Raw genomic sequence first — 266,709 nt, forward strand, 5'->3', positions numbered from 1 at the left:
TGCTATGGTAACGCGTCTGTCAGCGTTACCGCTAGCAGCCAGCAGTGATCACTCACGGAGTGAAGGCTGCACGCTGCTTCCCGATTGTAGTGATGATTGTAGTGAGGATGGAGGTTCCCCAGCCCCAAGTGATGAGCTGGTGAATCTCATCCTTCCTCACTACAATCGTCACTACTACTACACTAGTGATGATTGTAGTGAGGATGGAGGTTCCCCAGCCCCAAGTGATGAGCTGGTGAATCTCATCCTCACTACAATCGTCACTACTACTACACTAGAAAGAAAGAAGACAGAAGAGCAGGATCGTGGAGGGCTGACAGGGGGTAATAAAGATGGAGTCTCTAATGTGTCTGTGTATTTATTTCTATTAAAGTATTTTTTCTCTGTGTGGTGTCTTTTTTTTAACCCTTTATTGGAGATTCTTAATGGCCGGGTCAAACGTGCCTGACATTAAGAATCTCTGGCTTAATACTGGCTGGTAAAACAAAGCCCAGTATTAACTCATGATTACCCAACAAGCCACCCGGCTCCAGGGCTGTTGGAAGAGTTGGATACAGCGCCAGATGATGGCGCTTCTATGAGAGCGCCATTTTCTGGGACGGCTGCGGACTGAAATCCGCAGCAGAGGCGCCCACAAACCTCGGGCTAACCTGTGCTGCGGATTCCAATCCCCAGCTGCCTAGTTGTACCCGGCTGGACACAAAAATGGGGCGAAGCCCACGTCATTTGTTTTTTAATTATTTCATGAAATAAGTGAAATAATTAAAAAAAAACGGGGCTTCCCTATATTTTTGGTTCCCAGCCGGGGTACAAATAGGCAACTGGGGGTTGGAGGCAGCCCGTGGCTGCCAGCTGTACCTGGCTAGCATACAAAAATATGGCGAAGCCCACGTCATTTTTTTGGTGGGCAAAAAACTTCTGCATACAGTCCTGGATGGAGTATGCTGAGCCTTGTAGTTCTGCAGCTGCTGTCTGCTCTTCTCCATACAGACAGACAGCAGCTGCAGAACTACAAGGCTCAGCATACTCCATCCAGGACTGTATGCAGAAGTTTTTTGCCCCCTGAAAAAATTATGTGGGCTTCGCCATATTTTTGTATGCTAGCCAGGTACAGCAGGCAGGTACGGCTGCCCCCAACCCCCAGTTGCCTATTTGTACCCGGCTGGGAACCAAAAATAAAGGGAAGCCCTTTTTTTATTATTTCATGAATTTCATGAAATAATTAGAAAACAAATGACGTAGGCTTCGCCCCATTTTTGTGTCCAGCCAGGTACAACTAGGCAGCTGGGGATCGGAATCCGCACCACAGGTTGGCCTGAGCTTTCTGGGCCCCACTGCTGCGAATTGCAGTCTGCAGCCACCTCAGGAAAATGGCATTTTCATAGAAGCGCCATCTTCTGGCGCTGTATCCGACTCTTCCAGCACCTGCCTGCTATACCTGGCTAGCATACAAAAATATGGCGAAGCTCACGTCCTTTTTTTGTAGTTTTTTGGCAAAAAATAAAAAATGCTTCCCTGGATTTTCCATTGCCAGTGAAGGTAACACCAAGCAGTGGGGGTTAGCAGCCAGTAGCTGCTTGGATTACCCTTAGCTAGCAATACAAAAAATGCAGCGGGAGCCCATATATATTTTTTTTAATTATTTATTTAAATAACTAAAAATAAAATGGGCTTCCCTGTATTTTGATTGCTGGACATCACAGTGCTGTAAAATAAATCTTTAAAAAAATGACGTAGCGCTCCGCGGTATTTTTGATTCTCAGCGCAGATAAAGCAGACAGCTATGGGTTGCCACCCCCATCTGCCTGCCGTTACCTTGGTTGGCAATCAAAATACAGGGAAGCCCATTAATTTTTTTCTATTTAAAAAATAGTTAAAAAAAAAAAAATGACGTTGGGTCCCCCCATTTTGATAGCCAGCTAGGGTAAAGCAGACGGCTGTAGCCTGAAAACCACAGCTGGCAGCTTTACCGTGGTTGGGGATCCAATGTGGAGGTCCCCTCAGGCTCTTTTTTATAATTATTTTATAAATATTAATAATTACACAATAAAAGTAGGGTCCCCCCCAAATTGGATCACCAGCCAAGGTAAAGCGGACAGCTGTGGTCTGGTATTCTCAGGGTGGGAAGGTCCATAGTTATTGGGCCTTCACAGCCTAAAAATAGCAGGCCGCAGGCACCCCAGACGTGGCGCATCCACTAGATGCGCCAATCCTGGCGCTTCACCCCAGCTCATCCCGTGCCCTGGTGCAGTGGCAAACGGGGTAATAAATCGGGTTGATACTAGCTGTAAAGTCACCTGAGATCAAGCCCAGCAGTTTGTGATGTCATGGCGTCTATTAGATACCCAACATCATAAACTGTCAGTACTAACAAAAACAAAAAATCGACAAAAGAAATTTATTTGAAAAAACAGTCCCCAAAACATTCCCTCTTTCACCAATTTATTGTAAGAAAAAAAATAAAGGGGTCCCACGACGACTCTGGACCGTCTAGAATATGGGGGGGAGACACTCAGGGAACGTATCCCCCATTTTCTAGGAGTGCGGACCCTTCATGTGAGGAGTGTGGGTGCAATGAATCTGCACTCACTCTCCCCGGGGTCCACAGCAGCAGAGTCCATGTCGTAATGGTTGCTACCAAAGCTGCAATGCCCTGCTCATGAGGTAAGGGCATGCCTAATCAGGAGAACTACTGTAGAGGAAACTCTGCTCACTGGTATATAGGTGCTCAGAGGTAATAATAGATAAAATTAGTGAGTAACCTCGGCACTCTAAATCTCCCAGACTAAGTCAGTAAGTCACAATGGATAGTAATGCAAAATCACTCTTTATTGGTCCATATTAAGAAAAAAAATTTTTTCATAAGCATATATGTTTTTGTCCAAAACAAGTTACAAATGACGTTTCGGCCTGAGCCTTCGTCAGATTGGACTTATCTGCATGTAATCATGAAAAATGACAATAATCAGTATCACATAAGAGTGAGAGAACAATAACATAAACTCGAACAATGTAGACGTACAATTGGGATGCAGCAAAAAAATTGCAACACAGCAAGAAATGAAACACATGATACAAATGTCATAATACAGTACAAGGACAATATAGTAATGACAAATATGGGGGTCAGAGTAGACTTAGACAGCTCTGGTACGAAAGAGATGTCAATCATAAAGTAACATGTGCAGTAGGTGTAGAGCTACAGTATGCATGGCAGAGCTAATGGGTAGACAGACCATAGAAAAAGAACGGAGAAAAAGTGGAGAAAAAGTGGAGAAAAAGTGGAGCATAAGAGGATAAAAAGTGGAGAAAAAGTGGAGAAAAAGTGGAGAAAAAAGTGGAGAAAAAAGTGGAGCATAAGAGGAGAAAAAGTGGAGAAAAAGTGGAGAAAAAGTGGAGCATAAGAGGAGAAAAAGTGGAGAAAAAAGTGGAGAAAAAGTGGAGAAAAAGTGGAGAAAAAGTGGAGCATAAGAGGAGAAAAAGTGGAGAAAAAAGTGGAGAAAAAAGTGGAGAAAAAGTGGAGCATAAGAGGAGAAAAAGTGGAGAAAAAGTGGAGAAAAAGTGGAGAAAAAAGTGGAGCATAAGAGGAGAAAAAAGTGGAGAAAAAAGTGGAGAAAAAGTGGAGAAAAAGTGGAGCATAAGAGGAGAAAAAGTGGAGATTAAAAGGAGAAAAAGTGGAGAAAAAGTGGAGTATAAGAGGAGAAAAAGTGGAGAAAAAAGTGGAGAAAAAGTGGAGAAAAAGTGGAGAAAAAGTGGAGCATAAGAGGAGAAAAAGTGGAGAAAAAAGTGGAGAAAAAAGTGGAGAAAAAGTGGAGCATAAGAGGAGAAAAAGTGGAGAAAAAGTGGAGAAAAAGTGGAGAAAAAGTGGAGCATAAGAGGAGAAAAAGTGGAGAAAAAAGTGGAGAAAAAGTGGAGAAAAAGTGGAGCATAAGAGGAGAAAAAGTGGAGAAAAAAGTGGAGAAAAAGTGGAGAAAAAGTGGAGCATAAGAGGAGAAAAAGTGGAGATTAAAAGGAGAAAAAGTGGAGAAAAAGTGGAGTATAAGAGGAGAAAAAGTGGAGAAAAAGTGGAGAAAAAGTGGAGCATAAGAGGAGAAAAAGTGGAGAAAAAGTGGAGAAAAAGTGGAGAAAAAGTGGAGCATAAGAGGAGAAAAAGTGGAGAAAAAAGTGGAGAAAAAGTGGCGAAAAAGTGGAGAAAAAGTGGAGAAAAAGTGGAGCATAAGAGGAGAAAAAGTGGAGAAAAAAGTGGAGAAAAAGTGGAGAAAAAGTGGAGCATAAGAGGAGAAAAAGTGGAGAAAAAAGTGGAGAAAAAGTGGAGCATAAGAGGAGAAAAAGTGGAGAAAAAGTGGAGAAAAAGTGGAGCATGAGAGGAGAAAAAGTGGAGAAAAAAGTGGAGAAAAAGTGGAGAAAAAGTGGAGCATAAGAGGAGAAAAAGTGGAGAAAACAGTGGAGAAAAAGTGGAGAAAAAAGTGGAGAAAAAGTGGAGAAAAAGTGGAGAAAAGTGGAGAAAAAGTGGAGATTAAGAGGAGAAAAAGTGGAGAAAAAGTGGAGCATAAGAGGAGAAAAAGTGGAGAAAAAGTGGAGAAAAAGTGGAGCATAAGAGGAGAAAAAGTGGAGAAAAAGTGGAGAAAAAGTGGAGGAAAAAGTGGAGGAAAAAGTGGAGAAAAAGTGGAGATTAAGAGGAGAAAAGTGGAGAAAAGTGGAGCATAAGAGGAGAAAAAGTGGAGCATAAGAGGAGAAAAAGTGGAGAAAAAAGTGGAGAAAAAAATGGAGAAAAGTGGAGAAAAAGTGGAAAAAAGTGGAGAAAAAGTGGAGAAAAAAGTGGAGATTAAGAGGAGAAAAAGTGGAGAAAAAGTGGAGCATAAGAGGAGAAAAAGTGGAGAAAAAGTGGAGAAAAAGTGGAGAAAAAGTGGAGCATAAGAGGAGAAAAAGTGGAGAAAAAAGTGGAGAAAAAGTGGAGAAAAAGTGGAGCATAAGAGGAGAAAAAGTGGAGATTAAGAGGAGAAAAAGTGGAGAAAAAGTGGAGCATAAGAGGAGAAAAAGTGGAGAAAAAGTGGAGAAAAAGTGGAGCATAAGAGGAGAAAAAGTGGAGAAAAAAGTGGAGAAAAAGTGGAGAAAAAAGTGGAGAAAAGGTGGAGAAAAAGTGGAAAAAAAGTGGAGAAAAAGTGGAGAAAAAGTGGAGATTAAGAGGAGAAAAAGTGGAGAAAAAGTGGAGCATAAGAGGAGAAAAAGTGGAGAAAAAGTGGAGCATAAGAGGAGAAAAAGTGGAGAAAAAAGTGGAGAAAAAAGTGTGAGAAAAAGTGGAGAAAAAGTGGAAAAAAAGTGGAGAAAAAGTGGAGAAAAAGTGGAGATTAAGAGGAGAAAAAGTGGAGAAAAAGTGGAGCATAAGAGGAGAAAAAGTGGAGAAAAAGTGGAGAAAAAGTGGAGAAAAAGTGGAGCATAAGAGGAGAAAAAGTGGAGAAAAAAGTGGAGAAAAAGTGGAGAAAAAGTGGAGCATAAGAGGAGAAAAAGTGGAGAAAAAGTGGAGAAAAAGTGGAGCATAAGAGGAGAAAAAGTGGAGAAAAAAGTGGAGAAAAGTGGAGAAAAAGTGGAGCATAAGAGGAGAAAAAGTGGAGAAAAAAGTGGAGAAAAAAGTGGAGAAAAAGTGGAGAAAAAGTGGAGAAAAAGTGGAGAAAAAAATGGAGAAAAAGTGGAGAAAAAGTGGAGAAAAAGTGGAGATTAAGAGGAGAAAAAGTGGAGAAAAAGTGGAGCATAAGAGGAGAAAAAGTGGAGAAAAAGTGGAGAAAAAGTGGAGAAAAAGTGGAGCATAAGAGGAGAAAAAGTGGAGAAAAAAGTGGAGAAAAAGTGGAGAAAAAGTGGAGAAAAAGTGGAGAAAAAGTGGAGAAAAAGTGGAGCATAAGAGGAGAAAAAGTGGAGAAAAAAGTGGAGAAAAAAGTGGAGAAAAAATGGAGCATAAGAGGAGAAAAAGTGGAGAAAAAAGTGGAGAAAAAGTGGAGCATAAGAGGAGAAAAAGTGGAGAAAAAGTGGAGAAAAAGTGGAGCATAAGAGGAGAAAAAGTGGAGAAAAAAGTGGAGAAAAAGTGGAGAAAAAGTGGAGCATAAGAGGAGAAAAAGTGGAGAAAAAAGTGGAGAAAAAGTGGAGAAAAAAGTGGAGAAAAAGTGGAGAAAAAGTGGAGAAAAAGTGGAGAAAAAGTGGAGATTAAGAGGAGAAAAAGTGGAGAAAAAGTGGAGCATAAGAGGAGAAAAAGTGGAGAAAAAGTGGAGAAAAAGTGGAGCATAAGAGGAGAAAAAGTGGAGAAAAAAGTGGAGAAAAAGTGGAGAAAAAGTGGAGATTAAGAGGAGAAAAGTGGAGAAAAAGTGGAGCATAAGAGGAGAAAAAGTGGAGAAAAAGTGGAGCATAAGAGGAGAAAAAGTGGAGAAAAAAGTGGAGAAAAAAATGGAGAAAAAGTGGAGAAAAAGTGGAAAAAAAGTGGAGAAAAAGTGGAGAAAAAGTGGAGATTAAGAAGAGAAAAAGTGGAGAAAAAGTGGAGCATAAGAGGAGAAAAAGTGGAGAAAAAGTGGAGAAAAAGTGGAGAAAAAGTGGAGCATAAGAGGAGAAAAAGTGGAGATTAAGAGGAGAAAAAGTGGAGAAAAAGTGGAGCATAAGAGGAGAAAAAGTGGAGAAAAAGTGGAGAAAAAGTGGAGCATAAGAGGAGAAAAAGTGGAGAAAAAAGTGGAGAAAAAGTGGAGAAAAAAGTGGAGAAAAGGTGGAGAAAAAGTGGAAAAAAAGTGGAGAAAAAGTGGAGAAAAGTGGAGATTAAGAGGAGAAAAAGTGGAGAAAAAGTGGAGCATAAGAGGAGAAAAAGTGGAGAAAAAGTGGAGCATAAGAGGAGAAAAAGTGGAGAAAAAAGTGGAGAAAAAGTGGAGAAAAAAGAGGAGAAAAAGTGGAAAAAAAGTGGAATAAAAGTGGAGAAAAAGTGGAGAAAAAGTGGAGATTAAGAGGAGAAAAAGTGGAGAAAAAGTGGAGCATAAGAGGAGAAAAAGTGGAGAAAAAGTGGAGAAAAAGTGGAGAAAAAGTGGAGCATAAGAGGAGAAAAAGTGGAGAAAAAAGTGGAGAAAAAGTGGAGAAAAAGTGGAGCATAAGAGGAGAAAAAGTGGAGAAAAAGTGGAGAAAAAGTGGAGCATAAGAGGAGAAAAAGTGGAGAAAAAAGTGGAGAAAAAGTGGAGAAAAAGTGGAGCATAAGAGGAGAAAAAGTGGAGAAAAAAGTGGAGAAAAAAGTGGAGAAAAAGTGGAGAAAAAGTGGAGAAAAAAATGGAGAAAAAGTGGAGAAAAAGTGGAGAAAAAGTGCAGATTAAGAGGAGAAAAAGTGGAGAAAAAGTGGAGCATAAGAGGAGAAAAAGTGGAGAAAAAGTGGAGAAAAAGTGGAGAAAAAGTGGAGAAAAAGTGGAGCATAAGAGGAGAAAAAGTGGAGAAAAAAGTGGAGAAAAAGTGGAGAAAAAGTGGAGCATAAGAGGAGAAAAAGTGGAGAAAAAGTGGAGAAAAAGTGGAGCATAAGAGGAGAAAAAGTGGAGAAAAAAGTGGAGAAAAAGTGGAGAAAAAGTGGAGCATAAGAGGAGAAAAAGTGGAGAAAAAAGTGGAGAAAAAAGTGGAGAAAAAGTGGAGAAAAAGTGGAGAAAAAGTGGAGAAAAAATGGAGAAAAAGTGGAGAAAAAGTGGAGATTAAGAGGAGAAAAAGTGGAGAAAAAGTGGAGCATAAGAGGAGAAAAAGTGGAGAAAAAAGTGGAGAAAAAGTGGAGAAAAAAGTGGAGAAAAAGTGGAGAAAAAGTGGAAAAAAAGTGGAGAAAAAGTGGAGAAAAAGTGGAGATTAAGAGGAGAAAAAGTGGAGAAAAAGTGGAGCATAAGAGGAGAAAAAGTGGAGAAAAAGTGGAGAAAAAGTGGAGCATAAAAGGAGAAAAAGTGGAGAAAAAAGTGGAGAAAAAGTGGAGCATAAGAGGAGAAAAAGTGGAGAAAAAGTGGAGAAAAAGTGGAGCATAAGAGGAGAAAAAGTGGAGAAAAAAGTGGAGGAAAAAGTGGAGAAAAAAGTGGAGAAAAAGTGGAAAAAATGTGGAGAAAAAGTGGAGAAAAAGTGGAGATTAAGAGGAGAAAAAGTGGAGAAAAAGTGGAGCATAAGAGGAGAAAAAGTTGAGAAAATGTGGAGAAAAAGTGGAGAAAAAGTGGAGCATAAGAGGAGAAAAAGTGGAGAAAAAAGTGGAGAAAAAGTGGAGAAAAAGTGGAGCATAAGAGGAGAAAAAGTGGAGAAAAAAGTGGAGAAAAATGTGGAGAAAAAGTGGAGAAAAAGTGGAGAAAAAGTGGAGAAAAAAATGGAGAAAAAGTGGACAAAAAGTGGAGAAAAAGTGGAGATTAAGAGGAGAAAAAGTGGAGAAAAAGTGGAGCATAAGAGGAGAAAAAGTGGAGAAAAAGTGGAGAAAAAGTGGAGCATAAGAGGAGAAAAAGTGGAGAAAAAAGTGGAGAAAAAGTGGAGCATAAGAGGAGAAAAAGTGGAGAAAAAGTGGAGAAAAAGTGGAGCATAAGAGGAGAAAAAGTGGAGAAAAAAGTGGAGAAAAAGTGGAGAAAAAGTGGAGCATAAGAGGAGAAAAAGTGGAGAAAAAAGTGGAGAAAAAAGTGGAGAAAAGGTGGAGAAAAAGTGGAGAAAAAGTGGAGAAAAAAATGGAGAAAAAGTGGAGAAAAAGTGGAGAAAAAGTGGAGATTAAGAGGAGAAAAAGTGGAGAAAAAGTGGAGCATAAGAGGAGAAAAAGTGGAGAAAAAGTGGAGAAAAAGTGGAGAAAAAGTGGAGAAAAAGTGGAGCATAAGAGGAGAAAAAGTGGAGAAAAAAGTGGAGAAAAAGTGGAGAAAAAGTGGAGCATAAGAGGAGAAAAAGTGGAGAAAAAGTGGAGAAAAAGTGGAGCATAAGAGGAGAAAAAGTGGAGAAAAAAGTGGAGAAAAAGTGGAGAAAAAGTGGAGCATAAGAGGAGAAAAAGTGGAGAAAAAAGTGGAGAAAAAAGTGGAGAAAAAGTGGAGAAAAAGTGGAGAAAAAGTGGAGAAAAAATGGAGAAAAAGTGGAGAAAAAGTGGAGAAAAAGTGGAGATTAAGAGGAGAAAAAGTGGAGAAAAAGTGGAGCATAAGAGGAGAAAAAGTGGAGAAAAAGTGGAGAAAAAGTGGAGAAAAAGTGGAGAAAAAGTGGAGCATAAGAGGAGAAAAAGTGGAGAAAAAAGTGGAGAAAAAGTGGAGCATAAGAGGAGAAAAAGTGGAGAAAAAGTGGAGAAAAAGTGGAGCATAAGAGGAGAAAAAGTGGAGACAAAGTGGAGCATAAGAGGAGAAAAAGTGGAGAAAAAGTGGAGAAAAAGTGGAGCATAAGAGGAGAAAAAGTGGAGAAAAAAGTGGAGAAAAAGTGGAGAAAAAAGTGGAGAAAAAGTGGAGAAAAAGTGGAGAAAAAGTGGAGATTAAGAGGAGAAAAAGTGGAGAAAAAGTGGAGCATAAGAGGAGAAAAAGTGGAGAAAAAGTGGAGAAAAAGTGGAGAAAAAGTGGAGCATAAGAGGAGAAAAAGTGGAGAAAAAGTGGAGCATAAGAGGAGAAAAAGTGGAGAAAAAGTGGAGAAAAAGTGGAGAAAAAGTGGAGCATAAGAGGAGAAAAAGTGGAGAAAAAGTGGAGAAAAAGTGGAGCATAAGAGGAGAAAAAGTGGAGAAAAAAGTGGAGAAAAAGTGGAGAAAAAGTGGAGAAAAAGTGGAGAAAAAGTGGAGCATAAGAGGAGACAAAGTGGAGAAAAAGTGGAGAAAAAGTGGAGCATAAGAGGAGAAAAAGTGGAGAAAAAAGTGGAGAAAAAGTGGAGAAAAAAGTGGAGAAAAAGTGGAGAAAAAGTGGAAAAAAAGTGGAGAAAAAGTGGAGAAAAAGTGGAGATTAAGAAGAGAAAAAGTGGAGAAAAAGTGGAGCATAAGAGGAGAAAAAGTGGAGAAAAAGTGGAGAAAAAGTGGAGAAAAAGTGGAGCATAAGAGGAGAAAAAGTGGAGAAAAAAGTGGAGAAAAAGTGGAGAAAAAAGTGGAGAAAAAGTGGAGAAAAAGTGGAGAAAAAGTGGAGAAAAAGTGGAGCATAAGAGGAGAAAAAGTGGAGATTAAGAGGAGAAAAAGTGGAGAAAAAGTGGAGCATAAGAGGAGAAAAAGTGGAGAAAAAGTGGAGAAAAAGTGGAGAAAAAGTGGAGCATAAGAGGAGAAAAAGTGGAGAAAAAGTGGAGAAAAAGTGGAGATTAAGAGGAGAAAAAGTGGAGAAAAAGTGGAGCATAAGAGGAGAAAAAGTGGAGAAAAAGTGGAGCATAAGAGGAGAAAAAGTGGAGAAAAAAGTGGAGAAAAAGTGGAGAAAAAAGTGGAGAAAAAGTGGAGAAAAAGTGGAAAAAAAGTGGAGAAAAAGTGGAGAAAAAGTGGAGATTAAGAGGAGAAAAAGTGGAGAAAAAGTGGAGCATAAGAGGAGAAAAAGTGGAGAAAAAGTGGAGAAAAAGTGGAGAAAAAGTGGAGCATAAAAGGAGAAAAAGTGGAGAAAAAAGTGGAGAAAAAGTGGAGCATAAGAGGAGAAAAAGTGGAGAAAAAGTGGAGAAAAAGTGGAGCATAAGAGGAGAAAAAGTGGAGAAAAAAGTGGAGAAAAAGTGGAGAAAAAAGTGGAGAAAAAGTGGAAAAAATGTGGAGAAAAAGTGGAGAAAAAGTGGAGCATAAGAGGAGAAAAAGTGGAGATTAAGAGGAGAAAAAGTGGAGAAAAAGTGGAGCATAAGAGGAGAAAAAGTGGAGAAAAAGTGGAGAAAAAGTGGAGAAAAAGTGGAGCATAAGAGGAGAAAAAGTGGAGAAAAAGTGGAGAAAAAGTGGAGATTAAGAGGAGAAAAAGTGGAGAAAAAGTGGAGCATAAGAGGAGAAAAAGTGGAGAAAAAGTGGAGCATAAGAGGAGAAAAAGTGGAGAAAAAAGTGGAGAAAAAGTGGAGAAAAAAGTGGAGAAAAAGTGGAGAAAAAGTGGAAAAAAAGTGGAGAAAAAGTGGAGAAAAAGTGGAGATTAAGAGGAGAAAAAGTGGAGAAAAAGTGGAGCATAAGAGGAGAAAAAGTGGAGAAAAAGTGGAGAAAAAGTGGAGAAAAAGTGGAGAAAAAGTGGAGCATAAAAGGAGAAAAAGTGGAGAAAAAAGTGGAGAAAAAGTGGAGCATAAGAGGAGAAAAAGTGGAGAAAAAGTGGAGAAAAAGTGGAGCATAAGAGGAGAAAAAGTGGAGAAAAAAGTGGAGAAAAAGTGGAGAAAAAAGTGGAGAAAAAGTGGAAAAAATGTGGAGAAAAAGTGGAGAAAAAGTGGAGATTAAGAGGAGAAAAAGTGGAGAAAAAGTGGAGCATAAGAGGAGAAAAAGTTGAGAAAATGTGGAGAAAAAGTGGAGAAAAAGTGGAGCATAAGAGGAGAAAAAGTGGAGAAAAAAGTGGAGAAAAAGTGGAGAAAAAGTGGAGCATAAGAGGAGAAAAAGTGGAGAAAAAAGTGGAGAAAAAAGTGGAGAAAAAGTGGAGAAAAAGTGGAGAAAAAGTGGAGAAAAAAATGGAGAAAAAGTGGAGAAAAAGTGGAGAAAAAGTGGAGATTAAGAGGAGAAAAAGTGGAGAAAAAGTGGAGCATAAGAGGAGAAAAAGTGGAGAAAAAGTGAAGAAAAAGTGGAGAAAAAGTGGAGCATAAGAGGAGAAAAAGTGGAGAAAAAAGTGGAGAAAAAGTGGAGCATAAGAGGAGAAAAAGTGGAGAAAAAGTGGAGAAAAAGTGGAGCATAAGAGGAGAAAAAGTGGAGAAAAAGTGGAGAAAAAGTGGAGCATAAGAGGAGAAAAAGTGGAGAAAAAAGTGGAGAAAAAGTGGAGAAAAAGTGGAGCATAAGAGGAGAAAAAGTGGAGAAAAAGTGGAGAAAAAGTGGAGCATAAGAGGAGAAAAAGTGGAGAAAAAAGTGGAGAAAAAGTGGAGAAAAAGTGGAGCATAAGAGGAGAAAAAGTGGAGAATAAAGTGGAGAAAAAAGTGGAGAAAAAGTGGAGAAAAAGTGGAGAAAAAGTGGAGAAAAAAATGGAGAAAAAGTGGAGAAAAAGTGGAGAAAAAGTGGAGATTAAGAGGAGAAAAAGTGGAGAAAAAGTGGAGCATAAGAGGAGAAAAAGTGGAGAAAAAGTGGAGAAAAAGTGGAGAAAAAGTGGAGCATAAGAGGAGAAAAAGTGGAGAAAAAAGTGGAGAAAAAGTGGAGCATAAGAGGAGAAAAAGTGGAGAAAAAGTGGAGAAAAAAGTGGAGAAAAAGTGGAGAAAAAGTGGAGAAAAAGTGGAGATTAAGAGGAGAAAAAGTGGAGAAAAAGTGGAGCATAAGAGGAGAAAAAGTGGAGAAAAAGTGGAGAAAAAGTGGAGAAAAAGTGGAGCATAAGAGGAGAAAAAGTGGAGAAAAAGTGGAGCATAAGAGGAGAAAAAGTGGAGAAAAAGTGGAGAAAAAGTGGAGAAAAAGTGGAGCATAAGAGGAGAAAAAGTGGAGAAAAAGTGGAGAAAAAGTGGAGCATAAGAGGAGAAAAAGTGGAGAAAAAAGTGGAGAAAAAAGTGGAGAAAAAGTGGAGAAAAAGTGGAGAAAAAATGGAGAAAAAGTGGAGAAAAAGTGGAGAAAAAGTGGAGCATAAGAGGAGAAAAAGTGGAGAAAAAGTGGAGAAAAAGTGGAGCATAAGAGGAGAAAAAGTGGAGAAAAAAGTGGAGAAAAAGTGGAGAAAAAGTGGAGCATAAGAGGAGAAAAAGTGGAGAAAAAAGTGGAGAAAAAAGTGGAGAAAAAGTGGAGAAAAAGTGGAGAAAAAGTGGAGAAAAAAATGGAGAAAAAGTGGAGAAAAAGTGGAGAAAAAGTGGAGATTAAGAGGAGAAAAAGTGGAGAAAAAGTGGAGCATAAGAGGAGAAAAAGTGGAGAAAAAGTGGAGAAAAAGTGGAGAAAAAGTGGAGCATAAGAGGAGAAAAAGTGGAGAAAAAAGTGGAGAAAAAGTGGAGAAAAAGTGGAGCATAAGAGGAGAAAAAGTGGAGAAAAAGTGGAGAAAAAGTGGAGCATAAGAGGAGAAAAAGTGGAGAAAAAAGTGGAGAAAAAGTGGAGAAAAAGTGGAGCATAAGAGGAGAAAAAGTGGAGAAAAAAGTGGAGAAAAAAGTGGAGAAAAAGTGGAGAAAAAGTGGAGAAAAAGTGGAGAAAAAAATGGAGAAAAAGTGGAGAAAAAGTGGAGAAAAAGTGGAGATTAAGAGGAGAAAAAGTGGAGAAAAAGTGGAGCATAAGAGGAGAAAAAGTGGAGAAAAAGTGGAGAAAAAGTGGAGAAAAAGTGGAGCATAAGAGGAGAAAAAGTGGAGAAAAAAGTGGAGAAAAAGTGGAGCATAAGAGGAGAAAAAGTGGAGAAAAAGTGGAGAAAAAGTGGAGAAAAAAGTGGAGAAAAAGTGGAGAAAAAGTGGAGAAAAAGTGGAGATTAAGAGGAGAAAAAGTGGAGAAAAAGTGGAGCATAAGAGGAGAAAAAGTGGAGAAAAAGTGGAGAAAAAGTGGAGAAAAAGTGGAGCATAAGAGGAGAAAAAGTGGAGAAAAAGTGGAGCATAAGAGGAGAAAAAGTGGAGAAAAAGTGGAGAAAAAGTGGAGAAAAAGTGGAGCATAAGAGGAGAAAAAGTGGAGAAAAAGTGGAGAAAAAGTGGAGCATAAGAGGAGAAAAAGTGGAGAAAAAAGTGGAGAAAAAAGTGGAGAAAAAGTGGAGAAAAAGTGGAGAAAAAGTGGAGAAAAAGTGGAGAAAAAGTGGAGAAAAAAATGGAGAAAAAGTGGAGAAAAAGTGGAGAAAAAGTGGAGATTAAGAGGAGAAAAAGTGGAGAAAAAGTGGAGCATAAGAGGAGAAAAAGTGGAGAAAAAGTGGAGAAAAAGTGGAGAAAAAGTGGAGCATAAGAGGAGAAAAAGTGGAGAAAAAAGTGGAGAAAAAGTGGAGCATAAGAGGAGAAAAAGTGGAGAAAAAGTGGAGAAAAAGTGGAGCATAAGAGGAGAAAAAGTGGAGAAAAAAGTGGAGAAAAAGTGGAGAAAAAGTGGAGCATAAGAGGAGAAAAAGTGGAGAAAAAAGTGGAGAAAAAAGTGGAGAAAAAGTGGAGAAAAAGTGGAGAAAAAGTGGAGAAAAAAATGGAGAAAAAGTGGAGAAAAAGTGGAGAAAAAGTGGAGATTAAGAGGAGAAAAAGTGGAGAAAAAGTGGAGCATAAGAGGAGAAAAAGTGGAGAAAAAGTGGAGAAAAAGTGGAGAAAAAGTGGAGCATAAGAGGAGAAAAAGTGGAGAAAAAAGTGGAGAAAAAGTGGAGAAAAAGTGGAGCATAAGAGGAGAAAAAGTGGAGAAAAAGTGGAGAAAAAGTGGAGCATAAGAGGAGAAAAAGTGGAGAAAAAAGTGGAGAAAAAGTGGAGAAAAAGTGGAGCATAAGAGGAGAAAAAGTGGAGAAAAAAGTGGAGAAAAAAGTGGAGAAAAAGTGGAGAAAAAGTGGAGAAAAAGTGGAGAAAAAAATGGAGAAAAAGTGGAGAAAAAGTGGAGAAAAAGTGGAGATTAAGAGGAGAAAAAGTGGAGAAAAAGTGGAGCATAAGAGGAGAAAAAGTGGAGAAAAAGTGGAGAAAAAGTGGAGAAAAAGTGGAGAAAAAGTGGAGCATAAGAGGAGAAAAAGTGGAGAAAAAAGTGGAGAAAAAGTGGAGCATAAGAGGAGAAAAAGTGGAGAAAAAGTGGAGAAAAAGTGGAGCATAAGAGGAGAAAAAGTGGAGAAAAAGTGGAGCATAAGAGGAGAAAAAGTGGAGAAAAAGTGGAGAAAAAGTGGAGCATAAGAGGAGAAAAAGTGGAGAAAAAAGTGGAGAAAAAGTGGAGAAAAAAGTGGAGAAAAAGTGGAGAAAAAGTGGAGAAAAAGTGGAGATTAAGAGGAGAAAAAGTGGAGAAAAAGTGGAGCATAAGAGGAGAAAAAGTGGAGAAAAAGTGGAGAAAAAGTGGAGAAAAAGTGGAGCATAAGAGGAGAAAAAGTGGAGAAAAAGTGGAGCATAAGAGGAGAAAAAGTGGAGAAAAAGTGGAGAAAAAGTGGAGAAAAAGTGGAGCATAAGAGGAGAAAAAGTGGAGAAAAAGTGGAGAAAAAGTGGAGAAAAAGTGGAGAAAAAGTGGAGCATAAGAGGAGAAAAAGTGGAGAAAAAGTGGAGAAAAAGTGGAGCATAAGAGGAGAAAAAGTGGAGAAAAAAGTGGAGAAAAAGTGGAGAAAAAAGTGGAGAAAAAGTGGAGAAAAAGTGGAAAAAAAGTGGAGAAAAAGTGGAGAAAAAGTGGAGATTAAGAAGAGAAAAAGTGGAGAAAAAGTGGAGCATAAGAGGAGAAAAAGTGGAGAAAAAGTGGAGAAAAAGTGGAGAAAAAGTGGAGCATAAGAGGAGAAAAAGTGGAGAAAAAAGTGGAGAAAAAGTGGAGAAAAAAGTGGAGAAAAAGTGGAGAAAAAGTGGAGAAAAAGTGGAGAAAAAGTGGAGCATAAGAGGAGAAAAAGTGGAGATTAAGAGGAGAAAAAGTGGAGAAAAAGTGGAGCATAAGAGGAGAAAAAGTGGAGAAAAAGTGGAGAAAAAGTGGAGAAAAAGTGGAGCATAAGAGGAGAAAAAGTTGAGAAAAAAGTGGAGAAAAAGTGGAGAAAAAGTGGAGAAAAAGTGGAGATTAAGAGGAGAAAAAGTGGAGAAAAAGTGGAGCATAAGAGGAGAAAAAGTGGAGAAAAAGTGGAGCATAAGAGGAGAAAAAGTGGAGAAAAAAGTGGAGAAAAAGTGGAGAAAAAAGTGGAGAAAAAGTGGAGAAAAAGTGGAAAAAAAGTGGAGAAAAAGTGGAGAAAAAGTGGAGATTAAGAGGAGAAAAAGTGGAGAAAAAGTGGAGCATAAGAGGAGAAAAAGTGGAGAAAAAGTGGAGAAAAAGTGGAGAAAAAGTGGAGCATAAAAGGAGAAAAAGTGGAGAAAAAAGTGGAGAAAAAGTGGAGCATAAGAGGAGAAAAAGTGGAGAAAAAGTGGAGAAAAAGTGGAGCATAAGAGGAGAAAAAGTGGAGAAAAAAGTGGAGAAAAAGTGGAGAAAAAAGTGGAGAAAAAGTGGAAAAAATGTGGAGAAAAAGTGGAGAAAAAGTGGAGATTAAGAGGAGAAAAAGTGGAGAAAAAGTGGAGCATAAGAGGAGAAAAAGTTGAGAAAATGCGGAGAAAAAGTGGAGAAAAAGTGGAGCATAAGAGGAGAAAAAGTGGAGAAAAAAGTGGAGAAAAAGTGGAGAAAAAGTGGAGCATAAGAGGAGAAAAAGTGGAGAAAAAGTGGAGCATAAGAGGAGAAAAAGTGGAGCATAAGAGGAGAAAAAGTGGAGAAAAAAGTGGAGAAAAAGTGGAGCATAAGAGGAGAAAAATGTGGAGAAAAAAGTGGAGAAAAAAGTGGAGAAAAAAGTGGAGAAAAAGTGGAGAAAAAGTGGAGAAAAAGTGGAGAAAAAAATGGAGAAAAAGTGGAGAAAAAGTGGAGATTAAGAGGAGAAAAAGTGGAGAAAAAGTGGTGCATAAGAGGAGAAAAAGTGGAGAAAAAGTGGAGAAAAAGTGGAGAAAAAGTGGAGAAAAAGTGGAGCATAAGAGGAGAAAAAGTGGAGAAAAAGTGGAGAAAAAGTGGAGCATAAGAGGAGAAAAAGTGGAGAAAAAGTGGAGCATAAGAGGAGAAAAAGTGGAGAAAAAGTGGAGAAAAAGTGGAGAAAAAGTGGAGCATAAGAGGAGAAAAAGTGGAGAAAAAGTGGAGCATAAGAGGAGAAAAAGTGGAGATTAAGAGGAGAAAAAGTGGAGAAAAAGTGGAGCATAAGAGGAGAAAAAGTGGAGAAAAAGTGGAGAAAAAGTGGAGAAAAAGTGGAGAAAAAGTCGAGCATAAGAGGAGAAAAAGTTGAGAAAAAAGTGGAGAAAAAGTGGAGAAAAAGTGGAGAAAAAGTGGAGATTAAGAGGAGAAAAAGTGGAGAAAAAGTGGAGCATAAGAGGAGAAAAAGTGGAGAAAAAAGTAAAGAAAAAGTGGAGAAAAAGTGGAGAAAAAGTGGAGCATAAGAGGAGAAAAAGTGGAGAAAAAAGTGGAGAAAAAGTGGAGAAAAAAGTGGAGAAAAAGTGGAGAAAAAGTGGAGAAAAAGTGGAGAAAAAGTGGAGCATAAGAGGAGAAAAAGTGGAGATTAAGAGGAGAAAAAGTGGAGAAAAAGTGGAGCATAAGAGGAGAAAAAGTGGAGAAAAAGTGGAGAAAAAGTGGAGAAAAAGTGGAGCATAAGAGGAGAAAAAGTGGAGAAAAAAGTGGAGAAAAAGTGGAGAAAAAGTGGAGAAAAAGTGGAGATTAAGAGGAGAAAAAGTGGAGAAAAAGTGGAGCATAAGAGGAGAAAAAGTGGAGAAAAAGTGGAGCATAAGAGGAGAAAAAGTGGAGAAAAAAGTGGAGAAAAAGTGGAGAAAAAAGTGGAGAAAAAGTGGAGAAAAAGTGGAAAAAAAGTGGAGAAAAAGTGGAGAAAAAGTGGAGATTAAGAGGAGAAAAAGTGGAGAAAAAGTGGAGCATAAGAGGAGAAAAAGTGGAGAAAAAGTGGAGAAAAAGTGGAGAAAAAGTGGAGCATAAAAGGAGAAAAAGTGGAGAAAAAAGTGGAGAAAAGGTGGAGCATAAGAGGAGAAAAAGTGGAGAAAAAGTGGAGAAAAAGTGGAGCATAAGAGGAGAAAAAGTGGAGAAAAAAGTGGAGAAAAAGTGGAGAAAAAAGTGGAGAAAAAGTGGAAAAAATGTGGAGAAAAAGTGGAGAAAAAGTGGAGATTAAGAGGAGAAAAAGTGGAGAAAAAGTGGAGCATAAGAGGAGAAAAAGTTGAGAAAATGTGGAGAAAAAGTGGAGAAAAAGTGGAGCATAAGAGGAGAAAAAGTGGAGAAAAAAGTGGAGAAAAAGTGGAGAAAAAGTGGAGCATAAGAGGAGAAAAAGTGGAGAAAAAGTGGAGCATAATAGGAGAAAAAGTGGAGAAAAAGTGGAGCATAAGAGGAGAAAAAGTGGAGAAAAAAGTGGAGAAAAAGTGGAGCATAAGAGGAGAAAAATGTGGAGAAAAAAGTGGAGAAAAAAGTGGAGAAAAAAGTGGAGAAAAAGTGGAGAAAAAGTGGAGAAAAAGTGGAGAAAAAAATGGAGAAAAAGTGGAGAAAAAGTGGAGATTAAGAGGAGAAAAAGTGGAGAAAAAGTGGCGCATAAGAGGAGAAAAAGTGGAGAAAAAGTGGAGAAAAAGTGGAGAAAAAGTGGAGCATAAGAGGAGAAAAAGTGGAGAAAAAGTGGAGAAAAAGTGGAGCATAAGAGGAGAAAAAGTGGAGAAAAAGTGGAGCATAAGAGGAGAAAAAGTGGAGAAAAAGTGGAGAAAAAGTGGAGAAAAAGTGGAGCATAAGAGGAGAAAAAGTGGAGAAAAAGTGGAGCATAAGAGGAGAAAAAGTGGAGATTAAGAGGAGAAAAAGTGGAGAAAAAGTGGAGCATAAGAGGAGAAAAAGTGGAGAAAAAGTGGAGAAAAAGTGGAGAAAAAGTGGAGAAAAAGTCGAGCATAAGAGGAGAAAAAGTGGAGAAAAAAGTGGAGAAAAAGTGGAGAAAAAGTGGAGAAAAAGTGGAGATTAAGAGGAGAAAAAGTGGAGAAAAAGTGGAGCATAAGAGGAGAAAAAGTGGAGAAAAAAGTGGAGAAAAAGTGGAGAAAAAAATGGAGAAAAAGTGGAGCACCCTTTGGTACCTTTCATGTGGCACTAAGGGGTGCTTAGCTTTGTATTTAGCCAAAAAAATGAAAAAAAAATGACGTAGGGTTCTCCCTAGTTTTGTAGCCAGCTAGGGTAAAGCAGACGGCTGCAGCCTGCAGACCACAGCTGGCAACCTCACCTTGGCTGGTAATCCAAAACTGAGGGCACCCCACGCTGTTATTTTAAATTAAATAAATAATTAAAAAAAAAAACACGTAGGGGTCCCCCAAAATTGGATCACCAGCCAAGGTAAAGCAGACAGCTGGGGCCTGATATTCTCAGACTAGGGAGGTCCATGGTTATTGGAATCTCCCCAGCCTAAAAATAGCAGGCCGCAGCCGCCCCAGAAGTGGCGCATCCATTAGATGCGCCAATCCCGGTGCTTCGCCCCAGCTCATCCCGCGCCCTGGTGCGGTGGCAAACGGGGTAATATATGGGGTTAATACCAGATGTGTAATGTCACCTGGCATCAAGCCCTGGGGTTGGTGAGGTCAGGCGTCTATCAGATACCCGACATCACCAACCCAGTCAGTAATAAAAAAAAATAGACGACAAACACATTTTTATTTGAAAAAACACTCCCCAAAACATTCCTTCTTTAACCAATTTATTAGATTGAAAAACAAATCCAGGTCTGCTGTAATCCAAGGGGTTGCCATGACGATCCACACTGTCCCAGTCAATGAAGAGCAGGATGTTCCCCATTGGCTGGGAGAGCAATGCAGTGACCTGAGCTAACATCAATGGGTCAGCCCAGGTCACTGCAGGGGGGTGACAAGTGCTGCTGTCAGCGAGGTACATTACCTGCGCTGATCTCCAGCACTGCCGACAGCCCCTGTCACTGAGGTCAATGACCGGCGCCTTCACATCAAGTATCGCGAGACGTCACCGTCAGTGTCAGTCTCGGGTCGGAAGCGATAGGTGATGTGACAAGCGGCGGCCATGGAGGACAGTGACAGCGCTGAGGTCGGGATGGCGGGACTTCATCACCGCAGGTAAGCCGAGCGGGGGGGGGGGTGCGTGTGTGAGAGTGTGTGTGTGTGTGCGTGTGTGTATATGTATGTATACATGCCGCGGGCAGGAGGGGGCGGAGTGAGCTGAGCGGGAAGTGTGGGCTTCCTGCACGTAACTAAGATAAACATCGGGTTACTAACCAAAGCGCTTTGCTTGGATACCCGATGTTTATCTTGGTTACCAGCTTGTGGCAAGCTGCCAGCGATGGCTCCTGCACACTGTAGCTGGGAGGGGGGGGGTGCGTGAGTGAGAGTGTGTGTGTGTGTGTATATGTATGTATACATGCCGCGGGCAGGAGGGGGCGGAGTGAGCTGAGCGGGAAGTGTGGGCTTCCTGCACGTAACTAAGATAAACATCGGGTTACTAACCAAAGCGCTTTGCTTGGATACCCGATGTTTATCTTGGTTACCAGCTTCTGGCAGGCTGCCAGCGATGGCTCCTGCACACTGTAGCTGTAAAAAGCCCTGCTTTTTGCTGCTAGAACCGTTCTCAAACGTATCTAGAACTATCGAGCTTTTGCAAAAAGCTCGAGTTCTAGTTCGATCTCGAACAGCCCCAAAAATCACTCGAGCTTAGAACTGGAGAACCTCGAACCGCGAACCGCGCTCAACTCTACTCATAGGCCTCCATGTATAATAATGCAGCCCCCATAATCCTCCATATATTATAATAGTAGCTGTCATATACCGTCCCCCAGGCCCACCCACCCAGTTCCTTGACCACTTTTCAGCCTGGCTGCCGCACTTCATGTCCTCAGAATTACCAACCCTCATCCTAGGAGACTTTAACATACCCATGACCAGCCCCTCCTCCCCATCTGCATCCCAGCTTCTATCTCTCACCACCTCCCTTGGCCTCTCACAGCTCTCATCTTCTGAGACACATGAAGATGGTAACACTCTTGACCTGGTCTTTATCCGCCTCTGCTCAATCTCTGACTTTGACAACTCACCTCTTCCCCTCTCTGACCACAACATCCTCTCCTTCAAGCTCACAAACCCTCGTCCACCCCAGTACACTCCCACCTATCACACATTCAGAAACCTACAGGCCATTGACTTTCAGACCCTTACAGACTCTTTACACTCATCACTGTCCCCTATCTCCTCACTTTCCTGTCCTGATCTGGCTGTAAACCATTACAATGACACACTCAGAAATACCCTAGACCAAGTAGCACCCCTCACCCTCAGAACCTCCAAACACAGAGTAAAACAGCCTTGGCTCACTTCCCAAACTCGATTTCTCCAGTGATGCTCTAGGAGTGCCAAGCGCATATGGAGGAAAACCCGCACACCAGAAAACTTCATCCACAACAAGTTCATCTTAAGGACCTACAACTCTTCCCTTCACCTCGCCAAACAGACCTACTTCACCACCCTTATTTCCTCACTATCCAACATTTCAAAAAAGCTCTTTGACACCTTTCACTCCCTCCTCAGTCCCAAAGTACATACCCCCATCACAGACCTTCATGCTGATGACCTGGCCTCATATTTCACAGATAAAATAGAAAACATCCGCCAGGAGATCAGCTCCCAGCTACCAAGCGTTGTGAATCCCATCCCTCCATATATCCCATCAAGCTCACTTTCCACATTTGACCCAGTCACAGAGGAGGAAGTCTCCAGGCTCCTCTCTTCTTCTCATCCTACCACTTGCCCTACTGATCCCTTTCCCTCACACCTACTCTGGTTGTCACCACTCACCTAACTAAAATCTTCAATCTCTCTCTCTCTTCGGGTATCTTCCCCTCCTCCCTCAAACACTCTATTATTACTCCATTATTAAAAAAACCCTTCCCTTGATCCATCCTGCACAAGCAACTACAGACCAGTCTCCAATCTCCCCTTCATCTTCAAACTCTTGGAGCGCCTGGTCTACTCTCGCCTCACCCGCTACCTGTCCTCTCACTCTCCTCTAGATCCTTTACAGTCTGGCTTCCGCCCTTTACACTCAACAGAAACTGCCCTTGTCAAAGTGACCAATGACCTATTGACTGCAAAACATAATGGTGACCACTCTCTGCTTATCCTTCTTGACCTCTCTGCCGCCTTCGACACTGTTGACCACCATCTCCTTCTCTCTATGCTCCATTCTATCGGCCTAAAGGACACTGTGCTCTCGTGGTTCTCTAACTATCTTTCTCGCCGTTCATTCAATGTATCATTTGCTGGCTCCACATCTTCTCCTCTTCCTCTCACTGTTGGGGTCCCTCAAGGTTCAGTCCTCGGCCCTCTTCTTTTCTCCCTCTACACTGCCCCAATTGGAATGACCATCAGCAGATTTGGTTTTCAGTACCATCTTTATGCTGATGACACACAGCTATACACCTCATCCCCTGAGCTCACCCCCGCTGTACTACAGAACAGAAGTGACTGCCTGACTGCAGTTTGCAATGTCATGTCTGCTCTCTATCTCAAACTTAACCTTTCCAAAACTGCCCGCTCCTGCAGCTTGCACCTCAAGAACATCTCTAGAATCCGCCCCTTTCTCACAATGGAAATGACAAAAACACTCACCGTGGCCCTGATCCACTCTCGCCTTGACTACTGTAACTCTCTATTAATTGGTCTCCCCCTAACTAGACTCTCTCCTCTACAGTCCATCCTTAATGCAGCAGCTAGGGTCATCTATCTGGCTAATCGCTACTCGGATGCCTCTGCTCTGTGCCAGCCATTGCACTGGCTGCCCATATATCACAGGATCCAACTCAAACTGCTTGTTCTCACCCACAAAGCTCTCCACAGTACAGCACCCCCTACATCTCCACCCTCCTCTCTGTCTATCACCACAAAGCTCTCCACAGTGCGGCACCCCCCTACATCTCCACCCTCCTCTCTGTCTGTCTCTGTCTCACCCCACCCATTCTCTACGCTCTGAAAACGACTTTCGACTAACATAAACACTAATCCGAACCTCCCACTCCCGGATCCAAGACTTCTTCCGAGCTGCACCAATCCTCTGGAACGCTCTACCCCAAGAAGTTATAATGAATCATAACTTACTCTGCTTCAGACGCTCCCTAAAAACGCATCTTTTTAGGGCGGCCTATCACACTCCCTAATCTAATCCAATTCACACAGTGCCTCTACAACTTCTCACAACATAACCTCACGTCAAACTCCATGCCACCCAAATGCATCTCAAGATTCAGGCCCACTGGTCCAGGAAGCCATTATCTATCCCCCATTTCCTTGAAATTGCTGGATTGTCATTGTAAATAAGCACTTGTACCTTGCCCCCCCCCACCCCACCCATATCTCATTGTAGATTGTAAGCTCTCACGAGCAGGGTTGTCTTTTTTTTCCCCTCTAAATATTGTATTTTCTATTACTGTTATTACTGTTACTTGTTTGTATATGATCTTCCTGAATTGTAAAGCGCTGAGGAATATGTTGGCGCTATAGAAATAAAGATTATTATTATTATTAATATTATTAATACAGCTCACATAGTACTCCATGTATTACTGTATAATGCACTCCCCATAGTCATTCATGTATTATAATGCAGCCCTCAAAGTCCTCTGTATATTATACTGAACCCCATTGTCCTGCATATACTGCACCCCATAGCCATCTATGTAAAATTCACCCCATAGTACTCCATATATTATACTGCACCACATAGTTCTCCATGTATTATACTGCACCCCACAGTACTACATACAGTTAGGTCCAGAAATATTTGGACAGTGACACAATTTTGGCGAGTTGGGCTCTGCATGCCACCACATTGGATTTGAAATGAAACCTCTACAACAGAATTCAAGTGCAGATTGTAACGTTTAATTTGAAGATTTGAACAAAAATATCTGATAGAAATTGTAGGAATTGTCACATTTCTTTACAAACACTCCACATTTTAGGAGGTCAAAAGTAATTGGACAAATAAACCAAACCCAAACAAAATATTTTTAATTTCAATATTTTGTTGCCAATCCTTTGGAGGCAATCACTGCCTTAAGTCTGGAACCCATGGACATCACCAAACGCTGGGTTTCCTCCTTCTTAATGCTTTGCCAGGCCTTTACAGCCGCAGCCTTCAGGTCTTGCTTGTTTGTGGGTCTTTCCGTCTTAAGTCTGGATTTGAGCAAGTGAAATGCATGCTCAATTGGGTTAAGATCTGGTGATTGACTTGGCCATTGCAGAATGTTCCACTTTTTTGCACTCATGAACTCCTGGGTAGCTTTGGCTGTATGTTTGGGGTCATTGTCCATCTGTACTATGAAGCGCCGTCCGATCAACTTTGCGGCATTTGGCTGAATCTGGGCTGAAAGTATATCCTGGTACACTTCAGAATTCATCCGGCTACTCTTGTCTGCTGTTATGTCATCAATAAACACAAGTGACCACGTGATCACGTTGCCTCCACCATGTTTTACAGAGGATGTGGTGTGCCTTGGATCATGTGCCGTTCCCTTTCTTCTCCAGTCTTTTTTCTTCCCATCATTCTGGTACAGGTTGATCTTTGTCTCATCTGTCCATAGAATACTTTTCCAGAACTGAGCTGGCTTCATGAGGTGTTTTTCAGCAAATTTAACTCTGGCCTGTCTATTTTTGGAATTGATGAATGGTTTGCATCTAGATGTGAACCCTTTGTATTTACTTTCATGGAGTCTTCTCTTTACTGTTGACTTAGAGACAGATACACCTACTTCACTGAGAGTGTTCTGGACTTCAGTTGATGTTGTGAACGGGTTCTTTTTCACCAAAGAAAGTATGCGGCGATCATCCACCACTGTTGTCATCCGTGAACGCCCAGGCCTTTTTGAGTTCCCAAGCTTACCAGTCAATTCCTTTTTTCTCAGAATGTACCCGACTGTTGATTTTGCTACTCCAAGCATGTCTGCTATCTCTCTGATGGATTTTTTCTTTTTTTTCAGCCTCAGGATGTTCTGCTTCACCTCAATTGAGAGTTCCTTAGACCGCATGTTGTCTGGTCACAGCAACAGCTTCCAAATGCAAAACCACACACCTGTAATCAACCCCAGACCTTTTAACTACTTCATTGATTACAGGTTAACGAGGGAGACGCCTTCAGAGTTAATTGCAGCCCTTAGAGTCCTTTGTCCAATTACTTTTGGTCCCTTGAAAAAGAGGAGGCTATGCATTACAGAGCTATGATTCCTAAACCCTTTCTCCGATTTGGATGTGAAAACTCTCATATTGCAGCTGGGAGTGTGCACTTTCAGCCCATATTATATATATAATTGTATTTCTGAACATGTTTTTGTAAACCGCTAAAATAACAAAACTTGTGTCACTGTCCAAATATTTCTGGACCTAACTGTATATTATACTGCACCCCACAGTCCTGCGTATATTATACTGCACCCCATAGTTTTCCATATATTATAATGCACCCCCATAGTCCTATATGTATTATAATGCAGTCACCATAGTCCTTCATACACTGTGTGCAGAATTATTAGGCAAGTTGTATTTCAGAGGATTTTTTTCTATTATTGATCAACAACTATGTTCTCAATCACCCAAAAGACTCATAAATATCAAAGCTTAATATTTTTGGCAGTTGGAGTGGGGTTTTTTAGATTTGGCTATCTTAGGCTAGATTTGGCTATCTTAGGTCCACGCTGCGGAAAATGCACGGATTTTGCCGCTGATTTCTCGCAGAAAAGCCGCGGATTTCCCGAAAATCTGCAGCACCGGCACTTCACAGCCATTTCTATGGCATTTTGGAAATGCTGTGTCCATGCTGTGGATTTTTCCGCAGCGGATTTCGTGCGGATTTTGGTCCGGAAAAATCGGCAACATGTCAATTATTGTTGCGGATTTTCATCCGGATTTTGGCTTTAAAATTGGGAAAAAAAATCCGCATCAAATCCGCGGCAATTCCGCGGTAAATCCACGGCAAATCCGCACCTTTGAAAAGGTGCGGATTTTGCGGGAAAGCTGCGGATTTTGATGCAGAAAAATCCGCAGCTACATTCTCTCGTGGACACATAGCCTTAGGAGGATATCTGTCTGTGCGGGTAACTATTACTGTGCAGAATTATTAGGCAACTTAATAAAAACCAAATCTATTCCCATCTCACTTGTTTATTTTCACCAGGTAAACCAATATAACTGCACAAAATTTAGAAATAAACATTTCTGACATGCAAAAAAAAACACAAAAAATTAGTGACCAATATAGCCACCTTTCTTTATGATGACACTTAACAGCCGACTATCCATAGATTCTGTCATTGCTTGATCTGTTTACACTCAACATTGCGTGCAGCAGCCGCCACAGCCTCCAGACACCACAGCCTCCAGACACCACAGCCTCCAGTCACCACAGCCTCCAGCCACCACAGCCTCCAGACACTGCTCCCAGAGGTGGACTGTTTTCTTTCCCTGTAGATCTCACATTTTATGAGGGACCACAGATTCTCTATGGGGTTCAGATCAGGTGAACAAGGGGGCCATGTCATTATTTTTTCATCTTTTAGACCTTTACTGGCCAGCCACGCTGTGGAGTAGTTGGATGCATGTGATGGAGCATTGTCCTGCATGAAAATCATGTTTTTCTTGAACGATACTGATTTCTTCCTGTACCACTGCTTGAAGAAGTTGTCTTCCAGAAACTGGCAGTAGGTCTGGGAGTTGAGCTTCACTCCATTCTCAACCCGAAAAGGTCACACAAGTTGATCTTTGATGATCCCAGCCCATACCAGTACCCACCTCCACCTTGCTGGTGTCTGAGTCGGAGCGGAGCTCTCTGCCCTTTACTGATCCAGCCTCTGGCCCATCCATCTGCCCATCAAGAGTCACTCTCATTTCATCAGTCCATAAAACCTTTGAAAAATCAGTCTTAAGATATTTCTTGGCCCAGCCTTGACGTTTTATCTTATGTGTCTTGGTCAGAGGTGGTGGTTTTTCAGCCTTCCTTACCTTGGCCATGTCCCTGAGTATGGCACACCTTGTGCTTTTTGATACTCCAGTAACGTTGCAGCTGTGAAATATGGCCAAACTGGTGGCAAATGGCATCTTGGCAGCTTCACGCTTGATTTTCCTCAATTCATGGGCAGTTATTTTGTGCCTTTTTGTCCCGGAACGCTTCTTGCGACCCTGTTGGCTATTTGACATGAAACGCTTGATTGTTAGGTGATCACGCTTCAAAGGTTTGGCAATTTCAAGACTGCTGCATCCCTCTGCAGGACATCTCACAATTTTAGACTTTTCAGAGCCCGTCAAATCTCTCTTCTGACCCATTTTGTCAAAGGAAAGGAAGTTGCCTAATAATTAAGCACACCTTATATAGGGTGTTGATGTCATTACACCGCACCCCTCCTCATTACAGAGATGCACATCACCTGATTTACTTAATTGGCAGTTGGCTTTCACTATACAGCTTGGAGTAGGACAACATGTAGAAAAAGTATCATGTGATCAAAATACTAATTTGCCTAATAATTCTGCACACAGTGTATTGTATTATTCACCCCATAGTCCTTAATGTATTCTAATGCAGCCCTATTGTCCATGTATAAGGTAACGCCATTAGTCCTCATATAATGCAGCCCCCATAATCCTATATGTATTATAACGCATCCCCATAGTCCTTCATATTGTATTATGCAGCCCTATAATCCTCCATATACAGTGCCTACAAGTAGTATTCAACCCCCTGCAGATTTAGCAGGTTTACACATTCGGAATTAACTTGGCATTGTGACATTTGGACTGTATGTCAGCCTGGAAGTGTGAAATGCAGCAAAAAAGAATGTTATTTCTTTTTTTATTTTTTTTTAAATTGTGAAAAGTTTATTCAGAGGGTCATTTATTATTCAACCCCTCAAACCACCAGAATTCTGTTTGGTTCCCCTAAAGTATTAAGAAGTATTTCAGGCACAAAGAACAATGAGCTTCACATGTTTGGATTAATTATCTCTTTTTCCAGCCTTTTCTGACTAATTAAGACCCTCCCCAAACTTGTGAACAGCACTCATACATGGTCAACATGGGAAAGACAAAGGAGCATTCCAAGGCCATCAGAGACAAGATCGTGGAGGGTCACAAGGCTGGCAAGGGGTACAAAACCCTTTCCAAGGAGTTGGGCCTACCTGTCTCCACTGTTGGGAGCATCATCCGGAAGTGGAAGGCTTATGGAACTACTGTTAGCCTTCCACGGCCTGGACAGCCTTTGAAAGTTTCCACCCGTGCCGAGGCCAGGCTTGTCCGAAGAGTCAAGGCTAACCCAAGGACAACAAGGAAGGAGCTCCGGGAAGATCTCATGGCAGTGGGGACATTGGTTTCAGTCAATACCATAAGTAACGTACTCCACCGCAATGGTCTCCATTCCAGACGAGCCCGTAAGGTACCTTTACTTTCAAAGCGTCATGTCAAGGCTCGTCTACAGTTTGCTCATGATCACTTGGAGGACTCTGAGACAGACTGGTTCAAGGTTCTCTGGTCTGATGAGACCAAGATCGAGATCTTTGGTGCCAACCACACACGTGACGTTTGGAGACTGGATGGCACTGCATACGACCCCAAGAATACCATCCCTACAGTCAAGCATGGTGATGGCAGCATCATGCTGTGGGGCTGTTTCTCAGCCAAGGGGCCTGGCCATCTGGTCCGCATCCATGGGAAGATGGATAGCACGGCCTACCTGGAGATTTTGGCCAAGAACCTCCGCTCCTCCATCAAGGATCTTAAGATGGGTCGTCATTTCATCTTCCAACAAGACAACGACCCAAAGCTCACAGCCATGAAAACCAAGGCCTGGTTCAAGAGGGAAAAATCAAGGTGTTGCAGTGGCCTAGTCAGTCTCCTGACCTTAACCCAATTGAAAACTTGTGGAAGGAGCTCAAGATTAAAGTCCACATGAGACACCCAAAGAACCTAGATAACTTGGAGAAGATCTGCATGGAGGAGTGGGCCAAGATAACTCCAGAGACCTGTGCCGGCCTGATCAGGTCTTATAAAAGACGATTATTAGCTGTAATTGCAAACAAGGGTTATTCCACAAAATATTAAACCTAGGGGTTGAATAATAATTGACCTACACTTTTATGTTGAAAATTTATTAAAATTTAACTGAGCAACATAACTTGTTGGTTTGTAAGATTTATGCATCTGTTAATAAATCCTGCTCTTGTTTGAAGTTTGCAGGCTCTAACTTATTTGCATCTTATCAAACCTGCTAAATCTGCAGGGGGTTGAATACTACTTGTAGGCACTGTATAATGCACCCCTAAAGTCCATGTATAAGGTAACCCAATTAGTCCTCCATATAATGCAACCCCCTAAGTCCTATATGTATTAAAATGCACCCCACAGTTCTTCATATTGGATTATGCAGCTCCATAGTCCTCCATGTATAATGCATCCCTATATTCCATGTAAAAGGGATCCTTCATATAGTATTATGCACCCCTTATATTCCTTCATATAGTTTAGTACACGCCTTATATTCCTCCATATAGTAGTATGCACCCCTTATATTCTGCCATATACTAGTATGCAGCCCCCATATAGTGCACCACCATATTGTGTGCCCCAATATAATATTGTGCGCCAACATATAGTTATATGTGTCACGCTCCCCGGTGCCCGTGCCATGCTCCCCGGTGCCCGTGCCACGCTCCCCGGTTCCCCTGCCACGCTCCCCGGCTCCCCTGCCACGCTCCCCGGCTCCTCTGCCACGCTCCCCGGCTCCTCTGCCACTCTCCCCCGCTCCCGGACCTCGCTTCCCCACTCCCGTGCCACGCTCCCCGGTCCCCTGCTCCTCAGCCTCCATGCTCCCTCACCTGCGTCCTCCAGGCAACCCGGTCCCCGGTCCCGGCGCCCGTCTGCTGTCCTGAGCCGGCCCGGCACTCCTGCCTCCTGTACACCGCATCCTGCTCTGGCTTCTGGCACCCGGGCCTCGCGCATGCGCATTAGGGCGTGCGCGCGGTCATTGACCTTTTCTTAAAGGGCCAGCGTCCTCCAACAGGATATTGAAGATGCAGGTACAGGGTATATAGGGGGTTCCTTTCCAAGTGGGCGGGGCCTGTTCTTCGTGTTTGCTAAGCTAGGAGTCAGGTCTCCCTGTGCCATTGTCTCGTACTCACCTATCTCTCTTGTAGAGCCGCTCCTGTCCCGCCAACCGGTCCTGACGGTTCCAGAACCCCGAACGGATTGTCTGCCATCTTCTCAGTCCCTACCGTCTCCGATTCCTGGATCTGTGAGGTGACCGATCTCCCCGTTCCGCTGGTTCTGGACCCTGCCTGACATCATCTCGGCCTCCGAACCTGCGCTCCGTCACCCGGACTACCTTCAGAGACTCCGTGATCACAGGGACTTCTACACCCACTCCTCTGAACGGACTGTCCTGCTACCCGTAGTGCTTCGGCTACCAGGCACCTTGCCCTCGGTTGGGTGCTCAGTCCAGTGGATCCACCTCCTGGGCCTACCCGTCATCCTGGTCCTAACAATATGCAGCCCCATATACTATTTTGCAACCCCAATAAATGCTTCCCCATAGTCCTCTGGAATTCCTGATTAAATACACAAATATACTCACTTCTCCTCATTCAGCCACTGCCCCAGTCTCCTCAGCGTGTGTCCACTGCTATGCCACTCTGACATTTTAGCACATCAGTGCGCAGTAGTGACGTCACTGCTAGAGATGAGCGATGTTCGAGGTTCGCCAATTTCATGTTCGAGTGATTTTTGCTAAAAGCTCGACAGTTCGAGTTACGTTCGAGAACGGTTCGATCACCAAAAAGCCTAGCTAGTTACTAGCTGGCTTTTCACTGTAATAGTGTGAGTCACTCTGTGATTCACACTATTATCAAATTTCAGCTTATAGTGTGCGGGGGGGACGGGGTTTAGATCTGTGCTACTGCAAAGTGCTGAGAGAATGCCGATCACCATTTATTAATTTTTTTTTCCCCTAACCGCGCGTGCAGTGGAGCGTTCCAAGCTGTCAGCAAATCACAGACACAAACACAGCTAAGTTGATTTTTGCCAGACAAGCAAGGGCATGTGTCATAGGCTGTGCATGTCACATGTCCTTAACCTATAAGATACGGCCATTTTCCCCTTCGCCGCTATTATCCGTCTTCTGCGTGTGGGTGACAGTCACCGCTCACGCTGCTGCTGCTGCTGCTGTGTGCGCTATAGAGATACAGTGCAATCTACACAGCGCTTTAGGGATTAGGGACTGCTGGTTATTTCAGCCCTTTTCAGGGCTGATTTACAGGCATTCATTGCCATAGCTGCTAAGCATGTCCGTGCAAATGCGGTGTAGCGATTTAGATAACAGCGTCTGGCTACCTCAGCTCAGGCAATTCCTTACTGCATTTTTTCATTAGCAGGGATAGAAAGTGAGGCTTCCTTTGCTGTCCTGCTCCCCAGAGCACCCGTGCATTCTACCCACATGCACATTTTTGCCACGCTATTTTATTTGCCCAAGGAGCTGACACTTTTTGTGCCATCCTAAAAGTGTCTGGAATACTACCTTAGTGTTCCTTTGCTGTCTTGCTACCTACAGCACCCGTGCATTATACCCACCTGCCCATTTTTGCCATGCTATTTTATTTGCCCTAAGAGCTGACACTTTTTGTGACATCCTAAAAGTGTCTGAGATAGTACCTTAGGGCGGCTTTGCACACTACGACATCGCAGGTGCGATGTCGGTGGGGTCAAATTGAAAGTGACGCACATCCGGTATCGCATGCGACATCGTAGTGTGTAAAGCCTAGATGATACGATTAACGAGCGCAAAATCGTCATAATCGTATCATCGGTGCAGCGTCGGCGTAATCCATAATTACACTGACGCGACGGTCCGATGTTGTTCCTCGTTCCTGTGGCAGCACACATCACTGTGTGTGAAGCCGCAGGAGCGAGGAACATCTCCTACCGGCGTCACCGCGGCTTCCGTAGGATATGCGGAAGGAAGGAGGTGGGCAGGATGTTCACATCCTGCTCATCTCCGCCCCTCCGCCGCTATTGGCCGCCTGCCGTGTGACGTCGCTATGACGCCGCACGACCCGCCCCCTTAGGAAGGAGGCGGGTCGCCGGCCAGAGCGACGGTCGCAGGGCAGGTGAGTGCGTGTGAAGCTGGCGTAGCGATAATTTTCGCTACGCCAGCTATCACACGATATCGTACCTGCGACGGGGGCGGGGACTATCGCGTGCGACATCGCAGCATCGGCTTGCGATGTCGCAACGTGCAAAGCCCGCCTTAGTGTTCCTTTGCTGTCCTGCTACCCACAGCACCCGTGCATTATACCCACCTGCCCATTTTTGCCATGCTATTTTATTTGACCAAAGAGCTGACACTTTTTGTGCCATCCTAAAAGTGTCTGGAATACTACGTTAGTGTCCCTTTGCTGTCCTGCTACCCACAGCACCCGGGCATTCTACCCAACTGCCCATTTTTCCCACACAATTCTAATTGCAAACTGTGCTGCCACTGTTAGGGGCATATTAAAATTGTCTGGGATAGTCAGTGTTGGTTATTCAGCTGTCAATAAAGCTAGACCACCGCTGCAATCTACAGCACCTCTCCATTTTTGCTACCACATTTTAAGTGTCCAATCTTTTCGCTAACAAAATGAGTGGCAAAAGGACAGATGCTGGTGGAAAGGGGAACAGGCGTGTTGGAAAAGGAAAAAAAGTTTGTGTCCGTGGGGTAGGTGGGAAAGCTACATTAACATCTGCTGAAGAAATGCCATCTTCCAGCAAAAGTAAGATGTCTACTACTTTCCGTGGACAATCCGATGTGCTTCCTTTTTTACGGAACCGAACAACTGTAACAAAGGTAGATGATGCACAAAAAAAGAACAAGCTTGAATGGATCTCAAGTGCTCCAACAAGTGGCCTCTCCTCCACCTCAACTTCAACATCCAAAAAACAACAGTCCTCTGAGTTGTCATCCCAATCGCACTTGCTTTCTCCCAGCTCTCAAGTCTCCACCCGCCCTGAAGAGTATGGTGTAACAGAGATGGCTGAGTCTGCAGAGCTGTTCAGTCACACTATAGCCTCTGGGAATCAGAGGTCTGTTGCCAAGCTACAGTGAGTACAGACCAAGAAATGGTCTGCAGTGATGCCCAGAAGCTTTGTGAGTCTGATTCAGGCCTTGATGACCAAGTTTCTGAGCATAATGTAGACCCTCATTCCCAAACTGTAACACCTGTTGGTAGAGACAATGAGGAACATACTGATGACGATGAGACGCAGATACCAGATTGGGATGACAACTTAACTTGATAATGAAGTTCTAGATCCCACTTACTGTCAACCCACAGTCAGGCACTCGAGGAGGACACCAGAGGCGGTGGAGGAGGATGCAACTGATGACGAAGTTACCTTGCGCCTTTCTGGACAGAGTCGGAGAACTGGAAGCACGTCAACAACTGCATCCTCAGCCACAACTCTGCCTCTGAGCACAAGTCGGGGTGGCTCTGCAGGTCGCATGGCCTCTAAGCCTTGCCTAGCCGGGTCCTTTTTTGACCTTGCAAAGGATCTCCCAAATCATGTGATCTGTAAAATTTGTCACCAATCTATAAGTAAAGGCCAAAACCTCACCAGTTTGACAACTTCTTCCATGAATCGTCACATGAATAACAAGCATAAGTCCCAGTGGGAAGCTCACCGTGCTGCAATGCGGCCTAGCGGAGCGGGCCAACCACCGCCTGCCCCTTCAAATTCCTCCACGCGCCCTTCATTTTCTATGACTGTGGGAACAGCTGTCACACATGTTTTTCCACGCAGACCTTCCACCTCTTTAACCGCAACAGCCAGTTTGCTTGGCAGGTTGTCAGTTGGTTTGGAAGGGGAAACAAGTGCTGGTGTAGAGCTCTCTCAGACAACGAGAGCATCAACTTTGGATGAAGGCAACATCATGTCTCCGCCTGCACTTTTCTCACAGATCTGCAGTTTTCCAGGGACACCCTACTCACCACCGTCTCCACACAGCAGCCAGATCTCGGTCCCTCAGATGTGGACAAATAAAAGGCCATTTCCTCCGAGCCATGACAAAGCTAAGAGGTTGACTTTCACCCTCTGTAAGCTCTTGGCTACCGAAATGCTGCCTTTCCACCTGGTGGACACAGAGGATTTTCAAGACCTTATATCAGTCGCAGTGCCACAGTGCCAGATGCCCAGTCGCCACTACTTCTCCAAGAAAGGTATGCCTGCGCTACACCAGCATGTCGCACACAACATCGCCGCTTCCTTGAGAAACTCTGTGTGTGACAGGGTGCATTTCCCCACCGATACTTGGACCAGTAAGCATGGACATGGGCATTACATGTCGCTGACTGGGCACTGGGTAACTATGGTGAGAGATGGTGAGGGGTCTGCTGAACAAGTCTTGCCGTCCCCACGACTTGTGCTTCAATCCTTTGTATGTCGAAGTTCCTCCACTGCTTCTGCCTCCTCAACCTCATCTGGGTCCTCCACCTCCGCCCAAAGCCTGTGTGGTCAGGCCACCCGCGTTGTAACTGTGCACAAGGAATCCCACACACCTCCTTACTATGCTGGCAGTAGAGCTCAACGGCATCAGGCGGTCTTTACGTTGAAATGTCTGGGAAATAAGAGTCACACAGCTGAGGAGTTGTGGTCAGCTCTGCACTCAGAGTTTCGTAAATGGTTGTCTCCACTCAACCTACAGCCAGGTAAGGCCGTGTGCGACAATGCTGCAAACCTGGGTGCGGCCCCTCGCCGGGGCAAGGTGACACACGTGCCTTGTATGGCTCACATTTTGAACCTTGTTGTCCAGCAATTTTTCACCCACTATCCCGACCTAGATGGGCTTCTGCACAGGGCACGGTCACTCTCTGCTCACTTCCGCCGTTCAACCGCCGCAGCTGACCGACTTGCATCGCTGCAGAGGTCTTTCGGCCTGCTGGTTCATCGCCTGAAATGCGATGTGACGACACGCTGGAATTCGACTCTCCACATGTTACAGCGACTGTGGCAGCACCGCCGAGCCCTGGTGCAATACGTTATGACGTATAGCCTGGGCCAACGAGATGCAGAGGTGGGGCAGATCACGCTGATGGAGTGGTCTCAGATCAAGGACCTATGCACCCTTCTGCACAGCTTCGACATGGCGACGAATATGTTTAGCGCTGACAATGCCATTATTAGCATGACAACGGAAGGGTTAACAAGATCTACAAGGACCAGACGTTCATCATCACCAAGGCGGCAGGCATGGGACAGTGGGGGAGAGGGATTAACAAGGGCGCATGGTAGCAGCCAAACTGTTTAGGAAGGGGCAGGAGCCCATGAAGAAATGGAGGACGAGCTGTCGATGGGCATGGAAGACTCAGCTGATGAGGGAGACCTTGGTCAAATTTCGGTTGTTCGAGGTTGGGAGGATATGTCAGAGGAAGGCAGCATGGTTATCACCTCGCCGCCACCAACACAGCAAGGACTTGGTCCGCAGGGATGCGCAAGACACATGAGTGCCTTCTTGCTGCACTACCTTCAACATGACCCTCGGATTGTCCGAATTAGAAGTAATGATGACTACTGGCTTGCCACACTCTTAGATCCCCGGTACAAGTCCAAGTTTTGCAAAATAATTCCAGCCATAGAAAGGGACGCAAGTATGCAGGAGTATCAGCAGAAGCTGTTACTCGATCTTAGCTCGGCTTTTCCACCAAACAACCGTGCAGGTGCAGGGAGTGAATCTCCCAGTTGTAACTTGACAAACAGGGGACTGTCTCGTCATCAACAGTCAAACCGTACCAGCAGCACCGTATCTGGTGGTAACAGCAGTTTTATTGAATGGTTTCATAATTTTTTAGACCCTCCTTTGGAAGGCCACCAGAGACAAGTCTGACACATAGTCAACGGCTGGAGAGGATGATACAGGAGTATCTCCAAATGAACATCGATGCCATGACTTTGCAAATGGAGCCTTGCTCATTTTGGGCTTCAAATCTTGAAAAATGGCCAGAGCTCTCCACTTACGCCTTGGAGATCTTGTCATGTCCCGCGGCCAGCGTTGTCTCTGAATGTGTCTTCAGTGCTGCTGGGTGTGTGCTGACAGATAAGCGCACGCGTCTGTCCAGTGACAATGTGGACAGACTAACGTTCATCAAGATGAACAAGTCATGGATCAGCAAGGACTTTGCTACCCCGGTGTCATCCTGGGGAGAGTAAAGGCTTGTGGATTTGGATTGTGCTTGATGCAAGTCAACATGTGAAGTTTACAACTAGGGCACAAGTGATGCCACTGAAGTGGTGTGTGTGGGGCCCAATTTTTGGAAAAAAGGGAGACTCCGCTTGGAGTCCCCTTGCTGTGTTTTTAAAAATGATCCAAGATGAATAAGTCATAGTTCAGCAAGGACTTTGCTACCTTCCCCGGTGTCATCCTGAAGACAGTTAAGGCTGGCGTATTTTTGAATGTGCTTGATGCAAATCAACAGGTCAAGTTTGCAACTGGGGCACAAGTGATGCCACTGAAGGGGTGTGTGTGGCCCAATTTTTGGAAAAAAGGGAGACTCTGCTTAGAGTCCCCTTGCTGTGTTTTACATGATTTTAGAAGGGCATGACATGCCTATATCTGTGTCTCCTCCTCTTTTTCCTCGTCCAGCTGTTTTGTTTTCGCATGAGTATATGTCCTTGTCACTTTCCCATGTGTTTGTGGTATGTTGTGAGTTGTTTGTCACCTTTTGGACACCTTTGAAGGTGTTTTCTATGTGTTTTTAGGTGTTTGCCTACCATTGTTTTCAATGGGGTTCGAGAGGTTCGTCAAACAGTTCGTCGAACGGCGCCTCGAACGGAGCCTTCAGAGGCTCGCTCATCTCTAGTAACCGCAGTCCTCCATGCTGACACATCAGTGTCTCACAGACACATAGTAGTAGAATGATTAGAAATAGAGTGTTCTGCTCCTCCTCGCATTGTTCCTTTCAATTGTATTGGCATCTGTGATGGTGATGCCGATATAAATGAAAGTACGATCGTCGGCAGGAGGTCCACGGGGCCACAGTGACTCACGGGCCCAATCTAGACAGCTCACTAGTGAATCATCTAGAATGGAGTGGCAAAAATGAGGTGCTCAAAATATCCACTCTGATCTAGACGGCTCACTACTGAAGCAGCTAGAACGGAGTGGCTAAAATGAGGTCCTCAAAAAATCCACTCTGATATAGACGGCTCACTACTGAAGCAGCTAGAACGGAGTGGCTAAAATGAGGTCCTCAAAAAATCCACTACGACACAATGTGGATATTATGAGGACTTTCAGCTGCGCTCTGTTACGCTTTTTGCTTTGAGGCTCCTCCCACTCTTCGAAAAAATCCATTGCAGTCACCTCAGTACCAAATGTACCTAATGTAGTGGCTAAAATGAGGTCCTCAAAAAATCCACTCTGATATAGACGGCTCACTACTGAAGCAGCTAGAACGGAGTGGCTAAAATGAGGTCCTCAAAAAATCCACTACGACACAATGTGGATATTATGAGGACTTTCAGCTGCGCACTGTTACGCTTTTTGCTTTGAGGCTCCTCCCACTCTTCGAAAAAATCCATTGCAGTCACCTCAGTACCAAATGTACATAATGTAGTGGCTAAAATGAGGTCCTCAAAAAATCCACTACGACACAATGTGTGAAATTATAAGCACTTTCTCGGTTGCGCTCTGTTACGTTTTTCGCCGTGAGGCTCCTCCCACTCTTCAAAAAACTGAATTTCAGTCACCTCAGTACCAAATGTACATAATGAAGGCTACAGAGAGATCCTCAAAAAATCCACTCTGATCCAATATGGTAAGTTATGAAGACTGTCAGCTGCGCGGTTCCGTTTTTCCTTGTGAGGCTCCGCCCACTCTTTCAATGTCAGTCCTGCGGCCACGACTTGTGGAAATACGGTAAAATTAAAATTCCAGCAAAACTGAACAATCGGCGCTGTGTGTGATTATTTATATTGTAAAAAATAATAATAAAATGTAAGTTATAATAATAATGAAAATAAAAATTTGCCCTTTGGAAAAAAATAATAAATATAACAGTGTGAGCATCTAATAAATAAAAACATGAAATCATTCCAATTATAAATCTGATTCCAGCCCCTGCTCTGAGGCCTGGAGACCCCGCTGTAGAAACTGAACTGTGCTGTATGGAGAAACGATCACAGAGATCATCAAAAAATCCACTCTGATCTAGTCACCTCACTGGTGAAGCAGCTAGAACGGAGTGGATAAAATGAGGAGACCAAAAACATGTGACTGCAGCGAGGCCTCAAGAAATCAACTCTGATCTAGTCACCTCAGCACTGAACCGTCTATAGCAGAGCGGAGAAAATGAGGCCTCAAAAAACCCACTCTGATCTAGACACTTCAGTAGTGAGCCGGCTAAATCAGAGTGGAAAAAATGAGGCCTCAAAAAATCAACTCCGATATAGCCGGCTCACTACTGAAGCAGCTAGATCAGAGGAGCACAAAACATCAACTCTGATCTAGACGCAACCCTAGGAAAACAGGCTGCTTGCAGATTATGACGTCACTTCCGGGGCGTATTCAGGTACTGTTAGGGGGCGTGTCCTTTATTCAGCGCAGCCTGTATCTCTAGGCTCAACCGATCTGGATTTTGGGGTAAGAAATAAAAGTGTCTCCTGTCACTACTGGGGGCTGCAGCTCGTGTATATATCACAGGGAAGGGGCTGAAGCTGCAGCACAGGGCTGTGGAGGCTTCCATAAGGAAGGGGGATATGGGGGGCTACACAGGGCAGGGGGCGATGCTGTGGAGGCTTCCATAAGCAATGTGAGAATAACACTAGGCAGGAGGCGACGCTGCACGTTTGGGGGGGCTCGCAGGGGACGACGCACGTTTGGGGGCCTCACTGTGCATGGGGCTACGCTGCTTGTTTGAGGGCCTCGTAGGGGGGTGACTGCATGTTTGGGGGCGACGCTGCACGTTTGGGGGACTCACAAGGGGGTGGTGCTGCACGTTTGGGGGCTTGCAGGGGGTGACGCTGTAGTTTAGGGGGTGCTCACTCTGGCCAGGGGGTGACGCTGCACATTTGGGGGGTTTGGACTAGGCAGGGGGCGACGCTACATGTTTGGGGGACTCGCAAGGGGGTGGCGCTGCATGTTTGGGGGACTCGCAAGGGGGCGACACTGCACGTTTGGGTGGATCGCAGGTGGCGACGCTGCACTTTCGGGGTGCTCGCAGGGGCGATGCTGCACGTTTGAGAGGATCGCACTGGGCAGAGGGCGATGCATGTTTTGGGGGGGCTCGCACTGGGCAGGGGGCGACTGCACGTTTGGGGGGGCTTGCACTGGGCAGGGGGCGACTGCACGTTTAGAGGGGCTCGCACTGGGCAGGGGGCGACTGCACGTTTGGGGGGGCTCGCACTGGGCAGGGGGCGACTGCACGTTTGGGGGGGCTCGCACTGGGCAGGGGGCGACTGCACGTTTGGGGGGGGCTCGCACTGGGCAGGGGGCCACTCTGCACGTTTGGAGGGGCTCGCACTGGGCAGGGGGCGACTCTGCACGTTTGGGGGGCTCGCACTGGGCAGGGAGCGACGCTGCACGTTTTGGGGGGCTCGCACTGGACAGGGGGCAATGCATGTTTGGGTGCGACGCTGCACTTTGGGGGAGCTTGCAGGGTGCGCTGAGCAGTTCGCCATGTTGCACGCTGGGGGGCTTACACTGGGCGATGCTGCATGTTGTAGGGGGCTTACACTGGGCGATACTGAACATTGAGGGGCTGATGCTGCATGATGGGACCACATCGGGGGTGGGGACTGTAGGAAGGATGGATGGGGGCACATCGGGGTGGGAGCTATAGAAGTCCATGGCTTATAGGGAACCTGTCACCAGTTTTTTGGCGAATAAGCTGCGGCCACCACCGGGCTCTTATATACAGGATTCTACCATGCTGTATATAAGAGCCCAGGCCGCTGTGAGAACATAAAAAACACTTTATATTACTTACCTAACGGTCGTGCGGTGGACCATATGGGCATCTCCGTTCTCCGGTGCCGGCGTCGCCTCTATCGGTCATCTTCGTCGTCTTTCTGAAGCCTGTGTACATGACGCGTCTACGTCATACACACTCGCCGATCCTGCGCAGGCGCACTACAATACTTTGATCTGCCCTGCTCAGGACCTGAATGCCGGCGAGTGTGGATGATGTCGGACCCGTCGTGCACCGCGGGTAGAGAAGGAGGACGAAGATGGCCGAAAGAGGCGGCACCGGAGAACGGAGACACCCATATGGTCCACCGCACGACCGTTAGGTGAGTATTATAAAGTGTTTTTTATGTTCTCACAGCGGCCTGGGCTCTTATATACAGCATGGTAGAATCCTGTATATAAGAGCCCGGTGGTGGCCGCAGCTTATACACCAAAAAAGTGGTGATAGGTTCCCTTTATCATATTTCCTCCAGCAGGATATATATTTTCTCTTCCTCCTTTATGGAGCTGAAATCCCGGGAAGATATCAGTCTCCTGAAGTGAGTGTCCCTCACTGCTGAGTGTCCCTCACTGCTGAGTGTCCCTCGCTGCTGAGTGTCCCTCACTGCTGAGTGTCCCTCACTGCTGAGTGTCCCTCACTGCTGAGTGTCCCTCACTGCTGAGTATTTGGTGCAGTGTAGCAGGAGGTGGGTTTCATCCTCCACGGCCTCCAGGTCAGTGTTGGCACAGTCTGTCCTCCCTGGGCTTGTAGCTCTGCTTGTGTGGGAATTGATGGCTAGACTGTGGGCACTGAGTCTATATTGGCTCATAGTCCTGCGGTCTCTGGGGTCTGGGGGTTTCTCCAGATATGGGGTCAGTCTGTAGTCTCTGGTACGTGGTCAGTTTCTGTGAGGTGTAGACATCGGTTCTCTAGTGATTGACACCTCTCCTGGCCCTCGTCTACCATCTTCCTGATTCTGGCTTTTGTCAGGCTGCTGTGATTGGTCATTTTGTCCTGTTGGGTTTGGGAGAGCTGTGCCAGGGGTCCTGGTTCATCTGGACCACCTATATGTATCAGGGCTTTATGGTGATGTGAGAGTGGATTGTTATTCTGTAGGTGAGACTGACATGACAGTGCCCTCTTCAGAACTGCTAGGTGTAGAGGGAATCTGCCCAGCTCGGCCTGACAGGAGCTGTTGGAGGTGATTTGATGGACCTGGAGAAGGCGCCTACAAAATTCCAGGTTGAATATTTATGTTGGGCTGGAATCCCACCTTGATCAATCTGGGTAAGCCCGGTTTCACACATCCTTCTTTTCACTGGTTTTGCGGATGCGGCGAACTCCCGTACAGTGTATACAGTACAATGACAGCGCTGTAACGTCCGAGTCACATGCGCCGGTCACATGACAGCATGTGACCAGAGCTTGTCGCGCTGCCACTGTACTGTATACACTACTGGCATTTACCGCATCCGCCAAACCAGCGAAAAGCCGAATCTGTGAAATCGGGCTAAGTGTGAGGGCCCCAGACTTCACTGCCGTACAAAAGGATTGGGGTGATGATGGAATTGAAGCTTTTTAGCCAGACCCTCACTGGTGGCTTCAGATGATAGTTTCCTTCGGATGGCATAGCAATCTCTATTGCTTATTTGAAGCTCCCTGACTGGTGAATTTCCAGGCCCAGGTAGGTGTATTTGTCCGTTCCTGTATGAGCGCAGTTATTTAAGACAAATGAAGGTGCTGGTCCGATCTTCTTTTTTCTCTTCTGGAACTCTATGATGTTGGTCTCCTTTTAGGTTGATCAGTGGCGCGCACGTAGAGCTGAATTTCTCCAAGATTTGTAGGTTGTCTTGGAGGCCTTTCTCAGTTGGTGTCAGCAGCAGGAGGTCATCTGCATAGAGAAAATGTCACCTGGGCGTCATGGAGGGTAAGGCCTGTAGCTGTGGAACGTTCCAGAGCAGTGTACGCTCATTGATGGAGATATTAAAGAGCGTTAAGGTGGCTTTACACGATACGACATCGCTAAAGCGATCTCGTTGGGGTCACGGAATTTGTGACGCACATATGGCCGCTTTAGCGATGTCGTTGCGTGTGACACCTATGAGCAATTTTGAATCGTCGCAAAAACGTTCAAAATCGCTGATCGGTGACATCACCCCCTATTCCCAATTATCGTTGCTGCTGCAGTAACAATGTTGTTCGTCGTTCCTGCGGCAGCACACATCGCTACTTGTGACACCGCAGGAACGAGGAACATCTCCTTACCCACGTCCCGCCAGCAATGAGGAAGGAAGGAGGTGGGCGGGATGTTCGTCCTGCTCATCTCCGCCCCTCCGCTTTGATTGGGCGGCCGCTTAGTGATGTCGCTGTGACGCCGTATGAACCGCCCTCTTAGAAAGGAGGCGGTTAGCCGGTCACAGCGACGTCGCTAGGCAGGTAAGTAGTGTGACTGTTCCTAGTGACGTTGTGCGCCACGGGCAGAAATTTGCCCGTGTCGCACAACCAATGGGGGCGGGTACGCACGCTAGCGAAATCGGTAACGATATCGCAGCGTCTAAAGCGGGCCTTAGACTTAGGCTGCAGCCCTGTCTGACTCCTCGGCTCTGCTGGAAATAAGCCATTCTTCTATCGTTCACACTCACACTGCAGAGGTTCTCGGTTTAGGAGCTTTTGATGACATCGTAGGACTTTCCTACTATTCCGCTCTCCAGAAATTTCAAGAACCCGGGTGCCAGACGGAGTAAAAAGCCTTTTTTAAGTCCACAAAACAGGTGTATAACTTCACGCACTTTGTTTTGTGGATGTGGCTCTGAATGAGACTGTGCAGGGTGTAGATGTGATCCGTGGTGCGGTGGTTTGGCAGGAAGCCTGGTTGGCTCTTGCTGTGGACATTGTGCTCGGTGAGGAAACTGAGGATCCTCTTGTTCAGGAGGCTGGTGAACAGTTTTCCCAGGTTCCTGCTGACACGTCTTCCTCTGTAGTTGGCAGGGTCATACCTGTCCGCACTCTTGTGGATGGGTGTGATGGGCCCTTGCTTCAAGGTATGAGGGAAGAAGCCGGCACTCAGCACAATATTGAACAGTTTAACCATTGCAGCTTGTATTTCCGGTGGCTTTATTTCAGCATCTCTGGGGGGATTCCATCCGGACCCCTGGCTTTTTTTACACCATATGGAAGAGATTCTCTGCATCTTCCCCTAATGTAATTGGTGTATCCAGAGGGTTTTAGGAAATGTTTGACTTTCTCCTCCATCGCCTTTAGTTTTGATGTTCTGTTTTCCTGTTCTTGGCTTAGTCCTTCTTTTGGGATGTCTTTGTAGAGGTCTCTGAAGTAACCGGAGTGATGTCATCACGGCTCAGTCATTCTCTGCCTGAGGCTGGAGTCACACTTGCGTATGAAAAATCGGTCCGATTCTCATGCCGGAGATTAGGACGATTGTTTGCCACTTGTCATCCTTGTGCTGTCCGTGTGCAATCTGTTTGTTTTCTCAGCAGCTTTTAGGCCTTGTGCGCACTAGGCGTTTTTGCCGCGTTTTTAGCGGCGTTTTTACCGCGTTTTTGTGCTGAAAACGCAGTGACATTGCTTCCCCAGCAATGTCTATGGGTTTTCAGAAGTGCTGTCCGCACACAGCGTTTTTTTGTAGCTGCGTTTTTGTGGTGACCACAAAAATGCAGCATGTCAATTATTTCTGCGTTTTTCACCCATTGAGTTCAATGAGATGTTCAACAACGCAATGAAAAACACATATAGCTGCGTTTCTATGACTAAAAACGCAGCTATAAATGCAATGGGTGGGCAGTAAAGTGACGTGTACAGGAAGAGGATTCCTTCTGTTGGTAAACACAGAAGCATGAATCCTCCCAATACCGTCACCGCTGCTTCCACCTCCCGTCCTGGGCATGTATGCTGCCGTGCGGCGCCATGTCTGGGCGGGAGGTGGAGGCAGCGGCGAAAACAAAAGTGAACAGTAGAAAAAAAAAAATGTCATATATACTCACCTGTCTGCAGGGTCCCGGTGCCATGCCCGCTCCCAGCCCCTGTCTCGGTACCGCCGCTCTGGCTGTGTGCAGTCTCCCCGGGGCAGGACCTTGCTTGCAGGACCTGGCGGTGGATCACCTGATGCAGTCACCTGACGCATCAGCTGATCGTAGTCTCGCCGGCTTTTTCGCGCCCGGCCGGCTATCAGCTGATCCTGCCGTCAGGGGACTTCATCAGCTGATTACCGGCAGCTCCTGCAGCGATCGGACAGGATCAGACTCTTGTGCAATCGATCGCTCCAGGAGCTGCCGGTAATCAGCACAGCACATAAGTGAGTTTATTTTTTTTTTTTGCACTGATTCATCAGCTGATTGTATAAAAGCCGATTATACAATCAGCTGCTGTATCATGTGATTCACATCCTGGATCCTGACACATCATCTGATCGCTCTGCCTTCCAGCAAACCGATCAGATGATATTGGATCCGGATTGGACGGCGCGGGACCCTCACCCAGGATTACTGCGGAGGGGGGTTCTTTATTTCAATAAAGATGGAGTCAATAATTGTGTTGTGTTTTATTTCTAATAAAAATATTTTCTGTGTGTTGTGTTTTTTTTTTTATCATTACTAGAAATTCATGGTGGCCATGTCTAATATTGGCGTGACACCATGAATTTCGGGCTTAGGGCTAGCTGATAATATACAGCTAGCCCTAACTCCATTATTACCCAGCTAGCCACCCGGCATCAGGGCAGCTGGAAGAGTTGGATACAGCGCCAGAAGATGGCGCTTCTATGAAAGCGCCATTTTCTGGGGTGGCTGCGGACTGCAATTCGCAGTGGGGGTGCCCAGAAAGCTTGGGCACCCTGCACTGTGGATTCCAATCCCCAGCTGCCTAGTTGTACCCGGCTGGACTCAAAAATTAGGCGAAGCTTACGTCATTTTTTTTTTTTTAATTTCATGAAATTCATGAAATAATTAAAAAAAAAGGGCTTCTCTATATTTTTGGTTCCCAGCCGGGTACAAATAGGCAGCTGGGGGTTGGGGGCAGCCCGTACCTGCCTGCTGTACCCAGCTAGCATACAAAAATATGGCGAAGCCCATGTCATATTTTTTTTTTCTTTTTGGGCAAAAAACTGCATACAGTCCTGGGTGGAGGATGCTGAGCCTTGTAGTTCTGCAGCTGCTGTCTGCTCTCCTGCATACACTAGTGAATGGAGGATGCTGAGCCTTGTAGTTCTGCAGCTGCTGTCTGCTCTCCTGCATACACTAGTGAATGGAGGATGCTGAGCCTTGTAGTTCTGCAGCTGCTGTCTGCTCTCCTGCATACACTAGTTCTGCAGCTGTCTGCTCTCCTGCATACAATGAACATTTTGAAGAAGGAAATGACATCAGACCTTTTTTTTTTTTTTCCCATCAACAATCTTTAATGGCATTGTGCACTGATTAAAAACGCAGTGAGCAAAAACGCAGCAAAAAACGCACCAAATCGCGGCAAAAACGCATGCGTTTTTTTAGCCGCGGGTGCGTTTTTTGAGACAAAAACGCACATAAAAACGCAGCGTGAAAAAAACGCCTAGTGCGCACATACCCTTAGTCATTTACAGGACCTTTTATAGGAGCATTAAGACCTTGTGCGCATGCTGCGGTTTTTGCTGCGGTTTTGCTGCATGAATTGCTGCAAAAAATGTTCCTTTCTGTAACCTTTCTGCAGTCATTTCCCAGTAAAACCTATGGTAAAAAAAAAAAGATGTGCGCACACTGCGTTTTTTCCCCTTCAGGTTCTGCTGCAGAATTTCTGCAGCAAAATGAATGTGCATGTCACTCCTTTTCCGCAGGTACCTGCGGTTGTTGCCATAGATAATGCTACAAAACCGCAGGGAACAACCTGCAGAAAATTCACGGCAATACCGCAGCCAAACCGCGGTAAAACCGCATGCGGTTTTCAGGTGCGGTTTGCTGCGTTTTTTTTTACCACAGGTGCGGTAATCTTTCAGAAGGTGCGGAATTTTCTTAAGAAAATTCCATTTTCTAGTGCGCACAGGGCAGTGTTTTCTGCTACATGATAGAATTGTATCCAGAAAAACGGATGTCACTAGGATGGTCCGTGTGACATTGTTTTTTTTTTCTCGCACCCACAGACTTGCATTGGCGAGTCTCGAGCGAGATACCTGTGCAATCGCAGCATTCTGTGATTTTTTTTTTTTTTTTTTTTATTTATTTATTTTATTTTTCCTCAGTCCAATTGGAGCTGAGAAAAAAAGCGCAGATCGGAGCTGCCTCATTGATTAACTTTGTTTTGAGGCCAATGCGATATTTTCTCACATTGCACTCGTGCGAGTCATACACAAGTGTGACTCCTGCCTGAAGCCATGTTCTATGGCCACACGCTGTGATTTCAGATGTAGCAGAGCTGCAGCCATCGTGGAACCTTGTGTGGATTACGTCGGTCCTGGGTGTTTTGGGGGTTAATAAAGGGGTGCTTTTTTGTATTTTATTTCAGATAAAGGATTTTTTTGGTGTTTGTTTATTTCTTTTCACCTACATATTACTAATGAGGGGTCTCATAAACACCTCCCCATTACTAATCCAGGACTTAGTGGCAGCTCTGGGCTGCCATTAACCCCTGATTACCTTGATTGTCACCACACCAGGGCAATCGGGATGAGATGGGTAAAGTGCCTGACTGGCGCATCTAATGGATCCAGCAATTCCAGGCGGCTACAGGCTATATTTAGACCGAGGGGGCCCAATAACCATGAGTCTACCCAGCCTGAAAATACCAGCTTCCAGCTGTGACCTTTATCATGGCCGGGTATCAAAATTAGGGGGGGGTGCAAGCAGATTTTTTTTAAATTATTTAATTTTAAAAAAGCTGCATGCGGTTTTTCTTTTTTTTTTTTTTTAATTCACATCCAATGTAAGGGTACGGCTGGGGGCTTCAGCCTGTAGCTGTATGCTTTATCTGTACTGGGTTTCATAATACGGGGGGATGCTACACCAATTTTTATTTATTTTTATATATTGCAGTCAGACACACTGTTACACAGGATGGGGGCGCGTCTGACTGCAACCAATCAGCGATGTGGGGATTGGCAGTGGGCGGAGAAACAGTGAATGTGTATGAGGTTAATGAGGTTATTGCGGTTCAGAAACTCGAAGTATAATGCGCCTGCTCCAATCCCACTATCCCTTCTACCACAATTTTAAAGCACAGGACTCTGGTCCCCATAGACTTATATGGGGACCGCCATCTGGCCAGATATCCGGTATCAATTCCAGGCCCGAATCAGGTTTTTTATGTTAAACCCATATGGACCTGCCTCCCGGGTATCTGAGAGTCCGCTCATCACTATCTATTATTTATCTATCTCTATTCTCTATCTATATCTATGGGGCGGCATGGTGGCTCAGTGGTTAGCACTGCAGTCTTGCAATGCTGGGGTCCTGGGTTCAGATAACACCAAGGAAAACATCTGCAAGGAGTTTGTATGTTCTCCCCGTGTTTGTGTGGGTTTTCTCCGGGTTCTCTGGTTTCTTCCCACACTCCAAAGACATACTGATAGGGAATTTAGATTGTGAGCCCCAATGGGGACAGTGTTGTCAATGTATTTAAAGCGCTATGGAATTAATAGTGACATATCAATGAATAAATATATATTATAATCTAATATATAAAGCTGAATGTGTGTGTGTGTGTGTGTGTCTGTCTGTCCGGGATTGCCATCTGCACCGTCGCAGCTACAGCCACAAAATTTTGCACACTCACACGTCTGGACCCCAAGAGCATCATAGGCTATGTTTTGAGGGGAAATTTTAACCTCGCGCTTTACAGTTATTCACCAAAAAACCTGCCTCCATTAAAGTGAATGAAGCTGGGAGCCCCAGTGCAGCCAGAACTTCAGAAGATTGCGCAGCCACGCCCTTAAATGGAATGTTTGTGTGTCACAATGCAGCCAGGGAAAGAGACAGACACAGACAGGGTAAGAAACAGACATAGCTTAGCTTCTATTTTGCTACAGTTCTGGACCCCGAGAGCGTCATAGGCTATGTTTTGCGGGGAAATTTTAACCCCGTGCTTTACAGTTATTCACCAAAAAACCTGCCTCCATTAAAGCGAATGGAGCTGGGAGCCAGATATGAAAACAAGAGCAGCTTCCTCAAGAGCCAATGAGTCATCTCAGCAGAGAGAAGGCCGACTTGCCACTAAGAGAATTGCTATTTCTTCCTCCAGGGCACAGGAAATGGTTGGAGATTTGAAACATGCTGCCTTTTGTTACCAGTCAGACATAAACTATCAGGATCATCCTAAAGTTCAGATAGGAAAAATGGATGTGGTCTGTATGTACTGCAGTGCCCTGAAATGGAAAGATGAACCGCCGAGTTTATGCTGTGCAAATGGCAAGATAAAACTTCCACGTCTCCTGTCACCACCAGATCCCCTGAAGTCTCTGATGACAGGCACCAGTACAATATCAAAGCATTTCTTGGACAAGATTAGGAAGTGCAACTCCTGCTTCCAAATGACATCATTTGGTGCAACAAAAGAAATATTTACAACACGATTTATGCCGACATTTAAAGTTCAAGGACAGGTTTACCACTCAATTGGGTCACTGCTTCCATTACAAGGAGAAGAACCTCAATTTCTTCAACTCTTCTTCATGGGAAATGCAGAAGCAGAGGCTCAGCAGAGATAGTCTTTAATTCCTAACACTCGCCTTGATATTGTCACTATTTTGCAGCAGTTTCTTCACTCCAACAATCCATATGTTCAACTTTTCAAGACTGCACTTGAATGCATGCCAAATGACGATTACAAGGTTGTCATTCGAGCTGACAAAACACCACAAGGTGAACATCGGCGACGTTTCAATGCTCCCACATTTGATGAGGTAGCCATCTTGATTGTAGGCAATGATTTTCAAAGCCGTGACATGTGCTTCAAAAAAGGAACAATAGTTTGCAACGAGTAGCAGAAACTCCACATGTAATTGAGGCAACCATTATGACAGGATGGGCCACAGGAGAAGAGGTTTTCATTCCAACAATTCCTCTTATTCCATCTGATTTGCCTTTTGATTTTAAACTCCTCCAGTTTCCTGTTCGACTGGCATTTGCTATGTCCATCAAGGCTCAGGGACAGTCTTTGAAAGTAGTGGGAATTGATTTACAATCTCCATGCTTTTCTCATGGTCAACTTTATGTGGCCTGTTCAAGAGTTGGAACAGCCAAAAATCTGTTCGTCTTTGCACCTGAAGGAAGAACTAAGAATGTCGTCTATCAAAAGGCTCTCGAATAAGGAGTAGAAGATTACTTCACATTACTTGGCCAATTTAAATAAACAATTTAATAATTACATTTCTATCTATTTGTTTTGTGGTTTTTGTGTGCAGAATACATTTTTGTTAATACAGTCTATTTTGTTAACAGCAGTTATTAACCCGTAGTTGGCTCCCAAGCCTATACAGCTTGGAGTAGGACAATATGTATAAAAAGCATTGTGTGATCAAAATACTCATTTGCCTAATAATTCTGCACACAGTGTATTTATATACATTTTACTGGTTCTGAGCCTGTACACATGTAGCAAGCGATAATATGTAAAATTACATGACCGCAAGGGTTTCTACATTAGTATTTATGTTAGTAGCATTAAAGGGGTTGTCCAGGTTTGTGATGCAAGTTTCTATGTGACTGCAGACTTCTGAATCCTCAGTGTGCACACTGCAAGGACTCTCTGATGCCAGCAGTGAGAGCTTGAGGGCACGTAACTATTGAGTGAGGGTGCACACGTCTAATTTGAATGTGGCCAGATGTAGGCAAATCGCATACTTGCAGTCCCATGACTACTTACCCATGGCACGGGAAAATCATGACAGTGTGCAGTCCGCAAGCTGTGAGAATTCAGAAGTCTGCAGTTATATAGAATAACTACAAATTTTCCTTGTCGACCTGAACAACCCCTTTAATAATAAAAGTAAGCTCCGTAGCATGCCCAATCCAACAACCTGTAATATACTCTATGTAAGGATTCGGCTCTGCTTGCTAATTCCAGAAGTGGTCACATGACCACTTGCAGGTCATTTTAATACTTCGAGTCACAATTTGCTTCTCTTCCTGCTTCTCTTTATGGGCTGTAGTATTTCACTTAACATTGAGAGAATTAGGAAGAGCAGCTCATCAGCACGTGGCTAAGTGTGAAAATCACGTATGTGCGGTCACATGACGACTGCTCAAACCGCATAAGCCGTGTATAGAAGGGGGCGCCAAACTGAACTCCTACTCCATGGACAGGAAAACCTAGATCCACCTCTGATACTGTGTATGGCATACTGTGTACAGACATCAGCTGCTATGTACTACTCCGGAGATAATACAATAGAGAGCACATTGGTATTTTTAGCAACCATTGCTGCCAGTGAGAACTTTCCCTTTCTGCATTTTACTATTCCTTCACTATCTTAACATTCGGATCAATAAAAAAATGTGAGTAATTCTACTTTCTGTGTATAAGGGTACCTTCACACTTAGCGATGCAGCAGCGATCCGACCAGCGATCTGACCTGGTCAGGATCGCTGCTGCATCGCTACATGGTCGCTGGTGAGCTGTCAAACAGGCAGATCTCACCAGCGACCAGTGAACAGCCCCCAGCCAGCAGCGACGTGCAAGCGACGCTGCGCTTGCACGGAGCCGCCGTCTGGAAGCTGCGGAGACTGGTAACTAAGGTAAACATCGGGTATGGTTACCCGATGTTTACATTAGTTACCAGCGCACACCGCTTAGCTGTGTGTGCAGGGAGCAGGGAGCCGCGCACACTGAGCGCTGGCTCCTTGCTCTCCTAGCTACAGTACACATCGGGTTAATTAACCCGATGTGTAATGCAGCTACATGTGCAGAGAGCAGGGAGCAGCGCACACTGCTTAGCGCTGGCTCCTTGCTCTCCTAGCTGCTGTACACATCGGGTTAATTAACCCGATGTGTACAGCAGCTACATGTGCAGAGAGCCGGAGCCGGCAGCACAGGCAGCGTGAGAGCTGCAGAGGCTGGTAACTAAGGTAAATATCGGGTAACCACCTTGGTTACCCGATGTTTATCTTGGTTACAAGCTTACCTCAGCTGCCAGACGCCGGCTCCTGCTCCCTGCTCGCTTCATTTGTCGCTCTCTCGCTGTCACACACAGCGATCTGTGTGTCACAGCGGGAGAGCGCCTTTGAAGAAAACGAACCAGGGCTGTGTGTAACGATCAGCGATCTCGCAGCAGGGGCCAGATCGCTGCTCATTGTCACACACAGCGAGATCGCTAATGAGGTCACTGCTGAGTCACCAAAAGCGTGACTCAGCAGCGATCTCGGCAGTGAGCTCGCTGTGTGTGAAGCACCCCTAAGTGACGGCTGTGAGTTATCCTGGACTGTATCTGTATTGTAGTACTGTAAATCTGAATGTGGCAGAACAAGATAAGATACATGCTCATTGGATTTATATCTAAATGCTACAGTTCGTGCTCTACTGTTATGGCTAAATATGTTAAGGTTATTGGGCCCCCACCAGATTTTCTGCCCAGGGGCCCCCACCAACGTTAATCTGGCCCTGTATCTACCGTATTTTTCACTTTATAAGACGCACCGGATTATAAGACGCACCCCAAATTTAGACATAAAAAAAGGTAAAAAAAAAAGAAAAATGGGGTCCGTCTTATACTCCGGTGTTCTCTTACCGGAGGGGGGCAGCAGTGGTGGTGAAGCGAGGTCACAGGAGGAACAGGTTGTGCTGGCAGGCGCGGCGGCTAAGTGGCAGCGGGTCCGTGGTGGCAGGAGCCGCGGGGTCCGTGGTGGCGGCAGCAGCGGCGGCGGGTGAGTCGTGCAGTGAGTGTCCCAGTGTCCGCTCAGTGGTGGCAGCGGCGGTGACGGCTCAGTGGTGGCAGCGGCGGAGACGGCTCAGTGGTGGCAGCGGCAGTGACGGCTCAGTGGTGGAGCAGACCGATGCGGTGTTTTCCCAGTGTATCCGCGGTCCCGATTCAAGTGATGGCGCCCGGAGCGGCGCATGCACACATGGAGCTCTCATCCAAGGGCTCCATCTGCGCACGCGCTGACTCCCGGAGCAGCGCGTGCGCAGATGGAACTCTCATCCAAGAGCTCCATCTGTGCACGAGTCCGCTCCCGACGCCATCATTTGAAAGTGAGACCACGGACAAACTGGGTAATTTGCTGCACAGCCGCCCGCCCCGCACGCACAGAGTGGCAGCCAGCAGGCTGCTCGCCCACCCTGCGTGCAAGCGGCCGGGTACCTGTGCGGGCGGCAGCAAGGTGCCTGTGTCAGGGCGGCAGCCGTCTGCCGTCTGCCGCCCGCACGGGCACCCGACGGCCGCACACAGCCACGGGTACCCGGCTGCCACCGCACGCAAGCACAGGTACCCGGCAGCTTGCACACAGGCACCCGGCCGCCCGATCGCCGCACAGACAGGACCGCCAGGTACCGCTATATTCGGATTATAAGACGCACCCCCCCATTTTCCTCCCAAATTATTGGGAGGAAAAGTGCGTCTTATAAAGCGAAAAATACGGTATCTATTATCTATTTAGCACTATTATCTGTCTATCTATATATCTATCTATTATATATCTGTCTATTGACTTCCACTATACTCGGTAAACAAGTCGATCCCGTCCGAACATCAAAATGCTTGTTCCGAGCACCGGAGCATGGTCGCACTCGCCGGAGTCTATGAAGCTGTGTGTGCACATACGAGGTCTACACTGATGTACAAATGATCACAATACAGAGCCCAGTGTATTATATCAGCGAGCAGAGGATCTCAGGGCTAGAGATGACCCCGATGTTCGGTGTTTTTTTTTGTTTTTTTTTTTTTTTTTTCGAGCCAAAAGCCAACTTTAAAAAAAACCCCCAAAAAAACAGAGTTTGGATGCTTTACGTATGCTGACCAATGGCGCCAGCATCGCTGTGCTCAGCCCGGTGCGAGCCTCTTGCATTGTTTAAACTGCTCACACTGGGGGTAACAGCGGGATCACATGTAATGTGCAACCCCCCTCTCGTAAAAGACAAAAATGGAAACACCCCACCCACCATCTCCCAGAAATATTCTGCTTATGGCTGGCATTATGTGGGCGGACACTCGAACGGCCAATCAGTGATTTCCATTGGGGTCCGGGTCAATTTCCAACTAGTGGAGGTACGACTGCTGCCGACGAACTGAACTTTCACAGGTTCACTTATCTCTACTCAACACCCCAAACTGGGAGAAAAGAAAGTGAATAAGATCAAAAAGGTTTTATATAAATCAAAAAAATATTTCATACAAAAAAATCTAAAGAAAACATAAAAAAATTATACATGTGAAACAGCTTTTTGATGTTTTTGGAGCGGCCCAGTGTGGTGTAAAATAAAACATAAAGCAGAGATCCGGGGGGGAGGGAGGGGGAGTATTGGCGTGATGTCAGCGCTGGCACCATTCGTTCCCCTGCCCAGCATTGCAATTTTAACTGTATCAGCATTGCAGATGTCGCCACAGTTGAAAGCAATGATGAAAGATGGAGCTCTCTGCTTCCTCCTCCATCGTTCTCCTTCGGCGTCTGAGATCTGGCGTCTCAGCACAGGGGGGCGCGATGACGTCACTACTGTGTGCCCGCTGTGCCGAGATGTGCAGAGCTGCAGAACACGCACCACTGCAGAGACTGGAGCAGTGGGGGGGAAGAGGAGAGTTTTGTCTTTTTTTTTTTTTTATATAGTATACTAGCTGTACTACCCGGCTTCGCCCGGGTTAATAACTGCTGTTAACAAAATAGAATGTATTAACAAAAATGTATTCTGCACACAAAAAAAGACAAAACAAATAGATATAAATGTAATGTCTGTCTCCCCCTCTGTATATATCTGTCTCTCTCTCTCTCTTTGTCTGTCTCTCTCTTTGTCTGTCTCTTTCCCTGTCTGTCTCTGACTGTCTGTCTCTTTCTCCGTCTGTCTCAATCTCTTTCCCTGTCTCTCTTTCCCTGTTTGTCTCTTACCCTCTGTCTCTTTCCCTGTGTCTGACTTTGTCTGTCTCGTTACCTGTCTTTGTCTGTCTCTTACCCTGTCTGTGTCTTTACCTCTCTTTCCCCGTCTGTCTGTTTCCCTGTCTCTGTCTCTTTTTCTGTGTCTGTCTCTTTGTGTCTGTCTCTTACCCTCTCTATGTCTGTTTCTTACCCTGTCTGTGTCTGTCTCTTTCCCTGCCTGTATTGTGACACGCCAACATTCCATTTAAGGGCGTGGCTGCGCATTCTTCTGAAGTTCTGGCTGCACTGTGGCTCCTAGCTCCATTCGCTTTAATGGAAGCAGGTTTTTTGGTGAATAACTGTAAAGCGCGTGGTTAAAATTTTCTGCAATGGCCAAGTCAATCACCAGATCTTAACCCAATTGAGCATGCATTTCACTTGCTCAAATCCAGACTTAAGACGGAAAGACCCACAAACAAGCAAGACCTGAAGGCTGCGGCTGTAAAGGCCTGGCAAAGCATTAAGAAGGAGGAAACCCAGCGTTTGGTGATGTCCATGGGTTCCAGACTTAAGGCAGTGATTGCCTCCAAAGGATTCGCAACAAAATATTGAAAATAAAAATATTTTGTTTGGGTTTGGTTTATTTGTCCAATTACTTTTGACCTCCTAAAATGTGGAGTGTTTGTAAAGAAATGTGTACAATTCCTACAATTTCTATCAGATATTTTTGTTCAAACCTTCAAATTAAACGTTACAATCTGCACTTGAATTCTGTTGTAGAGGTTTCATTTCAAATCCAATGTGGTGGCATGCAGAGCCCAACTCGCGAAAATTGTGTCACTGTCCAAATATTTCTGGACCTAACTGTACATACATACATACACACACACACACACACACACACACACACACACACACACACACACAGCTTTATATAATATACTAGCTGTACTACCCGGCTTCGCCCGGGTTAATAACTGCTGTTAACAAAATAGAATGTATTAATAAAAATGTATTCTGCACACAAAAAACACAAAACAAATAGATAGAAATGTAATTATTAAATTGTTTATTTGAATTGGCCAAGTAATGTGAAGTAATCTTCTACTCCTTATTCGAGAGCCTTTTGATAGACGACATTCTTAGTTCTTCCTTCAGGTGCAAAGACGAACAGATTTTTGGCTGCTCCAACTCTTGAAAAGGCCACGTAAAGTTGACCATGAGAAAAGCATGGAGATTGTAAATCAATTCCCACTACTTTCAAAGACTGTCCCTGAGCCTTGATGGACATAGCAAATGCCAGTCGAACAGGAAACTGGAGGCGTTTAAAATCAAAAGGCAAATCAGATGGAATAAGAGGAATTGTTGGAATGAAAACCTCTTCTCCTGTGGCACATCCTGTCAAAATGGTTGCCTCAATTACATGTGGCGTTTCTGCTACTCGTTGCAAACTATTGTTCCTTTTTTGAAGCACAAATGTCACGGCTTTGAAAATCATTGCCTACAATCAAGATGGCTACCTCATCAAATGTGGGAGCATTGAAACGTCGCTGATGTTCACCTTGTGGTGTTTTGTCAGCTCGAATGACAACCTTGTAATCGGCATTTGGCATGCATTCAAGTGCAGTCTTGAAAAGTTGAACATATGGATTGTTGGAGTGAAAGAACTGCTGCAAAATAGTGACAATATCAAGGCGAGTGTTAGGAATTAAAGACTATCTCTGCTGAGCCTCTGCTTCTGCATTTCCCATGAAGAAGAGTTGATATTGTACTGGTACCTTTCATCAGAGACTTCAGGGGATCTGGTGGTGACCGGAGACGTGGAAGTTTTATCTTGCCATTTGCACAGCATAAACTCGGCGGTTCATCTTTCCATTTCAGGGCACTGCAGTACATACAGACCACATCCATTTTTCCTATCTGAACTTTAGGATGATCCTGATAGTTTATGTCTGACTGGTAACAAAAGGCAGCATGTTTCAAATCTCCAACCATTTCATGTGCCCTGGAGGAAGAAATAGCAATTCTCTTAGTGGCAAGTCGGCCTTCTCTCTGCTGAGATGACTCATTGGCTCTTGAGGAAGCTGCTCTTGTTTTCATATCTGGCTCCCAGCTCCATTCGCTTTAATGGAGGCAGGTTTTTTGGTGAATAACTTTAAAGCGGAGGGTTAAAATTTCCCCTCAAAACATAGCCTATGACGCTCTTGGGGTAGAGAACTGTAGCAAAATAGAAGCTAAGCTATGTCTGTTTCTTACCCTGTCTGTGTCTGTCTCTTTCCCTGGCTGCATTGTGACACACCAACATTCCATTTAAGGGCATGACTGCGCATTCTTCTGAAGTTCTGGCTGCACTGTGGCTACCAGCTCCATTCGCTTTAATGGAGGCAGGTTTTTTGGTGAACAACTGTAAAGCACGGGGTTAAAATTTCCCCTCAAAACATAGCCTATGATGCTCTCGCGGTCCAGACGTGTGAGTGTGCAAAATTTTGTGGCTGTAGCTGCGACGGTGCAGATGCCAATCCCGAACATACACGCACATATTCAGCTTTATATATTAGATGAGTGAGTACATTGGTGGCCATTGGCTATAATACTATGTGGAGGACTATGGGGGTGCATTATACTATATGGAGGACTATGGTGGGTGCATTACACAATATGGAGGACTGTGGTTGTTACATTATATTATATGGCGGACTATAGGGATGCATTATAATATATAAAGAGTGCATTAGAATATGTGGAGGACTATGAGGGCTGAATTATACTACATTGCAGGCTATGGGGTGTGTTACATTCCCATAATCCTTCATATATTGTATTATATATGGAAGACTATAGAGTGCATTATATTATATAGTAATATATGAAAGGCAGTGTGAAGACCATTATACTAAATGGAGAGCTAATGGGTGTGCATTATATTTAGAGGAATATGGAGGTTGCATTCATGGCCGGCTTTAGGTATGTGCGATTAGTGCAGTTGCACAGGGCGCCAGCCAGCAGATAGCACAGGGGGTGCTGGAGGGAGCATCAATTCACTTTCATTTGCTGCTGCTGCGGTGCACAGGCTCCAGCAGAGGGCGCCCTCCCCTCCTGTGTGTTTTGCGTCCTGTCTTCTCCCGTCTTCACCAATGAGAGGGGGGAGGGCCGCCTGCACTGCTGCAGCTGGAGAAGCTGCTTCTAAAGACCCTCTGTACTCCAGGAGGCCAGGAAGGCGGTGAGTATAATGTGAATCATGTATTATGTGCCGTCTGTCTGTGTTATGTATAAGATATGTTTGTCCTGTATAGTGTGCAATATATCATAGTATCATAGTTTTTAAGGTTGAAGGGAGACTCTAAGTCCATCTAGTTCAACCCGTAGCCTAACATGTTGATCCAGAGGAAGGCAAAAAAAAACCCCAATGTGGCAAACAAGTTCCAATGGGGAAAACATTTTCTTCCTGACTCCACATCCGGCAATCAGACTACTTCCCTGGATCAACACCCTGTCATAAAATCTAATATACATAACTGGTAATATTAAATTTTTCAAGAAAGGTGTCCAGGCTCTGCTTAAATGTTAGTAGTGAATCACTCATTACAACATCATGCGGCAGAGAGTTCCATAGTCTCACTGCTCGTACAGTAAAGAATCCTCGTCTGTGATTATGATTAAACCTTCTTTCCTCAAGACGTAGCGGATGCCCCCGTGTTCCAGTCGCAGGCCTAGGTGTAAAAAGATCTATGGAAAGGTCTCTGTACTGTCCCCTCATATATTTATACATTGTGATTAGATCCCCCCTAAGCCTTCGTTTTTCCAGACTAAATAACCCCAAGTTTAATAACCTGTCTTGGTATTGCAGCCCCCCCATTCCTCTAATAATCTTGGTCGCTCTTCTCTGCACCCTCTCCAGTTCAGCTATGTCCTTCTTATATATCGGTGACCAGAATTGTACACAGTATATAAGTGCGGTCGCACTAGTGACTTGTACAGAGGTAGAACTATATTTTTTTCATGAACACTTCTACCTCTTTTAATACATCCCATTATTTTATTAGCCCTGGCAGCAGCTGCCTGACACTGTCCACTAAAGTGAAGTTTACCATCCACCCATACACCCAAGTCTCTTTCTGTGCCTGTTTTACCCAGTGTTCTACAATTAAGTACATAATCATAAATTTTATTTCCTCTACCCAAGTGCATGACCATACATTTATCTACATTAAACTTCAATTGCCACTTCTCAGCCCAATTCTCCAATTTACATAAATCTCCCTGTAATATAAAATTATCCTCCTCTGTATTGATTACCCTGCAGAGTTTAGTATCATCTGCAAATATTGAAATTCTACTCCGCATGCCCCAAACAAGGTCATTAATAAATATGTTGAAAAGAAGCGGGCCCAATACTGACCCCTGTGGTACCATATAAGAACAAGAGAACAAGGAGTATATGTGCAAAATAGACAACTTTTATTTCATATGAAAAAACCACAATAGACAATTAAAAACATGATTAAGACATCACCAAAATGAATCATCTGGGGGAGATGTGAGAATTGTTACACAGGCAGGGCTTTTCTCAGAAAAAAACCAGGATCATTCAAAATGCACAGGATACAAATGAATCCTAGAAGTGAATCAACCACAGTGTCTCTAAACAGTGCTTTACACGCTGCGACATCACTACCAATATATCGTCGGGGGTCACGTCGTTAGTGACGCACATCTGGCGCCGGTAGTGACATTGCAGCGTGTGACACCAAGGAGCGACGATCAACGATCGCAAAATCGTTCAATAACGGTGATCGTTGACACGTCGCTCCTTTCCTTAATATCGCTGCTGCCACAGGTACGATGTTGTTCGTTGTACCTGCGGCACCACACATCGGTATGTGTGACACCACAGGAACGACGAACATCTCCTTACCTGCGTCCACCGGCAATGCAGAAGGAAGGAGGTGGGCGGCATGTTACGTCCCGCTCATCTCTGCCCCTCCTCTGCTATTGGACGGCCGCTTGAAGGAGGGATTTTTCGGTGGTCACAGCAACGTCGCTGACAAGGTATGTTTGTATGACGCGATGTCGCAGCGTGTAAAGCACTCTTTAGTGCAATTAAAATTCAGTCTGGTAAATTTGAGACCCCTAGTCTGTGTGAAATTACAAACTGAAGGATTGAAATAGGTGTCAAGAAGAAAAGAAACTAACAAGGACTATATAGTAAATAAATAGCTATATAAAGCTAAAAAGTCCAATGCAGGAGTATACTCATCACATGTAGACTATATGTATATAAATAGACCGTTCTTGTAGACTCCCAAATATGGACAGGGTATTACCTGGAGCTCTGATGTATATCAAAAATAAACCTTCAGACTGAAAAACCACCAATGGGGAACCTGGACTTCATCGACGCGCGTTTCGCATGGACTTTTTAGCTTTATATAGCTATTTATTAACTATATAGTCCTGGTTAGTTTCTATTCTTCTTGACACCTGTTTCAATCCTTCAGTTTGTAATTTCACACAGACTAGGGGTCTCAGATTTACCCGACTGAATTTTAATTGCACTAAAGGGTGCTTTACACGCTGCGACATCGCGTCACACGAACATACCTCGTCAGCGACGTCGCTGTGACCGCCGAAAAATCCCTCCTTCAAGGGGGAGGTGCGTTCGGCGTCACCGTGACGTCACTAAGCGGCCGTCCGATAGCAGAGGAGGGGTGAAGATGAGCGGGACGTAACATGCCGCCCACCTCCTTCCTTCCGCATGGCCGGTGGACGCAGGTAAAGGAGATGTGTGTCGTTCCTGTGGTGTCACACATACCGATGTGTGGTGCCGCAGGAACGACGAACAACATCGTACCTGTGGCAGCAGCAATATTAAGGAAAGGAGTGACGTGCCGATGATCACCGTTTTTGAACGATTTTGCGATCGTTGATCATCGCTCCTTGGTGTCACACTGCGATGTCGCTACCGCCGCCGGATGTGCGTCACTAACGACGTGACTCCCGACGATATATCGGTAGCGATGTTGCAGCGTGTAAAGCACCCTTTAGAGACACTGTGGTTGATTCACTTCTAGGATTCATTTGTATCCTGTGCATTTTGAATGATCTTGGTGTTTTTCTGAGAAAAGCCCTGCCTGTGTAACAATTCTCACATCTCCCCCAGATGATTCATTTTGGTGATGTCTTAATCATGTTTTTAATTGTCTATTGCGATTTTTTTTCATATGAAATAAAAGTTGTCTATTTTGCACATATACCGTATTTTTCGCTTTATAAGGCGCACCTGATTATAAGACGCACACCCCAGTTTGGTGAAGGAAAAGACAATTTTTTTTTTTTATAATGTTAAATGGGGTCCATCTTATATAATGCCAGTGTCCGTCTAACAAATCATATAGGGTATATGTCCCTCATAGCCCCCCATCCTAAAATTAGCCTCCTTAATCTGGATATGGCCCCCTTATATTGAATATAGCCCCCTTGTGCTGGCACACGTTCCCCTGTGATGCCTATTTACCCCCTATGGATTGCACACGTTCCCCTGTGCTGCCTATGGCCCCCTATGAATTGCACATATTCCCCTGTGCTGCCTATGGACCCCTTTAGATTGCACACGTTCCCCGGTGCTTCCTATGGCCCCCTATGGATTGCACACGTTCCCCTGTGCTGCCTATGGCCCCCTATGGATTGCACACATACCCAGTGCTGCCTATGGCCCCCTATGGATTGCACACATTCCCCTGTTCTGCGTATGGCCCCTTTGGATTGCATACGTTCCCCCTGTGCTTCCTATGGCCCCCTATGGATTGCACACGTTCCCCTGTGCTGCCTATGGCCCCCTATGGATTGCACACATACCCTGTGCTGCCTATGGCCCCCTATGGATTGCACACATACCCTGTGCTGCCTATGGCCCCCTATGGATTGCCTACGTTCCCCTGTGCTGCCTATGCCCCCTATGGATTGCACACGTTCCCCTGTGCTGCCTATGGCCCCCTATGGATTGCATACGTTTCCCTGTGCTGCCTATGGCCCCCTATGGATTGCACACATTCCCCTGTTCTGCGTATGGCCCCCTTTGGATTGCATACGTTCCCCTGTGCTGCCTATGGCCCCCTATGGATTGCACACATTCCCCTTTGCTGCCTATGGCCCCCTATGGATTGCATACGTTCCCCTGTGCTGCCTATGGCCCCCTATGGATTACACACGTTCCCCTGTGTTAGATATCGCTCCCATGCTGCTGCCCATAGTAAAATAAAACCCTCTTTCCTTACCTCCTCCAGCGCTGATCTCCCTCCTGTCTCCCTCCGTGCTTCTGTTCCTCCACTTCCTGGTTCTCGGTGCGGTCATGTGATCGGCACAGCAGAGTGAGATTTCTGCGTGCCTGATCACACTGGAAGCAGGGACACCGGGGAGAAACGCTGGAGGGGGTAAGTAAAGCTTTTTTATTTTAGGATGAGCAGCAGCATGGGGGCCATAGCTAACGCAGGGGGGCATGTGCCATCACAGGGGGGCGCAGGCTCATATAATATGCACCGCTCCCCCAGCCCGTCGCTGCGGTGCGGTTTCAGCAGCACGGTGATGGACAGCGGCTGTGCATATTATATGAGCGGGAGCAGGAGATCTAACGCTTAATATTATATATGACGCACCCCCTACTTTCCCCCAAATTTTGGGGGAACAAAAGTGTATCTTATAAAGTGAAAAATACGGTACTCGTTGTTCTCTTGTTCTTATATATTCATATGAGTAGTGCTTATCTGAGATATTGGTTCCTTGTGACCAGCTCTCAGCATAATTGCCCTAGGTTCTAATGTTGAGAATTTTGTACTTGATAGTGTGCAATATGTAGCTGTTTTTCTGTGTATACATTCTGTCTGTCTATACATCCATCCTATTATCTGTCTATCTATTAAGCATCAATCTGGCGCACAGACACAGTCAATGCCCTGGTGCGCCCCCAAACTGGACACAGAGGGGACCTGGCGACACGGGCATTGCTGGCATCCAAGACTCGGGGCTCCAGCTCCGAACTTCTTGCCTGCAGCCCTGAATCTTTTGCCACTACCGCATTGAACTGTTTTGGTGTCACATTGCCCCCAATACAGTCCAATCCTGTAACAGAGCAAGAGTTCTATGCTCTATCATTCCCCGTCTCCTAAGCTGCAGACCGCTACAGGTCTATGGCTGTGTGGGGGGCTCCTGCAGTGCATAGGAGGCTGTGTGGGGGCTCCTGCCGTGCATAGGAGGCTGTGTGGGGGCTCCTGCCGTGCATAGGAGACTGTGTGGGGGCTCCTGCCGTGCATAGAAGGCAGTGTGGGGGCTCCTGCCGTGCATAGAAGGCAGTGTGGGGGCTCCTGCCGTGCATAGAAGGCAGTGTGGGGGCTCCTGCCGTGCATAGAAGGCAGTGTGGGGGCTCCTGCCGTGCATAGAAGGCAGTGTGGGGGCTCCTGCCGTGCATAGAAGGCTGTGTGGGGGCTCCTGCCGTGCATAGGAGGCAGTGTGGGGGCTCCTGCCGTGCATAAGAGGCAGTGTAGGGGCTCCTGCCGTGCATAGGAGGCTGTGTGGGGGCTCCTGCCGTGCATAGGAGGCTGTGTGGGGGCTCCTGCCATGCATAGGAGGTTGTGTGGGAGCTCCTGCCGTGCATAGGAGGCAGTGTGGGGGCTCCTGCCGTGCATAGAAGGCAGTGTGGGGGCTCCTGCCGTGCATAGGAGGTTGTGTGGGGGCTCATACCGTGCATAGGAGGCTGTGTGGGGGCTCCTGCCGTGCATAGGAGGCAGTGTTGGGGGCTCCTGCAGGTATTTGCATATAGTTGTAGTGTGGCCCCTAGAGTTACCTCCTCCTTTGGACCCCAGACACCCCAGTCTCACCCTGCAGCCATCTATCTAATGTATCCATCTATCTATCTTTCTTATAGTATCTATGTGTGTGTCATGTATATGGTGCAATTTATGCAGGGGCACAACGACTAGGCCTGTGAGTGATGGGGGCCATTACTATTTCCTCGGATGCAGGTTAAACAGCATTGAGGAGCAGATGGCCACTGGCTCCCTGTTCCGCACTTGCTCTGCAGCTGTGGGCCCCTGATAGGCGTAATGACATCAGGGGGAGCCTGTGTATGACATTACCCTCTCTTCTGTCTCTCTCTCATTATTCCGGCATTTGGCAAATAGAAATAATTTTGGTTCCTAAATGACCTAAAACGGGAAAGATTTATTCTGATTTCATGTCATATAGTGAGAAAAACCTTCACATGTGTCTTTATAGAGAGCGGAGGGAAAAACCTGCAGATGTGTCTTTCTAGATAGTGGATGGAAACTTCTGGTGTGAACTGTATGAGGGAATCGCTGAGTCAGAGTTGGAATCAGTGAAATTGAGTTGTCGGAGGTCTTTCTTACCGACTCCTCAGCCCTGGTGTGGAGGAGTCACTGTGGAGGTATCATACAGTGCTTGTGGGACACTTTTGTTGGCATTATACATTATGGGAGAAATGAAAGGGGAATCAATGGGCTTCATTAGAAGGAAAATTACTTTGTAAGGGCTGTAAAGTTGTGAGATAGGTTCTTATATGACCCAGCTGAATATTAATTACATTTTTATTTTTTGGGGGAGGGGGTACCAATTAGAACATCCGCTATGGGGTCCCATGATTTCTATGTACGCCTCTGTCCACCCTCTTAAAGGTGTTATCCGGCTTATTTCGCCTTTTTTTTGTAATTACACTATTGGGCTATATTAGGGCAGGTAAGTAGACAGTAACTACCTATCCGCCCTGCTGTCAGCCCCTCTCCCCCGGCTCAGAGCGGTCATGTGACGGCTCCTGACGTGATTTTGCTGCTTCCTGTGATGTCACGACGACAGGGGTAGAAGCTTATGTTCTGCCTTGTCGACGCCGTGTATCACAGCCAACGTCATGTAGCCGCCCTGCTGGGCAGGTACAGTGCGTGGAGTCCCAGCTTCCATTCCTCCGCACCCTCCCTCACATTCCCCGGCACCCTCCCCACACTCCGTACTCTCCCCTTCCACTGCTGTGGGGCCCGTGAACTCAGGGGAGGGGCCTGGCGGCGACTACCGCCAGGTCACCGCCAGCATGGGGCCCCTGCTCAGGATTGCACATTCAAATGTATCAGCATCACAGATGTTAATACATTTGAAAGCACAGATGACAGGCAGCACCTCGCTGCTTGTCATCATTGTCACGCTGTCTGCTCTGACAGTTCAGGACAGCGGTAATGTCACCACTGTGGTGATATGTCCCGAGCACAGACAGCGGGTGAACGTGGAGTAGCGGTAGGGACCGAGGAGAGGTAAGTGTGTATTCCCTACACGGTGGGTGTGGGTGTGCAGAACACCATGTTTGGGGGGGGTGCAGAGCACCAGTTGTAGGGAGGGGTGCAGAGCCCGATGTGTGGGGAGGGGTGCAGAGCCCGATGTGTGGTGAGGGGTACAGAGCCCAGTGTGTGTGTGTGTGTGTGTGGGTGTGTGGTGCAGAGCTCAATGTGTATGGGGGGTACAGAGCCCCATATGTGTGCAGCCTGCAAAGCCCGATGTGTGTGGGGGTTGCAGAGCCCTGTGGGGGGGTTGCAGAGCCCTATGTGGTTGGGGGGTGCAGAGACCGATGTGTGTGTGGGGGGGTTGCAGAGCCCTGTTTGGGGGGTGGTTGAAGAGCCCTGTGTGGTGGGGGGTGCAGAGCCCGATGTGTTCGCGGGGGGGGTGCAGAGCCCGATATGTATGTGTGTGTGTGTGTGTTTGTGTGTGGGGGGGTGCAGAGCCTGATGTGTGTGTGTGTGTGTGTGTATGTGTGTGTGGGAGGGGGGGGTACAGAGCCCGATGTGTTGGGGGGTGCAGAGCCCTGTGTGTGTGGGCATGCAGAGCCCGATGTGGTGGGGGGTGCAGAGCTTGATATGGGGCTGTTATTTCCACTGCTAGAGTGATAACAGGTCAGTGCTGGGCCGAATACTGACAGGTAAGGCTATGTTCAGACTTCCGTTGTTTTGCATCCGTCACAATCACTTGTGTGACTGATGCAATGAATACGTTGCAGCTGGTGGCACAACTGATGTGACTGATTCTGCAAAACAACGATCTGTTGGTTTTTTTTGTTTTACGGTTTAACCAGCGGCCAGCTATTATGAATGATCAGCTGATCACTCACAGAAGCCGGCAGCCGGGTGATCAGCTGATCGCTCACAGAAGCCGGCAGCCGGGTGATCAGCTGATCGCTCACAGAAGCCGGCAGCCGGGTGATCAGCTGATCGCTCACAGAAGCCGGCAGCCGGGTGATCAGCTGATCGCTCACAGAAGCCGGCAGCCGGGTGATCAGCTGATCGCTCACAGAAGCCGGCAGCCGGGTGATCAGCTGATCGCTCACAGAAGCCAGCAGCCTGTGATCAGCTGATCGCTCACAGAAGCCGGGTGATCAGCTGATCGCTCACAGAAGATGGGTGATCAGCTGATCGCTCACAGAAGCCGGGTGATCAGCTGATCGCTCACAGAAGATGGGTGATCAGCTGATCGCTCACAGAAGCCGGGTGATCAGCTGATCGCTCACAGAAGCCGGCAGCCGGATGATCAGCTGATCGCTCACAGAAGCCAGCAGCCTGTGATCAGCTGATCGCTCACAGAAGCCGGGTGATCAGCTGATCGCTCACAGAAGATGGGTGATCAGCTGATCGCTCACAGAAGCCGGGTGATCAGCTGATCGCTCACAGAAGATGGGTAATCAGCTGATCGCTCACAGAAGCCGGGTGATCAGCTGATCGCTCACAGAAGCCGGCAGCCGGATGATCAGCTGATCGCTCACAGAAGCCGGCAGCCGGATGATCAGCTGATCGCTCACAGAAGCCGGCAGCCGGATGATCAGCTGATCGCTCACCGAAGCCGGGTGATCAGCTGATCGCTCACAGAAGCCGGCAGCCGGGTGATCAGCTGATCGCTCACAGGAGCCGGCAGCCGGGTGATCAGCTGATCGTTCACAGAAGCCGGCAGCCGGGTGATCAGCTGATCGCTCACAGAAGCCGGCAGCCGGGTGATCAGCTGATCGCTCACAGAAGCCAGCAGCCTGTGATCAGCTGATCGCTCACAGAAGCCGGGTGATCAGCTGATCGCTCACAGAAGCTGGGTGATCAGCTGATCGCTCACAGAAGCTGGGTGATCAGCTGATCGCTCACAGAAGCTGGGTGATCAGCTGATCGCTCACAGAAGCTGGGTGATCAGCTGATCGCTCACAGAAGCTGGGTGATCAGCTGATCGCTCACAGAAGCCGGGTGATCAGCTGATCGCTCACAGAAGCCGGCAGCCGGATGATCAGCTGATCGCTCACAGAAGCCGGCAGCCGGATGATCAGCTGATCGCTCACCGAAGCCGGGTGATCAGCTGATCGCTCACAGAAGCCGGCAGCCGGGTGATCAGCTGATCGCTCACAGAAGCCGGCAGCCGGTGATCAGCTGATCGCTCACAGAAGCCGGCAGCCGGATGATCAGCTGATCGCTCACAGAAGCCGGCAGCCGGATGATCAGCTGATCGCTCACAGAAGCCGGCAGCCGGATGATCAGCTGATCGCTCACCGAAGCCGGGTGATCAGCTGATCGCTCACAGAAGCCGGCAGCCGGGTGATCAGCTGATCGCTCACAGGAGCCGGCAGCCGGGTGATCAGCTGATTGCTCACAGAAGCCGGCAGCCGGGTGATCAGCTGATCGCTCACAGAAGCCGGCAGCCAGGTGATCAGCTGATCGTTCGTCCGCCGAGAGAGACCTTGATTTGAATAATTAAACACAAGATTTGACCATGCGCAGTGAAATCAAAAGGATTCCACTGATCAAAAAACGTTACATGCTGCGTTCCTGCCACCCGATGGTCAGTCGTTCCATGACTTATCAGTCGCGCTGCGGATGCAACGCAATGGCATCAGTCACAATCCACCGCTCATACAAGTCTATGGGAAACAATGGAATCCGCCAAACGGATTGTGTTGTTTATCAGAGCGGCGGATTGTGACGGATACTAAATAGCGGAAATGTGAACATAGCCTAATCAGTGTGCAGAGGGTGGGAAGAGGGCGGGGCTGGACAGTGAGGCCGGGTGGGGCCAGCTCTCACTGTGAGGTTCGGCATAGGAAGATTTCAAGTTTGGTTGAGCTGAAGGTAAATAACCACATTTGTCACCCATTGAAATCAATGAGGGCATCAAAAAGGCAAGGAAAAATGCATGCTATCAAATTGGTGCATTTGGCATGCATTTTGCATGCGTTTTACCTGCGGTTTTGTCAACAGAAACGCAGCTCACCAACTTAGTTCCATAATGACAAAATCAATGCTGGAGAGATTTTGACATGTCGGTGCCTGTGTTGGTTTCTCTTTCTCCCCAAGCAGTACATACTCGCCTATCACGGCTGTCACACTGCTCCCCCGCCTCTCATCTTCTTTCGGACCCGCTCATTAGCCTCATACATATTGACTCCTCCCCCGTCTGTGATTGGTTGCAGTCAGAGAGTCAAGCAACCAATCACAGCCACGGTGAACGTGTCTACATAGAGCGACTCTCTTCAGTGCTGTACTATCAGTGGAGGAGGACTCGAACTGTGACAGCAAACACCTGAGTGATGGCACCGCTGACACTCGGGTGGTTTGCTGTGACAGCTGGAGGACATCAGGCTTCAACCGCAGTGAACCCGTGATGTCATTGCTGCGACACCCGCCGTACTGTGGGAGCCGTAGCTGTGATGTCAGGGATTCACCCTAGTTTATTCTGATCGCTGCGTCTCTGTCCACACTCACAGCTGGCAGCCATGCTGTATGAGCGCTGGCTGTGACAGGACAGGGATGTAGCAGAGCTGGAAGCGTCGTGGGACCTCGTGTGGATTACTTCGGACCTCGAGGGGTGTTGTGGGGGTTAATAAACTGGTGAAATAGGGTGGCTTTTTATTTCAAATAAAGAATTTTTTGGCTGTTTTGATGTGATGTGGGGTGTCTCATAGACGCATAACATCACTAACCTAGGGCTTAGTGTTAGCTATGGTCTGCCATTAACCCCTTATTACCCCGATAGCCACCGCACCAGGGCAACTGAAGGAGCCAGTTCCAACGCCAGAATTGGCGCATCTTATGGATATGCCACTTTTAGGGCGGCTGTGGGCTGCTATTGTTAGGCTGGAAAGGGCCAAATAACGATGGCCCTTTCCACCCTAATATTATCAGCCCCCAGTTGTCTGCTGCACCTTGGCTGGTATTAAAAAAATGAGGGGATCCCATGTCATTATTTTTTTTTTTTTTAATAAATCAAATCCTAAAAAAAAAAAAGTGTGCGATCCCCTCTATTTTTCATAACTAGCCAAGGTACAGCAGACAGCTGAGGATTGCAGCTGCTGCTGTTCCTGTACTGTATATGAAAAATGGGGGGACCCCATGTTTTTTTACCCCCCGCCCCCCCAACAAAAAAAAAAACAAAACAGCTAACCAAGCTGGCTATTCCTCTATCAAGCTATTGTTATTTCTTTCTATGTATTCTTTCTGTTCTTTCTTATTATCCAATCTAAATGTTCTTATCATCTATCTATCCATCTAGCTATTCTTTCTATTTTTTACTATCTATCATGTATTCTAGCTATCTATCCATTATCCTTTCCTATCATATTTCGTTTCTCCTTCAAAAAAAGCTGTGAGAAAAAACGCACTAAAAACGCACCTACATTACAAGCGTTTTTGGGACATTTCCAAGCTCACTCTGACAAGGTGCAGTTTAGGTTGCAGTTTGTGTGCAGAAAAAACTGCAGCGTGCGCATGTAGCCTTATATTACAATACAGCACAGAATAGCTTGCAAAAAATGTTTGCGCTTATGTCGGACAACTCCTTTAAAGTAAAAAAAATTGAATAAAACTAATGTACCTCAAAAAGAAAGCTTTCAAAAATATAGCATTGACTAAAACTATTCTAAAATGAGGGAAAAATAAGCATTAGGGCGTCCAAATTGTGAAGACAAAACAATGAAGGAAATCCCAATGTCATAATGTACCACACTAAGTGGATCCTGCCACGTCTGCTTCTATCCCTGCTGAACGGACTCTGGGGCAGCACGGGCAATATAGGAGGCGTAGAGGCCATGCATGGATTGGTCTCAGGTGTCATACGGCCTTGGTAGGAGAAGCGTCCATCTAGAACCTTCCACATGACTTTTCCTTCTGTCCGTGACTTTTACATTATTTATTTTACAGCTTTGAAATTCAGGGAGAAAATATGCAGAACGCTGCAGACACAATGGAAAAAGGAGAAATGGATGTGCGGGGTGATGAACGGAGTAGAGACCTTTCCACAGGTAACCCTCCTCAGTGAAGAGTCACCATTAAATAACAAAGAGAACAGTCACATTCCCAGCTGCAAGGAGAAAATAAAGTTACATTTTCCCTGCTGCTGCTTGTATACAGTTACCAATGCAGTGCGGGAAACAGTAACAGTTACCGCTCACAGGCTGTGAGCCAACGAACAAGAGGGTTGAGTACTGGGCACTCACTATATAGTGAGTGGTGACTGTTTCAGCCTCTCCCACTGTGCTGGTGACTGAAAGTGAGCAGCTGCTGGGAGAATGTAACTGCATTTTCTCCTTGCAGACACTCTGTCACAATTTCTCCACTGTCTTGGACGCAGTGAGTGACAATTTTGCCTCTCTATTAAATCAGGGCCGTGCCAAGCTGTTAATTTGTTGAGCGTCAGCTCAACTGTCCAATCTGAAACTGGGAGGTGCTTGGTTTCTTCAGGGGGTTCCCTGTTGTGAGTGATTGATCAGTTACTTAGCTGAGTAGTTAGTCCCAAAACCATGGTATCACGGAGGTGCCGGGGTAACTGGAGAAGGGACCCCCCAAAATGGGCCCTCAGACTAGGGATCTTGTGCTGTCCCTTTTTCCAGGGGTAGGCTTGATGGTATCCAGGTCTGGACTGCCAGCGTAACACTAACTCCTGTCCAAACCCTGATCTAACACCCCCTCCCCCCCCACCGGGAAAGGAGATGCAAACCCCACAAAGGATCGCCACAAAGACCGGAATCACAGGAGCATAAACTGAAGGTATCATCTGCAGTAACAAGTAATATCTCAAACCTTAAATAGGGAGAACACAGCTCAATAGAAATTAGCCCCCCTCTCAAGGAGCCACAAACCACTCCACAGGACTGGAGAACAGTGTAAAAGACTCAGCTGAAGCTGAGCAGCTAGTTTCAGGTTGCTTGTGAACAGTCCGTCGCGGCTCCCTGCGAACGTGGGCCTCGGTTATCTATGCTGTGTTCTGATCTATACCTGCCAGACCTTGGACCTCCTCTGACCATCCATTTGCCCATATCCGCTATCCTCCTGATATTCTGACCCCAGAGCTGACTATGCCTTTGTCTTTTCCCTTAGTTCACGGCATGCTCTCTTTGTATCTGACCCCAGAACATTTGATAACCCTGCCTCACGGCTTGTCCGTGCAGTGACTAGCGTCACACACTGTTCTAATAAACCAGATAGATATCATTTAAATGCTAGGTACTCAGATTACCACTATATCTGCAGGTAAATAGTATTTTTGTAGGTGCCAGGTTTTCTTTAACTCCTTCTCGATATGTAACATATTATTAGATCCTATTACTTCTTGCGGGCTCAAAAGCGGAGTCTCCATTATTGCCAGCAGATGATGTCTATTCAGTTATTCAGTGGAGGTAAGCTTCACCGGCTGATGTTAACTTTTCGATCTTTGACAGCAGCATTTGCAGCTCGCAGCCTATGGGGTACAATTTTCCACATATCCAACGCCCCCAGCAACATTTATCATTGGGTGCATATGGGTCGCTGTAATAGCTGTGGGTTTGCTAAAGACTCCTTGCCCTATATAAGGGTACTCCTATGATCTCCACACCTAGATACATTCCTTCCGTGGTGTAGATTTCAAAATGAGATAATTTTTGGGGTGTTTCCACTGTTTAGGCACATCAAGGGCTTTACAAACGTGACATGACATCCTCTATTTCAGCCAATTTTGTTCTCCAAAAGTCAAATTGTGCTCCTTCCCTTCTGAGTCCTGCCGTTGACCCAAGCAATAGTTTTACACCATATATGGGCTATCAGCGTACACATGAGAATTGCACAACAGAATTACTGTATATGGTTCATTTCCTCATCTTACCCTTGAGAAAATGAAAATTTGTGGGAAAAATTAAAATCTTTATTTTTTTCCTTCCACATTGCTTTAATTTCTGTGATGCATCTAAAGTGTACTTTGGCATTGCATTACTGCTGTAGGAATATTACAAAAAAGGGATAAATACATTGCTAACATGAAAAATGAGTAAAAAGACCTAGGCATTGCATTACTGCTTCAGAGATATTTGCAAAGAGAGATTCTTAGCTTATGTATTGGCCAATCCATATGAGCCCGATAACCTCGACAAGGTGATCTCATTATATTGGGAACCTAACCTTAAATGCCTCTGTGTGATTAAAAATCTGCATGTCTGCTTCTTGGCTAAATAAGATGGTGGACACACCCTGGCTATAGGGTGGAGTGCTTGGTCAGGTGCTTGTCAAGGTTATCGGTCTTACATGGATTGGTCAATACATAAACTAAAAAATTGTTTAAAAGAACTGAAGTCCTCAGTGGTTGATACCTTTTTAATGGCTAACTGAAAAGATGGAACTAAAGACACTTCTGAAGAAACGTGCACAACTGGACAGCGACATATTTTTCTTATCCAAATGCAAAAAGGAGAATCTGATCCCCCAAAGGACTCTGGATTACAAACCCAATTCTACATACCTACAATACCCATTATGCACAAAACCTTTGTCACAGGACTTCTGAGAGACTAAAGCCTGCTGTATACGTTGCAATTTCGCATACGATATCGTATGCGATTTGCAACGCCCCCATCGTATGTGCGGCACGTTCAATTTGTTGAACGTGCCGCACAAACGATTAACCCCCGTCACACATACTTACCTTCCATACGACCTCGATGTGGCCGGCGAACGTCCACTTCCTGGAGTGGGAGGGACGTTAGGCGTCACATCGACGTCACGCGGCAGCCAGCCAATAGATGCGGAGGGGCGGAGCTCAGCGAGACTTAAACATCCCACCCACCTCCTTCCTTCCGCGTTGCTGGCCGGGAGCCGCAGGACGCAGGTAAGATCTGTTAATCGTTCCCGGGGTGTCACACACTGCGATGTGTGCTACCCCGGGTACGATGAACAATCTGACGTTCAATTCTAGAGAAATGAACGACGTGCGTGCGATGAACGTTTTAACGTTCAATCGCACGTACCTGTCACACGCTACAACATAGCTTACGATGCCGGATGTGCGTCACTTACGACGTGACCCCACCGACACATCGTAAGATATATTGTAGCGTGTAAAGCGGGCTTAAGGAACCACCTTTTGCATGTCTTCTACAGCATCAAGAGTAAAATCCAGAGGGAATTTGAAACACAAAGGAAGACACTTCCAGAAAGCACAGAGCAAAAAGTACAATAATACTACTACAGACTACAAACTCTTCTGATCCACAACAAGGAAAAGAAACTACATAGACTGCGCCTCAATTCTGGACTTAATACAAACAGGTTGAGAACAAAGCTAAAACCTGACAACTTGGACAACCACTCCATTCAAGACACAAAAGCATCTAACTGTGTTATCAATCTCTCGGATTATAAAGGAAAGAAAGTGGAACTTGCTGTGCTTTCTAGGGTACTCTCATTTTGTCCTAGACAAAACTGAACTCTGCAGCAACATGGAAGATTACTTCAGGAGACTACGTCTGAGGGAATATTTTAACGATGCAGATGTTTCAGAATCCACCCAGACTGAAGGAAGACGGATCTTTACAACCAGGAAAAGGACAGATTGGACACCTCCACCAGAACACAACCCTTATTTGGATAACTATATAGACCCTTTCAGACATTTGGTAAAATCCACTATCCTAGACACACACAGGAGGCAACGATCCAATATCAGTGCCCAGGAAAGAAGGGCCATAAAATCTTTGAAAACCAACAAAGAAATCATTATTAAACCTGCAGACAAGGGGGGTGCAATAGTCATGATAAACAAATCAGACTACATGAATGAAGCACGTAGACAACTGATAGACACACGCTACTATAAAAAATTGGAGTCTGACCTTACACAGGACTATTATAAGGAACTTAAGAAGTTGGTCTCTTGTCTGCCTGACATATCCTCAACAGCTGATGAACTGATACCGGTAAGTCCAAGAATAGGCACATTCTACATGCTTCCCAAAATTCACAAATCTGGAAATCCAGGAAGACCCATCATTTCATGTGTGGGCACTGGGCACCCTCAATGAACAAGTCTCTGGATGGTAGAGGGTATCCTTAAACCCGTGGTAAGGGATACATCCAGGACACTACTGACCTATTGAGAAAACTATCAGCAATAGGTTCTCTACTACAGGGAACCATCCTTGCCACCATGGATGTGGAATCCTTGTACTCTAATATTCCACACCAGGATGGATTGAATGCCTGCAAAGTCTTCCTGGAAAATACAGGAACTGATGCCGATTCTGTAGTGAAGCTTACAAAATTCATCCTCACCCATAATTACTTTGCATTTGACAATAAGATATATCTACAGGAGACTGGGACTGCAGTGGGAAGCAAAATGGCACCACAATATGCAAATCTTTTCATGGCCAAGCTTGAGAGTGACTTTTCATCCTTTTGTCCTATCAGGCCTCTGGCCTCCTACCGTTACATTGACGATATTTTAATCATCTGGACAGAGTCTGAGGAGCAGCTGAAGACCTTCCATGAACACTTTAATCCGTTTCATCCCACCATCAACCTAACACTCAACTACTCCTGCACTGAAATCAACTTCTTGGACACCATCATTAAACTACGGAACAATGAAATAGACATCCCTGTAGAAGAAGCCAATTGACCGTCCAACATACCTGAAATGGGACAGTTTTCATCCAAAACACATAGCCTGTCTGTATATAATAGTTTATCAGGTACAATTGGATATGTTCCAACAGTACAGATAAAGACAATCACCTTGAGGGCCTCAGAAAGACCTTTATGAATCAAGGCTACCACTTAAGAACCATTGAAAACCAGATTACAAGAGCCATGAGAATATCAAGAAACCATCTCCTACATTATAAAACTAAAGAAGAAAACAACTGGGTCCCTCTTGCAATCACTTTCCACATCTGGAGGTGTTAAGAGGAGCTACACGGAAACTACAACCATTAGTGCAAAAAGATGCCCAGTTAAAATCTATTTTTCCAGCCCCCCCACTTCTGTGTTTTAGACAGCCCCCAAATCTAAGAAGCTTCATTGTCAGAAGCTCCCTGTCCTCTCCAACAACTACAAGAACACTTCCCTTCAACCAGAAAAAAATGTAAGACCTGTCCATTTATATTGACAACGGACAAGATAAAGATTCCCAGATCACATCAGGACTACAAGATCCCATTTATCTTCAGCTGCACCACAACCAATGTGGTGTACTTAATTATATGTACTAAATGTCCAACTGGGGTCTGTATGTAGGGGAGACAGGACAACAGCTCAGGACAAGGATGAATTCTCACCGCCACATTATTAGAGAAAAAAGGATAGATCTACCTGTGGCCAAACATTTTTGTAACCCAGACCACAGCATCATGGACATGAAATTGCTGGTATTGAAAGGTAACTTCAAGTCCCAGAGAGATAGGAGACTATGGGAGTACAAACTTATGATGACCTTTGACACATTCAGAGCAGGACTGATGATTGTGTCTCATGGATTCATGTCTTTTTACATCAATTAAGAGATGTGCTCCTCAGACCATCCAGGGGCAAAACTTTCACACTGAACTGCAGCAATATTTATGGCCACAACAGTTTGTCCTCTTGCCATAGTGATAGTTCTGCTTCACATAACTTGTTTTATTTACTGCCCCATTCTATGTCCTGTTGTGTATAAATATGTGACTCTTCAGATTGTGTTATATTGAGCCTGAAGAAGAGACCTGAGTAGTCTCGAAAGCTTGCTATTATTACCATCTTTTCAGTTAGCCATTAAAAGGTATCAAGCACTGAGGACTTCAGTTCTTTTAAACAATTTTTTTTCTCTACTGGCTAACACGGTACAAAGATCTATTTTACCTGTACATAAACGAAGAATCTCACTTTGCAAATATCTCTAAAGCAGTAATGCAATGCCTATGTCGTTTTACTCGTTTTTCTCATTACCTATGTATTAATCCCTTTTTTCTAATATTTCTACAGCAGTAATGCAATGCCAAAGTATCCTTATATTATTGAGTGCCACTGGATATGCTTTTGTAGATATGTTTTATTGAATGTCGTTTTGAGCACTTAGAAGGGTGCAGTTTTTAAAATGTCATTTTGGGTATTTACTGTCACATAGGCCTTTTAAAGTAGAACACTACACACTTTGGAATTTGTATGGATTTATGTGTGTCTGTGTATGTTTGAGGTTATATTATTAAAAGCTTATAACTTCAATTTTATTTATGGCAGATGACTGTACCAGGAGTCCCACACAGAATGCTAAGGGAAGTGAAAGTAACAAAGAAGCAAAGCCATATTCATGTTCAGAATGTGAGAAATGTTTTTCTAAGAAATCAAATCTCATTACACATGAGAGAATTCACACAGGAGTGAAGCCATATTCATGTTCAGAATGTGAGAAATGTTTTGCTTGGAAATCACTTCTTATTAGACATGAGAGAATTCACACAGGAGAGAAGCCTTATTCATGTGCAGAATGTGAGAAATGTTTTTCTCTGAAATCAAATCTTGTTACACATGAGAGAATTCACACAGGAGAGAAGCCATATTCATGTTCAGAATGTGAGAAATGTTTTGCTCATAAATTGGCTCTCATTACACATGAGAGAAATCACACAGGAGAGAAGCCATATTCATGTTCAGAATGTGGGAAATGTTTTGCTCAGAAACCACATCTTGTTACACATGAGAGAATTCACACAGGAGAGAAGCCATATTCATGTTCAGAATGTGGGAAATGTTTTAATCGGAAATCAAATCTTATTACACATGAGAGAATTCACACAGGAGAGAAGCCTTATTCATGTGCAGAATGTGGGAAATGTTTTTCTCTGAAATCAAATTATGTTACACATGAGAGAATTCACACAGGAGAGAAAACATATTCATGTGCAGAATGTGGGAAATGTTTTGATCGGAAATCAAGTCTTGTTACACATGAGAGAATTCACACAGGAGAGAAGCCATATTCATGTTCAGAATGTGAGAAATGTTTTGCTCATAAATTGGCTCTCATTACACATGAGAGAAATCACACAGGAGAGAAGCCATATTCATGTTCAGAATGTGGGAAATGTTTTGCTCAGAAATCAGATCTTGTTACACATGAGAGAATTCACACAGGAGAGAAGCCATATTCATGTTCAGAATGTGGGAAATGTTTTGCTCAGAAATCACATCTTGTTACACATGAGAGAATTCACACAGGAGAGAAGCCATATTCATGTTCAGAATGTGAGAAATGTTTTAATTGGAAATCAAATCTTATTACACATGAGACCATTCACACAGGAGAGAAGCCATATTCATGTTCAGTATGTGGGAAATGTTTTGCTCAGAAATCAGATCGTGTTACACATGAGAGAATTCACACAGGAGAGAAGCCATATTCATGTTCAGTATGTGGGAAATGTTTTGCTCAGAAATCAGATCGTGTTACACATGAGAGAATTCACACAGGAGAGAAGCCATATTCATGTTCAGAATGTGGGAAATGTTTTGCTGTAAAACCAAATCTTGTTCAACATTTGAGAATTCACACAGGAGAGAAGCCATATTCATGTTCAGAATGTGAGAAATGTTTTGTTTTAAAACCAAATCTTGTTAAACATTTGAGAATTCACACAGGAGAGAAGCCATATTCATGTTCAGTATGTGGGAAATGTTTTGCTCAGAAATCAGATCGTGTTACACATGAGAGAATTCACACAGGAGAGAAGCCATATTCATGTTCAGAATGTGGGAAATGTTTTGCTGTAAAACCAAATCTTGTTCAACATTTGAGAATTCACACAGGAGAGAAGCCATATTCATGTTCAGAATGTGGGAAATGTTTTGCTCGGAAATCACTTTTTATTAGACATGAGAGAATTCACACAGGAGAGAAGCCTTATTCATGTGCAGAATGTGGGAAATGTTTTGCTTGGAAATCACTTCTTATTAGACATGAGAGAATTCACACAGGAGTGAAGCCATAGTCATTAATAGATTGTCTGTTTTAGTAAATAGTAAAAGTCTATTAATATCTGTTAACAAAGAGTTCATTTTATGTCATTACGGTTGTGTACTTTTTATAATGGATCATTTAAAAATAAAATAAAAAATAAATCTTTATTTTTATATAGCGCTAACATATTCCGCAGCGCTTTTCATACATCAGGAACACTGTCCCCATTGGGGCTCCCAATCTAAGGTCCCTATCTTTATGTCTTTGGAATGTGGGAGGAAACCGGAGTACCCAGAGGAAACCCACGCAAACACGCGGAGAACATACAAACTCGTTGCAATTGTTGTCCTTGTTGGGATTCGAACCCAGGACCCCAGCGCTGCAAGACTGCAGTGCTAACCACTGAGCCACCGTGCCGCCTGTTTACAAATTATCTTTTTACACATTTTTAATTTGATAGATTTTTTTTTTTTGTTATAGCCAAGCTGTACGCTTTATTCATCCATTTGTATATTGCTTGAATGAGAGCAGAATCCATTTTGTTAAATCTACACTCCATTTTGTCTTTGTGTAAGAGCCTGTACCGTGTCTCCCCTGGTGTAATGCAGCAGAGACCCCTCTGTTTACTTTAGATAAGGACTTGTATAGTTTCAATTTCTTTGTTAAAAGTGAAGTTCAGGAATGTGAAACTAAAGCTGGTGTCACACATAACGACGACGACAACGACGTCGCTGCTACGTCACCATTTTCTGTGACGTTGCAGCGACGTCCCGTCGCTGTCGCTGTGTGTGACATCCAGCAACGACCTGGCCCCTGCTGTGAGGTCGCCGGTCGTTGCTGAATGTCCAGCTTCATTTTTTGGTCGTCACTCTCCCGCTGTGACACACACATCGCTGTGTGTGACAGCGAGAGAGCGACGAAATGAAGCGAGCAGGAGCCGGCACTGGCAGCTGCGGTAAGCTGTAACCAGCGTAAACATCGGGTAACCAAGGGAAGACCTTTCCCTGGTTACCCGATGTTTACGCTGGTTACCAGCCTCCGCTCTTGCTGCCAGTGCCGGCTCCTGCACTGTGACATGTGGCTGCAGTATGCATCGGGTAATTAACCCGATGCATACTGTAGCAAGGAGAGCAAGGAGCCAGCGCTAAGCAGTGTGCGCGGCTCCCTGCTCTCTGAACTGTGACATGTAGCTGCAGCACACATCGGGTTAATTAACCCGATGTGTGCTGCAGGAGAGCAAGGAGCCAGCGCTAAGCGCGGCTCCCTGCTCTCTGAACTGTGACATGTAGCTGCAGCACACATCGGGTTAATTAACCCGATGTGTGCTGCAGGAGAGCAAGGAGCCAGCGCTAAGCGCGGCTCCCTGCTCTCTGAACATGTAGCACAGCGACCTTATGATCGCTGCTTCTGCTGTGTTTGACAGCTAAGCAGCGATCATAACAGCGACTTACAAGGTCGCTGTTACGTCACCGAAAATGGTGACGTAACAGCGACGTCGTTGTCGCTGTCGTTTAGTGTGACACCAGCTTAAGGCTAGGTTCGCACACTGCGTCTTTTTGAAGCTGCGTTTTTGTGCGTTTTTGGCCGCTAAAACGCACAAAAACGCACCTGCGTCGAAAAAAAGCGGCAAAAAACGCACACGTTTTGCCGCGATTTGGTGCGTTTTTTTTGCTGCGTTTTGCTGCGTTTTTGCTCACTGCGTCCTTATGCGTTTTTTATCAGTGAACAAAAAAAAAAGGTCTGTCATTTCCTTCTTCAATGTGTTCTTCATTCTCCACTAGTGTATGCAGAAGAGCAGACAGCTGCAGAACTACAAGGCTCAGCATACTCCATCCAATAGTGTATGCAGGAGAGCAGACAGCAGCTGTCGAACTACAAGGCTCAGCATCCTCCTTCCAGGACTGTATGCAGGATTTCTTTGCCCCCGCCAAACAAAAAAAATGACGTGGGCTTCGCCATATTTTTGTATGCTAGCCGGGTACTGCAGGCAGGGACGGGCTGCCCCCAACCCCCAGCTGCCTATTTGTACCCGGCTGGGAACCAAAAATATAGGGAAGCCCTTTTTTTTTAAATTATTTCATGAATTTCATGAAATAATTTAAAAAAAAAATGACGTGAGCTTCACCTAATTTTTGAGTCCAGCCGGGTACAACTAGGCAGCTGGGGATTGGAATCCACAGTGCAGGGTGCCAATGCTTTCTGGGCACCCCCGCTGTGAATTGCAGTCCCGCAGCCACCCCAGAAAATGGCGCTTTCATAGAAGCGCCATCTTCTGGCGCTGTATCCAACTCTTCCAGCTGCCCTGATGCCGGCTGGCTCGCTGGGTAATAATGGGGTTAGGGCTAACTGTATAGCTGGCCCTAAGCCCGAAATTCATGGTGTCACGCCAATATTAGACATGGCCACCATGAATTTCTAGTAAAGATAAAAAAAAAACACAACACACAGAAAAATATTTTTATTAGAAATAAAACACAACACAATTAGTGACTCCATCTTTATTGAAATAAAGAACCCCCCCCTCCGCAGTAATCCTGGGTCAGGGTCCCGCGCCGTCCAATCTGGATCCAATATCATCTGATCGGTTTGCTGGAAGGCAAAGCGATCAGATGATGTGTCAGGATCCCATCACACATCAGCTGATTGTATAAAAGCCAATTATACAATCAGCAGATGCATCGGTGCAAAAAAAAAAAAATAATACTCACTTATGTGCTGATTACCGGCAGCTCCTGCAGCGATGGGGCGGGAGTCTGATCCTGTCCGATCGCTGCAGCAGCTGCCGGTAATCAGGGATGAAGTCTCCTGACGCATCCGCTGATACCGGCCGGGCGCCCGCGTCACCGCGATACTTACGATCACCTGATGCGTCAGGTGACTGCATCAGGTGATCCATCGCCAGGTCCTGCATCCATCGGAGGTTTCCCGGCCGTCTGCACACAGCCGGAGCGGGGGTGGCGATACCGTGAGAGGAGATGGGAGCGGGCATGGCACCGAGAGTCTGCAGACAGGTGAGTATAACTTTTTTTTTTTTTTCTACTGTTAACTTTTGTTTTCGCAGCCGCTTCCACCTCCCGCCCAGACATGGCGCCGCACGGCAGCATACATGCACAGGACTGGAGGTGGAAGCGGTGGTGACGGTACCGGGAGGATTCACGCTTCTGTATATACTGACAGAAGGAATCCTCTTACTGTACACGTCACTTTACTACCCACCTCCTGCGTTTATAGCTGCGTTTTTGGTCTTAGAAACGCAGCTATTTGCGTTTCTCATTGCGTCTTTCAACATCCCATTGAACTCAATGGATGAAAAGCGCAGTGAAAAACGCGGGAATAATTGACATGCTGCGTTTTTGTGGCACCACAAAAACGCAGCTGAAAAAAAACAGATGTGTGCGGACAGCAAAAATGAAAACTCATAGACTTTGCTGGGGAAGCAAAGTCCTGCAGTTTTGAGGCCAAAAACGCACCCGAAAAACACGCAAAAACGCCGCGAAAAACGCACTGTGCGCACATAGCCTAAAAGTTTATATAGTCTTATTGAAATTAGTGATGATGATGTAATCTTTTATTTGTTTGAGACAAAGGGAGAGCTACTTCTGATACTTTATTGTTTCAGAGGGGTGTCTTCTATACATACATACATGATCTTTATAATTTAATTAGGACCACTCACGCAAAATCTTATATGTCCCATGCTGATTGGCAACAAAATCTGGTGCCTGAACAGCGACCCACTATTTCTGAGAACCACTGATCCAACCACCTTGCCTTCCTCAGAAAGACAACTCAAGTTGTATCAAAAGGTAAGAAGCTTATTCTCACAATATTTGAATTTGATACGTGGACAATTTAGCAAATTTTCCCACCTGCAAAGAATGGAGAGGGCTGTAATTTTTATTGTAGGTAACTTCAACTGTGACAGAATAAAGAAACAATACAGAAAATTACATTGCATGATCTTTAAATAATGAATTTAGATTTTATTATGTTAAATAAGTATTTGATACAATGGAAATACAGCACTTAGCAATTGGTACAGAAACCTTTGTTTGCAGTTAGGCTAGTTTCACACTTGCGTTGAACGGCATCCGTTGCATTGCGTTGTGTGACGGATGCCTTGCAAATAGTGTGATAATAAAGGCAACGGATTTGTCACGAACAGCCGGGGAAGTCACTCAGAAATCCGCAGCTGTTCACTGATTTGTCACACACGACTACTCTCTAGCGCCCCCCTTGTCTGCAGGCCACTTTTGGTACTGCAGGACAATGCATAAGATGGGGCTGCTGAGCTGATAATGCCAAATATTGGAGGTCTCACAGCAAGGGTAAATGTATATATCCACGATTCCTGCTAATGGAATATTTATATACCTCGGTACCCTTAATGATAGCACTCCAATAATTCTATGCAATAGAATTACGCTGCCACCACCCAGACTTTCTACAGGTAGCTGGGGACCCGTTTCAGATAGCATAAGGCCCTTCGGGTTTTTGGATTCGTATATAAAGCATAAGGAAAGAAACTTACATTTTTTATATATTTAATCCGAAAATAGGCAATGTTTAAAGAATATACAAGAATTTACAAAAGGGAACAATACACATTATGGCATACACAGTTACATTAAAATAAAAGGTATAAAAGTGAAACTTACTAAGCTTGTGCCATAGAAGTGACGTCTGCTTAGGGAGTGGAGGGAACTCCAAGAGAAGAAGATGTTATAATCGGCCAGCATCACCCTTCATGATGCCCTCCAAAGTACTGACTGACTGGCCCCCCGAGAGGGCCAGTTCCTATTATGCCTTAGGTGACCCCCCTTCTCTGTGACATTATTTTACAATCTTTGTGGGCTGTGCTTGAGATGGTTACAAAGCTTCTTAATTCTAGGATTTTTCATATCTTTGCTCCCGGGCCACTCAGGTGCAAGATATTAGCGTCATATTTAATATCTCGATTTTTCATTTACATTGATACCAAACACAACGCCTCTAGTACAATTTTACTGGACAATACTAATTTTTTGTGATTCCAGCGATTCCCCGGTAGAACTAGACAGTGCGTTGGGCTCAGCACTCCACAGGGATTCTGGAGATATGTTTTTCATTTTTCTGGCATTAATACAGCCCTTAAAACCTGCTTTGGAAGTTTTCCCGCCAATATAACAAAGAATTGTCTTTCTCTGAATCTTTTGGCTTTAGTTCTACCATTACCCAAAGTCATAAATACCTTAAGCTTCCAGGCCAATCAGATAATCGTCATGACGACCTGTGGCTGGTGAAGAAGAGGAGGGGGATGAAGACCCCTCAACAGTTCTACATGACAGGATTCCTGTGAAATAACGCGTTGCGTTAACTTTTCTAGCCGAGAGAGAGCGCCCCCATCATCACGGCACACGCAGGCACTACCACACTCATCATCTCCGCACACGCAGGCACTATCGCACCCATCATCACCGCACACCCACAGGCATTACCCCAGTGACGTCCCTGCTGAAAGCGCGACTCAGTTCAGTTACTGCGTGGAGCTGACAGAGAGCGGTCGTGTTCTATGGCTGCTCCTGTCAGCTTCATGTAGCAGAGCTGGATGCGTCGCGGGACCTCGTGGATTACGCTGGACCTGGAAAGGTATTTGGGGGATTTTAATTAAGTGGGGAAAGAGGGTGTTTTTTGTCTTTTATTCCAAATAAAGTATTTTTTCGGGTTTATGTGTTTATGTACTTTCACTTACAGGCTAATTATGGAATGTGTCTCATAGACGCCTGCCATGATTAACCTAGGACAGTGATGGCGAACCTATGGCACGCGTGCCACCAGGGGCACGCTGAGCCCATTCTGCTGGCACGTGTGCTGTCGCCCGATCCTGCAGCTCCTCCTCTCCCAGGCTGCAGGTGTGTTGCCTAGGAGACGGAGGAGCGTCAGAGAGCGGCGCCGGTGTCGTCTGCTGGCTGCGTGGGATCTGAAGACCCAGCGGCGCGCAGCGGGGGAGGGGTGCAGGAAGGTAAGTTGTGTGTTGCTTTTTTTTTTTTATAACTCGTGTGCGGCTGTGCCAAGGTGGGGATGGGGGGGCAGCGCCAGCATGGGGTGGGGGAACGCACATGCCAGGGTGGGGTGGAGGAGGAGGAACGCACATGCCAGCATGGGGTGGGGGAGGGGGAACGCACATGCCAGCGGGGGGTGGGGGAACGCACATGCCAGCATGGGGTGGGAGAACACACATGCCAGCATGGGGTGGGGGAGGGGGAATGCACATGCCAGCATGGGGTGGGGGAGGGGGAACGCACATGCCAGCATGGGGTGGGGGAGGGGGAACGCACATGCCAGCATGGGGTGGGGAAGGGGGAACGCACATGCCAGCATGGGGTGGGGGAACGCACGATTCCCTGAAAATTGCCCACAGGAAAATTGCCCACAGGAAAAATGCCCACAGGAAAAATGCCCACATGGAAAATTGCCCACACGGAAAATTGCCCACACGGAAAATTGCACACATGGAATATTGCCCACATGGAAAATTGCCCACACAGAAAATCGCCAATTCCAGCATCACAATGTTTCAGATCTATGATATTTGAGGTGCAAGGTGAGGATGTTCACATGATAGGTGATAAACTTGTGATTTACAGTTGACCTAGTGCAAAACTGCAAAAATGCTGAAGATCTGTGGTTTGTAGCAACAGTCTGTCATTATCAGCTATAGATAGATACAGTCTGCTCTCATCTCTCACTGATTCTGCCTTAGGATACTTTATACTTGCGTTGAACGGCATCCGTCACAATGCGTTGTGTGACGCATGTCACGGATGCGTTGTAAATAGTGTGATATAAAGGCAACAGATTCCTGTGAAATAACACGTTGCATTAAGCCAAGAGAGAGCCCCCCATCATCACTGCACACACCCCAGCACTACCGCACTCATCATGATCACTGCACACACCCCAGCACTACCGCACTCCTCATCATCACTGCACACACCCCGGCACTACCGCACTCATCATCATCACCGCACACACCCTGGCACTACCGCACCTATCACCGCACACACTACCGCACCTATCATCACCGCACACACTCCCGCACTACCGCACTCATCATCATCACTGCACACACCCCGGCACTACCGCACTCATCATCATCACCGCACACACGCAGGCACTACTGCACTCATCATTATCACTTCACACACGCAGGCACTACCGCACTCATCATCACCGCATACACACCAGCACTACCGCTCCCTTCGTCACCGCACACATTACCTCAGTGACGTCCCCGCTGACAGCGTGACTCACTTCAGTTGCTGCCTGGAGCTGACAGAGTGGCGGTGTTCTATGGCCGTTCCTGTCAGCTTCATGTAGCAGAGCTGGATGCGTCGCGGGACCTCGTGGATTACGCTGGACCTGGAAAGGTATTTGGGGGATTTTAATAAAGTGGGGAAAGAGGGTGTTTTTTGTCTTTTATTCCAAATAAAGTATTTTTTCGGGTTTATGTGTTTATGTACTTTCACTTACAGGCTAATTATGGAATGTGTCTCATAGACGCCTGCCATGATTAACCTAGGACAGTGATGGCGAACCTATGGCACGCGTGCCACCAGGGGCACGCTGAGCCCATTCTGCTGGCACGCGTGCTGTCGCCCGATCCTGCAGCTCCTCCTCTCCCAGGCTGCAGGTGTGTTGCCTAGGAGACGGAGGAGCGTCAGAGAGCGGCGCCGGTGTCGTCTGCTGGCTGCGTGGGATCTGAAGACCCAGCGGCGCGCAGCGGGGGAGGGGTGCAGGAAGGTAAGTTGTGTGTTGCTTTTTTTTTTTTATAACTCGTGTGCGGCTGTGCCAAGGTGGGGATGGGGGGGCAGCGCCAGCATGGGGTGGGGGAACGCACATGCCAGGGTGGGGTGGAGGAGGAGGAACGCACATGCCAGCATGGGGTGGGGGAGGGGGAACGCACATGCCAGCGGGGGGTGGGGGAACGCACATGCCAGCATGGGGTGGGAGAACACACATGCCAGCATGGGGTGGGGGAGGGGGAATGCACATGCCAGCATGGGGTGGGGGAGGGGGAACGCACATGCCAGCATGGGGTGGGGGAGGGGGAACGCACATGCCAGCATGGGGTGGGGGAGGGGGAACGCACATGCCAGCATGGGGTGGGGGAACGCACGATTCCCTGAAAATTGCCCACAGGAAAATTGCCCACAGGAAAAATGCCCACAGGAAAAATGCCCACATGGAAAATTGCCCACACGGAAAATTGCCCACACAGAAAATTGCACACATGGAATATTGCCCACATGGAAAATTGCCCACACAGAAAATCGCCAATTCCAGCATCACAATGTTTCAGATCTATGATATTTGAGGTGCAAGGTGAGGATGTTCACATGATAGGTGATAAACTTGTGATTTACAGTTGACCTAGTGCAAAACTGCAAAAATGCTGAAGATCTGTGGTTTGTAGCAACAGTCTGTCATTATCAGCTATAGATAGATACAGTCTGCTCTCATCTCTCACTGATTCTGCCTTAGGATACTTTATACTTGCGTTGAACGGCATCCGTCACAATGCGTTGTGTGACGCATGTCACGGATGCGTTGTAAATAGTGTGATATAAAGGCAACAGATTCCTGTGAAATAACACGTTGCATTAAGCCAAGAGAGAGCCCCCCATCATCACTGCACACACCCCAGCACTATCGCACTCATCATGATCACTGCACACACCCCGGCACTACCGCACTCCTCATCATCACTGCACACACCCCGGCACTACCGCACTCATCATCATCACCGCACACACCCTGGCACTACCGCACCTATCACCGCACACACTACCGCACCTATCATCACCGCACACACTCCCGCACTACCGCACTCATCATCATCACTGCACACACCCCGGCACTACCGCACTCATCATCATCACCGCACACACGCAGGCACTACTGCACTCATCATTATCACTGCACACACGCAGGCACTACCGCACTCATCATCACCGCATACACACCAGCACTACCGCTCCCTTCGTCACCGCACACATTACCTCAGTGACGTCCCCGCTGACAGCGTGACTCACTTCAGTTGCTACCTGGAGCTGACAGAGTGGCGGTGTTCTATGGCCGTTCCTGTCAGCTTCATGTAGCAGAGCTGGATGCGTCGCGGGACCTTGTGTGGATTACGCCGGACCTGGAGGGGTATTTGGGGATTAATTATAACCAAGAAATTGTATAGTGATAGGAGTCAATATGAAGAAAACCAAAAAGAAAATACTGCTAAAAAGGTACTTTATTCTAATCAAATATTAAAAGCTATGAGTATAAAAACAATGCTTATACATAATAATTACAATAATACGTTTTAAGTGGGTGTAGAAGAGTGGTAGATCCGATTAGTGGGGATAGTGCTGTTTGTTTGCTATTCTCAGGGTAGGGGCAACAATAGTAGTTGCACTTCTTGCTCCAATAAACTAAGATAAGGAGATTGGGGGATGAAATATCTATCCCTCCCTTTCACCTACCTACCAGCGGAGGTGCACCATAAATTATTGGGTACCCCCCGCTCCACGTCGTCTCTCCCTAATATCTCCCTGCAACTAATCAGTTACGCACGGGAGACCCACCACCAGGAAAAATAGTCGTGCAAATAGTCACAATAAGTAGTTCAGGCATATATAGGTATATTATAGCCACTAATAGATATTATATAGATCTCAGACCAAAAAATTATTTGTTATATATATATATGGATGTAAAATCCCAGCAGGGAATAACTTATCTGCCGAGACCATCCAGTACTCTATCCCGACGCGTTTCCCCCCTGTATTTTTCTAGGGGTTCATCAGGGGAATGATCCGAGGTAGATCTCTAAGAAAAATACAACATATCCATAGTATAATATAATATCTTGTTCTATTTCAAAAATCTAAAAGGTTCTCAAAGAGAAAGTGGAACCACTAATAATAGTGTATGATGGGGACATACCTTGTAGCTTTATAAATGACGGTCAAGAAACAGTGTGGAATCAGCCGCCCATAATAGGGTTAATCATTCGATGCGTAATGAATGGCTGCTTTCAGAGTTCTGCATGTCCCATAATGTCGACTATCATATACTGCGGCTTCCCTTATCCATCACTGTCTTATAAGTGATTTAAGTTCTTACCGTTCCCGCCTCCCAGTTTCGCTCCGGAAGTGCTTGATATGTCACTTCCGCATCCGCTCACTGGGACTGCATCGCGACGCACCACGGCGACCAACCGGAAATGACCGGGAGGTCACTTCCGCAACTGCGCAGTACAGTGCGTTCCATTGGTTTCTAGCCGGAAGCGGTCATCCAGCGTCACTTCCGGTACGCGGCTTCTCCATTCCTCCCCATCATCCTGCGTTCCAAAATGTCTAGGAAGCAGCCAATGACATCACTTCCAGTGTACGATTCTTATAGACCTCCCCACACATACTGCATTCAACAGTACCGAGCCGGAGATAGCTAAATAGCATTAATTCCACCTTACAAATTCTCCAGTCCTCAATGTATCTCCTCAAAGCCATATGGTTTTATCATGCCTTCCAGGACATGTGAAAAATATATGTCCCGGTGCCTTATGAGTTGTTACTATGGGGAAGATTATAAGTATTTCCATCTATTAAACCCCATATATGCCACACAAAAGGTGATGGCCCACTATCTAGGAAGGCAATCTATTTTCAATTATCTAGGAGTACTTAGGAGGCAATTAGATAATACGGAGGTCTAATCTCAAAGAGAACCTATCACCTAAATGCACAGAATTAAATTACATACGTATATTAAAATTCTGACACGAATTTCTACTGTCAGACAAAACAACATGACAAAATTATCAAAATTAGCCTGGCTATACTTGTAAATATGATACCTCTCGGGTATAGCAACATACATTAGGGCTCATATGACAATTCTAAATAAAGCTGGTGTAACTGAGAACCTCATTAAGTCCTTTTGGACTGACTGTATCAAGTAAAAATGTCCACCGTGCCTCTCTCTGAAGGATTTTAATATCCCAATTACCTTTCCTGATTGGCCTAGGGACGACTTCGATTCCCTGGAATCGTATACTTTTTAGATCTCCTTGATGACACATGTTCACATGTCTCGCTATAGGCGTGTCGCGTTTGTGAATTATATCACCTATATGTTCTCCTATGCGGACACGTAACTGGCGTTTTGTCTTGCCAATATAACTCAGCGGGCATGTACACGTGCACCTATACACTAGCCCCTCCGTCCGGCAGTTGGCAAAGTCCCTAATATAAAAAACTCTTCCCGATTGATGATTACTGAAGGTTTTATTCTGATCAATAAAGGGACAGAACTTACAAGACCCACACCTAAAAGTTCCATGGGGCTTTCTTTCTAGCCATGAACCTGGTGCTTTTTCTGCCACATAGTGGCTATGTACTACATAGTCTTTGATAGTCTTGCCTCTTCTGTAAGTAACGCTCGGATGAGGTGTGATGTAATCACAAATATCGGGGTCCGATCTTAAAATCCCCCAATGTCGTCTTAGTATGTGCATGATCTTGGTATTTTCATCATCATATGAACCAATCAGTCTGGTAATATTTTCTTGTTCCGGTTTAGGTTTAGGACTTAGCAATGTAGCCCTGTATTTGGGGATTAACAAAGTGGTGAAAGAGGGTGGTTTTCATTCTTTTATTCCAAATAAAGTATTTTTTCGGGTGTATGTGTTTATTTACTTTCACTTACAGGTTAATCATTGTGGTTGTCTCATAGACACCTGCCATGATTAACCTAGGACTTAGTGGCAGCTATGGGCTGATGCCATTAACTCCTTATTACCTCGATTTGCCACTGCACCAGGGCAATTCGGGATGAGCAGGGTAGAGTCCCGGGACTGTCGCATCTAATGGATGCGGCAATTCCGGGCGGCTGCTGGCTGATATTGTTGGGCTGGGGGGCTCCCCATAACGTGGGGCTCCCCATCCTGAGATTACATTCTTTAAATGTGTGACTTTATCTTGGCTGGTATCAAAATTAGGGGGGACCGCATGCCGTTTTTTAAATTATTTATTGTACTGCACGATATAGACCTCCCACCGGCGGCTGAGATTGGTTGCAGTGAGACAGCTGTCACTCAGCATGGGGGCGGGTCTGACTGCAACCAATCATAGGCACTGGTGGGTGAGGGAAGCAGTGAATACTAGATGGAATAATGAGCGGCCAGAATTTTCAAAAGAGGAAAAGCCGCCGGAGCTTTGTGACAACTGTGCAGCGCCGCGCCCGTGATCGGTGAGTATGAGAGAGGGGGTGAGACCAGGAGTGATTTTAAATGATTTTGATCGTTCTGCTAGACATGCTGAGCATGCTCAGTATAACGTGACGGTATCCGTCAGTGGATTCCGCCGCTTAGCACATAGCGGCGGAATCCGCCACCATAGACAATCATTAGACACCTTGGCGGATTCCAACAGAGGTGCGTTATTTTAACGACCCAAAAAACGCTACATGTAGCATTTCCTCCGCTCGAGGCAGCGTCAAAATAACGACGCAGCATCGTCCAGCAGATGGAACGCAGACACTTGCGTTACAGTGCATTGTCAATACAAGTCTATGGTGAATAGCGCAGTGCGTTAACGGACTGCGCTATTCCCCATAGCGGCAGTTTGCGCTGAACGCAAGTGTGAAAGTAGCCTTACTCCTCCCACCAGCCTAAAACAGCAGCACATGCAGAACCAGCAGCAGTGTGATCCAGAGGAGCAATCACTACTATCTGTACTCACAAAAGTATAACTGTATTATCTGTTGAGTTACATGGGACTGCAAGTCACATCTAATGCATTATCATCTCAGTGGGAGCCCACCAAAAGCAGGGTGCTGTTGGCAGAGATAGTTGGTCCTGAAATCCCCAAAGGCACAGCAGAAAGGTGAGACTGTCGCTTGTACGACCTCGTATTTGTGCTGTAAATGTATGATATGTTTTTTGCAGGGCCGCCATCAGAGCATGACTACTGTGACTGCTGTAGGGGGCCCAGTGAAGAGAGGGGGCCTGGACAGGCCAGGGGTAATTACTTAGCTTTGTTAAGCCCTGGGCAGGCCAGGCCTCCCCTCTTCACCGGGTCCCAGTCACAGCCGTAGCAAAGGGGCTCTGCTGTTTCAGCCACTGCGCACACACACACTGGTAAAACAAGGCCGGAAACAAGGCGCATGGAGCAGAGCAGGGAGGCGGCGCGTCATCCCGCAGCCCATGTGATGAGGTCATCACTCTGCGCCTCATCACAGTGCTGCGGGCAACGCGGAGGTGGCGAGGACACGGCATCCGGCGGGGAAAGGTAGGCACTCGGTGAGCTGAACACCACCGGTGATGGGGGGCGGGGGCGCCCCTGCCTTGCTTTAGCTGAGGGGTTGGAACCACGGGCCTGCAATGACTTTTTCTGTGCCCCTGGGCAGATTCCCGGGGGCCGCAGTGCTCCGGTGCTTACATACAAATGTGGTTGGGACTGTGTGAGCGGGTTTAGCTGTGTGCCTGGAGTCCCCCCTCTGTTGTGTGCCTGCTCTCCAGTGAGGTCAGCCCCCTAATGCTGTGTACAGCCCCCCCAATGCTGTGTGCAGTCCTCTAGTGCTGCATGTAGCCCCCTCAATGCTATGTGCAGCCCCTCCGGTGCTATGTGCAGCCCCCTAGCACTGTGTGCAAGCCCCCAGTGTTGTGTACATGTTCTCAGTGCTGTGTGCAGCCCACCCAATGCTGTGTGCATCCCCTTAGTGCTGTGTGCAGCCCCCAATGCTGTGTGCAGCCCCCCAGTGCTCTGTGCCACCCCCCCGTGCTCTGTTCTGCCCCCCCCAGGGCTCTGTGCCACCCGCCAGTGCTCTGTACAGCTCCCCAGTGCTCTGTCTGTGCAGCCCCCTCCAGTGCGGTTTATCACCACCAGTGTTGTGTTCCGTCCAATGCTGTGTACCACCTCCAGTGTTGTTTGCTTCCCCTAGTGATGTCTGTACTCTGCAATTGCTGACCGTGCCACCCAGTGATGTCCATGCCCCCCCCCTAGTGATATCTGTGCCCCCTAGTGATGTCTGTGTCCCCCTAGGGATGTTCGTGCCAACCTAGGGATGTCTGTGCTCACCTAGGGATGTATGTGCCTCCTTAGGGATGTCTGTGTACCCCTCTAGTGATGTCTGTGTACCCCTCTAGTGATGTCTGTGTACCCCACCTAGTGATGTCTGTGTACCCCCCTAGATGTCTGTGTATCCCCCTAGTGATGTCTGTGCGCCCCCCCTAGTGACGTTTGTAAAGTAATTTTTTTAGGGAAACACTTCTTTTTCTGGAACAACTTCAAGGGTGCTAACACTTTTGGCCGTGTGTATTTGTGTGTGTGTATGTATGTATGTATCTACAGCATATGTGTATATATATATATATATATATAATATCCAGAGTTGCCTGGGTTGGTAGCTGTCTCTCTCTCCCTCACTGTCCCTCTCTCCCAGCCTCACTCTGTCTCCCTGTCTGTCTCTGCCTCTTTCCCTGTCTGCCTCTTTCCCTCTCCCTATCTGTCTCTCTCCCTATCTGTCTCTCTCCCTATCTGTCTCTCTCCCTGTCTGCCTCTCTCCCTGTCTGCCTCTCTCTATTTGTCTCTTTCACTGTCTGTCTCTCTCTGTCTCTCTCTGTCTCTTTCTCTCTCTGTCTCGCTCTCTGTCTCCCCTCCGATATCATATTATCTCATACATAAGCTTCTTATACTAAGAATGTCCTTTGTTCCTATAGCAACCAATCACAGTTCCTATTAATGACCTGTAGCTCCCAGCTCTGTTGACTTTAATGGAGGCAGGATTTTTGGTGAAAAACTAAAGTGTGGGGTTAAATTTTCTCATAAAAACATAGTCTGACAGTCCCTGAATCACATGACGCATCTGGAAAATGTTGTGATTGTAAATGTGACGGTGCGGATTCCTTTAGCGGACATACACACATAGATACATACAGCTTTATATATTAGATTATATATATATGCACACACACACGTTTTTCCAAGCATGGCGTCAGGAGTGTGGAAGGTTTGAGGGGTGGAGGCAGAGCTGGGGTGCCACCTATATGGGGTCTCAAGGGGGCCCAAAAATTTTGCCAGTATGGGGTCCTGAAATTCCTAGTGGCGGGCCTGTGTTTTTGCAGTGGTGTAACTAGAGTCCAATGGGCCCCAGTGTGAAATTTGGACCTGCTCCCACCACTCACACATGTTTTTCACATGTATGGGCCCTTAGCATTCTAAGGGTGGCTTGCACACTACGACATTGCAGGTGCGATGTCGGTGGGGTCAAATCGAAAGTGACGCACATCCGGCGTCACTTGCGATGTCGTAGTGTGTAAAACCTTTTTGATACGATGAACAAGCGCAAAAGCTTCGTTATCATATCATCGGTGTATTCTCCGACATTTCCATAATGCCGGTGCATCGACAGGTACGATGTCGTTCCTCGTTCCTGCGGCAGCACACATCGCTGTGTGTAAAGCTGCAGGAGCGAGGAACATCTTCTACCTGCCTCCCGGCTGCAATGAGAGGGAAGGAGGTGGGCGGGATGGTTACATCGTGCTCATCTCCGCCCCCTCCGTTGCTATTGGCCGCCTGCCGTGTGACGTCGCTGTGACGCCGCACGGCCCGCGCCCTTAGGAAGGAGGCGGGTCGCCGGCCAGAGCGACGTCGCAGGACAGGTGAGTGCATGTGAAGCTGCCGTAGCGATAATGTTCGCTACGGCAGCAATCACAAGATATCGCACGTACGACGGGGGCGGGGACTAACGCACTCGACCGCAGCATCGGCTTGCGATGTCGTAATGTGCAAAGCCCGCCTAACTTCTACCAAGACTTATGAACTGCCTCCCCTCCCCCTCCTGGTATATATGCCTATCATCCTGGTGAATATGTCCTCATCCTGGTATATATGTCCCAATGCTGGTATATAAGGTCCTCATCCTGGTATGTATGGTCCACGTTGTCTCAATCCTGTTATATATGCCCCCTTCCTGGTATATATGTTCCCATTCTGGTTTACATGGTCCCCAATCCTAGTGGGCATTCATGTCTGTTGGCAATTTTCTGTGAACATTTTTCACATATCATGTGAACATCCTCACCTTGCACCTCAAATATCATAGATCTGAAACTTTCTGATGCTGCAATTGGCAATTTTCTGTGTGGGAAATTTTCCATGTGGGAAATTTTCTGTGTGGGCAACTTTCCGTGTGGGCAACTTTCCATGTGGGCAATTTTCCGTGTGGGCAATTTTCCATGTGGGCAATTTTCCATGTGGGCAATTTTCCGTGTGGGCAATTTTCCTGTGGGCAATTTTCATGTGGGCATTTTTCCTGTGGGCAATTTTCCTGTGGGCATTTTTCTGGTCACCGGAACGCACATGCCAGCATGGGGTGGGGGAGGGGGAACGCACATGCCAGCATGGGGTGGGGGAGGGGGAACGCACATGCCAGCATGGGGTGGGAGAACACACATGCCAGCATGGGGTGGGAGAACACACATGCCAGCATAGGGGGGATGACATGCATGCCAGGATGGGGGGGAAACATGCTTGCCAGGATGGGGAACAATGCATGCCAGGATGGGGAAACATGCATGGCAAGATGGGGAAAAATACATGCCAGGATGGAGGAAACATGCATGCCAGGATGGGGAAAACATGCATGCCAGGATGGGGAAACATGCATGCCAGGATGGAGGAAACATGCATGCCAGGATGGAGGAAACATGCATGCCAGGATGGGGGAAACATGCATGCCAGGATGGGGAAACATGCATGCCAGGATGGGGAAAACATGCATGCCAGGATGGAGGAAACATGCATGCCAGGATGGGGAAACATGCATGCCAGGATGGAGGAAACATGCATGCCAGGATGGAGGAAACATGCATGCCAGGATGGGGAAACATGCATGCCAGGATGGAGGAAACATGCATGCCAGGATGGAGGAAACATGCATGCCAGGATGGGGAAACATGCATGCCAGGATGGAGGAAACATGCATGCCAGGATGGGGAAACATGCATTCCAGGATGGGGAAAACATGCATGCCAGGATGCAGGAAACATGCCACGATAGGGTACATTTACCTGGATGGGGGTAAATTAACCAGGATTGGGAACATTTACCAGGAATGGGGTACATGCCGGGATGGGGGAACATTTATAAAGCCCACTTTACACGTTGCAATTAGTTGTACAATCGCATTTGCGATGTGACACGCCCAGGTTGCATACGGGATCTTATGAGATTGCACGTTGGTCGTTCATTTGCTGTCACACGTGCGTTAGTAGTCGATGTTAAATTGGTCATTTTTGTGTGCGATCCTTTAGATCATGTGTTCTGTGACGTATGCATTGGGCACCCTTTTTTTTTTTTATTATTTATTGACTTGCCAAGCGTGTGTAATGTGTACAGAGGCATTTTTACTATGTCATCTGCCATTCAGCTCTGCTACATGGCCGCTGACAGCAGACACAGACAGCCATGTAGCAGCGGTGAATGGTAGTTGACAGCAGACACAGGCAGAGCCGCACTGTCAGAATGAACTCGGGTGAACCTCACCCGACTTCACGGTCATGCTGCGGCTCTGTCTGTGCCGCGTCCTGATTAGCGGTCACCAGTGAAGACTCACCGGTGACCGCTAATCTCCTAAGTTACTGAAGTTAGCAGCCCTCTCTCATACTCACCAATCCCCGATCCCCGGCGCTGCACGGCATTCACACTGCTCCGGCGGCTTTTACTGTTTTGAAAAAGCCGGCCGCCCATTAAACAATTTCGTATTCCCTGCTTTCCCCGCCCACCGGCGCCTATGATTGGTTACAGTGAGACACGCCCCCACTCTGAGTGACAGGTGTCAGACTGCACCCAATCACAGCAGCCGGTGGGCGTGTTTATACTGTGCAGTGAAATAAATAATTAAATAATTAAAAAAAACGGCGTGCGGTTCCCCCCAATTTTAAAACCAGCCAGATAAAGCCATACGGCTGAAGGCTGGTATTCTCAGGATGGGGAGCTCCACGTTATGGGGAGCCCCCCACCCTAACAATATCAGCCAACAGGCGCCCAGAATTGCCGCATACATTATATGCGACAGTTCTGGGACTGTACCCGGCTCTTCCCGATTTTTCCCTGGTGCGTTGGCAAATCGGGGTAATAAGGATTTATTGGCAGCCCATAGCTGCCAATAAGTCCTAGATTAATCATGTCAGGCGTCTATGAGACACCCTCCATGATTAATCTGTAAATTACAGTAAATAAACACACACGCCCGAAAAAATCCTTTATTAGAAATAAAAAACACACACATATACCCTGGTTCACCACTTTAATCAGCCCCAAAAAGCCCTCCATGTCCGGCGTACTCCAGGATGATGCAGCGTCGCTTCCAGCAGTGCTGCATGGAGGTGACCGGAGCTGCAGCAGACACAGCCGCTCCGGTCACCTCCACGCAGCTAATGAAGACAGCCGCGTGATCAGCTGAGCTGTCACTGAGGTTACCCGCTGTCACTGGATCCAGCGGTGGATGCAGCGGTGGCCGCGGGTAACCTCAGTGACAGATCAGCTGATCGCGCGGCTGTCTTCATTTGCTGTGTGGAGGTGACCGGAGCGGCGGTGTATTCTGCAGCTCCGGTCACCTCCATACAGCACTGCTGGAAGCGACGCTGGAGCATCCTGGATTACGCCGGACATGGAGGGCTTTTTGGGGCTGATTAAAGTGGTGAACCAGGGTATATGTTTGTGTTTTTTATTTCTAATAAAGGATTTTTTCGGGTGTGTGTGTTTATTTACTGTAATTTACAGATTAATCATGGAGGGTGTCTCAGACGCTTAACATGATTAATCTAGGACTTATTGGCAGCTATGGGCTGCCAATAAATCCTTATTACCCCGATTTGCCAACGCACCAGGGCAAATCGGGAAGAGCCGGGTACAGCCCCAGAACTGTCGCATATAATGTATGCGGCAATTCTGGGCGGCTGTTGGCTGATATTGTTAGGGTGGGGGGCTCCCCATAACGTGGGGCTCCCCATCCTGAGAATACCAGCCTTCAGCCGTATGGCTTTATCTGGCTGGTTTTAAAATTGGGGGGAACCGCACGCCGTTTTTTTTAATTATTTAATTATTTATTTCACTACACAGTATAGACACGCCCACCGGCTGCTGTGATTGGGTGCAGTGTGACACCTGTCACTCAGAGTGGGGGCGTGTCTCACTGTAACCAATCATAGGCGCCGGTGGGCGGGGAAAGCAGGGAATACGAAATTGTTTAATGGGCGGCCGGCTTTTTCAAAACAGTAAAAGCCGCCGGAGCAGTGTGAATGCCGTGCAGCGCCGGGGATCGGGGATCGGTGAGTATATGAGAGAGAGGGATAGACTGACATGGACAGAGAGAGAGGGACAGAGATAGTGACCGACTGACAGAGATTAGTAAATGACAGACATTGTGAGGCGCTTCAGAACGCAGCTTTTCAGCTGCGCTCTGAAGCGGACCTTTTTTAAGCTGCGGTGCAGAGCGCACACCTGCGCACATAGCATCAGACACCAAAATCGTATGAGGGATGTCACACGTTACAATTCACTAGGTTCGTGCAACAAAACGCTCAATTCTAGAGAATGATACGATGTGTTTGCGATCAACGGTTTTGCGTTCAATCCTGATCGCTCGTAGATGTCACACGCAGGTACCTCACAAACGATGCCGGATGTGCGTCACTTACAACTTGACCCCAACGACGGATTGTGAGATATATTGAAGCGTGTGTAGCGGGCTTTAGGATGGGCAATATGTCAGGATGGGGTACATTTACCAGGATGGGGCCATGATGGGGACAAATATACCAGAATGTAGTAAATATATGTCAGGATGGGGGACATGTTTACCAGGAAGTGGCCAGGAAGGGGGACATAACTACACAATGAAGGGGAGGGGAGCAACTCGTACATCTTTATGGGTTTTCAAGATGTTCAGACTTTGACATGTAGATGTGGATTACAGGGTGACATCTGATTGCATTCCAGGCTAAAATCTCTGTGTAATATGCTGCAATTTTTTTCCAGAAAGATCAATCCAACTGCTGTGTCTGGAAAGGGCAGGGGCTCAGCTTCAATGTGTGGTAAGCATGCATAAGCATGATGCCCACTGCTGAAGAGAAGACTGCAAAGGTAAGGTTACAATCAATTATTTACATAATACGATTGGTTGGCACTTCGGAAAAAAAAATTGGGTTTAGGGCTACAGTTTGGGCACTCGGCCTGTAAAAGGTTCGCCATGACTGACCTAGGACTTAATGGCAGCTATGGGCTGCTGCCATTAACTCCTTATTACCCCGATTGCCACAGCAGCAGGGCAATTCGTGATAAGCCGGGTAGAGTCCCGGGACTGTCGCATCTAATGGATGTGGCAATTCCGGGCTTCTACCGGCTGTTATTTTTAGGCTGTGGGGCTCCCCATCCTGAGAATACCAGCCTTCAGCTGTGTGGCTTTAACTTGGCTGGTATCAAAATTGGGGGGGGACTGCTCGCCGTTTTTTTTAAAAAAAATTTATTTATTGGACTGCACGATATAGACCCGCCCACTGACGGCTGTGATTGGTTGCAGTGAGACAGCTGTCACTCAGCGTGGGGGCGTGACTGACTGCAACCAGTCATAGGCACCGGTGGGCGGGGGAAGCAGTGAATACTAAATGGAATAATGAGCGGCTGGCATTTTCAAAAGAGAAGAAGCCGCCAGAGAAGTGTGACAGCCGTGCAGCGCCACGCCGGTGATCGGTGAGTATGAGAGAGGGAGAGACAGACCAACAGAGAGTTGGAGACCGAGAGAGAGCGAGACCAGGAGTGCTTTCAAACTATTTATAACGTTCTGCTGGACATGCTGAGCATGCTCCGTAGAACGTGACTGAGTCCTGCACTGGAATCCGTCGCCAAACACATGACGACGGAATCCAGCACCATAGACATTCATTATGCCTCGTAACGGATCCCAACGGAGTCCTGCGGAGTGCCTTTTTTTTTTTTTTTCTACAGCAACAAAAAACGCTACATTCAGCGTTCCCTCCGCTCGACGATCACTGACGGTCAGTGACAAAACAACTGATGCGTCGCAAGATGGATGCAACGCAAGACCATCCGTTGCTATCCGTAGCTAATGGAAGTCTATGAGGAATAAACCGTTTCCTGCAACGGTTACTGTAATTCCTCAAGGCGGCGGATAGCAACGGATGCCGTTTAACGCAAATGTGAAACTAGCCTTACAGAGGTCAGATGTTTCCTACAGTTCTTGACCCAGTTAGCACACACTGCAGCAGGGATTTTGATTCACTCCTCCATATAGATCTTCTCCAGATCTTTTAGGTTTCTGGGCTGCATTGCGTTTCAGTTCCTTCCAAAGATTTTCTATTAGGCTTAGGTCCTTAGTTGCCCTGTCTGTGTGTTTCGGGTCATTGTCATGCTGTATGGGGTACTTTGCACGCTGCGACATCGCTACTGCGATATCGTCGGGGTGAAATCGAAAGTGACGCACATCCGGCACCGGTAACTATGTCGCAACGTGTAAAGCCTAGATGCGCCGATAAACGATCTCAAAAGCGTCGTAAATCGGTGATCTGTGTAGCGTCGGACATTTTCATAATGTCTCACCAATTGGAGATTCGATGTTCCTCGTTCCTGCGGCAGCACACATCGCTGTGTGTGAAGCCGCAGGAGCGAGGAACATCTCCTTACCTGCCTCCATCGGCTATGCGGAAGGAAGGAGGTGGGCGGGATGTTTACGTGCCGCTCATCTCCGCCCCTCGGCTTCTAGTGGCCGCCTGCCGTGTGATGCCGCATGACCTGCCACCTTAGGAAGGAGGCGGTTCGCCGGCCAGAGCGACATCGCAGGGCAGGTAAGTGCGTGTGAAGTAGCTATCACAAGATATCGCATGTGCGACGAGGGCGGTACTATCGCGCTTGGCATCACTAGCATTGGCTAGCGATGTCGCAGCGTGCAAAGTACCCCTAAGACTCAGCCACGATCCATCTTCAATGCTGTAATACTAATTCTAGTTTGGTCTCACTTGACCACATGACCGTCTCCCATGCCTCTCTGGATTATCCAGATGGTCATTGGAAAGATTCAAATGAGCCTGGATGTGCCGGCATGAGCAGGGGGACTGAAGAATTTTAATCCATGAAGGCATAGTGTGTTACAGTAATATTTGAGAATGTGGTCCCAGTTCTCTTCAGGTCATTGACCAGGTCCTCCTGCGTAATTCTAGGCTGATTCTTGACCTTTCTCAGAATGATACTTACCCCCAAGAGGCGAGATCTTGCATGGAGCCCCAAACCGAGTAAGATTGACAGCGCATGCAGCAGAGCATTGGGAGGTGTGCGCGCTGCAGAGCATTGGGGGGCCTGTATGCGACAGAGCATTGGGGCGTGCGTGCGGCAAAGCATTGGGGTGGGGCGTGCGTGTGGCAGAGCATTGTGGGCGGGCGTGCGGTAGGAATTTGCGGGCTGGCATGCATGCAGCAGATCATTGAAGGCGGGCATGCAGCAGAGCATTGCTGGTATGGGTTGTGCAGAGCGCTATGTAAGGAGCACTATGCAGCTGTCCTTGGTGACACTAGATATTAGGATCATTTTGCGCTCACTAAGAAAATGGCTCCGCACTGTGATCCTTAACTTCATTCTCTGTTATCCTTTTGGAAACACGCAGAACAGAAGGCGGAGGGGACATCACACACATGGGCAGATTACACCCACTTTTACTGCAGTTGTAATGTGAGCTAGTTATACAGTACAGTAGGTCTACAGTAGGATTTCAGCAGCTGCTCCCCCTAGTGCTTAAAAGTAAAATATCAAACATTTTATTTTTCTCTAGTCACCTTCCACGACAGCACACAGGAGGTTACCTCTCTACCCTAATAGGGACAGGAAACACAAAGAGGTTAAATAACCCCTTTTCCACCTCTCATCTCCAGTGTTGTTTCCTGTCCCTATGGGGCACGAAAAGGTGACCTGCGGTGCTTCCGTGGCTAGTGTTGAGAACGTCGCATACATACTTCCTTACCAATCGGGCAACTGAGGTCTGAGCAAACTCGCTTCCTCCTCTATTGCTGCCTCTGTCTCATTCAGATTTGGGACCCGCCTGCCCCTCCTGCACCTCTTAGAGCTAAAGGTGGGTAGGCTGACTCGCCAAGGGCCTCCTTTAGCTCCTTGGCACCTCCTATCTCACGGACGATGGCTTTGGGGCGAGTAGGAAGTGACGTCATCAGGGGTTCCTTGCCAGCGTCACTTTCAGATTTCATACGCATGCGTGATTACAGCACCGTGGCGGTAAACCAGGCGCCCCCCCGACCGATGGTAGAGGTGGAAACACCCCATAGTGGGAAGCTGGGATATCATCCGGACCGCATAAAGATCTATGTCAGAGCACTTTCCAGGCTGGACTGAGGATGGAGGGAGATCGCTCTACCCACTCTGCTTCTGTGGAGCCCAACACAGCCCCCGATTCAGGGAATATACTGCAACTTGGGGGAATAGAAAAGTAAAGAATCTGGCTCAACCGTGATAATTGTTGCTCAGAAGTCAAAATTTAACCAAGAGAGAGAAAAGAACTTCAGCACTCAAAAGGAAAACAGTGGCAAATGTGTTTCTTTTGATAAAGATTGTTTTTATTAATGGCTCTTCATATGAAAAAAGAAAAGCGAAAAAACAGTTGACGTTTCGGCTAATACAATAGCCTTTCTCAATAAACTGTCTATATATACAGGGTATAATCAAAAAATTATATGCATGGAAAAACCTAGTCACCAGTTTAACAATTCCGTGGAATGTTATGAGAAGGATAGCAAGAGTCTGCTCTTGAAATCAGTCGACGATAATCATGCAGTAGTGAGATTTATGCGGTCAGGAAATGACCTGTTATGAGAAAGATAGCAAGAGTCTGCTCTTGAACCCAGTCAATGGTAATACCAGTGATGGTATCTAGTGAGCACCTGATCCAAGGACAGAGTGAAGAAGACTGGTGATGAGGTTTTCCATGCATATTTTGTTTTATTATACCCTGTATACATAGACAGTTTACTGAGAGGCTATTGTATTAGCCGAAACGTCAACAACTGTTTTTTTCCTCTTTTCTTTTTTCATATGAAGAACCATTAAAAAAGCAATCTTTTTCAAAACAAAACACATTTTCCACTGTTTCCTTTTGAGTGCCGAAGTTTTTTTTCTCTCTCGCAACTTGGGTGAAGGTCAGAAGAGATAAGAATGTGGCTTCCAAGAAGGAGAAGACCTCCAGCCGTAAATGTGTTGTGTAGCAAGAGGCTTCCTTCGGGCCATAATAAGAGACTATGCCAACCCTGTACTGACTGAGTAGTCAGAGAGAAACAACCCTCCCTCATTGAAGAGTTAAGAAGCCTGGTACATCAGGAGGTTCAGTCTTCCCTAGCATCCTTCTCCCAGCGTCTTCCCATTGCAGCCGCAGCACCCAAGAAGAGGAAACTTAGCCTCATGGAGGAGTCAGAGTCAGACTCTTTAGAAGGTCCATCATCACTACCAGATGAGGTCATAGAGGAGAAGGTATCTCTTCAGTGGATAAAGTCGAGAACAAATATATCTTCTCTATAGATGAACTACTGGGAGCGGTGCGGGATACTATGGGGGTTGAGGAAAAGAAATCGGCCAGGTCAGTACAGGAGGAAATGTTTGGGGGTCTAAGAACCCAAAAGAAAGTAGGATTCCCGGTGCATGAGATCATCAGAGATCTGATTCTCCAGGAGTGGGAAGCCCCAGAGAAGCGCCTTATCATTCCTTGGGTACGCGTTGGGTGGGCTTACGGTGGGCGATGCTGCACGTTTAAGGGTACTTTACATGCTGCGATATCGGTACCGATATCGCTAGCGAGCATACCTGCCCCTGTCGTTTGTGTGTCACAGGCAAATCGCTGCCCGTGGCGCACAACCTCGCTTACACCCGTCACACATACTTACCTTCCCTGTGACGTCGCTGTTGCCAGCAAACCGCCTCCTTTCTAAGGGGGCGGTTCGTGCAGCGTCACTAAGTGGCCGTCCAATAGCAGAGGAGGGGTGGAGATGAGCGGCCAGAATATTCCGCCCACCTCCTTCCTTCCTCATTGCCGGTAGATGGAGGTAAGGAGATGTTCATCACACATAGCGATGTGTGTTGCCGCAGGAACGAGGAACAACATCGCTACTGACCAGACAACGATTTTTCATAAATAAACGACCTCTCTCAGACAAACGATTTTTGCCTCTCTTGTGATCGTTTAAGGTTGCTCCAGCCTGTCACACGCTGCGATGTCGCTAACGACGCCGGATGTCCGTCACAAGCACTGTGACCCCGAAGATATATCGTTAGCGATGACGCAGCATATAAATGGCCCTTTAGGAAGCTTACACAGGGCAGGGCGTGTAGCTCCATGTTGGAGGGCCCTACACTTGCCGATACTGCATGATGGGGCCACATCCGGGGTGGGGACTATAGGAACGAAGGATGAGGGCACATCCGGGATGAGGACTGTAGGATGCATGGATGGGGGTACATCCGGGGTGGGGGCTATAGAAGTCCATGGCTTATCATATTTCCTTCAGCAGGATATATGTTTTCTCTTCCTCCTTTATGGAGCTGAAATCCCGGGAAGATATCATAGTCTCCTGAAGTGAGTGTCCCTCACTGCTGAGTGTCCCTCACTGCTGAGTATTTGGTGCAGTGTAGCAGGAAGTGGATTTCATCCTCCACAGCCTCCAGGTCACTGTGTTGGCACAGTCTGTCCTCCCTGGGCTTGTAGCTCTGCTTGTGTTGGAATTGATGGCTAGACTGTGCGCACTGAGTCTATATTGGCTCATAGTCCTGCGGTCTCTGGGAGTTTCTCCAGATATGGAGCCAGTCTGTAGTCTGGTATGTGGACAGTTTCTGTGAGGTGTTGATATTGGTCCTCCAGTCACTGACACCTCTCCTGGCCCTCGTCTACCGTCTTCCTGATTCTGGCTTTTGTCAGGCTGCTGTGATTTTTCATTTTGTCCAGTTGAATTTGGGAGACCTGTGCCAAGGGTCCTGTTTCTTCTGGATCACCTATATGCATCGGGGCTTTATGGTGATGGGAGCGTGGATTGCTATTTTGTAGGTGAGTCCGACATGACAGTGCGCTCTTCAGAACTGATAGATGTAGAAGGAATCTGCCCAGCTCGGCCTGACAGGCTCTATTGGAGGTGCTTCGATGGACCTGGAGAAGGTGCTTATAAAACTCCAGGTGGAATATTTCTGTTTGGGCTGGAATCCCACCTTGACCAATCTGGGTAAGTGTGAGGGCCCCAGACTTCACTACCGTGCAGGAGGATTGGGGTGATGATAGAATTGAAGCTTTTTAGCCAGACCCTCACTGGTGGCTTCAGATAATAGTTTCCTTTGGATGGCATAGCAATCTGTATTGCTTATTTGAACCATCCTGACTGGTGAATTTCTATGCCCAGGAAGGTGTATTTGTCCGTTCCTGTATAAGCGCAGTTGTTTAGGACAAATGAAGATGCTGGTCCGATCTTCTTTTGTCTCTTCTGGAACTCTATGGTGTTGGCTTCCTTTAGATTGATCGGTAGCGCCAATGTAGAGCTGAATTTCTCCAAGATTTGTAGGTTGTCTTGGATGCCTTTCTCAGTTGGTGGCAGCAGCAGAAGGTCATCTGCATAGAGCAAGAATTTCACCTGGGCGTCATGGAGGGTAAGACCTGGAGCTGTGGAACATTCCAGAGCAGTGGCCACTCATTGATGTAAATATTGAAGGGTGTTAAGGCCGCTTTACAAGTATCGATATATCGTACAATCGCATATGCGATCGCACCCGCCCCCATCGTTTGTGCGTTTCGGGCAAATAGTTGCCCGTGTCACACAAAGTCGTAAACCCCCGTCACACGTACTTACCTTCCAAACGACCTCACTGTGGGCGGCGAACATCCACTTCCTGAAGGGGGAGGGACGTTCGGCGTCACAGCGACGTCACACAGCAGCCAGCCAATAGAAGTGGAGGGGCGGAGATGAGTGGGACGTCAACATCCCTCCCACCTCCTTCCTTCCGCATTGCCGGCAGGATACAGGTAAGCTGTGTTCATCGTTCCCGGGGTGTCACACGAAGCGATGTGTGCTGCCTCGGGAACGATGAACAACCGACGCCCAGAAGGACGTTCTATTTTTTGAAAATGAGCGACGTGTCAACGAGCAACGATAAGGTGAGTATTTTTGCTTGTTCACAGACGCTTGTAGCTGTCACACGCTATGATATGTCAAACGATGCCGGATGTACGTCACTAACGACGTGACCCCGACGACATATCGTTATATATATCGTAGTGTGGCGCCCTGGACAAGCCAGGGGCCACAGGTAACTACATCACCACACCCTACACCCCGGTTAGGCACATCAAAGCCAGACACAAAACCCTTGTTGCCTTCCTCCAGGGGATGATGTCCACACCAGGGGGTGGAGCCAGGCGGTAGGTCTCCGCCCACCGAGGAGTACAAAGTCCTGGAGGAGGGAAAGCAGTCAGTTGAGTTTTCAGTTGGAGTTGGAGTTGTGAGGTGAAAGTGAGCAGAGGTGAAGTGGCAGTAGAGCAAACTGAAGTTGGTCCGGGTGTGCGGCCCGGACGGAGCAGCAAGGTTGGCAAACGGTGGTGACCGTCTGCAGGAGAGGCCGATTGGAGCTTGCCGTAAGGACCGTGGATGGGCGGTGGCCCGGCGGTACCGGACCGGTACACAAAGAGAAGCCAGCACCACTCGGCAGGGCGTTTCGGACCCCGACCAGGCTTTTAGTCGCCAACAATTGGTCAAATCCGTTAGCGAAGGGGACCTCCTGGGTTTCCCAACAGTCAAGTCCCGTTAGAAGACAACAGTCCAACCGTGAAGGGGAGCACAGCCACCGCCAAGGCAACCGTTCCCAGGGCCAGCGCCTGCGGGCAAAAGGGTGTTAGGGCCAGGTGGACGGGCAGACCCAGGAGGTGGATCCACTGGGCCGAACTCCTTGATAAAGGCAAGGGGTCCGGTAGCCGGAGCACTACGGGTAGCAGGACAGTCCGTGCACAAGAGTGGAATGGAGAAGTCCCTGGGACCACGGAGTCACTGATGGTAGTCCGGGTGACGGAGCTCAGGTTCGGAGGCCGAGATGTAGTCAGGCAGAGTCCGGAACCGATGGAGCGAGAGGACGGGTCACCACAGGGATCAGAGATGGAACGGACTGACGGGATGGCAGATAGTCAGCGGTCGGGAATCGGCAGGACCGGATGGCGAGGCAGGAGCGGCTCTAGAAGAGAGATAGGTAAGTATGGCACAGAGACACAAGGAGACCTGACTCCTAGCTTAGGAAACACGAAGAACAGGCCCCGCCCACTTGGACACTAAACCCCTTTATACCCTGTACCTGTGTGCTCAATTTCCTGTCAGTGGACGCTGGCCCTTTAAGAAAGGGTCAATGACCGCGTGCGCGCCCTAATGCGCATGCGCGAGGCCCGGGTGCCAGAAGCCAGGGCAGGGAGCGGTGAGCAGGAAGCAGGAGAGCCGGGCTGGGGCTGAGTAGCCGACGGGCGCCGGGAGCGGGGACCGGGCCGCCTGGAGACCGCAGGCAATGGAGGCTGGAGACCGGGGAGAGAAGCAGGGAAGCCGGGGAGCGTGACAGGTGAGCCGGGGAGCAGAGCAGGGGACCCGGAGAGCGTGACAGTACCCCCCCCCACGCCCCCCTCCCCGCAACCGGGACAGGAAGGCACGGATCAGAGGAGTACCCACATTCTCCCGGGGCTCCCAGGATCTATCCTCAGGACCATACCCTGCCCAGTCTACCAGGAAGAACTGTCGGCCCCGTACGGTTTTCATGGCCACGATATCCCTTACCGCATAGATGTCATCATCGGCAATAGGAGGAGGAGCCGAACTGGCAGCAGCGGAGAAGGGACCAAGGACAACCGGCTTGAGCAGGGAGACGTGGAAGGAGTTGGGTATCCTCATCGTGGCCGGGAGCTGCAGTTTGTAGGAGACCTCATTGATCTTGCTGAGGACTTTAAACGGCCCGATGTAGCGAGGACCCAGCTTGTAGGATGGTAGCTTCAATCAGACGTACTTGAAAGCAAGCCAGACGAGATCTCCTGGAGAGAAACACGGAGGGTCCAGACGCCTCTTGTCTGCGTGTCTCTTCATCCGCAGGGAAGCACTTCCAAGGGACGCCTTGACAGAGTCCCAAATCGTTGCAAAGTCACGGGCTACAGCATCAGCAGCAGGGACATCCGAGGAAGAGGATACAGGTAATGGGACGGAAGGCTGAAGTCCGTAAACGACATGGAAGGGAGAGCTGGAGGAGGACTCACTGACGTGGTGGTTATGGGAGAATTCAGCCCAAGGAAGAAGCGTGGACCAGTCGTCATGATGGGCGTTGACGTAGTGACGTAAGAAGGAGGTCAAGATCTGATTGACTCGTTCCACTTGGCCATTCGACTGAGGATGGTAGGCTGAAGAAAAGTCCAGAGTCACTCCCAGATGTTTGCAGAGGGCCCTCCAGAAGCGGGAGGTGAACTGAGTTCCTCTGTCGGACACAATGTGTGATGGAAAGCCATGCAAGCGGAAGATGTGTTGTATATAGGCGTCAGCGAGTTCCTGGGCAGAGGGCAGTCCAGCCATTGGGACGAAATGAGCCATTTTGGAGAACCGATCCACCACGACCCATATGACTGTGTGTCCGGAGGACAGGGGCAAGTCCGTAATAAAGTCCATCGCAATGTGTTGCCACGGAACTGAGGGTATAGGCAGAAGCAGAAGACAGCCATATGGCAGATGTTTGGGCGTCTTGTTCCTGGCACAAGAGGAGCAGGCTGAGACAAAAGAAGCGACGTCCGTGCGAAGGGATGGCCACCAGTAATGACGTACAATCGTACTCCATGTTCTCTTCTGACCAGCATGGCCGGCTGTTTTCGAGGCATGGCCCCAATGCAACACTTTTTGCCTGTCAGTCTCAGAGACATAGGTCTTCCCGGGCGGTATCTGGGCCAGGGTGACAGGGGCCACCGGAATGATTTTACTAGGGCAGATGATGGGCTGGGATGTCTCCTCCTCCTGTTCCATGGGCAGGAATGACCTGGACAAGGCATCTGCGCGTACATTCTTGTCCGCAGGTCGGAAATGGAGCTGGAAGTCGAACCTGGCAAAGAACAAGGACCACCTGGCTTGCCGTGGGTTCAGTCGCTGAGCGGACAGCAGGTATTCCAGGTTCTTGTGGTCCGTGTAAATGATCACGGGGTACACTGCTCCCTCTAGAAGGTAGCGCCATTCCTCCAGAGCCAGTTTGGCTGCCAATAGCTCTCGGTCACCGATGGTGTAGTTGCGTTCAGGCGCTGAGAAGCTCTTGGAGAAGAAACCGCAAGTTACCATCTTCCCGGAGGAGGACTTCTGCATGAGCACTGCTCCGGCTCCCGAGGAGGAGGCATCCACCTCCAAGGTGAACTGTCGGTTTAACTCCGGACGGTGGAGCACAGGGGAGGAGGCAAATGCCCGCTTCAGAGAGCCAAACGCGGCGTCGGCCGCAGGTGACCAGTCCTTTGGATTAGCCCCCTTCTTGGTCAAGGCGGAGAGAGGAGCAGTCAGAGCCGAGAAGTGAGGGATGAACTGGCGGTAATAGTTTGCGAATCCCAGAAAGCGTTGGATTGCCTTCAGTCCAGAAGGAGGAGGCCAGTTGAGAATGGAAGAGACCTTCTTCGGATCCATCTGCAGTCCGGTATCGGAGATGACGTAACCCAGGAAGGGAAGAGAAGACTGCTCGAAGACACACTTCTCGTACTTGGCGTACAGACGATTTTCCCTCAGTCGTTGTAGTACCAGCTGCACGTTCTCTCTGTGGGTCTGGAGGTCCGGAGAAAAGACCAGGATGTCATCAAGATACACCACCACACAGATGTAGAGAAGGTCCCGGAACACGTCGTTCACCAATTCCTGAAAGACTGCTGGTGCGTTACACAGGCCGAAGGGCATCACACAGTATTCATAGTGCCCATCACGGGTATTGAACGCGGTCTTCCATTCGTCCCCAGAGCGGATGCGGACCAAGTTGTAGGCACCCCGAAGATCCAACTTGGTAAACACACGAGCTCCTCTAAGCCGATCAAACAATTCGGGGATGAGCGGCAGGGGGTATTTATTCTTCACGGTGATTTGGTTCAATCCCCGGTAGTCAATGCATGGGCATAGGTCGCCCTCTTTCTTCTTAACGAAGAAGAAGCCTGCTCCAGCAGGAGAGGAGGATCTCCGAATGAATCCCCTTGCCAGGTTCTCTGTGATGTAGGTAGACATGGCCCTTGTTTCGGCAGGAGACAGCGGATATATCCGTCCTCGAGGTTGTGTAGTTCCCGGGAGCAGGTCGATGGCACAATCGTAAGGACGATGTGGCGGCAGTACCTCTGACTCCTTTTTATCAAAGACGTCCGCGAAGGACCAATAGGCCGAGGGCAGTCCCGGTAGGGACTCTGGAACCGGAGGTCGTCGGATGGGTTGAATCGTCTTCAGACAGTTCTCGTGGCAAGAGGAGCCCCATCGGGTGATTTCACCAGTACCCCAGCTGACTGAGGGTTCGTGTGTCCGTAACCAGGGGAGTCCCAGCAGGATTTGATGAGACATGTGCGGGAGGACGTAGAGAGCGATGTTCTCGGTGTGCAGGGCACCGATACGTAGTTCCACCGGCTTGGTGATCCACGAGATGGTGTCAGAGAGGGGTCTCCCATCCACAGAGGCAATCACGAGGGGTTTGTCGAGTGGAGTAACAGGCACCTGGTACTTGTCCACCGTGGCCTGCTGGATGAAATTGCCTGCTGCCCCGGAATCGAGGTATGCCTCGGCCGTGAACCGCGTCTCTCCCATTGTCACTTGAACTGTCCACGTAACCGGGTCTGAGAGAGTCCCAGCACCTAGGGTGGCCTCTCCTACCAACCCTAGGCTTTGGAGTTTCCCGGCCTCTCTGGACAGGAGCGTAGAAGGTGTGTGCCCTCTCCGCAGTAGAAGCAGAGGCCCTTGGCGAGCCGTTCTGCTCGGCGTTGTTCAGACTGCCGCAAATGGTCGATCTGCATGGGCTCGTGGACGGAGACACCAGATGACGTTGACTGAAGTACGGCGGGCTTCTGCGGTGGAGAGGAATGCCGTATCGGACATCTCTCACGGGACACCTCTTTGGATCGTTCCTGAAAACGAAGATCCACTCGAGTCGCTAGGGCAATCAGGGCATCCAGGGTGGACGGCACATCACGACCAGCCAGCTCATCTTTAATTCGACCCGAGAGGCCCTCCCAGAAGGCGGCGGTTAGAGCCTCATTGTTCCACCCGAGTTCCGAGGCCAAGGTGCGAAAACGGATGGCATATTGACCCACCGTCAGAGTCCCCTGACGTAGCCGGAGGAGAGATGAGGCAGACGCGGAGGCGCGTCCGGGCTCGTCAAAGGTGCCACGAAATGCCTGCAGGAACTCCTGGATGTTGGTGGTCACCGGATCCTCCTTCTCCCACAAGGGGTTCATCCAGGCCAGCGCCTCACCCTCTAGATGGGACATCATGAACGCGACCTTGGCTTGGTCGGAGGCAAACAAGTGCGGCAGCTGCTTGAAATGGAGGGAGCATTGGTTTATGAATCCCCTGCAGGTCTTGGGATCTCCGGCGTACCGGGGTGGTGAGGCCAAACGAAGTCTGGAAGCATCCGAGGAGGCTGCCACGGGAGCTGTGGCCGTGGATTGTCCAGTGGAAGCTCGAGATGCCGAAGATGTGACCGACGCTTGCAGCGTGTTCAGGCGGGCGTCCACAGAAGACATGAAGTTCAGCATGCGGGTCTGGGTCTCACGCTGGCGTGTGAGTTCCTCCTGCAAGGCCGCTAGTGCTTGGGCGGGATCCATGGCCTGTTCTTACTGTTAGGGCCAGGTGGACGGGCAGACCCAGGAGGTGGATCCACTGGGCCGAACTCCTTGATGAAGGCAAGGGGTCCGGTAGCCGGAGCACTACGGGTAGCAGGACAGTCCGTGCACAAGAGTGGAATGGACAAGTCCCTGGGACCACGGAGTCACTGATGGTAGTCCGGGTGACTCAGGTTCGGAGGCCGAGATGTAGTCAGGCAGAGTCCGGAACCGATGGAGCGAGAGGACGGGTCACCACAGGGATCAGAAATGGAACGGACTGACGGGATGGCAGATAGTCAGCGTTCGGGAATCGGCAGGACCGGATGGCGAGGCAGGAGCGGCTCTAGAAGAGAGATAGGTAAGTATGGCACAGAGACACAAGGAGACCTGACTCCTAGCTTAGGAAACACGAAGAACAGGCCCCGCCCACTTGGACACTAAACCCCTTTATACCCTGTACCTGTGTGCTCAATTTCCTGTCAGTGGACGCTGGCCCTTTAAGAAAGGGTCAATGACCGCGCGCGCGCCCTAATGCGCATGCGCGAGGCCCGGGTGCCAGAAGCCAGGGCAGGGAGCGGTGAGCAGGAAGCAGGAGAGCCGGGCTGGGGCTGAGTAGCCGACGGGCGCCGGGAGCGGGGACCGGGCCGCCTGGAGACCGCAGGCAATGGAGGCTGGAGACCGGGGAGAGAAGCAGGGAAGCCGGGGAGCGTGACAGGTGAGCCGGGGAGCAGAGCAGGGGACCCGGAGAGCTTGACAAAGGGGCTCCTCCGGCCCATATCCAAGCCGGGGAGCGGGTTACCGGTGGGAACCCATTGGAACCATTTACCATACATAGGTGCAGGGAAAGGCAGTCATCGTCAACCTGCCGGGGAAAAAGCAACAGCAGCCGTCCGTGGGACCCGTCTTTCCAGCCGTGTGTTTTACCGAGAACTGTGTCATCGTCTCAGGCTGAGTGAGTACCACCGTGCCGTACGGCACCGCACTGCCCCCGCGACCCTGCACCTCATCAGGCCCCGTAACCCGCCTGCCACCCATTCCCTACCTCCTCCATCACCGGGCCCCGGGACAACCAACCCCCTACCCACGGAGGGGAGAACTAACATCAAAGCTGCTCTATACCATCACTCCCGGGATCCCCGTCCAGAGCAGCGGTGGTGTTCCAAATTCACCACAACCGTGGGTGGCGTCACGGACAATATCCCCAAATCAAACCACCCTTTTCACTCGCCGAGCGAGGAGCGCCGCTCGAGACCCCGGGATCCGGCCCACCGCTCGAGCCACAGCCGAGCAGCTGCGAGCAGCAGCAGTAGCCGGACCCGAGCAGTGGGTGAGCGCTGCGTCATCCTCCCCGCCCGCGACAACTTGGCGTTACGAACAGGATCTTACCGCTCTGCCGTCTGGTAGAGGTGCGCCTTGTTACCGCCGGAGGTGTCCGGCCGAAAAATTTCAGAAGCCGCCATCTTGGGCGCGAAAAGTCCCCGCTCGAGCGTCTCCTCGAGCAGTGGAGGCGCGAAGGCCTAGACCCCGCCCCTGCAGAGGAGGAGCCGGAAAGAGGCTGAAGGGGAAGGAATGGCGGCAGGCCGCATGTGAGCGCGGCTATAAAAGTGGGGACGCCAGGACCCTGCGGCTATTTTTGCTAGTTCCTGGAAGAAGCGACCACAGCGATGCATAGGCCAACCAGCAACAGCGAAACCCCTGCGCCCGGCACTGCAGCGTGGATGGAGAACCGGTCCGCCCCGCTGAGCAACCGTCTGCAAGTCCGCATGCAGCTCCTTCTGAAGGAGTGGGAGGCCGACATGGCGGATGTGGTGGCCACTATACGGAGATGCAAGGTGGAGACAGAGTTGGAGGAGCGGGTAAGAGACCCACGCCCCTGTATTCCGGACGGATCGGGCACTGCGGCTGAGGGGCCCGGCTCGCACTCGACCACCCTGCTGCCTCCCCCGCTATCCGCGACGGTTTCCGCCGCCCTGCCGCTAGGCCCGCTACCCGCCCAACTGGTAGCGGTACCCTGCCCGTCCGCCTAAGCGGACCGACCGGCTGCAGATGCTCAGAGTTGCCCCGAATTGCCCCTCGGGGAGCCATCGGGACCGCAGCCCCTTAACGGTGGTGTATCAGAGGCCCCTGAAGGGGTTGCGCCAGGTTTCGTACCCGAGCCCGGGACCGTAGCGTGGATGAAGGCCATCAACGGCAGCAGTATCAGCTATACCTCATGATGGAGCAGTGGGCCAACGAGGTGGAAATGCTGGTTGCGACTGCTCCGATGTGTGAGCTGAGAGTCGACGTAACGGAGCCGGCGAATGACCCAAGCCTCCATGTCCCGCATGGACTGGCCATTGCGGCTGGGGGGCCCGGTCCGGTCTCGGCCCATGTACCGTCCCCACCATTACCCAGAGAGTGCCCCGGTCTTGACCGGCTTGACCTGCTGCCCCGCGCTACACCGATAGAGCTCGATGTGCTGAGTGCTAGAGACCCGGAGGCTGCACCAGCTGGCGGCAACCCGCCTGGCGCAGGGGCAGATGATAGCGATTCCAGCTCCAGCACCGGACCTGGTTCCGAGTCTGAAAGGGCGAGTGAGCGTCGCCGCTACGAAGGGGAGCCGGTAGTCTTCTATAGCCCGCGCAATGGTGGAAACGGATATCGGGCACCCCTTTCCCAGCAGGCCTGCCACTGCATGTTTGACATGCTGGTAGCCGAGGATGAGGCTACCGCAGCAGACACAGAAGAGTCGGAGTAAGGGCAGCGGGATGCCGTTGTCACCGTCCCCGTTGGGACCACCAGAGTGCAGTTTACAGTTTAAATGTTTTAAAAAGTTTTGAAAATCTGCAAAGAATGAATGATTAACCGAAGATTTATCTGATTGCTTTGTTGATTAAGACCGGTCATTGCCGGCACCGTTGTCCCCGTGGGGACCGTTTACAAGCTGCATAAAGAACTCTTTATGGACAAGCCTGAGAACTTGCAGGGCAACCACGAACTAGTGGCGTGTAAATAAAAATGTTTGTGCAGGCTTCCACCGTTACCGCCTCCGGAGAGGCAGATTGGAGAAAGGGCCCGCAGCAGAGCAGGCTGGGGCCCAGCCACCACCGGAATCGGTGGCAAACCTCGGGGGGTTCAGGGGTCCCCATGGACGCGGGTCCCCTGAAAAGGACAGAACCCGCTCGGGCAACTTGTGCAGGACTGGGGTCAAGGGGTGCTGCCTGTTTGCTTAGGGGCAGCATCAGGGCCAGGTTGCTTGGGTGGGAGAGAGCAGAAGCCGTATCGTTTAGTAACGTTTAAGAGTACCTCCCGTTGTGGGAAGATGTTATTATAACTGTATTGTGTGTTACCGTTTTTTCTATTTTTACAGTTGAAAAAGAAAAATAAAACCGGTGATGGACGGGCAGCCCGCAGACGGTCTGCATTTTGCTAAGGGGGAATGTGGCGCCCTGGACAAGCCAGGGGCCACAGGTAACTACATCACCACACCCTACACCCCGGTTAGGCACATCAAAGCCAGACACAAAACCCTTGTTGCCTTCCTCCAGGGGCTGATGTCCACACCAGGGGGTGGAGCCAGGTGGTTGGTCTCCGCCCACCGAGGAGTACACAGTCCTGGAGGGAAAAGCAGTCAGTTGAGTTTTCAGTTGGAGTTGTGAGGTGAAAGTGAGCAGAGATGAAGTGGCAGTAGAGCAAACTGAAGTTGGTCCGGGTGTGTGGCCCGGACGGAGCAGCAAGGTTGGCAGACGATGGTGACCGTCTGCAGGAGAGGCCGATTGGAGCTTGCCGTAAGGACCGTGGACGGGCGGTGGCCCGGCGGTACCGGACCGGTACGCAAAGAGAAGCCAGCACCACTCGGCAGGGCGTTTCGGACCCCGACCAGGCTTGCAGTCGCCGACAATTGGTCAAATCCGTTAGCGAAGGGGACCTCCTGGGTTTCCCAGCAGTCAAGTCCCGTTAGAAGGCAACAGTCCAACCGTGAAGGGGAGCACAGCCACCGCCGAGGCAACCGTTCCCAGGGCCAGCGCCTGCGGGCAAAAGGGGATCCTCCGGCCCATATCCAAGCCGGGGAGCGGGTTACCGGTGGGAACCCATTGGAACTGTTTACCGTACATAGGTGCAGGGAAAGGCAGTCACCGTCAACCTGCCGGGGAAAAAGCAACAGCAGCCGTCCGTGGGACCCGTCTTTCCAGCCGTGTGTTTTACCGAGAACTGTGTCATCGTCTCAGGCTGAGTGAGTACCACCGTGCCGTGCGGCACCGCGCTGCCCCCGCGACCCTGCACCTCATCAGGCCCCGTAACCCGCCTGCCACCCATTCCCTACCTCCTCCATCACTGGGCCCCAGGACAACCAACCCCCTACTCACGGAGGGGAGAACTAACATCAAGGCTGCTCTATACCATCACTCCCGGGATCCCCGTCCAGAGCAGCGGTGGTGTTCCAAATTCACCACAACCGTGGGTGGCGTCACGGACAATATCCCCAAATCAAACCACCCTTTTCACTCGCCGGGCGAGGAGCGCCGCTCGAGACCCCGGGATCCGGCACACCGATTGAGCCACCGCCGAGCAGCCGCGAGCAGCAGCAGTAGCCGGACCCGAGCAGTGGGTGAGCGCTGCGTCATCCTCCCCGCCCGCGACAGTAGCATGTAAAGCGGCCTTTAGACTTAAGCTGCAGCCTTTTTTGACTCCAGGGCTCTGCTGGAAATAAGCCATTCTTCTACTGTTCACACACTGCAGAGGTTCTCTGTGTAGGAGCTTTTGATGATATCGTAGGACTTTCCTACTATTCTGCTCTCCAGAAATTTCAAGAAGCCCGGGTGCCACATTTAAGGCCCCGTTACACGCAACAACATCGCTAACAAGACATCGCCCCGGGGTCATGGAATTCGTGACGCATATCCAGCCTTTTTAGCGACGTTGTTGCGTGTGACACCTACGAACGAGCGTTAACGATCACAAATACTCACCTAATCGTTGATCGTTGACACGTCGTTCATTTTCAAAATACCGTTGTTCGTGTTGGACGCAGGTTGTTTGTCGTTCCTGAGGCAGCACACATCGCTACGCGTGACACCCCGGGAATGACGAACAACACCGTTCCTGCGTCCTCTGGCAACGAGGTGGGCGTGTCGTTAATGCAGCTGGTCTCTGCCCCTCCGCTTCTATTGGTGGCCCGCTGTGACGGCGCTGTGATAGTGCATAAACCTCCCCCTTAAAAAAGGGGTTATTTGCTGCCCACAGCGACGTCGCTAGGAAGGTAAGTATGTGTGACGGGTGTTAGCAATATTGTGCACCACGGGCAGCGATTTGCCCGTGACGCACAAACGATGGGTGCAAACGCTAGCGACATCACTAGCGATGTCGCAGCGTGTAAAGTGGCCTTTAGGGTCCCGTTTCACTAAACGACGTACCAGCGATTCCGACCACGATATGACCTGGTCAGTATCGCTGGTGCGTCGCTACATGGTCGCTGGTGAGCTGTCAGTCAGGCAGATCTCACCAGCGACCAGCCATCAGCGACTCGTGGAAACGATGCTGCGCTTGGTAACCAGGGTAAATATCGGGTAACCAAGCAAAACGCTTTGCTTAGTTACCCGATATTTACCCTTGTTACCAGCGTACACCGCTTAGCGCTGGCTCTGTTACGGGGGGCTGTCTGATAATAAAACCTAAAGGAATATCAGACAGTCAGGGTCCACCGTGCAAGACTCTGCAGACTATGGCAGAGGATAAGGGGTATATAAGTGTGCCACTGTAAATAATAATAGCATAAGTGCAGAGTGCAATACCTCTGTTAAACTCACAGAGGAATATAATTAGAAAATAAAGCAATTCCTCTCTTACTTGGAGGGTGTGTGGAATGGTCTCTGTTAAAGATCACAGAGACAAAAGCAGTGAGTGTGAAATGGCACCTACCTAGGTCCGTTCCTCTAGTGGTGCCAGGAGACGCTCCACTAAGAGGTAAGGATACGGACTGCCGCCGAAGCTTAAGGTATAAGAACGCTACCCTGCCGGTAGCGCTCACCTAACATAGACAGAGAGATGCCTAGAGGGACGTGCACGGAGCGTCTACTCTCATGCATGAACCAAGAGGACTGAGTGCCGGGCGGCGTGCGTCAGGGTCTTATATAGACTCTGTGCCTCATCCAAGATGGAGGACACCAGAGCCAATCCGCTGCCAGAATGACAGCAATGACGTCACGCTGGCCTATCACCGAGCAAAGCGTCACAAGCACATGACCAGCGTCCAACCGGCATAGAAGGTGTCAGAGACATGTGACCACGTGTCACAAGCACATGACCAGTGGCCAATCAGCTTATAAGGTGTCAGAGACATGTGACCTCGTGTCAGCGATGATGTCACCCGCACATGTGCAATGGCTCCAAGATAGGACTTAGTCTCCAGCGCTTGCACATGTGCAGTAGCAAGAAATCCGGACATAGTCTCCAGAGCCACAGCAACCATAACAGTACCTCCCCCTCAAGGGCCCCCCCTCCCGGTGACGCAGGTAATCGGCAACTAAGTCGGGAGCATGGACAGCCTCCTCAGGCTCCCAAGAGCGATGTTCCGGGCCGTAGCCCTCCCAATCTATCAAGAAGAACCTGCGCCCTCTAACCATCTTAGAACCAACTATGGCTCATACCTCATAGCTAGAGCGAGAGGAATCAGAGGCAGGAGAGTGCACTTCACGAGCGTGAGGTAAAATAGCCGGCTTTAGCAGTGAAACATGGAATTTGTCATGGATCCTAAGATGGACGGGTAACTTCAATTGGTAGACTACAGGATTTACCTGTCGAAGAACTTCATAAGGACCCAGGAAGCGAGGAAGCGAGGAGCAAATTTGACAGAGCTCACTCTAAGTTTCACGTGTTTTGCAGAGAGCCACACAAAGTCCCCTGGAGAAAAGACAGGAGCCGGGCGACGAAACCGATCGGACACCGTCTTCATACGGTCCTTAGCTGCTTGGATCGACTCTTGAGTCCGATCCCAAACCTCTCTGGCATTAGTTGCCCAGTCGGCCACAAGAGGAGAAGGTGCAGCAGCGGGAAACGGTACCGGTACCCTAGGGTGTTGCCCATTATTGAGTACGAATGGTGTCTGCCCAGTGGCCTCAGCCAGCGAATTGTTAAGGGCAAATTCTGCCCAGGGTAGGAGGGAGGACCAGTTATCGTGGTTCTCAGCAACAAAGTGTCGAAGGTATATAATCATGGATTGATTGGTACTCTCAACCAAACCATTGGTCTCCGGATGGTATGCCGAAGAGAGATTCAACTCAATTTGCAGAAGGCTACAAAGATCTCGCCAGAAACGGGAAGCAAATTGCGGGCCTCTATCACAAATGATACGATCTGGCATCCCGTGAAGCCTAAAGACATGCTTGAGGAATAGTTTGGCTAGTACCCTGGAAGATGGGATTCTCGATAACGGTACGAGATGAACCATCCGGGAGAAATGGTCCGTAATGACCCACACAAATCTATGTCCCTGTGAACACGGAAGATCACCCACAAAGTCCATGCCTACCACCTCCCATGGTCTATCTGGCACTGGTAAAGGATGCAAGAGCCCAGCCGGTCTCTGCCGTAATGGACGGTTGCGAGCACACGAGTAGCAGGAACCGACATATCTCTTGACGTGGCTGGCTAAGTGTGGCCACCAATACCACCTCTCCAGTAACTCTCGTGTCCGTCTAATACCAAAATGCCCACCCACCTTTGAGGTGTGGGCCCACGACAGTATATCATTCTGTCGATCAGGCGGAACAAAGGTCTTGCCCGGTGGGATTTGGTCTAACGTCACAGGGGAGAGCGTATGAAAAACCCTGGAGGGAAGGATAAGACGAGGTTTGTCAATCTCTTCCTGGGTAGAAACCATAGAGCAAGACAGGGCGTCTGCCTTGTTATTCTTTCTCCCAGACAGATAGTTGATGGAGAAGTGAAAACGGGAGAAAAACAAGGACCAGCGGGCTTGGCGAGGATACAGACGCTGAGCGGTTTGTAAGTACGTCAGATTCTTATGGTCTGTATAGACCTGGAAAGGATGTTTCGCTCCTTCCAGCAAGTGACGCCACTCCTCCAAGGCTAATCTCAGGGCGAGCAGTTCCCTATCCCCAATGGTATAGTTTCTCTCTGCCGGTGAAAAGGTTTTAGCAAAGAAGAAACACAGCCTTTTTCTACCTGCACCGTTCTTTTGATACAAGACCACACCAGCACCCACTGAAGAGGCATCAACCTCCAAGAGGAAGGGCTTATTCTCATCGGGTCTCTGAAGAACGGGAGCAGTTGAAAAGTGTCTTTTTATTGCCTCAAAAGCCTGAGCTGTCTCAGTAGACCAGACTTTTGGATTAGCACCTTTCTTAGTCAAGGCCACCAAAGGGTCCACCAAAGTAGAGAAATGGGGTATGAACTGCCTGTAATAATTTATGAATCCTAAGAAGCGTTGCACCGCCTTCAAGGAATGAGGTTCGGACCATTCCAGAACAGCAGAGAGCTTCGCAGGATCCATAGCCAGACCCTCTTGTGAGATAATGTAGCCCAAAAAAGGCAAGGATGACTGCTCGAATACACATTTTTCGAGTTTAGCAAACAATGAGTGCTCCCTTAAACGGGAAAGGACACGAACGACATCCTGACGATGAGTCTCCAGATCAGGAGAAAAAAATCAGGATGTCGTCCAGATACACCACTACAGAGGATAACAGTAAATCCCTGAACACATCGTTTCCGAAGTCCTGAAATACTGCGGGTGCATTACATAAACCAAAAGGCATGACGAGGTATTCATAGTGACCGTCTCGGGTGTTAAAAGCGGTCTTCCATTCGTCACCCTCTCGAATTCGTACCAAGTTATACGCACCCCGCAGATCCAACTTCGTAAAAACCTGAGCTCCCCTCAGTCTGTCAAAGAGCTCCGAAATTAAAGGTAACGGGTATTTGTTCTTTATTGTGATTGCATTGAGACCCCTGTAATCTATGCAGGGACGCAAATCACCCTCTTTCTTCCGAACAAAGAAAAACCCAGCTCCCGCGGGAGAGACAGACTTACGAATGAACCGCTTCTCTAAACTCTCTCTTATATAGGTCGACATGGCCTCTGACTCAAGTATCGACAGGGGGTAAACCCTGCCCTTAGGTGGAACCGAACCTGGGATAAGGTCTATGGCACAGTCATACGGCCTATGGGGTGGAAGAACCTCAGCACCCTGTTTGGAGAACACGTCAGCGAAATCCAAATAGGGTGTAGGTATGGGAGAGAGATCAGTTGATGCAACCGCAACGACCTTAGGTGGTAAGGGAAGACATCGGAACTGACATTTCGAACCCCAACTAATAATGCTGTCGGACTCCCAGTCAATGTGAGGAGCATGAGTCCGAAGCCATGGGAGACCCAGAAGGATGTCGTCTATACCCTCAGGCAAAACAAGAAAAGAAATCTCCTCTATGTGACCCTGAGGCAGGGAAAGGCGCAAGGGAACTGTCCTCAATGTAATGGAGTCAGACAACATAGTCCCATTAACAACACGGACAGGAATAGGCGCCTCTAACATGATAGAGGGAATATTGTGTCTCTTTACAAATCCTGAGGACACAAAAGTCCCGTCAGCTCCAGAATCCACAAAAGCCATAATAGGCCATGCATTCTCAGAGAATGAGAGCTGACCTGGGATACTACACTTAGAGGGTGCAGAAAACGTCTCTAGTAACCCCCCTCTAATGGTTACTAGGCCTGGGAGTTTCCCTGATGACTAGAACACTTGTTGGCATAGTGCCCAGCCTGACGACATACGTAACATATAGGAGGACCAGACTTGCGTAGTCTGGAGGACGTCTGACCTAACTCCATAGGAGTGGGAGATGTTTCAGATGCTGAGGAAGATGGTAGTGGACCCTCAACAACTGGAATAGCCCGATGCTTAGGGCGTGAGGAAGAGACCTCGAGTCTACGTTCCCTATGGCGTACGTCGATCCTCGTTGCTACTGTGATCAAGTCCTCCAGAGAAGCAGGGACCTCACGAGTAGCAAGGGCATCCTTAACATAGCCTGCCAACCCTCTCGAGAACATAGGAATCAACACCTTCTCTGGCCAATCTAGTTCTGCCACCAGAGGTCTAAAAGCAATGGCATAAGAACTAGTGGATAACGAACCCTGAGATAGATCTAAGAGTCTCAGGGCCGCATCATGGGTAACCTGCGGACCCATGAATACCGCTTTAAGAGCATCAAGAAAGTCTTGATGTCTCAGAGTAACCAATATCAGAGCGCTCCCATAGGGGAGTCGCCCATTCTAAGGCTTTGTCCTGAAGTAAGGAGATTATAAAGCCTACTCTGGACCTCTCCGTAGAGAAGCGAGAAGAGTTGACCTCTAGGTGTATCTGACACTGACTAATGAAACCACGACATGATCTGGCATCGCCCGAATATCTGTTTGGCAGAGCAAGTCGAGGATCATGTGCAGATGTCAGCATGGTCTGAGGTTTATCCTCTATACTCTTGAGCCGCGACTCAAGTACTTGTATGTAACGGTGTAACTGCTGATATTCTGCCATAACTGCCAGACCCTTGGCTCAGTCCTAATGTTACGGGGGGCTGTCTGATAATAAAACCTAAAGGAATATCAGACAGTCAGGGTCCATTGTGCAAGACTCTGCAGACTATGGCAGAGGATAAGGGGTATATAAGTGTGCCACTGTAAATAATAATAGCATAAGTGCAGAGTGCAATACCTCTGTTAAACTCACAGAGGAATATAATTAGAAAATAAAGCAATTCCTCCCTTACTTGGAGGGTGTGTGCAATGGTCTCTGTTAATGGTCACAGAGACAAAAGCAGTGAGTGTGAAATGGCACCTACCTAGGTCCGTTCCTCTAGTGGTGCCAGGAGACGGACAGCAGCATAAGCCGCACAAAGCTCCTACCTGCGTTCGCTCCACTAGTGTGCGAGGACACGAACCACTAGATATGGCACCTGCCTAGGTCCGCTCTTCTAGTGGTGCAAAAGAGACGGACAGCAGCATAAGCCGCACAAAGCTCCTACCTCTGTTCGCTCCCCTAGTGTGCGAGGATACGAACAACTGCCAGACGCAGTATAAGGAACGTTACCCTAGCGGCAACGTCCACCTACGAGTAGAATCACAAGGCCCAGCCGGACCATGTGCCTCAGGCACCTGCCTATGTCCACTCCACTAAGAGGTAAGGATACGGACTGCAGCCGAAGCTGTAAGGTATAAGAACGCTACCCTGCCGGTAGCGCTCACCTAACATAGACAGAGAGATGCCTAGAGGGACGTGCACAGAGCGTCTACTCTCATGCATGAACCAAGAGGACTGAGCGCCGGGCGGCGTGCGTCAGGGTCTTATATAGACTCTGTACCTCATCCAAGATGGAGGACACCAGAGCCAATCCGCTGCCAGAATGACAGCAATGACGTCACGCTGGCCTATCACCGAGCAAAGCGTCACAAGCACATGACCAGCGACCAATCGGCATAGAAGGTGTCAGAGACATGTGACCACGTGTCACAAGCACATGACCAGTGGCCAATCAGCTTAGAAGGTGTCAGAGACATGTGACCTCGTGTCAGCGATGATGTCACCCGCACATGTGCAATGGCTCCAAGATAGGACTTAGTCTCCAGCGCTTGCACATGTGCAGTAGCAAGAAATCCAGACATAGTCTCCAGAGCCACAGCAACCGTAACAGGCTCCCTGCACACGTAGCCAGGGTACACATCGGGTTACTAAGCAAAGCGCTTTGCTTAGTAACCCGATGTGTACCCTAGCTACATGTACAGGGAGCCAGCGCTAAGCAGTGTACGCTGGTTATCAGGGTAAATATCGGGTAACCAAGCAAAGCGCTTTGCTTGGTTACCCGATATTTACCCTGGTTACCAGCGTACGCTGCTTACACAGTCGGTGCCCGTTGGTCTCCCGCCGTCAAACAGAGATGCGTGCTGCACAGCGGGAGACCAACGAGCAAAAAATGAACCAGAACATTGTGTAACGATCAGCGATTCCACAACAGGGGCCAGGTCGCTGCTTAGTGTCACACACTGCGAGATCGCTGATGAGATCACTGGTACGTCACAAAACCAGTGACTCAGCAGCAATCTCGCTATGTGAGAAGTACTCTGTAGTCAAAAGCCTTTTTAAAGTCCACAAAACAGGCGTATATCTTCACATACTTTGCTTTTGTGGATGTGGCGCCGAATGAGACTGTGTAGGGTGTAGATGTGGCCTGTGGTGCGGTGCTTTGGCATGAACCTTGCTTGGCTCTTGCTGAGGAAATTGTGTTTGGTGAAGAAAATGAGGATCCTCTTGTTCAGAAGGCTGGTGAACAGTTTTCCCAAGTTACTGCTGACATATATGCCTCTGTAATTGGCAGGGTCATATCTGTCCCCGCTTTTGTGGATGGGTGTGATGAGGCCTTGATTGCAAGTATGAGGGAAGTAGCCAGCACTCAGCACAATATTGAACAGTTTAACCATTGCAGCTTGTATTTCCGGTGGGCTGTACTTCTGGGGGGATTCCATCCGGACCCCTGGCTTTTTTACACCTTATGGAAGAGATTCTTTCTGCAGCTTCCTGTAATGTAATTGGTGTATCCAGAGAGTTTTGGAAATATTTGACATTTTCCTCCATCGCCTTTAGTTTTGATGTTCTGTTTTACTGTTCTTGGCTTAGTCCTTTTTTGGGATCTTTGTAGAGGTCTCTGAAGTACTGGAGCCAGATGTTACCATTTTCGATATGGATGTCGTTTTTCTTGTATTTTGTGTCCATGTGACTCCATAGTTCCCAGAAGGAGTTGTCTTGGAGGGCGTCTTGGAGTTGGCTAAGTTTCTTCCTCCTCAGGATGATTTTGTACTGCCTTTGTATGGTGTGATAGGCTTCCCTCAGGCCCGGGTGGTTGGGGTCTCTGTGTTTATTGTTTGAGGCTGTTTTCTGGGTTTTTGGTACGGCTTTACATTCTCTGTCAAACCAACCATTGATCTGCTCTTCTTTTGGTCTCTTGTAGTTGACTTGTTTAAGGTGGGACAATTTGGCCATGGTGTAGAATATTTTGTTGAGGTCTTTTGCAGCTTGACTCCTGGGTTACACTTGAACTTGTAGCTGTAGAAGTTATGGAGCATCTCCTGTATTTCGAGTCTGTTGGGAGCCTCTTATATTTTATTGCTGACATCTTGGACCATTGATAGGATGGAGGTCGGCTGAAGAGGATGCACTGCTGTGGCTTTTGTGTGGATGGTTTCTCTGTAGATTTCATGTATGGAAGGAGTTGGCTGTGGTCAGACAGGTGCATTTGTGGTGTGACTATGAAGGCGCTGATATTTGCCAGCTCCATATCTGTAATGGCATAGTCTACTACTCTCCTTCCTACATGGGAGTTTAGTGTATATCTCCCCAGAGAGTCTCCCTTAGTAGGTCCATTAAGAATATGAAGACCTAAACGTCTACATAAGTTCAAGAGCTTTTTGCCACTTTCCTTGACTGTACTGTTTGTTATAGCATCATAGCTGTTTCTCCCTGAGTGTTCACATTGTGACCTTCATTCTCTGCCCCAAATATGTAGATGTTTCCATCTGTGGTCAGAAAGTCTTTTTCTCTCCCTGTTCTTGTATTGAGGTCTCCCTCCCTCCCTCCTGCCTAGCGTGTGTGGGGGCGGGCCCTGCCTCGTGTGCGTGGTGGTGGGGGACAAGGGGGCCTGCTTCCCGTGCGTGTGGGGGGGGTCTCTGCGTGGGGGCTCCTGCAGGTATTTGCATATTGCTGTAGTGGGGCCCTGTAGCAGGGAAGTTAATTGTGCTGGATGGGGGAGGGTAACACACACAGAAGATCATGTCTTTTACTCTCAGCCAGGTTGGGAGGCGTTCTCCAACACCTGGCTATACACACACCCCCATGACATCACAGGTTACAGCCAATCATAGGGCTAAATGAATGTTGGTCATAAGCCCTATATTAAGCTGACCTCTCTCTCTTCTCTCTTGCTTCCTGGATGGTCACACAAAAGGATGGCTGAGTACTCCTCATCTAGGGATAGATAGTATATTGTTGGGTGGGCTGTAACTGTGTGAGTGCCTTAGTGGGTGGTATGTAACTGTGGGTTTTATAGTAAAGTATTTACTGGTGTTTTATTGTATTGTATGTGTATATATTAGTATATGCTTTTCATAGTGATTACATGTGCTTGAATTATATAGTGTATTCTTGTAGTCTTGTTAGTTAATAATAAACTTGTTATATTTTATTATTATAACAAAGTGACTGAGTATATGCTTGATTGGGATGCACCAGGTATTAAGGGCAAAGCAGAATAAGGCAATAGGAACAGAGAAATTATTACCCTTGGGAATATATACAGTATATTTGTGATATTGGGAATAGATCCTTTGTGATAGTAAAGAGACGAAGGTCTTTTACACCTTTTGCACAACAATAGTTGGGGTGTTGGTGCTTTTACTCCCCTTCTAACAATGTTCCCTTTTACAATGGCGAGCCAAGGCCCAGACTGTTTTTAATTTGTTTTTCTGTGTTTATGTGATTAATTGTGAACTAAGATAGGGAGAGAGGATTGCAGATAGATTACATTGAATACGGTGAAGTGTTGTGTTATTCTGTGCACCTAGGCCTTGAAGTTCAGGCAATTATACTTAACATAGAATTAAATTAAAATCAGAGAACTTAAGAATCAGTGCGTTTTGTGTCCTAAGGGTATCCCCTTTTTGTCTGTTTACTTTGCATACGGTGTTTGGGTAGATCTCTACACAGGCAGTTACTGTTCTCCAGGAACAAAGAGGACAAATCCAAGATTCATTGTTGTTGTTTTTTTTTTTCGTGTTTTGCTCTGTTGAAATCGAGGGGTCATCCTCTGTGTAGTTACCAGGCCGGAGGAACGTGCGACAGATAATATAGACGTGGTGTAGCGTTATATTGATCTGTGCGTTCGGTGCGCTGGTAGCCCAGACAGGTGACGAAGATATTCAGCCTGAGCTATACACGAAACAAAATTCAACAGAGAACTTAATCTTTTGGTTTTGTCAGATTTTTAATGTTTTTCTGATTCCTTTGCACGCTCTTTGCCACATACGGTCTACGGTGGAGAAGATCATCACGTCGTTGGCAGACCATCAAGGGTCGGGTCATCGAAGGAGTACAGCTGGTCGGAAAACAAGGCGATCCGGTGTTGGAACTGTTTTCAAGCAGCGGAAAAGGGACTAAGGAAGCGTTGACACCGAAAAAGATGGCCGAACGAGTGAGTATGAATTTCCCCACACTTAAACACATAAGTGAAAACAGCACATTTATCCCTGTAATTCCCAACACATACAAGTCCACGGAGATGCTCTGGTCCGCTCTGCTGGACCAGGCATATGCTTATGATAAATCATGCATAAGTAGATGTGTTTTCAAAAAAACAAAAAAACGCTTAGTAATGCTAGCAAAATTAGTGTCTACATTTGAGGAGAGCATTTCCAAGTCAGAGCACTTGGAAACACTTGCTAGTACAAGGAATGCAGAGGAAGTTACCTTCCATTGCCAGTGTTGTGTGGAAAACACGAAACACATCCACACACTGGAAACAGAGTTACAAGATAGGGTTGAGTCCTCAGCTCAGAGGGGCGAGCGGATCTCCATGCTTGAGTCACAACTGCTGGAGATGAAAAAGCATTCTGATGATATTGAAAAAAAGCTGACTCCGTTTAATGCTGAGGTCAAACAACAAAAAGCGACAATTAATCAGTTACATGTTGAACTTGCAGCTAGTTCTAGAAAGATAACTAGTATGCAGAATATCATCAATGATTTTTCAAGCAAGTTGCCGGCCTTGTCTAAAAAAACAAGGCCTTACCCCAAAGTTTTGCCCTATATCGGGCAAAAAGGGGGGATACATGGACATATTAACGAATGTAAAAGTAAAGTAGTAAAAAGTACATCACTACTAATTGAAGAATTTAAAATGTCTAAAGAAAACAAACCAGGCCCAAAATATAGCATGGCATGTGTTAGATGCTATGCTTGTAATAGATTAGGTCACATAGCCAGGTTTTGTAAATGGTCAGGGACCAAACTAGAGAAGAAACATGGCTCTGTTCAGTGTTTTAAATGTCATCTTTTTGGACATATTGCCAGAAACTGTAAGTTCAGCCATATTGTGGGGGAGAGTAGACACGTAAAGCATCAGAATGGGCAGAAAGATGTGTTTTTCTCATGTGTGGTCCCACATGTGCAACAACATGGCTGTGTGACAAACAGGGACGATATATTGAGTACAACTAAGGCCTTGATTTGAGATAACAGGCCCATAGTTTTTATTTTATGCATACAGTGTTGTGTGTATACAGTTGTTTTCTTTATTAGTTTATAGGTTTGAATATATTAAGTGGTCTTGTATAAAGTTTATTTCTACTTTTGCTTTGTTTAGTAGCTTTTGATAACAAATAACGGTTAGATTTGTGAGGTATAGACAAGCTGGAAGAATAGTGTAATATTAGTTCTTATGTGAGAGTAATTTAAATGTAAACCCAGCCTAGGCTGTTGCTTTGTTTTCTGTATTTTTTTTCTATCAGACCTCCTTTGTCAAGTATATGAGATTGTACTTTTGTTTTAAGCTACAGTCTTTTATATATAGTTTTACAGTCTTTTACCAGATCCCTGAGATGAGATAACTGAGCAGCAGTGCAGGGAATGTAAATTTGTTTTGTCTCTAAGTTAAGTAGATGCAAGAGTTGACTGTAAGTTCTTTTGTCTTAGAAACTGGTTTTTCATGTTGTCCTATACATTCAGGTTGATTGATTATTTAAATCTTGATGTAGGAAACAGATAAAACAGTGTATCTAAGTTTGTTTTTGTTGATAGAGAATGCAGTAACAATAGAAATGGGATATATTTTATTGGGCAGCTCTCCAAAGGTTAACAGGGGGAGGTGGACCTGAAATAACAGCTACACTCACACTGTATAACGTGGAAGGAGTGAGTTTAGTGCAGTCGCTGAGCATAAAATAAAACATTGTATATTATGTTCTAACTGCACCTGACAATCCAGGAGCATATATTCCTTTCTCGTTTTAGGTCAAACAGATTCGGCTGTGATGTTCCAGAAAATCCTTTGTGGGTTTGACAAAGAATGGAAGACCTCTCCTGACAGATTGCAGCCATGAGGAGACTGGAATATAAAGATTCCAGTGTCATGGCTGGAGGGTGGGATTGGTTGTTAATTTACATTCACAAAGTTACATCACTCTTCTAATATTGCCTCCTTGTCGTGGTCATTATCATTAATACCGGACTCCATCATTATATACTGGACTGTCTAAAATTTCAGGAGTACCAAAAGAGGGACTACTCAACAGCACAGAGATAAGGCTGAGCACTATAACGCAGCCAGAAACGGGGTCTTAAGGACAAAAGATGAATCCAGTCCTTTACCCCGGATTCAATATATATATATTTATATATATATATGAACATTTTATGTATAAATATATGGTAATGTTGTGTTTGTTGTCTATGTCTGGGTATTGCACCCCTACTAAATTCATAAGCATGCATTTATCACTGGGAGATAATCCATATACACATGGGTCAATAATCTTTATGGATGTGCTTTATGGATCAGGAGATATTTGCTATTTTTACCTTAAGTCTATATATGCATTCGTAGCAAAGGTTTAAATTTTGTGTAATAAAGATTTTTATGTGTCGTGTGGTGTGAATGGGGAAATTAGAATAAGGTTCTTTAGGGACAGCTCCCCTCATTTCATAGTTATGTTCCACTTCAACCCTAGCATTTGGTAATGTTCATAAGGGATGGATTGAAAGTCAGTTAGTTAAGACGGTGTTTAAATCCCGCAGTCAACTTAGGTATCGCTGACATCACGCCCCACCCTAAATATTCCGACCTGCTATGCATAAACCTATGTATCTATTCATGGATGAACCTCATCAATGGTAAGATGGCAGGGTAAGGGGTGTGTACATAGGATAGTTACGTGGGCGACCTATGGTCAATGTGGGTGGAGCCCTTCTAGAGTCTGACCAGCAATAACAGACTTTGGGTAGGCGGATACTATAAGATCGGCAATGATGTTGTCCGGTCCCCATCACGCCAGGATGGAAAGAGTGGCTGGGTGAGGGAGTGTAGACAGGCCATGATTATTGGTACCCCTAAATGAGGGAGGGGCTCCACGAGGCCAGGCCCAACTACCGGTTGTGACACTCGGCAGTCCCATCACGCCAGGACACCAGGATGAAGACGGTATATTCTGTGGATGGACACGGTTACCATACAGCAGGGGAGTTACCAGAATGGGTGATGTTTAGATACCTAAGTTTAATACTTCATTCCATCCTGAACTATTATCAGTTATAGGATTGAGCAGACACATAGACACAGCACTAAGCTTCCCGCATCATAATTGTCGTGTTCTCGACAACAGGGGGAATGTAGCATTGAAGTTAATTGTGCTGGATGGGGGAGGGTAACACACACAGAAGATCATGTCTTTTACTCTCAGCCAGGTTGGGAGGCGTTCTCCAACACCTGGCTATACACACACCCCCATGACATCACAGGTTACAGCCAATCATAGGGCTAAATGAATGTTGGTCATAAGCCCTATATTAAGCTGACCTCTCTCTTCTTCTCTCTTGCTTCCTGGATGGTCACACAAAAGGATGGCTGAGTACTCCTCATCTAGGGATAGATAGTATATTGTTGGGTGGGCTGTAACTGTGTGAGTGTCTTAGTGGGTGGTATGTAACTGTGGGTTTTATAGTAAAGTATTTACTGGTGTTTTATTGTATTGTATGTGTATATATTAGTATATGCTTTTCATAGTGATTACATGTGCTTGAATTATATAGTGTATTCTTGTAGTCTTGTTAGTTAATAATAAACTTGTTATATTTTATTATTATAACAAAGTGACTGAGTATATGCTTGATTGGGATGCACCAGGTATTAAGGGCAAAGCAGAATAAGGCAATAGGAACAGAGAAATTATTACCCTTGGGAATATATACAGTATATTTGTGATATTGGGAATAGATCCTTTGTGATAGTAAAGAGACGAAGGTCTTTTACACCTTTTGCACAACAATAGTTGGGGTGTTGGTGCTTTTACTCCCCTTCTAACAATGTTCCCTTTTACAGGCCCCTAGAATTAACTCCTCCTGTGGACCCCAGACACCCCAGTCCAACTCTGCATCCATCCATCTATCTAATATAGCCATCTATCCATCTTTTATATAGTATGTGTGTGTGTGTCATGTATATAATGTAATTTATGCCTGTTAGTGATGACGGCCTTCGCCATTTCCTTGGATCCATGGTTGGACACCAGTGAGGAGCAGATGGCCACTGGTTCCCTGTTCGGCACTTGCTTTGCAGCTATAGGCCTCAGCAGGCACATGAGACGGCGCGGGAGGGCTTCATTTCCTCTGAAATGCACTTCATGTTTCCATGATATATTCTTGTGACTCCGCAATCACAGCGACACTGTGAATAAGACCTCAGGTTAAGGTTGAAACATTAATTTCTGTGGCATTTTCCTTCTGTATATATTATCCGCACCATCTCTACGGATCCACATGTGCACCTGCATTGTATGAACAATAAAAAGTACTTGTTAATAAGTGAAACAAAGAGTGTGCATCAACATGTTCTTGATGTCAGCGCATGTGTAGGGGGTAATATAAATTTATATAATATTATATATATTTTTTTTTTACCCAAGAAACTTGCCTGCATGATGAAATAAACCTGAAGTCTTTACCTGAAGAGCTGGATTCTCTTGTTTCTTGGATGACTTCGGTCGTGTGTCTGTCCGTGCTCCAGGCAAGAAGCTAAAAGGAGTGGGTCAAAAAGGGTTTTAAACAGTGATCTTGTATACATGGTATATCATAAAATATTGGTCATGATAGATCATAAATAGAATCAGGGACTATATAGGAAGGGCAAATCGCATAAACATGTTTAGGAAAAGAGGGGAAAAAAGCGATCATAAAAGCCCAAAACTGCAAGAAGGCAATCGGATTATTCAAAAGGTGAATTTTTATTAAGTATAAATATAAATAGTAAATTTACACAGGTACCTATAGGGACAACTATGCGTGCATCAATATTGAACAATTAACAGAACCATGTCATAGCTCGATAAATATGTAGATATAAATACATCTATATGGTTTCAAAAATTATAATGGGCCAACCAGAAGAGAATATAATAAATCAGCACCATCAGCAATGCGTATAAGTAATTAGAGACCACTAGGGGTCACTCTTGGTGCACAAAATAAATCTAAACCATTTGCAATACATACAATTGAAGACCACTAGGGGTCACTCATGGTGCACTTAGGGATATTTAAAGCTACAATGCCTATGGTGTAGCAAGATATTAAACGCTATTTGTAATAAAGACAATTCTATGGTGACCCATTAAGTTGAAAATACAAACAAGATATAGATACATAGAAGATTTCTATATAAATGAACCCATATAAGCGGTTACCGTTAGGAACGTGTGACACCCGACACATATTTCGGTTTCTTCGTCAGGGGGCGTCAGGACAGGAGACTGAAGATCAGCACCACGGACAGCGATGCCAGGGACAGGTGCGTAGAAAATTCCCGTTCTCCATGTGTTATCACGGATAACACACGGAGAACGCACGTAGTCCATAAACACGGCTCACGGAGGGCAAAACGCACCTCTGACACGTCCATGAAAAACGTGCGTGGTTTTTCACGAACGCGTGAAAGAGGCCTTATAGTGGACAGGAAAACACGTAGCCACGCCCATGACCTGACTGCAGCCCGTACATTCTAGGCTTAACACTCTGCACAGGAGCCCGAGCACTGCTGCTTCCTGGTTAGCATCTAGAGTAAGGGCGGCGTCACACGGTACGATCTATCGTGCGATCGTACCCGCCCACGTTGTTTGTGCGTCATGGGCAATTAGTTGCCCCTGGCGGACAAAGTTGTTAACCCCCTGTCACACGCACTTACCTCCTGGACGACATCGCTGTGGGCGGCGAACATCCTCTTCCTGTAGGGGGAGGGACGTTCGGCGTCACAGCGACGTCACACAGAGGCCGGCCAATAGAAGCGGAGGGCTGGAGATGAGCGGGAGGTAACATCCCGCCCACCTCCTTCCTTCCACATTGCCAGCGGGACGCAGGTAAGCTGTGTTCGTCGTTCCCAGGGTGTCGCACGGCGCGATGTGTGCTGCCTCGGGAACGATGAACAAAAGGAGCACAGAAGGAGGACCGACATTTTGAAAATGAACGATGTGTCAACGAGCAACGATAAGGTGAGTATTTTTGCAGTCACAGTCGTTCGTAGCGGTCATACGCTACGATACGTCTAACGATGCCTGATGTGCGTCACGGAATCCGTGACCCCAACGACGTATCACCCGATATATCGTACCATGTGACACCGCCCTAAAGATGATTTTTTTGGAGGGAAACACGTCACCGGGAGGGGCGGGGCCTCCTCGGTGCGGTGTAGTAGAGCTGTGTGGGTTGTGTCTAGAATGGAGTTGATTTTTTTGAGGCTTTCACAGTATATACACTTTTTTGAGGACCTCATTATATCAACTCCACACTAGACGGCTCTGTACTGAGGGGACTAGAATGGAGGTGATATATTGAGGATCTCCCTCAGAAAAGCAACATCAATCTAGACAGATACCACTAGAATGGAGCTGATTTCAGGAGCCTCTCAGTTATGTATACACATGTGATGCCCTGGCAAAACCAGGTAGTTACAGAGGTTGTACAAATCTCTCAGGTGCAAAACTCCATCCTCCTTGGCAGTCCAACACAAAACCCACACCCACGTGCACCACACAGCCAGTAAAGCCTAGTCTCCCCCCCATGATAATAGGGACACACCAGAAGGTGGGACCAGGCGGAAGGGAGCGCCCACCTAGGGTTCCTGAGTAGAGTTGAGCGCGGTTCGTGGTTCGTGGTTCTCCAGTTCTAGGCTCGAGTGATTTTGGGGCATGTTCTAGATCGAACTAGAACTCGAGCTTTTTGCAAAAGCTCGATAGTTCTAGAAACGTTCGAGAACGGTTCTAGCAGCAAAAAAACAGCTAAATCATAGCTTGGTTTCTGCTGTAATAGTGTAAGTCACTCTGTGAATCACACTATTCAGTGTATAGTGTGCGTGAACAGCGCCTTCAGATCACTGCTGTTTCTATAATGGCGATCGCCATTTTTTTTTTTTTTTTTCTTGTCTTCCTTCCCTAAGCATGCGCGTCTTGTGGGGCGGGCCAGCATGTCAGCCAATCCCAGACACACACACAGCTAAGTGGACTTTGAGCCAGAGAAGCAACGGCATGTGTGATAGGATGTCCATGTCACATGTCCCTGCATTATAAAACCGGACATTTTCTTCCAGGACGCCATTATCTCTTCTGCGTCTTTGGTGTCAGACATCACTGTCGCAGCTCCGTCCTCCAGAGTCCTATAGCCGATACAGCTGTATGCGCTGCATACACAGCGTTAGACAGCTTAGGGAGAGCACTTTATAGCAGTCCTTTTAAGGGCTCAAACCGGCAGGGTCAGAGAGCCATAGGTGACAGGTCCTGAAAACAGCGCCAGCGTCTGTGTAGCCAAGGTCAGGGATTTCCTCCCTGCATTTCACCATTAGGAGGGAATAGAAAGGCAGGCTTCCATTCCTCTACCCAGACCCCACAATCCTGGCACTGTACCCTCCTGTCCTCTGCACACTCCAACTCATTATAACTAAGCCATTATACTAGCAAACACTCAGTGTACCTAGTGGCATCCTAAACGTGGCTATTGGACTTTGCTATAGTCCCACTAGTGCAAAGACATTTGCAGAGCGCATCTGCCTGCATTGCACACTCCAACTCATAACTAAGCCATTATACTAGCAAACACTCAGTGTACCTAGTGGCATCCTATCTGTGGCTATTGGACTTTGCTATAGTCCCACTAGTGCAAAGACATTTGCAGAGCACGTCTGCCTGCATTGCACACTCCAACTTTTTTAAACTAAGCAATTTTACTAGCAAACACTCAGTGTACCTAGTGGCATCCTAAACGTGGCTATTGGACTTTGCTATAGTCCCACTAGTGCAAAGACATTTGCAGAGCACGTCTGCCTGCATTGCACACTCCAACTTTTTTAAACTCAGCCATTATACTAGCAAACACTCAGTGTACCTAGTGGCATCCTAAACGTGGCTATTGTACTTTTGTCTATTCACACTATTGTAAACATATTTGCAGCACGTCTGCCTGCATTGCACACTCCAACTTTTTTAAACTCAGCTATTATACTAGCAAACAGTCAGTGTACCTAGTGGCATCCTAAACGTGGCTATTGTACTTTTGTCTATTCACACTATTGTAAACATATTTGCAGCATGTATGCCTGCATTGCACACTCAAACTTTTTTAAACTCAGCTATTATACTAGCAAACACTCAGTGTACCTAGTGGCATCCAAAACGTGGCTATTGTACTTTTGTCTATTCACACTACTGCAAATCTATGTGCAGCACCTCTGCATGACACCCTCCTGCTCTGTTTTTAATAAGCTATAATGATAGCACAAAATACTGCCATTTAGTGGCATCATAGAACTGGCTGTTGTATTCCATTAGTGCCCCACTGGTGACAAGCTATTTCTAGCACCTCTACATCACACCCTCATGCACATTTTGCTACGCTAATGTTATAGCAAACTCATGGAATTCATTGCTGCATTTGATAAATCGGAGGGATAGAAAGTCAGGCTTCCTTTAGCTTTTCCTTCTGTTCATAGACAGCATCTCCAAGACAAATTTCCCCTCCACGTCTAAGTGTGGAGAGGCAGCTAGTGCGCATGCGTGTGCCGATTTACCCCAGCTGCAGCATAATTACAGTGTTTCGCGTAGTCAGTATGCTCAGCCTGACTGTGTTATTCCTGACGCTAAGTCTTCTTTTCGGGATACAGCGCATGCTCCCACACTAAGTGTGAAAAGCCTCTTTGCACAGGTGCTTGCATTCCGTGCCGGGTCTAAGTCCTGTTTTGTGCCTAGACACCATGCTAAAGCTGATAGTCTTTTTTCAGAGACTGTATTTCATGCTACTGAGCATGCTCAGGCACTTCCTGCATCAGAGACTAGGTCCGGTAATGAACTCTTTGGCCCTGGCCCTGATGTGGGGGTCCCATATAGACCACAGGGCATCAGGTGTCCTCCCAAATGGCTTGCAGAGGCCCACACCTATGACTTGTCACCGCATTATTGATGGTCAGACGATGACTGGTGAGGTGTTTGGGTCATGGCAGCCATGAGGTCATCATTGAAGTTGCGTTTCCAAATAGGACGCTAGTTATGCCACTCATGACGTGTCACTCAACTTTTGTCTCCAGGAGGTGCATTGTGGTTCACCCTGGTTTGGGGCGGACCCAGGTTATAAAAGGGGCTGGAGCCAACAAGGAGGTGCGCAGTCTTCTATTATGCTCCGAAAGAGCACACCTCCATGTGTTGAACCCATTGCGGCTTTAGGCCAGAGGTAGGCAGGGATAGGGTGGTGGATGCAGGCCACCACCACAGTTGGTAACGCAGAACGGTTAAGACCAGCTCCTGTCCTACCAGTCCTGCTTGTGCAGCCCAGTGGCATTAACAGGCCTGCTGCTGCTGATGCGCCTGCTGTCCACAGGTGTGGCCCCTACGCACACGGTCAGCGTACTCAATGGCCCCTGTGTTGTTAACAGGGAGTTCCTGGGCTGGGTGGGCATGTGGACCCTGTGACGCTAACAGGGCTCACAGTCTCCAGATCCGAATGGCGTCTAACTCGGTTCAGGCTACTATTTGTTTCATAGCCACACAGCTCTGTATCCTCCACCAAACCTTCAAGTTGCCAACCTCTCCTTTTCCAACTGGGAGCACGGTGGACACTGACAGCTGATGGGGATATATACCTTTTTCTTTCTTTTCTTATTAATTTTCGTTATATAGCGGTCACAGATTATATACCACTTTATCCAAATCTGCCAGTCCCACTGTAACAGATGGTGTTTCTTCAGCAAATGTTACTGTTGCTTAACCACCAAATCCACGGACCAAAACTTTTTTCCCCTTTCCAACACACCTGTTCCCCTTTCCAACAGCATCTGTCCTTTTTCAACTCATTTTGGGATATGACCAAAAATGCAACTCTGCAGGGACACCGTACTCAACGCCATCTCAGCACAGCAGCCAGCCCTCGGTCCCTCCGATGTGGACAAGTAAAAGACCATTTCCTCCTATCCATGACAAAGCGTTGAGATTCACTCTGTGCAGCACTGGTGTTTAGTGGAAAAGTAGATCTAAGATTGCGTACCACCTTCTGCAGATACTCCTGTATACGTGCGTCTATTTCTATGGCAGGAATTAGTTCGCCAAATTTTGTCTTGTACCGGGGATCTAACAGTGTGGCAACCCAGTATTCAGGATTACTTCAAATTCATACAATCCGAGGGTCATGTAGGTAGTGCAGCAAGAAGGCGCTCATGTGTCTTGTGCATCCAGGAGGACCAAGTCCTTGGTGTGTTGGTGGCAGAGAGGTGAGAATCGTGCATCCTTCCTCTGCCCTCTACCCACAAACTCGCACAACCGAAATGTGAGCAAGCTCTCACTCATCCGCTGAGTCTTCCATGCCCATCGCCAGTTCGTCCTCCATTTCTTCATGGGCTCCTGCACTTTCATCAACACTTTTTGCTGATACTATGCGCCCTTGTTAATCCCTCTCCCTCACCATGACTGCCGCATAGGTGCCGCTGACCATCTGGACCTCGTAGATCTTGTTATCCCTTCCGCATATGACTCCTCCTGTACTTCCTCCCCTTCCTCTTGTCCCAACACCTGACTCCGAATAATAATTACAGTGTGCTCCATCATGTAGATGACCAGAATTGTCACGCTGAGAATGACATTGCCAGTGCTAAACATCTTCGTCGACATTTCAAAACTGTGTAGCAGGGTGCATAGGTCCTTGATCTGATACTACTCCAGCAGCGTGATCTGCACCACCTCTTGATCAAGTTATCCCAGGCTATATGTCATACCGTATTTCAGCAGGGCTCTGCGGTGCTGCCACACACGCTGCAACATGTGCAGATTCCAATTCCTGCGTGTCGGAACATCGCATTTCCGGCGTTTAACTGCCAGACCCTAAGGCGGGCTTTGCACACTGCGATATCGCAGGTGCGATGTCGGTGGGGTCAAATTGAAAATGACGCACTTCCGGCATCGCATGCGACATCGCAGTGTGTAAAGCCTAGATGATACGATTAACGAGCGCAAAAGCGTCGTTATCGTATCATCGGTGCAGCGTCGGCGTAATCCATGATTACGCTGACGCGACGGTCCGATGTTGTTCCTCGCTCCTGCGGCAGCACACATCGCTGTTTGTGAAGCCGCAGGAGCGAGGAAAATCTCCTACCGGCCTCACTGCGGCTTCCGTAGGATATGCGGAAGGAAAGAGATGGGCAGGATGTTTACATCCTGCTCATCTCCGCCCCTCCGCTCCGATTGGCCACCTGCCGTGTGACGTCACAGTGACGCCGCACGACCCGCCCCCTTAACAAGGAGGCGGGCCGCCGGCCACAGGGACGTCGCACGGCAGGTGAGTGTGTGTGTGAAGCTGGCGTAGCGATAATTTTCGCTACGCCAGCTATCACCACATATCGCTGCTGCGACGGGGGCGGGCACTATCGCACTCGGCATCGCAGCATCGGGCTGCGATGTCGCAGTGTGCAAAGCCCGCCTAAGACTTCCGGAGTGATGAAAGTTGTTGAGCTGCTGTGTGCGCACGATGGAAGTGAGCACATAGCGAGCGTGCCCGCTGCACAAGGCCATGTAGGCCGTGATGGTGTTTTAAAAATTGCTGGAGAATTCGGTTCAACACGTGAGCCATAAAAGGCACGTGTGTCACATTGCCCTGAGGATGGCCCGCAGCCAGGTTTGCATCATTGCCGCACACGGCTGTTAAGTCACCAACGGAGTCCGCTCCGTCAATTTGTACTCCGGTCGCCAGGTGACAACGTGTTCCTTTCATGAATAGTGCTGATGATGGGAGAGTAGTCGATGCCAGCGGCGCAGGTGGACGCAGGTTATGCTCACCCACTGGGCTGCATTACCTTGACAGATGCAGAATCTCTGGCTGAATGTAGCTGGTGGGTATCTCACAGATGAAATACCATCATTCAGCTACAACCAATGGGAAGACACCACACCCTTTTTTATGCCCATCCTGTCTTTTGACCACTGCCAGACATAGCTATGAACCTCTGGTTAATTTTACCCCCAGTTCAGTTTTATGATTTTGTGTGCTTGTTACCTGACTACTTTTCCTGCTTGCTGTTTATGTACCTTGTTGGCCGATCCGCATTTCACCTCTGCTTGTTTTCTGATTAAGTCCTGGCCGTCCCATTCTGTTCCTGTTCCTCAATTAATGTTTTGACCCTGCCTGACTACTATTCTCTGTAATAGCGGTGTGACTCACATTTCCCATACATTTCAAAGTAAAACTTTGACCGCCTGATGGCATTGAGCTCTGCTGCCAGCATAGTAAGGAGGTGTGTGGTAGTCCTTGTGCGCAGTTGCAAGGAAGGGTGGCCTGACCACACAGGGTTTGCGCCAAGGTGGAGGACCCACACGAGGTTGAAGAGGCAGAAGCAGTGTATTAACTTCTACATACAGAACAAGGATTGAAACAACTCGTGGGGACGGCAAGACTTGTACAGCAGAGCAGACCCTTCTCCATCTCTCACCATAGTTTGCCAGTGCCCAGTCAGTGACATGTAATGACCCTGTCTATGCTTACTGGTCCAAGTATCTGTGTTGAAATGCACCCTGTCGCACACAGATTTTCTCAAGGAAGTGGTGATGTTGTGTGCGACATGCTGGTGTAGCGCGGGCATGCTTTTCTTGGAGAAGCAGTGGTGATTGGGCATCTGGTACTGGGGCACAGCGAAAGACATAAGGTCTGTAAAATCCTGTGTGTCCACTACGCGTAAAGGCAGCATTTCGGTAGCCAACAGCTTACAGAGGGATAGAGTCAACCACTTAGCTTTGTCATGGGTCGCAGTAAGTGGCCTTTTATTTGACCACATCTGAGGGACAGAGATCTGGCTGCTGTGTGTAGACGGTGTTGAGTAGGGTGTCCCTGGAAAAATTCAGCTTTGTGAGGAAAGTGCAGGCGGAGCCATGATGTTGCCTTCATCCAAAGTTGGTGCTATCGATGTCTGAGAGAGCTGTACACACTCACTTGTTTCCCCTTCCAAAACAACTGACGACCTACCAAGCAAACTGCCTGTTGCGGTTACAGTGGTGGAAGTTGTGGGTGGAAAAACAGGTGTGACAGCTGTCCCCACAGTCCTAGAAGATGACGATCGCGCGGATGCCCTGGAAGGGGCAGGCGGTGGATGGTTGGCTCCGCTAGGCCGCATTGCAGCACGGTGAGCTTCCCACCAGGCCATATGATATTTATTCATGTGACGATTCATGGAAGAAGTTGTCAAACTGCTGAGGTTTTGACCTCTACTAAGATAACCATGCCAAATGTTACAGATCACATAATTTGGGCGATCTTTTTTTATGTCAAAAAAGGACCAGGCTAGGCAAGGCTTAGAGGCCATGCGACCTGTTGATCCACCCCGAATAATGCTCAGAGGCAGAGTGGTGGCTGAGGATGCAGTTGTAGACGTGCTACCAGTACTCCGACTGTGTCCAGGAAGGCGCAAGGTTACTTCGACGTCGGTTGCATCCTCCTCCACCGCCTCTGTTGACCTCCTCGAGTGTCTGACTGTGGGTTGACAGTAGGTGGGATCTAGAACTTCATCATCAATTGTTGTGTTTGCACTCCCCTCCCCCTCAGACCGAGCCTCTTCTTGCCCTGACCGAATATTTAAGTTGTCATCCCAATCGGGTATCTGCGTCTCATCTTCATCAGTATGTTCCTCATTGCCTATAACCACAGTTGTTGGAAAGGCAGCATTTTGGTAGCCAACAGTTTGCATATGATGAAAGTCAACCTCCAAGCCATGTCATGCCCTTCTAAAAGCATGTAAAACACAGCGAGGGGACTCCAACCACAGTCTCCCTCGTTTCCACTAACTGGGCCACACACACCCCACTTGACTGGCATCGGTTGAGCCCCCTTTTGAAAAAGAAAAAGATGCTTTGCATGAAGCACTCTCAAAAATACGCGTGCCTTTCCCGTCCCCTGGCTGACCCAGGGGAAGAAAAGTCCTCTGAGAGCCATGACTTGTTCATCTTGGTTCTTTTAGAGACACAGCGAGGGGACTCCAACCACAGTCTCCCTCGTTTCCACTAACTGGGCCACACACACGCCACTTGACTGGCATCGGTTGAGCCCCCTTTTGAAAAAGAAAAAGATGCTTTGCATGAAGCACTCTCAAAAATACGCGTGCCTTTCCCGTCCCCTGGCTGACCCAGGGGAAGAAAAGTCCTCTGAGAGACATGACTTGTTCATCTTGGTTCTTTTAGAGACACAGCGAGGGGACTCCAACCACAGTCTCCCTCGTTTCCACTAACTGGGCCACACACACCCCACTTGACTGGCATCGGTTGAGCCCCCTTTTGAAAAAGAAAAAGATGCTTTGCATGAAGCACTCTCAAAAATACGCGTGCCTTTCCCATCCCCTGGCTGACCCAGGGGAAGAAAAGTCCTCTGAGAGCCATGACTTGTTCATCTTGGTTCTTTTAGAGACACAGCGAGGGGACTCCAACCACAGTCTCCCTCGTTTCCACTAACTGGGCCACACACACCCCACTTGACTGGCATCGGTTGAGCCCCCTTTTGAAAAAGAAAAAGATGCTTTGCATGAAGCACTCTCAAAAATACGCGTGCCTTTCCCGTCCCCTGGCTGACCCAGGGGAAGAAAAGTCCTCTGAGAGCCATGACTTGTTCATCTTGGTTCTTTTAGAGACACAGCGAGGGGACTCCAACCACAGTCTCCCTCGTTTCCACTAACTGGGCCACACACACGCCACTTGACTGGCATCGGTTGAGCCCCCTTTTGAAAAAGAAAAAGATGCTTTGCATGAAGCACTCTCAAAAATACGCGTGCCTTTCCCGTCCCCTGGCTGACCCAGGGGAAGAAAAGTCCTCTGAGAGCCATGACTTGTTCATCTTGGTTCTTTTAGAGACACAGCGAGGGGACTCCAACCACAGTCTCCCTCGTTTCCACTAACTGGGCCACACACACCCCACTTGACTGGCATCGGTTGAGCCCCCTTTTGAAAAAGAAAAAGATGCTTTGCATGAAGCAGTCTCAAAAATACGCGTGCCTTTCCCGTCCCCTGGCTGACCCAGGGGAAGAAAAGTCCTCTGAGAGCCATGACTTGTTCATCTTGGTTCTTTTAGAGACACAGCGAGGGGACTCCAACCACAGTCTCCCTCGTTTCCACTAACTGGGCCACACACACGCCACTTGACTGGCATCGGTTGAGCCCCCTTTTGAAAAAGAAAAAGATGCTTTGCATGAAGCACTCTCAAAAATACGCGTGCCTTTCCCGTCCCCTGGCTGACCCAGGGGAAGAAAAGTCCTCTGAGAGCCATGACTTGTTCATCTTGGTTCTTTTAGAGACACAGCGAGGGGACTCCAACCACAGTCTCCCTCGTTTCCACTAACTGGGCCACACACACGCCACTTGACTGGCATCGGTTGAGCCCCCTTTTGAAAAAGAAAAAGATGCTTTGCATGAAGCACTCTCAAAAATACGCGTGCCTTTCCCGTCCCCTGGCTGACCCAGGGGAAGAAAAGTCCTCTGAGAGCCATGACTTGTTCATCTTGGTTCTTTTAGAGACACAGCGAGGGGACTCCAACCACAGTCTCCCTCGTTTCCACTAACTGGGCCACACACACCCCACTTGACTGGCATCGGTTGAGCCCCCTTTTGAAAAAGAAAAAGATGCTTTGCATGAAGCACTCTCAAAAATACGCGTGCCTTTCCCGTCCCCTGGCTGACCCAGGGGAAGAAAAGTCCTCTGAGAGCCATGACTTGTTCATCTTGGTTCTTTTAGAGACACAGCGAGGGGACTCCAACCACAGTCTCCCTCGTTTCCACTAACTGGGCCACACACACGCCACTTGACTGGCATCGGTTGAGCCCCCTTTTGAAAAAGAAAAAGATGCTTTGCATGAAGCACTCTCAAAAATACGCGTGCCTTTCCCGTCCCCTGGCTGACCCAGGGGAAGAAAAGTCCTCTGAGAGCCATGACTTGTTCATCTTGGTTCTTTTAGAGACACAGCGAGGGGACTCCAACCACAGTCTCCCTCGTTTCCACTAACTGGGCCACACACACGCCACTTGACTGGCATCGGTTGAGCCCCCTTTTGAAAAAGAAAAAGATGCTTTGCATGAAGCACTCTCAAAAATACGCGTGCCTTTCCCATCCCCTGGCTGACCCAGGGGAAGAAAAGTCCTCTGAGAGCCATGACTTGTTCATCTTGGTTCTTTTAGAGACACAGCGAGGGGACTCCAACCACAGTCTCCCTCGTTTCCACTAACTGGGCCACACACACCCCACTTGACTGGCATCGGTTGAGCCCCCTTTTGAAAAAGAAAAAGATGCTTTGCATGAAGCACTCTCAAAAATACGCGTGCCTTTCCCGTCCCCTGGCTGACCCAGGGGAAGAAAAGTCCTCTGAGAGCCATGACTTGTTCATCTTGGTTCTTTTAGAGACACAGCGAGGGGACTCCAACCACAGTCTCCCTCGTTTCCACTAACTGGGCCACACACACCCCACTTGACTGGCATCGGTTGAGCCCCCTTTTGAAAAAGAAAAAGATGCTTTGCATGAAGCACTCTCAAAAATACGCGTGCCTTTCCCGTCCCCTGGCTGACCCAGGGGAAGAAAAGTCCTCTGAGAGCCATGACTTGTTCATCTTGGTTCTTTTAGAGACACAGCGAGGGGACTCCAACCACAGTCTCCCTCGTTTCCACTAACTGGGCCACACACACGCCACTTGACTGGCATCGGTTGAGCCCCCTTTTGAAAAAGAAAAAGATGCTTTGCATGAAGCACTCTCAAAAATACGCATGCCTTTCCCGTCCCCTGGCTGACCCAGGGGAAGAAAAGTCCTCTGAGAGCCATGACTTGTTCATCTTGGTTCTTTTAGAGACACAGCGAGGGGACTCCAACCACAGTCTCCCTCGTTTCCACTAACTGGGCCACACACACCCCACTTGACTGGCATCGGTTGAGCCCCCTTTTGAAAAAGAAAAAGATGCTTTGCATGAAGCACTCTCAAAAATACGCGTGCCTTTCCCGTCCCCTGGCTGACCCAGGGGAAGAAAAGTCCTCTGAGAGCCATGACTTGTTCATCTTGGTTCTTTTAGAGACACAGCGAGGGGACTCCAACCACAGTCTCCCTCGTTTCCACTAACTGGGCCACACACACGCCACTTGACTGGCATCGGTTGAGCCCCCTTTTGAAAAAGAAAAAGATGCTTTGCATGAAGCACTCTCAAAAATACGCGTGCCTTTCCCGTCCCCTGGCTGACCCAGGGGAAGAAAAGTCCTCTGAGAGCCATGACTTGTTCATCTTGGTTCTTTTAGAGACACAGCGAGGGGACTCCAACCACAGTCTCCCTCGTTTCCACTAACTGGGCCACACACACGCCACTTGACTGGCATCGGTTGAGCCCCCTTTTGAAAAAGAAAAAGATGCTTTGCATGAAGCACTCTCAAAAATACGCGTGCCTTTCCCGTCCCCTGGCTGACCCAGGGGAAGAAAAGTCCTCTGAGAGCCATGACTTGTTCATCTTGGTTCTTTTAGAGACACAGCGAGGGGACTCCAACCACAGTCTCCCTCGTTTCCACTAACTGGGCCACACACACGCCACTTGACTGGCATCGGTTGAGCCCCCTTTTGAAAAAGAAAAAGATGCTTTGCATGAAGCACTCTCAAAAATACGCGTGCCTTTCCCGTCCCCTGGCTGACCCAGGGGAAGAAAAGTTTTCTGAGAGCCATGACTTGTTCATCTTGGTTCTTTTAGAGACACAGCGAGGGGACTCCAACCACAGTCTCCCTCGTTTCCACTAACTGGGCCACACACACGCCACTTGACTGGCATCGGTTGAGCCCCCTTTTGAAAAAGAAAAAGATGCTTTGCATGAAGCACTCTCAAAAATACGCGTGCCTTTCCCGTCCCCTGGCTGACCCAGGGGAAGAAAAGTCCTCTGAGAGCCATGACTTGTTCATCTTGGTTCTTTTAGAGACACAGCGAGGGGACTCCAACCACAGTCTCCCTCGTTTCCACTAACTGGGCCACACACACCCCACTTGACTGGCATCGGTTGAGCCCCCTTTTGAAAAAGAAAAAGATGCTTTGCATGAAGCACTCTCAAAAATACGCGTGCCTTTCCCGTCCCCTGGCTGACCCAGGGGAAGAAAAGTCCTCTGAGAGCCATGACTTGTTCATCTTGGTTCTTTTAGAGACACAGCGAGGGGACTCCAACCACAGTCTCCCTCGTTTCCACTAACTGGGCCACACACACGCCACTTGACTGGCATCGGTTGAGCCCCCTTTTGAAAAAGAAAAAGATGCTTTGCATGAAGCACTCTCAAAAATACGCGTGCCTTTCCCGTCCCCTGGCTGACCCAGGGGAAGAAAAGTCCTCTGAGAGCCATGACTTGTTCATCTTGGTTCTTTTAGAGACACAGCGAGGGGACTCCAACCACAGTCTCCCTCGTTTCCACTAACTGGGCCACACACACCCCACTTGACTGGCATCGGTTGAGCCCCCTTTTGAAAAAGAAAAAGATGCTTTGCATGAAGCACTCTCAAAAATACGCGTGCCTTTCCCGTCCCCTGGCTGACCCAGGGGAAGAAAAGTCCTCTGAGAGCCATGACTTGTTCATCTTGGTTCTTTTAGAGACACAGCGAGGGGACTCCAACCACAGTCTCCCTCGTTTCCACTAACTGGGCCACACACACGCCACTTGACTGGCATCGGTTGAGCCCCCTTTTGAAAAAGAAAAAGATGCTTTGCATGAAGCACTCTCAAAAATACGCGTGCCTTTCCCGTCCCCTGGCTGACCCAGGGGAAGAAAAGTCCTCTGAGAGCCATGTCCACATTGTCAGTGGACAGACACGTGTGCTTATCTGCCAGCAGACCCCCAGCAGCACTGAAGACAGGTTCCGAGAGAACGCTGGCTGCAGGACACGACAAGATCCCCAAGGCGTACGTGGTGAGCTCAGGCAATTTATCCAGATTGGAAGCCTAAAATGAGCAGGGCTCAAGTTGCACATTAATGGAATCGATGTTTCCTTGCATATACTCATATATCTGTGTGTCCTCCTCTTTTTCCTTGTCCAGCTCTTTTGTTTTCGCATGAGTATATGTCCTTGTCACTTTCCCATGTGTTGTGAGTTGTTTGTCACCTTTTGGACACCTTTGAGGGTGTTTTCTAGGTGTTTTTCTGTGTTTGTGATTGCCTGCCATTGTTTCCTATTGGCTCGAGTTCGGTTCGTCGAACGTTCGACGAGCCGAACTCGAACGGGAGCTCCGTTCGGCGAACCGACCTCGAGCCGAACCGGGACCGGTTCGCTCATCTCTATTCCTGAGGTCTCAGGGGCAGGAACACAACATAACAGTGCTGACAGTTGACAGTGGAGGAGTGTGCAGCACAGCGGAGTCAGGGGTAGGGGCCCCTGGACTACCGGACTAGGTGGCAGACGGCAAGCAGGACCATAGGCGACAGAAATCCGGTCGCGGGAGACCTAAAGTGGACCGGGACAGGGTAGTGGCCCGCCGGTGCCGACAGCGGGAATCCGGTCCGGAGGCCGTGCATAGATGGGGTGTCTGGACCTTAGGGTGAAAAAGGTTGCAAGCCCCTTGTCAATTGACCAGCTGAGGACGAGGTTTCAGGCCTTGTTCTACAGAAGCCCAGAGAGCGAAAAAGAAGCCCAACGCGGGGGATAGAGTGTCCGTCAGATCCCACAGAGATCCCAAGGGTCATATTTCGCGGGCCACAGATCCCAACATACACAGTACCGGGAGTGGACTTCCCCCGTTCCAAGCGGGGTTGTCCCATTGAAGACACAAACATTGAGTGCAGGAGGAAGGGACCCCTGTTTGCTACACCTGGGTGTGGGACCCGAATACACCCGCCGGAGGCGACTGGTCACTGGCAATTTGGTTTACCACTGTGTTTGTGTGCAATTCTTTGAACTGTGAGTACACCATCCATCCCCGGTCCAACCCTGAACGCCATCCTCAGCAGTCATTGCTCCCGTACTCCCCCGGGCCCCGGGACTACACCTCCCCTACCCGTGGAGGGGATTCCATCCAGCTGCCCCGCTCCATCAGCCCTGGGCGTCCCATCACCAGGCAGCGACAGTGCCACCAGCTCTCACCGCAACCCACAGGTGGCGTCACTAACAAAAACTCTCTCCCCTGTAAATACCCCCCTTTTCTACGGTTGTGAGGACGGGCGCTGTACGAGCCCATGTCTGGCTACCACTCGAGCCACAGTAATGAACCCGGATCCGAGCAGCCCCTGCAGCGGCCCGGCCCCCGTCCGCAACACACACATATGCAAACACACAAATATATAGACACATATATATACATATATATAGACGCACATATATACACATATCTATACACACATATTTACAGTGCTGGCCAAAAGTATTGGCACCTCTGCAATTCTGTCAGATAATACTCAGTTTCTTCCTGAAAATGATTGCAATCACAAATTCTTTGGTATTATCTTCATTTAATTTGTCTTCAATGAAAAAAAAAATTAAAATTTGTCATAAAGCCAAATTGGATATAATTCCACACCAAACATAAAAAAGGGGGTGGACAAAGTATTGGCACTGTTTGAAAAATCATGTGATGCTTCTCTAATTTGTGTAATTAACAGCACCTGTGACTTACCTGTGGCACCTAACAGGTGTTGGCAATAACTAAATCACACTTGCAGCCAGTTGACATCGATTAAAGTTGACTCAACCTCTGTCCTGTGTCCTTGTGTGTACCACATTCAGCATGGAGAAAAGAAAGAAGACCAAAGAACTGTCTGAGGACTTGAGAATCCAAATTGTGAGAAAGCATGAGCAATCTCAAGGCTACAAATCCATCGCCAAAGACCTGAAAGTTCCTGTGTCTACGGTGCGCAGTGTCATCAAGAAGTTTAAAGCCCATGGCACTGTGGCTAACCTCCCTAGATGTGGAAGGAAAAGAAAAATTGACGAGAGATTTCAACGCAAGATTGTGCGGATAGTGGATAAAGAACCTCTACTAACATCCAATGCGGATGGTGGATAAAGAACCTCTACTAACATCCAAACAAGTTCAAGCTGCCCTGCAGTCCGAGGGTACAACAGTGTCAACCCGTACTATCCGTCGGCGTCTGAATGAAAAGGGACTGTATGGTAGGATGCCCAGGAAGACCCCACTTCTTACCCCGAGACATAAAAAAGCCAGGCTGGAGTTTGCCAAAACTTACCTGAGAAAGCCTAAAACATTTTGAAAAAAAAGTTCTCTGGTCAGATGAGACAAAAGTAGAGCTTTTTGGGAAAAGCCATCAACATAGAATTTACAGGAAAAAAAAGAGGCATTCAAAGAAAAGAACACGGTCCCTACAGTCAAACATGGCGGAGGTTCCCTGATGTTTTGGGGTTGCTTTGCTGCCTCTGGTACTAGACTGCTTGACCGTGTGCATGGCATTATGAAGTCTGAAGACTACCAACAAATTTTGCAGCATAATGTAGGGCCCAGTGTGAGAAAGCTGGGTCTCCCTCAGAGGTCATGGGTCTTCCAGCAGGACAATGACCCAAAACACACTTCAAAAAGCACTAGAAAATGGTTTGAGAGAAAGCACTGGAGACTACTAAAGTGGCCAGCAATGAGTCCAGACCTGAACCCCATAGAACACCTGTGGAGTGATCTCACAATGGCAGTTTGGAGAAGGCCCCCTTCAAATCTCAGGGACCTGGAGCAGTTTGCCAAAGAAGAATGGTCTAAAATTCCTGCAGAGCATTGTAAGAAACTCATTGATGATTACCGGAAGCGGTTGTGCGCAGTTATTTTGGCTAAAGGTTGTGCAACCAAGTATTAGGCTAAGGGTGCCAATACTTTTGTCTGGCCCATTTTTGGAGTTTTGTATGAAATGATCAATGATTTGATTTTTGTTTCATTCTCTTTTGTGTTTTTTCATTGCAAGCAAAATAAATGAAGATAATACCAAAGAATTTGTGATTGCAATCATTTTCAGGAAGAAACTGAGTATTCTCTGACAGAATTGCAGGGGTGCCAATACTTTTGGCCAGCACTGTACATATAAAGGGTGGTCCAAAAGTAGGTGGACAGTATGCGTAAGGCTACATGCTAACGCTGCATCTTTTTATGTTCACAAACTGCAGCAAAAAACTGCAGCCTTAGGAAAACGCACCGAAAGCGCAGCAAAAACGCACCTACAATTACAAGCAATTTTTGTGACATTTCCAGGCTGTCTCTGACCAGGTGCAGTTTTGGCTGCAATTTGTGAACACAAAACGATGCAGCGTGTGCACATAGCCTAAAGAGTACTTTACATGCTGCGACATCGCTAGCGATCTCATTAGCGATGTGAAATTCTAGATCGCAAGTGCGATCTTTTGAGATCACACATAGGTAATTTTACGCATATGCGATCTCTAAATATCACACTTGCGATCTAGAATTTCACATCGCTAACAAGATCACTAGCGATGTCGCAGCATGTAAAGTACCCTTTAGGCTATGTGCACACGCTGCATCCAGTACCTTGCAGAAATGAACGCATCCTCTGGCAGAATTTGTCATTGTCAAATTTGGTTTTGGCCAGAAAAACGCAGGAAATACGCTTGTGTTTTTACCGTGTTTTACATGCTTTTTCAGTGCTTTAAAATGGGATGCGTTTTCAATACAAAGACACATTCAAACCTTAGAAAATAAAACTTGCGGAGTCCAAAATGGCCGCCGATGCAGGAGGATGTATCTGACAGAGCTCTGAGACATCCAGAGACATCTGAGCCCCTGCCCGACTTAGATCCATCTGAAGCCTCCATATACCGTCCCTGAGAGCCAGCGGACCCCAGGAGACGAGTATTGTGGGACAGGACCCTACCTGAATCCCAGCAGACATCATTCTCCAGGGAGGCCTGGGACCACGCTGCAGACACTGAGACCAGGAGTGCGGTGAAAACCGCCCAGAGGAAGGAGAGCCGACGGGTGAAGAGGGAGCAGAGGCTTGAAAATCCGGGAAGAACACAAGGGAGGAAGGGATACCCAGAAGTCCCAAAGCAGAGGAGAAGCAGACACTTACCCGGCCTGGAGGAGGGAGAGACACTGAAGCAGAGTGGAGCACGAGCCAGACACAGTGAGGGGGAGCCGCCTGGTGACTGTCGGGCCTGAGAGAGAGCCGGCTGGAAGCAGGCAGTGAAGTGACAGGCGACCGGCAAGAGAGAGGAGGCTGGTGAGTGGAAATCCCCCGTGCATAGGGGCGACAACCAGCCGGGTAACTGGCTGGTCCTAGGACACATACACCCCCTGGCTCTAAAGCCAGTGCCATGCACGAGAGCACCATTATTCACTAGGGCTGTAAATTAACCCTCACCCCCGCAGCACGAGTCGCATTGCTCTGATAAGAAACACAGGGGCTGCATACGGGTGTGGAGGAGGCTGAGGCTGGTTTACCTGGAGGGGGGGAGAAGAGGGAAAGCTAAGACCTCCAGAGAAGAAAGTAAGCCCTGAGATCTGATAACATCCGGTGCCCTTATAACATCTGAAGAGTTAACCCCTGACTCAAGTCTGATCCTGTGGCAGTACAAGGAGAGGGGTGCTACGGTTTCCTCTTCCATGATATAAGTTAAGAAGGGAGAAGGAAGAAAATTCGGGGTAGTGCTGTATAACTGTCTTTTCAGAGCCTGCCTTTTCTCTATATAGAAAAATCCCTCACTTTCTGCACTGTACTCTGCTGCCATCTTGTGGACATTGGAATAATAACTTGCTGCAAAAGAGATTTTCACAGAACGGAGCCATGAAAGAGATGTGCACCCCTGTATAATGTCTGAGTAGAGGGGGGCTTGTCTTACCGCCCAGATAGAGGACATAAGTGAACAACTATAACTTTAACGGTCTTACATCTATAAACAATATTGAAAGGTGACATAATATATTGTGCAGACCAGGTGACGATCTGGCTGGGGTGAGGAGGAGAAGAGGTCCAAGCTGGTCATATAGACTGAAAGGGGGGCAGTCGTTTGTGACCCCTCTAGACAAGTTTCTTACTAAAAGAGACCGTGCAGTGAGTGACCCCATGCCACCAAAGTCACGACAACAATCAACCCATAAAAGCAATCAAGCGAAAAATAAAACTACGCAGTCGGGTTCTGTGAATATGGACCTAGACTCTACGCCTTCGCTGTCTGCTTTGATGTCTCAACAGGAAGACGGAGGAGGGTCACGCGACTCCCCATCAGAATCTGAGCCGGGAGATATGGAACACCATTTTGACCACAGAAAATTAAAAAAGTATCTGGATCTCCTTCCTACCAAGGAAGACTTCAGATCCCTGATCTCGGAAGTAAAAGAAACCTGTAAGTCAGAGATTAACTCAATCCGCCAAGATGTTGGGTTTCTAGCAGATAGAGTGGACTCAGTGGAAAAGGATCACGATACCACTAGACAGTACATCATCAAATTACAAAAGAACGTGACCTCTTATGCTCGGGCTCTGAGTGAAACTAACAAACATCTGGAGGACCTAGACAATAGGGGGCGCCGTAATAATATCCGAGTGAGAGGCGTCCCTGAGGCTACAGGTAGTGAAGACGTCCACGCCATACTTGAAACCATATTCAACACTGTACTGGAGCGCCCTACAACTCAAAGGATAAAATTGGACAGAGCACATAGAGCATTACGCCCCAGGGGGCCTCAAAATTACTCTCGTGACATTATTTGTTGTGTCCATGACTTCCAACTAAAAGAGTCTATCATGGCCAAAGCCCGCACTTCGGAGGGAATTGAATATAAAGGGACTCGGATCCAATTATTCCCTGATCTATCTTGGATCACCTTACAGAAAAGGAGACATCTGCAGCCACTACTTGCATCCCTAAAAGATAAGGGCATCCGATACCGCTGGGGGTTCCCGTTTGCCCTCATAGCCTCAAAAGATGGTCGTACGGCTGTGCTACGCTCTACTCAGGACCTCCCAGCCTTCTGCACTGATCTGGGAATCCCTTCGCCTTCCCTGGTGGACTGGGAATTGGAGATGCCATCCAATCCACCCCGTCCGATCTGGCAACAAGTGGACTCTAAGGGGGGTTCTCCCTCATCACGGCCTAAGGCACGACCGGCTCCGACCTGAGACGACAATTTTATTTTTTCTTTCTTCTAGGAACAGGAGCCCTGAGTTTGAGTCTCTGGTTCCAGGCTGTAGTCCCCCCCTTGGGGGGGGTGGCTTCATGCCTTCCCCGATTTATTATAAGGACTTTGGTTGGTCTTTTCTTTCATAACTAGTTGTTCACTTTCTTTTTTCTTTTCTGATATTGATATATCTGGTTACGATTCCTCATATCATTTGCATTGGTTTGCTACTAGGGTGGTGAGATCCGAGTGCTCCCCTCTCTTAGATGTTTAGAATCTAGCTTTAGACACTGACTGTGATAGCAGTGTGTCCATAGCCACAAACTCCCTTTAAGGGTTAGAATTACCCTGGTTCCTCCTACGGAAGAGTGGGTATAGGAGGTTAGGGTTTAGATATTGGTAAAGTTTTAAATTATGCCAATTTTTTCTTCTTTGACCCTGACCGGGGAGGACGGAGGCGGAGGTGAAGGCTTTTGCCTGCGGCTTCACTCCTCACCGGTAACATTTATGACATGTAAATGTTATGCTTTATATGTTATGTGTTTTGTCATTGTCTTTTACCATTCCTTATGTGTTTACCCTGATTGTGGTGAGGGAATCTTTAGTACCCCATTGAGAGACATCCATCATGGGCCGTCAGGCAAGTTTGAGATGGGCAATACCCGGTTAGCCTTTGTATGTAATGCTAATTTTGCTTTATACTACTATAACTTAAAATATGGTTAAAATTTTAACACTAAATGTTAAGGGTTTAAACTCAAACATTAAGAGACGAATGGCACTAGGTGAGATGCGGACCCAGCGAGCTGATGTGGTTTTCTTGCAGGAAACGCACTTGAATCTCAACGGGAACTGCAATTTCGCCAAACACCTTTACCCTACGATTTTTTTAGCCTCTCAGGAAAGGAAAAAAGCCGGTGTGGCGATCTTGATATCAAGGACCTGTCCCATTCAAGTTACTACTTCCCTGGCAGACCCACAGGGTAGATACCTTATCCTACAAGGGACATATAAGGAAGTTCCAATCCTTTTGTGTAACATTTATGCCCCTAACGCCTCCCAGATCCTTTTTTTGAACCGGGTATTCCTCAAATTAACACGCCTTCCCCCCTCAGTGTGGATAGTGGGTGGAGATTTTAACACTATTTTCTCTGACTCTTTAGACAGGTTGACCATTAACAATCAATTGTCGAGCCCGTCTCAACGTAAATTGACAGCTGCCTTTCGAAGACTGATCCGCAGGTTTGCCTTATTTGATTTGTGGCGAGTTAAACATCCCTCAGAAAAAACCTTTACCTTCTACTCTCCCCCTCATGGTACACACACCAGGATCGATTTCTTCTTTGGCAACATTCAGGCCCTTAGATGGACGAGCAAAGTGGATATTGGTGCAATAACGTGGTCAGACCACGCGCCAATGACTCTCACCCTAGATCAGACAACCCAACGTACAAGAGTCTGCCACTGGAGGCTCAATGAGTCCCTCCTCAAGAGAACTTCCTACAGAGACAAACTGGAAGCAGGATTGATGGAATACTTTGAGAACAATGAGGGGTCAGTGCCCAATTTTTCTACTATCTGGGAAGCCCATAAGGCCGTCTTTAGAGGGCACTGCATAGCTTTAAGCTCCCGCATCAAAAAAGATAGACTATATCAGAGAGATCAGCTCCTTAAAAGTCTCAGAGACTTAGAAAATAGGATGACCCTTAACCCATCAATACGTACCCTTAGAGGTATAGTAAAGACTCGTGCCCAACTGAAGGACCTAGAGGTCAATATAACAGAAAAATTACTACTCTATAACAGGCATAAATACTATGACAAAGGAAATAAATCGCACTCTCTTTTAGCCCGCCAACTTAGGGAGGAGAGGGGGAACTCATCCGTTTATGCCTTGAGAGATTCGGGAGGGAATACGTTATATGACCCCACTAAAGTTGCAAAGATTTTTCAGGATTATTTGTCAAGATTGTATTCTTTGCCCAGCACCCTTCCTGCAGACCCAGGAAAACAGAGGGAGCTAATCCACTCCTTTCTTGAGCAGTGTAAGCTGCCTACCCTTACTAAGAATGCTGTAAACACACTGAATAAAGAAATCACGTGTGAAGAGGTAGGAGAGGTGCTTAAATTACTTCCTAATGGAAAATCACCGGGTCCAGACGGCCTGACATACTTCTACTACAAGGCATTTGCGGATCGACTTACCCCCTATTTAGTTAAATTATTTAATAGCTTCCTCACGGGCTCCCCTATACCCACAAGTATGTTACATTCATATATTACGCTTATACCCAAACCTGGGAAGGATGCTATGGAATGTGCCAACTATAGGCCCATAGCACTCCTTAATGCTGATTTGAAAATCTTCACTAAACTACTAGCTCTACGCCTTTCAGTTCTACTTCCTCACCTAATACATAAAGACCAGGTGGGTTTTGTCCCTTGTAGACAGGGAGGGGACAATACTAGGAAGATCATTGACTTAGTAGAGGTTGTTAATAAGACAGAGAGTGAAGCACTCCTTCTTAGTTTGGATGCGGAGAAGGCGTTTGACCGTCTGGGGTGGCCATTCATGTTCGAAACATTGCATCAATTTGGAATTTCAGGTCCATTTATTACTGCCCTGAAAAGTCTATATTCATGCCCCTCAGCTTCGGTCAGGCTTCCTTATGCCACATCCCAACCCTTTCAAATACACAATGGCACTCGTCAGGGATGCCCTTTGTCCCCCCTTCTCTTTGTCATGTGTATTGAACCATTGGCTGCTGCTATTCGCAATGACCCTAATATACATGGAGTAATGGTACGAGATAAGGAGTTTAAGCTATCTCTATATGCGGATGATGTCCTATTGATCTTGTCCCAACCACATATCACCCTCCCGAATTTGCATTCCTTGTTACTACAATTTGGAAGGTTGTCAGGGTATAAGGTCAATCAGAACAAAACAGAAGCTCTGCCTCTTAATATTCCACAGATGCGGGTCTCCTCCTTACAGGGAAACTACAATTATAAATGGAGAAATATATCCTTGACATACCTTGGGATACAATTAACATCTAAGTATAAGCTCTTGTATCAGCAGAACTATCCTAGTTTATTTACTGAGATAAAAAGGCTCCTGCTCAATTGGAACAAGCTCCCATTGTCTCTGTTTGGAAGAATCTCTGCAGTCAAAATGTCTGTTCTGCCAAAGCTCCTTTACCTGTTTGAGACCCTTCCGGTGTGTGTACCATACAAAGAATTGCGCAACATTCAGTCTAGTATACTTCAATTTGTTTGGGCCCATAAGAGACATAGAATCAAGAAAACAACATTATTTGACAGTAAACTGAGAGGAGGCCTGGGGGTCCCTGATATTACGAAGTACTACTGGGCAGCACACTTACGTCACATCCCTGCATGGTCTAATCGCTGTGCCTTCTCTAGATGGATGGAAATAGAGAAGTTATGGCTAGCCCCAATACACCCTAACTCCTACCTTTGGGGCACCTCATCTAATAAGCCTGACCCACATACCCTGGGCCCTATAGCCTTTACGAAGAGGATATGGGACTGTTGTGTCAATTAGTTTCCACTTAAATCTGAACACTCTCCATTGACTTCTTTTCTTTTTAATCCCAGAATGCTAGACGGTATGCATGGTATAACGACAAAAACATGGTTTGACAGGAAACTCTTTTGCTTTGCTGACATAGTAGACGCACACTCCAGAGTCCTTCTCCCATACGCCACCATAGCTGCTAAATTTAATCTCCCAGGCAATTCCCAATATCGGTATTTACAAGTTAGACACCTGATGCACTCCCTTTTTGCCTCATTAGAAGTCTCTATCCCTACACGTTTTGAGAGATTGTGCAGAGCTGGGGCCTCTACTAAAGGCCTCATCTCCGATATATATCGTATTTTAATGGCTCCGTGCCCGGAAGACAAGCCAAATCATACATATATGAGGAAATGGGAAGATTTCCTTGGTGAGTCCATTCCCTTGTGTATGTGGAGGCGGATCTGGGATACGGCCTCTAAGACATCTTCATGCTATGTCTATAAGGAAAATCAGTATAAATTACTCATGTATTGGTATCACACCCCATCACTACTACATAAACTAAACCCAGCTATACCTGACAACTGTTGGAGGTGTGGAGCCACAGGAGGAGACATACCGCACATATTCTGGGTATGCCCCAATATCCAGTGTTTCTGGAGGTTGGTGCAATCTCTTATTTATAAAGTAACTAATCTTCGGATTCCCCTGGACCCTAAATTCTATTTATTAAATATACCACTTGCTCAGCTGGGGAAAAGAGTGAAGCGGTTACTATTACACATGACCACAGCAGCTAGATGTCTGATTGCCCGCAACTGGAAGTTAGCTCATCCACCCTCACTTACCAATCTCCAATCTCGGATCCAAGATGTGAGAAGGATGGAGTATTTATCTGCCCTGTCAAATAACACAGTAGATCTTTTTGAGAGTGTTTGGTCACTTTGGGATACTTATTGGGCCAACAAAGAATAACAGTGAAGTACGGCCTTGATGGAAGCCTGATATGCTCACCCTCCCCAATCCATCCCCCCTCCCTTATGTTTCCCTGTCTAGTATTGTATTGTTCGTCTTGTCATATTCCCTGTTTTCAGTGTATTAGTGGATAATATGGATACTGATTTCTGGTTTACAGTCATTAACAAGTTTGTGAGACATATCCATGCATCCATGTATTTTTTTTTTGTATCTGTTTTGAAAATCTTAATAAAACATTCAGTTATAAAGAAAATAAAACTTGCTATAAATCATACACAAAAATGTTAATTTTTAGAAAAAGATTATTGAGATTTCATATTTATTAATAAAATATAATTATTTTATTATTGGACTCTTTTTTTTTTTTTTAAAGTAGGGCTGAATGTGAGGGCAAAAGGAAACGTCATGACCTCACTATCATGTCATAATCCCATGCTTTGATTTTGTCATTAAAGCATGTGTTTTGCATCATAAATGCATGAAAAACGCTAGGAATTTGATTTGGATGCGTTTTGATAATTCTCATTGACTTTAATGTTAGCAAAACGCAGCCAAAATGCTCATAAGAATTGACATGTTGCTTCTTCAAACGCAGAGATTTTGACAAATTTTTGACACCAAAAACGCAGCGTTTTTTTATGCACCGTGCGCACAAGAAATCCCTATTTCCCATAGACTTTGCCTGGAAATCAAAACGCATGCATTTTTGCATTAAAACGCTGCAGTTCAAAACGCTGCGGAAACTCATGAAAAAACGCAACATGCGCACATGGTTTAATAGGGTTATCAAACATGGTGGAAAGTGAAAATGACTCAGTTGCCCTTAGCAACCAATCAGATTCCACTTTTCAGTCTTCACAAACTCTTTGGAAAATGAAAGGTGGAATCTGATTGGTTGCTAAGGGCAACTGAGTCATTTTCACTTTCCACCATGTTTGATAACCCTATTAAACCATGTGCGCACGTTGCGTTTTTTTCATGAGTTTCCGCAGCGTTTTAATGCAAAAATGCATGCGTTTTGATTTCCAGGCAAAGATAACGCTATTACACATACTGTCCACCTACTTTTGGATGACCCTATATATACATTATATATATATATATATATATAAAACACACAGTTGTCGCGGGCGGGGAGGGCGCGCTGCGCTCACCCACTGCTCGGGTCCGGCTGCTGCTGCTACTGCTGCTCGGTGGTGGCTTGAGCGGTGGGCCAGATCCCGGGGACTCGAGCGGCGTTCCTCGCCCGTGAGTGAAAGGGGGTGGTTTGGGTTTAGGGATATTGTCCGTGACGCCACCCACGGTTGTGGTGAGATTGTGACACCACCGCTGCCCTGGACGGGGATCCCGGGAGCGATGACAGGGAGCAGCGCAGTTGTTGTTTTCCCCTCCGTGGGTAGGGGGTTGGTTGTCCCGGGGCCCTGTGAGGGTTAGGGATGGCAGGCGGGTTACGGGGCCTGGTGAGGGTGCAGGGTCGCGGGGGCAGCGCTGTGCCGCACGGCACGGTAGTACTCACTCAGCCAATCACGAAGACAAAGTCCTTGGTAAAACACACGGCTGGATGGACGGGGCCCACTGACGTCTGCGGTGGTTTCTGCTCCCGGTAGGTTGATGGTGACTGCCTTTCCCTGCACCTGTGTTGTGTTACGGTTCCAATGGCTTCCCACCGGTAACCCGCTCCCCAGCTTGGATGGATGCCGAGGGAGCCCCTTTTGCCCGCAGGCTCTGGCCCTGGGAACTGTAGCCTTGGCGGTGACTGTGTTTCCCTTCACGGTTTGAGCTGTCGCCTTCAATCGGGACTTGACTGCTGGGAAACCCCGGAGGTTCCCTTCGCTAACGGATTTGACAAATTGGACGGCGACTCCTAGCCTTGTCGGGGTCCGTAAGCCCTGCCGGATGGTGCTGACTTCTCTTTGCTCGCCGGTCCGGTACCGTCGGGCCACCGCCCGTCCACGGTCCTTACGGTTCGCTCCAATCGGCCTCTCCTGCAGACGGTCACCACCGTCTGCCAACCTTGCTGTACCGTCCGGGCCACACACCCGGACACGGTCAGTCAGTTGCTCTCTTGCCACTTCACTCCTCTCACTTTCCCTTACTCCACTTAACTCCAGACTACACTGAACTTCCTTTTCCTGCCTCCAGGACTGTGAACTCCTCGGTGGGCGGGACCAACCGCCTGGCCCACCCCCTGGTGTGGACATCAGCCCCTGGAGGGAGGCAACAAGGGTTTTTGTTTGACTTATGTGTGCCTAACCGGGGTGTGGGGTGTGTTGGTGTAGTTTTGTGACGACCTGGCTTGTCCAGGGCGCCACATTCCCCCTTAGTAAAATGCAGACCGTCCGCGGGCTGCCCGTCCATCACCGGTTTTATTATTTTATTTTTTTTTTGGTTAATTGCAAAAGATAAAATGGTAAACATAAGCATTTTCAAATCTTCCCACATCGGGAGGTGCATCTCTTAAACGTTGCAAAACGGTACATTTTTATTAAAACAGTACGGCTTCCACTCTCTCCCACCCAAACAACCTGGCCCTGATGCTGCCCCTAAGCAAATGGGCAGCACCCCTTGACCCCAGTCCAGCACCAGATTGCCCGAGTGGGTTCTGTCCCTTTCAGGGGACCCACGTCCATGGGGGACCCCTGAACCCCCCGGAGGATCGCCACCGGTTCCGGTGGTGGCTGGGCCCCAGCCTACTCCACTGCGGGCCCTTCCTCCAATCTGCCTCTCCGGAGGCGGTTACGGTTTTAGCCAACTAATTTTTATTTACATACCACAAGTTCGTGGTTGCCCTGCTAGTTCTCGGGCTTGTCCGTAGCAGTTTCTACGCATATTTGCAAACAGTCCCCACGGGGACAACAGTTGCCAGCAACGACCGGTTTAATCACAGCTCAATCAGGTGACATCTTCTGTTAATCAATCTTATCATTCAAAAACTTTAATCTATACACTCAACACAACTTTGCTGGTGGTCCCAACGGGGACAACTTTTAGGCGGAGGACCGCCGACTTTTCTGCTCATCCACGGTGTCGGCCGGAGGAGGGGGTTGGGTCCATGCTTGGACCTCCTGTCTGCCTCTCAGCTTCGCGTCCAAGGGAAACCAACCCCTCTCCCCGCAGTGCCTGGTGTATTGGACCAGGTCCCCCGGCATTAGGTTGCGGCCCGGATGGTCCTCCGGCAGATGGCCATGGACGTCCCGTCGGGCGATAAAGATCTCGGCCTCCAGGCCCGGTTCGTATATAAATCCGTACCCCTGACGGACATCAAATCGTCTCACTTGCCCCTCATAGATTGGGCCCTGCACACGGAAGGTGGCCTGGCGAAGATTCTCTTTCTCCCGTATCGCACGGGCAACCAGCTCCGCCTTCTTCCTCTCTCTTTTGGCGATCTCCTGGCCCAGCGGTGTCGGCTCCCTGTCCCAATACGGGGCTGCTACGGGCCCCTGCGCACGGGTCGGGCCCTGCAAGACCTCCTTGACGCTGCCCACCACTGGCCGCCTAGGTGGGAGGTCCCGCAGTGACTTGGCCTGGGGTGCTGCTTTACAGCGGCAACCTGGCGCAACCTCAGCCGAGGTGTGGGGAATGGGCACAGAGATCCTCTCCCGCTGAGCCTCCGCCTCCTCCTGCATGAGACGGGCTGCCGGAGCTGGTACGGGGTCAGGCATGGTCACCGGTGCCTCCGGTACAACTTCGCCGACGGGCTCGGCCTTCGGCTTCTTCCACGGCAGCAGTTTCGTACGGTCACGGGCTTCTGCTGCAGACTGGTCCGCCGGGGCGGATTGACAGGGTACCGCTACCGGTTGTGATGGTAGCGGGCCTAGTGATGGGGCAGCGGCAGCCAACACGGGTAGCGGGGGAGGTAGCAGGGCGAGCGGGCGTAGACCGGGCCCCTCGGCCGCGATGACCGACCCGCTAGGGGTACAGGGGCGTGGGTCACTTACCCGCCTGTCCAGAACTCCCTCCTCCTCGCGTCTCCGTACGGCCTCCACCACCTCCGCCATGTCGGCCTCCCTCTCCTCCAAGAGGAGCTGCATCCGGATCTGCAGCCGTAGTTGTAACTGAGCGGTCCGGACCTAAACCCACGCCGCGGTCCCGGGTGCGGGGGCTACGGTGCTGCGGGACGGTTGGTACATCGCTGCGGCGGCCTCTTCCAGGAACCACAAGATGGCCGCAGGGTCCTGGCTTCCCCGCTTTTATAGCCGCGGCTCACATGCGGCCAGACGCCATCCGTCCCCCTTAGTCTCTTTCCGGCTCCTCCTCTACAGGGGCGGGGTTTAGGCCTTTGCGCCTCCACTGCTCGAGGAGACGCTCGAGCGGGAATTTTTGGTGCCCAAGATGGCGGCTTCTCAAAATTTTCGGCCGGACACCTCTGGCGGTCACAAGGCGCACCTCTACCAGACAGCAGAGCGGTAAGATCCTGGTTGTGACGCCAAGTTGTCGCGGGCGGGGAGGGCGCGCTGCGCTCACCCACTGCTCGGGTCCGGCTGCTGCTGCTACTGCTGCTCGGTGGTGGCTCGAGCGGTGGGCCGGATCCTGGGGACTCGAGCGGCGTTCTTCGCCCTGAGTGAAAGGGGGTGGTTTGGGTTTAGGGATATTGTCTGTGACGCCACCCATGGTTGTGGTGAGATTGTAACACCACCGCTGCTCTGGACGGGGATCCCGGGAGCGATGACAGGGAGCAGCGCAGTTGTTGTTTTCCCCTCCGTGGGTAGGGGGTTGGTTGTCCCGGGGCCCGGTGAGGGTTAGGGATGGCAGGCGGGTTACGGGGCCTGGTGAGGGTGCAGGGTCACGAGGGCAGCGCTGTGCCGCACGGCACGGTAGTACTCACTCAGCCAATCACGAAGACAAAGTCCTTGGTAAAACACACGGCTGGATGGACGGGGCCCACTGACGGCTGCGGTGGTTTCTGCTCCCGGTAGGTTGATGGTGACTGCCTTTCCCTGCACCTGTGTTGTGTTACGGTTCCAATGGCTTCCCACCGGTAACCCGCTCCCCAGCTTGGATGGATGCCAAGGGAGCCCCTTTTGCCCGCAGGCTCTGGCCCTGGGAACTGTAGCCTTGGCGGTGACTGTGTTTCCCTTCACGGTTTGAGCTGTCGCCTTCAATCGGGACTTGACTGCTGGGAAACCCCGGAGGTTCCCTTCGCTAACGGATTTGACAAATTGGACGGCGACTCCTAGCCTTGTCAGGGTCTGTAAGCCCTGCCGGATGGTGCTGGCTTCTCTTTGCTCGCCGGTCCGGTACCGTCGGGCCACCACCCGTCCACGGTCCTTACGGTTCGCTCCAATCGGCCTCTCCTGCAGACGGTCACCACCGTCTGCCAACCTTGCTGTACCGTCCGGGCCACACATCCGGACACGGTCAGTCAGTTGCTCTCTTGCCACTTCACTCCTCTCACTTTCCCTTACTCCACTTAACTCCAGACTACACTGAACTTCCTTTTCCTGCCTCCAGGACTGTGAACTCCTCGGTGGGCGGGACCAACCACCTGGCCCACCCCCTGGTGTGGACATCAGCCCCTGGAGGGAGGCAACAAGGGTTTTTGTTTGACTTAGGTGTGCCTAACCGGGGTGTGGGGTGTGTTGGTGTAGTTCTGTGACGACCTGGCTTGTCCAGGGCACCACACACACAAACATATATATACTGTGTGTGTGTATATATATATGTATATGTGTTATATATGTGTGTATATATATTGTCGTGGAAACCCCTTTCTTGGGAGAGCTAATTTAGGGTGAGATGCAAGGGATCTCCAGATCTGCCAATGTTGGTCCAATTAATAGCGATGCATCGGAGACAAACACAAGAACACACAGTCAATCCGTGTACCAGGCTTTGTCTGAATCTCAGATGCCCAAACAGTAGTTTATTAAAACCACAAAAGAAAAGGGGACGGCTTAGTACATGACCAAAAATGGGTATATAGGTTGAAAATAACAAAATCGTAAATTATGGATCCTGCTGCATTCCTAAAAATCTAGTTCTGTCCAGTTTTCTGGACCTTCAGTAACAAAGAAACTTTAGACAAAGGCCTCTTTAAAGCGACTACACCCAGTGCTATTGCTTTTATGAATAACACTTATAAAGCTAATACAAAAATACAAAATTATTAAACATATATAAATTGCTTAAATGATAACCAAAACTTAATATAAAATATTAACCATAACAATTCCTCCCTTTTTATTATTTACAGACAATTTATCTATCAGCTATATCCCCATGCTGTGACAGCATGGAGGGGCCAACCCCGTTCACCGATAGATATCTTGTTTGTAAACTTCATCATATATGTTTACCAAGGGAGCACTTTGATGTTTTGCAGATGTGTTAACTGACGGCCTGTGATACTTGATCTTACATGTCTCTTTTCATAGTGTTGTCATTACAAATTCACCAATTCTAGCAGCTACATACACTAATAGTACCAACATTCCCATCTGTAGAATGCCCATCAGCCACCCAGTGATACCTGAGAACCAAATTGTCGGAGACATTTGTCTGCAGCTCGGTTATATAGGGAATGTTTGGGTAAAGCACTTATATCTAGAACACCATGAGGAGATATGAAGGTAGCGGCATAAGGCGTGCAGAGGTGTCGATCCCCTCTGCGCCCCGGGGAAGTCATTTATAGGCCTGGTGACCACATACTAGATATAAATCCTTAGGAATTGTGCAGTGTATTATGTCAGTGGTTCTCCCAACACAACACATATAAGTCAAACGTCCTTTGCCTCGAAGGTTTGGCACACCAATTTCAGCAGTTTTTGAGACAGACCTCATTCCTTCAGAATGTCTTAGACTCAAAATGTTAGTTAAATTGGTAAAGTTGTTCACAAGTCTACACAGAATGTGTAAACCACAGTTCACTATTGCTCAAAACATCCATGGTCACTTTTCTGGAAACAACTATCATTACAAATAATCACGAGTAATTGAAGTACTCTCACAGTTTTTCCAGTCCTAAGAGTGTGAGCATCACAGGCGTAACTTATAGTCCTCATATAGGGTCAGGGGATCTGCAAGATATGGCATAGAATTAGAAGATATTGGGCTCGGAGTGCATATCCAACAGTTCTTAGTGCTTTAGAGTCCATATTTTGGAACAGAACTTGGTGATGCTTTATCAGTTTGTTATCACAGTCCTCTTTCAGTGCCTCATTGATAGGACAAGAGGTACAGTTGCCATCAGCATAATCCAAAAGGCAGAGTGGTTATCTTTGTATCTTTGCCTTGGATCTTGACAGAAGTGGCAGTGGTTAGCATCACTTAGAATGGCTCCCTGGATCTAGGCTCCAATGGTCTCTTTATGTGTCTCTTGACCACGACCCAGTCGCCTGGTGCCGGTGTGTGTGCCGCTTATAAACATGGGGTCTGGGATGGAGGAAAGAACACAGTTATGAGTAACAGTCAGATGTTTGTGCAACTCAGCGACATATTCAGTGAGAAAAGCATACGAGGCCTGCAATTGCTGTGGGAAATATAATTCTGTCTCAGGAATACTACCAAACATTAATTCATATGGGGACAGCTTCTTTATACCTCTTCGGGCAGTTCTCACTGAAAGCAATGTGATGGGCAAGCAATCTACCCAGGACAAGTGTGTTTCCTCCATGCACTTTAATTTAAGAGTACCGTTAAAGCGTTCCACCTTCCCACTACTTTGTGGGTCAAAGGGAACGTGGAAAGCATGTTCTAATCCCAAAGTAGCCATGATCTGTTTCATTTAATTCTCCATTGAAGTAAGCACCTCTGTTACTTTCTATAGATTTGGGAAACCCATATCTGCAAACCACCTTACTTATTACTTTCTTGATGGTAATTGTGGTCTTTGTATTATCTTTCATCACGGTCTAAGCTTCAGACATACCAGGACATATTCATAAGTACCCACCTTAGGCAGCAGTATGTAGTCCACCTGCAGTCTCTGAAATGAGTAATCTGGTTTTGGTGCTGAATTTCTGCGGAACTAAAATAGGCCTACCGGGGCTGTGTTTTGCACAAACAAGACATACTTTGCAGCCATATTCGGGAACCCTGGGGCACATCAGTTTTGCAGCACTACCGCACACGTCACACCTTTGCACCGGGGAATGTGCCAGGGCAGCCATCATGGGGAACAGGCAGCGAGGGAGGCAAATCCGGGTGTTTACCTGCCATACCACTGACTCTGACCGTACAGCGCATTGCATTCTGTTCGTTTGAGGAAGCCTGGGTCTGGAAGACCTGCAACAGTTCACGATCAACGGCCACTGGGGCCGGTACGGTGCCAGCCTCCTTTGCTGTAAGGGGGCACCCCGCACTCTCGGTCACTAAGCTCCCTGAGAGGGCTATGTCTGTTATGGCCAGTATGTCTGTCAGAGGTAGTCTTGCTGCTTCTTTAGCCGCCTTGTCGGCCAGTGCATTCCCTACTGCAAGGGGAGTTTGTTCCCGTGCGTGTGCCGATACTTTGACTATGGCTGCCCTTTGGGAAATGGTGAGTGCTGCGAGTAACTGCTCTACCGCCTGCGCATACTTCAGGAAATTACGGCTCCGCCAAATGACGCCAAAGTCGTGTGCTACCCCAAAAGCGTATTGTGAGTCAGAAAATACATTACTCTTCTTACCGTTTCCCAGACTGCACATTACAGCGAATGCCTTCAGCTCAACCTCTTGCGCAGAGTAGCTCGAAGGGAATGGTTCTTACTGCCTTACCATTGTGGACTACTGCATACCCGGTGATGAACAGTCCTTGATCATTGTCCAAAGCTATGGAACCATCTATAAAATACTCAGCAGAGGGGTTAGTGAGTGGTACATCAGTGATATTTGTCAAGTCCTCTGTTTCTGCCTCCACCAATGCCTGACAGTCATGTGTCATATCAAACTGAACTTCTTCATCTGCTAGTTTGAAAAACAGGGGCAAGTCTTGTCTCATGGTCTCTCCCACAGGGACATGTCTTGTCTCATGGTCCCTCCCTCAGGGACATGTCTTGTCTCATGGTCCCTCCCACTTCCCCATCCAAATATTCTCCTCCCTTTTCTACAATCTACTGTTAATCATGCAGCTGGATTTAGACCATTACAGTTTGAGAGCATTATGGGGGAATGTAAAGAGGGAAAAGCTTAATATTTGTCCGGCCTTTATACTGAAAGATGGTGGGTCTGAGCCTGTTGGAGTCTTTCAGATACAGCATGAGGAGCTTGGAGTGAGGGGGCAGCTTAACACTATGTCCTCTGTCTGTCTAATAGAGTCCTGAAACAGCTGCCCAGCTCTTACACAAGCAGGGGTCACGGTAATAACTGAATGTAGTATCCCAGAGTAATACTCTGGAGGGTGCTGTCTGCCACCGTGTTCTTGGGTGAGGACGCCGGCTATATGTCCAACCTGCTTGTGGCGGTAAAGGGTTAAAGGTTTTTCCCACGTCTATTTTGCTTATGTGACCACAACTGTCTGGGTTTATTCTCGAGTCAAACAACTAGCTTTGGGAATTGTCAGTCAGGATTCGGAGACTACACAGGGTGCCTTCTTTTAAGGGGGGTGGTCACCTTGGGCCCAATTAAAGTAAATTCTATGCAGGTCCCAATTTTCTGCAACACGTCTGTCCTTAAATTAATAAGTGAATATGAGAAAACTAAAACCTGGGTCACAAAATAGGAACAGTGAATGTAGTCCCCGGGGGATGACAATGGGGTTGTGGGAGACATCTGAATTGTCAGTTTCCTATGGTGGTGGGGGTCACAATAGTAGTTGTTGCCTTTTTTGGGACATTTGTCCCCTCAAAAAAACAAAAAAACCCTTTTTGCCCACAAGCCCAACCTTTTACATTGTTGTAGTCTAAGCCTTTAAAGCCTCTAGGGCTGCGACAACCCCAAACCCTGATGAAGGTGACACTAATCACAAAACCACACATTGGTTCTGGACATCACACACTAACAAGATGTCTGTAGCGAGGCACCATCCTCTCACACATTGTGCTATCTTCCTATGCAGCATGGATGACATACCTTCAGTCTTTTGAGCTGACACATTTACCATTGCTACTGCTTGCACATTTTCTCATTTTTTATTTTTTTTTTTAGCACCTTACATTTACACCATGTACTTTTGTATGGTTCTTCATACATTGCTGCTGTAATATACTTCACCATCATTCCATTCTGTTCTTTAAACTCATTGCCTTACATACACACGCAGCATGTCACTTTTGTATGATTCTTCATACATTGCTGCTGTAATATACTTCACCATCATTCCATTCTGTTCTATAAACTCATTGCCTTACATACACACGCAGCATGTTACTTTTGTATGGTTCTTTATACATTGCTGCTGTAATATACTTCACCATCATTCCATTCTGTTCTATAAACTCATTGCCTTACATACACACGCAGCATGTTACTTTTGTATGGTTCTTCATACATTGCTGCTGTAATATACTTCACCATCATTCCATCCTGTTCTATAAACTCATTGCCTTACATACACACGCAGCATGTTACTTTTTATAACTCATGCTGCTTTTTGCATCATTATAGGTCAATATGGGTCTATTCACATTGCTGCTTGTGGTCATCATTATAAACATTCCTTTATAATCCAACATTATAAATATTCCTTTTACATATTTTGATTGTTGTGATGCTGCCCTTTCTCGGTTGTACGCACTGCACCATTTTACTTGTTATCAATAAAAATGATTGTGTTATTTCTCCTCTATAATGGTTACATATAGGCTATTTTTTTCCTCCTCACTCTTTTGTGTATTCCTGTAGTTTAGTCTCTTATCTCCTTCTTGTGGTGGATTCCCCCTCTACCCCTCCCTTTTCTTCTACTTGGCTGCAGGGGGGCCAAATTAACGCTTTCCTTTCTAGTTCAGCTCCCCAGGGGATATTTCCCTCAAATACATCCATTTCATATTGCTCCACTTTGGGAGACTGGTACAGCGCCCTGGACTGTAGGTCTATGGGCATTTATAACACACCGCAGCAATAGTCCATGATTCTTATCATTATGTTCATACCCAAAACTGAGTATGGTCCTATGCTACAATCTGCAACAGATCTTGTCGCTTATTCTGCCTAAAACCAGTGTCTAATCCTCTGTTAAACTCCATTCTCTGGAAAGTTACCAAGATTAGGTTTTCCTGTGGCCAGATATACCTTCTGAATACCCTGGAGATATGTTCTAAATGTAAGGGTAATTTTACAGGAGATTCAGGATCTAGGTAGCAAGGGCAATATACCTGGGCATGGAGAAACACAGGACACGCAATATTAGCTCCAGAGGGACTGTGTTGGCCACAGTGTCTGCAGGTCTATCCCAATGATCCTGCATATGGCAGGGGTGCTGAAGGGGGGAGGGGGTGCAGGTTTTACATCAGTTATAGAGACTGCAGGGTTCCCTGGGCCTTTATACTATCACAGATTACATATACACCACCATGAATGGTTTAATCTGATTTATGGTCACTCAGTGAGAGACGCTTGGATACTTTACCACATTCTAACCTGTTTGTTTTTATCTTTCAAACAGTCTTCACATTTGCAGAAAAACGTCTCCCAAAACAAAAAAATTCCAATAACATTTTGCATCAATCCATTGCTTCATTCCCTTTTCGTCTTTCTTCTATATCCTTTGTAGGGACATGGGTGGTACCTCTGAGGCTGATTACGTCCTATAGCTGCCAGTCCTCTGACTGCAACTTCAATGCCCGCAGTTAACCGTAGAACTGAAATGGGCCATAGAGTCTTAACCGCAGAAGACTCTACTCTTCTCCCAGCACCAATTTGCTCGCAAGAGAAGGATTTCTACTCCCAGAACCACTGTTCTCGCAAGAGAAGAATTTCTAGGAAGCATCAGGTGACCAGCCCTTTGTACCCGTACAATTCTGAGACAGAACCAAACAAATAACAATTCATAAACTCTACCACCAACAGTTATTGGGATTACTTCTACTTCTCAATATAATATATCATGGGAGACTAAGCTAATTTCCTACAAAATCTCCATCTACCTCTGACTCACACAGATTACATCAAACACAAAAGAGACAGTGTATCCAGACCAGAGCAGATCAGATTTCAACTACTCAAACAAGTTCCCTTTCTTGTCCTGTAGAGGGCGCAGCTCCAAAAATAAAATCTACAATAAGTTTTCCCTCTCTGGCTATATGTTTCTTTGTCTGGATAAACTGGATGATTACAAACTACAACTCCTATTAAGCCAATTCCTATCTTAAATGCAAATACAAGAGAACATAAACGCCAGCACAATGGTTTATCAGATTTTTACAATACGTCCGTCACTCAAAGATCAATCAGTCCCACATTAAAGGATCCTCATAGCTTAAAATATAATTCCAGACATAACAGTCATATAGAAAACACAGGACAACATATAATCTTTCAACTGCTCAGATGAAATACTCTTCATTCAATTTCCTTCAACAATCATTCGCACATTTAAAAACACATTGATACATATAACAGATCACAGATGGCATATCTCTATTATTCCAATCATACACACAAAATCCAAACACTGGCAGAGGTTTGATAAGAATGGTCTTGTTGGACCACTACGTACCCGTCTCGGACCTCCAGAAAGCACTGAAGCATTTGTAACACAATGGGTTACTCACCGCGGATTTTGTTCAGTGGTTCCTGGGAAGGTCTTTGTAGTCGGGTCACAGAGAGGTCCAGTAACCATCCCGGGTTTCAGGCACCATGTTCTGTCGTGGAAACCCCTTTCCTGGGAGAGCTAATTTAGGGTGAGATGCAAAGTGATCTCCAGATCTGCCAATGTTGGTCCAATTAATAGCGATGCATCGGAGACAAACACAAGAACACACAGTCAATGTCCATGTACCAGGCTTTGTCTGAATCTCAGATGCCCAAACAGTAGTTTATTAAAACCACAAAAGATAAGGGGACGGCTTAGTACATGACCAAAAATGGAATGAAAGTTGGAAATAAAATCGTAAATTATGGATCCTGCTGAATTCCTTAAAACCAGATCTGTCCAGTTTTCTGGACCTTCAGTAACAAAGAAACTTTAGACAAAGGCCTCTTTAAAGAGACTACACCCTGTGCTATTGCTTTTATGAATAACACTTATAAAGCTAATAAAAAAATACAAAATTATTAAACATATATAAATTGCTTAAATGATGATCAAAACTCAATATAAAATATTAACCATAACAGTGTGAAACATCGCACTGCGCTCAGATGACATCTGGATATACGCAGAGACAAGCAATGGAGAAGATGGAGAGATTAATACTTCCTTCTCCTCTGCACCTGTGATCCGATCACTGGATTGGATCACTGTATAATGACACTCATTTCACACTCACAGCAGAGCCTGATCCGAGTGCTATTAGCATATCGCATCCGATGCCTTATGTTAGTGTAGCTCTGGCCTAAGGAAAACCCTCTGTACAGACACTCCATTCTAGCTGTCTCACCACAGAGGCTCTAGATCAGAGTTGCTTTTCTGAGGCTCATGTCTTATCTCCCAGCACTGTCTATAAGGAATGTCCTCTGTACAGTAACTCCATTCTATCTCACTACAGAGGTGACTAAATTGAAGATACTGCAATAAGGCTCATGATTTCTGAGCTTACTGTACTGTCTATAAGGACGTCCTGTGTACAGCAACTCCACTATAGATGTTTCAGGACAGAGATGACTAGATCGCAGTTGTTGCCCCTAGGTCCATGATTTCTGGGTACTGTACTGTCTATAAGGACGTCCTCCCTACAGCAACGCCATTCTAGCTGTCTCACTACAGGGATGAAAAGATCAGAGTTGCTGCACTGAGGTTCATGATTTCAGAGCTTCCAGTATTGTCTATAAGGACGGCCTCAGCCAGTCCATGCATTGCGTTCCGAGATTGTACCAACGTGCATAGATGTCTGAATAAGCCCTTATACAGATTACATGAAGGCTCCCATAGACATAGGGCTAAAGTTGTCAGGATCAGACAACAATCCGATGAGTATGGGGGCTTCCCGACTTACCTCAAGAATGGAAGTAAAGGGAGGGTAGGAACTGGCGTGTTGGACTGTTGCACTGTGGTGACGCATGCGCACTTGGCCTTTACTCTGGCACTCACTTCCTTGTGAAACGACTGTTATTACCTTGTCTCTTCTTTTCACGTTCACATAGAATCACCATTCATAGTGTCTCTAACACACAATGTTCTATTATGATACAAATATACATTTCATTGGCGCCTTGGGCATTTCTCAGTGTTTGCTTTCCCTTTACTCCATACCTTCTGGTGGAGGCTAATACTAATGGTGTACGCGATGATCTCCCACGTCGTTGTAGAGTTCTATCCCAATGACACATGTCCCATTTATTTTACTATTTACACCATTTAATTTATATTCATTAATTTAATTATTTTTCAATTTTTACAAATTCAGAAAACAGAACCGTTTCTTTACATTTGATTTCAACACACACTTTATTTAATTCTTCTAAATTTCCTTTATACTGTCACGCTCCCCGGGTCCTCGGCTCCCCTCCCCGGGTCCTCTGCTCCGCTCCCCGGGTCCTCAGCTCCGCTCCCCGGCTCACCTGCCATGCTCCCCGCTCTCCAACCTCCGGTGCCCGTCCTTCCCAGGCCCCCTGGTCTCCGCTCCCGGCGCCCGACTGGTTCCCAGGTCCTGGCCGGCTCCCCTGCGTCCTCCTCTCAGCTTCCTTCCCTGGCTTCTGGCACCCGGGCCGCGCGCATGCGCATTAGGGCGCGCGCGCGGTCACTGACCCTTTCTTAAAGGGCCAGTGTCAAATTACAGGAAATGATGCACATAGGTACAGGGTATATAGGGGGTTAATGTCCAAGGGAGCGGGGCCTGTTCTTCGTGTTTTCCCAAGCTAGGAGTCAGGTCTCCTTGTGTTTTGTGAGATACTTACCTCTCTATCTTCTAGAGCCGATCCTGCATCGCCATCCGGTTCTGCGGTACCTCGAACCCCGAACGCTGTCCATCTGCCATCCTGACAGTCCGTACCATCTCGGATCCCTGCGGTGACCCGTCATCTCGCTCCAACGGTTCCGGACCCCGCCTGACACCATCACGGCTTCCGAACCTGAGCTCCGTCACCCGGACCACCATCAGTGACCTCGTGGTCCCAGGGACTTCTCCATTTTCTCCCAGTGCACGGACTGTCCTGCTACCTACAGTGCTCCGGCTACCGGACTCCTTTCCCTCATCCGGGAGTTCGGCCCAGTGGATCCACCTCCAGGGTCTACCCGTCCATCTGGCCCTAACAGTAAGAACAGGCCATGGATCCCGCCGAAGCACTAGCGGCTTTGCATGAGGAACTCCAACGCCAGCGTGAAGTTCAGACCCGCATGCTGAACTTTATGACTTCCGTGGACACCCGCCTGACCACGCTACAAGCGGCAGTCACGTCTTCAACATCCCGAGCCTCCACTAGTCAAGCCACGACCCCCGCTCCCGTGGCTGCCTCTTCGGATGCTTCCAGACTGCGTTTGGCCACACCACCCCGGTACGCCGGAGATCCCAAGACCTGCAGGGGGTTTATAAACCAATGCTCCCTCCATTTCACGCAGCTGCCACATCTGTTTGCCTCCGACCAAGCCAAGGTCGCCTTCATCATGTCTCACCTAGAGGGCGAGGCACTGGCGTGGATGAACCCCTTGTGGGAGAAGGAGGAACCTATGACCAAGAACCTCCAGGAGTTCCTGCAGGCCTTTCGCAGCACCTTTGACGAACCCGGACGCGCCTCCGCGTCTGCGTCATCACTTCTCCGGTTACGTCAGGGAACACTGACGGTGGGTCAATACGCCATCCGTTTCCGCACCTTGGCTTCAGAACTGGGGTGGAATAACGAGGCCCTAACCGCCGCCTTCTGGGAAGGACTATCGGGTCGAATCAAAGATGAGCTGGCTGGACGTGATGTACCGTCCACCCTGGACGCCCTGATTACCCTAGCGACTCGAGTGGACATACGCTTTCAGGAGCGGTCCAAAGAGGTATCCCGTGAGAGACGTCCGGTACGGCATTCCTCTCCTCCACGGAAGCCCGCCGTACTCCAGTCAACGGCCTCTGGTGTCTCCGTCCATGAGCCCATGCAGATCGACCGTGTGCGACAGTCTGAACAACGTCGAGCAGAGCGGCTCGCCAAGGGTCTCTGCTTTTACTGCGGAGAGGGCACACACCTGCTACGCGCCTGTCCAGAGAGGCCGGGAAACTCCAAAGCCTAGGGTTGGTAGGAGAGGCCACCCTAGGTGCTGGGACTCTCTCAGACCCAGTTACATGGACTGTGCAAGTAACAACGGGAGAGACGCGGTTTACGGCTGAGGCGTACCTCGATTCTGGGGCAGCAGGCAATTTCATCCAGCAGGCCACGGTGGACAAGTACCAGGTGCCTGTTACTCCACTCGACAAGCCCCTCGTGATTGCCTCTGTGGATGGGAGACCTCTCTCTGACACCATCTCCTGGATCACCAAGCCGCTTGAACTGCGTATCGGTGCTCTGCACACCGAGAACATCGCTCTCTACGTCCTCCCACATATGTCACATCAAATTCTGCTGGGTCTTCCCTGGTTGCGGACACACGAGCCTTCAGTCAGCTGGGGCACTGGTGATATTACTCGATGGGGGCCTTCTTGCCATGAGAGGTGTCTGAAGACCATACAACCCATCCGGCGACCTCCGGTTCCCGAGTCCCTACCGGGACTGCCCTCAGCCTATTGGTCCTTCGTGGACGTCTTTGACAAGAAGGAGTCCGAAGTACTTCCGCCACATCGTCCTTACGAATGTGCCATTGACCTGCTCCCGGGAACTACACCACCTCAAGGACGGATATATCCACTGTCTCCAGCCGAAACAAGGGCCATGTCTACGTACATCACAGAGAGCCTGGCTAAGGGATTCATCCGGAGATCCTCCTCTCCTGCTGGAGCAGGCTTCTTCTTCGTAAAGAAGAAAGAGGGTGACCTACGCCCATGTATAGACTACCGGGGATTGAACCTAATCACCGTGAAAAACAAGTACCCCCTGCCGCTCATCCCCGAATTGTTTGATCGGCTCAGAGGAGCTCGTGTGTTCACCAAGTTGGATCTTCGGGGTGCCTACAACCTGGTCCGTATCCGCTCAGGGGATGAATGGAAGACCGCGTTCAACACTCGCGATGGGCACTATGAATACTGCGTGATGCCCTTCGGCCTGTGTAACGCACCAGCTGTCTTCTAAGAATCAGTGAACGATGTGTTTCGGGACCTTCTCTACGTCTGTGTGGTGGTATATCTGGACGACATCCTTGTCTTCTCTCCGGACCTCCAGACCCACCGAGAGAACGTGCAACTGGTTCTACAACGACTGAGAGAGAATCGTCTGTACGCCAAGTACGAGAAGTGCGTCTTCGAACAGTCTTCTCTCCCCTTCCTGGGGTACCTCATCACCGATACCGGACTGCAGATGGATCCCAAGAAGGTCTCCTCCATTCTCAACTGGCCTCCTCCTTCTGGACTGAAGGCAATCCAACGCTTTCTCGGATTCGCTAACTATTACCGCCAGTTCATTCCTCACTTCTCGGCTCTGACTGCTCCTCTCTCCGCTTTGACCAAGAAGGGGGCTAATCCAAAGGACTGGTCACCTGCGGCCGACGCCGCGTTTGGCGCTCTAAAACGAGCCTTCGCCTCCTCTCCTGTACTCCACCGTCCAGAGTTAAACCGCCAGTTCACCTTGGAGGTGGATGCCTCCTCCTCGGGAGCCGGAGCAGTGCTCATGCAGAAGTCCTCCTCCGGGAAGATGGTGACGTGCGGTTTCTTCTCCAAGAGCTTCTCCGCGCCTGAACGCTATTACACCATCGGTGACCGAGAGCTATTGGCGGTCAAACTGGCTCTGGAGGAATGGCGCTATCTTCTGGAAGGAGCAGTGTACCCTGTCATTGTTTACACGGACCACAAAAACCTGGAATACCTGCGGACTGCTCAGCGACTGAACCCACGGCAAGCCAGGTGGTCCTTGTTCTTTGCCCGGTTCGACTTCCAGCTTCATTTCCGACCCGCAAACAAGAATGTACGCGCTGATGCCTTGTCTAGGTCTTTCGTGCCCATGGAACAGGAGGAAGAGACATCTCAACCCATCATCTGTCCAAGCAAGATTATTCCGGTGGCTCCTGTCACCCTGGCCCAGATACCGCCCGGGAAGACCTATGTCTCTGAGACTGACAGGCAAAAAGTGTTACACTGGGGCCATGCCTCGAAAACAGCCGGTCATGCAGGTCAGAAGAAAACATGGAGCGCTATTGTACGTCATTACTGGTGGCCATCCCTGCGCACGGACGTCGCCTCTTTTGTCTCTGCCTGCTCCTCCTGTGCCAGGAACAAGACACCCAAACACCTGCCATACGGCCGTCTTCTGCCTCTGCCCATACCCTCAGTTCCCTGGCAACACATAGCAATGGACTTTATTACGGACTTGCCATTGTCCTCCGGACACACAGTCATATGGGTCGTGGTGGATCGATTCTCTAAAATGGCCCATTTCGTTCCTATGGCTGGACTGCCCTCTGCTCAGGAACTCGCGGACGCCTATATACATCACATCTTCCGCTTGCATGGCTTTCCATCACACATCGTGTCCGACAGAGGAACTCAGTTCACCTCCCGCTTCTGGAGGGCTCTCTGCAAACATCTGGGAGTGACTCTAGACTTTTCATCTGCCTACCATCCTCAGTCTAATGGCCAAGTGGAGAGGGTCAATCAGATATTGACCTCTTTCTTACGTCACTACGTGAACGCCCATCATGACGATTGGTCCACGCTTCTTCCTTGGGCAGAATTCTCCCATAATCACCACGTCAGTGAGTCCTCCTCCAGTTCTCCCTTCCATGTCGTCTACGGACTTCAGCCGTCTGTCCCATTGCCTGTATCCTCGTCCTCGGACATCCCTGCTGCTGATGCAGTACTCCGTGACTTTACTACCATTTGGGACTCAGTTAAGGCGTCCCTTGCACGGGCAACCCTGCGGATGAAGAGACACGCGGACAAGAGATGCCTAGATCCTCCGTGTTTCTCTCCGGGAGATCTCGTCTGGCTTGCTTCCAAGTACATCCGACTGAAGATACCATCCTACAAGCTGGGACCTCGCTACATCGGGCCGTTTAAAGTCCTCGGCAAGATCAATGAGGTTTCCTACAAACTACAGCTCCCGGCCACAATGAGAATACCCAACTCCTTCCACGTCTCTCTGCTCAAGCCGGTTGTCCTTGGTCCCTTCTCCGCTGCCGCCAGCCCGGCTCCTCCTCCTATTGCTGAGGACGACATCTATGCGGTAAGGGATATCGTGGCCATGAAGACCGTACGTGGTCGGCAGTTCTTCCTGGTGGACTGGGAGGGGTATGGTCCTGAGGATAGGTCCTGGGAGCCCAGGGAGAACGTGGGCACTCCTCTGATCCGTGCCTTCATGTCCCGGTTGCGGGGAGGGGGGCGTGGGGGGGGGGTACTGTCACGCTCCCCGGGTCCTCGGCTCCCCTCCCCGGGTCCTCTGCTCCGCTCCCCGGGTCCTCAGCTCCGCTCCCCGGCTCACCTGCCATGCTCCCCGCTCTCCAACCTCCGGTGCCCGTCCTTCCCAGGCCCCCTGGTCTCCGCTCCCGGCGCCCGACGGGTTCCCAGGTCCTGGCCGGCTCTTCTGCGTCCTCCTCTCAGCTTCCTTCCCTGGCTTCTGGCACCCGGGCCGCGCGCATGCGCATTAGGGCGCGCGCGCGGTCACTGACCCTTTCTTAAAGGGCCAGTGTCAAATTACAGGAAATGATGCACATAGGTACAGGGTATATAGGGGGTTAATGTCCAAGGGAGCGGGGCCTGTTCTTCGTGTTTTCCCAAGCTAGGAGTCAGGTCTCCTTGTGTTTTGTGAGATACTTACCTCTCTATCTTCTAGAGCCGATCCTGCATCGCCATCCGGTTCTGCGGTACCTCGAACCCCGAACGCTGTCCATCTGCCATCCTGACAGTCCGTACCATCTCGGATCCCTGCGGTGACCCGTCATCTCGCTCCAACGGTTCCGGACCCCGCCTGACACCATCACGGCTTCCGAACCTGAGCTCCGTCACCCGGACCACCATCAGTGACCTCGTGGTCCCAGGGACTTCTCCATTTTCTCCCAGTGCACGGACTGTCCTGCTACCTACAGTGCTCCGGCTACCGGACTCCTTTCCCTCATCCGGGAGTTCGGCCCAGTGGATCCACCTCCAGGGTCTACCCGTCCATCTGGCCCTAACATATACACGCTGTTTCACTTACAATATCACCAACTAGGAATGTTCTACATGAAGATTCTCAAGACAATGGGTATTGTCTTATTATTTTTCACATTCATTTTTTCTTGATTGCATTTTTATCGTTATACCCATAACTCGCAGGCACCTAATTCATATGCCACTATAGTGCCGCGTACTAACCTCCTTACTCCATATATATGCCCTACTCTATGATGCTAAGTTCTAGACCCGTTTATGACGTCTCCCAAGATCCATATATTTTAATTTTCACAGCGATTTTCTCTTTAATTATTTATTCACAAATTTTTTCTCAATTTTGGTTATTACATACTCACAAATGTTTTTACAATTTATTTAATAAGGCGATTATACACTTTGTTTTGATGCATGTGCTCTGATATTTGTACATCCATTATTGTAACTGTTAGAGATCCCGCCAGTATTTGAAATACAGCGGGCGGTCCTCTGGCGTGCATGTACTTGTATATATAAGGGTTCACCCTGGCCATACTTCAATGTTGATTTTTCTCTGATGTCCTGATGAAGGAGAATGCGATCTCTGAAACGCGCTGACCTGACCTGTGCATAGAATAAAGAGATGCTGTAATATCAACATCGTTTATCTCCTGGTGATAGCGCGGCAAAAACATCCGATTCTCGAGTTTCACGCTCCTATTGATTACCTCCGGGACTACGGCTGTTTGCCATTCTACTAAGATACAGTGCCTACAAGTAGTATTCAACCCCCTGCAGATTTAGCAGGTTTGATAAGATGCAAATAAGTTAGAGCCTGCAAACTTCAAACAAGAGCAGGATTTATTAACAGATGCATAAATCTTACAAACCAACAAGCTATGTTGCTCAGTTAAATTTTAATAACTTTTCAACATAAAAGTGTGGGTCAATTATTATTCAACCCCTAGGTTTAATATTTTGTGGAATAACCCTTGTTTGCAATTACAGCTAATAATCGTCTTTTATAAGACCTGATCAGGCCGCCACAGGTCTCTGGAGTTATCTTGGCCCACTCCTCCATGCAGATCTTCTCCAAGTTATCTAGGTTCTTTGGGTGTCTCATGTGGACTTTAATCTTGAGCTCCTTCCACAAGTTTTCAATTGGGTTAAGGTCAGGAGACTGACTAGGCCACTGCAACACCTTGATTTTTTCCCTCTTGAACCAGGCCTTGGTTTTCTTGGCTGTGTGCTTTGGGTCGTTGTCTTGTTGGAAGATGAAATGACGACCCATCTTAAGATCCTTGATGGAGGAGCGGAGGTTCTTGGCCAAAATCTCCAGGTAGGCCGTGCTATCCATCTTCCCATGGATGCGGACCAGATGGCCAGGCCCCTTGGCTGAGAAACAGCCCCACAGCATGATGCTGCCACCACCATGCTTGACTGTAGGGATGGTATTCTTGGGGTCGTATGCAGTGCCATCCAGTCTCCAAATGTCACGTGTGTGGTTGGCACCAAAGATCTCGATCTTGGTCTCATCAGACCAGAGAACCTTGAACCAGTCTGTCTCAGAGTCCTCCAAGTGATCATGAGCAAACTGTAGACGAGCCTTGACATGACGCTTTGAAAGTAAAGGTACCTTACGGACTCGTCTGGAACGAAAACCATTGCGGTGGAGTACGTTACTTATGGTATTGACTGAAACCAATGTCCCCACTGCCATGAGATCTTCCCGGAGCTCCTTCCTTGTTGTCCTTGGGTTAGCCTTGACTCTTCGGACAAGCCTGGCCTCGGCACGGGTGGAAACTTTCAAAGGCTGTCCAGGCCGTGGAAGGCTAACAGTAGTTCCATAAGCCTTCCACTTCCGGATGATGCTCCCAACAGTGGAGAAAGGTAGGCCCAACTCCTTGGAAAGGGTTTTGTACCCCTTGCTAGCCTTGTGACCCTCCACAATCTTGTCTCTGATGGCCTTGGAATGCTCCTTTGTCTTTCCCATGTTGACCAAGTATGAGTGCTGTTCACAAGTTTGGGGAGGGTCTTAATTAGTCAGAAAAGGCTGGAAAAAGAGATAATTAATCCAAACATGTGAAGCTCATTGTTCTTTGTGCCTGAAATACTTCTTAATACTTTAGGGGAACCAAACAGAATTCTTGTGGTTTGAGGGGTTGAATAATAAATGACCCTCTGAATAAACTTTTCACAATTTAAAAAAAAAAATAAAAAAAGAAATAACATTCTTTTTTGCTGCATTTCACACTTCCAGGCTGATCTACAGTCCAAATGTCACAATGCCAAGTTAATTCCGAATGTGTAAACCTGCTAAATCTGCAGGGGGTTGAATACTACTTGTAGGCACTGTAATTCTAGGAGTTGTGACTTTCACAACCCTACCAGGCGAGTGTATACACCTGCACTCGCGGATTGTTTTACTGGATAAGACCCTATTGGTGCATTTTTCTCCAGTTTTCTTTCTCTCTGTATTTGTTGTTTTTTTCTTTTCTGGCAGCCACATTGAGAATGAGTAGAGCAGTGGTTGGACATTCATCTTATTGTTCCATTCTGTAATGGATAAAAAATCCTCATTTTCCCAATCAGTGCGGGTCCCGGTGATCGGACACTGATCAGCAAATTATCACCTAGCCCATGGAGAGGTGCCAACTTGTTTTCACTACACAAACCCTTTAAGGCCCATAAACAACCAATCCCCACAATTTTTTGGCCGACAGCTCTCTTTTGACTATCACATACAGGAATGCTCAGCCAAATGTACTTGTGTTCTCTATTAGAGAGCAGATGTCGGCCTCCTCTGGTGGTGGATTATCTTTGAAGAGAACAAAAGGATTAACAAGTGGAATTCCAACACATCAATTCCTACCCTTCCTTGACAGCCAACCTGTTCCATGGAAGCATTCACCCCCTCGGTCCAGGAAACCGACATTGAGCGTGTGGAATGAGCTGTTAGGCGATCTAGTGGAAGGCGGCCCTGGTTAGAGTATGCTTCTTTGATAGCGTTTTATATCCAGTTGGATAACGTGCTTTTGGCCGGTTTTTTTACCAGCATTGCGACCCACAATCTGGATAAAAAGATTGGAATCCTTCCTGAAGGATTTGGTCTTCTGTAGGTAGAGTACCTCCGTTCTACGCACATCGAGTGAATGGAATTCCATCTGTCACGAACCACCGGGGGGGTCACTCAGAAATCCCCCGCGCTGGCTACCAGTACGTCACGATCGGGGGGTAACAAGCAGGAGTCACCCCTCCTTTATACCTCCCGACCGACAGACAGAGCACGTGACGCGCTCTCTAGCGCCCCTCTTATAGTCAGGCCAATTATGGAATTGCCCGACAATAAGCAAGGAGGCCGCTATACTACTTATGCCGATTATTGAAGGGTCCCCGGTGAGAGTAGGGTATATATTCCCCCGACCTCCGCGGGCGGAATATATAAAATCTCCCCGAATCTCACTGGCCTCCCCACAATAATCCTTGGCACAAACTCGCTGCCACCAACCGATTTACGGTAACTATTAGCCGAACACACAGACGTGGGATTCGAGATCGAGATAACAGAACAGCCCAAGATTAATTATATAATTTAATCAGCCTAAAGCACACTAGAAACTACAATATATACAATAGGGAATCTACAGAATATACAGTTATGTCAGAGTACAGTTACAATCAAAGCATGGGTTACAAACAGGCATACACAGTTCCAGCAGTTACCTTGTGCGTCTGGCCACAGGGGGGCGCTGTAGGCCAGGTTTCTAGGATCCTTCCCACAGATGTTTCCTACACGTGCCCCCAGCGAAAAGAACCCTGGAAAATGGCCGAAGTAGGGTTATCAACCTGGGCAAATCCAGGTCCCCTCCTACCTTAGTGACCTCAGAGGGAGCACTGCTGCACCCCTGGCTGGAGTTATGGACAATCCACAACATGGAATATGGGCCATAACTTTGCCTGGGAGCGTCGTAGACGGACGCCAATGCTCTCATTGTGATAGTTATGAATTTAGCTACAGAACGAGAGGACTCATGACTTGTCTATTAGTTCCCCATTGGCTGATATCACGCCTGGGGTATTTCCCAAGCTCCCGCTCCCATAAAAAAGGTGTGCCAGCATCGTCCGCATGCGAAAACACCATTTTTATGGTTGCCGTATTTATCGGAAATATGGCTTGCGAGATATGAACCATTTTTTACTGGAGTCGTTCTGTCTAGCTAGTTCCATAGCCTTGCTAATGAGATACAACTCTTGTTACAGGGTGACGGCAGGGAGTCATCCTGTGTCCATTGTTCCCACACCACCTCATCTCCATATCACAGGAGATGGCCATGGGATTTGTTGCTAAACCAGTTGTGTGAAGGAAAGGGGGGGTGACACCAGGAGAGGGCTTCCTGACATACTTGAATATCATGATTTATCGTCATATCTCCGGATTTACCTCACACCTCCCCCCTTTTGAGGGCGCTAGGGGGCAGCACACTCCGGTGTTCCCCCGTGCGCCCGTCCGCGACCTCTCCTTGTCGGGACAGCCCGTCTGCGTTACCGTGGTCACGGCCCCTTTTGTGTCGAATGGTGAAGTTGTATTGCTGGAGCGCAAGGCTCCATCGCAACAATCGCCCATTCGTCCCAGAGACGGTGTGCAACCAGCTGAGGGGATTGTGGTCCGTCTCCACGATGAAGTGGCGCCCGTATAGATAGGGTTGCAGACGCTGCAGGGCCCACACTATGGCCAGGCACTCCTTCTCCATTGTGGAATAGGCCACTTCCCTCGGTAACAGCTTCCTGCTCAGGTACAAGACTGGGTGCTCTTGGCTCGCAGAGTCCACCTGGCTGAGCACCGCACCGAGGCCGAAGTCACTGGCGTCGGTCTGTACTACAAACGGCCGCGTGAAGTCGGCTGCCTGTAGCACGGGCGGGCTGGACAGGGCGTCCTTTAGGGCCCGGAAGGCTGTCTCGCAGTCCATTGTCCAATCGACTGCAGAGGGCAGCTTCTTCTTGGTGAGGTCCGTCAAGGGCTTTGCCAGGCTACTATAGCATGGAACAAACCTCCTATAGTACCCAGCGGTCCCCAAGAAGGACATCACCTGCTTCTTGGTCCTGGGGGTGGGCCAGGATGCGATGGCTTCCACTTTCTCAGGCTCGGGCTTCAGTGTTCTCCCGCCTACCCGGTGACCGAGGTACTGGACCTCGCTCATGGCCAGCTGACACTTTCCCGGCTTGATGGTCAAACCTGCCCGGTGGATCCGCCTGAGCACCTGTGCTAGATGCTCTAGGTGGTCCTCCCAGGTGGGACTGAAGACGGCAATGTCATCCAGGTACGCGGCCGCGTACCCTTCAAGTCCCTTGAGCAGGGTGTTGACCATCCGCTGGAAAGTGGCAGGGGCATTCCTCATCCCGAATGGCATCACCGTGGACTCGTACAGTCCAAATGGGGTAATAAAGGCAGAGCGTTCCCTGGCCTTGCGAGTCAGGGGGATCTGCCAATATCCCCGGCTCAGGTCCATGATGGTCAGGTACTGAGCCCCGGCCAACTGATCGAGCAGGTCATCGATGCGTGGCATTGGGTACGCATCGGCGACCGTGACAGCATTGAGCCCCCTGTAGTCCACGCAGAACCGAGTGGTTCGGTCCTTCTTAGGGACGAGGACTACAGGCGAGGCCCAAGCGCTGTTGGATGCCTGGATCACCCCCAGCTTCAGCATCTCGTCAATCTCCTGGCGCATGTGTTGCTGCACCTCCAGGGAGACCCGATATGCTGAACGCCTGATCGGGGGATGATCCCCAGTGTCCACGTGATGGACAGCCAAGTCAGTCCTTCCGGGCTGGTTGGTAAACAACCCCCGGAAGGGGTGTAGGGTGGCCCACAGCTGGGACCGTTGGTCCTCCAAGAGCTGGTGGCCAACCTCCACATCCTCAATGGATCCGCCTGCCCTAACCTGGGCTAGCATATCCAAGAGGGTTTCCGCTTCTCCCTCCTCGGGCAGGTTGCACACGGGGAGCGCACATGCCTCCCGCTCATGATGTGCCTTCATCATGTTCACATGGAAGGGCTTCCGCCTTCCATGGGCAGGGTCCAGGGTGACCAGGTACGTCACAGGGTTGAGCTGCTGGTACACGAGGTATGGGCCTTCCCAGGCTGCCTGAAGCTTGTCCTGTGGTACGGGGACCAGTACCCACACCTTTTGACCCACTTGGTAGGTCCTCTCACAAGCGTTCTGGTCGTACCAACGCTTCTGATCGGCCTGGGCTTGAGCCATATTGTCGTGTACCAGTTGCGTCAAGGCCTGCATTCTGTCCCGGAAGCGCATGACATACTCGATAACCGACACTCCAGGGGTGGCCAAATCCCCTTCCCAAGCCTCTTTCACCAGAGCCAGGGGGCCCCGCACACGTCGCCCGTACAGGAGCTCAAACGGTGAGAATCCTGTTGAGGCCTGTGGAACCTCCCGGTAAGCAAATAACAGGTGTGGGAGATACCGCTCCCAGTCACGCCCATGGGAGTCGACCAACATCTTAAGCATCTGCTTTAAGGTGCCATTGAACCGCTCGCACAGGCCATTAGTCTGTGGATGGTACGGGCTGGCCACCAGATGTCGCACCTGGACTTGCTTACAGAGGGCCTCCATCAGCTGGGACATGAATTGGGTCCCCCGGTCAGTGAGCATTTCCTGGGGAAAACCCACTCGGGAGAAAATCTCCAGCAATGCGGTGGCCACCTTGTCAGCCCGAATGGACGACAAGGCCACTGCTTCTGGGTACCGGGTGGCATAGTCCACTACCGTCAGTATGAAGCGTTTCCCGGAGCTGCTGGGGATGGCCAGCGGGCCGACCAGATCCACAGCCACCCTCCTGAAAGGCTCATCGATGATTGGCAGAGATACCAGTGGGGCTTTGGGGTGTGGCCCCGCCTTCCCCACTCTCTGACAGGTTTCACACGAACGGCAGTAGGCAGCCACATCGGCCCCCATTTTTGGCCAGTAGAAATGCTGGTTTAACCTGGCCTTGGTCTTAGCGATCCCTAGGTGTCCGGCCATCGGAATCTCATGTGCGATCCGCAACAACTCCGTCCGGAACGGATAGGGTACCACCAACTGTCGGTCCCTGGGCCACGCCTCCGGTGAACCCTGCTGGACCGTGGCCCGGTACAGCCGTCCTTGGTCCCAGACCACTCGCTCCGGGTCCGAGTCCGAGGGAGGCTGTGCCGCCTGCTCCTTAAGAGCTTTCAGGCTGTCGTCAGCTTCTAACGCTGCCTGAAACCCCTGACTAGATGTGGCCAGAATCGACGAGACTGTCACATCTTCGGTCAGTACCCCGGGACCTGTGTCCTGGCCTCCACCTGACTCGGCTGCCACTTGGTCAGAAGGGGGAGAGCTATCGGACCTCCGGGAGGCCCCTTGGCTTCCAGCACTCCCACTGCGGGTGACAGCGGCCACAGCCGCTGCGACCGTGGGTCGTGCCTGCTCCTCCTCCGTTCCTGACCAAGTCGCCGGTTCAGGCAGACCTACCTGGCTTCCTGACACCCCGGTTGTGGGGGAACCATGCACCGAGATCTTACCTGGGAGCACTTCCGCTCCGGGACCGGCCCCAATCTCACCTGCCTGTTCCCCCCCTGCAGCAACAGAACCCCGCTGTGAAATCTCTGGGGACCCCACATTTGCTGTGGTAGCCCCCACCCCACACACTGGTCCTCCCCCTGCAGCACCCTGCTCTCTGCTTATCCCTGCAGAGGGCAACAGATCCCAGCTCACAGGCTGATTACTTGTAGAGGCATGGTCACACCTTTCTCTGACCCCCTCCCCTGTCACAGCTGCAGCTGTGTGTGTGTCTATGGTGTCTGTGCAAGCAGAAATATCAGAGTTCACTCCCTCCTCCCTTACATCATTCATAGATAACACATTAACATTGTCCGGAGGCACGTCAGTACTGGCTGAAGGTTCAGCCCTTGGGGGGGGCCCAAACTGGGAGGTTATCTGCCCCAAATCTGTCCCAAGTAGCACGTTTGCGGGGATCCGATCAGTTACCCCCACCTCCCTCACCCCTCGCCCTGCGCCCCAGTCCACATAAATGTCAGCAACAGGCAGCGCCGGGTCAATGCCTCCAATCCCGGAGACAGCGAGGGTTTTTCCAGGGATCAAGTCTTGGGGGGACACCATCTCAGGCCGCACCAGAGTCACCTCCGAGGCGCTGTCTCGCAGTCCTATGGTCACAGACCGGCCGACGGTGACAGGTTGGAAGCTGTCCAGGGACCTACCACCACCCCCACCCACACAATACACCTTGGGCGGCCCTTGGGACGGGGACGGAGCCGGGGCCTTGGGACGCTGAGGGCACATGGCCTTGAAGTGTCCAGGTAGGTTGCACTGGTGGCACCGTCTTGGTTCTGCCACGGGCCTGGAGAGGGGAGTTGAGGGGGACACCCCCTGCAGTCTAGGGGCAGGTGGGGCAGTCGCAGAGTTCATCTTACCCCCTCTCCAGGTGCTGCTGGTGGCTGCTCTCCTGGCCTCAGGAGCCCGATTGTTGGTGTAGTCATCGGCCAGGGCAGCTGTAGCCGTGGACCCCTTTGGCTTCTGGTCTCGGATGAACTGGCGGAGATCCTCAGGGCAGTTCCACAAGAGTTGCTCCGTGATGACCAAGTCCAGGATCTCTGGTCCGGTGGAAAGCTGCAGGCCTTGGGTCCAGTGGTCGGCAGCTCGGGCAAGTGCCCGCCGGTGGTCAGCCCAGGAGTCCTTTGGTCCCTTCTGCAGGGTCCGGAACTTCTTGCGGTAGGACTCCGGAGTGAGGTTGTACTGTTGGATCAGGGCCCGCTTGATGGTGTCGTAGCCCTGATCTGCCTCAGCAGGCAAGTCCCCAAGGATTTCCAGGGCCTTACCCCTTAAACGAGGGGTCAGGTATTTGGCCCACTGATCCTTGTCCAGATGGTGCTGCAGGCAAGTCCGTTCAAAAGCAGTCAAGAAAGAGTCCAAGTCTCCATCCTTCTCCAGCACTGGGAAGTCCTCAACACGGACCTTTGGGAGTTTGGTGTCTCGAAGGTCACGTGTGGCTGATGAGGGCCGGAGCTGAGCTAGCTGCAGCTGGTAGTCACGGTCTGCCTGTCGCTCTCGCTCTTCACGCGCTGCCTGCCGCTCTCGCTCCGCAGCCTCACGCTCTGCGTGCCGCTCCGCAGCCTCAGCGTCACGCGCTGCCTGCCGCTCTGCCCTGCGCTCTGCCAGGAGTTCCTTGTAGCCCTTCTGGTCTCCAGCCTGGAGAAGGGCCATAGCCATTTGAAGAAGGCTATCCGAGCCTCCCAGGCTCGGTGGAATGGCACGTGGTGATCTGCGGCCCGCGGCGGAGCCTGGTGATTCACTGTCCATTGCAGAGCGGAGGGCTGGCATCTGGCTCGTTGAGGAACCTTGGGTGAGCTGCTCCTCATCTTGTCCATAATTGCCAGGTTGTGCAATGTCCTCGGCAGAACGGTTTTCTGGCGTCGAGCTCCTGGAGGACTCGTGGGCAACCTCCTCATTGCTGTCCACAGCACCGTCCTCCCTCTCTTCGGCTCCTGCCTTAGCATTGGCCAGTTGCATAGCTCTGCTCCTGGTGCCATCAGCCATTCTTGCAGACTTTTGGTCACTGACACAGAACTGACACCTGATGCCTCCACACACCTTACAGTATCTGCACTCTGACACTCTAGTGTTGAGCTGGTCTGAAGACCCCAGCAGCCACAGCTGCTGCAGGCAGTCTTTAGTGTCTGGGAGTATGGGTCTCACACTCACACACACTATTATCTCGATCCCACCGCTTGCCACCAATATGTCACGAACCACCGGGGGGGTCACTCAGAAATCCCCCGCGCTGGCTACCAGTACGTCACGATCGGGGGGTAACAAGCAGGAGTCACCCCTCCTTTATACCTCCCGACCGACAGACAGAGCACGTGACGCGCTCTCTAGCGCCCCTCTTATAGTCAGGCCAATTATGGAATTGCCCGACAATAAGCAAGGAGGCCGCTATACTACTTATGCCGATTATTGAAGGGTCCCCGGTGAGAGTAGGGTATATATTCCCCCGACCTCCGCGGGCGGAATATATAAAATCTCCCCGAATCTCACTGGCCTCCCCACAATAATCCTTGGCACAAACTCGCTGCCACCAACCGATTTACGGTAACTATTAGCCGAACACACAGACGTGGGATTCGAGATCGAGATAACAGAACAGCCCAAGATTAATTATATAATTTAATCAGCCTAAAGCACACTAGAAACTACAATATATACAATAGGGAATCTACAGAATATACAGTTATGTCAGAGTACAGTTACAATCAAAGCATGGGTTACAAACAGGCATACACAGTTCCAGCAGTTACCTTGTGCGTCTGGCCACAGGGGGGCGCTGTAGGCCAGGTTTCTAGGATCCTTCCCACAGATGTTTCCTACACGTGCCCCCAGCGAAAAGAACCCTGGAAAATGGCCGAAGTAGGGTTATCAACCTGGGCAAATCCAGGTCCCCTCCTACCTTAGTGACCTCAGAGGGAGCTCTGCTCCACCCCTGGCTGGAGTTATGGACAATCCACAACATGGAATATGGGCCATAACTTTGCCTGGGAGCGTCGTAGACGGACGCCAATGCTCTCATTGTGATAGTTATGAATTTAGCTACAGAACGAGAGGACTCATGACTTGTCTATTAGTTCCCCATTGGCTGATATCACGCCTGGGGTATTTCCCAAGCTCCCGCTCCCATAAAAAAGGTGTGCCAGCATCGTCCGCATGCGAAAACACCATTTTTATGGTTGCCGTATTTATCGGAAATATGGCTTGCGAGATATGAACCATTTTTTACTGGAGTCGTTCTGTCTAGCTAGTTCCATAGCCTTGCTAATGAGATACAACTCTTGTTACAGGGTGACGGCAGGGAGTCATCCTGTGTCCATTGTTCCCACACCACCTCATCTCCATATCACAGGAGATGGCCATGGGATTTGTTGCTAAACCAGTTGTGTGAAGGAAAGGGGGGGTGACACCAGGAGAGGGCTTCCTGACATACTTGAATATCATGATTTATCGTCATATCTCCGGATTTACCTCACACCATCTCTTTCTGGTTAGCCGGGTTCTGGCAAAAAAAAGATGGTAGGATAATGTCCTGGTTTCTATAAAAGTCTGACACCAATTTTGGAAGAAACTATTAATCCAGACGGAAGACAATCCGATCATCAAGAATCTTCATATAAGATTCAAGTATGGAAAGAGCCTGAAGTTCACCCACACGCCTGGCCGTGGTGATTCCTATATGTTAATATCTTATACGTGTATGGTGTTATTTGATACATTGTAAAAGGTATCTCTGATCTAATTTGTCACTAACTTTTATATACTCTCTATATACATGGTCCTTTATGACATTCTGTATATAGAATACAATTTGGACATCTATGCTGTATTTATTTGATCTGCATAAACGTGTATATTTACATGGTGACATCCATATTTATAACAGCTTACCTGTCTTGTTATAGAACAATATAGGTCATATGCCTGAATAGTGACGACTCTATCAGTAATAGTTTCTATTGGTAATTTATTTATGACACCACACATGGTGATCTTTACGATATAGTAAAATAACGAACTGTAATGGACCATACGAATATTGTGATATATATTAATATAAGGATATTTTCATAATTTATTGTATTCATTTAAGTATTACATATTCCCCAATTCAACCATTTTTCATATGAGGATATTGTACAATTGACCACACTGCCCTGTCTAGTTTTATGCATGGGTTTGCACATGGTTTTTATCTAACTCTTTCTTCACTAAATGTCCCAGAAAATATAAATAAAGTTTGTTATAATAATTTGACATAAAATACCTGTCTGTCTATTTTTGGACTTTATTATATTAAATATTTAAGAAGTGACCAATGGTCATATGTAGGTTGATATTTCACGAAAACCTAAGCATGATCATCGTACTGTGAAGAGATTTGTGGCCGATTCTGAGCACATATGTGTTTGTGCTGATAAAGGCAGAATGAGGAAGGTTTCTGCCAGGCAACTTCATCGGATTAAGAGAGCAGCTGCTAATAAACCATTACAAACCAGCAAACAGATATTTGAAGCTGCTGATGCCTCTGAAATCCCTCGAACCTCAAGGTGTGGGATCCTTCAAAGACTTGCTGTGGTGCATTAACCTTCTATTCGGCCACCCCTAACCAGTGCTCACAAGCAGAAATGGTTGCCGTGGGCCCAGACATACATGAAGACTAATTTTCAAACAGTCTTGTTAACTCATGAGTGTTGAGCAACCCTGGATGGTCCAGATGGATGGAGTAGTGGATGGTTGGTGGATGGCCACCATGTCCCAACAAGGCTGCAACGTCAGCAAGGAGGTGGAGGAGTCATGTTTTGGGTCGGAATCATGGGGGGACAGCTGGGAGGCCCTTTTAAGGTTCCTGAAGGTGTGAAAATGACCTCTGCAAACTATATAGCAAACTTCCATGGTACAAAAAGCAGAAACGTGCCTTCTGGAGCAAAATCATCTTCATGCATGACAATGTAGCATCTCATGCTGCAAAGAATACCTCTGTGTCATTGGCTGCTATGGGCATAAAAGGAGATAAACTCATGGTGTGGCCACCATCTTCCCCTGACCTCAACCCTATAGAGAACCTTTGGAGTATCATCAAGCAAAAGATCTATGAGGGTGGGAGGCAGTTCACATCAAAACAGCAGCTCGGGGAGGCTATTCTGACATCATGCAAAGAAATTTAAACAGAAACTCTCCAAAAACTCACAAATTCAATGGATGCGAGAATTGTGAAGGTGATATCAAAGAAAGGTTCCTATGTTAACATGTAACTTGGTGTAACGCCTGCCTGGATCCACAGACTCAGACGGGCTGTAATATACAGGCTAAAGGGAAGCCACTAACCAAGCAGGACCCCCAGAACCCTGAAACCCTTTAACCCCTATACAGGGATTTGGAATTACACAGGGCCCTGGAGATCACTACTTGTGGAAGGCTGCAGTCTGAGAGAGTAGTCATCAGGCAGGGTCAAACCAGGAATTGCGGAACAGGGACAGAATCGGCAGGCAAAGGATTTAATCAGAAATAAGCAGAGGTCAAAACCGGTTCGGACAGCGAGGTACAAAAACAGCAGGCAGGAGGGTAATAAGGAAACAATCGGTAATCAGCACACGAAATCACAGGACGAACCAGGCGCCAGAATTCTCAGAACTATCTCTGGCAGAGGTCAGCAGACAGGAGGGGCATTAAAAAGGGTGTGGTGTCTTCCCATAGGCTGTAGCTGAATGATGGTACCTCAGCTGGGAGACACCCGCCACCTACAGTCAGCCAGTGCCACTGCAGATCCCCAGGAAACCCAGACCAGTGGATGTACGGAGCCTGCGCCCACCGGTACCGCTGGCATCTACTCCTCTCCCATCACCAGCACCATCCACGGCAGGAACATGGCTTCGCCTGGCGATCTGAGCAGAAGTCGATGGAGCGGACTCCGGCGGTGACGTAACACTTGGCCTGTTAGGATGTTTTGGAGTTAAATAGCTTTTTATTTTAGTGAATGTGACCTAATAATGCTGCAAATTCTACAAATGAGCGGTGGCCGCGGGTAACCTCAGTGACAGCTCAGCTGATCGCGCTACTCACCGCCGCTCCTCTCAGCTCCACGCAGCAACTGAGGTGAGTAGCGCGATCAGCTGAGCTGTCACTGAGGTTACCCGCGGCCACCGCTGGATCCAGTGACAGCGGGTAACCTCAGTGACAGCTCAGCTGATCGCGCGGCTGTCTTCAGTTGCTGTGTGGAGGTGACAGGAGCGGCTGTGTCTTCTGCAGCTCCGGTCACCTCCATGCAGCAGCGCTGGATGCGACGCTGGACCATCCTGGAGTACGCCGGACATGGAGGGCTTTTTTGGGCTGATTAAAGTGGTTAACCAGGGTATATGTTTGTGTTTTTTATTTCTAATAAAGGATTTTTCGGGTGTGTGTGTTTATTTACTGTAATTTACAGATTAATCATGGAGGGTGTCTCATAGACGCCTGACATGATTAATCTAGGATTTAGTGGCAGCTATGGGCTGCCAATAACTCCTTATTACCCCGATTTGCCAACGCACCAGGGCAAATCGGGAAGAGCCGGGTGCAGTCCCAGAACTGCCGCATATAATGTATGCGGCAATTCTGGGCGGCTGTTGGCTGATATTGTTAGGCTGGGGGGCTCCCCATAACGTGGAGCTCCCCATCCTGAGAATACCAGCCTTCAGCCGTATGGCTTTATCTGGCTGGTTTTAAAATTGGGGGGGACCGCACGCCGGTTTTTTTAATTATTTAATTATTTATTTCACTGCACAGTATAGACACGCCCACCGGCTGCTGTGATTGGGTGCAGTGTGACACCTGTCACTCAGCGTGGGGGCGTGTCTCACTGTAACCAATCATAGGCGCCGGTGGGCGAGGAAAGCAGGGAATACGAGATTGTTTAATGGGCGGCCGGCTTTTTCAAAACAGTAAAAGCTGCCGGAGCAGTGTGAACGCCGTGCAGCGCCGGGGATCGGGGATCGGTGAGTATATGAGAGAGGGGGATAGACTGACATGGACAGAGAGAGAGGGACAGAGATAGTGACCGACTGACAGAGATTAGTGACTGACAGACATTGTGAGGCGCTTCAGAACGCAGCTTTTCAGCTGCGCTCTGAAGCGGACCTTTTTTAAGCTGTGGTGCAGAGCGCACACCTGCGCACATAGCATCAGACACCAAAATCGTATGAGGGATGTCACACGTTACAATTGACTAGGTTCGTGCAACAAAACGCTCAATTCTAGACAAAGATACGATGTGTTTGCGATCAACGGTTTTGCGTTCAATCCTGATCGCACTTAGATGTCACACGCAGATACCTCACAAACGATGCCGGATGTGCGTCACTTACAACTTGACCCCAACGACGGATTGTGAGATATATTGAAGCGTGTGTAGCGGGCTTTAGACATTGTGGTAGGTATGTGGCAAATTCGAATTTTAGACCATCCCTGATGGTGTTTATGACCCACTGATTTGAAGAAATCTCTTGCCACCGATGAAGAAAACTGGATAGACGAACCCCTCTTCTGATGGCGTCATTGCTTCTCTTGATGATGGCTCCAATCTTCGGACTTCTGGAACATAAAGATGTACCTACCTTTGCCCCCTTTTTGATAACTCCACCGACCCATTTTATCTTTCCCTTGGTACTGGGTAGGCTGACTCTGGGGGAAGGACGAAAACATTTCTTCCTTTGCTTCTCCTCTGGCAAGCTTCTTTTTATCTGTTGCCATCTCCAGGATGTCATCCAGGGCAAGGCCAAAAACATATTCTCCCCGAAAAGGGATAGAGCATAGCTTAACTTTAGAAGCCGCTTTGCAGCTCCAAAGGTTAAGCCAAATGGCTCGTCTTGCAGAATTTGAAGGAACCCCACTTCTTGCTGCCACCTGGACTGACTCAGGTGATGAATCTGCAAGACATCCTGTCGCCATCTGTAGAGGTGGAAGGGAAGCCAAGAGATCTTCCTTTGGTGTGTCTTGGGCGAGATGCTCCTGAACAGTGATCTGGCTACACATGTAGAGGCCACCCCGGTCCTATGTAGTACCGCGGAGGTCTCCCAGGACTTCTTAAGAACGCTGTCAATCTTACGGTCCATGGGATCCTTAAATTGTGATGAATCCCCAAAAGGGAAGAGTCGTCCTTCTGGCCGCTCAGGCTACTTGTACATCCACCTTAGGCACCTCCCAGCAGCAGGCAGGATTGTCTTCTAGCAGGAACCAGTTCCTCAATTCCCGAGGAATGATAAGGCGCTTCTCTGGGGATTCCCACTCCTGGATAATCATATCTCTGATGATCTCATGCACCGGGAATCCTACTTTGTTTTGGGTTCTTAAACCCCCAAACATTTCCTCCTGTACTGACATGGCAGATTTCTTTTCCTCAACCCCCATAGTATCCCGCACCGCTCCCAGTAGTTCATCCATATCATCCATGGAGAAGAAATATTTGTTCTCGACTTTATCCACTGAAGAGATACCTTCATTCTCCTCTATGACCTCATCTGGTAGTGATGATGGACCTTCTAAAGAGTCTGACTCTGACTCCTCCATGAGGCTGTTTCCTCTTTTTGGGTGCTGGGGCTGCAATGGGAAGAGCCTGGGAGAAGGATGCTAGGGAAGACTGAACCTCCTGCCGTACCAGGCTTCTTAACTCTTCAATGAGGGAGGGTTGTTCCTCTCTAACTACTTGGTCAGTACAGGGTTGGCATAGTCTCTTATTATGGCTCGAAGGAAGCCTCTTGCTACACAACACATTTATGGCTGGAGGTCTTCTCCTTCTTGGGTGCCACATTCTTGTTTCCCCCAACTTCCCCCAAGTTGCGAGAGAGAAAAAAACTTCAGCACTCAAAAGGAAACAGTGGAAAATGTGTTTCTTTTGAAAAAGATTTCTTTTATTAATGGCTCTTCATTTGAAAAAAGAAAAGAGAAAAAACTGTTGTTGACGTTTCGGCTAATACAATAGCCCAGGGGTCTCAAACACGCGGCCCCCGGGCCGCATGCGGCCCGCCAGTCTGATTTATGCGGCCCGCAGACACAGTGCAGAGCACTTGATATTTGCCCTCCACTGCCTCCAGTCATTGTCGCCAGCCGCACTTTCACATTGCAGCCGCGGCCGGCCGCACTTCCGCATTGGAGAAGCAGGGAGAAGCAATAAAATGCGGAGTTCAATCAGATGTCAGGGTAAAGCAATCGACCGCGGCGTTCAACTCGAGCTCAGCAGAGCGACCCGAGCAGCGCTGACGTCAGCTGCTTTGCCGGCGGGTGCAGCGGAAGGAACAAGAGCATAGGGCACGTTAGAACGTTTGTGGTGTCTGTGTCTGTGTGTGTGTGTGTGGATGATGATGATGATGGCTGTGTGTGTGTGTGTGTGTGTGTGTGTGTGGATGATGATGATGATGGCTGTGTGTGTGTGTGTGTGTGTGTGTGTGTGTATGTGTGTGTGTGATGATGGCTGTGTGTGTGTGTGTGTGGATGATGATGATGATGGCTGTGTGTGTGTGTGTGTGTGATGATGGCTGTGTGTGTGTGTGTGTGATGATGGCTGTGTGTGTGTGTGTGTGTATGTGTGTGTGTGATGATGGCTGTGTGTGTGTGTGTGATGATGGCTGTGTGTGTGTGTGTGTGTGTGTGTGTGTAATGATGGCTGTGTGTGTATGATGATGATGGCTGTGTGTGGATGATGATGATGATGATGATGGCTGTGTGTGTTGATGGTGATGATGGCTGTATGTGTGTGTGTGTGATGATGATGGCTGTGTGTGTGTGATGATGATGGCTGTGTGTGTGTGTGTGTGTGATGATGATGGCTGTGTGTGTATGATGATGATGGCTGTGTGTGGATGATGATGATGATGATGATGATGGCTGTGTGTGTTGATGGTGATGATGGCTGTATGTGTGTGTGGATGATGATAGCTGTGTGTGTGGATGATGATGATGATGGCTGTATGTGTGTGTGGATGATGATGATGATGGCTGTGTTGATGATGAGGAGGATGATGATAGCGGTGGTGGCTGTGTGTGACCGATGGTGGCTGTGTGCGACTGATGATGATGTCGGTGGTGGCTGTGTGGGACTGATGATGATGACGGCGGTGGTGGCTGTGTGCGACTGATGATGGTGGTGGTGGCTGTGTACGACTGATGATGGTGGTGGTGGCTGTGTGCGACTGATGATGATGATAACGGTGGTGGCTGTGTGTGACTGATGATGGTGGTGGCTGTGTGCGACTGATCATGATGACGGCAGTGGTGGCTGTGTGCGACTGATGATTCTGATAGCAGTGGTGGCTGTGTGTGACTGATGATGATGGTGGCTGTGTGCGACTGATGATGATGATGTCGGTGGTGGCTGTGTGTGACTGATGATGATGATGATGGCGGTGGTGGCTGTGTGCGGCTGATGATGATAATGGAGGTGGTGGCTGTGTGTGACTGATGATGATGATGATGGCGGTGGTGGCTGTGTGTGACTGATGATGATGGTGGCTGTGTGTGACTGATGATGATGATGTCGGTGGTGGCTGTGTGTGACTGATGATGATGGTGGCTGTGTGTGACTGATGATGATGATGTCGGTGGTGGCTGTGTGTGACTGATGATGATGATGATGGCGGTGGTGGCTGTGTGCGGCTGATGATGATAATGGAGGTGGTGGCTGTGTGTGACTGATGATGATGATGATGGCGGTGGTGGCTGTGTGTGACTGATGATGATGATGGCAGTAGTGGCTGTGTGTGACTGATGATGATGATGATGGCGGTGGTGGCTGTGTGTGACTGATGATGATGACGGAGGTGGTGGCTGTGTGCGACTGATGATGATGATGGTGGTGGTGGCTGTGTGTGACTGATGATGATGATGGCGGTGGTGGCTGTGTGTGACTGATGATGATGATGGCGGTGGTGGCTGTGTGTGACTGATGATGATGATGGCGGTAGTGGCTGTTTGTGACTAATGATGATGGTGATGGTGGCTGTGTGCGACTGATGATGATGATGATGATGATGGCAGTGGTGGCTGTGTGTGACTGATGATGGCGCTGGTGGCTGTTTGTGACTGATGATGATGATGGCGGTAGTGGCTGTGTGTGACTGATGGTGGTGGTGACTGTGTGCAACTGATGATAATGGCGGTGGTGGCGGTGTGTGACTGAAGAAGATCGTGGTGGTGGCTGTTTGTGAGTGACGATGATGATGATGACGATGGCTGTGTATGATGATGATGTTGGCTGTGTGTGTGTGTGTGTATAATGATGATGATGATTGCCATGTGTGTTTGTATGATGATGATGGTGGCTGTGTGTGCATGAAGACCGGAAAATGTTACTTTCAGTCTCAGCCTTCTTGTCGGTCTGGACAGACGCTCATCTGTTCAGAGCGATGAAGCTGAGCTGACATTGACTTTGGACTACGTCAGAGGGAAGCTTTTATTTTCTAAAAAAGATGGGAGTCCCTAAATGTGTTTTTTTGTATAATTTCTAATAAAAATATTTTTCTCTGTGTTGTGTTTTTTTACTATTTACTAAAAATTCATGGTGGTCACATCTAATTTGACATGACACCATGAATTTCGGGTTTACTACCAGCTGAGAATACAAAGCTGGTATTAACCCCATTATTACCCAGCGTGCCACTGCCACCAGGGATGCTGGAAGAGCCAGGTAAAGCACCTGGAAATGGCGCTGTGATGAATGCGCCATTTCCAGGGGCGGTTGTGGGCTGCGGGGGGGCCCAAAATGCTTGGGCCTTACCACGCTGAGAATCCCAGCCCTCAGCTGTCTGGTTTTACCTGGCTGGTGATCAAAATATGGCGGGAGCCCACGCATTTTTTTTTTCATTATTTAATTAAAAAAAATTGGGTTTCCCTATATTTTGATTGCCAGCTAAGTAAAAGCCAGGCAGCTGGGGGTGGCAGCCCGTAGCTGTCCGCTTTATCTGCTCTGAGAATCAAAAATACTGCGCAGCTCTATGTAATTTTTTGAATGCTGTGACAGAGAATGAGTGTCTGTGCTTGGCTGTTGGAATAACCTGGAATCTGCTTATACATTTTGATGCTGATGCCAATCACAGATGCCCACTCTCTTTGACAAATAAATAATATAAAAAAATGACGTTTTGCTTCACGGTATTTTTGATTCTCAGCGCATACTAATGTAGCATTGTTATAACAGTTGAAATAATTAATTAACAATTATATTGTATTGTATTAAATTTGAAAGGAATGCGGCCCTCTGCCTTAAATTTTTTTTATGTGCGGCCCACTTACTCTGACGAGTTTGAGACCCCTGCAATAGCCTTTCTCAGTAAACTGTCTATGTATACAGGGTATAATAAAAAAATATATGCATGGAAAACCTCGTCACCAGTCTTCTTCACTTTGTCCTTGGATCAGGTGCTCACTAGATACCATCACTGCATGTATACTATTGACTGGGTTCAAGAGCAGACTCTTGGTATCTTTCTCATAACAGGAAATTTCCTGACATGCACTACTGCATGATTATCATCGACTGAGTTCAAGAGTAGACTCTTGCTATCCTTCTCATAACAGACCACGGAATTGTCAAACTGGTGACGAGGTTTTCCATGCATATATTTTTTTGATTATACCCTGTATATATAGCTTATTGAAAAAGGCTACTGTATTAGCCGAAACGTCAACAACTGTTTTTTCTCTTTTCTTTTTTCATATGAAGAGCCATTAATAAAAGCAATCTTTTTCAAAAGAAACACATTTTCCACTGTTTACTTTTGAGTGCCGAAGTTCTTTCCTCTCTCTTGGTTAAATTTTGACATCTAACCACCAATTATCACGGTTGAGTCAGATACTTTACTTTTCTATTCCCCCAAGTTGCAGTATACTCACTGAACTGGGGGCTGTGTTGGGCTCCACAGAAGCAGAGTGGGTAGAGCGATCTCTCTCCATCCTCAGTCCAGCCTGGAGAGTGCTCTGACCGGGATCTTTATGTGGTCCAGATGATATCCCAGCTTCCCACTGTGGGGGTGACTCCACCCCTACCATTGGTAAGGGGGACGCAGGCCATCTAACGGGGTGAGTGCCTGGTTTACCGCCACGGTGCTGTGATCACGCATGCGTTCCACAGTGGAACGTATGAAATCTGAAAGTGACGCTGACAAGGAGCCCCTGATGACGTCACTTTCTGCTCGCCTCACAGGCACCGTCCGTGAGAGAGGAGGTGCCGAGGAGCTAAAGGAAGCCCCTGGCAAGTCAGCCTGCCTCGCATTAGCTCTGAGAGGCGCAGGAGGGACAGGCAGGTCCCAAATCCGAATGAGACAGAAGCAGCAATAGAGGAGGAAGCGGGTTGGCTCAGACCTCAGCTGCCGATTGGTAAGGAAGTATGTATACGACGTTCTCATCACCGGCCACAGAAGCACCGCAGGTCACTTCTTCGTGTCCCATAGGGACAGGAAACAACACTGGAGATGGGAGGTAGGAAGGGGTTATTTAACCTCTTTGTGTTTCCTGTCCCTATTAGGGTAGAGAGGTAACCTCCTGTGTGCTGTCGTGGAAGGTGACTAGAGAAACATAAAATGTTTAATATTTTGCACACTTAAGCACTAGGGGGAGCAGCTGCTGAAATCCTACTGTAGACCTACTGTACTGTATAACTAGCTCACATTACAACTGCAGTATACGTGGGTGGAATCTGTTCATGTGTGTGATGTCACCTCCGCCTTCTGTTCTGGGTGTTTCCAAAAGGATAACAGAGAATGAAGTTAAGGATCACAGTGCGGAGCCATTTTGTTGGTGAGCGCAAAGTGATCCTAATATCTGGTGTCACCAAGGACAGCTGCATAGTGCTCCTTACATAGCGCTCTGCACAACCCATACCAGCAATGCTCTGCCGCATGCCCGCCTTCAATGATCTGCTGCATGCATGCCAGCCGTCAAATTTCTGCCGCACGCACGCCCCCAATGCTCTGTCGCATGTACGCCCCCCAATGCTTTGCTGCACGCACGCCCCAATGCTCTGCTGCATGCAGGCCCCCAGTGCTCTGCAGCATACACACCTCCCAATGCTCTGCTGTATGCACGTCCCTCAATGACTGTCAATCTTAAGCCTGCTTTACACACTTCAATAGATCTTTCAATCCGTCGTCGGGGTCAAGTTGTAAGTGACGCACATCCGGCATCGTTCGTGATGTATTTGCGTGTGAAACCTACATGCGATCGATATTGAACGAAAATACGGTGATCGCATACACGTCGTTTATTCCTCATACATTGGACGTTTTGTTGTACGAAACTAGTGAATTGTAACGTGTGACATCCCTCATACGATTGTGATGTCTGAGGCTATGTGCGCAGGTGTGCGCTCTGCACCGCAGCTTAAAAAAGGTCTGCTTACCAATTTATTACCCACAACAAAGCCCTCCATGTCCGGCGTACTCCACAGTCCTCCAGCGTCGCATCTAGCGCTGCTGCATGGAGGTGACCGGAGCTGCAGAAGACACAGCCGCATGAAGACAGCCGCGCGATCAGCTGAGCTGTCACTGAGGTTACCCGCTGTCACTGGATCCAGCGGTGGCCGCGGGTAACCTCAGTGACAGCTCAGCTGATCGCGCGGCTGTCTTCATTTGCTGTGTGGAGGTGACCGGAGCGGCGGTGTCTGCTGCAGCTCCGGTCACCTCCATGCAGCTGCGGTGGATGCGACGCTGGACCATCCTGGAGTACGCCGGACATGGAGGGCTTTTTGGGGCAGATTAAAGTGGTTAACCAGGGAATGTGTTTGTGTGTTTTATTTCTAATAAAGGATTTTTTCGGGTGTGTGTGTTTATTTACTGTAATTTACAGATTAATCATGGAAGGTGTCTCATAGACGCCTGACATGATTAATCTAGGACTTATTGGCAGCTTTGGGCTGCCAATAACTCCTTATTACCCCGATTTGCCACCGCACCAGGGCAAATCGGGAAGAGCCGGGTACAGTCCCAGAACTGTCGCATATAATGTATGCGGCAATTCTGGGCGGCTGTTGGCTGATATTGTTAGGCTGGGGGGCTCCCCATAACGTGGAGCTCCCCATCCTGAGAATACCAGCCTTCAGCCGTATGGCTTTATCTGGCTGGTTTTAAAATTGGGGGGGACCGCACGCCGTTTTTTTTAATTATTTAATTATTTATTTCACTACACAGTATAGACACGCCCACCGGCTGCTGTGATTGGGTGCAGTGTGACACCTGTCACTCAGCGTGGGGGCGTGTCTCACTGTAACCAATCATAGGCGCCGGTGGGCGGGGAAAGCAGGGAATACGAGATTGTTTAATGGGCGGCCGGCTTTTTCAAAACAGTAAAAGCCGCCGGAGCAGTGTGAATGCCGTGCAGCGCCGGGGATCGAGGAACGGTGAGTATATGAGAGAAGACTGCTCAATTCACTTACTCAGGGGATTAGCGGTCACCGGTGAGTCTTCACTGGTGACCGCTAATCAGGACGCGACACAGACAGAGCCGCAGCATGACCATGAAGGTGAGGTTCACCCGAGTTCATTCTGACAGTGCGGCTCTGTCTGTGTCTGCTGTGAACTACCATTCACCGCTGCTACATGGCTGTCTGTGTCTGCTGTCAGCGGCCATGTAGCAGAGCTGAATGGCAGATGACATAGTAAAAACGCATCCCTACACATTACACACGCTTGTCAAGACAATAAATAAAAAAAAAAAGGGTGCCCAATGCATACGTCACAGAACACGTGATCTAAAGGATCGCACACAAAATTGACCAATTTAACATAGGCTACTAACGCACGTGTGACAGCAAATGAACGACCTACGTGCAATCTCATTAGATCGCATATGCGACCTGGGCGTGTCACATCGCATACGAGATCGCATACCTAATTGTAAGGTGTAAAGCTGGCTTTACTCGGTTTGGGGCTCCATGCAAGATCTCGCCTCGTGGGGGTAAGTATAATTCTGAGAAAGGTCAAGAATCAGCCCAGAATTACACGGGAGGACCTGGTCAATGAACTGAAGAGAACTGGGACCAAATTCTCAAATATTACTGTAACACACTATGCCGTCATGGATTAAAATTCTGCAGGGCACACAGGGTCCCTCTGCTCATGCCAGCACATCCAGGCTCATTTGAATCTTGCCAGTGACCATCTGGATGATCCAGAGAGGCATGGGAGAAGGTCATGTGGTCAAGGGAGACCAAAATAGAATTAGTATTAGAGCATTGAAGATGGGTTGTGACTGAGTCTAAAGGCCACTTTACATGCTGCGATATTGTGACCTATATCGCTAGTGTGCACACCCGCCCCCATCGTTCGTGCGTCACGGGACAATCGCTGCCCGTGGCGCACAAAATCGCGTGCACCCATCAAATTACTTACCTGTCTAGCGACGTCGCTGTGACCAGCGAACCGTCTCCTTTCTAAGGGGGCGGTTCGTTTGGCGTCATAGCGACGTCACTAAGCAGCCGCCCAATAGAAGCAGAGGGGCGGAGATGAGCGGGACATAAACATCCCGCACACCTCCTTCCTTCCTCATTGCAGCCGGCGGCAGGTAAGGTGAGGTTCCTCCTTCCTGCAGTGTCACACATAGCGATGTGTGCTGCCGCAGGAACGACGAACTACATCGTTGCAGTAGCAGCAACGATATTCGAGATTAGGGTGGCATGTCACCGATGAGCGATTTTGAACGTTTTTGCGACGATTCAAAATCGCTCATAGGTGTCACACGCAACGACATCGCTAATGCAGCCGGATGTGCGTCACGAATTCCGTGACCCCAACGAGATCGCTTTAGCGATGTCGTAGCGTGTAAAGTGGCCTTAACAGCATGACGATGACCCGAAACACACAGACAGGGCAACTAAGGACCTGAGCCTAATAGAAAATCTTTGGAAGGAACTGAAACTCAATGCAGCCCAGTGACAGCCCAGAAACCTGAAACATCTGGAGAAGATCTGTATGGAGGAGTGAACCAAAATCCCTGCTGCAGTGTTTGCAAACTGGGTCATGAACTGTAGGAAACGTCTGACCTCTTTAACTGCAAACAAAGGTTTCTGTACCAAATGCTAAGTTCTGTATTTCCATTGTATCAAATACTTATTTCACGCAATAAAATATAAATTCATTATTTAAAAATCATGCAATGTAATTTTCTGTATTGTTTTTTTATTGTGTCACAGTTGAAGTTACCTACAATAAAAATTACAGCCCTTTCCATTCTTTGGAGGTGGGAAAATTTGCAAAATTGTCCACGTATCAAATTCGAATATTAGTACATATATCCAGATTTTCATTATAAATATATTATTTTTGAAATTTAAGTGTTTTATTGGTTTTCATGAAAAAAGACAACATAACGGGTCAGGTCATACAGTTACATGTTGCATAACAACTATGAGTATTGGGACCATGAGGTCCAACAAGCAAAGGAAAGAAGGGGAGAGAGGGGGCTGGAGGGCATTGCACGTAGACGATATTGTGACAATTATCCAATACGCCACATAAAAGAACTCCTGGCGCACAGACTCCCCCTTCCACCCCTCTCTTACCCTCCTAAAGGAAACTTACCATGAAAGAAAACTCCTAATAAGAAAGGTCAGAGAGTGGAAGGAGAAAGGAAGGAAGACAGAAAGGGAGAAAGAGTATCGAAAGAGGGTGCCATGGGGCCTTCACCTGCCTGCCATGTTTATGTAAGGAGGTAAAAAGTTCCGATCAAAAAGGGGATTTGAGTCATGTCATGGGTTTGAGCCAGACCCTGCCAAATAAGACTCCCAGTGAGACCATTTTGTGATCACAGACTCTGCATCCCCCCGCGACTGGACCAGAACCCTCTCATCCGATATATTGCATTCACCTCGTCAATCCACTCTTCCAAGGTTGGAGAGTCTGCCTTCTTCCAGTGACGGGGTATAGCCGTCTTGGCCGCCTGTAGGAGGTGTCGCAGAACAGATTTTTTTGTACGCAGCCTGCGGCATAGGGAACATGTAGAGCAGAACCGCCTCAGGGCGTCTAGGCACGATCACTCCTGAAACCTCTCTGATCGCCTCTAGCACCCCCTCCCAAAAGGACTGCAAGGCTAAACTCGACCACCATATATGCGTCATGGTACCCCCTTGGCTTCCGCACCTCCAACAGTTATCTGGGGTCTCAGGCCACCACCGATGTAGGAGGGAAGGGACCCGATACCATCGTGATACGACTTTATAACTGGTCTCCTGGGACTTAGTAGCAGTCACCGACTTGTGTGACAAATGGAAGCATCGCCCCCATTGTTCTCTAGAGAATGTTTGGTTGAGTTCCCCCTCCCATGCTCCACAAAAGGGGGGGGGATTGTCCAAGCCCCCGGAGACCAGCAATTTGTATATAACTGAAATGTTGTGATTCGGGCAGTCTTTGTTGTACACATGGCCTCATAAGGGGATGGAGAGAGTGAAAGCTCATGCGTCTGTGTAAGTGATGTAATAAAATGCTGGAGTTGGGCGTATTCGAAATTGTGGCGTAGTTTTTGGGGTTTCTCCCCCAAAATTACAGAGAGTGGTAGTGTCCGTCCCTGTGGGGCAATATGGATGAGCCGAAGAGGCGTCCGTTTAGTTCCTTCCAGGAAGCGGGTAACAGAGGCACCCGGAAGGAAATCCGGACTATCGGTCACCGGCATCAGCGGTCCATATGCACGAATCAAATCGCATTTCCTTCCAGGGGCATGTATGGTGCGCAGAGTCTGCTCGACACTGTACCCCACCACAAGTTTGCGACGGTTCAGCCGTGGCCACGTCCAAGGCAGAGTTGACGCCGACAGAGAGCATAGATCATGGGCCGAACGCACCCATAGTTTAGACCCCTCACCGTGCAGCAGGTCCAGGACACGGGCATGGGCCACTGCTAGGTGATACTTTCGGCAGTCCGTCAGTCCCAACCCTCCCGCGTCCTTTGGTCTGATCAGAACACTACCTCGTATTCTAGGTCGGCCCTTGGCCCAGACAAACTGGATAAATAATTGTTGAATTTTGTACCAGTATGACGCAGGGATGTGGACGGGTACCGTCTGCAGGAGGTATAATAATCGGGGCAGAACTGTCATTTTGAGGGCGCCAACCCTACCAAACCAGGACACCACCCCCTGATGTCAGGTGGCTAGGTCCCTCTCTAATTTGATAAGAAATTGTTGGAAGTTAAGTGGAAACAGTTTGGACAGGTCAGATGGAATGGTGATACCCAAATATCGGATACTATTGTTTTGTGGCCACTTAAAAGGGTGTTTGGATTGTAGGGAAGAAACTAGATTTGGAGGGAGGGAGATGTTCAAAGCCTCTGATTTGTCGAGGTTTATCCGGAAATTGGGCCATCTCCCAAAGCTATCCAACTCTGACATCAGGGATGGGAGTGCCTCAAGCGGATTAGTGAGATAAACTAATAGGTCATCGGCGAAAGCCGAGCATTTATATTCATGGTTCGCTATCTTGATCCCGTGGATGTCTGGGTTGGCTCGCAGGGCCGCCATGAGATGCTTATGGGGATAAGGGGCATCCCTGTCTCGTCCCGTTATGGATGGTGACAGGGTCCGACAGGGTGCCATTGATTTTTATACGCGCCGATGGGGTGTGGTACAGCGCAAGGATTTTAGCCGTTAGGTTTGGGCCCAGCTGCAGATGATTTAATGTTTGGGCTAGTGACTCCCATGAAATCCTGTCGAAGGCCTTCTCGGCATCTAAGGACAGGATCATCAATGGGATCCCTCAGTTGCGAGCAAATTGAATAATATCTAGAGTTTTAAGAGTGTTGTCTCTAGCCTCTCGTCCCGGGACAAACCCAACCTGGTCTAGGTGGATCAGATCCGGAAGGAGAGGATTCAGCCTATTGGCAATAAGTTTAGCATAGCACTTGACATCTACATTGAGCAGGGAAATCGGTCTGTAGCTACCGCAAACGCCCGGGTCCTTGCCCACTTTGGGAATAACTGTAATGTGCGCCGCTGTAGAGTCCGTTGGAAAGAGGGTGGTGTCTGAAATTGAATTAAAAGACTCCAACATCAGAGGCGCAAGTAGGGTCGAAAAGGATTTATAGAATTTTGCCGTTAGCCCGTCCGGACCTGGACTTTTATTGCCAGGAGCGCTCTGGATAACCTGCAATAGTTCTTCTATCGTGAACGGGGCCTCAAGATTTTCTATTATGGCGCTATTCAGTTTTTTAAAGGGGGAAGGGGGGGGCACCCATTGAGGCGTTGGGGGACACCCTAGGAGGGGGTAGATTGTACAACCTAGAATAATATTCATGAAAGGCACTTGAAATTTTTGGGGTAGTATGCACCAGGCCACCCGATGAGTCCTGAATATGTGAAATCAGGTTTGTTGCCCTTTTGGCTCGTAATGCGTTGGCTAGCATTTTGCCTGGTTTGTCGCCGAACTCGTAAAATCTGCTCCTGCCCAATTGGATAATGTGTCTATATGAGGAGTCCAGTAATTTCCTAACCTCAACCTCGCTCTCAGAAGTGCTTGGAGTGTCGAGGCCGCCAGAGCACGTTTATGGAAGAGTTCAAGTGTTGTGACTTTTTGAAGAGCGTCTTTGATGGCTTGTGCCCTACTTTTTTTAATTCGAGAGCCGTGTTTAATGAGAGTCCCACGGAGGACACATTTCAGGGCCTCCCACTTAAACACAGGCGCAGTGCTGTCTGATGCGTGGTCCCCAACAAAATTTGTGATAGAGGTGCAGATATCTGAAGTGCAGCTCTCATCCAAAAGCAGGGACTCGTTAAGCCGCCAGGATCCTGCCGTCTTTGCCATGGATGGAACATGCATGGAGCAGAACACTGGAGCGTGATCCGACCATAGGATGTTTCCAATCCCCGTATGGGACAGCCAAGATAAAACATTATGCTGAACCAGAATATAATCCAAGCGGCTGTACGAGTCCTGCGAGTGTGAGTAGAAGCTGTAATCCCTGTCCGAGGGGTGCTGTATGCGCCACGCATCATACAGTTGGAGCTGTAATAAAGATTTTTTAACTCGTTTAATTAGTGCATAGGAGAGGCTTGATCGACCCTTGGAGTTATCCATAGCCGGATCGAGCGTAATGTTTAGGTCCCCACAGAGAACCACTGAACCCCTAACCAAAGGGAGGGTCGAACGTACTAATCCGGCGACAAAGCAGTCTTGGTTCTGATTGGGTGCGTACGCATTAATTATAGTAAAATCCTGTCCACTGAGAGATAATGATAAAACAATATAACGTGCCGCCTCATCTATTTTAATGTCCAATACTTGGTGAGGGAGTGATTTGTGTATGCCTATCGCCACCCCCTTTGAACGTGTCTCTGGATTGTTGGCAAGAAACCATGTGGTGTAGTATTTGTTTTTGATCTTTGGGGTGTGGTTAGTTTTAAAGTGCGTCTCCTGGAGGCAGATCAGGTGTACCTTACGTTTGTGCAGGTGATAAAGGATCTGGGCCCGTTTCTCTGGGGTATTGAAACCCTTCACGTTGAAGCATGTAATGTTCAGGTCTGCCATTTAGAGGGGAATCCGGATGTTGCGATGGAAGGAGGGCAGGGCTGCAGTTTTGGTGGACAGTCCCCATGGCGAGGTCTAGTACAGAGAAAGAAGATTAGGAAAAAGAGAGAAAAGAGGAAGGGAGACGATTCAGAGGAACAAAACAAAAGCAGAGGGAAAGCCTCCGCACTTAACACTAAGCAAGTTAATACAATCAACGGGAGCATGCCCGCCGCACACCGGCGGGGCAGGGGCTTCCAACCTATTGGGGGGAGAAACTGGTCAGACATAACCAAAAGACAACTCCTTTCCAATTGAGCATGAATACAGAGAGACAAATAACATTAGCATGGTACGAAACCATCGGCATCTCATGTAATCAATATCATGTACTATAGATATCTTAGAGAGGTTCCTTCAGGCGGGGTCCAGACTACTGCGGCTCAGATGTGGGTGTCTCTTGCCCCGGAATCTCTCCTCTCTCCGAGGGGGTCCCGCAGACTGCCGATTCGTGGAGGGGCTTTCAGGAGGACCCGTGCGTAGCCCCATACCCCATGGACGGAGCAGCGTGTTAGGCCACTGGGGGAGAAGAATCGGCGGCAAGCCAAGGCCCGTAGTAAAAGAGGGCAAGTCCTCGGGTGTACGGAGGGTGAAGTATTTCGAGCCCTGGTGGACCGAAAGGGAGAAAGGAAATCCCCATCGGAACTGGATCTCTCTATCCTTTAAAACATCTAATAGAGGTTTGAGGGCCGCTCTTTGAGCTAGTGTATGGCGAGAAAGGTCCGGTAAGATTCTAATAGGGGTCCCATTATAGGAGAGGTCAGCTTTTTTCCTACTCGCCAGAAGGGTCACCTCCTTGAGAGCGTAGAAATGGACCCGGCAGATAACATCCCTTGGGTGGGGGTCCTCCGGATTGAAAGGGCGGAGTGCTCTATGGGCTCTGTCCAGCTCTATTCTGACCCCTGGCGAGCGCCCGAGCAGCCTGTTGAAAATTGTGGTGAGCACCGATGGTACATCCACGGAAGCAATAGATTCTGGCAATCCTCTGACACGGAGATTGTTTCTCCTATTGCGGTTCTCTAGATCGTCCATATTTTGCTGCAGGGAGAACAATTGTTTGGCGTGTTCTGTCACTGTAGCTTGTAAGGCATGGATAGAGGTAGAGTTATTTTCTTGTATCGTGGAAACCGTATCCACTCTATCTGTTAGAGATGAGAGTTCCGCTCTGAATTGAGCAAATTCCAGTTTGCATTCCGCAACGACTTGGTTCGCTAGAGCCGCGATGTCACTTTTGGTAGGTATCGCCTGCATGAATGCTCGGAGGTCCGCCAGGGAGGCCGGCCTATCCTCACCCCCTGCAGTCGGAGAAAAGGCCACATGGGAGGTATGGAAGCTTGACTGTGGCCTGTATATTTGTGGTTTCCCCTCTCTCGGAGTTGCGATCATGATTGGGGTGTGAGGTACCATTTGAGTGTCAGGGCCCGCTAGAAGCAAGGTGGGATGCCTCTCAGGTGTGACCGGGTGCTTGGCGGGGGGGCTGTCTGCCCATGATGAGCCAGTGGACCATCTGGTTGGGGGGCTTGATGCTGCCTCCTCCCTCTGTAACCTTTCTTGCATGAGAGCCTCATCTTTCTGGGGGGGGGACTCCCCATCCTCCTCTCCCATATGTGGGGGGCAGGTGTCCCCAGCTCTCTGTGAGACCCCGGGCTCTGTGCTTCCACACCCATTGGGATCGTAAGCTGGGGTGGAGGGGGGGGCCTGGACAGACTCCAGCTACTCCCATCTGTGGCTCCGGATTTTCTGCCAGGATCAAGGGCGACTGGTGTCCCAGGCATAGTCCTCCCCCTCCCTCTTGTGCGGCCTGATCGCCGCTTGTCAGCTGCTTCAGCTGCAGGGTCTGGGGCCTGCTTACCCGGTCCGTCTCGGCTGGGGATCTGCTGCGGCGGCCATCTTGGAATGGCGCCGCTGCCGCGCCAGGCCTCTCCGCCTCCGGTATGGGGGTCCCGATCGTTCCGATTACGGACTCATTCCTCCGGGTCTGAGCTGGGGTGCTTCCCGCTTCCTCCGGTGCCAGGGTCCCGCTCGCCGCGGCGGCGGATTCAGCTTGACAATCTGGTCCCCGGGCAGGACGCATGGAGGCCTCAGATTTTTCACTCCCCGCACTGGTGAGGTAAGCCTCCATAGTGTGCTGTGGGGACGTCGGGCGGGCAGCAGAACGGGACCGGGCTTTCTTGGCAGCGGTACGCACCATTTTGGTGTGGGGATGCCGGTGGATCGTGGGATTCTGCAGCGGAGCTCAGGAGCTGCACGTCTCTACACGGCCATGTCTAGCCACGCCCCCATAAATATATTATATGCTAACTCCACTACTTGATAATGTATAAAGAGAAAACACAGGAGCAATTGCGCATTTCAAAATTAAGAAAATTACTTTTATTACAAAATAATAACAACATAAAAAAAGACATACATAAACACATATAATTGAAGTGTGACAGTGTACAACACACACATAGATGGGGAGGATTGAAACTGGCTGAGTTTCCGATGCTATAATGTTATTTGCTTATTGCAAGTAAAAAGTGAAGGAACCCACATTGGTTATATCCCTCTGCTATTACACAGTAACGGAGTGCAGAACTGTGGAGCATGAGCTACATGTATGCAAATGCGTATATACGAAAAACACTCAGTATACGGTTTCATATCGTGGCCATTAAAGGGTTAAGTTCATGAGGTGCGCCTCTGCATCCAAACGACCATGCCCACAGACAGCATTACACCATAGAATATACAATTAAAGTGCTTAGTGCATACAGCATGTAAACTGATGCTATGTGATCCAGAGAATAGATAAATATTAGTGATGAGCGAGTATGCTTGTTACTACTCGGTACTCGCACGAATATCACTGTACTCGGGCTACTCGGCGGGGACCGAGTAATCTCGCGATACTCGTGCTGTACTCGTGGTCTTCATCCCTGCATGTTGGCGCTCTTTTGAGAGCCAGCCCTCATGCAGGGATTGGCTGGCAGACCACTGCAATGCCACAGCCCTGTTAGTTGTGGAATTGTAGTGATTGGCCGGCCTGCACAGCGTGACCGAGCCTTTATACTGGCGGGCGCGCTGTGCTCTGCACACAGCCATCCAGACAGTCAGTGCAGGGAGAGTGTTGCTGCTTCAGGGAAAGGTTTGCGGCCCTTTATAGCTATTTCCGTAGCAGGGCTGCAAACAGTGTGACCAGAAGTCCTTCTCAGGACTATTATAGTTGTATACAGGCAGGCAGGGTATAGCCAGGTCGGAGTACAGTAGCAGAGTCCTTCTCAGGACTATTGTTGCTGTATACAGGCAGGGTATAGCCAGGTCGGAATACAGGCTAGTGACCAGAAGAGTCCTTGTCAGGACTATTGTAGCAGTATACAGGCAGGCAGGCAGGCAGGCAGGGTATATAGCCATTCCTAGTGGTGACCGTATACCAGCCTTCATCATATCTGGGGCTGGTGTACACAGTCTAAAACAGTCCAGATAGTGTCAGACTTCTCAGTAATTGTCGCTCCTAAAAACCTGTTAGGTTCTTAGTGCGTCCGTGCTTGCATTTAAAAACCGCACGTGTGTGCCTGTCGGTGGCAGCGTACAGGTGCACTTGTGTGCGTTTTGCACAAACTTGGATATAACGCACAAGTCTAGTGAATACACGTCAGCACAGCATTGCAAAATGCGCAAGGGCGTTGGCAATGAACAAGGAAGTGGACGTGATGGTGGTGCAGGCAGAGGCCGAGGTCGTGGGCAAGCTCTAATTTCGCCACAACAAAGGGCCACATCTAGTCGCTTGCACGTCCTGTCCCAAATTCTTGGGGACCGCAGCAGTACACCGCTCTTGAACCAAGACCAGTGTCAACAGGTTGTTAGTTGGATAGCGGATAATGCTTCCAGTCAGATTGGCACCACCACAAACACTCTGTCTTCCACACGGTCAAGTGTCAGTAGCCGTGATACTGCACCGCACATTTCAGAACCTGATCCTCCTTCCTACCACAAGGCTGAGTACACGTCCTCGGACATTACTGATCCCACACTTGGACACTCGGAAGAGCTGTTCACGTTTCCATTCGCACATTCTGACCTCTCGCCAGCTCATGTTGAAGTGGGTCATGAGGAGATCGTATGTACAGATGCCCAAATATTTGAGCAGCCACGTTCTCACAAAGTTGGCAACGTGTCTCAACAAGGGGTGGACGATGATGAGACATAATTGTCAGGAAGTCAGGAGGAGGAGCAGGGTGCGGAAGAGGAAGACGACGTGGTGGATGATCCAGTAACTGACCCAACCTGGCAGGAGGATATGCAGAGCGAGGACAGCAGTGCACAGGGGGAGGGAGGCGTAGCATCCCAACAGGCAGTAAGAAGCAGGGTGGTGGCTCCAGGCAGAAGTCAGGCAACCGTTCCCCAGAACAACAACACGACACAAGGTGCCTGTACAAATGTTAGGTCTTCCCGAGTCTGGCAGTTTTTTAAGTTGGCTCCAGATGATTCTAAAAAGGCCATTTGCAACACCTGCCATGCCAGCATCAGCAGGGGTACCAAAACTAGCAGCCTGACCACCACCAGCATGATCAGGCACATGTCAGCCAGGCACCTTTGTGAGATGTACAACAGAGTCGAGGAGCAGTGCATGCTGATGTCACTGCTACGTCTTCGCTTGTTGTGCATGCGAGCCAATCCCCTGTCCATGCTGCCTGCGAACAAGCCTCCTCCGGTCCTGCACCTGCAGTTGCCTACGCAGAAATAACACCATCATCAAGCACGTCCTTGTCCCATTGCAGCGTTCAGTTATCCATTCAGCAAACCTTTGAACGCAGGCGCAAATACACTGCCAACGCCCCACATGCCACAGTTCTAAATGCTAACATTTCGCGACTGCTTGCGCTGGAAATGTTGCCTTTTAGGCTGGTGGAGACAGAAGCATTCCGCGACCTGATGGCGGCAGCTGTCCCACGTTACTCGGTCCCCAGCCACCACTATTTCTCCCGGTGTGCCGTCCCCACGTTGCATAACCACGTGTCACAAAACATCACACGTGCCCTGAACAACGCTGTTTCACCCAAAGTCCACCTAACCACAGACACGTGGACAAGTGCTTGTGGGCAAGGCCGCTACATCTCGTTGACGGCACACTGGGTTAATATTGTGGAAGCTGGGACCCAGTCTGAGCGAGGGACGGAACACGTCCTTCCCACACCAAGGTTTGCAGGCCCTACCTCAGTCAGGGTTTCACCCACACTCTACAGCTCCGGAATGTCATGCTCTTCAGCCTCCTCCTCCTCCTGCGCATCCTCATCCACTTTACCCTCCACACCAGTCCCAAGCTGGAAGCACTGCAGCACTGCCTCGGCAAAGCGGCAACAGGCTGTGCTGAAGCTAATCTGCATAGGTGACAAACCCCACAATGCAGAAGAGGTGTGGACAGCTCTGAAACAGCAGGCAGATCACTAGCTCACACCTCTGAACCTAAAGCCAGGAAAGGTCGTGTGTGACAATGGCCGGAACCTGGTGGCGGCTTTGAGGCGAGGCCAGCTGACACATGTTCCATGCGTGGCCCATGTGCTCAACCTCGTGGTTCAGCGGTTTCTAAAGTCATACTCAGAGCTGTCTGATCTGCTGGTAAAAGTTCGCCGCCTGTCTGCACATTTTCGAAAGTCACCTACTGCTTCAGCCGGCCTTGCCGGCTTTCAGCGCCGTTTGCATCTTCCGGCTCACAGACTGGTGTGTGATGTCCCCACGCGTTGGAATTCAACTCTGCACATGTTGGTCAGGATATGTGAGCAGAAGAGGGCAGTTGTTGAGTACCTGCATCACCTAAGCCGTCGGGAAATGGGTCAAACTCCACACATAACACCTGAGGAATGGAGATGGATGTCCGACCTATGTACCATCCTACAAAACTTTGAGGACTCCACCAAGATGGTGAGTGGTGATGACGCCATTATTAGCGTCACCATACCGCTTCTCTGCCTTCTAAAACGGTCTCTGCTCAAAAACAAACATGATGCATTGCAGGCGGAGCGCGATGAGTTGGAGCAAGAAACAGTAGTGGGTGTGGGTGATAACACACAGCCCAGCCTCGTCTCATCACAACGAAAAGTGGAGGACTATGACGAGGAGGAGGATGAAGACATGGAGCAACTCTCCGGCCAAATTGAGGATATGACATGCACACCAGTCATATCCTCGGTTCAGCGTGGCTGGCCAGAGGACAGGGTAGATGTTCAGTCATCGTGTTGGTCAGGATACTGAAGTACTGGCTGTTAAGAGTCTGGCGCACATGGCTGACTTTATGGTAAGCTGCCTGTCTCGTGACCCTCGCGTTAAGAACATCTTGGCCGACAATCATTACTGGTTGGTAACACTGTTAGACCCACGCTACAAGGAGAACTTTATGTCTCTTATTCCCGAGGCGGAGAGGTCAGCCAAAATGCAGCAGTTCCGGAAGGCCATAGTCACGGAAGTAGGCAAAGCATTCCCCTCACAAAACGCTAGCGGCATAGGTCAGGAATCAGTGGACAACCAAGGCGTACAGCCGAGAGAGGCACAAGTCCAATCCGCCAGAGGTAGGGGAACAGTCTTTAAGATGTGGGACAGTTTTCTCAGCCCCTCACGTACCACAGCCCCTGAGGTGCGGGGTAGTGCCACAAGAAATCCTAAGTTTGCCCAGATGCTCAAGGAGTACCTTGCAGATCGAACAACTGTACTCCGACATTCCTCTGTGCCTTACAATTATTGGGTATCCAAGGTGGACACGTGGCATGAATTGGCTCTCTACGCCTTGGAAGTCCTGGCCTGCCCTGCCGCTAGTGTTTTGTCAGAGCGTGTTTTTAGTGCCGCAGGTGGAATCATTACAGATAAACGCACCCGCCTGTCAACTGAAAATGCTGACAGGCTGACTCTGATCAAGATGAACAAGGGTTGGATTGGGCCAGACTTCACCACACCACCAGCAAATGAGAGCGGAATTTAAAGTTTGTAACGGGAATTTGCCATGTACCTCCACTAACCCATGGGTACACACTTCTGGACTTTGGATAATCGCTGGACTGCTCCTCCTTCTCCTCATGCGCAACCATGATGAACGTTACAATAGTTAGGCCTTTGTTTCAGGTATACCCCCAGTGGTAAATTTTTTCGCCCATTCTTTCAGAATGGACATTACAACGACAGGAGACCCGCTCCTTTGCAATGGGAACAATGTTTTGAGGCCCTCATGCACGTCTCTATCCAGGGACAATGTGGAGCCTACCAATTTTTGGCTGCCCTGCCTAAGGGCTATACTACAATACACCCACTTCCTGACAATGGACACTTCAGGTTTACAGGCCCTCATGTACGTCTCTATCCAGGGACAACGTGGAGCCTCCCAATTTTTGGCTGCCCTGCCAAAGGGCTATACTACAATAGACCCACTTCCTTACAATGGGCACTTCAGGTTTACAGGCCCACATGCACGTCTCTATCCAGGGACAACGTGGAGCCTCCCAATTTTTGGCTGCCCTGCCAAAGGGCTATACTACAATAGACCCACTTCCTTACAATGGGCACTTCAGGTTTACAGGCCCTCATGCACGTCTCTATCCAGGGACAATGTGGAGCCTCCCAATTTTTGGCTGCCCTGCCTAAGGGCTATACTACAATAGACCCACTTCCTTACAATGGGCACTTCAGGTTTACAGGCCCTCATGCACGTCTGTATGCAGGGGCATTGGTGAACCTCACAATTTTGGACTGCCCTGGCAAAGGAAAATACTACAAAGACTCACTTCCTCAAAATGGGCACATTAGACTCAAGAGGCCTTCATGTACGTCTCTTCTCAGGGACATCGGAGTGCCACACAATGTTTTACGTAAAATCTTTCATGTTTTAATCTCAAAAAGTAACATACACCAGCTCTATCTCACTATTGGGTATGTGCCCTTAACATTTCCGCCATGAAAATTCATTTTGGTGTCATTTTGAAGGTTTTCTGGTGAGTCCGTAAAAATGGCGTAAAACGCGGACAAAATTGTTCACAGCTGTGACTTTTGAGTTATAAATGCTTCAAGGGGTCTTCCCCATGCTGTTGCCATGTCATTTGAGCACTCTTCTGAGACTTTTGTGACATTTTTAGGGTTTCTACATGCTGCCGGGGGTCATTTCATAAAAATACTCGGGTCTCCCATAGGATAACATTGGGCTCGGTGCTCGGGCCGAGTACACGAGTATCTTGGGATGCTCGGCCCGAGCCTCGACCACCCGAGCTTTTTAGTACTCGCTCATCACTAATAAATATATATATAGCCACTACATCCGGTCAAATAACATGGTTATAGTAAAATACAATCATCATAGTATAAACCAGTATAGGTAAGAATACTATATTCCTGGAATAGAGGTCATAGAATTGGCTCGAAAAGAGGACCTGCGCGTGTTAGTAATCTGTCATCCGTAAAAATTCACATCTCATTCAGTGCAGGTTACCATATGACCTAAATGGCTCAGGCAATCATGGCATCACATTACCCATTGTAAATTGGTGGATCAGCACTGTTCAACCTCCACCCGAATGTACATTTCACAATAGAATGCTTCCTCAGGGGTCTGCTGTTAATCGATATACCCTCACCTTTTATAGTGTGGTCACCCAAATGAGTCTCACCTGCGATCACACTCCGGCGCATGTGCGTTGACGTCCACCGGCCCTCCCGGGAGCGCCGCTCGTCAGCATCGCACGTGCGTGCTCAGTGGCTCAGAACGCCAATGATCACGTGCGTCGCCCATGACAGCGGTGCCACCCGGGGGATGGGTGGAGAGCAGCGGGCACGCGCACAGGTACACACCTGGGACTGATCACATCCACTAGAATGCGGCACCATACACACCAGTACTCCGCATGTCATTCTATGTGGATACAAGGTATGTGACATGTTTGCCTCACAAAATATATACAGGGTGATTAATGTTCGTGATGACTTAGTTCCCAGGTGGTGTGGGATATCACCAGGAGATAAATGCAGTTCCATTGGGATCAGTTTCACATACAAGGTGCTCCTCAGGATGGCAAGGGAGAAATTACCTGTCAACAAATACACAAATTAAAATAGCTTAAAAACAAACAGTGTAGGAGAGCAATGGAAATATAACAACTGTTTAAAGGACTAATAAGTATCATAGATGCTGCGCAAAAATCCAAAACCAGACCTAGAAGGCCAATTTTAAGATCTATTTTAAGACTAAGGTGGACCATGGACTAATTCACAAAAAACATGCAAATGAGTTAATTTCGTTTAGCCCTATAGGTGATTCCGTTTGCAGCAGGGTGATCCATTTACATTCCTGCTGCAGCAGTTTTATTATGTTACCACCACGAATTCCTACTGACACTTGTTCAATACACCTCACCTTAAAGGTGCAGGGATCATATCCATGTTTAAGTTTGAAATGTCGTGGGATTGTTTTTAAATCCTCCAAACTGGTAACAGTTTTTGCCGCAAGAATGTCACGGACATGTTCTCTCGTCCGGACTCGCAGTTGGCGAGATGTCAACCCGATATAAATCAGGTTGCATCCGCAAACCGCGTAGTATATAACCTGCGTAGTGGAGCAGGTGATATACTGTCGGATTGTAAATTCTTTATCACCCCCAGAAGACTTAAGGCTACTTTACACACTGCGATATCGGTCCCGATATCGCTAGTGTGGGTACCCGCCCCCATCTGTTGCGCGACACGGGCAAATCGCTGCCCGTGCTGCACAACATTGCCCAGAGCCGTCACACATACTTACCTGTCCGGCGACGTTGCTGTGACCGGCGAACCGCCTCCTTTCTAAGGGGGCGGTCCGTGCGGCGTCACAGCGACGTCACTGAAGCGTCACTGAACCGCCGCCCAATAGCAGCGGAGGGGCGGAGATGAGCGGGACGTAACATCCCGCCCACCTTCTTCCTTCTGCATAGCAGCCGGGAGGCAGGTAAGGAGAGGTTCCTCGTTCCTGCGGCGTCACATGCAGCGATGTGTGCTGCCGCAGGAACGAGGAACAACTTCGTTACTGCTGCAGTAACGATTTTAAAGAATGGACCCTCATGTCGCCGATTAGCGATTTTGCAACGATGCAAAATCGCTTATCGGTGTCACACGCAACGGCATCGCTAATGCGGCCAGATGTGCGTCACAAATTCCGTGACCCCAACGACTCCGCATTAGCGATGTCGCAGCGTGTAAAACCCCCTTTAAACGTTTTCATTCTACTCATATTGGCACATGCCTTGCATCCACCATACAGATAAAACCCCGATTGGTGGGCCCGTCCCAAATGGTTTGTTGGTAGTTGCCACATAGTGGCTTCTAACCAACAAATCTTTCAGATTTTTGTTTCTTTTATAAGACATCTGGGGGTAATCCAATAGGTAGTTCTTCAAAGTTGGTTCAGTTTGGAGAACTGACCAGTGACGCTGTAAGATTTTCTTAATTTCCTTACTTTGTGAGTAGAAGGTCGAAATTAATCTAATATGGTCATTATCCTTGGAAGTTCGTTTTGAAGACTGGAGTAGGCGTTCTCTGGTAGAGTTCTTTGCCCTGTTGTAGCCTTCTTTGATGGCTCTGTTACTGTACCCTCGTGACTGGAATCTCTTTCTCAATATCTCTGCCTGATGTTCAAATTTTTGTGGGGTGGAACAGATCCGCTTCGTTCTCATGAACTGACCAACTGGAATGGCTTTGATGGTTGCGTAATGTTGACTAGACCCAGCATGCAGCAGGGAGTCATCTACGTGTGTTTTGTACACTGTCACACTTCAATTTTATGTTTATGTATGTCTTTTTTAATGTTGTTGTAATTATTTTGTAATAAAAGTAATTTTCTTAATTTTTAAATACGCAATTGCTCCTGTGTTTTCTCTTTATACATTATCAAATTCGAATATTGTAAGAATAAGCTTCTTACCTTTTGATACAGCTTGAGTTGCCTTTCTGAGGAAGGCAAGGTGGTTGGATCAGCGGTTCTCAGGAATAATGGATCACTGTTCAGGCACCAGATTTTGTTGTCACCATTCAACATGGGACATAAAAGATTTTGTGTGTGTGTGGTCCTAATTAAATTAAATAGATCATGTATGTATGTATGTATGTATGTGAGACACCCCTCTGAGACAATAAAGTATCAGACGTAGCTCTCCCTTTGTCTCAAACAAATAAAAGATTACATCATCATCACTCATTTATATAAGACTATAAACTTTTTAGTTTCACATTCCTGAACTTCACTTTTAACAAAGAAACTGAAACTATAGAAGTCCTTATCTAACGTAAACAGGAGGTCTCTGCTGCATTACACCAGGGGAGACACAGTACAGACTCTTATGGTCATGTCACACACAACGACAGCGACATCGTCGCTGCTGTCGCCATTTTCTGTGACGTAGCAGCGACCGTACTAGTGATGTCACTGTGTGTGACATCCTGCAACGACCTGGCCCCTGCTGTGAGGTCGCCGGTTGTTGCTGAATGTCCTGGACCATTTTTTGGACGTTGCTCTCCCGCTGTGAAGCACACATCGATGTGTGTGAGACAGAGACAAACTAAACATGCAGGGAGCCGGCTTCTGCGGACGCTGGTAACCAAGGTAAATATCGGGTAACCAAGCAAAGGCTTTGCTTGGTTACCCGATATTTACCTTTGTTACCAGCGTCCGCAGCTTCTTGAAGCCGGCTGCCTGCATACGTAGCCAAGGTACACATCGGGTAACTATAAGCAAAGCGGTTTGCATGTTAATCCGTTGTGTACTCTGGCTACGAGTGCATTCAGCCAGCGCTAAGCGGTGTGCACTTGTAACCAAGGTAAATATTGGGTAACCAAGCGAAGCACTTTGCTTGGTTACCCGATATTTACCTTAGTTACCAAGCGCAGCATCGCTTCCACGCGTCGCTGCTGGCTGGGGGCTGGTCACTGGTGAAATCAGCCTGTTTGACAGCTCACCAGCGACCAGGTAACGACGCAGCAGCGATCCAGATAAGGTCAGATCGTCGTCGTGATCGCTGCTGCGTCGCTACGTGTGACCTAGGCTTTAAGGTCCCGTCACACACAACGAGATCGCTACCGAGATCGTTGCTGCGTCACCGTTTCTGTGCCGCAGTAACGATCTTGCCAGCGATCTCGTTATGTGTGACACCTACCAGCGATCAAGCCCCTGCTGTGAGATCGCTAATCGTTCCGAAGGGTCCGGAGCATTTTCTTCAAAGGTGATGTCCTGCTGGGCAGGACACATCGCTGTGTTTGACACCTAACAATGACCTCCTATACAGTTCGCTCATCGTTACTGCATCGTTGGTAAGGTCTGACTGTGTGACATCTCACCAGCGACCTCCCAGTGACTTACCAGCGATCCTTATCAGGTCACATCGTTTTCGGGATCACTGGTAAGTCGTTACATGTGACGGGGGCTTTACACAAAGACAAAATGGAGTGTAGATTTAACAAAATGAATTCTGCGCTCATTCAAGCAATACACAAATGGATGAGTAAAGCATACAACTTGTCTATAAAAAAAAATAAAGAAAAAAAAAATTCTCCATCAAAAATTAAAAAAAATGTGTAAAAAGATGAATAATTTGTAAATGATCCATTATAAAAAGTACACAACCGTAATGACATAAAATGAACTCTTTATTAACAGATATTAAAAGTCTATTAATATTTACTAAAACAGACATTCTATTCATGACTATGGCTTCACCCCTGTGTAATAAGCCTTGATTTCCGAGCAAAACATTTCCCACATTCTGAACATGAATATGGCTTCTCTCCTGTGTGAATTCTCTCATGTCTAATAATATGTGCTTTCAGAGCAAAACATTTCCCACATTCTGAACATGAATATAGCTTTTCTCCTATGTGAATTCTCTCATGTTTAACAAGATCTGATTTCCGAGCAAAACATTTTCCACATTCTGAACATGAATATGGCTTCTCTCCTGTGTGAATTATCTCATGTCTAATAATATGTGCTTTCCGAGCAAAACATTTCCCACATTCTGAACATGAATATGGCTTCACTCCTGTGTGAATTCTCTCATGTTTAACAAGATCTGATTTGCAAGCAAAACATTTCTCACATTCTGAACATGAATATGGCTTCTCTCCTGTGTGAATTCTCTCATGTTTAACAAGATCTGATTTGCAAGCAAAACATTTCTCACATTCTGAACATGAATATGGCTTCACGCCTGTGTGAATGCTCTCATGTGTAATGAGATTTGATTTGCAAGCAAAACATTTCTCACATTCTGAACATGAATATGGCTTCACGCCTCTGTGAATGCTCTCATGTGTAATGAGATTTGATTTGCAAGCAAAACATTTCTCACATTCTGCACATGAATATGGCTTCATTCCTGTGTGAATTCTCTCATGTCTAATAAGATGTGATTTCCGAGCAAAACATTTCTCACATTCTGAACATGAATATGGCTTCACGCCTGTGTGAATGCTCTCATGTTTAATGAGATTTGATTTGCAAGCAAAACATTTCTCACATTCTGCACATGAATATGGCTTCATTCCTGTGTGAATTCTCTCATGTCTAATGAGATTTGATTTGTTAGCAAAACATTTCTCACATTCTGAACATGAATATAGCTTTTCTCCTGTGTGAATTCTCTCATGTGTAACAAGATCTGATTTCCAAGCAAAACATTTCTCACATTCTGAACATGAATATGGCTTCTCTCCTGTGTGAATTCTCTCATGTTTAATGAGATTTGATTTGTTAGCAAAACATTTCCCACATTCTGCACATGAATATGGCTTCGCTTCTTTGTTACTTTCACTTTCCTTAGCATTCTGTGTGGAACTCCTGGTACCGTCATCTGCCATAAATAAAATTGAAGTTATAAGCTTTTAATAATATAACCTCAAACATACACAGACACACATAAATCCATACAAATTCCAAAGAAAGTGTGTAGTGTTCTACTTTAAAAGGCCTATGTGACAGAAAATACCCAAAATGACATCATTTTAAAAACTGCACCCTTCGAAGTGCTCAAAACGACATTCAATAAAACATATCTACAAAAGCATATCCAGTGGCACTCAATAATATAAGGATACCGGCATTAATGCTGGAGAAATATTAGAAAAAAGGGATTAATACATAGGTAATGAGAAAAATGAGTAAAACGACATAGGCATTGCATTACTGCTTTAGAGATATTTGTAAAGTGAGATTCTTAGTTTATGTATTGACCAATCCATGTGAGCCCGATAACCGTGACAAGCACCTGACCAAGCACTCTGCCCTATAGCCAGGGTGTGTCCACCATCTTATTTAGCCAGGAAGCAGAAATGCAGATTTTTTAACCACACAGAGGCATTTAAGGTTAGGTTCCCAATAGAATAAGATCACCTTGTCAAGGTGATCGGGCTCACATGGATTGGCCAATACATAAGCTAAGAATCTCTCTTTGCAAATATCTCTAAAGCCAGTAATGCAATGCCTATGTCTTTTTACTCATTTTTCACATTAGCTATGTATTTATCCCTTTTTTGTAATATTCCTACAGCAATAATGCATCACAGAAATTAAAGCAATGTGGAAGGAAAAAAAAAAACATTTTAATTTTTCCCACAAAAGTGTTGCTTTACCACAAATTTTTATTTTCCCAAGGGTAAGATGAGAAAATGGACCATATAATTCTGTTGTGCAATTTCTCGTGTGTACGCCGATATCCCAGGACTCGGAAGGGAAGGAGCACCATTTGACTTTTGGAGAACAGAACTGGCTGAACTAGAGGATGCCATGTCACGTTTGTAAAGCCCTTGATGTGCCTAAACAGTGGAACACCCCACAAATTATCTCATTTTGAAATCTACACCACTGAAGGAATGTATCTAGGTGTGGAGATCATAGAAGTACCCTTATATAGGGCAAGGGGTCTTTAGCAGACCCCAGCTATTATGGCGACCCATATGCACCCAATGATAAATGTTACTGGGGGCGTTGGATATGTGGAACGTTGTACCCCATAGGCTGCGAGCTGTGAATGCTGCTGTCAAAGATTGAAAAGTTAACAGCAGTGGGTGAAGCTTACCTCCACTGAATAACTCAGACATCATCTGCTGGCAATAATGGAGACTCAGCTTCTGAGCCCGCAAGAAGCAATAGGATGTAATAATACGTTACATATCGAGAAGGGGTTAAAGAAAACCTGGCAGCTACAAAAACACTGTTTACCTGCAGATATAGTGGTAATCTGAGTACCTAGCATTTAAATGATCTCTATCTGGTTTATTAGAACAGTGTGTGACGCTAATCACTGCATGGACAAGCCGTGAGGCAGGGTTGTCAAATGTTCTGGGGTCAGATACAAAGAGAACATGCCATGAACTAAGGGGAAAGACAAAGGCGTAGTCAGCTCTGGGGTCAGAATATCAGGAGGATAGCGGATATGGGCAAATGGATGGTCAGAGGAGGTCCAAGGTCTCCCTGCTATAGATCAGAGCACAGATAACCAAGGCCCACGTTCGCAGGGAGCCACAGTGGCATCTGACTGTGTTCACAGGCAACCTAAAATTAGTTTCTCAGCCTCAGCTGAGTGTTTTACACTGTTTTCCTGTCGTGTGGAGTGGTTTGTGGCTTCTTGAGACTCAGGGGGCTAATTTCTTTTCAGCTGTCTTCTCCCCATTTAAGGTTTGAGATTCCTCTTGTTACTGCAGATGATACCTTCAGTTTATGCTCCTGTCATTCCGGTTTTTGTGGCGATTCTTTGTGGGGTTTGCATCTCCACTCCCGGTGGGGGGGGGGTTAGATCATGGTTTGGACAGGTGTTAGTGTGGCACCCCAGGGTTCAGTTGCCACAAATATACCTGTACCCGGGGCAGGGAAGGATCTCCACATCAGGTAATCCCACATACAACACTTCCACTCCAAGCCTGAAGGGGGAGCTCTACAAGCAGAGTTCAGGTGAGGTCCCCTTTAAATCCAGGTTTGGAGGCGGAGTTAAACAGACAGTTGGAGAAAAGGAGACTGTGCGAGCAGAGAGTGAGGGAAGACATCAAAATGGAGAGGGCTGTGCTTAGCCCGTACGAGCAACTGTGTGACCGCCTGAGGGGTCAGGAGTGAGGCAAAAGAGGAGTGACCGGGGAGGTGGAGCCAGATCGGTTCATCCCCAAGGAACAGCGCTGATTACCGGACACCGGCGTCAGAGTTTGTGAGGGATCTAATCTACCCAGCAATAAAGACCGGAGGCCAGGGAGACTCCAGGTCTCCTGGCCGCAGCAGCACCTGAAGGCAAAGCCGCTACACAGAGCTTAGGGACCGCAGTGAGTACAGCAGTGCCCCTTAGAGAAGCTCCTGCCGCCTGCCATACAGGTGAAGACAGTGAGAGAGGGACAAGGTATAGCTACAGGCAGCCTAGTACAAAGAAGAGAGACAGCACAGCAGGGAGGCCACACAACTAACGTGGTGCAGAGATCCTGAACTGTTCCCAGATTACCCAAAAACTGTCACATCAGAAACTGAACCCATTTTTCATAACACTTGCAAGTAAAACCTGGTCAGAGTTAATGAATTGGTGTGACGCACTTTATTTCTTCATCTGAGGAGCTATAGGCTGCTGCACTAAAGTGACAGTTGAAAAGGCTGTGAGGAAAAACCGCCATATCTGTGTAGAGACTGCTAAAACTGCCCTGGGGATCCCGCTTCACCTACGGGAAGCGTAAACAACTGGCTGCCTAACCATCACCCCAGAGGTCTGACCTGCAGCCCCAGTAACCATACTGGAACCGTAGGTGGCGTCACGAAAGTTTTATTTTTTTTTAATTTTCTTTATTATTATTATTTACTGACTTTCAGCGAACACCAGGGCCATGGAATCGGGCACAGGCCCCCGTGACATAATCCCATTAACCAACACCTGGAACCGAGTACGCCACGGCCCTGGGGTGGGTCACTAGGGTTAAGCTGGAGGTCCAGACCTGGATACCATCAAGCCTACCTCTGGGATCAGGGACAGCACAAGTTCCCTAGTTTGAGGGCCCGTTTTAGGGTCCCTGCTCCAGCTATCCTGGCACCTCCATGATACTCTGGGTTTAGGACTGATTACTCAGAACAGGGAACCCCTGAAAAAACCAAGCACCTCCCAGTTTCAGATTGAACTGAGCTTTCGCTCAACAAACAGCTTGGCACGACCCGGATTCCATAGGGAGCCAAAATTGTCACTCACTGCGTACAAGACAGAGGATAGAGTGTGACACAGTAACTACAAGGAGAAAATGCAGTTACATTCTCCCAGCAGCTGCTCACTTCCAGTCACCAGCACAGTGGGAGAGGCTGTAACAGTCACCACTCACTACATAGTGGGTGCACAGTAATCAACCCTCTTGTTCCTTGGCTGACAGCATGTGAGCGGTAAGTGTTACTGTTTCCTGCACTGCATCGGTGACTGTATACGAGCGGCAGCAGGGAGAATGTAAAATTAATTTTCTCCTTGCAGCTGGGAATGTGACTGTTCTTGTTATTTAATGGTGACTCTTCACTGAGGAGGGTTACCTGTGGAAAGGTCTCTACTCCGTTCATCACCCCGCACATCCATTTCTCCTTTTTCCATTGTGTCTGCAGCGTTCTGCATATCTTTTCCCTGAATTTCAAAGCTGTAAAATAAATAATGTAAAAGTCACGGACAGAAGGAAAAGTCATGTGGAAGGTTCTAGATGGAGGCTTCTGCTACCAGAGCCGTGTGGCCCGAGACCAATCCATGCATGGCCTCTACGCCTCCTATATCCCCCGTGCTGCCCCAGAGGCAGTTCAGCAGGGATAGAAGCAGACGTGGCAGGAGCCACTTAGTGTGGTACATTATGACATTGGGATTTCCTTCATTGTTTTGTCTTCACAATTTGGACGCCCTAATGCTTATTTTTCCATCATTTTAGAATTGGTTTAGTCACAATGTTATATTTTTGAAAGTCTTTTTGAGGAAAATTAGTTTTATTCAATTGTTTTTCTTTAACGGGACGAACAGAGGTGTAAATAGAAATCATGGGACCCCATAGCGGAAGTTCTAATTGGTACCCCCTCCCCCCAAAAAATAAAAATGTAATTAATATTCAACTGGGTCATATAAGAACCTCTCACAACTTTACAGCCCTTGCAAAGTAACTTTCCTCCTAATGACGCCCATTCATTCCCCTTTCACTGCCCCATAATGTATAATACAAGCACTGTATGATACCTCCACAGGGACGTCCTCCACACCAGGGCTGAGGAGAAAAACGAGAAGTTTCCATCCACTCTCTATACAGACATCTGCAGGTTTTTCCCTCCACTCTCTATACAGACACATCTGCAGGTTTTTCCCTCCGCTCTCCATACAGACACATCTGCAGGTTTTTCCCTCCGCTCTCTATACAGACACATCTGCAGGTTTTTCTCACTATCTGACATCAAAATCAGAATAAAGTGAAGAAATAAATCCGGCAATCAAAATATTTTCAATTTTTTTTTTTATTTTTTAAATCCAGTGAATAAAGACCACAATGTGTGTCAATCAGTGACGTTTCGGTTCTTCCTTGGACCTTTATCAAACTCACACTATAAAGATACATAAGAAAAATACAAAGTGAATATTATGGGATATTGCAGCCGCTGGGGACGAGGCCATGATCCAATTGTGCCCATTTTCTGTTCTATAGATAAATCTTTTCTATCTTTCCACAAGTAATATGTATGATGTTTACTCTAATATTCATGTACCGTATTTTTCGGACTATAAGACGCACCCTGGTTTTAGAGCAGGAAAATAGAAAATAAAATTTTAAGCAAAAAATGTGGTCATGACACACTTATGGGGCGAGGATCTGCTGCTGACACTGTTATGGGTTAATGTCCCCAAATTCTCTACTAGGATACCCCATCCTGGTAATGATCCTCCTGCCTTGTATATAGAGTATATACCCCCATCCTTGCTCATATACCCCCATCCTTGCTCATATACCCCCATCCTTGCTCATATACCCCCATCCTTGCTCATATACCCCCATCCTTGCTCATAATATACCCCCATCCTTGCTCATAATATACCCCCATCCTTGCTCATAATATACCCCCATCCTTGCTCATAATATACCCCCATCCTTGCTCATAATATACCCCCATCCTTGCTCATAATATACCCCCATCCTTGCTCATAATATACCCCCATCCTGCTATACACCCCCATGCTGGTATACGGCCCGCATCCTGTGGCACATAAAAAAAAAAATAAACGTTCATACTCACCTTACCTCACTCCCTGCAGCCCCTCCTCCCGTCTGTGTCAGCAGCAGCAACGCTGAGTGGAGCCGTCCCCGTTCGCCTGCAGTACCACGATCTCCTCCTAGCTGCCGGCGGCCAGCCAGGAGGAGATCGTGGTACTGTAGGGGAACGGGGACAGGTGAGTATACTGATTCACTGCACCCCGCGCTGATGATGATGCACGGGGAGCAGTGAATACAGCCGCACATGATCACTCCAGGCTGTAGTTGCCAGGGGTGATCATGCGGCCGGCTGTTTATCCCTCGCCCATCATCCCGTCCACCTGTCAGCGGTGAGAGATAGGTGGGAGGATGGGCGTGCATATGAAATGAGCGGGCCCACGTAGTCACGGCAGGCGCTGCTGCAGCCTGCTCGTGCCCCCGATGACCCGCTCCACCGCAGCACCCTCATTCCCCGCAGCCCTACATTCAGACCATAAGACGCACCCCCCACTGTCCCCCAACATTTGGGGGGGGGGGGAGTGCGTCTTATGGTCCGAAAAATACGGTACCTTTGAGAGAATATTCACTTTGTATTTTTCTTATGTATCTTTATAGTGTGAGTTTTATAAAGGTCCAAGGAAGAACCGAAACGTCACTGATTGACGCACATTGTGGTCTTTAGTCACTGGATATAAAAACCCCAGATGTGCATCCATCCTTCCTACAGGCCCACCCCAGGTGTGCCCCCATCCATCAATCCATCTATCCTTCCTACAGCACCCCCCCCCAACTTGCAGTCTCTCCCCCCTGCGAGCCCCCCACAGCTTGCAGTCTCTTCCCCCTGCGAGCACCCCCACAGCTTGCAGTCTCTTCCCCCTGCGAGCACCCCCAAACGTGCAGTCTCTCCCCCTGCGAGCCCCCCCCCCCAACGTGCAGTCTCTCCCCCCTGCGAGCCCCCCACAGCTTGCAGTCTCTCCCCCCTGCGAGCCCCCCACAGCTTGCAGTCTCGTCCCCCTGCGAGCACCCCCCAACGAGCAGTCTCTCCCCCTGCGAACCCCCCCAACGTGCAGTCTCTCCCCCTGCGAACCCCCCCCAACGTGCAGACGTGCAGTCTTTCCCCCTGCGAACCCCCCCCAATGTGCAGTCTCTCCCCCCTGCGAGCCCCCCACAGCTTGCAGTCTCTTCCCCCTGCGAGCACCCCCACAGCTTGCAGTCTCTTCCCCCTGCGAGCACCCCCACAGCTTGCAGTCTCTTCCCCCTGCGAGCACCCCCAAACGTGCAGTCTCTCCCCCCTGCCAACCCCCCCAACGTGCAGTCTCTCCCCCCTGCCAACCCCCCCAACGTGCAGTCTCTCCCCCCTGCCAACCCCCCCAACGTGCAGTCTCTCCCCCCTGCCAACCCCCCCAACGTGCAGTCTCTCCCCCTGCGAACATCTACCCCCAACGTGCAGTCTCTCCCCCTGCGAACCCCCCCCAACGTGCAGACGTGTAGTCTCTCCCCCTGCGAACCCCCCCCCAACGTGCAGACGTGCAGTCTCTCCCCCCTGCGAACCCCCCCAACGTGCAGTCTCTCCCCCCCAACGTGCAGTCTCTCCCCCCTGTGAGCCCCCCACAGCTTGCAGTCTCTTCCCCCTGCGAGCACCCGCAAACGTGCAGTCTCTCCCCCTGTGCACCCCCCCAAACGTGCAGTCTCTCCCCCTGCGAACCCCCCCTCAACGTGCAGACATGCAGTCTCTCCCCCCTGCCAACGTGCAGTCTCTCCCCCCTGCGAGCCCCCCCCAACGTGCAGTCTCTCCCCCCTGCGAGCCCCCCCCAACGTGCAGTCTCTCCCCCCTGCGAGCCCCCCCAACGTGCAGTCTCTGCCCCCTGCGAGCCCCCCCCAACGTGCAGTCTCTGCCCCCTGCGAGCCCCCCCCAACGTGCAGTCTCTGCCCCCTGCGAGCCCCCCCCAACGTGCAGTCTCTCCCCCCTGCGAGCCCCCCCCAACGTGCAGTCTCTCCCCCCTGCGAGCCCCCCCCAACGTACAGTCTCTGCCCCCTGCGAGCCCCCCCCAACGTACAGTCTCTGCCCCCTGCGAGCCCCCCCCAACGTGCAGTCTCTGCCCCCTGCGAGCCCCCCCAACGTGCAGTCTCTGCCCCCTGCGAGCCCCCCCAACGTGCAGTCTCTCCCCCCTGCGAGCCCCCCCCAACGTGCAGTCTCTCCCCCCTGCGAGCCCCCCCAACGTGCAGTCTCTCCCCCCTGCGAGCCCCCCCAACGTGCAGTCTCTCCCCCCTGCGAGCCCCCCCAACGTGCAGTCTCCCCCCCCCAACGTGCAGTCTCTCCCCCCTGCGAGCCCCCCCCCCAACGTGCAGTCTCCCCCCCAACGTGCAGTCTCTCCCCCCTGCGAGGCCCCCCCCAACGTGCAGTCTCTCCCCCCTGCGAGGCCCCCCCCAACGTGCAGTCTCTCCCCCCTGCGAGCCCCCCCAACGTGCAGTCTCTCCCCCCTGCGAGCCCCCCCCCAACGTGCAGTCTCTCCCCCCTGCGAGGCCCCCCCCAACGTGCAGTCTCTCCCCCCTGCGAGCCCCCCCCCCAACGTGCAGTCTCTCCCCCCTGCGAGCCCCCCCAACGTGCAGTCTCTCCCCCCTGTGAGCCCCCCCCAACGTGCAGTCTCTCCCACTGCGAGCCCCCCCCAACGTGCAGTCTCTCCCCCCTGTGAGCCCCCCCAATGTACAGCCTCTTTCCCTGCTAGCCCACTCCATCGTGCAGTATCATCCAGTGTAAGCCCCCCAATATGCAGCATATGCTCGTGCCCCCGATGACCCGCTCCACCGCAGCACCCTCATTCCCCGCAGCCCTACATTCAGACCATAAGACGCACCCCCCACTTTCCCCCAACATTTGGGGGGGGGGGGGAGTGCGTCTTATGGTCCGAAAAATACGGTACCTTTGAGAGAATATTCACTTTGTATTTTTCTTATGTATCTTTATAGTGTGAGTTTTATAAAGGTCCAAGGAAGGACTGAAACGTCACTGATTGACGCACATTGTGGTCTTTAGTCACTGGATATAAAAACCCCAGGTGTGCCCCCATCCATCAATCCATCTATCCTTCCTACAGCACCCCCCCCCAACTTGCAGTCTCTCCCCCCTGCGAGCCCCCCACAGCTTGCAGTCTCTTCCCCCTGCGAGCACCCCCACAGCTTGCAGTCTCTTCCCCCTGCGAGCACCCCCAAACTAGCAGTCTCTCCCCCTGCGAGCCCCCCCCCCCAACGTGCAGTCTCTCCCCCCTGCGAGCCCCCCACAGCTTGCAGTCTCTCCCCCCTGCGAGCCCCCCACAGCTTGCAGTCTCTCCCCCCTGCGAGCCCCCCACAGCTTGCAGTCTCGTCCCCCTGCGAGCACCCCCCAACGAGCAGTCTCTCCCCCTGCGAACCCCCCCAACGTGCAGTCTCTCCCCCTGCGAACCCCCCCCCAACGTGCAGACGTGCAGTCTCTCCCCCCTGCGAACCCCCCCAATGTGCAGTCTCTCCCCCCTGCGAGCCCCCCACAGCTTGCAGTCTCTTCCCCCTGCGAGCACCCCCACAGCTTGCAGTCTCTTCCCCCTGCGAGCACCCCCACAGCTTGCAGTCTCTTCCCCCTGCGAGCACCCCCAAACGTGCAGTCTCTCCCCCCTGCCAACCCCCCCAACGTGCAGTCTCTCCCCCCTGCCAACCCCCCCAACGTGCAGTCTCTCCCCCCTGCCAACCCCCCCAACGTGCAGTCTCTCCCCCCTGCCAACCCCCCCAACGTGCAGTCTCTCCCCCCTGCCAACCCCCCCAACGTGCAGTCTCTCCCCCCTGCCAACCCCCCCAACGTGCAGTCTCTCCCCCCTGCCAACCCCCCCAACGTGCAGTCTCTCCCCCCTGCCAACCCCCCCAACGTGCAGTCTCTCCCCCCTGCCAACCCCCCCAACGTGCAGTCTCTCCCCCCTGCCAACCCCCCCAACGTGCAGTCTCTCCCCCCTGCCAACCCCCCCAACGTGCAGTCTCTCCCCCTGCGAACCTCTACCCCCAACGTGCAGTCTCTCCCCCTGCGAACCCCCCCCCAACGTGCAGTCTCTCCCCCTGCGAACCCCCCCCCCCAACGTGCAGTCTCTCCCCCTGCGAACCCCCCCCCCCAACGTGCAGACGTGCAGTCTCTCCCCCCTGCGAACCCCCCCAACGTGCAGTCTCTCCCCCCCAACGTGCAGTCTCTCCCCCCTGTGAGCCCCCCACAGCTTGCAGTCTCTTCCCCCTGCGAGCACCCCCAAACGTGCAGTCTCTGCCCCTGCGAACCCCCGCAAACGTGCAGTCTCTCCCCCTGCGAACCCCCCCAAACGTGCAGTCTCTCCCCCTGCGAACCCCCCTCAACGTGCAGACATGCAGTCTCTCCCCCCTGCCAACGTGCAGTCTCTCCCCCCTGCGAGCCCCCCCCAACGTGCAGTCTCTCCCCCCTGCGAGCCCCCCCCAACGTGCAGTCTCTCCCCCCTGCGAGCCCCCCCCAACGTGCAGTCTCTCCCCCCTGCGAGCACCCCCCAACGTGCAGTCTCTCCCCCTGCGAACCCCCCCCCAACGTGCAGACGTGCAGTCTCTCCCCCCTGCGAACCCCCCCCAATGTGCAGTCTCTCCCCCCTGCGAGCCCCCCACAGCTTGCAGTCTCTTCCCCCTGCGAGCACCCCCACAGCTTGCAGTCTCTTCCCCCTGCGAGCACCCCCAAACGTGCAGTCTCTCCCCCCTGCCAACCCCCCCAACGTGCAGTCTCTCCCCCCTGCCAACCCCCCCAACGTGCAGTCTCTCCCCCCTGCCAACCCCCCCAACGTGCAGTCTCTCCCCCCTGCCAACCTCCCAACGTGCAGTCTCTCCCCCCTGCCAACCTCCCAACGTGCAGTCTCTCCCCTTTGCCAACCCCCCAACGTGCAGTCTCTCCCCCCTGCCAACCCCCCCAACGTGCAGTCTCTCCCCCCTGCCAACCCCCCCAACGTGCAGTCTCTCCCCCCTGCCAACCCCCCCAACGTGCAGTCTCTCCCCCCTGCCAACCCCCCCAACGTGCAGTCTCTCCCCCCTGCCAACCCCCCCAACGTGCAGTCTCTCCCCCCTGCCAACCCCCCCAACGTGCAGTCTCTCCCCCCTGCCAACCCCCCCAACGTGCAGTCTCTCCCCCTGCGAGCCCCCCCAACGTGCAGTCTCTCCCCCCTGCGAGCCCCCCCAACGTGCAGTCTCCCCCCCCCCCCCAACGTGCAGTCTCTCCCCCCTGCGAGCCCCCCCCAACGTGCAGTCTCCCCCCCAACGTGCAGTCTCTCCCCCCTGCGAGCCCCCCCCAACGTGCAGTCTCTCCCCCCTGCGAGCCCCCCCCAACGTGCAGTCTCTCCCCCCTGCGAGCCCCCCCCCCAACGTGCAGTCTCTCCCCCCTGCGAGCCCCCCCCAACGTGCAGTCTCTCCCCCCTGTGAGCCTCCCCCCCAACGTGCAGTCTCTCCCACTGCGAGCCCCCCCCCCAACGTGCAGTCTCTCCCCCCTGTGAGCCCCCCCAATGTACAGCCTCTTTCCCTGCTAGCCCACTCCATCGTGCAGTATCATCCAGTGTAAGCCCCCCAATATGCAGCATCTCCCAGTGCAAGCCCCCCAATATGCAGTATCGCCCCCTGCACTGTGTAGCCCCCCATATCCCCCTTCCTTATGGAAGCCTCCACAGCCCTGTGCTGCAGCTTCAGCCCCTTCCCTGTGATATATACACGAGCTGCAGCCCCCAGTAGTGACAGGAGACACTTTTATTTCTTCCCCCAAAATCCAGTGTGACCTCAGCTCTATAACTAATGAGGAAAAGCTGAATCTTCCCACCTCAGGGTCAGGATCCGTCCGCTCTGCACAGGGGCCCGAGCACTGCTGCTTCCGGTCACACATCGGCACAGCACGAGGAGGCCCCGCCCCTTCCGGTGACGTAATTCCCTCAAACAAATCAACTCCAGTCTAGACGCTACCCTCTGGCCACTGGGATGGTAGATGCTAGAGAATACAGGCTGCGTGCAGGTTATGAGGTCACTTCCGGGGCGTATTCATTTACTGTTAGGGGGCGGTCCTTTATTCAGCGGGGCCTGTATCTCTAGGGTTGCGTCTAGTTCAGAGTTGATGTTTTCTGCTCGTCTGATCTGGCTGCTTCATTAGTGAGCGGCTATATGTATGGATATATGTATGGTTATATGTATGTATATATGTATGGTTATATGTATGCTTATATGTATGGTTATATGTATGGTTATATGTATGGTTATATGTATGGTTATATGTATGGATATATGTATGGTTATATGTATGGTTATATGTATGGATATATGTATGGATATATGTATGGTTATATGTATGGTTATATGTATGGTTATATGTATGGATATATGTATGGTTATATGTATGGATATATGTATGCTTATATGTATGGTTATATGTATGGATATATGTATGGATATATGTATGGATATATGTATGGTTATATGTATGGATATATGTATGGTTATATGTATGGATATATGTATGGTTATATGTATGGTTATATGTATGGATATATGTATGGATATATGTATGGATATATGTATGGATATATGTATGGATATATGTATGGTTATATGTATGGATATATGTATGGATATATGTATGGATATATGTATGGTTATATGTATGGATATATGTATGGATATATGTATGGATATATGTATGGTTATATGTATGGATATATGTATGGTTATATGTATGAATATATGTATGGTTATATGTATGGATATATGTATGGTTATATGTATGGTTATATGTATGGATATATGTATGGATATATGTATGGATATATGTATGGTTATATGTATGGTTATATGTATGGTTATATGTATGGTTATATGTATGGTTATATGTATGCTTATATGTATGGTTATATGTATGGATATATGTATGGTTATATGTATGGTTATATGTATGGATATATGTATGGATATATGTATGGATATATGTATGGTTATATGTATGGTTATATGTATGGATATATGTATGGATATATGTATGGATATATGTATGGTTATATGTATGGTTATATGTATGGATATATGTATGGATATATGTATGGTTATATGTATGGTTATATGTATGGATATATGTATGGTTATATGTATGGATATATGTATGGTTATATGTATGGTTATATGTATGGTTATATGTATGGATATATGTATGGTTATATGTATGGTTATATGTATGGATATATGTATGGATATATGTATGGATATATGTATGGTTATATGTATGGTTATATGTATGGATATATGTATGGATATATGTATGGTTATATGTATGGTTATATGTATGGATATATGTATGGATATATGTATGGTTATATGTATGGTTATATGTATGGATATATGTATGGATATATGTATGCTTATATGTATGGTTATATGTATGGATATATGTATGGTTATATGTATGGATATATGTATGGTTATATGTATGGATATATGTATGGATATATGTATGGATATATGTATGGTTATATGCATGGATATATGTATGGTTATATGTATGGATATATGTATGGTTATATGTATGGATATATGTATGGTTATATGTATGGATATATGTATGGTTATATGTATGGTTATATGTATGGTTATATGTATGGATATATGTATGGTTATATGTATGGTTATATGTATGGTTATATGTATGGATATATGTATGGATATATGTATGGTTATATGTATGGTTATATGTATGGATATATGTATGGTTATATGTATGGTTATATGTATGGATATATGTATGGATATATGTATGGTTATATGTATGGTTATATGTATGGATATATGTATGGATATATGTATGGATATATGTATGGTTATATGTATGGATATATGTATGGTTATATGTATGGATATATGTATGGATATATGTATGGTTATATGTATGGTTATATGTATGGATATATGTATGGATATATGTATGGATATATGTATGGATATATGTATGGATATATGTATGGATATATGTATGGTTATATGTATGGTTATATGTATGGTTATATGTATGGATATATGTATGGTTATATGTATGGATATATGTATGGATATATGTATGGTTATATGTATGGTTATATGTATGGTTATATGTATGGATATATGTATGGATATATGTATGGATATATGTATGGTTATATGTATGAATATATGTATGGTTATATGTATGGTTATATGTATGGATATATGTATGGATATATGTATGGTTATATGTATGGTTATATGTATGGTTATATGTATGGATATATGTATGGATATATATATATATGTGGCTATATCGGAGTTGATTTTTGGAGGCCTCATTTTCTCGACTCTGATGTAGTCGGTCACTGCTGAAGTGTCTAGATCAGAGTGGGTTTTTTGTGGTCATTTTCTCCGCTCTGCTATAGACGGGTCAGTGCTGAGGTGACTAGATCGGAGTTGAATTCTTGAGGCCTCGCTGTAGTCACGTGTTAGACTGCTTTCACACCTCCGGTTTCTGCAATGCGGCACAATCCGGCACTTTGCAGGAAAATCGCAACCGGTTTTTTTTGCTGCCGGTTGCGATTTTCCTGCATAGACTTTAATTAGTGCCGCATGGCCTTGCGTTCCATCCGTTTTTTGCCGCATGCGGCAGATTTAGCCGATGCGGCGGCCGGATGGAACGTTGCCCAGCACGTTTTTTCGTGCGGCAAAAAAAACCGCATCGTGCCGCATTCGGCCGATGCGGCGCTTTTTTCAATGCATGCCTATGACGGCCGGATGCGGCGCGATGCGGCAAATACCGCATTCGGCCGCCGCATGCGTTTTTTTCCACTGCGCATGCTCAGTAGCATGCCGCAAGCGGCAAAAACCGGGCGGGCCGCATGGGAAAAACTTATGCAAAGGATGCGGTGTTTTCACCGCATCCGTTGCATAGCTTGCACAGCCGGATTGAGCCGCAGAGCTCAAGCCGGATGTGTGAAAGCAGCCTTAGTTCACCTCATTTTATCCACTCCGTTCTAGCTGCTTCACCAGTGAGGTGACTACATCAGAGTGGATTTTTTGATGATCTCTGTGATCTTTTCTCCATAGAACACAGTTCAGTTTCTACAGCGGGGTCTCCAGGCCTCAGAGCAGGGGTCTCCAGGCCTCAGAGCAGGGGTCTCCAGGCCTCAGAGCAGGGGTCTCCAGGCCTCAGAGCAGGGGCTGGAATCAGATTTATAATTGGAATGATTTCATGTTTTTATTTATTAGATGCTCACACTGTTATATTTATTATTTTTTTCCAAAGGGCAAATTTTTATTTTCATTATTATTATAACTTACATTGTATTATTGCTTTTTACAATATAAATAATTCCACACAGCGCTGATTGTTCAGTTTTGCTGGAATTTTAATTTTACCGTATTTCCACGAGTCGTGGCCGCAGGACTGGCATTGAAAGAGTAGGCGGAGCCTCACAAGGAAAAACGGAACCGCGCAGCTGACAGTCTTCATAACTTACCATATTGGATCAGAGTGGATTTTTTGAGGATCTCTCTGTAGCCTTCATTCTATACAGTTTGCTACTGAGGTGACTGAAATTCAGGTTTTTGAAAAGTGGGAGGAGCCTCACGGCGAAAAACGTAACAGAGCGCAGCCGAGAAAGTGCTTATAATTTCACACATTGTGTCGTAGTGGAGTTTTTGAGGACCTCATTTTAGCCACTACATTATGTATATTTGGTACTGAGGTGACTGGAATGGATTTTTTCGAAGAGTGGGAGGAGCCTCAAAGCAAAAACCGTAACAGAGCGCAGCTGAAAGTCCTCATAATATCCACATTGTGTCGTGGATTTTTTGAGGACCTCATTTTAGCCACTACATTATGTACATTTGGTACTGAGGTGACTGGAATGCATTTTTTCGAAGAGTGGGAAGAGCCTCAAAGCAAAAAAAGCTTTGCGCAGCCGAGCTGAGCGCAGCCGAAAGTCCTCATAATATACACATTGAATCGGAGTGGATTTTTTGAGGACCTCATTTTAGCCACTACATTCTAGATGATTCACTAGTGAGCTGTCTAGATTGGGCCCTTGAGTCACTGTGGCCCCGCGGACCTCCTGCCGACGATCGTACTTTCATTTATATCAGCATCACCATCACAGATGCCAATACAATTGAAAGGAACAATGCGAGGAGGAGCAGAACACTCTATTTCTAATCATTCTACTACTATGTGTCTGTGAGACACTGATGTTTCAACATGGAGGAGTGCGGTTACTAGAGATGAGCGAGCCTCTGAAGGCCTTCATTCGAGGCTCCGTTCGACGAACCGTTTGACAATCCTCTCGAACCCCATTGAAAACAATGGGAGGCAAACACAAACACATAAAAACCACATAGAAAACACCTTCAAAGGTGTCCAAAAGGTGACAAACAACTCACAACATACCACAAACATGGGAAAGTGACAAGGATATATACTCATGCGAAAACAAAACAGCTGGATGAGGAAAAAGAGGAGGAGACACAGATATAGGCATGGCACGCCCTTCTAAAATCATGTAAAACACAGCAAGGGGACTCCAAGCAGAGTCTCCCTTTTTTACAAAAATTGGGCCACACACACCCCTTCAGTGGCATCACTTGTGCCCCAGTTGTAAACTTGACCTGTTGATTTGCATCAAGCACATTCAAAAATACGCCAGCCTTAACTGTCTTCAGGATGGCACCGGGGTAGGTAGCAAAGTCCTTGCTGAACCATGACTTGTTCATCTTGGATCATTTTTAAAAACACAGCAAGGGTACTCCAAGCAGAGTTTTTCTTTTTTCCAAAAATTGGGCCACACACACCACTTCAGTGGCAGCAGTTGTGTCCCAGTTGTACACTTCACAGGTAGATTTGCATCAAGCACAATCCAAATCCACAAGCCTTTACTCTCCCCAGGATGACACCGGGCTAGCAAAGTCCTTGCTGATCCATGACTTGTTCATCTTGATGAACGTTAGTCTGTCCACATTGTCACTGGACAGACGCGTGCGCTTATCTGTCAGCACACACCCAGCAGCACTGAAGACACATTCAGAGACAACGCTGGCCACAGGACACGACAAGATCTCCAAGGCATAAGTGGAGAGCTCTGGCCATTTTTCAAGATTTGAAGCTCAAAATGAGCAAGGCTCCAGTTGCACAGTCATGGCATCGATGTTCATTTGGAGATACTCCTGTATCATCCTCTCCAGCCGTTGACTATGTGTCAGACTTCTTGTCTCTGGTATGGGGAGATAAGGTATGCACACCAGTGACTATGTAAGGGGAATACATGAAATAGCAGAAACTGCTGTGTGAATACTGACTTGAAAAATCCAATAGCTATATGCAAGAGTGAAAATGTGAAAAATGGAATCTGCATTACTGCCATGAACATATGAATCAAGAGAAATTTAGCTACTGAATTGATCAATGCAATAGAGCCCCAACACTACGCCAAAGTATTTCTCTACGTTGGGGTCCCTAGCTTGTGTGTGACCTCTCATGCAGTTAAAAAACCTACCGTGTATGGGAAGCTGAGACCCAGGCTATTTATGCGTATGATATGGATTGGCAATAGGTGTGGTTGGGGAGGGTTCACAAACGAAAAAATACTAACAAATAGGAATAACGTTTGGAACACCATTCTAAGTCCAAACTGGGTGCAAAAACCTAAAAAAAATCACTATGGGGAGACCTTATCTCCCCACTTGATTCATATGTTCATGGCAGTAATGCAGATTCCATTTTTCACATATTCACTCTTGCATATAGCTATTGGATTTTTCAACTCAGTATTCACACAGCAGTTTCTGCTATTTCATGTATTCCCCTTACATAGTCACTGGTGTGCATACCTTATCTCCCCATAGTGATGTTTTTTTAGGTTTTTGTACCCAGTTCGGACTTAGAATGGTGTTCCAAACGTTATTCCTATTTGTTAGTATTTTTTCGTTTGTGAACCCTCCCCAACCACACCTATTGCCAATCCATATCATACGCATAAATAGCCTGGGTCTCAGCTTCCCATACACAGTAAGTTTTTAAACTGCATGAGAGGACACACACTAGCTAGGGACCCCAACGTAGAGAAATACTTTGGCGTAGTGTTGGGGCTCTATTGCATTGATCAATTCAGTAGCTAAATTTCTCTTGATTCATATGTTCATGGCAGTAATGCAGATTCCATTTTTCACATATTCACTCTTGCATATAGCTATTGGATTTTTTAAGTCAGTATTCACACAGCAGTTTCTGCTATTTCATGTATTCCCCTTACATAGTCACTAGTGTGCATACCTTATCTCCCAATAGTGATGTTTTTTTAGGTTTTTGCACCCAGTTCGGACTTAGAATGGTGTTCCAAACGTTATTTCTATTTATTTTCTTGTCTCTGGTGGCCTTGCAAAGGATGGTCTAAAAAAATTATGAAACGATTCAATAAAATTGCTGTTACCACCAGATACGGTGCTGCTGGTACGGTTTGACTGTTGATGACGAGACAGTCCCATGTTTGTCAAGTTACAACTGGGAGATTCACTCTGTGCACCACTGGTGTTTTGTGGAAAAGCCGAGTTAAGATTGAGTAACAGCTTCTGCTGATACTCCTGCATACGTGCGTCCCTTTCTATGGCTGGAATTATTTTGCAAAACTTGGACTTGTACCGGGGATCGAAAGGCCCCGTCACACACAGAGATAAATCTTTGGAAGATCTGTGGTTGCAGTGAAATCATGGACATATTGTTCCATTTGTACGCAGCCACAAACCTGGCACTGATTGTCCACAATTTCACTGCAACCACAGATCTGCCGCAGATTTATCTCTGTGTGTGACAGGGCCGTAAGAGTGTGGCAACCCAGTAGTCATCATTACTTCTAATTCGGACAATCCGAGGGTCATGTTGTAGGTAGTGCAGCAAGAAGGCGCTCATGTGTCTTGCGCATCCCTGCGGACCAAGTCCTTGCTGTGTTGGTGGCGGTGAGGTGATAACCGTGCTGCCTTCCTCTGACATATCCTCCCAACCTCGAACAACCGAAATTTGACCAAGGTCTCCCTCATCCGCTGAGTCTTCCATGCCCATCGACAGTTCGTCCTCCATTTCTTCACGGGCTCCTGCCCCTTCCTAAACAGTTTGGCTGCTACCATGCGCCCTTGTTAATCCCTCTCCCCCACTGTCCCATGCCTGCCGCCTTGGTGATGATGAACGTCTGGTCATTGTAGATCTTGTTAGCCCTTCCGCATAGGAATCCTCCTGTACTTCCTCCCCTTTCTCTTGTCCCGCCCCCTGACTCCAAATAGTGTTTAGAATGTGCTCCAGTATGTAAATGACTGGAATTGTCATGCTAATAATGGCATTGTCAGTGCTAAACATATTCGTCGCCATGTCGAAACTGTGCAGAAGGGTGCATAAGTCCTTGATCTGAGACCACTCCAGCAGCGTGATCTGTCCCACCTCTGCATCTCGTTGGCCCAGGCTATACGTCATAACGTATTGCACCAGGGCTCGGCAAAGCTGCCACAGTCGCTGTAACATGTGGAGAGTCGAATTCCAGCGTGTCGTCACATCGCATTTCAGGCGATGAACCAGCAGGCCGAAAGACCTCTACAGCGATGCAAGTCGGTCAGCTGCGGCGGTTGAACGGCGGAAGTGAGCAGAGAGTGACCGTGCCCTGTGCAGAAGCCCATCTACGTCGGGATAGTGGGTGAAAAATTGCTGGACAACAAGGTTCAAAACGTGAGCCATACAAGGCACGTGTGTCACCTTGCCCCGGCGAGGGGCCGCACCCAGGTTTGCAGCATTGTCGCACATGGCCTTACCTGGCTGCAGGTTGAATGGAGACAACCATTTATGAAACTCGGTGTGCAGAGCTGACCACAACTCCTCAGCTGTGTGACTCTTATTTCCCAGACATTTCAACATAAAGACCACCTGATGCCGTTGAGCTCTGCTGCCAGCATAGTAAGGAGGTGTGTGGGATTGTGCACAGTTACAACGCGGGTGGTCTGACCACACAGGCTTTGGGCGGAGGTGGAGGACCCAGATGAGGTTGAGGAGGCAGAAGCAGTGGAGGAACTTCGATATACAGAGGATTGACGCACAAGTCGTGGGGACGGCAAGACTTGTTCAGCAGACCCCTCACCATCTCTCACCATAGTTACCCAGTGCCCAGTCAGCAACATGTAACGCCCCTGTCCATGCTTACTAGTCCAAGTATCGGTGGTGAAATGCACCCTGTCACACACAGAGTTTCTCAAGGAAGCGGTGATGTTGTGTGCGACATGCTGGTGTAGCGCAGGCATACCTTTCTTGGAGAAGTAGTGGCGACTGGGCATCTGGCACTGGGGCACTGCGACTGACATAAGGTCTTGAAAATCCTCTGTGTCCACCAGGCGGAAAGGCAGCATTTCGGTAGCCAAGAGCTTACAGAGAGTGAAAGTCAACCTCTTAGCTTTGTCATGGCTCGGAGGAAATGGCCTTTTATTTGTCCACATCTGAGGGACCGAGATCTGGCTGCTGTGTGGAGACAGTGGTGAGTAGGGTGTCCCTGGAAAACTGCAGGTCTGTGAGGAAAGTGCAGGCGGAGACATGATGTTGCCTTCATCCAAAGTTGGTGCTCTCGATGTCTGAGAGAGCTCTACACCAGCACTTGTTTCTCCTTCCAAACCAACTGACAACCTGCCAAGCAAACTGGCTGTTGCGGTTAAACATGTGTGACAGCTGTCCCCACAGTCATAGAAGATGAAGAGCGCGCGGAGGAACTTGAAGGGGCAGGCGGTGGTTCGCCCGCTCCGCTAGGCCGCATTGCAGCACGGTGAGCTTCCCACTGGGACTTATGCTTGTTATTCATGTGACGATTCATCGAAGAAGTTGTCAAACTGGTGAGGTTTTGGCCTTTGCTTATAGATTGGTGACAAATTTTACAGATCACATGATTTGGGAGATCCTTTGCAAGGTCAAAAAAGGACCAGGCTAGGCAAGGCTTAGAGGCCATGCGACCTTCAGAGCCACCCCGACTTGTGCTCAGAGGCAGATTTGTGGCTGAGGATGCAGTTGTTGACGTGTTTCCAGTTCTCCAACTCTGTCCAGGAAGGCGCAAGGTAACTTCGTCGTCAGTTGCATCCTCCTCTACCGCCTCTGGTGTCCTCCTCAAGTGCCTGACTGTGGGTTGACAGTAAGTGGGATCTAGAACTTCATCATCAAGCGTTGTGTTTGCACTCCCCTCGCCCTCAGACCTAACCTCTTCCTGCCCTGACTGAATAGTTAAGTTGTCATCCCAATCTGGTATCTGCGTCTCATCGTCATCAGTATGTTCCTCATTGTCTCTACCAACAGGTGTTACAGTTTTGGAATGAGGGTCTAAATTATGCTCAGAAACTTGGTCATCAAGGCCTGAATCAGACTCACAAAGCTTCTGGGCATCACTGCAGACCATTTCCTGGTCTGTACTCACTGTAGCTTGGGAACAGACCTCTGATTCCCAGGCTATAGTGTGACTGAATAGCTCTGCAGACTCAGCCATCTCTGTTACACCATACTCTTCAGGGCGGGTGGAGACTTGAGAGCTGAGAGAAAGCAAGTGCGATTGGGATGACAACTCAGAGGACTGTTGTTTTTAGATGTTGAAGTTGAGGTGGAGGAGAGGCCACTTGTTGGAGCACTTGAGATCCATTCAAGCTTGTTCTTTTTTTGTGCATCATCTACCTTTGTTACAGTTGTTCGGTTCCGTAAAAAAGGAAGCACATCGCATTGTCCATGGAAAGTAGTAGACATCTTACTTTTGCTGGAAGATGGCATTTCTTCAGCAGATGTTAATGTAGCTTTCCCACCTACCCCACGGACACAAACTTTTTTTCCTTTTCCAACATGCCTGTTCCCCTTTCCACCAGCATCTGTCCTTTTGCCACTCATTTTGTTAGCGACAAGATTGCACACTTAAAATGTGGTAGCAAAAATGGAGAGGTGCTGTAGATTGTAGACGTGGTCTAGCTTTATTGACAGCTGAAGAACCAACACTGACTATCCCAGACAATTGTAATATGCCCCTAACAGTGGCAGCACAGTTTGCAATTAGAATTGCGTGGGAAAATGGGCAGTTGGGTAGAATGCCCGGGTGCTGTGGGTAGCAGGACAGCAAAGGAACACTAACTTAGTATTCCAGACACTTTTAGGGTGGCACAAAAAGTGTCAGCTCTTTGGTCAAATAAAATAGCGTGGCAAAAATGGGCAGGTGGGTATAATGCACGGGTGCTGTGGGTAGCAGGACAGCAAAGGAACACTAAGGTACTATCTCAGACACTTTTAGGATGTCACAAAAAGTGTCAGCTCTTAGGGCAAATAAAATAGCGTGGCAAAAATGTGCAGGTGGGTATAATGCACGGGTGCGGTAGGTAGCAAGACAGCAAAGGAACACTAAGGTAGTATTCCAGACACTTTTAGGATGGCACAAAAAGTGTCAGCTCTTTGGGCAAATAAAATAGCGTGGCAAAAATGTGCATGTGGGTAGAATGCACGGGTGCTCTTTGCAGCAGGATAGCAAAGGAAGCCTCACTTTCTATCCCTGCTAATGAAAAAATGCAGCAAGGAATTGCCTGAGCTGAGGTAGCCAGACGCTGTTATCTAAAGCCCTACACAGCGTTTGCATGGTCCTGCCTAGCAGCTATGGCTATGAATGCCTCTAAATCAGCCCTGAAAAGGGCTGAAATAACCAGCAGTCCCTAATCCCTAAAGCGCTGTGTAGATTGCACTGTATCTCTATAGCGCACACAGCAGCAGCGTGAGCGGTGACTGTCACCCACACGCAGAAGACAGATAATAGCGGCGAAGGGGAAATGGCCGTATCTTATAAGGCAAGGACATGTGACATGCACAGCCTATGACACATGCCCTTGCTTGTCTGGCAAAAATCCACTTAACTGTGTGTGTGTCTGTGATTTGCTGACAGCCTGGCCCGCCCCACTGCACGCGCGGTTAGGGGGAAAAAAATTAAAAAATGGCGATCGGCATTCTCTCAGCACTCTGCAGCAGCACAGATCTAAACCCCGTCCCCCCCGCACACTATACGCTGAAATTTGATAATAGTGTGAATCACAGAGTGACTCACACTATTACAGTGAAAAGCAAGCTAGTAACTAGCTAGGCTTTTTGGTGATCGAACCGTCTCGAACGTAACTTGAACTGTCGAGCTTTTAGCAAAAATCACTCAAACATGAAATTGGCGAACCTCGAACATCGCTCATCTCTAGCAGTGACGTCACTACTGCGCACTGATGTGCTAAAATGTCAAAGTGGCAGAACAGTGGACACATGCTGAGGAGACTGGGGCAGTGACTGAATGAGGAGAAGTGAGTATATTTGTGTATTTAATCAGGAATTCCAGAGGACTATGGGGAAGCATATATGGGGGTTGCAAAATAGTATATGGGGCTGCATATAACTATATGTTTGCGCACAATATTATATTGGGGCACACAATATGGTGGTGCACTATATGGCGGAATATAAGGGGTGCATACTACTATATGGAGGAATATAAGGGGTGTACTAAACTATATGAAGGAATATAAGGGGAGCATAATACTATATGCAGGAATATAAGGGGTGCATAATACTATATGAAGGATCCCTTTTACATGGAATATAGGGGTGCATTATACATGGAGGACTATGGAGCTGCATAATACTATATGAAGGATCCCTTTTACATGGAATATAGGGGTGCATTATACATGGAGGACTATGGAGCTGCATAATCCAATATGAAGGACTATGGGGTGCATTTTAATACATATAGGACTTAGGGGGTTGCATTATATGGAGGACTAATTGGGTTTCCTTATACATGGACTTTAGGGGTGCATTATATATGGAGGATTATAGGGCTGCATAATACAATATGAAGGACACCTTATACATGGAATGCGAGGGTGCATTATACATGGAGAACCATGGGGCTGCATAATACAATATGAAGGACTATGGGGATACGTTATAATACATATAGGATTATGGGGGCTGCATTATATGAGGAATAATGGCGTTACCTTATACATGGACAATAGGGCTGCATTAGAATACATTAAGGACTATGGGATGAATAATACAATACACTGTGTGCAGAATTATTAGGCAAATGAGTATTTTGATCACATGACACTTGTTATACACGTCGTCCTACTCCAAGCTGTATAGGCTGAGAGCCAACTACCAATTAAGTAAATCAGGTGATGTGCATCTCTGTAATGAGGAGGGGTGCGGTGTAATGACATCAACACCCTATATAAGGGGTGCTTAATTATTAGGAAACTTCCTTTCCTTTGACAAAATGGGTCAGAAGAGAGATTTGACGGGCTCTGAAAAGTCTAAAATTGTGAGCTGTCTTGCAGAGGGATGCAGCAGTCTTGAAATTGCCAAACGTTTGAAGTGTGAAGACCGAACAATCAAGCGTTTCATGGTAAATCGCCAACAGGGTCGCAAGGAGCGTGCTGGGCAAAAAAGGCACAAAATAACTGCCCATGAATTGAAAAAAATCAAGCGTGAAGCTGCCAAGATGCCATTTGCCACCAGTTTGGCCATATTTCAGAGCTGCAACATTACTGGAGTATCAAAAAGCACAAGATGTGCCATACTCAGGGACATGGCCAAGGTAAGGAAGGCTGAAAACCACCACCTCTGACCAAGAAACATAAGGTAAAATGTCAAGACTGGGCCAAGAAATATCTTAAAAATGATTTTTCAAAGGTTTTATGGACTGATGAAATGAGAGTGACTCTTGCTGGGCCAGATGGATGGGCCAGAGGCTGGATCAGTAAAGGGCAGAGAGCTCCACTCCGACTCAGACGCCAGCAAGGTGGAGGTGGGTACTGGTATGGGCTGGGATCATCAAAGATCAACTTGTGGGACCTTTTCGGGTTGAGAATGGAGTGAAGCTCAGCTCCCAGACCTACTGCCAGTTTCTGGAAGACAACTTCTTCAAGCAGTGGTACAGGAAGGAATCAGTATCGTTCAAGTAAAACATGATTTTCATGCAGGACATTGCTCCATCACATGCATCCAACTACTCCACAGCGTGGCTGGCCAGTAAAGGTCTAAAAGATGAAAAAATAATGACATGGCCCCCTTGTTCACCTGATCTGAACCCCATAGAGAATCTGTGGTCCCTCATAAAATGTGAGATCTACAGGGAGAGAAAACAGTACACCTCTTGGAACAGTGTCTGGAGGCTGTGGTGACTGCTGCACGCAATGTTGAGTGTAAACAGATCAAGCAATGACAGAATCTATGGATGGTAGGCTGTTAAGTGTCATCATAAAGAAAGGGGGCTATATTGGTCACTAATTTTTTGTGGGGTTTTTTTTGCATGTCAGAAATGTTTATTTCTAAATTTTGTGCAGTTATATTGGTTTACCTGGTGAAAGCAAACAAGTGAGATGGAAATAGATTTGGTTTTTATTAAGTTGCCTAATAATTCTGCACAGTAATAGTTACCCGCACAGACAGATCCTCCTAAGAAGCCAAATCTAAGAAACCCCACTCCAACTGCCAAAATATTAAGCGCTGATATTTATGAGTCTTTTGGGTGATTGAGAACATAGTTGTTGATCAATAATAAAAAAAATCCTCTGAAATACAACTTGCCTAATAATTCTGCACACAGTGTATGAAGGACTATGGTGACTGCATTATAATACATATAGGACTATGGGGGTGCATTATAATATATGGAAAACTATGGGGTGCAGTGTAATATACAGAGGACTGTGGGGTGCAGTATAATATATGTAGTACTATGGGGTGCAGTATAATACATGGAGAACTATGTGGTGCAGTATAATATATGGAGTACTATGGGGTGAATTTTACATAGATGGCTATGGGGTGCAGTATATGCAGGACTATGGGGTTCAGTATAATATACAGAGGACTTTGAGGGCTGCATAATAATACATGAATGACTATGGGGAGTGCATTATACAGTAATACATGGAGTACTATGTGAGCTGTATTAATAATAATAATAATCTTTATTTCTATAGCGCCAACATATTCCGCAGCGCTTTACAATTCAGGAGGATCATATACAAACAAGTAACAGTTATCGAAAATACAATATCTAGAGGGGAAAAAAAAGACAACCCTGCTCGTGAGAGCTTACAATCTACAATGAGATATGGGGGGGGGAGGGCAAGGTACAAGTGCTTATTTACAATGACAATCCAGCAATTTCAAGGAAATGGGGGATAGATAATGGCTTCCTGGACCAGTGGACCTGAATCTTGAGATGCATTTGGGTGGCATGGAGTTTGACGTGGGGTTATGTTGTGAGAAGTTGTAGAGGCACTGTGTGTGTGGCACCCTGGGCAAGCCAGGACGTCACAAGCACTACACCAACACACCCCACACTCCCGGTCAGGCACACCGAAGTCAGACAAAAACCCTTGTTGCCTTCCTCCAGGGGCTGATGTCCACACCAGGGGTTGGGCCAGGCGGTTGGTCCCGCCCACCAAGGAGTTCACAGTCCTGGAGGCGGGAAAAGTAGAGAGTTGAGTTTTGGAAGTGAAAGTGAGAGGAAGGAAAGTGGTAGAGGAGCAGACAGAAGTGGTCCGGGTGTGTGGCCCGGACAGATCAGCAAGGTTGGCAGACGGTGGTGACCGTCTGCAGGAGAGGCCTATTGGAGCTAGCCGTAAGGACCGTGGACGGGCGGTGGACCGGCGGTACCGGACCGGTACGCAAAGAGAAGCCAGCACCATCCGGCAGGGGCTTACGGACCCCGACAAGGCTAGGAGTCACCGTGAATTTGTCAAATCCATTAGCAAACGGAACCTCCTGGGTTTCCCAGCAGCCAAGTCCCGACAGAAGGCAACCATCCAACTGAGAGAGGGAAACACAGTCACCGCCAAGGCTAAAGTTCCCAGGGCCAGAGCCTGCGGGCAAAAGGGGCTCCTTCAGCACCCATCCAAGCTGGGGAGCGGGTTACCGGTGGGAACCCATTGGAACCGTACACACTACACAGGTGCAGGGAAAGGCAGTCACCATCAACCTGCCGGGAGGAGAAACACCGCAGCCGTCTGTGGGACCCGTCCATCCAGCCAGTTGTTTTACCAGAGACTCTGTGTACATCATTGGCTGAGTGAGTACCACCGTGCCGTGCGGCACAGCGCTGCCTCCGTGACCCTGCACCTCGCCAGGCCCTGTAACCCGCCTGCAATCCATCCCTACCCCATCACCGGGCCCCGGGACAACCAATCCCCCTACCCACGGAGGGGAGGACTAACATCCAAGCTGCTCCCTGTCATCGCTCCCGGGATCCCCGTCCAGAGCAGCGGTGGTGTCACCAATCTCACCACAACCGTGGGTGGCGTCACGGACAATATCTAATCCCCACAATCAATCCCCACCCTTTTCACTCACGGGCAAGGAACGCCGCTCGAGTCCCCGGGATCCGGCCCACCGCTCGAGCCACCACCGAGCAGCAGCCGCAGCAGCAGTGGCCGGACCCGAGCAGTGGGAGAGCGCAGCGTCCCCTCCTCCGCCCGCGACATGTGAATTGGATTTGATTAGGGAGTGTGATAGGCCGCCCTAAAAAGATGCGTTTTTAGGGAGCGTCTGAAGCAGAGTAAGTTATGATTCATCCTAACTTCTTGGGGTAGAGCGTTCCAGAGGATTGGTACAGCTCGGAAGAAGTCTTGGATCCGGGAGTGGGAGGTTTGGATTAGTGTTGATGTTAGTCGAAAGTCGTTTTCAGAGAACGGGTGGGGTGAGACAGAGACAGACAGAGAGGAGGGTGGAGATGTAGGGGGGTGCCGCACTGTGGAGAGCTTTGTGGTGATAGACAGAGAGGAGGGTGGAGAAGTAGGGGGGTGCCGCACTGTGGAGAGCTTTGTGGGTGAGAACAAGCAGTTTGAATTGGATCCTGTGATATATGGGCAGCCAGTGCAATGACTGGCACAGAGCAGAGGCATCTGAGTAGCGATTAGCCAGATAGATGACCCTAGCTGCTGCATTAAGGATGTACTGTAGAGGAGAGAGTCTAGTAAGGGGGAGACCAATTAATAGAGAGTTATAGTAGTCAAGGCGAGAGTGGATCAGGGCCACGGTGAGTGTTTTTGTCATTTCCATTGTGAGAAAGGGGCGGATTCTAGAGATGTTCTTGAGGTGCAAGCGGCAGGAGCGGGCAGTTTTGGAAAGGTTAAGTCTCAGATAGAGAGCAGACATGACATTGCAAACTGCACTCAGGCAGTCACTTGTGTTCTATAGTACAGCGGGGGTGAGCTCAGGGGATGAGGTGTATAGCTATGTGTCATCAGCATAAAGATGGTACTGAAAACCAAATCTGCTGATGGTCATTCCAATTGGGGCACTGTAGAGGGAGAAAAGAAGAGGGCCAAGGACTGAACCTTGAGGGACCCCAACAGTGAGAGGAAGAGGAGAAGATGTGGAGCCAGCAAATGATACATTGAATGAACGGCCAGAAAGATAGGAAGAGAACCACGAGAGCACAGTGTCCTTTAGGCCGATAGAATGGAGCATAGAGAGAAGGAGATGGTGGTCAACAGTGTCGAAGGCGGCAGAGAGGTCAAGAAGGATAAGCAGAGAGTGGTCACCATTACGTTTTGCAGTCAATAGGTCATTGGTCACTTTGACAAGGGCAGTTTCTGTTGAGTGTAAAGGGCGGAAGCCAGACTGTAAAGGATCTAGAGGAGAGTGGGAGGAGAGGTAGTGTCGCGGACGGAGGAGGGGACGCTGCGCTCACCCACTGCTCGGTTCCGGCTGCTGCTGCTCGGTGGTGGCTCGAGCGGTGGGCCGGATCCCGGGTACTTGAGCGGCGTTCCTCGCCCGTGAGTGAAAAGGGGAATGATTTTGGGGATTTATTGTCCGTGATGCCACCCACGGTTGTGGTGAGGTTGTGACACCACCGCTGCTCTGGACGGGGATCCCGGGAGCGATGACAGGGAGCAGCTTGGATGTTGGTTCTCCCCTCCGTGGGTAGGGGGATTGGTTGTCCCGGGGCCCGGTGAGGGGTAGGGATGCAGGCGGGTTACGGGGCCTGGTGAGGTGCAGGGTCGCGGGGGCAGCGCTGTGCCGCACGGCACGGTGGTACTCACTCAGCCAGTAATCCACACAGAGTCTCTGGTCAAACAAACGGCTGGATGGACGGGTCCCACAGACGGCTGTGGTAGTTCTCCTCCCGGCAGGTTGATGGTGACTGCCTTTCCCTGCACCTGTGTTGTGTTTACGGTTCCAATGGCTTCCCACCGGTAACCCGCTCCCCAGCTTGGATGGATGCTGAGGGAGCCCCTTTTGCCCACAGGCTCTGGCCCTGGGAACTGTAGCCTTGGCGGTGACTGTGTTTCCCTTTACGGTGTGAGCTGTTACCTTCAATCGGGTCTTGGCTGCTGGGAAACCCCGGAGGTTCCCTTCGCTAACGGATTTGACCAGTTTTACGGCGACTCCTAGCCTGGTCGGGGTCCGTAGGCCCTGCCGAATGGTGCTGGCTTCTCTTCACTCCCCGATCCAGCACCGGAGGGCCACCGCCCGTCCCCGGTCCTTACGGTTCACCACCGTCTGCCAACCTTGCTGCCATGCACCCGGACACGGTCAGACTCCTCTCCTACCACTTCACTCTCCAAACTCTATCTGCTCTCTTTCCCGCCTCCAGGACTGTGAACTCCTCGGTGGGCGGGACCAACCGCCTGGCCCACCCCCTGGTGTGGACATCAGCCCCTGGAGGAAGGCAACAAGGATTTGTGTTTGACCTAGATGTGCCTAGCCGGGGTGTGGGGTGTGTTGGTGCAGTACCTGTGACGACCTGGCTTGTCCAGGGCGCCACAGTAGCATGTGAGCCAAGAGTAGACCAGGTGCTCAAAGAGTTTGAAGATGAAGGGGAGATTGGAGATTGGTCTGTAGTTGCTTGTGCATGACGGATCAAGGGAAGGTTTTTTTTTTTAATAATGGAGTAATAATAGAGTGTTTGAGGGAGGAGGGGAAGATACCCGAAGAGAGAGAGAGATTGAAGATTTTAGTTAGGTGAGTGGTGACAACCGGAGAGAGGGACTGGAGTAGGTGTGAGGGAAAGGGATCAGTAGGGCAAGGGGTAGGATGAGAAGAAGAGAGGAGCCTGGAGACTTCCTCCTCTGTGACTGGGTCAAATGTGGAAAGTGAGCTTGATGGGATATATGGAGGGATGGGATTCACAACGCTTGGTGGCTGGGAGCTGATCTCTTGGCAGATGTTTTCTATTTTATCTGTGAAATATGAGGCCAGGTCATCAGCATGAAGGGCTGTGATGGGGGTCTGTACTTTGGGACTGAGGAGGGAGTGAAAGGTGTCAAAGAGCTTTTTTGGATTGTTGGATAGTGAGGAAATAAGGGTGGTGAAGTAGGTCTGTTTGGCGAGATGAAGGGAAGAGTTGTAGGTCCTTAAGATGAAGTTGTAGTGGATGAAGTTTTCTGGTGTGCGGGTTTTTCTCCATATGCGTTTGGCAGTCCTAGAGCATCGCTGGAGAAATCGAGTTTGGGAAGTGAGCCAAGGCTGTTTTACTCTGTGTTTGGAGGTTCTGAGGGTGAGGGGTGCTACTTGGTCTAGGGTATTTCTGAGTGTGTCATTGTAATGGTTTACAGCCAGATCAGGACAGGAAAGTGAGGAGATAGGGGACAGTGATGAGTGTAAAGAGTCTGTAAGGGTCTGAAAGTCAATGGCCTGTAGGTTTCTGAATGTGTGATAGGTGGGAGTGTACTGGGGTGGACGAGGGTTTGTGAGCTTGAAGGAGAGGATGTTGTGGTCAGAGAGGGGAAGAGGTGAGTTGTCAAAGTCAGAGATTGAGCAGAGGCGGATAAAGACCAGGTCAAGAGTGTTACCATCTTCATGTGTCTCAGAGGATGAGAGCTGTGAGAGGCCAAGGGAGGTGGTGAGAGATAGAAGCTGGGATGCAGATGGGGAGGAGGGGCTGTTCATGGGTATGTTAAAGTCTCCTAGGAAGAGGGTTGGTAATTCTGAGGACATGAAGTGCGGCAGCCAGGCTGAAAAGTGGTCAAGGAACTGGGTGGGTGGGCCTGGGGGACGGTATATGACAGCTACTATTATAATATATGGAGGATTATGGGGGCTGCATTATTATACATGGAGGCCTAGGAGGTCTGCATTATAATACATGGTGAGCTGTGGGGTGCATTATAATACATGCAGGACTATGGGGGCTGCATTATAATATATGAAGGCCTATAAGGGCTACCTTATCCATGGACTATGGGGGTGCATTATAAAACATGGAGGACTATGGGGGTGCATTATAATATATGGAGGACTATGGGTGTGCTTTATAATATATGGAGGGCTATGGAGTGAATTATAATACATGGAGGACTATGGGAGTTGTAGTATAATAATTGGAGGGCTATAAGAGCTACCTTATACATGGAGGACTATGGGAAATGCATTATAATACATGGAGAACTATGGGGCGCATTCTAATAAAATGAAAGGTTACGTGGGACCCAATATACTATATGGAAGGCTATGTGGGAGCCATTATAGTATTTGGAGAACTATATATATGAGGGAGGACAAAGACATAAGCTTGGGATGGGAAAGTTTTGTGCTGATGGAAAGAGGCTCTTACCCGCAGCACCCAGCTTTCCGATGCTATGAAATGGGAAAGCTGGTTGCTGAGGACAAGATGGATATCAGAACATAGGAAAGCTGGATGATGATAGAAAGATGGATATCAGAACATAGGAAAGCTGGATGATGATAGAAAGAGGGATTTCCGATCATGGGAAACCTGAGTGCTGAGGGAAAGAGCCAAGTGTTAACTTCACTATCCCATACCCTGAGTGTCAGCGTCAATATCCCATACCCCGAGTGTCGGTGTCATTATCCTGTACCCAGTGTATCTGTGTTGGGGGGGGCAGGTTCTAATTTTGCATTGGGGCCCATCAAATTCTAGTTACAACACTGCCCAGCACAGAGATGACTAGATCACAGTTGTTGCACTGAGGTTCATGATTTCTGAGCTCACAGCACTGTCTGTAAGGAACGTCCCCTGTACAGTAACTCCATTCTATCTCACTAGAGGTGACTAGAGCGGAGTTGCTGCACTGAGGTTCATGATTTCTGAGCTCACAGCATTGTCTATAAGGAGCGTCCCCTGTACAGTAACTCCATTCTATCTCACTAGAGGTGACTAGAGCGGAGTTGCTGCAGTGAGGTTCATGATTTCTGAGCTCACAGCACTGTCTGTAAGGAACGTCCCCTGTACAGTAACTCCATTCTATCTCACTAGAGGTGACTAGAGCGGAGTTGCTGCACTGAGGTTCATGATTTCTGAGCTCACAGCACTGTCTGTAAGGAACGTCCCCTGTACAGTAACTCCATTCTATCTCACTAGAGGTGACTAGAGCGGAGTTGCTGCACTGAGGTTCATGATTTCTGAGCTCACAGCACTGTCTATAAGGAGCGTCCCCTGTACAGTAACTCCATTCTATCTCACTAGAGGTGACTAGAGCGGAGTTGCTGCACTGAGGTTCATGATTTCTGAGCTCACAGCACTGTCTATAAGGAGCGTCCCCTGTACAGTAACTCCATTCTATCTCACTAGAGGTGACTAGAGCGGAGTTGCTGCACTGAGGCTCATGATTTCTGAGCTCACAGCACTGTCTATAAGGAACGTCCCCTGTACAGTAACTCCATTCTATCTCACTAGAGGTGACTAGAGCGGAGTTGCTGCACTGAGGTTCATGATTTCTGAGCTCACAGCATTGTCTATAAGGAGCGTCCCCTGTACAGTAACTCCATTCTATCTCACTAGAGGTGACTAGAGCGGAGTTGCTGCAGTGAGGTTCATGATTTCTGAGCTCACAGCACTGTCTGTAAGGAACGTCCCCTGTACAGTAACTCCATTCTATCTCACTAGAGGTGACTAGAGCGGAGTTGCTGCACTGAGGTTCATGATTTCTGATCTCACAGCATTGTCTATAAGGAGCGTCCCCTGTACAGTAACTCCATTCTATCTCACTAGAGGTGACTAGAGCGGAGTTGCTGCACGGAGGTTCATGATTTCTGATCTCACAGCACTGTCTGTAAGGAACGTCCCCTGTACAGTAACTCCATTCTATCTCACTAGAGGTGACTAGAGCGGAGTTGCTGCACTGAGGTTCATGATTTCTGAGCTCACAGCACTGTCTATAAGGAGCGTCCCCTGTACAGTAACTCCATTCTATCTCACTAGAGGTGACTAGAGCGGAGTTGCTGCACTGAGGTTCATGATTTCTGAGCTCACAGCACTGTCTATAAGGAGCGTCCCCTGTACAGTAACTCCATTCTATCTCACTAGAGGTGACTAGAGCGGAGTTGCTGCACTGAGGCTCATGATTTCTGAGCTCACAGCACTGTCTATAAGGAACGTCCCCTGTACAGTAACTCCATTCTATCTCACTAGAGGTGACTAGAGCGGAGTTGCTGCAGTGAGGTTCATGATTTCTGAGCTCACAGCACTGTCTATAAGGACGGCCTCAGCCAGTCCATGCATTGTGTTCAGAGATTGTACGGACGTGCATAGATGTCTGAATAAGCCCTTATACAGATTACATGAAGGCTCCCATACACAGGGCTAAAGTCGCCAGGATCAGACAACAATCTGATGTGTATGGGGCTATCTGACTAACCTCGAGAATGGATGTAAAGGGAGGGAAGGAACCGGCGTGTTTGAATTCCACTTGTTGGTGCTTTTGATCTCTTGAAAGATAATCCACCCCCAGAGGAGGCGACATCAGCTCTCAGAGAGAGAACACAAGAACATTTGGCCGAGGACTCCTGTATGTGATAGGAGAGAGCTGTCGGACAAATAATTGTAGGGATTGTTTACACGCCTTAAAGGGATTGTTTAGTGAAAACAAGTTATCACCTATCCATATGACAGGTGATCACCTGCTGATCAGTGTCTGATCACTGGAACCCGCACCGATTGTGAAAACGGGGAATTTTTATCCATTTTTAACACGGATGCCCCACATACTCATGTTATTCTATAGTGTTCCTCACACGTGTTTTTACATAGACCGTGTTGCCCCACATTTCCCTCCACGCAGACATTGTTTTTTTTTCTCAGGCAGCACGGGTGTCACACACTGATGTGATTCGTGTGACACGAACCGGAGAAAACACGTGTCTCTGAAATAAAATGAATTTTTATACTTACTTGTCTCCAGCCCTGCTGTCACTTGCTTCCGATCCCCGCTCATTATACTCAATGACTATGCACTCAACGGAGGACCTGGAAGCAGCAGCACCATAGACATCAGTGGCAGGGACAGCATCGCTGGGGACAGGTGAGTATCCAAGGAACTCTGATATCCCGACGACACCCACGCTACTGCGCGTGTAGCGAGTGACTTCACGGGTTCTTCAAAGTTCATTGGGAACTCCGATGAACCCATGACGTTACTGCCGCGACACCCACAGTAGCGCGGGTGTCATCAGGATGTCATCTGAGTTCATTGTGAACTCTGATTAACCTGTGACATCACTGCTGCGCCCGCACTCATACTGCTGACCTGAATAACCTGAGCTCACCTTTTGAGATGCAGGTCATCGAACAGAAGCATCCGCAGTGTGTGTGTGTGTGTGTGTGTGTGTGTGTGTGTGTGTTCTCACAACCAATGAGGAATGTTCGGTTCTCCATTGAGTGTGACAGCAGTATAGGATTGACGTGACCGCCCCCAATCGGCTTTCGGCAGACCAGGATTAGGGCTTTGATAGAGAAATAAATTGGAAAAGAGGGAGTCTTTTGTCTTTATTTATTGAATGATTTTCTCTTTATGTCTTTCCAGGTTTGCTTTTGGGGAATGTCGTGGGACCTCACCATAGATTACGGCAGAACTGTTTTTTATTTATAAAAATCAAATAAATTGGTGAATGAGGTCTGAGTCGAAGGTTTTTTGTTCAAATAAAGTTTGTTATTCTCCTTTCATCTACTGGATTAGTAGTAGGGGTGTATGCTGGAGCTGGCATCAACCCCACAAATATTACCCAGTTTGCCATTGCACCAAAGCAATGGGAAGAGCCAGGTCCAGCACCACACTTGGCGCATCTAATTGATGTGCCACTTCTCGGGCGTCTATGGGCTGCTATTGTTAGGCTGGAAAGGGCCAAATAACCATGGCCCTTTCCACCCTAAAGCCCACTTTACACACTTCAATATATCTCACAATCCGTCGTTGGGGTCAAGTTGTAAGTGACGCACATCCGGCATCGTTTGTGAGGTATCTGCGTGTGATATCTACGTGCGATCAGGATTAAACGCAAAACCGTTGATCGCAAACACATCGTATCTTTCTCTAGAATTGAGCGTTTTGTTGCACGAACCTAGTCAATTGTAACGTGTGACATCCCTCATACGATTTTGGTGTCTGATGCTATGTGCGCAGGTGTGCGCTCTGCATCGCAGCTTAAAAAAGGTCCGCTTCAGAGCGCAGCTGAAAAGCTGCGTTCTGAAGCGCATCACAATGTCTGTCATTCAGTAATCTCTGTCAGTCGGTCACTATCTCTGTCCCTCACTCTCTGTCCATGTCAGTCTATCCCCCTCTCTCATACTCACCGATCCCCAGCGCGGCGCTGCACGGCATTCACACTGCTCTGGCAGCTTTTACTATTTTGAAAAAGCCGGCCGCCCATTAAACAATCTCGTATTCCCTGCTTTCCCCGCCCACCGGCGCCTATGATTGGTTACAGTGTGACACGCCCCCACGCTGAGTGACAGGTGTCACACTGCACCCAATCACAGCAGCCGGTGGGCGTGTCTATACTGTGCAGTGAAATAAATAATTAAAAAAAACGGCGTGCGGTCCCCCCCCCCCCCCCAATTTTAAAACCAGCCAGATAAAGCCATACGTATGAAGTCTGGTATTCTCAGGATGGGGAGCTCCACATTATGGGGAGCCCCACAGCCTAACAATATCAGCCAGCAGACGACCAGAATTGCCGCATACATTATATGCGACAGTTCTGGGACTGTACCCGGCTCTTCCCGATTTGCCCTGGTGCGTTGGCAAATCGGGGTAATAAGGAGTTATTGGCAGCCCATAGCTGCCAATAAGTCCTAGATTAATCATGTCAGGCGTCTATGAGACACCTTCCATGATTAATCTGTAAATTACAGTAAATAAACACACACACACGAAAAAAACCTTTATTAGAAATAAAAAACACAAACATATACCCTGGTTAACCACTTTAATCAGCCCAAAAAAGCCCTCCATGTCCGGCGTAATCCAGGATGCTCCAGTGTCGCTTCCAGCGCTGCTGCATGGAGGTGACCGGAGCTGCAGAATACACAGCAGCTCCTGTCACCTCCACACAGCAACTGAAGACAGCCGCGCGATCAGCTGAGCTGTCACTGAGGTTATCCGCTGTTACTGGATACAGCGGTGGCCGCGGGTAACCTCAGTGACAGCTCAGCTGATCGCGCTACTCACCTCAGTTGCTGCGTGGAGGTGAGAGGAGCGGCGGTGAGTAGCGCGATCAGCTGAGCTGTCACTGAGGTTACCCGCGGCCACCGCTGTATCCAGTGACAGCGGGTAACCTCAGTGACAGCTCAGCTGATCGCGCGGCTGTCTTCAGTTGCTGTGTGGCGGTGACAGAAGCGGCTGTGTCTGCTGCAGCTCCGGTCACCTCCATGCAGCAGAGCTGGAAGCGACGCTGGAGCATCCTGGATTACGCCGGACATGGAGGGCTTTTTTGGGCTGATTTAAAGTGGTTAACCAGGGTATATGTTTGTGTTTTTTATTTCTAATAAAGGATTTTTCAGGTGTGTGTGTGTTTATTCACTGTAATTTACAGATTAATCATAGAAGGAGTCTCATAGACGCCTGACATGTTTAATCTAGGACTTATTGGCAGCTATGGGCTGCCAATAACTCCTTATTACCCCGATTTGCCAACGCACCAGGGCAAATCGGGAAGAGCCGGGTACAGTCCCAGAACTGTCGCATATAATGTATGCGGCAATTCTGGGCGGCTGTTGGCTGATATTGTTAGGCTGGGGGGGCTCCCCATAACGTGGAGCTCCCCATCCTGAGAATACCAGCCTTCAGCCGTATGGCTTTATCTGGCTGGTTTAAAAATTGGGGGGGACCGCACGCCGTTTTTTTTAATTATTTATTTCACTGCACAGTATAGACACGCCCACCGGCTGCTGTGATTGGGTGCAGTGTGACACCTGTCACTCAGCGTGGGGGCGTGTCTCACTGCAACCAATTATAGGCGCCGGTGGGCGGGGAAAGCAGGGAATACGAGATTGTTTAATGGGCGGCCGGCTTTTTCAAAATAGAAAAAGCCGCCGGAGCAGTGTGAATGCCGTGCAGCGCCAGCGATCGGTGAGTATATGAGAGAGGGCTGCTCAATTCAGTTACTCAGGAGTTTAGCGGTCACCGGTGAGTCCTTCACAGGTGACCGCTAATCAGGGCACGACACAGACAGAGCCGCAGCATGACAATGAAGTCGGGGGAAGTTCACCCGAGTTCATTCTGACAGTGCGGCTCTGTCTGTGTCTGCTGTCATCTGCCATTCAGCTCTGCTACATGGCTGTCTGTGTCTGCTGTTAGCGGCCATGTAGCAGAGCTGAATGGCAGATGACATAGTAAAAACGCATCCCTACACATTACACACGCTTGGCGAGTCAATAAATAAAAAAATAAAAAAAAATAAAAGGTGCCCAATGCATACGTCACAGAACACATGATCTAAAGGATCGCACACAAAATTGATCAATTTAACATAGGACTACTAACGCTCATGTGACAGCAAATGAACGACCAACGTGCAATCTCATAAGATCCCGTATGCAACCTGGGCGTGTCACATCGCAAATGCGATTGTACAACTAATTGCAACGTGTAAAGCAGGCTTAAGAATATCATCCCCCAGTTGTCTGCTGTACCATGGCTGGTTTTTTAGTAAAAATGGAGGGGACCACACGTAATGTTTTTTAATCTAAAAATGTAAAAAATAAGCGTGGGATCCCCTCTATTTTTCATAACCAGCCAAGGTACTGCAAAGAGCTGAGGATTTCAGCCTACAGCTGCTGCTGTTCCTGTGCTGGACATGAAAGTTGGGGGGACCCCACGTCTTTTTTTTTTTTAAATTAAAAAATAAAAATGGTGTAAAAATGCTGGTCAAGCTAACTATCTCTAGAACACTATTCTATAAGCTCTATTTATCTTCCCATCTCTTTAATTTTTCAGGCTTTCCACATTAGACAAAAAAAACCCCAAACCATTCATTTCAGTATCTTACTTTTTTTTTTTTTACCGGTACCACACGGACAACCATACCGGCACGTGTGACTTGCACCTGTTTAAACACGGACGTCTGAAAGGGGCCTTATAGATACCCATCTACTGTATGTACTATCATTTTGAGTTGCTGCAAATTATGATGTTCTCCTCAGAGGCTAAAAATACTTCTCAAGATTTCTAAGAAGTATTGTTACCCCTCTGTAAAATATGTAGTGTGACCTCTGCCAGAGCCTGTCCTATGGAACAGCGGTGGCAACAGCTTCAGACGCTCAGCAAAAAGCAACTTACGTCCCTTTAAATTAAAAAAGAAAAACGTTTCGCCCCATATGACCGGAATCAGGCGGTGTGAGCCTCATGGAGTTATGTTGCCACCAAAGGAGGGAAACACCGAGAAACAGGACTGGGGCCTAATAAATGGGGGGCGTGAGAGAGGATCAGGCGCTGCTAAAGACAGAAAATAAATTGTCAGCGAGATCTGATCAGTTTACTGTGGGTCTACATGTGAGGACTGAGATGTTTTGGAAACTACCTACAACACTGTGACCGCAGCCCGACCGGCAGTGACTGCTCACTAATGTCACACCGAGCTTTATCATTATAGAAAGGAACATTCAGCCCAAACTTCTAGAACAGTTTTATTAAAATAAGTATATCAATTAAAAAAAAAAAAAAAAAAAAGAGAAATGTTTATACAGTTTTATTTTTATAGAGAACATTGATTCCATGCTGTACATGGGAACGGGTAACACACAAAATACAGATATAAATTACAGTGAATAAACCAATCCTGACAGACGGGTACAGAGGGGAGCGGACCCTGCCCTCAGGGGCTCACAGTCTACAGGGTAATTAGGGAGGGGGAGACAGAAGGTCGGGGATACAAATATATACTGTAACAATCAACTTTACAAATCAATACGTAGAATAAAGCCATGTTGGACATTGGCGACAATGAAAGAAAAAAAATCTTTTGTATCCGAGTCCCGTGCGTTTTAGGTGTAAAAATTGTATTTCTCCATTTACCATAAAAATCCTCTTGTTGAATACATTGGAGGACACAGGAGGTGTGATGTGCATTACACCACACTGTTCTCTCAGTCTCTAAGGTGGGACGACGGGGGGCAATTACACCCAGATGCCAGTAGTCACAAACTGTGTTAGAAAAACAAAGGGAGAAGATTAATAGCACACCTCCCACAAAGTGCAACACGGCCCCCTGCCCAGCACGAGCCCCCCACGTGCAGCCTCTCTCCCCCTGCAAGCTCGGCCCCCACGTGCAGCCTCTTTCCCCCTGCAAGCTCCCCCCCCAACGTGCAGCCTCTCTCCCCCTGCAAGCTCGGCCCCCACGTGCAGCCTCTTTCCCCCTGCAAGCTCCCCCCCCAACGTGCAGCCTCTCTCCCCCTGCAAGCTCCCCCCCCAACGTGCAGCCTCTCTCCCCCTGCAAGCTCCCCACCAACGTGCAGCCTCTCTCCCATGCAAGCGTCCCACCAACGTGCAGCCTCTCTCCCCCTGCAAGCTCCCCCCCGCCAACGTGCAGCCTCTCTCCCCCTGCAAGCTCCCCCCCGCCAACGACGTGCAGCCTCTCTCCCCCTGCAAGCTCCCCCCCGCCAACGTGCAGCCTCTCTCCCCCTGCAAGCTCCCCCCCGCCAACGTGCAGCCTCTCTCCCCCTGCAAGCTCCCCCCCGCCAACGTGCAGCCTCTCTCCCCCTGCAAGCTCCCCCCCGCCAACGTGCAGCCTCTCTCCCCCTGCAAGCTCCCCCCCGCCAACGTGCAGCCTCTCTCCCCCTGAAAGCTCCCCCCGCCAACGTGCAGCCTCTCTCCCCCTGCAAGCTCCCCCCCAGCCAACGTGCAGCCTCTCTCCCCCCTGCAAGCTCCCCCCCAACGTGCAGCCTCTCTCCCCCTGCAAGCTCCCCCCCAACGTGCAGCCTCTCTCCCCCTGCAAGCTCCCCCCAACGTGCAGCCTCTCTCCTCCCCCTGCAAGCTCCCCCCCAACGTGCAGCCTCTCTCCCCCTGCAAGCTCCCCACCAACGTGCAGTGCAGCCTCTCTCCCCTGCAAGCTCCCCACCAACGTGCAGCCTCTCTCCCCCTGCAAGCTCCCCCCCAACGTTCAGCCTCTCTCCCCCTGCAAGCTCCCCCCCAACGTGCAGCCTCTCTCCCCCTGCAAGCTCCCCCCCAACGTGCAGCCTCTCTCCCCCTGCAAACTCCCCCCCAACGTGCAGCCTCTCTCCCCCTGCAAGCTCCCCCCCAACGTGCAGCCTCTCTCCCCCTGCAAGCTCCCCACCAACGTGCAGTGCAGCCTCTCTCCCCTGCAAGCTCCCCACCAACGTGCAGCCTCTCTCCCCCTGCAAGCTCCCCCCCAACGTTCAGCCTCTCTCCCCCTGCAAGCTCCCCCCCCAACGTGCAGCCTCTCTCCCCTGCAAGCTCCCCCCCAACGTGCAGCCTCTCTCCCCCTGCAAGCTCCTCAACGTACAGCCGCTCTCCCTGCGAGCCCGCCCAACGTACAGCCGCTCTCCCTGCGAGCCCGCCCAACGTACAGCCCCTCTCTCTGCGAGCCCGCCCAACGTACAGCCGCTCTCTCTGCGAGCCCGCCCAACGTGCAGGCCGCTCTCCATGCGAGCCCCCCCCAACGTGCAGCCGCTCTCCATGCGAGCCCCCCCCAACGTGCAGCCGCTCTCCATGCGAGCCCCCCCAACGTCCAGCATCAACCCCTGCCTAGTGCGAGCCCCACTAAAACAAGCACCCTCCCCCTGCGAGCCCCACCCAACGTGCAGCCCCCCCTCCCAACGTGCAGCCTCTCTCCCTGCGAGTCCCACCCAACACACACACAGGGACTCCCCCGCGCGGGCGCACACACACACACACACAGGGCCCCCCCGCACACACACACACACACACACAGGGGCCCCCCCGCGCGCACACACACACACAGGGCCCCCCCGCGCGCGCACACACACACACACACACAGGGCCCCCCCCGCACACACACACACACAGGGCCCCCCCCGCACACACACACACACACAGGGCCCCCCCGCACGCACACACACACACACACAGGGCCCCCCGCACACACACACACAGGGCCCCCCCCCCGCACACACACACACACAGGGCCCCCCGCACACACACACACAGGGCCCCCCCCGCACACACACAGGGCCCCCCCCCGCACACACACACACAGGGCCCCCCCCGCACACACACACAGGGCCCCCCCGCGCGCGCACACACACACACACACACACAAACAGGGCCCCCCCGCGCACGCACACACACACAGGGCCCCCCCCGCACACACAGGGCCCCCCCCCGCACACACACACACACACACACACAGGGCCCCCCCCACACACACACACACAGGGCCCCCCCCGCACACACACACACACACAGGGCCCCCCCCCTCACACACACACACAAACAGGGCCCCCACCGCACACACACACACAGGGCCCCCCCCCCGCACACACACAGGGCCCCCCCGCACACACACACAGGGCCCCCCCCTCACACACACACAGGGCCCCCCCCGCGCACACACACACACACAGGGCCCCCCCGCACACACACACACACAGGGCCCCCCCCCCCGCACACACAACACACACACAGGGCCCCGCGCGCGCACGCACACACACACACACACACACACAGGGCCCCCCCCCACACACACAGGGCCCCCCGCCGCGCACACACACACGGCCCCCTCCCGCACACACACACAGGGCGCCCCCCTCCCGCACACACACACACAGGGCCCCCCCTCCCGCACACACACACACACACAGGGCCCCCCCTCCCGCGCACACACACAGGGCCCCCCCTCCCGCGCACACACACGCAGGGCCCCCCCCGCGCACACACACACGCAGGGCCCCCCCGCACACACACACACACGCAGGGCCCCCCCCGCACACACACACACACGCAGGGCCCCCCCCCCGCACACACACACACGCAGGGCCCCCCCCCCGCACACACACACACGCAGGCCCTCCCCCCCGCACACACACGCAGGGCCCCCCCCGCACACACACACACACACGCAGGGCCCCCCCCGGCGCGCGCACACACACACACACACATGGCCCCCCCGTGCACACACACACAGGGCCGCGCGCGCGCACACACACACACAGGGGCCCCCCCGCAGCGCGCACACACAGGGCCCCCCGCGCGCGCACACACACAGGGCCCCCCCGCGCGCGCACACACACAGGGCCCCCCCGCGCGGCACACACACACAGGGCCCCCCCCGCGCACACACACAGGGCCCCCCCCGCACACACACAAGCAGGGCCCCCCCCCGCACACACACAAGCAGGGCCCCCCCACGCGCACACACAGGGCCGCACACACACACGCAGGCCCCCCCCTCGCACACACACACCGCAGGCCCCCCCCTCACGCACACACACACACGCAGGGCCCCCCCCACGCACACACCACACGCAGGGCACCCCCCAAGCAGGGCACCCCCCCCCCGCACACACACACGCAGGGCCCCCCCCGCACACACACACGCAGGGCCCCCCCCCCCCGCCCACACACACGCAGGCCCCCCCCCGCACACACACACGCAGGGCCCCCCCGTGCACACACACACACACACACACAGGGCCCCCCACCAGCGCACACACGCAGGGCCCCCCCCCCGCACACACACAGGGCCCCCCCCCCCGCACACACACAGGGCCCCCCCCGCACACACACACAGGGCCCCCCCCGCACACACACACACACAGGGCCCCCCCGCACACACACACGCAGGACCCCCCCGCACACACACACGCAGGACCCCCCCGCACACACACAGGGCCCCCGCCCCACACACACACACACACACAGGGCCCCCCCCCGCGCGCACACACACGGCCCCCCCCGCGCACATACACACACAGGGCCCCCCCCCCCGCGCACATACACACACAGGGCCCCCCCCGCGCGCACATACACACACAGGGACCCCCCCGAGCACACACACACACACACACACACAGGGCCCCGCCCCCACGAGCACACACACACAAGGGCCCCCCCCCCGAGCACACACACACACACAGGGCCCCCCCGCGAGCACACACACACACACAGGGCCCGCGCGCGCCGCGCACACACACCGCGCGCACACACACACACGGCCCCCCCCCCCCCGCACACACACACAGGGCCCCCCCCCCGCGCGCGCACAACACACACACAGGGCCCTCCCCCCGCGCGCGCACACACACAGGGCCCTCCCCCAGCGCGCGCCAGCGCACCACACACACACACACACACACAGGGCCCCCCCGCGCACGCACGGCACGCACACCCACACACACAAACACACACACACACAGGGCCCCCCCCGCGCACACACACACACACAGGGCCCCCCCGCCACGCACACACACACACACACAGGGCCCCCCGCACACACACACAGGGCCCCCCCCCGCACCACACACACACACAGGGCCCCCCGCACACACACACACAGGGCCCCCCCCCCGCACACACACACACACACACACACACACACACACACACACACACACAGGCCCCCCCGCACACACAGGGCCCCCCCCCGCGCGCACACACAGGGCCCCCCGCACACACACACACACAGGGCCCCCCCGCACACACACACAGGGCCGCACACCCACACGCAGGGCCCCCTCCACACTCACCCCCACACACACACGCAGGGCCCCCCCCCCGCACACACCACACGCAGGGCCCCCCCCCCCGCACACACACACACACGGCCCCCCCCCCCCCCCGCACACACACACAGGGCCCCCCCCCCGCGCTGCGCACACACACACGCAGGGCCCCGCCCCGCGCACAACGCAGGCCCCCCCCCGCGCACACACGCAGGGCCCCCCCCCCGCGCACACACGCAGGGCCCCCCCCGCACGCACACACACAGGGCCCCCCCCCGCACACACACAGGGCCCCCCCCCCCCGCACACACACAGGGCCCCCCCCCCGCACACACACAGGGCCCCCCCACCGCACACACACAGGGCCCCCCCCCCCGCACACACACACACACACCACACAGGGCCCCCCCGCGCACACACACACACACACAGGCCCCCCCCCCGCGCACACACACACAGGGCCCCCCCCGCGCGCACACACACACACACAGGGCCCCCCCCCCCTGCGCACACACACACACACAGGGCCCCCCCCGCGCTACACACACACACACACACAGGGCCCCCCCCGCGCACACACACACACACAGGGCCCCCCCCGCGCGCGCACACACACACACAGGGCCCCCCCGCGCGCACACACACACAGGCCCCACCTCCGCGCACACACACACACACACACACACAGGGCCCCCCTCCACGCGCGCACACACACACACACACACACACACAGGGCCCCCCCGCGCGCCTGCGCGCACACACACACACACAGGGCCCCCCCCCCCCCGCACACACATCACACACAAACAGGGCCCCCCCCCCCGCACACACACACACACACACAGGGCCCCCCCCGCACACACAGGACCCCCCCGCACACACACACGCAGGGCCCCCCCCGCACACACACACGCAGGGCCCCCGCCCCGCACACACACACACACACACAGGGCCCCCGCCCCGCACACACACACACACAGGCCCCCCCCCGCGCACACACACACACACACACACAGGGCCCCCCCCCGCGCGCACACACACACACAGGGCCCCCCCGAGCACACACACACACAGGGCCCCCCCCCCCCGAGCACACACACACACACACACAGGGCCCCCCCCCCGAGCACACACACACACACACACAGGGCCCCCCCCCGAGCACACACACACACAGGGCCCCCCCCCCCCGAGCACACACAGGGCCCCCCCGCGAGCACACACAGGGCCCCCGCGCGCCGAGCCACACACACACACACACACACACGGCCCCCCCCCCCCCGCGCACACGACTGCCGAGGACCCACCAACCGGTTCCCCCTCCCCACCGCGCAATGAATGAGACCACACATGGAATATCTTTCTTTTGTTCTTTATTGAAGGTATCCACGTAACACCATTCAATGTTGATATAAAAGGGGGTTGCTTGTTATTTTGGCCACAGCTTTAACCACAGGCACAAATCCGCCTTAAAACCTGAGGAGGAGGCCCGATGCCTACGGCCGTCCGTGGCAGGTTGGCTCTCACCAAATCCCTCTTCCACCGGCTGTGACTTGAAATTGAACCATAACCTTTTTCCATAGGCACAAAACCGCCTTAAACCTGAGGGAGGAGGCCCGGTGCCTACGGCCGTCCCGTGGCAGGTAGGCTCTCCAAATACCTCTTCACCGGCTTTGACTTCCGAACTTGTAACAGAACCTTCTTAAGGGAGGGAGGGCGGGCGATGCTCACCCTGAGGGCAGATTGTGGTAAGAGGAAGGAGGGACTCCGGAGGCTGCTTTTATGCCCTGGAGGAGGTCCCAGCAGGGAAGGGGGGTCAGCGGGGGGGCATTGCACAATGGGAAGGAGGGAGAGGTGACCATGGGGGACGTAACGAGGGGCTCAGCAGTCAGGGGCAGCGGCATCGGCCGCAGTGCCCTGCAGACTGCCGAGACCCACCAACCGGTTCCCCCTCCCCACCGCGCAATGAATGAGACCACACATGGAATATCTTTCTTTTGTTCTTTATTGAAGGTATCCACGTAACACCATTCAATGTTGATATAAAAGGGGGTTGCTTGTTATTTTGGCCACAGCTTTAACCACAGGCACAAATCCGCCTTAAACCTGAGGAGGAGGCCCGATGCCTACGGCCGTCCGTGGCAGGTTGGCTCTCACCAAATCCCTCTTCCACCGGCCACGGAGTGGCGAAGGCCCAAGCCTGAGCTGCGACCCCCACACAGGGCCCTTATGGCCCGCTCAACCCCGTCCTTACTGTCCGACAGGAAATTGTCTAGGCCTATATCATTAAGGCTACAACCATCCTCTAGCACCAAACGGCTGACCTCTGATTCCAGCATCTCGTGTCCAGGCACTATCCCTCTTCCTGACGCTATAATTTGGCGATCTGCATATTAACGTGTTGCCTTGACCTTTCACAGCTGCTATGTTCCTTGCCCCTGTACAACTCAATCTCGGTAATATACTGGACCATACCCCACTACGTGCTAAAGAAGCTGCTGAACTTATCTAGGAAAGAAGGCTGCTGAACTATCTAGGACCACTTGCATGACCGCAAGCAGATCCTGGAGCCTCACAGGGTACCAGGTCATTTCCACCCGGTGAAGGACCCGGCACTACTAGGCCAAGTGGCTACTCTGGAGAATGCTCACTACCACGGGCAGGACCTGGGCGGCCAGGCCAGGCCCCGAACTCTTCTCCAGATCTTGAGGTCCACAAACTCCAGCACGCTCACCCGGTCTCGACTCAGTCCGCCGTGCTGCCCAGAAGTATGTGTGAGTGACCTAGGAATCCAGATGCTAGTCTCGACAGATCTAAAAGAAAAACGGTTACCTCTCTTGTATGCAAAACATTTCCATCATCGTGTCAGCAAACATCATTGTATTAATGTTTCTTTAGGTTTGAAGGTGTTTAGATAACCGAAATGATATACATATATTTATTTAACAATTTATTTTATTTTATTTTTTTTTTTTTTTTTTGTGTAATATATAAACGTGCCAAACAGTGGACAACTGGTGGCAGGGAACTACAGGACTGCACGGATAGGTATGAAGCTGGCCCTTGCTGCCTCGGTTGTCGTGTCGATGCGGAAGGAGTGCATGCCATAATCTCCTGGTTGTAGGTCCAGGTAGGAAATAGACATTTTAAGCAATGCCGAAAGTTGTGTCACCGTGAGCGGGATCACTCTGCGTGCTCCAAGAAGAATTTGTTGGGAACCCAAGACTCTAAGTGTCGCTGCAAGGTAGGATGGGACATAGGATACCTGAAAACGGGAAAATAGGGAACCAAACTCCTCTACCGAGCTGATCTGTTTTGGAGCGCCTTATGCGAACCCGTACTCCACCATTGCAAACTATAACATTGTCGCGTAACAGACCACCGGTGCGACCTAGGGACCTGCTAACTAATTCGCTGACCGTCAAGGCTCCGAAGAATGCTAGCGAGAATGCGGCCGAGAACAAGAGGACCTCGCTGTCATTGGTGCAAACGTCACCTAGCTGGTTTATTATGCCGGAAAGGATGGCGAATGAATTGACCTTCCTGCTCTCCGTGCACCAGGGCTTCCAGCCTTTAACGGCCTGTTTGAACAGAAAGGCCTTGGTGCCATCGGTCCATCCACGAACCTGAAAGTGAGAGGCTATTCCTTGCAACCCGCTACTACGCTACTGTGCCCGGCAAGCCACTGGTATGTAGATGCGTTATGTCTCGAGCAACGGAATTGCTAAGAAAAACCGCGGACACCTGGCTAGGCAGCGGTTGAACTATATTGAAATCATTCGTCCCAAGCCTTACCATACAAATGCCACGTTGATGGGATGCCTTAACCAGCGGAATCAACTGTCCCACGGGGCCGTCCAGAGGACTGTGGACACTTTTGGCCATTGTTGTCAGATTCTGGGTGCAATGCTCGAAACTTCTGAAAAATCAAATGCAATAAGGCATCAGCGATAGTGTTATCAATCCCGGTATGTGGCTGGCCTTGACCCAGATATTATGTTCAAGGCACTTAAGAACTAAGTATCGTAGCAAGCTGATCACCGGTGGTGAGGAAGATGCGAGGTGGTTAACGGCGTGGACGACACTTATGTAGTCAGTCCTGAAGCGGGTCCGATTGTTCGCCAACTTTTCTGCCCAAAGACTTGTAGCTACTATTATAGGGAACAGCTCGAGTAAAGGTTTTTTTTTTTTGTCCACCCAGACAGGTGCCATTGTGTTGGGCCAGCGATTAGCGTACCAATTGGGACCAAGGTAAACGCCGAATCCGGTGGACCCGGCAGCATCCGAAAATAGATATATCAGCGCTGGAAACTTTCTGTTCCTGGAAACATGAACGCCCATTGTAAGTAGCTATGAAGGACCTCCATACACCGAGCTCCTCACGTAGAGCGCTGGTGATGCAAATCCTTTGATGGGAGGCAGTTATGCTCCTAGTGGCCAGGCAGAGCCTCAGGGAAAAGCCCCTTCCCATGGACATGACTCTAAAGGCGAAGGCGAGCAAGCCTAATAGAGATTGCATTTGCGCCAGGGTTACCTTACGAACCGCGCAGAACCCGTCAATGAGCGATGTGGTTTTTTCAACCTTTTCGAGTGGTAGCCGAAACATCATGATAATTGAGTCTATTTCGATTCTCAAATGAAAAGGCAGGTCACATGGCCAACTGTTTTTTCGGCCAACAGCGGAAACCCAAACTTGTCCGCTATGACCTGGACAGATTTTAACGCGCTTGAGCATGCTTTAGAGTTGGTGTGGGAAACGAACAAGAAATCATCCAAATAATGGGTGACCAATTTATTCTTTGCTACGTCCTTAACCACCCATTCCAGGAAAGAGCTGAAGAGCTCGAAGTGTGAGCAGGATATGGAGCAACCCATGTAATTCACATGTGGTACAGAATTTTTTGTTGAAATAGCACCCTAGCAGGTGGGACAATCGGGGTGCACTAGTAGCGGGCGAAACGGCAGATGCTATGTCCGATTTTGCCATTAGTGCTCCTTACCCTGCTTTTCGCACCAGTGCGACCGCTTTGTCAAAAATGCGTAGGAAACTTGCTCAGTCCTCTGTGGGGATGCCGTCATTGACTGACCGCCCAGCCGGGAAGGACAAGTAGTGTATGAGGCGAAATTCACCCTCTTCTTTCTTAGGCAATATCCCTAGGGTGAAACGCAAGGGTTTAAGAATGGTAAATCTATAAATGGGCCTGCTAGTCGGCCTAACGCCACTTCCTTCAGTAGTTTGTTCCCCAGGACCTGTGGAGGTCCCGGGCCGATTTGCGGTTGGGGGCGAAGGTTAGTTCTGAGGAGAACATAAAGGGGGATAAAGAAACCGTGGTTGAAACCGTCCCTAATAGCGTTGGCCGCAGCCTTATTGGGGTAACGTTCTAGCAATGGCTCCACCACGTGCACGTTCACTGGAGTCTTTGGGACTTGGTGGTGCATTTTTAGTGTGACCCTGTCTAGTTGCTTATCGCATTTGGAGGAGGTGTGATTGCCTCCGCACGATGAGCATTCGTGCTTGTATTTGCGGAGTCCTTGAAACCTGCCGATGGGCTTCATTGAAAAGCCAACAGTGACCTGGTCTGCGGACATTTGCAGCTCCAGGTGTAGCGCGGTGAGAGGAAAAGTTTGGTGGGCCTGGAAACGACTGGTGGG

The 266,709-nt window shown here is 48.6% G+C and overlaps 2 protein-coding genes across 3 annotated transcripts; one reads left to right on the plus strand and one right to left on the minus strand.

Moving 5' to 3' along the window:
• Positions 1-38,208: 38,208 nt before the first annotated feature.
• LOC142261899 (uncharacterized) lies at positions 38,209-169,623 on the plus strand. 2 transcript variants are annotated; one of them, XR_012729418.1, is made up of 4 exons: positions 38,209-38,284; positions 68,770-68,870; positions 75,091-75,171; positions 169,527-169,623. XR_012729418.1 is itself a non-coding variant. In XM_075332149.1 (3 exons), exons 2-3 carry the CDS (start codon positions 68,792-68,794, stop codon positions 76,836-76,838), a joined length of 1,827 nt encoding a protein of 608 aa, XP_075188264.1. In that variant the 5' UTR covers positions 38,209-38,284; positions 68,770-68,791; the 3' UTR covers positions 76,839-76,974. The 2 variants fall into 2 exon arrangements, 1 of the variants encoding a protein (XP_075188264.1); XM_075332149.1 differs by lacking the exon at positions 169,527-169,623 and having other exon boundaries at positions 75,091-76,974.
• A 46,969-nt stretch (positions 169,624-216,592) lies between these two features.
• Positions 216,593-229,019, minus strand: LOC142261898 (uncharacterized). Its single transcript, XM_075332148.1, has 3 exons — positions 228,936-229,019; positions 221,427-221,527; positions 216,593-217,743 (listed from the first exon to the last, which is right to left on the minus strand). Exons 2-3 carry the CDS (start codon positions 221,503-221,505, stop codon positions 216,608-216,610), a joined length of 1,215 nt encoding a protein of 404 aa, XP_075188263.1. The 5' UTR covers positions 221,506-221,527; positions 228,936-229,019; the 3' UTR covers positions 216,593-216,607.
• Between the last annotated feature and the right edge of the window lie 37,690 nt (positions 229,020-266,709).

Source organism: Anomaloglossus baeobatrachus, unplaced genomic scaffold (assembly GCF_048569485.1).
Source record: "Anomaloglossus baeobatrachus isolate aAnoBae1 unplaced genomic scaffold, aAnoBae1.hap1 Scaffold_2395, whole genome shotgun sequence".
Taxonomy (NCBI): domain Eukaryota; kingdom Metazoa; phylum Chordata; class Amphibia; order Anura; family Aromobatidae; genus Anomaloglossus; species Anomaloglossus baeobatrachus.

Bases quoted from the DNA above. Each gene is read 5' to 3' on its own strand.
- LOC142261899 (XM_075332149.1), top strand. From the start codon at position 68,792: ATGCAGAACGCTGCAGACACAATGGAAAAAGGAGAAATGGATGTGCGG. The intron at 68,871-75,090 runs GTAACCCTCCTC...TATTTATGGCAG, and splicing joins GAGTAGAGACCTTTCCACAG to ATGACTGTACCAGGAGTCCC.
- LOC142261898 (XM_075332148.1), bottom strand. From the start codon at position 221,505: ATGCAGAACGCTGCAGACACAATGGAAAAAGGAGAAATGGATGTGCGG. The intron at 217,744-221,426 runs GTAACCCTCCTC...TATTTATGGCAG, and splicing joins GAGTAGAGACCTTTCCACAG to ATGACGGTACCAGGAGTTCC.